The following is a 288,358-nucleotide window of genomic DNA, read 5'->3' as shown; positions in this document are numbered from 1 at the left end:
ATGCCTGAAGATTGAAAACAGATCTTGCAACATAGATTTGGGAATTTGTCGAGTCCAAAGCACCACTGTCCTATATAACCTGCCCCAGATATCATAGCATCCCATCGCACCTCTGATTAGAGTTTCGCCAGGTAGAGGAATTCACTGCTTGAACAATGCTCCTGCTACCCAGGAGGGTGGGCAAGAAATGCAGCCGGGGTGGTGAGAGAGAATCAGCTCAGGGTGCAGGAAGATGCCACCCACAGTTGGTGGATTGTGGTCTTTGGATAGAACCAGCCGTGGGGTATACATGCCTCTAGGTGTTTAAATCAATTAAAACAAGTGATTATTGGGTACTGCTATTTACAGGGTCCCTTGCTAGGTCTGGTAGGGAGGGAATGAAGGGTGAAGCAGGAAGGTCATTCCCCAAAATTGTTCATTTCCACTGGAGAGGAAAAGTCTGGAGCTAAGTCACCATGACTTACAGGAGAACAGGATAAGTATTATGAGCCGTGGAAAGTGCTGTGTATCTGTACCAGTGGGTAATATGGAACGGGGAAAAGACCACAGGCTTTGCGGCCAACCAGATTCAGGCTCAAATGCAAGTTTAGCATGTTACTTTTAGGCAAAGTACTGTACCTCTCAGAGCCTCAATTTCTTCTACCGTAAGATGGGCTCCAACAACCACGTCACAAAGAAGGAGTTAGGAGGAGTTCAAATGAGAGCAAGTGAGGACCTGAACCACAGTAGCCCTGGCTTCTCTTCCTTTCACTGCTGGTCAGAGCTAAGATCCAGTGACCCCACAGATGACCCTGAGCAAACACAGGTCCCAGCGGGGGTGGGGGGGGTGGCGTGGCAGGAGTCTGCCGAGGTGAAAGCCTTTGCCCCATTCTTTCAGTTTTTAGAAGAACGTCTTCCTGTTCGGTGACCTTCAGTCTGCATGTCTCTGGACTTAGCAAATGCTCTGTCAGACAGGTTACATGCTTTCAGTTCACTGGGATTACCATTTCTGTCAGCCGGAGAAGCTGAGCTCGGCTCACTCAGACCAGGAATAGGAGTCAGGCCAGCAGACTGTCCCCTGCCTGGAGCATTAGATGAACGCCTGTCCCAAAGAGGAGAGTGATGGGGTCACCCCTAAAGATCCTCACGTCCAGAAGCAAGACGTTCATGACCTGAAGCCACCCTCCCAAGAGAGTTGCCCCTGGCCCTACAAAAGAGTGAGATCCTTGAGGGCAGGGGTGCATCTCATTCTGCCGACATCCCATTTCTAGGTCAGGGTCTCACACAGGTTGGGTGGGAACCTAACCTGCCATGTTTGTGTCAGAAAAAGTCTTCACCCTTAACTCCTAACTTACTCCCAACCTGCCTGTGGAGGCTCCTTTTCCACCACCTCCCCTGATGGGTGGAAGGGTAAATGAATGAACGCAAATCCATGTGCTTCCTCCTGAAGGCATCAAAGAGGCTCAACAGCGAGGGAGCAGACTGGGATATGTGGCGCTATCCCTTTCGCTCTTTTTAGTTTTGAATTGACTGTATCCCCCAAAATTCATGCATTGAAGCCCTAACCCCAAAGTGATGGAGATGTGGCCTTTGGGAAGTGATTAGGGCGAGATGAGATCATGAAATCATGAGGCCCTGATCTGATGGGATTAGTGCTCTTCTAAGAAAACACACCAGAGAGCTTTCTCTCTCTCTCTCTCTCTCTCTCTCTCTGTAAGTGCACATCGAGGAAAGCTCATGTGGGCATACAATGAGAAGGCAGCCATCTGCAGACCTGGAAGGGAGCTCTCATCATGGTTATGCTGCCACCTTGACCTTGGACTTGCTGCCTCCAGGACAGTGAGAAAATCAATGACAGCAGCTCACCCTCCCATTCTTGGGCATTTTGGGATGGCAGCCTCAGCTGATGAAGACAGGAGGGAAAGACAATTTTTCTCTAGCAGCTGACTCCTGAATCCTACCCATGTGTGCCAGCCAGAACCCCGAGAGTCATCCTTGACTCCTCCTACTCCTTCTACCTTTTTCACCTCGTCAATCACAAAGTCTTAAACCATTTCTCCAAGCTGCCTTATTCTCTGCCAGAGCCTCATCAAAGGACTCACCAAGGCCTCTTCATGCCCTGGACCTGTCACCAATCCTGACCCTTAACACTTCTTTCTGGGGCTGCTGCAGCAGGCCATTGACGGTCTCCTGCCTTTGTCTTTCCACTCAAATCCAGCCTCTAAGGGATCATCAGAGCCACGTCACAAAACTTGACCTGCCACTACCCTGCATAATGCCCCTCATGGGTTCTTATTCATCCAAGCCCGGTCCATTACCTGGACATAATGAGGCTTCAGCTAACCCACCTCTTCCTCATTTGTCAGCTCAACATGGTGCCCCCCAGCCCCTGACTCACCCTGCAGTCCAGTGGACCGTCCTCTCTCACACTCCTGCATCTTCCCACCCCTCGTCTGTTGTCCTGCATCCCACTCTCCCACTGCCCCCAGCAAGTTCCTCCTTGTTCTCTAAGACTCAGTTTGAGTCTTTCCTCCCCAGTGGAGCCTCCTCTGTCAGACTCTGAAGCCCTCCCTCCAGGCTGGAGACCTTCTCTAGGCTCCCATAGCAACCCTGAGCTCACGGCCATCCTAATGTTTATCGTGGAGTGTTTTTGTTGACCAATTCCTTGTCTGTCTCCTTTTTAGAATCGGTGTATGAAGTTTGCTGGGGCTGCCATAACAAAGCACCATTGGCTGGGTGGCTTAAACCACAGAAATGGATTGTCTCATAGTGTCAGAGACTGGAAGTCCACAGTCAAGGCGCTGGCAGGCTTGCTCACTTCTGAGGCCTCCTCCTGGCTTGTAGATGGCCTTCTTCTCCTCTGCGTGTGTTCACATGGCCTTCTCCCTGTGAGCTAACATCCTCTTCTTGTAAGGACATCAGTCATAGTGGATTAGGGCCCACCTTGATGGCTTCATTTTAACTTCATTATTTTTTAAAAGTCCTATCTCCAAAAAATAAAACAAAATAAAAATCCTATCTCCAAATACACTGGGTTTAAGATTTCAACATATGAATTCTGGATGGGGACACAATTCAGCTCATAACAGCCAGCCATGACTTCTTGAAAACAGGCACTGTGTCTCATTCACACGGCATCACCAGGTCTAGCTCAGAGCATGGGTTACAGCAGACGTCTCAGGAATTATCTGTGGCGTGAAGATACTCCATGAAATTCTGAGCCAGTCAGAGAGACCTGCTCTCTCTGTTCTGTGATGGCCAACTCTGGGGACTCCCTCCTCAAGTCTCGTTCATTGTTTGAATCAGACAAAACAACCAAATCGAAAGAGAGAGAACATGTGGTAATGGGAGGATTGTTTTGCTACGGACAACCAGCCTGGACTCCAAGAACTCCGTTAACTTTGGTTAGCTTCTGTGAGTTTTCACCTTTTCAAATGAAAAATAAACCACAGGGAAAGAACCAGTGGTTTTCATTCCAGTTGTCCACTAGAATCTTCTGTAGAAAGCCCTGGGCACTGATACTTCTTAAGGGTCCCCGGGTGATTCAATGGGCAGAGTTGAGTCCTCTACGACGGAAGACAGAAATGGTGACCCGTATCAGCGGTTGTGAGGGGCACCTGATCTTACTGATATTCACCTAGCTGCTAGGAGGGGCAGGCAACATCTGTCCTGGTTTAGGCAACGATGAGGAGAGTTTCGAAAGTTTCCTATATCTGAGCAGTTTCAAGGTCTTGGCAGATGGTAGAAAGGAAGAAGCAAAGACTAGATGTATTAACTCATTCAGTGTGCCAAATACCACGTTAGGCATGTGATCTCATGGAGTCACCACGATCCTGAGAATGTTCTGCCCATCTTACAGATCAGGAGACCTGGACTCAGAGAAGGGAGATGGCTTGCCTTGTGTGGCCTCGTGTGGCACTCTGGTGGGAAGAGGAACTCAGGTTAGAGGTGAGTGCCAACTGCACAGCCCATCCTTGTGGCATTGTCATGTGCAGAGCAGAGACCATCCGGAGACCGAGCCCAGGACGGTGGCATACAGCAGGTGCTCCACAAGGGTTTGCTGAAGGAAGGACATGAAAGAGCGCCTCTGAGCACCCTGTGCTCTGTGCACTGTGCTCTGCTTGTACGATCTCCCCTCTTCTGAGCTTGGTAGCCTCACCCAGTTCTACAGACAGCTGGAGGGGTTAAATAACTCATCTTTTTTAATATGTTTCAGCATCTGGAAAAAAAAAAAAAGACAAAGCTAATTCTTCCTAAGGATTAGTGAAGGTCAGACAGCTCACGTGAGGCTGGATGGGGGATTCCAAACCCAGGTTTCTCTGACTCCAAAGCTCATGTCTCCCCTCGCCACACTCCACTCCCCGACACATTCAGGGCTTTGCCAGGCATCTTCCCGGGGGCCCTGACGCGAGCTCAGTGAAACTTCCCCTTCTTCCATGGGACGGGTCTCTGTTGGAAAGGGCTGCGGCTGATCTCACGTGCTGCTCGTACTCTCAGCTGCCCGGGGTCCTGGAATCCCGCGTCCAGAGTGGAGTCTCAGGAAGGAAGAAGTGTGTGATTGGCTATAACCTGTGCGCTGGGTAGGCCGCCCTTCTTACGATTATGTAACCACAAATCAGCAGCCCGTGCGGGCGCCCTCGGCTCAGCACAATTTCCAAGGCCAGGCAAGACCCAGAGGGGTATTTCCCTCTAGAATGCAACTCAACTGAGTATGTCTGGGGACAAGAGACAGGGCTGAAGGTGGCTGTTGAGCTCCGGCTTTAGAGCAGAGATCAGGAACTTTCCCCGGAAGAAGCCAGTTAAGAGGACCAACCCGTTCTGTGCTCCCCTTCTGCCTGCTAGGTGCTTGCGGCAACCGCGCGGACGCTGAGCGAGGCTGCAGGCACTGGAGGGGTTTTCCCTAGGAAGCCAGAATAACCAAGACTTGCAAAGTTACAAATAAGAGCCTAGATGTGGAAGGCATAGCTCAGCCCTGCAAGGGAGTGATTCATAGCGTGGAGGTGGGGTTGGCTCTGACCTTTCATTTCCAGCTTCCTTGAAGCAGCTCCCAAGGAGATAGCTCTTTTCTGAATTGAAAGCAGGACAAAAGTATCTAAATTATCTTCTCCGTTTTTCTGTGGTACAACCCCAACCGTAAGACAGAGATCTGTGCTATCCATGGCAGCTCCCTTTGCTAGCAGAAGGGGCGGCGGGCATTTACATTGTGGCATTTGTGGTCATTGGGAAGCACACACATGCCGTGGCTGTAGCCCCAACTTTGGGGTTGGTGTTTTCTTCATTCCACCCTGACTCCATGCCCCTTGCTGTGTAACATTGGGCAAGTTCCTTTACCTCTCTGAGCTGCAGCTTCCTCACCTGTAAGACAGAGGGGTAACAATAGAAGCTAAAATGTATTGAATGCTTCGATATTTCAAGTCACTTCATGGGTTAAAGAGGGCTTTCAACTCAGCCATGCAGCCTCATTAACATCCCCCTCCCAGTACCAGGGTGTCAAGGCCACTCTCGGCAGCTTTCGTGGCTGACCTGGCATTTTTATTTCAGAGCTCTTGTTTGATTTTCATAATTGTCCGGTGAGGTGGACCTGGATGATGTCTGTCATTTTGAAATGAAGAAGTGATGCTCAGAGAGTCTGGGTGGCTTTTTGGAAACGGAAAAGATGGGTCTGAACCCAAGGCATAACCACGGTGCTACATGCCAGGCGTGTGTCTCACAAATGTCTCACTCAATACAGAGAGTCGTGGCTGTCAACCAGAGGTGATCCCCCCTCCAGGGGACGTTGGCGATGTCCGGAGGTGGTTTGGTTCTCACAGCCCAGGGTTGGGGGGAGATATTGCTTCTGGTGTAGAGACCAGGGTGCTCTTAAACATCCTGCAAGGCCGAAGACAGCCCCCCAACAGGAAATAACCTGATCCCAAATGTCACTAATGCCGAAGTTGAGATATTCTGATACAGGGTAGAGCAATAAAGCAAATTATTTCCATTTGACAGCTGATGAAGCTGAGGCTTAGAGATTAGGGGTCACATGGAGAGGACATGGTCAAGAGGGAGTAAAAGCCAGTTTGGACCTACACCCAGCTTGGTAACCACTAAGCTATGCTCTCTCTCCAAGGGAATCTGGGTAGAATCCATGTGAGTCATGGAAGACACTGAAGGGACAGACTGCCTTCAAGTGAAGAAAGTACTTTTATGCAACAACGCTTTTATGCACGTGGGGGTTTAGACCATTTGTCCAAACAGAAGATTTAACCCTGGTCTAAACCTGAGGCTTGAGAGCGGGACCTCTCACCTCCAGAGAATCTCCGCCCTTGATTTCCTTTATCCCAACTAGTATGCTTCTTTTTCTCCAAAGGAATGTGTAGCCTCTCCTCCAAAATGCCTTGGTCCTAGTCTCTAAAGAAATGAAAATGAAGGACCCAAAGTGATTGTCAGTGAAAACAGGGCAGGAGAGGTGAGGCTGGCTCCCCGGGGGCATGTGCTTTCAGGCTGAGGCGCCCGGGGCCTCCTGTTCCACTGGGGATCATGGGATCTGGCTTGTTTGCATTGGAAGGAGCTGGGGGGTTATGTGGATTCACCCATACCCTCGTGTGACCAGAGGGAAGGTCCCCTCTCTCTCTGGATCCCAGTCCTCCTCTCATTTATAAAATGAGGGACTTGAACCTGACACTCTCTTGCCCCAGCCCCGCCTGTCTCCACATCAGTGGTTTGCAAGCTTTTCCGTACTACCTCCCATAATGCAAGGCATTCTCAGGTATGGCCCACTTACTGGGTATGTCTCACCTTTTATGAAACTCCAGTCCGGTCTGCAGATAAAGGTACACATAATCAAAAGCGCTATAATCATCCTTAACCACCATCACATTCAGTGAGCTGTCTTTCACACGAGAGCGCGTGCGGCTGTCGATGAGGCTCAGTTCTCAGCCCAGGACCCATGACAGCACTGGCCTGTGGGTGGGGACCTATGGAGGTTCTAGAAGGGCTGCTGCAGTAGAGGCTCAAGGGGCTTGGGGGCTAGTCTAAGGTATGGTCAGTCAGGGTAGGGCAGACCTGGGGAGGCCCACTGGGGGGCCCTGAGGGGTGCAATGCCAAGTAGCAGCTCTACTCCCTGATTTCACATGTGCTAGATACCTCTTTTCATTGGTGGCTGATGGGTCCTTTCAGTGGCATATTAGCTGACCGAGGAGTATCTGCTCTGAGAACGTTTATCTATTGCACAAATTAGAGCTTCATCATTACTCTGAAACCCTTGACATAAAGAGGGGTTTGGATATGAAATCGGTTTCATTTTTATAAACAATCCAATATTTTCAGTAAAAAAGGAAGAGCTGTTCGGTTCTTTAAATATAAATTCAACTGCAGAAAAGTTTTAACTGTTATAAAAATGTTTGATAATTTGAACTACCTCTATATAAAAAGTTTCTGTCTACGGTCAAAAGTTTGAAGTCAGTTACTAAAATATGCTCAGGGATTGTGAAATCATTTGAAACACAAGGATTGTAATTTTTAAAAGTCAGATTAGTGGGTGTAAGCTCAATTACTCACTGGAAAATTTAAAAATGTTTATTTGGAGGCTTTATATAAATTCACTATTTAATATTTCATCACCATTTATTAAATAAAGAAAAAACCATGATTTTTAAAAACCAAGCCCCATATAAGCACCACCAGGTCTCTTCCCACCTACCTTCATACACCACACAAATACCGTCATTTTCTCTGTGTTCTAGGACACGAAAGAGATTGGGCAGCACTATTCTAGAGGATAGAACGGGCCTGTGTCCTGATGTGCCAGCCACATTTATGTGCCACCAGAGCTGAATTATAAATTCTCCGCGGCAGGAAGTTGCCATTTATACATCTTCGGATACCCTATGACACCTCACACAGGGTTTTGAACGGAGTACTTTCCATGCTTATCTCAGACATGTCTTCTCATACGTATTTTTTAAATAAAATATTTGATATACACAAAAGGAGATACGTAATGTATCTGTAAGTGGGAGAGCTAATAATATAAAAAAAATTTAAAAAGCATTCATTGTAATCCTCACTACAACTCCACTGAAAGATGAATGTTATTGTCCCTTCTTTACCAACGAGGAAAGTGAGGCATGGGGAGTATAAGTCACCACCCAAGGCCACCTAAAAACGATGCCATTTTAGGCTATCGATATTTGCTCAAATGGCTCAGATCATCACGTTTCGAAGTCTACAGATGTCAGACCCATGTAGTGATCAAAGAACTGAAGACCTGCTACAAATAAAAAAGGAAATATTTGTAGAGATCTGATCGACATCAGGAAAAACCACATGTAAAATCCAGGAAATTGTTTCCTACCATAACTTCTTTAAAAGAAGGAAGGGGGGGGGCGCCTGGGTGGCACAGCGGTTAAGCGTCTGCCTTTGGCTCAGGGCGTGATCCCGGCGTTATGGGATCTAGCCCCATATCAGGCTCCTCCGCTATGAGCCTGCTTCTTCCTCTCGCACTCCCCCTGCTTGTGTTCCCTCTCTCGCTGGCTGTCTCTATCTCTGTCGAATAAATAAATAAAATCTTTAAAAAAATAAATAAATAAAAGAAGAAAGGGATAAGAAGAGTAGAAAAGGGGGAGAAAGAGAGCTCATAGAGGCCTGAGATGAACTGTAATATAAGCTGAAATTCTGCCCATCATATTCTCAATTCATGATGCAACAAAGTTAGATGAAAATAATAAAGCCACAGAATTCTGATCACATGGGTATTTTTTTTTTAATCGAAAATCGTGCATGTGTCAGTGACGCAATCCCAGAATATGAACAGTAGTTTTTATGGCAAAGGACACAGACCACAATGGCCCCACTTCCTTTTGTCTGACAGTACCCTGACCTGGTTTTCTGGCATCAGAGACAGACAACTGGCCATCACAGGGGCGTGGGGCCTTCACTAGGAGGGAAGAAGAAGATAAAATTTCTCCCCCAAAGCCCACTGGCTAGCTGCCTGTCCACAGGTCCTATAGAGTGGTAAGGCAGGGTGGGTGTACCCTTTGCCTGGGAAGCTGTCAGGTTGAGGTGACCAGGAAATGCTGGGGGAGGGGGGGTTTGATATTAGAGGAAATAACTCTGGATTGAAACTTTGTGTTAGGGGAGGACCACAGATATGTCAGGAATTTTCACAATTTGACCTATCGGTTCATTACAGTGAGAAGGAAGAGGGATTCTAGGTATCAGACAAAGCTAAGCATACTCCTTTCAAGGAGAACCAGTGTCCTGGGTTTACACTGAATCTTCCAGGAAAATTTAAGCATGACCCTGGTGTCATTGAGGCTGGAATGTGTCTAACAGTGATCCCCATAGGTCTAGAAACATAACCAATAAGCAAAGCATGCCCTAAATCCATGGGGTGGTAAGAAGTAATGTCTCTACATGTCACTAACAACCTAACTCAGAGTGCAATGCAGAGTTTGTCTGCGAAAAAATTATTTCCCTTCCCTCTCTCATGGAGGGTGACAAGACAGTAGTGGAAAGAAAAATTATTCCTTGAAATATCTTTAATAATGAAAAACAAAGGAAAATGTGATTTAAATCTATTCCTTGGTGATTTAGAAAAGAAATAATAAGCTAGATGTCATCTGAAATAAAAGTGGAAACAAAATAAACATTAGTATCTGCAAACTAAATGAGAAAGCGTGTGTATATTGTAGAGACTTGGCATGGTAAGTCCAAGATCTACAGGAGAGGCCATCGGGCTGGAGGCCCAGGGAAGGCTTGCAGTTCAGAGTCAAAGGCTGTCTGCTGGAAGAATTCATTCTTGCTCTGGGGAAGGTCAGGGTTTGTTCTATTAAGGCCTTCAACGGATTGGATGAGGCCCACCCATATTATGGAGGATAATCTGCTTTGCTCAAAGTCCACTGATTTAAATGTTAATGTATTCCAAAGTGCCCCTTTACAGAAACATCCAGAATAATGTCTGACCAAATATCTGAACACCACGGCCCAGCCAATTTGATACAAAAAGTGACCCATTGCAACTAGTTGATGAAAGTAATCTTTGTTTAGTGCTTTGTAGCTCTCAGTGTAAATTTAGAGCCTGTATTTATTCTTTCCTTTCATCTACTCAGTACATTTTTGTGGATTAGCAAATCGAGGCTGATATGCTGGGAAACTCCCCAAACACAACTAGGAAGCATCTTGACCAGGTTCCCTCACCTTTTCCACTGTGCTACCCTCACAGTCGTGCCAACACAGCCAGACTCGACCCCAGCCTCTGACTCCAGAGCTGTGCTGCTTCCCTGGGGTCAGGCTCCTCTTTGAAAATAATAATTCAAAAAGAAAGACCAACGTGAACCGGAAGAATCAGCCAGAAGAATTTATTGTTGTGGATGCTGAGGAAGAGGGTGTAGGACTGAGGGATATCTCATTCTTCTTTTTCAATGTTGCCCATGAGCAATGATTCTGCTAATATCCTTATTTTCCTTATTAGAGAAGATCTGGTCTGTCCTTGAATCTGTTTTCTTTAAAATAGATGCCCTTTGGGGCACCTAGGTGGCTCGGTCAGTTAAGAGTCTGACTCTTGATTTCAGCTCAGGTGGTGATCTCAGCATTGTGAGATCAAGCCCTGCGTCAGGCTCTGGGCTGGGCACGGAGCCTGCTTGGGATTCTTTCTCTCCCTCTGCCCCTCCCTCCTCTAAAAAAATAAAAAATAAAATATAAATAAAATAGGTGTCCTTTTAAAAACTCAGTTTCATACATGAAGCTTTTACACATTCATCTCAGTGAATATTCATTCAGCATGTTAAGGAAGAAGGTGAATTCCCAGTAGAAACACACTGGAAATCAGACACGTACATGCTGTATGATTCCATTTATATGAAGTTCATAACAGATAAAACTAAAGTCAGAACAGTGATTACCTTTGGTGGGAACTATTGACAGGCAGGAGACACCCAGGAGACTCCTGGGCGCTGGAAATGGTCCATATCTTCATCAGAGTGGTTGTTAACACAGACGTGTATGTAAGCAAAAAAAAAAAAAAAAAATCACTGAGCTGTACGCCTGAGATGTGTGAGGTTTATTGCATGTATGTTATGTCTAAATTTTAAAAAGAAATGTTACACTAGAAGAAAAAAGAGAAGAAAAGTGGGGGCGACCAAAAAAAAACCCACTGGGAAGTACTCATTTCCAGCACTGGACTGGTACGTGGGACCGTGAGCAAAATAAGAACATACTGTTTGTTGAAGAGTCAAGGGAGGCAAGACCACGGGATGAGGACTTTCTTTTTGCAGAGCAAAGCCCAACTCCAGGATGAGATGGAGGGAAGAAAGGAAGTTAGGAGATTTTGCTTAACGTAAGGAAATCAGAAATATACGATTTCCTGAACATCTCAGGGAAGGGGTGAACGCAAAGCCCCGCACGTTCTTAGGAGATTTACAAGTCAAAAAAATGAAGTGAAACATGATCTATTGTATAACAAGGTTTGGAACCGCTAAACTGCTTTTTGCTCTAAAGCACGAATTCCAAAAATCCGGAGCCCTCATGTGTGGATGAGTAAGTGGCATCTCCTGTGGGATCCTTAGGGAAATGGCATCTGGTCCGGTGGTAGGCTAAAGCAGTTACCTAACATTTTGGTAGAAAGTTCTGGTATGATGAAACCTCCTGGGTGAACATGTCGTGTCCCTGACCTTGAAGCCCTTTCCAGTGTAGATGTAGATTTCTGTTTACATCCTGGAATCTAAAGGATCACAGTGTTCTCTTCCTGGCCCCTGCTCCCCAGAGATGGTTCTGAAACAGAAAGAAGATGGGAAAAAAAAAAAAAAAAAGCTACAGGCGTGGATTTCTGGATGGTTTCTAAGAATTGCTTGGGTTTTGGTGAAAAGAGAATTCTCCCAAATAGAATCATCTTGGATTTTCCAATTACATGCTCTAATTGCAACAGAGACCCAGGGCTCTAAGTGACTCTGCAGACTGTGTGCTGGGCTTGACTCACTGGGGGCGGAGGGAGCTGGCCAAAACAGCGTGGCCCACGGCCCAGCAATCGCCTTTGATTGGGCTCTGCTGCCAGACCGAGTGTGAAGGGGCCTGGCAATGTCCCCCCCAAATTTTGACTAAGAATGACACACTTGGTTTCTGGAGAAGCATGCTCTGAGCCATTGTGGCCGCCAGCTGGTGGGGCTAGCAGGGACTTCACTGGGCTCCTTATGAGCCATGCTTGTGGGGCCGATGCATCCTGGTTGCAGATTCCTGGATGCCAAACCTTCCTGGTAAGGAATATGCCAGCCGCCAGCCATCCTCCGACCACCAAAACAGCCTAGGAACAGTTACCATATCTCCAAAATCCAAGCCATGATTTTACAATGAGTGTAGGAGGAGCACAGCAATCTGTGCAAGATCCATCTAGCTGTCATCTTTCAGAATGTTTATTCCTCTTCCAGAATGTTCTCTGTCCCGTCACCTTTCAGTCACTCCCCTCCTCCTCCTCCTCCTTTCTTTCTCTCTCTCTCTCTGTCTCTCTCCGGTGCGTTCACTTAAAACCCTTATTTCTCTTCTCTAAACTAGCTAAATCTTGACATTTTAGCTGAGGTTTTCCTTTTAAATATGGAAATGTATTTCAAGGAAAAACTAGGAAAAATCCTTGACACTCAAAGACACTGGAATAGGGGAAATGGGCACTCAAGCAATCACGTGATGAGCCACACAGCATGACTTCCTTTCTGTTCAAGCGTATCCGTTGTCTCGGTCAGGCACTGTGCTGGATGCTTCAGATCAGGGTGGAAGGGAGCGATGCACGGATACGCGGACAACAGTCAGCACTTAGAACATTCTCCTGTGTCACGTTCTGTGGTAAGCTTTTTATATCTATTCGCTCATTTAATCCTTCCAAAACTTTATGAGGAGGGCCCTGTGGGCCTATATTACAAAAGGCTTGGAAGTCTGAATAACTTGACAGGACTGGCCAGCTGGTTGGGGGGGAGGCTGTCTAATCCCAGAGCGCTAAGCTGTGCCGCAAAGCCCTTCATTCACACTGTCTTACTCTATCATGACAACTCACTTGCAAAGTAGGCGGCTGTGTTATCCCTGTTTCATAGATGATGAAACCAAGTCAGAAAGGTTAAGCAATTTATCCAATGTCATACAGCTAATCGATGACATAAAAATTTGAACCCAAGCATGTTTATCTCCGGAGTGTATGTTCTTTCCACCAAACCACGTCGCCACAGTCTCCAAAAGTAAGGAGTTCTTCCTTTACTAAAAGTTAAGACACACAAACAGGTGTGGTAGAAAGACAAACAAGGTGTGGAGGAAGAAAGGCCACCTCTGGTCGAGGGCAAAGCAAGGCCTCCTGGGGAGGGAAGCACTGAGAGGGGTTGAGATGGTTTGAAAACCATGGCCCAACATTGTTCTGTATCTCCAAGTGACAGTGATCGCCTCAGTCCCTATTAGCTTGACTTGCTGGGGGGGGGGGGGTCCTAGTTCTCTCTCTCTCTCTCTCTCTTTTTTTTTTTTTTTTTTTGGTTCAGCCCTTTCTTCTGATAGAAATCTTTGGTAGAAGGATATCCAAATAGAAAATGTAGAAGGAATTCTTATGGAATGGTTAGAGTTTTCCAAGAATATTAAATAATGTTTTTCGTATCATCAAAAAGCCTACATTTGATTAGTAATAATGACCACTTGGAACTCTGATGGCATCTTTCACCCAAACGCCTACCTCTAAATCAAGTCAGCCTCATCATCAATCATGAGGCTGCCTCCCTGTCCTGATTACTATCTGAAAGTGGGGAAATGCTTCTAGGGCAGCCAAGATGGGTTCTTTAAGTGGATCACTGAGTCTCCTTGAGAAGATGGGAGAAGGACTCCCAGGCTCCTCCCTCCCTCCCTGAGCTTGCTTTCTTGTTCCCCAGAAACAGCACATCTGTGCTGAGTGCCTGTCTTGGACCCGGAGCTGTGCTGAGGCTGGGAGGGGTGATAGCCCCAGTAGAAAGGAGGCAGGGGTGCTGCTGCACCAGCAATTGCCTCCCAGTCTCAGCTCGCAGCAAGGTCCTCCTGCCCATTGCACAATGCAAAGCTTACATAACTCGCCTTTAAGCAACCTAGAATCTTGCTTCAAATCAAAGGTTTCACAACTGCATAGTTGATTTCCAGCATCCCACATTGCACTTGCTCTAATTATCAGAGACTGGAGAAGAAACCAGGTCAACTCCAAGAATTTGAGAAAACAATAATCACTTCTTGAGAACTCACTAAATGGGCCAAGTCCTGGGATTTGAAGCCAGATCTGTCGGTGGTGTAGTAAGAGGGGGAGTCAGGGCTGTCTCCAAAGAGGGACTCTTGAATTGGGTTTTGAAGGCTGAACAGGAATGTATCGGCAGACAAGGGAGAAATAGCTCCCCCGTCCCCAGAGTAAAAACATGTGCAAAGGTGCAGGGGTACGATGGATGAATGGAACTTGTGAATTCATGAAACTATGGTAGCTTGGCATAATAGAACTGGTGAGTGCTGCTACATCGTTCTAGGACAGGGGATTCTTGCAAGATCACCTAAAAACTCGGGGCGCCTGGGTGGCACAGTCGTTAAGCATCTGCCTTCGGCTCAGAGCGTGATCCCAGAGTCCTGGGATCGAGCCCCACATCAGGCTCCTCTGCTGGGAGCCTGCTTCTTCCTCTCCCACTCCCCCTGCTTGTGTTCTCTCTCACTGGCTGTCTCTGTCAAATAAATAAATAAAAATCGTTTAAAAAAAAAAAAGATCACCTAAAAACTCTGGAACATCTGAGATACTCTCCAAGAGCCTGTCGGCATGAGCATTCCATGGCCTCTTGGAAGAAAAGGTAAAGCCAACCCTTCAAACTGGCTCACGTCTCTGGGACTATCAGGATTAAAATGCTAGTTTGACGAGATCATGAAGGTTCCCCAAGCTCTGCAGTGGGTCCTCAGGTGAGCCTGGGACTCATCTTGGATTGTAAGAACCAAAAGAAGTTGGCCTCAAGTTGCAATGCTGGTTGACTACTGGTGAGGGGTGTTTCTGAGACTGAAGTACACTTGGGTACTTTTTTTTTTTTTTTAAGATTTTATTTATTTATTTGACAGAGACAGAGACAGCCAGCGAGAGAGGGAACACAAGCAGGGGGAGTGGGAGAGGAAGAAGCAGGCTCATAACAGAGGAGCCTGATGTGGGACTCGATCCCAGAACGCCGGGATCACGCCCTGAGCCGAAGGCAGACGCCTAACCGCTGTGCCACCCAGGCACCCCTACACTTGGGTTTCTTAAACGCTCTCCCGTCAGTCCCTGAAATGGAGGGGGATCAAGGCAGCCGAGAAGGAGACCAAGTAGGAGTCACCATGGATGAAAAGCACTACCCGCAGTGTGCGTGTGCGCCTGGGAAAGACCATTTCAAAGCTTGCTTTCTGCACCGCGGGCTGTGCGGCTATCACACAACAGTCACAGTCCTTGGATCTGCTTTTAATTAGGTCAGGACTTATTTACAAATGCTTCCAGGGATTGAATGTCATTCTAAAGCCTCTGAAATGCACGAACGTCACTGCTCTATCAGTCCAGAACAGCAAGCCCAAAAGCACCACATGGGGGATGCTGCCATTGCCGGGCTTTTCTCATTAGCAGTAATGAAAAGACACAATAATAGCTGATGTCGGTATCTCTTTGCCCTGGAGCAAGCCATTTTCATATATAATAGTTCCTTTATCACCTATAATGTAAGCCTCCGGTAGGTATCTCTAACAATAGCTCTAGTTTACAAATGGGAAAATTTAGCCTCAGAGAGATGATACAAATCGGACAATGTCATACAGATAGTGAGGGGCAAGGCAAAGATTTCGGGGCCAACTCTTCATGGCTCCAAAGCCCATGGCCTTTGCAGCGTGTTTGCTATTGAAGTCTTTTGAGGCTTCACAAACTAACGTACTTCCCTCGTAGGCCTAGTGTGGCTAAATGTCCTATAGTTAGGCTATCCTTTTACTCAAGTTCGAGTACTCAGTTTGGGGTGGGAGAAAAGCACAATAACATTGTGTACTCGGTGACCATGTGCCCAGCCGCATGCACGCTGGATATTTCTGGATACTCACAGCAACCTCCCTGAAATGCACCTGTCTCGGAGCGGGGCAATCGTGTTTTTCTTGTTCTATGTGCCCAGCCCAGTGCCTGACACTTGGAAGACATTCAGTTGAATTGAGATGCTCATCTTTATCCCCATTCCTTAGAGAAGGAACGTGAGACCCTGAGGAGCTAGCCAGCTCATCTGGGACTATAGGGCCCATGAGAAGCGAGCAGAAGCTCAGACACAGTCTGTTGGTGGCCCCAGAGCCCACTCTGCCTTCTGCCAGGAGCCAAAGCTGCCCATTAGCCTTTCCAGCTACCAACTCTTTCTTTCTCTGAACTAAAGACAGTTAATGAAATTGCCCTTGCATTGCCCAACTTGGACGTCAAAAGGGGGTTTGTGTGTCTGTATGCACACATGCTTGTGCGTGCTTGCATGTTTGGGGGGGATTTATATAGCAGTCCTTTCTAAACTTCATTTGCTTATCATCAGGAGACCCTATCTTTCTGAGACTCCATTGCTGGGAGCATTTCTAGGAGCCTAGTCATTTTGCCAGGTTTCTAGATAAATTCTGCATATCCTTTCATTCTTGCCAGAATATTTACCTTAGAGTTAGCTAAAACCATCCCTCTTATGTATCTGAGATATGGCTTTTTCCTACAAACTAGACCATCCTTGAATGGCAAGCAAAGTTAATATCTTAGTATATGTAAGACCCAGCTCACTAGGACTGTCATGTGGAAAGCAGAGATTTTACCCTGGTGATGGGGCTTCATCCTTGGGGGTAAGCGCTGGGGGGACGGGTTGCCTCCTCCATCTCAGAGGCCGCAGACATCTATGATTAACTATACAAAAGTGCCAGTTTGATGATAAAAGCTGTACTTAGCATCGACTCCTCTGCTATAGCAGGAGTCTGGGGGGGGCAGCCTTTTTTTTTTTAATGGAAGCTTTTGTTAACATCAGATATCTAATTAACTTAGGTTTTTAAAACTACTGAGGTGCTGTGTCCTCAAGAAAGATGGTTATCAAAATAGTTTCAACACAATTACCCTACACCTACCAAAGGAGAAGAATTAAAATGTTCCTTTTTTAAAGAAAGCCAATGTATTGAATAACACGGAAGCATTTTGTTGTGGGATCCCTGTCTATGCAGTTGAGGCTTAGATAACTTACTAACCAGCATAATTATCATATCCAGAGTTTGCCTTGGGAAATGCCTTCCAGAATTAAAAAAAAAAAAAAAAGACCAGCGTCTGTGCCCACAAGGATGATTTGCCCTCCCCCCCGCCCCTGGGGATGAAAGGCTCCAGCTGCTGTGCAGTTATAATCAAACCGGCTCTCCCCCAGCCTCCTCCGGCTCATCCATCATGCGGTAATAACAGAGTTGCTGGCTGCTGATCTCCAAAATGGTGTTTAGGACATCAAATGCTTCAACTACCACCTCTGTGCCCGATGACTCCCAAGTGTGTGTCTTCAACCCAGGTCTTCCTCTCCTGCTCCCCTAGAATCTGAATCAAGCTCCTCAGCTCCTATCGGATTGGAGGACCTCCTGCCATCCTCTCTAAGACAAGATCTCCAAAACCAAGCTCACCACCTTCCCCTCTTTACCTCCCAACCCACCCAACTCCTTCGCTCAGATCCCTGCCTTACCAGCCTCACTGTCCTGATAGTCATTCATAACCCTTAAGGGTTAACATTATTATTTGTTGGTAGACTTTCTAGTCTAGAACTGTTTTAGATTTACAGAAAAACTGAGAAGATAGTGCAGACAGTCCCCATATAGCCACAGTTTTCCTATTGTTAACATCTTATATTAATTAGTATGGTACATATGTCAATTTTAATAAACTGGGATCGGTACACTGTTATTAACTAAAGTCCATACCTTATTTAGATTACCTTAGATTTTACCTAAAATGTCCATTTTCTGCCCCAGGACCCCATCTAGAACACCACATTACATTTCATCATTGTGTCTCCGTAGGCTTCTCTTGGCTGTGACCTCCTCAGGCTTTCCTTGTCTTTAATTAACTTGGTAGTTTAGGGGACTGCTGGTCAGGTATATTCTGCAATATCCTTCTACCGCAATTTGCTGATGCTTTGTCATGACTAAAGTGGAATTATAGGTTATTGGGAGGAAGACTACAGAAGTTAAGTGCTGACATGATTTGTAAAGCATTGTCTGGACATTGGAGAGGGTTGGTCACTGCCTTCAGTGACCATATGACAGAGGAAGGGCTAATACTAGCTCTGATATTGAACTTATTAAACTGAATCATAATTTTTTTATTTTCCTCTTCCTTTCTAGTCTGTAAACTCTTTGAGGGTAGAGACTGCCTGGTTCATCTCTATGTCTTCAGAATCTAGCATTGGACATGAGCCCACATCTGTGATTGATACTTGAGAGATGGGCTTGAGAAATGTTTGAAGCCTCAGTTTGTTTCCTCATCTGCGAAGTGGGATAATAGAATATATTTCTAAGGATTTTTATGATGAAATTAAAATATTAAAATACTTAGCACAAGACCTTGCATATAGAACAGTGAGTACTCAAATACGTGAGCTGCTGCCACTTTCACCATCACCGTCAGGATCTATGCGTCATGCAAGATATACTGAAGACCCAAAGACTTTGCTTTGATCTGCTCCATACCCAAAGTAGTAAATTTAGTGATTTGATGGAAACAAGAAAGGCCAAACTCAGCTTTACACATTCTAGAATTCTCTTCTGTAAAATTTACATTGCATTTAGTTCACTCTGACAGGACTCCTTGACAAGACTCCCTAACAATGGTCCAGATCCAAAAGAAACATAAGGCACAGCTTCTACTATCAAGACCTTATGAATTGACTGTCAGATAATAATACAGGGCAGCATTTGATGAGAAGCCAAGCAGAGGCAGTGTGGGTGTGGGAAGTTCTGAAAAGGGGCTGTGTCTGTGAGGGCCCTATTGTTGCTAGGACCTGATCAGTGGGCATTGAATGATGGATCAAATTTGGATAGTCAGAGAGAAAGGTGGGAAAGTCATAGGCAAGGATCTAGAAAGACTGAGTGCCTGACAGGAGTCCAACTTGCCTGGGTCCAAGATTTATGCAGACAAGAGTAGGAAGTGGCATTGGACAGGACCTTAGACAGAGCAAGATAACAGGATGGGTGTGGCTTGAAAGCTGGCCTGCAGGGTAAAGGAGAGACACTTAGATGTTTGAGCAAGAAATAAATGGATAAAGATAGAATTTTCAGGAGGTAGCTATGCGCACCATGGGCATGACTGGCTAGAGAAGGAAAGCTTCGTGGTGGAAGGATTAACATGCTAGGTCATTCATTCATTTATTGATTGACTGGTCATACATGCCCTCAGCATCTATGCACCTATCAGACTCTGGGCATATGGAAGCACATAGGCCTTGGTCCCTGCCCTCAAGGGGCTCACAGGCTAGAGAGAGAGATTAAAGAAGCCATAATCCAAACTAGATCACAGTGAGAAAAGAGAGAAAAGACAGAAATAATATGTGGGAGATAGATCAACAGACACGTTAGATACATATGTATTATAAAAACAAATGGAACAAAGTATGGTTCAGGAAGTGGGAGGAGAACCTAAGAAGAGAGAGGTTTAAGAAGGGGATAGTCAGTGATGTCAAACACCTACTGGTACAAGATAGAGAACTTGCCCAGTGCCACCTAACAACAGCAGTAACAATAAACTACAATAGCAACAACAATAATAATAGCACTTGTCAACGATTGCTGTGTTCCAGAACCTGGCGCCATTCCACAGCACTCAATATATGCTTTCTTGTTTTTCTCTGTTCCTGACACAGAGTAAAGTGCATAGCAGCCCTTGGTAAATGACTCGTATTCTAGGCCAAACGTGAGCACTGTTAGGAGTACGGATGTTTGGATAATAAGGCTGCTGCTGGAATGTTAGAAATGGGGTTTATAGGTTGACAGAGTAATAGTTTCTTTCCCTGGGTCACGGTCCAGGTTAAATCACTGGTTTACTCCTAGACAGTAAAATCCTGTCCACTAGGATGCCTTCCCTTTGTCCTGTATGAGAATGCACTTCTTACTTATGTGGGGTTGAGTGGAACCCAGAATGCTCTTCAATCCAACCTCTGGCAAATAGGACCACTGAGTAGTAGCTGGACCTTTGGGAGCTTGGTTATTCTTTTCCTAAAGCGCGGGTGTTCCGAAGTACTTTGCAAAGGAGAGGGTGTGTTCTGAGCATGGACTGGATTCAGACAGGGAACCCTGGGGGGTGGGTAGGGGGAGATGGACTGTATTTCCAAGAAAAGAAAAGTGATCGATGGCCTTGTTCTCCCCATGGCCTCTCAGAGCTGCTTTATATTCATCCAAAAACTGACCACATTTTAGAAAAACAGGAGATTTCTGCTGAGTAACTATCGGTTGGGGGAAACAAGTCCCTCTCAGAATGCAAGGGGTGATATCATGTCAAGAAAGATTCTTATCACTGGTGTGACTCACCAACTTGCTCTGTCAACTGCATGCAATGGCTTTCCACGTACACGAATTGCCCACCCAACAAATGTGTTTCCAGAGAGCTCTCAGACATACAGTAGAGTGCCTTACAAAGTTACAGGATACGAATAAGCAAACCAAACACTTTTATTTAAAACCCAAAAACTGTAAAGGGGGAACAGGAATTCTGGTGCTAAAATTAACCTTAGCAAACAACTCCTTTAAGCCAGCAAGCCTACTGCTGCTCATAGGGCCTTCTTTAATAAAACAAAACAACAAAACAAAAACAGGCCTCTAACTCCCTCTGCATCACAGATGTAGTTCTAAACTCTTCTCCTTGCCCTGATGTTCACTCCACTTCTGGGAGGCATAGAGCATGACATAGGTATTTACTAGGGTGGAAGATGTCATGCATGGTCACTCATGTCGGGAATCCAGGATTCAAACCTGGTTCTTCTGTTTGTTCCCAGGTTCTTCCTGTCTATCTGGTGGCCTTCCAAAGGCTGACGTTGACCCCATGATCAATCAAAGATTGCAGGCAAAATCAGGTTCCTTCAGAAGCCATGAAGCAGTCTGGAAGAAAGAAGTGCGACAGCGATTGTGGGAATAAAGGGTTAGGGGACAGGAATCAGCACCAGAGGGTGGCTTGTTTAGGATTAAGGAAAAAACTAGTCACCAGAGTTGCCTTCCTTGTCCTTTCTTTCTTTCTTTCTTTTTTTTTAAGATTTTATTTATTTATTTGACAGAGATAGAAAGAGCCAGCGAGAGAGGGAACACAAGCAGGGGGAGTGGGAGAGAAGCAGGCTCATAGCGGAGGAGCCTGATGTGGGGCTCGATCCCAGAACGCCGGGATCACGCCCTGAGCCGAAGGCAGACGCTTAACCGCTGCGCCACCCAGGCGTCCTTTCCTTGTCCTTTCTAAGACCTTTTTGCTCTTCACCCTGTGTTTCCCCTAAGTACATCCTCTTGTACATGGTATTTTGAAATCATATGTCTACCAAGCATACGATTTGTTTTAAGTTTTGCTTTTCAAATATGTGTTAGGACATGTGCTATATAGGAAAGCTGGTCAGAGGCCATGCCTGTGGCGGCAGTAAGGCAAGCCTGGTGGGGTGTTCTGCTCCAGCTGCTGCGACATTTGACTCTCACAAGCACTATGAGATTTCAGTACTGGAGGAAGGGAGATGTGAAGGGAAATGTGAGGATGGGCCGCTGCACGGGGAAGAGAATGAAAGCCTATGTGGTCCAGAGGAAGCTGACAACCCTTGCGGTGCTGCCTTCAGAGCATGAGGGGACCTCTAGGGTTTGGGGCCCTGTTCCCAGGGAAAATGCAGCACGGGGGAGATATATGGCTTGTTCCACCTGGGCCTAGCTTCATTTACTTTTAATCCTGTATCTCCATGGAAACTTCCAATGAATGGTAGAGTTAGAATGGAGTCCCATCAGCAGCAGGTCCTCATGGATGAGAATCCCAAATCCTTTTAGCCTGCTCAATCTTACTCTGGGATTTCCATAACTCCTAACACACACACACACACACACACACACACACACACACACACACACACACATTTTCCTGAACCTTATCCCTCTCTCTAAAATCCATTGTTCCTAAAATCGTAGCAGACTTTTCAGCCCTTGACTTGGGATGGATGGGAAGGAAAATAAGGCCATAGTACAGTAATTCAATTTAACGAGACTCAATGATTTATTCAGTTTAGCTCAAATGTTTCTTTAACACCCCACTAGGCCCTGGTGGAGGGAATCAGACAGGGTTTCTGCCCTCGAAAAACTCCAGCCACATTGGCAATACTCTAGGCATGTGTTTCCTGCAGGGCAGCACTAATGTGACCAGCCTTAGTTTCACCTTCGGAGCTTCTGAAAATTTGATCCTTGAGCCACATGCTGGCCTTACCAAATTACAATATCTGGGGTGCTAAGGACCCAGGAAGCTGTGTTTTTAAAAAGTCATCACGGGTGACTCTGACACACTGAAACTTGGAGATTATGTACCTTACTTAGGCTCTTACCTAACTATGGTGTTTTATTTCTGGACCTCAAACACAGAACAATTTAGTGGCCCACCTGCTGATGGTGAGGGACAGAGTGTGGGGCGAGTTTTACAGCACACTTTTCCTGAGCTTCTCACATGTAGGAAATTGCAGGTGGCTTCACCTGGGATTCCAGAACACAACTATCCAACCAAATGCTCTTCTCGGCCCACATGTCACAAGAACAACCTATAGAGAAAAAGAGAGAACCATGACTTGAGGAGCAGAATGGAATGCAGGACCCGGGCTTTAAGTTCAAATGTACTCATCGTAGACTGGCTCCCTTCTACCACTCTGTCCCCAGAACTAACCCCTGAAGTGGGTATTTTGACCATCTGTGTTTAACACAAGGTGGATGCCAGCTCAGCAATTTGGAGTGGCCTGCGCGTGCTACGGACATTTTAATCCAGCCGCCGAAACTCCAAGTCCAAGATCATTAGAAGCTGCCACCTTGGGAAGAACGTTTCTATGAGGTCCATATCCAAGGGTATCAAAGTTTCAACAGGCAATGGGGCAAAAGTCGGTCAACCACAGCCACTGGGAAGCAGCTGCGATGTGTCATAGGTCATTGGCCTAAGCCGTGGGTCCCAAGCCTGTCTGTGCTGCTTACTAATTAGGTGGCCTTTCACAGGCTACCACCGTCCATGCAGCTCAAAGCCCAGGGGTTGTCCTCGACACCTCCCTCTCACGCTCCGCATGTAATCCATTCTTCCTGGTTTTGCTCTCTAAATATCTTCAAAGTCACACACTCTTCATTCCCACTGCTATCACCTTAGGACTGAGCTCCTGCAAGAACTCTTAACTGGTCACTCTCCTTCCAGTTTTGCATTCATTCTCCTCCCAGTCCGTTCTCCCCACAACAGCCTAAGTCATAGCACATCACACACAGGACAGCGCTCTCTTATCATAATCCTCGACAGCTCCAGGTTATCCTAACATCAAACTAGATCTCTTGCTATGGTCTCCAAGGCCCAGTATGCCTCCGCAGACTCATCCTGAGCCCCTTTCTGCCTTGCTGTCCACGCTCCAGGCATGCAGGTGCTTCTGTCTTTCAAATACTCTCCATGCTCCTTTCTACTCAGAAGGCTTCATATACTTTGGTCCTCCCCAAGGAGCCCTTTTCACATCCTAGTTCACCCACTTAACTGAACTCATTCTTCAGATCTCAGTTCATTATCATTGCCCTTGGGAGCCGTCCTCATTCCTCCTGCCCTCTCCTTTCTACCACTAAATCAGTTCCTCCTGTTACACACTCTCATAGCTCCCTGCACTTACCATAGTTTGCAATCATGCATCCTACGGTGATTTCCCGCCTCACCCATAGAGTGTGTGCTGATTCCCAGTACCTGATGACAGAACCTGGGGTGTAGAAAAATAGGAGTAGTGGTGCTGGTGCTGCTGATTCTAGTAGCTAATATCATTGTGGGAAGCATGTGCTAGTCTTGTTCCTGTTTTCCTTGCACTAGTTCTCCTAAACCTTGGAAACCCTGTGAATTAGTAGGGGCACGCCACTGAGATCTTGATGAATTAACGTACCTCATTTCTCTGAACCTCATTTTCCTTATAGACAAAATGCAGAAAGTAATACATGAGAAAATCAGAACCAAATTTGAAGTACTTTATATTTTCTTTATTATTTACAAACGAAAGAATTTAATATTTTTTTAAAGATTTTATTTACTTATTTGAGAGAGAGAGGGAGCATGCAAGCAGGGAGAGGAACAGAGGAGGAGGGAGAGGGACCAGCAGACTCTGCACTGAGCACGGTGCCTAACATGGGGCTTGATCCAAGGACCATGAGATCATGACCTGAGCTAAAAACAAGAGTTGGACACCCAACAGACTGAGCCACCCAGGAGGCCCAAAAGAATTGAATATTTTAAAATTTTTCTATGAGTTTTAAAAATATGTAAGCGTGTGTATGCTGTACCCTTTACCTTATCTAAAACATCATTTCTCAACCTTTAAAAAAAAGTATCACTACTCAATCCCCAACAAAAAGAAAACATAAATTAAAACGTAAATTATCCCTAATGAGATCAATTCTTATGATTTCTTTGGGTAGGGTTGAGCTTTGGAGGGCCACAAACCATTGTAATAGCTAAGATTTTTTTTTTCACATCCAAGAAGCAATTTTTATCCCCTTGGTGTTGATATGACTATTCCCCCTTTTGAGAATGAATGTCCTAACAGAAATGAAAGAGGAAAGTAGAAAGGGAAGGAGGGAGGGAGGAAAGGAAGGAAGAGTGTATTGGAGGAGCAATGGAGATGCCTTGATGGAAGATGGCAGTTGGAGAAGCAGATGAAGCCAAGCCACCAGTTCTCAACATTGTGATGGGGCTACTACCTCTCCTCCTTGCACTCTTCTCTGTTCCTCTCCGTACGAATGGCCATTCCTTTCACATTTCTCCCACTTCTCCCTCCTTGACTGCAATCCTGAAACATGCCAGGTGAGGCTCAGTGTGGTATGAATCCGGGTGTGAGCAGCCAGGCCTAGTTGCTGGCCACAAGGAAATACAACTTGGTGGTGATGGCATCCCACCCAGGGAAGAGTTAAGAAAGGTGTTACACCCTTGGGAGGATCTGGAAAGACTTTAGAAAGTACAGTACTCTTCGGATTTGGGCTGGAAAGAGGAGCAGGGCTTTGATAGTCAGTGATAGGAGGGGTGAAGGTGAGGGAGAAAAAAACAAGGCGTCCACAGTAGAGAACACAGCTGGGGAAGATCCAGTGTAAGAGGTGGGGTATGGCACTGTGCTATGAAGGGAGGGAATAGAGATATTTTGGAGATTCTTGAATGACAGGAGGAGACATTTGCTAGGAACTGTTGAAAGTTTTCAAAGGTGGGGAGATCCAAGCCGGCAACCAAATGGAAGGTGATGTAGAACCAGAGAGAAGGAACCCAGTGAACAAAATTTTCTCATAGGCCAGGCCAATGTTTCTCAACCACAGTTCTGATGGGTGGAGCTCAATGTTGTGTAGGCAGCCCTGTGCCTTGTAGAAGGCTTAGCAGCATGGCATCCCTGGCCCCTACCCAACAGATGTCGATTGGGACAACCAAAATGTCTCCAGACACTGCCAGCTGTTCCTTGGGGAACAAAATTTCCCCTTTTGAAAACCACTGAGCTAAACAAGTACTAATGAGGTGCTGACCGAGGGTGGCCACAAGAAGAAAGAAAGACAACCAACAGGCAACCGATGTTTCAAACTCTACAAATGTTACAATAAGGCCAATGTGGATTCCAAGGGGGTCTGCATGTTTCAAGTAGGAATGATTGGGAAAACAGCAGCAAAACTCATGGAGAAGGAGCATGTTGCGAGGGATACATAAGGAATTTCATATTTTAAACATTTTGTTTGCTGTTTCTGGACACACATGGAGATAGAGATGTCCTGTAAGTTAAAAGATGTACAATAAAGTTCTCACGGAGGAAAGAATAAGTGAATCAGTGGCATACATCAATAGAGAGAACGGAAGTTAGCAATAGAACCATGGAGATGAATGAAGTCCCTACAGGAACTGAGCTTAGGACCCTACATGATGGTTCTTGCAATGGCGAGTAGCAAGGTATGAGCAAAGTGTATTTTCTGTGGTGTAGCCTGGATGGTAAATAAGAACAAACTGATATCCTTGAGATTCTAGGTGCTTGGCTCAAAGCTAACACAAAACAGCACACTTCAGGGGCGCCTGGGTGACTCAGGTGGTTAAGCATCTGACCCTTGATTTCAGCTCAGGTCATGATCTCAGGGTCATAAGACCAAGCCCTGCATCAGGCTCCACACTCAGTGAGGAGTCTGCTTGTCCCTCTCCCTCTGTTCCTCCCCCCACTCGCTCTCTCTCTCTCTGTCAAATAAATAAATAAAATATATTTTTTAAAAGGGCACATTTCATTGCAGTTGCAAGTTTCATCTTAAAAATGCTTTTGAGGGGCACCTGGGGGGCTCAGTCAGTTAAGCATCTGAGTCTTGATCTCAGCTCAGGTCTTGATCTTAGAGTCATGATTTCAAGCCCTGCACTGGGCTCTACACTGGACGTGGAGCCTACTCAATTAAAAAAAGTTCTTTTGAAATATGTGTTTTAGCACATATTACGGATTGGTTTGTTTTACCATGAAAATATTTTGAAGTATTTACTTTCTCCCCATAATGCTTAAGCAGTAAAGATAGCCTAGTAGATTCAACATTACTGGCCAACAGTTTTACCTGCCCCCTCATCCAGGATACTCGTTCCCCAGTTTAAGATACAAGAGTAGAGAAAATAATACAGAATTGGGAGTCTGACAAATCCAAATGCATTTCTTTATCTGCCACTTATTAGCTGTGTGACCTTAAGCAGGTATCCTGTGCTCCTTGAACCTTGGTTTCTCAACAGTAAAACGGGACACTGTAGGCAATCTCCATTGTGAAGGTCAATGAGATACAACACATAAAGTGAATAACAGATGTTTAATAGTAACTCATTTACGATTTGCATGAGGGAGGGGAAAAGGTGGGATGTATAGGGGCAGAGAAGGGATAGGTGAGTTACTATGAAAAGGTAGTTTAATATCCTAAAAGCTTGAGGAAGATGGCGTTCCCAGAGTTGAATTATTTTGTAACGTTATCAGTTGGCTCAGAAAGGGTAAAGTCACCTGCGAAGAATCTTTGGAATTGGCGTTAGGCTTCTTTGCTGTGGCACAAGGGAGCAGTGTTAGGGACCCGCTAGTGGTGCAGTGCAATTAACTAGTGAGTGGAAGGTGAATAGGAGATAGGAGAAAGCCTAGACCATTCTTCCCACCAATTTGATGAGGAAGGAAAATGCCACGGTATGGGAGGTAGTGAGACTGGAAAGAGTCATGAAAATGAACTTACTACCGACTGCCTAAAGCTTTGAAAAACAGGAAAAGAACAAATAGCAATACAACCTGCATGGAACGTCTACACATAGGACAGTGGTCTTGCATCTTGCATTTTTTAGGCAAACATCAGAAAATCATTCATTGTGGGGCACCTGGGTGGCTCCGTCGGTTAAGCATCTGACTATTGATTTTGGCTCAGATAGTGGCTCAGGGTCGTGAGACCGAGCGTGGAGCCTACTTAAGATTCTCCCTCTCCCTCTGCCCTTCCCGTGTCACTCACACTCTCTCTCTTGAAAAAAAAAAAAAACATTTATTGCAAGTTTCTTGCACTGTTACACACACAGACACACGGATGCACCATGGTTCTACGGTTATTACAAGAATAAGCAGATGCCATGTGTAAAGAAACTTGGATAATACAGTTTCTTTATTGCTTTGTGACTCTCCAAGACAAAAAAGAAGAAGAAGAAGAGGTACCATATCTTCAAATTCGCACATAATGGAATTTTTTTTTTCCCTTAAAACATCTCCTACAATTTGTGTTTTAAACTTTTTAAATGTTTTTAAAAGTTCTGCCTTAAACAATTCCCACCCCAATTTAATCTACTGCAACAGCTCCCCAGCGCACTGAGAGTTCCAGCTTCGTGGCTCGCGTCCGTCCCTAATGTGGTAAGATCTGTGGAATCCCCAGGCTGGTAAAAGACGCCCAAGTCCGAAAACCTCTGCAGCTCCCTGCAGGCATGTGTGGTGAAGACCGAATCACAAAATAACACCGAATCATGAAAACAAGCAAGTTGATGACAGATTTTGTTAAAATCCCCCTATCGATAGCAACTGTATTTTTAGCCATTGGGATCAGGAATTGAAATAAAGATAATATCCCATCTTCCAGGAGATTAGTAGAAAAAAATAGTTTCTTTAAAACTATCAGGGTATACTGGGAGCGAATCACCATCAGCCTTCCCTCTACTCTAAACTCCCAAATGAGAGCACCTGTGACCCAGGGAAGCTTCTTTGAAATGCTCAGGTAAGGAGGGGCAGGGGCAGGCGGGGGCAGGACAATTGATAAGGAAACAGCTTGGTCACAGCTCGCTGGTCAGGTCTTCACCACAGAGAACGACTCTCACACCAGGAAGGTCAGTGGAATTCTTTATACTTAGGAGTTTTTTCTTCTAAAAAGTTCATTGTGGGGCACCTGGGTGGTTCAGTTAGTTAAGTGTCTGCATTCAGCCCAGGTCATGAACCTGGGGTCCTGGGATCGAGCCCCAAGTTGGGCTCCCTGCTCCATGGGGAGCCTGCTTCTCCCTCTCCCTCTACTCACCACTCATGTTCTCTCTTTCTTGCTCTCTCTCAAATAAATAAAATCTTTTTAAATTTTTTTTTTAAAAATCCATTGTAACCAGTTTAATAGAGTAAACTTGAGAGGCAGAAATAGCGCCATTAAAAAAAAAATATTCAAAATCCCAAACCCTCTTTCTGCTGATTTTGAGTGCTCTGGGAGAAATCAGGAGCCACTGCTCTTCCTGCGGGCAAGGGGTGGTCTGCAAAGGTCCATGGGTACTGACAATTTCTTCTCTGGTCATTTGCATGTATCAGCCGTAGAGCAAGAACATGGTAATTCTGGAGTTTTCTTGTCTAAATACCAAAAGAACTCATCCCCTGTGACCAAACACAGGAACGTCAGAATGGTAATAATCTACCAAACATATTAACACATTCTGTGTGACCTCAGAGTGTCTATAAATCCTGTTGTGAAAGAGCAGTGACAGACAGGCGGGACAAAAATGCATTGACATCACTTCTGGGCCGAGCTAAGGCACAGCCATAACCCAGAAGACAGTAGCCTTTTCCTCGCAGGGCCTGAAGCCGCAGCAGGCCGAGGAGGCTTCGTCCCCAGAGCCCTGGCAACAGCTGGCTGGAGTCAGAGGGTGGGGCAGCTGAGCCAGGGGCCAGTGAGACTTTGCTGACCTCCCTGGTGGCTGGAGAAATGGCCTACACATGCCTCGGGCAGGCACACTGAGCTTACCCCAAGCAGCTGCCCTTCCTGTCCTTCCACACGGAGTCTCAGATGCCCCTAGTCCCCCTGCAAGAGCTGGGTAGGCCCTCTGCACCTGCTGCCCGGCCCCCTGTGAGCACTTCCTAGTCTCTCTATTACCTTCTCCGCTTCTCCCATCCACCCTTTGCATGAACCCAGCAGCATTTTTTTTTTGTATCCAGAAGCTTCCATCTCCTTGTTTATTTTAAAAAGTCAATTAAATCAGGCCTGTTCAAAGTAGGGTGTCATTCCCATTTTGACAAGGTCCTAAAAGAAGCTGGTGCAGGGCATTCCAGGGTACTGATTGATTCCAAAGCAGCATCTGCTCCCCGGCAGCATTTCTAAAGTAAGCCTAGAATGTGTATCTCACCCCCTTGGCCGTCTCCACTTGCCCCCCATTGCCAAGGGTGGAAAACACTCCTTCCCCTGCGGTAGGAGAAAGCTCTCATCCTGGCCCCTGATTTCTCTCCAGTTTCACCTGCCATCCCTTCCCGCCTCCTCACCTCGTGCCAGAAGCACGGAGCGCCAGGAGGTTCCGAGACTGCCGGGTCCTTTCACAGCTCAGTGGCGGGGCCCTCTACCTAGCTGTCTCGCAGGGGGGAAGCCCCTCTCATCCTTCAGGGTCCAAGCTCAAATGTCATCTCCACAGGAAAGCCTTCACGGCATCTCCCCCGCCACCCAGGATAGAGGGAACGATGCTCTATGCTCCCGTGTCACTTCCTGCATACCCCCACCACGACAGAAGCAGTTCGGCAGAGTGACCACGAAGACGCACTCCACGGTAGATTCCCAGGGTTCAACGCCCAGCGCAGGACCTACTCCTCCTCTGACCTTGAGCAAATCACCTAACCTGTGCCTCAGTTTCCTCAGCTGTATCACATGGGGAGTAATAGTAAATACCACATAGGCTTGCTGTCAGAAATAGATGTGTTAAGCACTCAAAACTTTCAGAAGAGCGCCCACTCATAATAAATGTTCCGTGTGTGGCGGATATTATTCTGTCCACTAAAATTTGAATACTGTCATCATCTGCTTAGGTGTCTCCTTGTCTAGAGAAGTGGGTGGGGACTGTGTCTTAGTCACGGCTATATTCCTGGTGCCTGACAGTTCCGTGTAATAGGCCCTCAATAAATGTTTATTGAACAAGTAGATTATTTCCTAGGCAGTAAAATATCCCCATGACTCCAGAGATTACATCTCAGGGAACTTATTTATTTATTTATTTATTTATTTAGCTCCATGGGAAGGAAGACATTACGTAAATCCATGAAACACTCTGTCCTGAACAGAGACACCTGAAGTCAGTCTCATGAGTCTGTCTGTGAAGTGGGAGTCTGGCAGCCTGACTCAGTCTTGGTTCTCCCGGGGACTGTGAGTCCTCAGACAAGTCACTTTCATTCACTTGCTAAAGATCAGTTGAATATCAGTTATGTGCCAGGTACTGTTCTAGGGCCCCAGGAGAAAGCATTGCACAAGGTAGGCAAGGTTCCTCTTCTCAGGGACCTCGAGTGGAGGGAGACAGTGCATCAAACAGTGAATAAGAGAAACAGAAAACAGAAAAAGTTGGATAATTATAAGTGCTGTGATTGAAATAAAATAGGAATATATGAGAAGATACCTGGAAAGGCTATCTTAAACAAGTAGGTCAAGGAAGGCATTTCTGAAGGCCAGCAATAACATTGAGCGTTTGAGGCCTAGGGGAAGCAGGGTCCAGGCAGAGGGGGCAGTTACTGCAAGGGTCCCATGAGAGACTGAACTTGGAGTGCTCCAGGGATCAGAAGAAAGCCCGTGTGCCTGGAACTTGGGAAGGGAGGGTAAGAATAATACTACCTGAGGCCATTAAGGAAGGCAGGGGCCCCACCGGCCAGGGGAAGGGGCGTGGATTTTAGGCTAAGTGCAACAGGTGGTCATTGGAAGATGTTGAGCAGGAGAGTAATACGGTTTGATTTACACTCTTAGAAGAGTCTAAGAGAGAATGATAAGTGGAAGCAGGAGAATGAGCAATGAGACCCTTGTGAATAGCACGAGTTCAGATGGCATCTGGGAAGTCAGACTTGATGAGCCAGAGTCCTGACGCTGATCAATTGAATGTAGGGCTTAGAGAAAGAGGAGAATCAAGAATGGTTCCCAATTGTTGCCCACCATGTTTGAGGCAATCCCGCTGGCAACACATTCCACACCGAGGAATACTACTCCAGTTCATGCCCCAGGTGGCAAGGAAGGCTGCCAGTTACTGGATGGGGACAGCTGGGCAGCGATAGACTGGAGGTAGGAGATTCAAGACTTCTGTCTTCAAGTGTTAAGTTGGAGATGCCTAGTAGATACCCAAATGGGAAAGATAGGAAGTTGTATATACAAGTCTTGAGTTCAGTGGAAGAGGTCAGAGCTGTAGACAAGCAAGCAGGAATCACTGGCTTTCACATAACATTTCAAGCTATGAGAGCAGGTGTAATCACCTGGGACGAGCATACAGTCAAAGAAGAATCCCAGAGCAGAGCCCCAGGAAAGAACCATAGTTGGAGGTGGTGTACGGGGGCCCAAGCAAAAGATACCAAGGGGAAGCAGCCAGTATCAAAGGATGAACTCCAGAAGATACGCTCTTAGAAGCCAAGAGAAGAAAGTGTTTCAAAACAAAGAGATGGGTAAACTGGGTCACATGCTGTCAAGAGATCAACTAGGAAGAGGGTTGAATTTGGTAACATGGAAATCTTTGGTGACCTTGAAGGGATCAGGTTCACTTTTCATCTCTTGGGCCCAGTTTGTCTATCTTAAAGAAAGAAAGAAAGAAATCGTTTTCAAATTTTTTTAAAGCAGAAGTACTCTTTTTTAAAAAATCATTAAAAGAATCCCAAGACACGAAAGAGCAAAATCCGAGCTGAAGTCGGGGCTTCAAAGGCCATGTCGGTCCGTCTCCTCACTCTTACAGGTGACCCGAAGGCAACTCTGGGAACGCTGGGGCTCCTTGCAGAGAAGCCTGAAACCGCTGCCGGGAAGCTCGGTGAAGAGCCCCCTTTGGCTGGGAGGGTCTAAGTGCAAAGGTGCGGGTAACTCTCAGTCTGGTGAGCAACAGGCCGTCCACCGGCTAGGATCCTCTTTCCGCGTGTCGGAAAGAATACGGCATCCCAGCATTATGGGCAGAAACGCTTCAGATCCCCTGTAATCAGAATTCCTCCCGGTTTCTGGCCAGTTCCTTCCAGAGCAGGCCATTGGCTGCTTCAGGGCACACCCATTCAACTGGTTTGCCCAGATCCTGCCGCTCAGCCACGCCCCCCCAAAGCATCCAAAGCCCTTCCTTTGTTGCAAAATGATTCAGTGCCGTTTCCATAAAACATGGGACCTGAGCATATGTCCACGCACGCAGCCTGTGTATCCCGAGAGATTTAAAGGGAGACTTCCTTTAAGGGAACAGCCCTGGCAGGTAGATTCCTGGTCGTCTTAAAGGAACCACTAGGCATAGCATAGTTTGCACGATCCATGGTCTCTCAAAAGTGAGCTGTAGTTTTCTCTTGGGGAAAAAAATCACAAAAGGGATGTTGAAGTGTGTTTAGAGGAATAAGAAATGATGTGGAGGATCTTTGGGAGTACCCAGGAAATTGACAGAATGAGAGAAAATCCTTAGTTCGCGGGGTGCCTACTTTGTGTCAGGTACTCTGCTAGGCCTGTGGAGAGGGCGGGATAGATGCAAAAAGATACATTTCTTGGAGACATCCCCTTCGCTTATCTGAAGTGAGTCATCTTCGCTCAGTTAGCTCGAAGACAGCTTGCAGCCAGGCTGTCCATTAGAGTCCCGGGTTTTCCCAAGCAGCCCACTGGTCCAGACTCCGGACACAGGAGACCAGGAGGGCTCACATCACGTGGTGTAACAGCCACCCCCGACATCCGTCTGTGCAGACACCTGACAGTTCACAGACTCTTCCCTGTGCTCTAAGAGATGGGGCCCTCCTTCTGCTTTTGTTTCCTACAGCTTTTGTGTTTTCCTCTCATTTTCTCCTGATACTCTGCTGCCATTCTCTTAGCCTCTTTGGGCTTCTCTCGAAGTGTCATTGTGGGGCAGGCGCAAGGATGGTATTCCAGGACGTCATGACATTGCTGATGCCTACTGGCCACTGGCTGATGTCTGCCCTAAAGGACACTGGAGCCCCTGGGAGCCTTTTCACAGGGGTGTAGTAGAGGCGTGCACCTAATTCGATCTAGATAGTAAACGGCAAGGAACCCACTTTGGGGAAAGACCCTGAGAGTGTCAACAATCTGACCTCCTGACATTATCACCTCACCCCCTTCAGAGGAGTTCAAATCCCAGGCTAGACCCCATCCCCCAGGCTAGCCCATCAGTATGGTCAGATCCCCAGTGCAAGTGAAACTGAGGGAATCTGGAAAGGAAGGAAATCTTGCTGCATGCTCCTGGCAGCCAGAAGAGTGGGCAGAGGTCAGAGGGGCTTAGAACTGTGGTGTGTTTGCCCCCATTACCTTTGCTCTGAGCTCACAGACAGCTCCCGTCTGTGAGACACCTTCCTTCCAATTTATACTTCATGTTACAGAAATATTGTTGTATCACAAGCAGCCTACAAGAAACATATATATTAATATTCTCCTTTTCAAGAAATTAGGTTTTGTGAGTCAGGTCATTAGAGCACTTAACAGAATCCAGATTTTACCTGTTTCTAAATGTTATGGTCCTAACCGCCTCCCCCCCCCCCCCCCCCCCCCCCCCCGTTCATTCAGGTGATACACAAAGCAGGAGCGGGGCTGAGATCTGAGCCTAGGTCTCCTTTCCTAAAGGACTAAAAGCAGTCCCCTGACATCGTTTTGCCATGTGTTTAGACCTTGGGTTCATGCCTGGAGTTTTTATGTTTGAGTACCCCTCCCCCACTTTCTTTCATCTTTTAGAAATTTTGTTGTGAAGATATTCCTCTTGGAAAGTATCTTGTTTGGCAAGTTCCCATGGCCACTGGGGATTCGACTTGAAGGGAAGCACTAGGAAAATCTTTCTGATGACTCTGGAGTAGAGGCAAAGTACACCATGCTGGCCGAATTCCATCCAGAAAAGCTTTTGCCAGGTTTCCTGTGAGCTAGGGGAGGGGGCAGGAGGGGGGCATTTCACCTCCTGGGTGTCTGTTTGAGGTTCCCTCTGGTCACTCGTAGCCTAGGATTAATGGGCCACGGATCCTAATGCGGCGATGATAGAAATCACACCCCGATTTGCATCTTAATCCTTGCAGTTGAGCAAACATCAAAAAGCTCAGCAGGTTGGTTCAGATCATTATGATAATGATTAATAACAGGCTTGTTTACAGAGCTTCCGTCTCCATAGCTCGTCATTGCCTTTATGCAGGAGACTGCTGTGTTACGATAAAAACAACATTGAGAACTGAATGAGTGTCCCCAAATGAATCAATTTTTCCATAAGCTTTGACTCCAGCTCTCATCCTGGACCCCTGTATAACGTAATTTTCTCTTACCCCGTTGATTCAAAAGCCATTTTGTCCATGTAAAGGGAACATTTCATAGAATAATATTGTATAAATTTCTAAGGCAACATACACATTATGTCAACCATATCTGTATCTGCCTCTCCCCCTAGAGCCAGAAAACTCAGGAGATAAGACCACTTACAATTTACCTTTTTATTTGTAGCACTTAGCCCCATGTCCCCCAAAAAGTAGAAGCTCAATAAATGTTTGCTGTATTATTAAACTCAAGACTTCGTAACTAAGAGGAGCTTTCTGGCACAACCCTTTACCTTACAGAGAAGAAAACTGAAGTCCAGAGAGTAGACATGAACAATCCAAGGTCACTGAGAGGCTGGAGCAGACCTGAGTCTAGAAACATTAGCATTTGACGAATCTCCCAGTGCTCTTTCCCCACAATATACTAAAGCCTGGAAATGACCGGCAAATCCAATCCAGCTTCCCGGGAAGTTGGCTGTGAGAAAGGTCTGAATAGTACGACCCAGTACAACCTTGTTGCTAAATCTTTAAGCCTCTCTGAAAACCTCCCAAGGAAGAGCTCAGCAGCACTGCTGGATTGCTGGGATGGGATTCTCTTAGGCTTTTAAACTGTTGAGCCAGAAGGAGCAAGAACATATTTTCCTCTTATTCCAACTCACTTAGAATTGAAATGGAGAGAAATCAAAGGAAGGCCCACAATTATTTTTTTTTTAATCATTGCTGAGGAATAGAAGTGGCTCTAAATAGGGACAGAGGGATTATTAGCATTACTCATGACCTTAGGAAGTAATGAGCAAAGCACCAGTTAATTATTGCCATTGTTCATTCAGTAACAAGGAAAGTCTCAAATGAAAAAAAAAAAAAAAGGAATTCTGGGCAATTATTTATTCATTTAAGCAGCTTAAAGAAAAACGCTCATCCTTCCAACCTTCCAACCTGACCAAGCCCAAAAAATCTCCAGTTGTTCCTAACCCAAAGGGGCAAGAGACTACCTACGAAGCTTTACTTTGAAAGTCTCAAGCCTTGAGGACTGTCCAGATGCTTCATTTCTGTGTCTCAGATCATTCAAGTGGGGGCGGGGGTGGGTGGGCTGAGATCCTGGTCATTGACCCCACGCTCAGAATGATTATTCTTGTAGATGGATGGAGCTGTGTACAACAGGACACTTTCTGTCCAGCCTCTCTTGTAATCTGGCAAGAGGAGAATGTGGCAAAGCTAATTCAATCAAGAGAAGATCAGACTCATGAACTTGGCCTCTTTAGCCCCAGAACTTCCTCAGTGGAGGATCCGTGGCATGTCTCCTTCCTAAATGTTGCCGGCTCTCAGTTAGCATGCTGAGTAGTATGGCTCAGGACCAGTGGCAGACATGGTGGCCGGTTCAAACACGTCTCACTTGGGTTCTCATGGCAGGAACACAATGACACATACCTGCTGTTCTGCAATTCTTGTGGGCCGTGTCTCAAGCAGGCCCACAATTGACTTTGACGAAAATAATCAATTTAATGAAATATGGAATGATTTCCTTAAATGATTTATCTAACGAGAAAAAAAAGAGTATCTCCCACCATTTTTATCAGAAGAGAAAGCAGGGCTTCGGCTAATTATTTGATCTCTCTGAGCCTCCGTGTCTTCATTTTTAAACCAGGAATCACAATTTCTCCACCACAAGTGTTGCTTTGATTACTAGATTTTTAAAAATATTAAGAGCATGGAACATCAAGAGTATGTAATAAATGCCTCCTTTCTTCTCCTTCTCCTGGTATCTTTGGTGGCATGTTCATAAACAACAAAAATCAAAAGTCCTGAACTAAATGGATTCAAATGTGCACTGTCTATCTTTTCAGTGCCTTTGCCAAATCGAGGGATGACTCAGTTGCTCAGGGAAACAGGTGACGAGGAGCAGTCGTACCTTCATCAGCTGGGCACCCCATCAGCCGGGATGATTGACCACTCTGCTCATTTTGTGGGAGAACTTTCTTTGCTGCTAACGAACCCCAGATCAGACGTGCTTGTAAGACGAGGGTATATCCCCGAGAGCACTTGGGTCATTTTCTGTGTGTGTAAAGGGTACTATCCATTTGGTTGCTGTCACGCCCGGCAGGACCACCTGCGTGCTTTGTGGGGTGAGGCAGTTTTGTCTACGTGTGTGGTGTGCGTCGGGGTCTGAGTTTGTGCAATCCGCTTGACTGCCGCCATATTTTTGCATAATTCCCTCAAAATACAGCACTTGAGAGAAGGCTTAGAATGGCCCTCATAGGACCACTAAGACTCGTCCTATTGCTACTAGCTCCCTCGTCCCTCTCCTGGGCCTCTTCATGGCCTCTGTCCAAGTGCTTGTGTCTATGTGCATGGATGTGGACATATTATTCTTAAAAATCGCAGTGAACTATTTGTAGCTTCCTGAAATAGGTAGACTTCTTCCACTCTGTCACACCTCATATGACAGAGGTGGTCCCTCTGCCTGGGACACCCTACAGCCTGTCCTGCCCATGCAACCTTCTAGAATCAGCTCAGGTGGTAGCTCCCCTAGGAGCCTGTCTAACTGCGTCAAGATAGGCTGGGGCATTCCTTTTTCTCTTCCTCCGGAACATTTTTATTACTACAGCACTTTCCCGTTGTGAGTTAATCACCTGTCTGTGAGCCTAACTTCCCAAACCAACAGGGAATTTCTTGAAGACCCAGAGCATGATTTATTTCTCTCAGCCTCCACAGTGCCTGGCACAGGACCTGGCAGACTGGGAATCTCTCTATATATTGAATGAATGAATGAATGAATGAATGAATGAATGAATGAGTGGATGGGTGGTTACAGGCCTAGGGCCAGGTCTCAGTGTGGTTACAGCCAAAAAACTGAGAGTTTTGTAAGGCAGGGTGGGATCTTGCTTAGCAACCCCTGTAGCATGAGGATTTCAGAGAAGAAACAGCTCCCTAAGGCAGGTGCTCGGGCTCGTATAATATGTGATCGTTGAAGGGCTAATAGATCAAGTAATTTGTCCACTTTCCTGGAGTGAAGTTTTCAGCTGGGGCTCACCTCAACTCCGAAAGCTGAGTGCATGATGCTGCACGCCTCCTTCGGTGGAGTTAAATTAGGCTTAATATCTTATGACTCAAGAGTTTGCACACCAAGGCTTGGCACTTAATATTGTAATTACCCCTTTTGATTAGAACTGCCTTTCATAAGCAAATCGACGCAGTGATTTGAAAAGCTTGAGGAATTGTGTTTGGAGCTCACCCTACGAGTTCCACAGGGAACTATAATCATAGTAATTACTACTGAAGCTAGATTCCAGTTCTCGATGTACCGGGAGGTGAGTAAGAGTCACACGCTGCATGCTTTCCCATCTCAGGATAGGCGGTGGGGCTGAACACAAGGAACAAAGGTGGAAGTAAACACCAGTTGACCCACAGGCTGCGGTATTTCTCTTCTGACAGGTCCCGGCCTCTGGAGATTCAGGACATTGAAAAGGATTCTTTAGCTCTGTGTGTGTGTGTGTGTGTGTGTGTGTGTGTGTGTGTGTGTGTGTTCCAAGTCAACACACGCTTGGCGGCACCTACTTCTGGACTGTGCTACCTTTGGGGAATGCATAGGCAAGGCAGACATGAATCCACAGACTCTATCCTGTGAGCAGCTCTCGACCGAACGTTAGGATGGGCGTAGAAACTAGAATTAGTCAGAAGTAGGGTCTGTAGAGACCCCGAACAGGCCAGGCTCAGAATCATTGGCGTGCCAGTCAATTTAGAGACGAAACGTTCCCCGAAGGATGAGTCCAGACATCTACTGGAGGATGTTCAGAGCCTTCTGGGCTGGTTCTTAAAGGACAAATGCCTCGTCAGGGACAGGAGCCTTAGTCCAAACCACAAGGGAGCCTTGCAGCCACAAGAGCACACAGCTTACAAATGAGCAACGTTGGTCTTCCTTGCGCTTGCTTCCCTGGGAGGCTGAAACAAGCTCTAAACGCGAAAGAGGACTGTTTCCCTACGGGGCTCACGAGGGGGCTCCGAGCAACGGTGATTCCTTCTCTTTTTCTTGTAGACATTGTTTATGTTGGGGGCCCCCTACTCTCTGGAAACATGATCTCATGTGCAGAAACCCCACGATTATGGCTCCCCACTGTCCGTACTTTATGGATTCCCTCCCTCCACCCCCTGCTTTTCCCTCCATCCTCCACAGCCTGAAAATTTATTTAAAAATTAACAGCACAAGAAGGAAAATGCCACAAGACCCAGATTGCTAGCAGATGCTCGGAGGGCGCTGGCAAGGGAAAAGGCAAGCGGAACAAGGCATTTTGAGGCCAGGGTTCCCTTCCCTGCCTTTTTAAAAGGCTGCACGGAATCAGGTGAGGCGGAACACACCTCCGTGCACTTACTCACTCATTCATTCTTTCGATAACTATCCTTTGAGTAATAGAGCGTGCCAAGCCCGCTGCTGGGCTCCGGAGCCTCTACGGTCATAATTCACATTCATCGAGGACTTACTACATGCAAGGCGCTATTGGAAATATTTCATGTTTAATAACATGCTAACTCAGTTTTCATAACAGCCCTATTTTTAATCCTCGGGTGAGGAAACGAAGACACAGGTGGAGAATGTTGCCTCATGTCACGTGAATCATAGGACCCGGGGTCGGGATTTGATCGCCCGCAGTCCGAGTCCACGGCCTCAGCCAGGCGTCTACCCGCGTTCTCTGCGAAGGGCCGAGGCTTCGCGCGCCGCCGGTTCCAGGCACCACGGCTCACCCCTTCTGCGGGAGCATGGATGAACCCGAAGGAGCACGGCCGTGTTCCGACGCAACCATCCTTATGGACACTGCAATCTGAATTGTACAGAATCTGTATGTGTCACAAATTGTTAACTTTTTTAACCGTTTAAAAAAACATAACCCATCCCTACCTCGTAAACCGTAAGCGGTGTTGGGCCCTGGCGGATGGGTCTCCGGCCTGTGCTCCGCTCTGCTCTCCCCACCGGTGCGGAGGAGGAGGAGTCGTCAGCCCGGGGGGGAGACGTGCAAGCAGGTACAAGACGGTTTACCTAAAGCCCTCTCGGGCCTCCTTTCCCCGGGCGGTGCGTTGCTGCGGTTCCTGGACGCCTCTTCTCCTCGTCTGCTCCACACGGGCAGGTCCAGGTCCGCGCGCCTTCCAGACTCCCACTTCGCCGCCTGTCTTAGGAAGCCCGCCTTCACGCACTCCCCCCCCCCCCCCCCCAGTGCCCAGATCCTCCTCTGCTTTCCCAACAGCCTGTTCTGTCCTCTATCGTGGCATTCTTAGGGTTATCTGTGGACAGGTGGGCTCCGGGAAGGCAGCCGGTCCCGCCCATTCCTGCTTCTCCTGCTCCGGGTCGGGTCCCTGGCTCCCGTGCATACACAGTGCGCGTCGCCGAAATAACTTACAGGTGCGGGAATGTCCAGAAGGGTCAATGGAGAGGGGAACTTTTGAACTTGAGGTTGACTAAAGGAGTTCTCCGAGCCAGTAAGATGGGGATGGTTATTCTGCGGGGGGAAGGGGATGGCACAGGGCAAAGCAAGAAGCAGGGATGAGGAAAACATGGCACTTGCGAGGAATCATGGGCTGGGCAGAAATGCCAAGGGCAAGAGATGAGGCAGACAACATCCATATTGCAAAAGTTGATTCCTGCAGGCAGTGGAGGGGCAGTTGAAGGGCATTGAGCATGGAAGTGACATGCTCGGATTTGTGCTTCAGAAAGCCAGAGCCCACAGACCGTTTCCAGCCCACGAACATACAGTGACAAAGGGAGGGTTTTGGGGAGGAAGCTCAGGGTGATGTGAGCCCATCTGTGTTCTTTCCCTCCACCATGTTGCTTTCCCCCATCTGGGATCTAGACCTGGGCTGGGACTTTGGGGGCCCTGCCAGCCTAGACCCAGGACCAGTTCATGGGGATGCCGTGAACCTTGCAGGAAGAGTGAGGGACAGCTGTATGAGCCTCTCCAGGCTTGCTCTGCATGTGCAGTGGGCAACTTGAGGCTCATGGCCTCTATGCCCACCTTGCCATTAGTCTCTGGGCATGCACCTATTCCTCTTGCAGCCTTTTGTCCCCATCTATACAATGAAGAGTTGGGCTAGATGCCCTTATCAAGACAGGATTCTGAACATCATAAGGATTCCATACGTAATATTAAAATACTTGTGACTCAAGGATATATAAGCAGTGAGAGTCCCAGAAATGGAGTGAACAGAAGAGAAATCACTGTCACCCTGAAGATACAGAGGTGAGCAACTAGCCAGGGATTTAAGAGGGAAAAGGAGGATCCACACCAGATTAGCTCTGAGGGGAGGGAGCTTGTTAAGGGGATTTAAAGTCTACCCTCTTAATAACCCTTTGTAGTTCTTTGGCGCCTGGCTTTTCTTGAAGCTCAAAGTGTTTTGCAAACATTAGCTCATTAATCCTGCCAGCAGCCTTGTTAAGTGGGAAGGTGTGAATGTCTATCCTCATTTGGGAACCTTGGATTTAAGGGGAAAGGGGGCTCTGGCTGGTGACTAGTACAGGGTGGGGGAGAGGCCCCAGGGCTGGACTAAATTGTAGAGTCTTTTTTTTTTTTTTTTAATTCTACCAGAGGAGCAGTGGATAGTGGGAAAAGCATGAGCCTAGAACCAGCCAAATCTGGATACCAGATCTAGTTTGGTTTCTATAGCTATGTGAATGTGGGCAAGTCCCTTAACTTTGATGAAATTCAGTTTTCCCTTTGGAAAGGAGAGTGATGATGCCTACCAACTCACCAACTTATAGTCTGAGCAATGTAAATGTAATATGCATGTCAAAGTCATTTGATTATTGGAAGTTTCAATAAATACATTTAAGAGAGATTTTTAAAGCTCTCCAGACATTTGGCACAAAGTTATATGGGTTTTGTGTTCTGGTGAGTGAAGCTGAGTACACTGAGCTCAGGTATGGACCCGTGGGGATGGCTCTCGAAGGTGAGAGAACAGAAACAAAGTGCTGGAGAAGGTACTGTCGTGGTTTGTTCGGAGAAACCAACTAACCAGCCTGTGTAGCGTTGTCTTGAGACAAAGCCAAAGAGGGGCTCATATCCCACTCCCTGGAAAAGCAGTTAGGTAGATGATGAGAAGTCCATGTCACCGAGGAACCTCAGAAGGCTTGAGCGGAGAGGCAACCGGGTGTGACCTGCCGTGTGGAACGGCTCTGGCATCAGCACAGAGGGCCGACAAGAGCAGGAGTCTGGCAGCTGAGGGGGCAGCTGATAGGTGAGATAATCCACCGGTATGGGAAGAAAATTTTATACCATCTCCTCAGCCGTTTTCTAAATCTCATCCTTTAAAAAATTATTTTGTGTGTGTGCTTTAAAGGCAGACAATATATTTCCAGAGTTGTGTATCCATAATTGAAATACACATATCACCGTATCTGTCACCCACCATAGAAGGCTGCCGCTGACGCCGAACAGTAATGCCAAGAAGTTAGCTGTACTGCAGCTTCTGCACACACCCCTGAAGCCACCTCTGGCTCAGGGCCTCCGCCGAGCAACCACCGGCTCGCCCGATCGCTCTGCCCCGCAGCCCCCACTCCTCTGAGCACTTGGGAGGTCTGAGAAGATTCCGTTTCTTCAGAATGCGCACTTCCAACTGGAAGTCCTGCATGGACATATCCAGCTGATGAAGCTGAGGACAAGACCCTGTGTGATGTAGCTACAGAGCCGAGTTCTGATGACCGCTCTGGGAGTCGGGAGGCTGTTCCCACAGAGAGGCTGGTCAATAGACGATGAGGAGACAGCGGTGAAGAGGCGGACCACAGAGGATGTGCAGGGCGGCGAAAGTGCTCTGTAGGATACCACGGTGACGGCTGGGTGTCGTTCCAGATTTGCCCAAACCCCCACCTAAAGTGAACCCCAACGTACACAACAGACTTTGAGTGATGATGACGTTACTGTCAGTTCATCCATCGTTACAGGTCTACCACTCTGGGGGGGCTGCCAATAACGGGGGAGGCTGTGTATGTGTGGGGGCAGGGGGTACACGGGAAATCTCTGTGCCTTCTGCTCAATTTTGCTGTGAACTCAAAAACTCTAAAACTAGTCTATTAAAGAGATATGATGGGCAGCCACAAATATAACAAACATCCACTATTAAAATATCTATATGTTAACTACACGGGAATTAAAACTTAAAAATGAGCACCCAAGTGGGAAAAATGTGTATTAAAATTAACCCTAAAACCCAAATATATATATATATATTAAAATTTCAAAAATAAAACTTAATAGAACTTGTTTCAACAGCCCCCCAAGAAGATTTTTTTTTTAAACTCTAGAATTGGAAGCAGGCACATAATGTATAAAGGGGGGGCAGAGGACCACTGGCGTTGGAGCCCCCCAGCCATGGGTTTGAATCCCTGGCTTGCCCCTTACCAGCTGGTTGATTTCCAACAGTCACTTAACGTCACTGAGACACACTTGAAAAATGACAACAGCAATACCTATTTCGTAGGGGTTTATTTCTCAGACTAGGACAATGAGTGCTAAATAAATCTTAGTTTCTGCCAGTAAAAAAAGGAAACTGAATGTTATTGTCTCTATTGGTTTTTATTAGATTAGACACAACTGTTATTCTGATTCCCAGGTTTTCGTAATTCTACTGCATTTTATTCTTATACTGAACCTGTTCTCTTTAGATGCTCTTTTGTTGCTTATGAAAGTTTTATAAACTCAGCTATATGAAAATTGTATAGAAAAAAATGCAAGAAGAAAATACAGCGAAAATGTCAACAATGGTTGTCTCTGAAAAACAAAAAATTTTCCTGTTTCTTTCTACTCTGATCATTTTCTATTTGTTTTGTTCTTTTTAAAAAGCAAGGGAGTACTACTTTTAAAAGCAGATACAAATAAATGATCAAACAAGACGAAGTGAGGATGAGAGCTAGAGGAGCCTAGCGCGGAAAAGCAGCAGCAGCTCTTTCCCCGTTCAGCAGCTGCATTACACGATGTGTGGAGTGAACCCTAACTATAGCTTGCAGCGTCATCTCCTGGCCCACCAGCTCCAGGGATGGCGCCAGGCATCCCCTAATCTACGGTTCTACTCTCCTGTCATGGCATTCCACATACCACTTCTGCTTAGAAAATGGGGGAACTCTTCACACTTTTCTAGAGACCTCTAGGAGTCAATAAGCTTCCCAGGATGTATCTCTTAATGCATGGGGTACAACTCTCACATTTCTCTAGGGTTATTTAACCCAGGATAATAACCCTAGTCTCCTGATTCCCTAGCAGGTATCTCCTGCCACCCCCCTCCCCCCCCACCAAGGAACTCACTCTCACTTACCATAGGGTATAAATAACCAATCAATGTGCTAGATCTTTCAGGGGCCCCCAGTGATGGTGATAGGACTCTCCTGATTGCAAATTCTGTATCTTTCTAATGCTCAGTACTGTCTTCATTTCTGTGGCCTCATTGGCAAGTCTTCTTATGTTAAACGATGACTGCTCTGGTATTTTGTTCATATTTGAGAGTGGCAAGGACCAAGACATGAAGGGCTAAAGCATTAGTAGCCCAAATTATTGAAGTAGCCATAAAGATAAGAACATTGCACCACAACAGAATGGGAAAATAATTTGGTATGTCTCTCTCTGACTTGTACATAGCTTTTCAGAAATACGTGCCTGATGTTTTTGGCAATGTCATCGACTTTCTTACCGTCTTCTCTTGGCTGTCCATCTGCTTTGCTTTAAGAATCACACTCTTCAGCATGCCAATTAAAGCCTTTTATGTTAGGACCTTACTGGCTTCTCTAACTCTATCTCCCGCTTCTTCTTGGTCTCATTCACGCTGTGATCCAGCCACATCAAACTTTAGGCTTTTTCTAAATATACACACTCATTCTTATCGCCTTATCCATGGACACAGCTCCCTCTACACTAAATTCCATTTCCTTCTTCTTTACCCTAAGTCCCACTCAACCCCAGCTATTCTGGAAGACTTCCTGACACCTCCAAGAAAAAGCAGAGGCTCTCTCCCATTTGTGTGCAAAGCACAGTGATTGCATTTAATAGTCAATCCACAAACATTTGCTGAAGGTCTAGTATAAACTCTGCCCTGTGCTCCCATGATCCCCTGCACTTCCATCTATTACAGTAAGTGTCACTCCGGGTATCATTATTTGTTTACCTGTCTGGAAGGTGCAGCCTGGCGACAGAGAGCCATGTGGAATGTTTGGTTAAGACAGTGGCACCATTTCCTCTTTCTCCACACCCACCCAGCTAGAGTGACCTGTGCCCTCTGTCTCTGAGCCCAGCCCAGAACAAGGAGAGCCTTGGACCCAGCTTCAGAGAACCCTGAGGAAGGTCATGTGCTTACGTGAGCACTGCCTACCAGTCCTGTGCCTCATCCCCTGTGCATTAGTTCAGTCTGTATGACTGAGTTTCTGCCTCAGTTTCCCTGCTAAGCACGCTATTTTCACTGTTGCCTTGGAGTGTAACCTGCCATGTGGGTCCTTCCAATCTACCTGGCTCCTGCCAGACTCTTAGTGCAAAGGCTAGACTCGTTCAGGGAGTCCCAGCGGTGACTGGGCTTCTGCTTGCCACGTGTTAGGGACCAGGAACCTCCCAGCGGATATTGTGATCGCCTGTTCCAAGTGCTCTTTCAACTGTGCCATCCATGAAGCATCATAGCTGAGCAGGCTTAGCCCTACAGCCCCACGTCCTGAGTTGGACTTCCCTCCTGGAGTAGCATGCCCCTTTGGACTGTGAACTACTCCCTGCAATATTTCCTCCAACTAGGAAGGTAGGCCTCTCCTCTGTCTTGCCCAAGAAGCCTCTTCCTACCCCAAGAAGCTTTACCCAATAAGGACAAATAGAAAGTTGTGAGCTGCAGATTTGCTATGCCCCAAGGAGAAGCCAAGATAATGGAGAAAAGGGGTGATTAAATTAGCCACAGAGAAAGACTTTGATGGAGTTTCATTACAAGGACAGGGGGAACATAAGAAGAAAGAAACCCGTGGGGCACCTGGGTGGCTCAGTCATTAAGCTTCTGCCTTCGGCTCAGGGCATGATCCCGGAGTTCTGGGATCGAGCCCCACATCAGGCTCCTCCGCTGGGATCCTGCTTCTTCCTCTCCCACTCCCCCTGCTTGTGTTCCCTCTCTCGCTGGCTGTCTCTCTCTCTCTGTCAAATAAATAAAATAAAATCTTGAAGAAGAAGAAGGAAGAAACCCATAATTGGATATGAGAAGTCTAAGAGAGCCAAAATATCAAGGTTGTTGAATGTTTAAATCTAAAAATTTAAAAAAGCGGGGGGACTGCCCACCCCAGTAAAGCATTTCATGGGATATAATAATATTAGGGAACATTTCTTGAGCACTTGGAATGTGCCAGGAATTCTGCTATTTTACAAGCATATTCTTATTTAATTCTTACAACAGCCTGATCAAACAGATTCTATTAGTAACCCCACTTTTTCGAAGATGTGGCTTAGAGAATTAAAGTAATTGGCCTTGCAACTAGAAGCTAAGAATACTCATCAACAGGGAAATGGCTGAGTAAATTACGGTCTCTCTTAGCCATGAATGAATAGTCATTACAAAGAATAAATTCAGACTATACCCATTGACTTAGGAAGGGATTTTTCTAGAGGTCATGTTGAGAGAGAAAAGCCAGGTGCAGACCATTGTCTATAATAAGATTCCATGTTTGTTGACCAATGAAACAAACCCCTTAGCTGTATATATGGGTATATATTTGTGTATATACGTGTAGAGTAATAAGCATAGTATGCTTCTATTTCAAGCACAAAATAGAGCCCTATATATGGGTCTTTATAACTGATCATGTATGAATGATAAAGGAGAAAATGATGGAAGGGTTCAAGTTGTTTCTTTGGCCTTGGTTGTCTGGGAGGGGACAGAGAGAGGGGCGTGGGCAAAGAGAGCCTTTGACTTTTACACCTGTGTGTCGCTGGTCTTATTTTGACAGGCATGCGTTGCTCTCAGAATCTGAAACCACCAAATGAAGGACATGATCTATAATAAATAAATATTTTGCCCAAAGTTACACACTCTTCACCTCAGTGCTAAATAGTAAAAAAGGAAAGAGTGATCTGTGTGCCGAAGGTCCCCCCTTTCTCATGCACTGGACTATGGGTGGGACCCATAAAGGTCTTTCAGGACCATCTGCTTCTGGGGTATTCTCAGCTTCACTATTTTAATTACAATTTTTCTAGATACTATAGGTCACATGTCTAAGGCCATACAGCAGACACTGAGAGAGAATCCTAAATGGCAGCCCAGAGTTTTAGACTCCAAGTACAGTGCTCCCCTAAAGGTGTTAAATTGTGTAATGTAGAAATGCATTTTAAAAGACCCAAATCTAGTCAATGCATTGAAAACTTCTGGAAGATAAACTATCCTTAAGATAATTATCCCTTAGCTTCCTTTTCACCTCTCATTAGGGTCAGATGCCATCAGCTACCTGAGTGGTAGGTCCTTGATTATAGCCTCACACATTCATTCAACAAACATTTATTGAGCACCTAATATGTGCCCAGCACTCAGTCAGGTGCTGGGTCAGCCTTATAATCTGAACAAACAAGCTTCCCACAGGCATTTGGCCAAGAATGATTAGTACCTGCCTCCAGCATTTGTCCTTTTAAAATTAAAGAGACTATTTTATTAAACATGAAAGTTTAGTAAACATTAAAGACTTTTTATTTCAGAAGGACTCTGAATCAGAAAATACTTAAAAGAAATAAGCACCATTTAGAGAAATATAGGCTATAAATAGGTCCAGCATGAATGAGCATGAGAGATGCCAAGTGCAACAAGCTTTTTTTGGGTGCACACTATTGCCAGACATTTTCTAGATGTCATTATACTAAGTGCTCACGATAGCCCTGCGTGGAGGGGACTGTTATCATCCAGTCGGCCAGTGAGGGGACTCTAGAGCTCAGGGAGATGTGAGAGAACTTTCCCAAGGTCACAGAGAAGGTTTCGGAGCCAGGATTTGAGGATAGACTTGTCTCACATCAGCAACCATGACTTTATTTGATCTCGTTGCCCCCTGCTTGCACAGGAGACCCCGCAAAGAGCACATCAGGTTTGCATGGCTCAGGTGAAACTGTGGTTGGGGATCTCCGTCCCCCCGGCCATGCGCACCAGGAGAGGTCTCTTGTTAACAGGTCTCTTGTTAACAGCACGGCAATAGAAATACTAACATGTACTGATACCCCATCGCGTGCCTCGTCGCCATTCTCGACATTGTCGTCTGCCACCCCAACTGGCGAGGGACCTCCTGGCTCCTTCCCTCGTCGGCCCTACAGCCTACTTCAATGCTGCCATCAGAGGAGCCTTCTTAAAACTCAAGTCAGATCAGTTCTGTCTTCTGCTCACCAGGCTCTTCTATACTCTGCCCCTGCCTCTTAACCCCATACCTTTCTTCTCTCCCCTGGCTGCCTTGTCTCTGCCCCTCTATTGCATAAAGTTGGGTACCCTAACTGATCTGAAGTTTTCAAATTGAACTTTCAACAAATTTTCAGGGTTTTTTTGTTTTTGTTTTTTCGATTAGATAATTGTATGTCAATGGGCAATTGTAAGCCTCGTTGACGCTTCACAATGAGGCGCCCCTCCAGACCCACGGCTCTCGCACTTGCTGTTCCTTCTGCCTGAAATGCCTGCCCGCAGGTACCCAATGGCTCACCTCCTTACAACTCGCAGGCTTGGCTCCAATGTCATCTCGGCGAGTCCTCCTGTCACTGGCCACTTCATTTAACGCCGCACACCCCTCTCCCAGCACTAGGCATCCCTGCTGATGTAATTTTTGCCAACATCACCCACCACCTCGTTCATTGCCTGTCTCCCTTTTCTAGAATGTAAAAACCATGAAAGCAGAAATTTGTGTTTGATTCGTTCCCGGATGTATTCCTGTCCCTTGGAGCAGCGCCTGGTAGGTAGCAGACAGGCCAGAGAAGCTTGCAGCATCAATGAATAAAGCTGCTCCCCAGCCCTGTAAAAATGACTATTATTACCCCCGTGTTAAAGCTTCAGAAACTCAAGATCAGACCTCTGCACAAAGTCAACAGCTGGAGAGTGGCAGAGCTGGGGTTCAAAACCTCAGGGTTTGCTCAGGGAGGAAGAGAGGCAAAAGGAGGAGATGAGCCTGCATCTCCCATCTTCGACTCTCCCAGTTCCACGCTGCCCACCAGCAACCGCAAGCAGCAAAGCCTCTGTCTTCTGTGATGTCAGAAAAGTCGGGAAGTGCCCGTAAGGCGTGCTTTGCCATTACTGTCAGTCTCTGCCAACAGTCTCTAGGGGCCCAGCCACTAGCCAGCCTGTGCTTCTGCTTCTAGGGAAGGAAATAGAAGAGATGCTAATCGACACAAGAGCAGTAGGGGTGAGCCCCGGAGTCAGAGCGCTTCAAGTCCCTCGTGTGAGAGGTCCCTTATACATGCCTGATGCCCGGTATGGAAATTAACACGTCTGATGAGACAGCATTGGCTCTGCTGGAAATTTCCTGAATTCCCAACACAAAATGCCTACAGTTGGGACCGAGTCTCTCTCTCTCTCTCTCACACACACACACAGAGCCCCGTCTCCCTCTGACATCAAACACTGACCAGATGGTGAGGACTGAGTGTTGGGCATTCTGAGGCCTCCAGGAGGCCATGCATGTGCTTATAGATGCCATGACTTTTCTCTTCTTGTCTCTGGACTAGGTCCTGAAGACACAGTGTTGAAGCAGAACGCCGCTCTCAGGGCACTGGCATTCCAACAGGGAGACAGGCACATAGCAGTGACACTGACAGCCGTGTGAGCTTGGCTTGAGAGGGGCCGGAGCACACAGCTGGTGGACCCCAGCTCTGGAAGGCTTCTGGAGAGGAGAACATTTGGGTCAGTAAGATTCCCTTTGTAGCACCTGAGTTGGCAAGACTTAGAGTGTTAAATTGGGCCCTGAAATTGCAACCTCCAAAGAGGAAATGGGGAGGTTCCTGCACCTCCTACACCTGGAGTGAGTTCCCGAGAAGCAAGTGGTCTAGAAGCATCTGCTGTAAGCTGGGGGTTAATGATTAACTAGAGCCAGAGTGTCTGCTCTGCGCTGTCCATCATTCAGGGAACTATGGGACAAGCCCTGTGGTATTTGTTACAGTAACTACTTCACAGATGAAGACCCCCAGGCTCACAGCAGTGCAAGGCTCTGTGCAAAGCCTCACAGGTGGAAGCAGTGGGAGAGTCCAGGATTGAGAGATCAAGATCCAGGGCCCTCCCTCCCTCTGCTTCCTGCTGAAATGGCTCCTAGACCTGCCTGTGGTCTTAGCTCTGGAATCAGTGTCTTGGAGAAGTTCCAGCAACACCTGCTACTATGGGGCAAAAAGGAGACAGAATTGTGTGGATGAAGTGACTCAGGTTCAAATTTCAGCTCTCGTTAAATCCACAGGGAAGTTGCTTTACTCTCCCGGAGCCTCACCTCTTTCTTCTGGAACATGGACATCACTGTGTGGTGAGCCTTCGGGGGAATGAAGTCCATGAGTTTCCTGAACTTTGTGACCAGTCAACATGAGTGAGCAGTGCCTTTCTTCTGGAGAACACTGCTAAGGGTCCCTGCCAAGGTTCCACTTGGGAAGACAAGTGAGACCAACTATGACTATATGCCAAGGAATTGTCATCATGTCCTTCTTGAGTTAACTTTTTTTTTTTTTTTTTTTTTTTACCATAAGTAGGGAAATTCAGCACTATCTCAGGTCCATTATTATTGAAAACAAATTACACACTTATCGTTAGAACATTCTTCGCACTTTTCCCAGCTATCCTGCTAATGGTCATGGGAGACTTAAGGAGGTGTGGGCCGCTGCCCAATCCTTCCTCCAAATTAAGCTGAGTTCTTTATTTCTGGACAGTTTGTCAGCTATCAGTTGCAAACCCTCCACTGCCAAAGGTGTTTGGCTCTGAGTAATTACTAAGGGAATGTGGTGATTTCCGGCACGGGAAATACAGTGTGAGTTCCACTGTAATTACTATGGAACCCATGAGGTATAATTACCAAACAGGCCGCACAAATGACATCTGCTGGCACTGTACTTGTCAAGCAGCAGCTGTCAAGCCTTTTTATGGCACAAACTGAAGTATCCTAATCAATTTTGAACTTGTTTTTCTTTTTTAAATGATTGTCAATTCATAGCCGTTGTAAGAAGTAATACAGAGAGATCTCCAGTGTCCCTTTTACCCCCACGGTAAATCTGGAAAAGCTGTAATACAGAATCACCACCGGGATGTTGACACGGATCCCGTCAAGATAAGGAACATTTCTACCACCAGAAGGATCTTTCCTGGCCCCCTTGTATAGACATACTCACTTCCTTCTTGCCCCCACCCACTCTTCACCCCCTAACCTGCTCCCCATTTCTGCAGTTTTGTCATTTCAAAAACGTTAAATAAATGGAATCCAACAGTAGATAAGCTTTGGGAATGGGCTCTTCCAGGCAGTAAGGCGCTCTGGAGACGCGTGCACATTGTTTCACGTATCAGAGCTCTTTCCTTTTTTATTGCTGGGTAAGGTTCCACGTAGAGACATCCCCCAGTGTGTCTCACCACTCACCTGTTGAAGGACAGCTGGGTTGTTTCCAGTTCGGAGCCATTATGAATAAAGCTGCTATAAACATTCATCTACAGGTTTTTGTGTGAATGTAAGTCTTCATTTCTCTGGGAAAAATGCCCAGGAGTGCTGGATTAGATGGTATTGGCATATTCAACTTTGTAAAAAACTGCCAAATCTTTTTTCAGAGTGTCTGTTCCATTTACATTCCTACCAGCAATGTATTTGTGATTAGCTCTCCATGTAGTCTGTGTGTATGTTTTTTATTCCCCCACCACTACCTTTTCTTTGTTTCTCGATTTTTTTGGTTTGGGGGATTTTGTTCTGTTTTGTTCTGTTTTTGCTCTATTGTGCTGGTTAGAACTTCTAGGAGTATATATGTTTTATAAAATAAACTGGAAAGTATTCCTTCCTCTTCTGTTTTCTGGAAGATACTGTGTACAGCTGGTGTTAATTCTTTAAATGTTTGGTAAAGTTCTTTAATGAAGCCATTCAGGCCTGGAGATTTTTTTTTCTTTTTAGTTTTTCAGTGACAAATTCAATTTCCTTAGTAGTTGTAAAGGTACTGAATTGATTTCCTTTTGAGTGAATTGTGGTACTTAGTATTTTTCAAGTAATTGGTCCATTTCATCCAAGTTGTCAGATGTATGTGTATAGCTTATAGTTTTCCCTTAGTCTTTTTTTGGCTACTTTCAAGGTCAGTAATGTTACTTCTGTTTTATTCCTAATATTGATAATTTGGATCTTCTCCTTTCTGTCTCTCTTTCCCATTTTGCCAGTCTTGCTAAAAGTTTGCCAATTTTATTGATCTTTCAAAAGAACTAGCTCTTTGTTTCATTTATTTTCTCTAATTTTTCTGTTTTCAATTTTACTGATTTATGCAACTGTCTTTGTTATGTAATTCCTTACGCTTGCTTTGGATTTATTTTGGTTTCCCCCCCCCCCTTAGGTTCTTGAGGTGGGAGCTTAGATTATTGATTTGAGCCTCTTCCTCTTTTCTAATTGATACTATAAATTTCCATTTCACATTGTTTGAGCTATGCCCCACAAATTTTGATAAGTTGCATTTCCATTCAGTCCAATGTGTGTTTTGTTCATTTGGTTTGGGTCTTTTGTTTTTTGTTTTTTGCTTTCAAATTTCCCTTGAGAGTCCTTTCTTCTCTGACCCATGGATTATCTAGAAGTGTGTGGTTTAGTTTGCCAGTATTTGGAGATTTTTCTCTTATCTGTCTTTAATTTCTACTTTGATTCCATTGTGGTAAGAGCACATATTCCATATGATTTCTATTCTTTTCATTTTTTAGAAGCTTGTTTTATAACCCAAGATATATTTTGTGTATGTCTTGTGGGCTCTTGAAAGGAATGTGTACTGTGCTGTTGTGGGGTCGAGCGTCTTCTAAACGTCAGCTGTGTCATGTTGGTTGGAGGGTATTTTCACAGGGTGTAGGGTTCTGTGCTGACAGTTCTCCACTCAGAACTCCAATGATATGAATGTTAGATCTTTCGTTATAATCTCACAAGTCCCTGAGCTTCTCTTCATTTTTTTTTCAGTCTATTTCCCCTCTGTTGTTTAAACAAGGATTATTTTACTTCTTCCTTTCCACCCCGGATGTCTTTTATTTCTCTTTCTTGCCAATTGCTCTGGCTAAAACTTCCAATGCATGAGCTGTTAAGAAATAAAAGAATATTCATATGAGGGATTGGATAAAGGCGGAACCACAGAGAGGCTGGTAGAGCCCCGGACATAAATCTAAGTAAGGTTGTAAGGCTTCTAACAGAAGTCCACAAGGCTGGGCCCTCAGATGTCCACACCCTCATTGCAATGGTGAGCTTCAAGAAGACTGCAAGGAAAGCTGCTTATCTCACATGCTGGTACAAGGTAGAGGAGAAATTTCCCTTAAGACTTCAAAACTGCAAGCTACTTTCCTATGGGTTGTACCCTTACCTGAACCAATTTCTACATGGAATGGTATTCAGTAACAGCTTTGAACTCTAAAAGCCTTAAGAATTAATACAGATCTGTACTCTAGGTTTTCTCAAATCTGAAGAATCTGAACAAACAAGAACAAAATCCTCTTTCGATATTATTTCCTCTTCCTCATCTCTCTCATTGTCTTCCCTTCATTCCCTACCTGGGTACCCCTACCTGAGATGCCTGGGCACCTCAATGCCATGCTCCTTTCACCTCTCATCATCCCCTTCACTATTGGGTCATCCCATCTTGCCTCTTGATCAGCAGTGACACCCAGAATTTCTTGCACCATATGTCGGCTATGCTGAGCTGACCGAGGATAACTAGAGACTCCCCTGGCTCCATGCTCCTAATTCTGTCTCCTTCCATGTAAAGGGAAGAACACAGAGCCCTCAGTGAAGTGAAATTCTTCCCTATGATTCTTAAGTTTTTATTATGAATACAATTTTCACTTTGTTCTACAGCAAAATCTAAGCTACCGTGTCAATGAAATAACCCCCACAGACCAGATGGAACCACATACAGATGGAACCACACTAACCGTAGTTAGAATTATACTGCTTCCAATGTTGAAGATCATTCATGTGCTCCCCTGAGCAGTCAGTCAAGGCAACACAGGAACCATGAAGGAAAGGGATATTTTACCAGGGTTCTTGCGTGGGAGGAAGAAACAACATATCATTGTGAAATGCTTTGCTACATTAAAGTACCCCATGAAATGCAAAGGTGCAAAAGATGTCCCAACCATTGCCACTTAGGGAGAATTCCAGAGTACCAGGACATGTCATGTCCAGGAATACCTGCAATTATAAGGGCTAGTAATTATCCCTGCAACAGTCACCAGATGTCTCACGCTCGGAATTACAGAACTTCTCATCGCTGTAATTAATTAGCCTCACAATGACATGGATGCACTGGCTCATGGGGCTTCCTTCCTCGGGGTCACTGGTACGCTAAGATGACCTAACACCAAAGTGTCGTTTTTGTCACAAAAACATCACACAGAAGGTGACTAAATATGAGATTCAAGTTCAGCCACATGCATGGGGAGGCTGTTCACGAACAATCCTCGCGACAGCTGTGTTTGATACATTTCACAGATCCGTGAGTTAATGCCCCCAACAAGCTAGGAAATTGCCCCAAGTCCGATGTCAGACTCGAGATCTTAAACCCTGTTTCTCTGACTCTACGAACTGTGCTCTTTGCACTGGCCAACTTGGAAATTAAAGCTGGAGCAGTGAAGTAGGGCCCCCCACAAGTGGGGGGATTTTGCAGGGTCAGTAGAACTACATTATCGTGGTCAGAGTTGTAGACCTGGTTTGGGGCAACTAGCCTTCTCTGTGCTAGTGTCCTAAACTCCCAATCCTGCCAGGGTTTAGCCAACTTGGTCACAATAGCAAATGAAAAAGAATTCATGAATGACTCACAAAACTAGTAATTTCTCACAGGCCTATGGTATTTCTGCATTTAAAGTTTTCCTTCCTATGTATTACCCATTTGTCATCTCTAAAATAGGATAGTATGGGTTTTCCCTTCCTCACTCTACAAATAAGGAAACCGAGGCTCTGACAGAGAGTGTGCTATGACTTCTCAAGACCACACCACCAGTAAGTGAAGGGGACTGGACTTGGAACCCAGGGTCCCTGACTCCATGCTCAGGGCTCTTCTTGCTACCCCAGCACAAACCCAGTCTCTCCCAGATGCTCAAAATACTGTCGTAAAGCCCTTAGTTTCTCAAGGGGCAGGGGCAGCATGTGGGGGGGGGAAAGCCATGCCTTTGTGTCCTGCCAGCTGAGTCTGTGATGTCCGCGATCACCCTGGCACCCACCTAGCTTCTCACACACTCCCTTCCCTAAAGCAAATGCCAAAGTGCGATGCCAGATGCCTGATCTCTGGGTCCACTTCCTCAGGGATTGACCTATGTAAGATCACCTGCGAAAAGGCTGGAGCCTCACCCGCGCAGCATATGTGGGCATTTGCTGGTCGTCTCCAATGCCTGGCACATACTTATAACTCAACAAATGGCAACTCCAGCCAAGACAACTCTAGTTATGACTCTGCACTTAACCAGCCAAGTTAATCCGTCCTCTTCTCTGGGCCTCTGATTCTTCATCTATGTTTTCAGACCATGAGTTGGTCTTTAAACCCCCAGTCAATGCCTAGATTTCATTATTTTGTGCATTGTCTTTCTACAAACTGGAATGAATGAAACTGGAAGCTCACCACCAGGCCCTGCCATATGTTTACGAGTCAGTGCTGGAGGGCTAATACACTGGTATTTTATACCAGCCTGGGGTCTTGGCTGTGATAGCAAGCTGGGCTCCGAGATGACTAACACTTGGTCACCACTGAGCAGATTCCAAGTAGCAGGTCAGATTTGGGAAGCTGGCTGGATAAATATTAGCCTTTATCGCAACTCAAACAACCCAACTGCCAAACCAAAGCGTTCTTGAGGAGGAATTGTATTCCCCCTTCCGCTCTGGAGCACGAGAAATCACAATGCAATTTTGTCACACTGCCCAGCAGATAACTGTCTTTTCCAGATAGTAAATAAAAGTGGGCACCACCCTATGTGTTTAAAGATATTGCACACCTCTGCTCACTCTCCCTTCAGGTAAAGAGGAGCAGAGCTGGGTCAACAGAGAGGCACGGCCAAGAAATCGGAGGTGGGTTTCGCCTCTGGCCAACCTGAGAACTCTCATGATGAAGAGGCCAGTCTGGAGAGTCTGAAGGATTACTAAAAGATACTGCGAAAAAGTCACATGAGGAAAAAGAAGTTTCCCATATCATGCTCATGGCAGAATTCCTTTCCAAATTTCAAAAGTTGTGTCCACACCAAGCATGGGAGTTGGAGAACTGAGGTAATCATCTGGGTATTTGAAGTCAAAATGTCTTCCCCCAAATTACTCAGCTGAGACCAGAGAACTTCCGTTCTGAACTACCTTGACAACCATCTTACCTTCATGGCTCATATTTGTACAGTTCTTTACAATGTTCAAAATACAGCCCAGAATGACTCTTGTTCAGAGCGTAGAACATGACGACAGTCTTCCTAAGTGACAGAGAGGAATCCTAATGCCACACTGGCATCATGGGCTCCAGGAAGTCTGTAACCTAATAGGAGCTAGGTTTTATTGACAGAGAGAGAGAAAAAGAGAGAATGTGCGTCTGTGTGTGTGACACAAAATTACTTCAGGCCCAGAGTGTCTAATAATCCTTTTGGATGGCAGTCAGCTTTGGGCCATAAATCACCAGGGCCAGCATCTCTTTAGGGAGATATTTGCAACAAGCTTTGGGTTAGAGAGAATATAAATTTTCTGGAACCCTGAAAAAGATGAATAAGCATTTCTTTTCTGGTTATTCATGCAGCGTGCATAGCTCTCTCTCTCCTGAAATAAAACAGGACTGTCAGCCTCACATGCTTCGCTCTAGGTTTCTGGAAAGTATAACATGTCAGCGTCCAGGAGATATGCCTCTCCCTGTAGGGTTGGTGACAAGCAGCCATCCTACGGTGGAGATTGTCAGACACAGAGCAACAAGTTCGAGCCAAGTGAGAAGCCACGTAGGGCTCAGCGTGGCAGGAGAAAGAAGCACTTCTAGCCACGTGCATCTCCAGCCAGGACACCCTGAGGCTGCGAGATGAACTGGAAGAAGAGAAGCTTCAGACCGGGAGAGGCCATGCCTGCCCTCAAAACAGACACCGCCTAGGGAGTGCAGACAGCTCTGCACTGCTTGCTCTGAGACTTGAGGCCAGCTCCTTCTCTGTGTGTTCAGAAGTCTTCTGGTATAAGGTGACAGAGTGGATTCAGCTCAGCAATCCAGGCCATGGGCAAACCTCTATCATCAATCAATCAATCAATCAAGTCAATCTAATGCACAGTCAGCGAACATTCCCGAGTGTTGGGCCCCGGGCTGGGCTAGAGTTACGGGACGGCATTACACACGAGAGCTCCCTCCAAGAGCTCCCGTTTAGTGCCCGACACAGACCAGTGACTTACTGTTGAAAAAGATGCCAACAGACGTCCAGAAAAGGGAGGAGATAGGGGAAAGGGTGCCGAACTGTCTGTAGAGGAGGAGGGGGAGGGGAGGTCTGGGGCCGGAGGAGGAGGAGGGGCAACTTTTGGGGGAGGAGGGCTACGAACTGGACTTGAAGGACCAAGCGGAATGACCCGCACGAATAAAGCCTGTGGGGAGAAACGTGTTGAACGCTGTGGCTGGAGCATCTGAGGACGGTCCCCCGTCACCAGGGCTGTGTCTCTGGTCCCCGTCCCATCTACTCACAGTGACCCTTCTTCCCTTCTTGCCACTCAGCTGTGCTGGCGGCAAGGAAGAGGAAGCCGTGGAGCTTCCTGCCCTGAGCTCGGGAGAGGCACGCGGGGCAAGAGGAGTGAGCAGAGAGCAAGGCTGCTCCTAGCAGCACTGCGGTCAAGAAGGAGTGGGGGCACGGGAAGTGGTGTTTTGTTTTGTTTTTAATTTTCTGCTTTTTATTTTATTTAATTTCATTGCATCTATGCTCATGCATAGGCATAAGTTTACTTGACTCCAGAAGTGTGTTTTTCTCTTTTTCTTCTTAGCCTGGCTCCGCATCTCTCTCTCCTCTCCCCTCGTCACTTCTGCAGTCCCCCTCAGACACGCCATGTTCACGACCATGTGAGTCAGGGTCCTTGCAGGGAACAGATGGTGCCCTCATACCCGGTATTCAAGGGGATTTCGATAAAGGGACAAATTTAAAGGTGTGAGCGGAGTTGAGAAAATCTAGCAAAAGATGGTGAAGCGAGAGGAGATAGACCCCTAGGCTTGAAGAGTCAAAGATAAAGATTAGAAGACAAAGAGAATGGTTGTATGGAGCCCCCCCGCCCCCCCTGCCCAGGGGCTGTGGTCTTCAGCAAAGTGATGGCACCTACCTACAGCCCCCACCACTGGCAGGAACCGAGTGGGGGGACTATACCCTGACCTCACACGCCTCCCTCCTTCTCATCCTTTGCTGCTACCTACCATTCGCCACATCAGCCAGAAGCCCAGGGGTGCACTGGACCAGAGACGCAGCCCCTACAGGTCAGGCTGTGGGGCGCACGGCTGGTGGGGGAAGGGTGGGGAACGGATTTGGGAGGTAAGCTGAAAATAGCCAGCACAGCCTGACAAGCGCTCTTCCAAAGATTTCGCTGCAGACATGTAACTCTCTAGATATCTGTATACTCATATACATCACACACGAGACTTTTAGCATTGTTTTACAAAAAAAGGCAAATTGCATATGCTTTGCTTATCTTGGTTTTCTCATGGACAAATCCTCTGTCATCTCATTCTTTTTTTCCTCTTTAAATAGCTGCAAAATGTCCCATAAGAAGGATGAGTGATCAGTTACTCAGTAATTCCCTTATTTTCCAGTTTTTCTTTTTTGTCAGTATAAGCCATACTGCAAAAAAAAATCTGTAGATTTGTGCCATTATGTATTAGCGGTTTATTTATGCTGTAAATTCCCGGCATGCAGATGTCTTGGTTTAAGAGTATATCCGAGAACCTCTGTACCTTCCTCTGGGTTTTGTTATAAATCTAAAAGTGCTCTAGAAAAATATTCAATCTTTTTTTTAGAAAGAGTACATGTGAGTCTGTATGTGTATTTGTGATAGACGTGGTCAGAATGCAATTATGCCATAACTGTTTTCCAAGTGCTCTGGAAGAACAGACAAAGGGGGAAATGACCCCTGTGTCTCCATTCATGGGTCACCTCCTCCCAGAGGCCATCCCTGACCTCCCCACACTGTCCTATGTTCCGTCACTGTCCCTAGTCCAGCCCTCCCCTCTACATGCCCACCCCATCCCGAGACCACGAACTTTCGGGGGTTATATGTTGTGTCTGAATAGCCTCTAAACCTCTGACGTCCAGCTCGGAGCCGGCAATATGTTAGATTCCACATTTGTTCAATGAGCGAATGAATGAACTGAACAAAGGGGACAAGAACCTTCCACGGGCCTCTCTGTCTTCCCAAGGCTGGGAAAGCAACATGGATTCAGGACCAACGCTCTGTATTTGTACCGAGTATGCTGTCAAATCCGACATCCTCTAAGGTCCACTTCCTGGGTCCTGAGCTGGGACAGTGGGACAGATAAGGTGCCTGTGGGGCAGAGCAGACCTCACCCAGGGAAGAACATGAAGTGACTGCAGAGCAGGACTTGCCCAGATACAAGGTGTGTGTCTCCCTTACTCGCAAACAAGTTTCCAGCTCACTAAAAACCTTTGGGAAGCCTTCTGGGTAACAAAGCCTAGCTCCAGGTAAGAATAGGGTGTCCCCCACCCCACGCCCCACCTGCCCACCCCCCAGGCTCCTTAACTCCCTTCTTCCCCTCAGGCAGAGGGGCTCCCTGCGGAGCTGTTCTCTTAGGCCACCAGCTGGTGAAGCTGTCTGCAAAGTCCTGCTCAGAGTTGATACTTTCAGAAGAAATAAAAGGAAACGACAAAGTAACAATGATGTTTCTATGCTCTGCTCTTCCCCAACAGGAAAAGTTATTTTGAACGTTTTTGTGTATTTCCTTTTATGTTTTTTCTTGCATTTTAGTATGTGTCTTTCCGGTGTCTCCATGAAGTCTGGCTACATGGTTTTCTTCGGAAAGTGCATTTGTCCTTGCCCAAACTGTCAGTTTCGTTTTCCATGGGTCTGGGCTGAGGGTTGGTATCAATGGTTGTGAGCTGAGCCCACGTGTGGGCTAATGGAAAACAAACCTTTGCGAAAAGGATTGGCTTTTGGTGGACTGACTCACAGGCTGCGATTGACTCCACTGGCACCCTTTGCCCCTCAACTCCCTGGAAAGATGATGTTTGGGAGAGACAGAGGAGGGTAGGAGACTGACTCCCCTGCCATCAGTAACAGGTGACATGAGAGATCACTGGGTGGAGAGGATGTTCTCATGGAGCCAGACTGTCTGGTGGGGGTGATACGTCGGGTTGGGGGTAGGCTGTGCTGGTGGGGTCAGGTGGTCCACCGGAAGTGGCTGGAGGTAGGAAAGTCACAATCTGGTCATCCAGGGGACCCAAGGGCATAGCGAGGGAAGGGAGACCAAGTTCTAGCCCAGGATTTCTCAACCTTGGCACATTTCACATTTCGGACTGTAACCTAATCTCAGATGTGGCATCCCTTTGGGTTTGCCGGATTCTATTTGTTAGAAGCAGCTCGCTACATCTAGGGGCGGAGTTTACACAGGCACGGATGCCAGTGGGAGGGGATGCCAAGGAGCGGTTTCAGAAACTGATGACCCCAAGGAGTTATCGGAGCACCCTGACCTTGAGAACCACTCCCACTAGGAAAAATGGATTCCTTTGTCAAGGTGTGGCCTGTGTGCGCAGCTAGACCAGACTGGCTGTACGAAGAGGAGTTCTGAAGTCGGCTTCCTCCAATGTCATGTGCCCCCGTCTCCCGGTTTAGCTGTACGCCTTCACTGCGTCTGGCTCATCCCCTCATAACGTGTATGTTAACGTCCTCTCATCCTCGGCAGTATCTCGGGGCCTGGGACAGAGCTAGTGCTGGGTCTGTCGTAAATGAAACTAAACTTAACACTTGCCATCCATTGTTCTAGCAAGGGGAGAGCGATGCTGCTTTTTCCATTAGACTCAGCTTTCTTTGATGAGAAAGCTTCCCACTGGGTTGGAGTGGTATGAAACACCAGCTGGGTGGGGCCTCAGCAGGGAAAGGCCCTGGGCCCAGGGTTGGGCACAGTTGTCTTGGCCTTTCCTGAGTGGGACAAAGAACATGAACACCAAGCAGGAGTGCCTCCATTACTGAGATGGCTCTATTCTCAAAGGAATAAACATTGAATGCCTAAATGGTTTTGCTTTGTTTTGCTTTGCTTTGCTTTTTTGGAAGGAAGTTCTTCGATCCTTGGAGTGTCGAGTAGTGCTGGAAAAGGACTTCTTTGAAGAATTCCTCACCCCTTTGTGGTGGATACTGGGATTGACTTTTCAACCTCCATTTTACCCTTTTTATACTTGAAGAGGCTGGGAAGCCAGTTAGATGCATTCGTATGATTTGAAAGAAAAAAAGTGAAGTAGAGGTCATTTCTCTGGCTTCGGGCGGTCACTACTGCTTAGGGAAGGCTGGGATTTTCTTGCAGTGGGTCTCAGTGTTTATCCTCCGGGCTCCTGGGTGCTGGCAAACAGTGGCGGTCATGCCAGCTTCTTGATAGGACTTGCTGATTCCCGGCCTGCAGCTTTGGGCAGCCGTCCTCTGGTCCCCCGCTACGGCGCTGTCCCCCCTCACACGCACTTAGCGCCAGGGGCGCCCTCCGCGGCCTCCCCCGTTGGGTCAGTTCTGTATTACTTGGAAGTCATCCAAGAAGCCTAGCCTCGAACCTGCTCCTTCAGCCTTTACAAGTATTTTGTAAGCAATCCGTTGTTTATATTAAATCCCATCCTGCTTAAAATAACTAGAGTGATTTCCGATTGCTGTACTTCAACTGATGGTTACATATTCTGTCATCCGAAGTCCACCATTTTAAAGCCCTCCCTTTGGAACTCGAAGCTATTAATTTGCCATTGTCTCCGACATAAACAAAAATAGAAAGACTCCAGGAAGTATGGAGCCTCGGGTATCAGCCCAGCCCAGGGCTAACTTTCTTCCCTGGGACTGGCCTTCTTGACTCGTGAAATGACTCTCTTCCTTGTTTTCTCCAGCTGTGAACTCTATACATACTCTTGTAGGCTATCTTGGTCTCAAAGGCAGAGCAGGAAATGTGATGGACTCCAAACTTCAGGTGCCTTCCATGGAAGGTCTACGCCCATGTCCCAGGGGGCCCACCGGCTACTCGCTCTGCCCCTGAGCGGGATCGCTTGCAGCTCTGCTTTCGGGCATGGGAGGGAATCTGTCCCTCTTGGTAAGACAAAACCAGCAAAGTCAATGACGGAGAGCAACCGAGTCTCCACATTTTTGCCTGAAAACAAAGTCATGTCCTAAGTTTCTTGGAGCACTTGAAAATACTAAGAACGGACATAAAGGCTGAGTTGTCTTAGGGAGTCTCAGAGAAATGGCCAGCCAGCCCTGAGTCCCAGTCCACACTCTACCGCTTACAAGAAACACAACCTTGCACACACCGCTCAGCCTCTTTGGGCCTCAGTTCCTCATCTATAAAATGGAGCTATCACTTTGCAGAGTTAATGCAGAGATCAAATAAAATTATCTGACTCCTAATAAATGTGAATGGTAGTTCATTTCTCTCAAGTCCGTCTCCTAAGAATGGAGCCAATCACAGCACCAGGTTCAGATTGCTAGCGTGCAGGAGATGGAAGGGGCCAGCATGGTGACGGGCAGAGGGATGGCAGGCAATAAATGTTTGCTGAACTAATGGATTAATTGCTGAAGAATGTAATTTAATAATTTTACAACCCCCGTGAAACCCAAAAGCTTGGGGCAACTCGCCAAAGTCACATAACTAATTGGTGACAGGACCAGGAATCAACATATAAAGCTCACTTCCCAGTCTTCTCTGCCCAGACTCATGTTTTATAAAGCCATATACAGTTCTCAAAGTGATTTGTAGGCAAAATAGCATTGATTTATGGAAAGCAAATCGTAAATTATTCTCAAATACTCATTTCTCAGCATCTGAGACTCATTTTACATGAAGCAGGAATTCAGATTTCCTATTGAAAATCACTTCAGGGACCAAGGATTACAGAGCCTATTTCCCCAAAGCAAATGTTCCCCACCTCTCCACATCTCACTGGAAATAAGATGCTGGGTGTGAGCAGAGCAACGCACTGGATGCTGGAATGTGGAGGGGAGGGCGGGAGGCCTTTGTGCCGTGTGCTCTAACAATCGTTCAGAAACTTTCTCCTTTCAGGAAGTGACAGGAGTGAACTTGAGGTCTGGACAACGACACCTTTAGTGATACAAAAATATTGTGAGTCGACGACCTGAACTACCATGATTCACCGTAGCAAGTCCCATTAAGCAAACAGAGTCACAGAGAGAGAAAGAGGAGAGGGCCGAAGACAGAAGCAACAAACACTCCAAGAGCAGGAATCACAAGGTTCAGAGAACGGGCAACTCTAGAGAAAACTGTCATTGATTGTAAGTGAAAACGGTCCAGAAGTTTGGGAATAATAGGATCATCGGACTGGCTTATTTTTCTCATCTGTACCCCACGTATCTCTTCTCCCTGCAACTCCCAAGGCAGACTCTTCTGTGGATGAATTAGGCCGGGTGAAGAGAACAGGATTCTTGCCTATAATTTTTTCAGCATATCTAGTTGATTTATCTGTTGATACCGCTGTGTTATGGCAGTTAAAACACTGCAACATTAGAACAAGCTGGAACAGACTTCGGGCATTCATAAAAGCCATATGAAAACCACATGTAGGAGACGTGGGAGAACTGGTCCAGATAAGAAAGTGGATGCAAACATTTGCAATCCTTTGCTCAAAGCTGAAGTCAAGCGGAGTACTTGGCTGCAGAACTGTAAACACCGCGGTGGAATTTGGGAATCATCACCTTGGAGGATCCTGGACAGGAAGGTGGCTGTGCCCTGGGACAGGTGGATGGCCAAAGCGAGGAAGATCAACACGGCTTCATGCTCCCACTGGGAGGACCACTACTGTCCAACAGGAAGTTCGTAACACTCCTCATGTCCAGTCCCACCCACTTTGAATCTGTGCCCCTCTCAATCTTTTAGGGAGAAATTGGAGCCTTTTGGTCATTCTCTGGCTAGGAAACCAAAATTTTTTTCATTTTCTTAGGAGATAGCCTGGATGGATTTAGTGTCAGATTGGAGGTAAGCTCTGTTGGTTCCTAGGTCTGTGACCTTGGGTACAAATTTAAAAACCTTTCTTCAGGGTCCCGATCTGCAAAGTGATTATCACTCACTCACATACTTCAAGGAGAGAAAGAGGAAATGTTTCCACAACTGGACAAGGAGGCTGGGACTCACCGTGCAGACTTCCTGAAACTTGGGTAATATATAAACTTTTGTACATGGGGGGGGGCCCTCCTCATAGAACCCTAAAAAAATGCCCTCAGACATGGGACATAGTCTCTACTTTGAGACCCGCAAACTAAGCAACGAGTGTCTGCTTTTATATATTAAGAAGAAATGCTTCCACTTCAAATGATCACTAAGATTGGTTAAAGCAGTTTTTATGTAAATAGGTAAAACGAGAGGATTTTAAAGATCATCATCAAAGCAAAAAACGTAAAATATTTAAAACGGTGTAACCCTGGGCTCCCCAAGGATGAAGCACGAACCAGTCCTTGCTTGAGCAGCACCGACAGGGCAGTTAGAGAGGCAGAAGTCAGATTTTAATCCTGCCTCTGCCATTTACTAGCTCTGTGATTTGGGGCAGGGAACGTAATCTCTCTAAAGCCCCCATTTCCTCATTTCAGATTACTGGGCCCAAAAGTACTGATTAAAGGTGAGAAAACCTCCTGGAATCCTACTCGACAAACGAGATCATAAGGGAAAGAAACTCTCATCGAGGGGTCGTAAAGCAGAGGGTCAGAGCCAGCTGTGCAAGCTCGGGCACACCCCTGACCCTCTCTGAGCCCCAGGCCCCTCCTGGCGGCCAGAGGGCGATCATCTCTACGACCCTCTCTACCTTGCAGAGCTGCCTGGAGGGTCAGAGCGTCTGTGTGAAGGAGCCTGCTCGGCAAACAGGGAAGCACCACACAGAACAGAACTTCTCCTGGAAACAGGATGCTTCAACGTTGCTCAAGGCTTAGAAACCACCATCAGTATCTGGAAAATCGAATCCATCTTGAGGTTAGAGCTCTGGTTTATGATCCTCTGCTTCTCGTGCCAGCAATGAGCTCAGCCGAAAGTGCCATTAACTGCCCGCTGCTGGGGTGGGTTCCCTGTCAAGATCCTTTTTATCAGTCAGCTGGCTGTGAAAAGCCAGATAGTGCTTAAATACAGCCATTACCCAGAGAGCGCAGCAGCCCTGCTTCCTGAGGCTCTGTCACAGCCCGGCCCTCTCAAGACCAGCATAAAACTCTCCCAAGGTCCGGAGTGATTCTAGTCGCCCTCCCAGGCTGCCCTGCCAACCACGTTACCAGAAGGAACAAGTGAGAGGTGAGGGCCATCCCAGAGTGGTTTACCTGCTCATTCCCCAGCCTTGCTCACTTTCTATCAGTGAGGCCCATCTGATGATGGACTAGGCTCCAGAGGGCAGAGCCCAGAGCCATCTCTTTCCAACCTTCTAGAAATGATTGGAGGATAGTCAGCTGATATTTCAGCCCCTGTTAATTCAGGTATCACCATGGGCCAGAAGCTGGGACACAAGCTTTTATACAACATTGTTCCATCTTTGCTATCATTCTGAAATGTTAGAATTATTATTCCCATTTCACAGCAGGGTGGGGGGAGGAGGAGAAACCAATATTCTCCGCAGAGGCCCTTCCAATGTGACACTGCTGGGTCTACAGCATTTGTTGTGACTTTTGTCACTCTGGCCGTGGCTCCTCAGAGAGGGCCCCAGATAGGAGGAGGATGGCGCTAGTCCGCACCACCCCAAACTGTGCTGTGCTCTGGGGCCTCCCTGTCACCTGATCTTGGCCACAGCTTCCTCCAGTTTAATTTCTGCCCATGTGTAATTGTGCCTGTGGGTTTCGTTGAGAGAATACATGTGTCTTCTCTATATTTTGTGAGGTGTTGGGTACCTGGGAAGATTGTTCTTGAAGTCATAGAGAACACTGTGAGCTCTTCACTCAGACTTTTAGCTATTTTCTGGATGAAGCAGGTGCCATACTAACACGCAGTGAAGAGCTGCTGACAGTGTCCACTGTGCGATCTTGATACTGGAGTTCAGGCTGGTCCTATCCACCTGCCCTCGTGCAGAACAAGCTGAGGTCAGGAATTTGGTGGTCCCCCATGATCCACGAACCGTGATACAGAGTTCATGTATCTCTCTGCCGGCTCTGTGCCTTCTGGTGTGTGATTCAGGGCACTGGCTCTTTAAACCTCGGTCTCTCTCTAAAATACAGCTGGTAGTCCCTACCTTACACCTTATAGGACCGACTGCTGTAAAGATTAAGTAAGAGAAAGTATGTGAACACATTGGCACGGCGCCCAGGGTGTTGGGGAATTTCAGTGGGTGTTTACCCCTTCATGCGTTCATCTTGAAAACCTGGTTAGGTTGGCACACGTCGTGCCACTGCTGTTCACAAAGGAGGCGCCAACAGGCACACAGAACAAGAAGGGCTTCACTGCCCACGTGCAGACCTGTGGGAAAACCTTCATCAGAGATGCTGAAAAAAATTGTCTCTCCTAAGAAAGCTATTTAGAGAACAATCACCAGTAGGTATTCTGCATCTGACCCCCAAAATAGAAGAAACCCAAGAACGCTGCCATTTGCAGCCAACTGCTTGCTTGGGTAGCAAGCGTTGCCATGATTATTAACCAAGTTTCATTGAGATGGCTAAGCCATGGCAGTTTCCAAAGGAAATTTCCTCATTGCCAGGATTTGCTACCTTGATGGAGAACTGAATCTCACTATCTAATCCACCTGGCCCGTAGCTGATGACTGCCAAGAGTTGTCTTTTCCATATATGGAATAGACATCCAGCCAGATGAACTTACTGACTGAAGTAAGTGATACGATCATTAAGTCCATGGAAGAGCTTCTTCCAAGAAGCCATACGTGCTTCTCTGCTCATCCTCTTGTCAATTTCCAAACAAATTGTGACCTTAAGAGGCAGGCAGAATGTTATCCAGGAAGAGAACATAGTTTTACTTCCAGATCCTTGGACTTAAGGTTTTGATTGTGATTCCAAGTTCCACATGTTCCTTTTAGTCCTCTGTATTTGGTTCATTCGAACGTCTGAACAAAAAAGTAGAGTGAAAACAAATGGGCTAGAGGATCTTAAGAGACGGATAAGGTGCTGTGGGAAAACGAATGAAAGAACAAAATACAGATGATGAGGAAAAGGGAGGCAGCATTTAAGATACAACCTTGAAAAATGGGTAGAATTTGGAATAAGGATTTTGTCCAAGACAGCAGCACTACCAAGGGCTTTGTGGCTTTATCTTGAAGCAATGATGAAGGAAGATATTGTTGACAATCCCTAAAGCTACATCGAGATTTGGATAACTTGAACGGTGACCTCATAGTAGTTTTCCATAGTAATAATTACGACCATTTGGTAAATTACTGAGATTCCAGCGTGTTAGTGGACACCTTACAGTCTTGGCCAATTTCACCCTTACACTAATCCTGAAACATTTAGATTACTATCCCCAATTTGCAGATAAGAAAACAGGCTCAGAAGAAGGACACGACTTGCCCAAGTTCACCTAAGTCAGTCAGAGGAGAGCTAAGATCCAAACCCAGATATGTCTGACTCTGAACCCAAGCTCTTTTCATGGGGCTATCTTGTCTAGTAAAGTTCATAGGAAGGGTAGATAAAAATAGAATCTTACCCAGAATTGTTCATCTTTACTCTAACAGGGGAAAAAGTGAAGTGCGGTAGAGACAGTGTTCATTAAATATTCATTTCCTCCTCTACATTTCCCAGCATCACCTGCAATTAGTCTGAAGCCATGTGACTAGTTTTGGCCAATGAACTCTGAGCAAAAGTGACATGTGTTATTTGTAAGCTGAGATAATTAAAGGCCAGTGTGTTCTTCTGTACTTCTCTGCCCCTGTTTACCTGGGAGGCCACATAATCCAGTTGGTGTAAAGACAAGATGGAGGAGAGCTTCTAGTCCTTCATGAGATTTTATGTACATGAGATATAAGTCCTAGCAGGTAAAGCCAGGGGCACCTGCCTTTTAGAGATGTGTTTTGGACCATAGGTAAACAGAACTGGATCAGTCCTAATGGTTCATGACTCATCTTGATCATTGGTCCTTGCATGGCCCCCTTTTATTTCATTTACTATTTAGTTAGTTATTTTAAAGAATGTATGCATTCATGAAACCACCTCTCTGAACTTTAAGACCTTGACAATAACCTTCCTCTGACTACATGGTTCTTCTACTGACTCCTTTCCCCGTCTTCTGGCACACGTAGTAACCATCCCCCTGAATCCTGTATTCTTCATTTCTTTGCTTTCCTTAATATATGGTTTGATTGTATCTATGTGTATTCCTAAAACGTGTGTGTGTGTGTGTGTGTGTGTGTGTGTGTGTACATAGTTTCTGTTCTCCCACCTGCAAGACATAGTTATGAAAATTAAATCAGACCATGTAAGTTGGGAACTTAGAACAGGCCCTGAAGTAAAGTAAGCACTCACTTCAATGCTAGTTTTCCTTCTATTTCCCTTTCCTCAGTAGTCAGTTTTCGCAGAGACATTTTGTTAAAGGAGCAGTGTCATAGTACGATTTGAAATAGCTAAGGAAAATTGTATAACCTACCAAAGCAGTATCACAAAGAAAATGGCAGAATCCGTATCAGAAGAAAAAAACACTTCAGGTCTAAGAAAGGCTTTACCTTTCTACATGTTTGTTTTAGCAAAAGCAAAAATCTAACTTCTTGCCTGGTTGGAGAGCAGAAGCTCACAGGATAACTAATACTGCATCTCCTCGGGATGGCTGGGGGAGGCGGTCAGCGACAGCAAGGACACAAGACCTTGGGGGAAAGTGGACCTTGCCAGGTTAACCCTCCTGATACTTTGGGAAGAGAAGTCAGCTACAGATTGAAAGGAGACACATTTTTAAATGTGGGAGAGGAAATGCTGCAAGGGAAGGTGGCTCAGAAGGGTGAGGAGGTTTCCCCAAGACTTATTTCAGATAAGAATAAATAATAAGTTATTCCTAGGAGGAGCATAAATGTTGAGAGCAGCTGAGAAGGATGACTACCTGCCAGGTGGCTTATCCAAGGATCTTACTCTTTAAAAGCAAGGCAGAAGAGAACTGTTAAATATGGAAAAGTAGATTAGATCAGCAGACCCACACAAAGAATACTTCAGACTTGGAATTCTAGCTCAGAATCCCCACCACCAGTCAATGGGGTGACCCAGGTGAGTTTCAAACAGTGACTTTGATGAGGGGAGAGAGAAAATTAGGTGAGTGGATGGCAGGCTTTCAGTCAGGGAGCAGATCAGGCTAGGGCTGCTCACTGTCCAATATGGAAGCTGTCGCCACATTCACCTGGGTATTTTCTTCGTCATTGCTTATAGTGAGACAAATAATTTTAATTTTTTTTTATCAGCGTCACTGATAAGATCCACATAATAGGGTACCTACGTATCAGAATTATTCCAGCTTGTTTAATTCCTTCTCTGCATGAAAAGAAATGACAACCCAACCTTATAAAGAATTTTTCATAGCAATGCTACCACAGGAGCATTTCCACATAGCTGCCATTGCTACCAAATGCCACTCCCCCTTCAGAGCCACCCACAATCACCCAGCTGTATAACAGTAGAGCTCGAAGGGGCTTCAAGGCTAATCTAGTCAGAACCCTTCAATTCCCAAGAGATAAATCTGGAGCTCAGATTTATCGGCCAGTGAGGATCAGAGCAAGGATCAGATGCCACGTTGCCTTAGTCCATTGGGGGTGCTGTAACAAAATGCCACAGACTGGGGGCTTAGAAACAGCAGAAATTTATAGCTCATAGTTCTGGAAGCCGTAAGTTCGAGATCAGAGGGCCAGCATGGTTGGGTAAGGACCATCTTCCATGTTTCAGACTTCTCACTGTATCCTCACATGGCTGAAGGGGCAAGGGAGCTCTCTGGGGTGTCTTTCATAAGGGTATTAATCCCATTAAGGGGGGTCCACTCTCATGACTTAAGCACATCCCAGATACCATCAGATTAAGATTTCAGCATACAGATTTGGGGGGAACCATAGCACATGTCTAAGCCTTCTATCAACCTTCCATATCGTGGTCCTGATGTTAGAAGAGCACAAGCATTTGCATGAAGATTCCTCCTTCTCACCCTCAAAATCAGATTAGAATGAAAGCCAAGGTAGGAGAGGACAGAAGACCTAGAACCTACTGGCCACCAAAGTCAGCACCCTCAGTGGGACTGTGCGAAGGGGGCTTTTGCAGTCCAATTGAACAAGTTTCTGTTGGGAGCCCTCTGTGTGCAAGTCATTGCACTAGACATGGCTGGTGCCTGTGAAGATCTTAAAATCTGGTAAAAATAGAAATCTACAAATGCCTCAGAAAAAGTTTCTCATCCCCTCGCTTTACATTCATTCCAGATTCTGTTTTGATTCTAAGTTTTTGAGTGTTTGGATACGGAGGGCTGGCAGGAATCGAGGAGAACATTTTCCCATTCTGCATTAGTTTTCGACATCAGAGCACAAGTTAGTGTGGAGCTATCCAGACAGGGCGGAAAGGGCATCCTGGTCCCTGGCAATTCTGAGCTATGTAGTCTTGGGTCAGTCGCTTCACTTCCAGGGTTGCCAGATACAACAAGAAGACTACCTGGTGTCCAGTTAAATTTGAATTTCAGGTAAATCACGAATGATTTTTAGTATAGGCATGTCCCAAATATTTCATGGAGTGTACTTAAACTAAAATTTATTCACCGCTTATCTGAAATACGGATTCAACTGGGCATCTTGTAGTTTATCTGGTAACTGTTCATTGTTTTGAGCCTATTTCTTCATCTGTAAAATGGGGATTAAAACCCCCCACCTTGACTGTATAATGAGGATTCAGTTAGACAGGGTATGGGAAGCCTTGGCACATAGTAGGTCCTCGGTAAATAGTAGCCCTGCCCCACATTTCCACGTCCTTGTGACAGACACCAAATAGTAAATGGGACTTCGACAAATGTATCCTGTCCTGGCTTTCTGGGACTTAGATTAAACCAGATTTGGGAAAGAAAACAGAAATCCTTTGGTTCAGCAACTCCACCCATGCAGGATTCCTTATTAGAATGTGTAGTGTAGAAATGAATGTCAAGGCTAATACAAACAGGTGCTATGTGCCTGCCCATATGTGAGCCTAGAGAAATGACTTCTGTGTTAAGAGAAAGCAAACGTAACCCACAGGTGACCAACATGCTGTTGGCTTTTAAACCGGATTCTCAGGCAACTTCATGACACAAAAAAAATCAGAAACGCAGGTGGGTGTGGTAAGGAGGTCAAAAATGGGAAATGAAAAACTGTAGGTTCTGAAGATTTCTATTTCTACAGAGACGAGCAACGGACCCAGGGATGGAGATCTGCTCCCAAAAGAAAAGATCTGGGTTGTGTCCTGCTCAGACCGTGCTCCAAACACTCTGCTCAGCAAAGCCCACAAAATGGCGTGGTTTTTGCCCATCTCGGGAGGTGGAGGGGAGCGGGTACAAGAACGAGAGCTTCAGAGGAGAGGAGAGCCGCTGCCCGCCTGCCCTGGGGAAACTTCGAGGCTGTGTGCTCATTCCATGAAGTCGGGATGTGCACGAGTCAGCACCAGAGCTTATCCTGAGTCACCAGGGCAAATAAGGCTGCCTACCTGTGTTCCAGAAGCACCCCACCATTTAAGGTTAAGGAGGAAGGGAATTCCATTTTGTCAGGTCTCTGGTGTCCCCAGAAGGGTCATGTTGTTGTTAACCGTAGGCATTAATCTGTCATTCTCAGGTATCCATGGTTACATGTGACAGGAAGCCAGAAGGCTGGCTGGAATGATGTTCTGAGCTATGCTCGTGCAACGGCTACCTGAAAGACACCAGGCTGGGGATCACATTTTCTAAAAAATCTACCCTGTAATGATAAACCAAGTTGGAGAAATGAAGTGGGGGGGGGGATAGCATTTGCATCCATTCTGGAACAAGCTTAAGTTGAAAGAATCGTGGTTTAAGGCAGCGGTTCCCCAAGTGTGACCTGGAGACCCCTACAGTGCCTGAGACACTTTCAGGGAGTCCGTAAGGTCAAAATTATTTTCAGACTAATTCTTGGGTGTTACCTACCTTTTAAAGCTCTCTCACAGATGTGCAGTGATTTCTAGAGCTTCCATGACATAGCTACAATTATCTAAAAAGGCTATTAAAATACTTCCCACTTTTCCCACTAAATATCTACATGAAGCCAGATTTTCTTTATACACGTAAATCAAAACAATAAATGGCAACACAGTGCATAAAGAAGCCGATGTGAGAACACCACTGTCTTCCAGTGAGCTAGGTATTACAGAGATTTGCAAAAATGAAGTAAAACAAAGCCATTCTTCCCACTAAACATTTTGGGGACTCCACAATTATTTTTCATAAAGAATGTTTGCTTGTGTTCATATGCAATGGGCTTAGTTTTGTTCTTAAGTGAATTAATAATGGTAAATTTCTTGGTTTTAATTTCTAATAGGTAAAATCTTGGTATTTCTATATTTACGTAAAACAAAGTGACTTGGGGCCTTTCATATTTTTTAAGAGTGTAAAGGTGTTCAGAGACTAAAACGTTGGCTTGGGAGAAACAAAGTAGGTGAAGAATTATGAAAGTACATGCAATTTATAAGGAAAACTGGACGGGTCCTTTTGGAGTTGGAGACTGCAGTTGTTGGATTTGTTCGGAGCGCACTCAGGGGATACAGATAAGACCCGAAGTAAAAGCCCAATGAGTGAATTTCAGCCCAAGAAGAACTCTGCGGTGCCTCGAGCGATGCCAAGACAAAAGGGATAGCCTTGACAGACAGTGAGCTCCCCATCCCTGGAAGGGTATGAACAGAGCCTGGTAAGCCATCTAGCAAGGATACTGCAGGGAGGAAGTCAAGTAGCAGAGGAAGCTGGGGTAGGGGTGGGATGCGATATCTAAAGGCCTTTTAAGATCCCTTACAATTTGAGCCTCTAACTTTAGGAAAGAGCTAAAATGATTTTCATAAAAGTCAAAAGACTTTTGGCCCAACCCTAACCACAGAGCTGCTCCCTAGTCAAGAGAGGGCACTAAAAGGAAGGATTCTCCCACATTACCTTGTAATGGCCCCTCACACTTGCAATGGGCTTTGTAGTTGACACAACTCTTCACTTGCTTTGTTTATTGTGACGCTCTCAACTGCCCCATGAACTAGATACTTCATAGACAAAGCTCCCAGAGGCGCTGAGTTGCCCCAAATGACGCAGCTGGTGAGTGTCATATCCTTCTGGCGTCAGGCACTGTATTCCTCCCACTGTATCTCGGCCGCCTCCCTGCTGGTCCAAGCATTGGGCGGGCACCCAGAACCAAAAGTCCAGCTCTGACATCTGCTCACTCCTCCTCGTGTGGCTTCTGCGAAACGAAACTATTTACCTAGCTCAGCTCCTGCCAGGGAACCCGGTGCCATGTTCCTGCTCACGCACACGAGTCTCTTACTCCCCTCCCCTCCCCTTCCCTGCAAATTCCTTCCTAGGGAAACACTGGACGCTTGAGAAGCCTGAACTGTTCAACTCTCCTGGGCACACTAACGAGTTGTTTTAAGCTCTGCTCGAGTTTAACGTGTAGGAAACTGCGGAGCTGAGCGATTGCAGCCCAGGCGTGCAGGCGCGAGGTGCCGCCTGTCTCGGAGCAGCGTGCCCTCTGCTCGGATGTTACCACCTCCTCTGAGTGGCACTTCCACCCTGCAGCCATCCCTCCTTGGGCAGGGATCCCATCAGATTTTACAAGCCAGGCAGGGTCAGGCCTGGTAAAACCTTGAATGGGAATGCCCAGAACAACAAAGGCAGCAGGCGGTTCCCCTCGGGAGACCGCGAGCCAAGCCACATGCTGGCAGTCACGGGCCACCAACGGGAAAGCAGCGAGTGCGCCAGCCACGGACCCCAGGAAGGCGGACTCGCTGGGGGGCAGACCCACAGCAGGAGCCCAGAGCTCTAAAGACAATTTTTGAAGAAAGACTTTAGTTTTGATGATTTTTAGAGAGCTATATGACCAGGACGCAGGGTTGGGAGTTGTGACTATTTCTAGAGCGGGGATGGGCCAACTTTTTCTGTATAATAGTAAATATTTGAGGCTTTGTGGACCCAATGGTCTCCATTGCAACTGGGCAACTCTGCTATTGTAGGGCGAAAGCAGCCATAGGCCACGCGGAGATGAATGAGCTGGGTCCCAACGACATCTTATGTCTGGACCCTGCAGTGTGAATTTCGTATAATTTTCACGTGGAATGAAATGTTCTTTTTTTGATTTTTAAAAACCATTTAAAAATGTAAAAACCATCCTTAGCTCATGGACTGTCCAAAACAGCCGGGTTGGATTTGGCCTGTGGGCTGTCGTTTCCCAACCTCTGCTCTGTGGCAGTGCTTCCCAAACTGTATATGGTAAATAACCAACTTTTTTTTTTAATTTCCAAGTTTTCTCAGTTAGATACTTCTGTAAATTTGTATCAAAATGGGCTGCTATAAAAAGGGAAAAGGAAAAAAAAGCTACAAAATACAAATCCACTGAAAACTGATACCAATGTTTCTAGTGCCTACCCTCCCATTGAACTTAATGGAACCAGGGACTGGCCCACATGGGTGTGACCCGCTCTGTGGGGGACCCTATAAATCTAAAGTAACTGGCTTGTTGGTCTACAATCAATTAGTGTACCAATTATTTAAATTGTCATCGAGTGTCTTTGAAGTGCTGAAAACTTGTGGTTTTCATACATACGCAAACAATCTACTTTCCAGTCCTGTTTGCCTGTTCTTAACAATTCTTTTTTCCCCCATCCTGGGGTTGGCAAAAGTCATGCTTATCTAGGAGATAGAATTCTGTCACAATAAATAGTGCTATCTGTATTTCTCTGGCTCTGCTCTTAGCCCTCAGACCCCTTCAAATTCACACCGACCATCTGGGAGGCCCTATGGTGAGTCTCTCCAGTGCCCCGTGGCCTCCTGTTCAACCTTTTTGCCTGATCTGGGGCCTGGGTTCAGACACCCATCACGGCTTCTACCATTACCACACCCACAAAGCATGATGGCTGTTCTTCCTTCCTCTCAGGAGACAGCCATTCTGTTCTGCCTTTAAGCGGCCATGTCTACCGTCCTTCGGACCACTCCTAACCTGCTCCTCCAGCCTTCCCAAGCAAAAAAATCCATGAACACCAATGCCCTATAAATCATTCTGGTATAAGAATCACAGAGGCTAGCCTTTTACATTTCCACCTGCTCCATCTCCCTAGGCTGCCCCAGCGGAGGTCTGAGGAGCGGGGGCTGAGCTGTGATCAGAACCTCCCCTTCTCTCCAGCCTTGGACAAATCAATTTATACCAAGTTTGGGGATCTACTCTCTCCTTCCTGATGCATCCATTTTAAATGGATAGTTTGATGAGTTTTGACAAAATGCTCACATCCATGAAGCCTGAACTCCAGTCAAGACCAAGAACATTTTCATCAACCCAAGCAGTTCCCTTGTGTCCCTCTGACCTCAGTTTCCACCTCCATGTCCTGCCCCAGACAACTACAGATCTGCGTCCTGCTGTACCAGCAACTGGAGGGGAAGGTACATGGAATCATGCAGCGTATATTCTACTGTAAAGGTTTATGTTACTCAGCACAATGGCTTGGAGATGCTTCCATGTGCTTGCTTCCATCGGTAGTTTGTTTCTTTTCATTACAGAGTAGAATTCCACCATATGGGTGTATCACAACCTGTCAACTCATTCACCAGTCGATTGGCATTTGTATGGTTTGCAATTTTGAAGGCTTGTGAATAAAACTTCTATGAACATTAGTTTATAAGGCTGAGGTAAAAATAATATCTTTATGTCTTTTGATGAAGTGCTGAGGAGTGAAACTGATGAGATGTGTACAAAGGGCATGTTTGACTTTGTAAAAATCTGAGAGGGGTCTCCAACATTGTTTTACCATTTTGTGTTCCCACCAGCACCACATAAGAATTCCAGGTTGCTCTGAAACCTCACCAACACTTAATATTATTGGTCTTTTTAATTTTAGTCTATCTGTAGTGGTATCTCATTGAAGTTTTAATTTGCATTTCTCTTATGATTAACATTATTACATGCTTATTGGTCATTCCTATGCCATCTTCTGTGAAGTCTGTTAAAAGCTCCTGCACATTTGTTTTAAATTGCTACTCTGTGTCTTATTAATGAATTGTGAGATATGTGGATGGATGGATGGATAGACAGACAGACAGATAGAGATAGATAAATATCCTGGATGTAAGTCCTTTGTCAGATATATGTTGTACAGGTTTTTTTCCCCATGTGTGGCTTGCTTTTTCATTTTCTAAATGGTGTCTTTTAAAGAGTAAAAAGGTTTTACCTTTTCTTGAGTAGAGTTGACACACAATGTTACATTAGTTTCAGGTGGACAAAATAGTGATTTGGCTTCTCTAGAAGTTATACTCCGCTCAAGACAGGTGTAGCTCCCACCGGTCACCATATAGCACTATGACAATACCATTGACTATACTCCCTATGCTGTACCTTTCATCCCTGTGGCTTACTCATTCGACTACTGGAAGCCTGCATCTCCCATTCCCTTGCACCCATTTTGCCCATCCCCCCACCCCCGTCCCCTCTGGCTTTTGATGAAATATTTTTTCGTTTATGGTTAATGCTTTTTTGTATCCTAAGAAATTTTTACCTACACCAAGATTGAAAAGCTTTTCTCTTATTTGTTTTTCTAGAAGATTTAAAGTTTTAGCTTATGTGTAGGTCTATGATCCATTTCAAATTAATTTTTAATTCTTGTGTGGATGTAAGGATCAAAGTTCATTAGGGTAGTTATCCAATTATTCCACTGCCATCTGTTAAGATTATCCTCTCCTCATTGAATTTCTTGGCCCTTTTGTTGTCAATCAATCAATCAACCATATATTCTGGATTGCCTAGTCCATTCTACTAATCTATTTGTATGCCAATACCATACTATATTGATTATAGTTTTATATTAAGTTTGAGGTACTATGTGTTCTTCAACTTTATTCTTTTTCAAAATTGTTTTGGCATTTTCAGACAAATCTTAGAGTTTATAAAATAAAGTCTGACATTTTTATTGCAATTACATTGAATCAATTCATCAGTTTGGGGAGAATTGAAATCCTATATCAATTCTTCCAATGAGCATGGTATATCTATCAATTTTTTTTACCTTCTTTAATTTCTATCAATAATGCTTGGTAGTTTTCAACATAGAAGTTATATTTGCTGCTGTCTTTATGGTTAGGGTTCTTTGTTACGTATTTGTAAAAGACTGTTATACAATTTTGAGCAGTAGTGGTCATAGCTGTGCCTGTTCCCAAGCTTAAGAGATAATACAGCCCATCTTTCACCATTGACTGTGATGTGAGTGGTAGGTTTTTATACCTGATCATTATCAGACTGAGGAAGTTACCTTCTATTCCTAATTTGCTGAAAGTTTTTAAAATCATAAATGAGTGCCACATTTTGTCAAATGTTTTTTCTGCATCTATTAAGAAAATTGTATGCTTTTTCTCATTCTTTATAGGTTAAATGTTGGTTTTTAAATGTCAAGCCAATCTTACTTTCCTGAAATAAACTCCACTGGGACATATTATACTACATTTATAACATATTGCTGACTTCAGTACTTGAAGACTTTGCTAAGGATTTTTGTGTCTGTGTTTATTAGGGATGTTATATAAGATACCTGCCACTGAGGGGTTTCCTGTGGCACGGCATTCTCAGTGCTAAAACTCGGACAGGCCCAGGCAAACCCAGATGGTTAGTTACCCTAGATATTTGTCTCTAGTGACTAGTCTCTTTTCTCTTAATATCTTGTCCGGTTAATATCTTTGTCTTAATATCAAGGCAATGCTGGGCTCATAAAATAAGTAAAATAAAATAAGTTATGTGTTCTCTCCACCTCTCTTTTATGAAGTAGTTTGTAAAACTGGTATTTCTTAATTGTTTGATGGAATTCACTCGAAAAGCATGTATGCCCAGACTTTTCTCTGTGACAGGTTTTTAGTCACTAATTCATTTTGGGGGTGGGGGTGGAGAGGGAATGTAGGGCTGTTTATATTTTCTATTTCTTCTCATTCTAGTTCTTCTTCCTCCCACATGTGAATAGGAGGCAGAACAATGGCCTCCCACAGATGTTAACATAAAAATTCTAGTACCTGTGAGCATGTTATGTTACGTAGCAAAGGGCAAGAGAGTTGCAGATAAAATTAGGGTTACTCACAAACTGACCTTGAGATAGCAAAGTAACCTTAAGTTAATTACCTGGTCGGAGGGGAGCAAATACAATCACAAGAGTCCTCGTAAGTGGAAGAGAGAAGCAGAGAAGAGAGAATCAGAGACAGCAGCATGAAAAGGACTTGGTCCAATGTTGCTGGCTTTGAAGATGGAAGAATTGGGCTGGGAGCCAAGGAATGTAGGTGGTCTCTGGAAGCCGGAAAAGACCAATATATGGATTCTCCTCTAGAGCCTCCAGAAGGCAGGCCACCCTGCTGATAATCTGATGTTAGCCCAGTGAGACACATTTTAGACATCTTGCCTCTAGAACTTCAAGATAACAAATTTGTGTGTTGTTTTAAGCCAGTAAGTTTGTAATAATTTGTCACAGCAGCAATTGAAAACTAATAGTATACTCTTAATTTGTCCATTTTATCTAAGATGTCAAATTTATTTCCATAAAATTATGTGATATAAACTTATTAGCACTTTAATGTTCACAGGATCTGTACAGAAAGACCCTCATTATTGCCAATATTGATAATTTCCATCTTCTCTCCTTTTATCTTGATCACTTAAATTTGAAGTTTATTAATTTTACTGACCTTTTCAAAGAATAAGCTTTTAATTTATTTTTTGCTTTTTAAAATGTTTCTGTTTCATTTACTTCTATTCTAACCTTTATTTTTTCCTTCCTCCCACTTATTTTGGCTTAAATATGCTCTTCTTTTTCATTTAGATAATTGGTTTAGACCCTGTTGAAGACAATTCTCCATGGGTATCTCTGCACATCTTGTAAGCAGAAGCATTAATTGCCTTGGTTCTGGACCATCTTTCCCAGGATGTTTGTATGGCAAATGATTGTGGAGAATATAGTGTCTCCTGCCAAAGCAGAAAGCAGGTGTGTCTGCTGTTCAGTATAAGAAATATAATGTCTTCCTCTGGGGCAAAGGTCACCTGGGCTTCTATCCGTTATAAAGGCTCTAGATTTCCTAAGCTTGGGATTCTTCCCCCTGTAATGCAACTTGCTGCATGTTTGGGTGTCAACTGGCCCTTTCTTCATCACCACATGGAAACTGGGACTCAAGGAATAATCACAAATGCTAATACCCTGGCTTCCATTATTGCTGTATAAATTGAAGTGCTTTGTTTCTGACCCAAGAGTGTCATGTCTCCCGCCAGTATTCAGGAAACTGTGGCAACTACTTTGCGAGCTTGCAAGTAGGGAAAAATCTTGGACCAGTCACAGAACTTATGGACCTTTCTTCTTTTTTAATATAAACATATAAAGCTGTTAATTTTCTTAAAAGTCTCGTTTTAGCTACATCCCACAAAGTACACGTGGGACACTCACAGATACAGGCTGTATTCTGTACCATGTATTATGTATGTATGTACTTAGGTTCTTCTCGATAAGTCACAGGTCACTAAGAGAATCACAAACAAGGGCCAGTCCACCTGAGGCCCCAGTCCCAACAACTGTCCGGAGCAAGCTGGCATCCAGAGATGCCTTTTCTACTTAGCCGAACTAGCGTATTGACCACTCTATTCTTCTGTGACTTTGGAATACAGATGCAATAAATATGCCTAATTCTCACATTTTCTCTTTTTGTAAAAAATTAATAAAAATAAAGAAGGACAGCAATTCTACTTTGCTAAGTTGAGATGGAAAGAACACAGATTTTGCAGGCTTGTAGACCTGTTCTGCGTCCCCAGCCCACCTCTCACTCCGGTGAGTCTCCTGGAAAACATGGGGAAGAGCAGCGTCTATCTCAGGAGTACAGTACGGATAAAGGGGACAATTCACACGTGTCAGACGCAGCGCGGCCCAAGCCAGGTCTGCTCATCCCGCCTGTCCCCAGCAAAAGCTAACATCATGCCCATGGTCATGAAGCACCCCAGCTGCCACCATCTGTCCCGCTGTCCCCTAATACTGCCTCAGTCTCCCCCTCCTACAGCAAGGGCCAGGCATCAGCATGGCTTATATTGTGCCTACCCCGGTACAAGCCTCTGCAGTTACAGCACCCAGCACTAACCTGACCTGACCCAGGAAGCCTCTGCCCTCCCCCAGTGATGGCCCAGAGAGGTGAAGTAACACAACCCAGGAATGTAAGAGAGAATCCATCCCATGCCCTTGGATGGATTTTGTCCATTATGACAGGCAGGACACAGGAAAGAATGGACCAAGTCATCGTGGTTCCATAAGCCTTTCTGAGATGTCCCACATGGCCAAGCAACCTACTATGCTTTCTTGAGAAGCAGCAGCCAGCTCAACAAAGTGTCATCTTACATACAGTTTTTTCTTTTTTATCTCATTTCCCTTTTTTCCCTCACTTCTGCTTCGCTGGATTACACTTCTTAATGAAACATCCCCACATGCGCTTTAGCTCTGACTCAACATTCTAGGAAACCCAAGTTCTATTGATAGGACCTGTGCTGGATACATCATAGGTACTCAGTTAGTGTCCTCTTTCTTCCCTGTTAGCTTGTATTTCCTTCTTCTTTTTTTTTTAAAGATTTTATTTATTTATTTGACAGAGGTAGAGACAGCCAGCGAGAGAGGGAACACAAGCAGGAGGAGTGGGAGAGGAAGAAGCAGGCTCATAGCGGAGGAGCCTGATGTGGGGCTGGATCCCATAACACCAGGATCACGCCCTGAGCCGAAGGCAGACGCTTAACCGCTGTGCCACCCAGGCGCCCCTGTATTTCCTTCTTCTTATATCTCATAGTTTTGAGTGAGGATCAGTTGAGATAATACATGAAGAAGTATTTTGTGAATTCTTTGCATGAACGCAGTTATGCTATACAGTGTAAAGCGTCATTACAAAGTAATTGGCACAATTGGGCTAACCAGGCAAGTGGCTTTGCTTTCATGCGGTGCATAGGCATCCTTGTTCTTACTCACTGCAGAAGAATGATTGATGTCACATCTTCTCAAGAGCTGGGCTACCTTGGCAAAGTGGCTTCTCTTCTCCGAGCCCAGTTTCCTCACCTCTAAAATGGGGATCACAATATCTAACTCGTCTCATTGTTCTGAGCTTTTAATAAATTCATGGGTATAGACTTGCTTGGTAAGCTTGCAAGTGCTATGGAAGTTAAAGGGGTTCTTGTTGCCACCAGAAAGGTAGCAGCTCAACGAATACTTATCAAATACACGGCTGCGAGTGAAATGTAGAAAACCAGTTCAAACACAAGGTTTGATGTCAGTGAGGCATGCATCGTGATCCTCGATTTATAAATCTCCCCGAGGATCTGGAGCAAGAGAATGGGAATCAGAGACCTTATTTTTGGGGAATGCATGAAACATTGCTTCTCTGGATATTACCAACGCAGTCCGAATGGAAGGCAGCAGTAACAGTGTTCTGGGTGGTAAAACACGGTAGAGCCATTTATTAAGTTGACATAGGATGAAGCTGGCAACCTCTTCAGGGATTTATACTTATCAGAACTTACAGATTTTGTCTGTGTATTCTCTGTATTACTTAGACCAATGTATTATTTAATCTCCCCAAACATTCTAGAAGGTAGGTATGAATTTCTCCATATTCAGGTAAAGAAACTAAGATTTACAGAAGTTTGGCAATGTGCCTCAACTACCAAAGCTAATAGTTTTGTGGGACCAATATTTGAAACAAGAGCTGTCTCATTTCCAAATCTGTACTTGTTCCTCCAAACCAGGCTGCTGTCTGAAAGTTTCGTCCTCCTTTTTACAACTTTCTTACTCCTTTTCACATGGTGGCCTCCAAAAATCTATGTGACACCAAAAATGAATTTCTACAACCCCAAGAAGAACCAAAAACCAAACCAAACCAAACCAAGACAAAACAAAACCCACAGCGACTCCCCAGCAACCAGTAGCTCTCAAGAAAAAAACAGGAAGATTGTTTTATAGTGTTTGCCAATTTCCATGGTGTAAATATTCCCACCATGGCTGATTAAAGCGACCAACTTGACATCACTTAACGCAAAGTGAGAAGGAGATGTCACCATCTGTCACCGGCTGTCATACGCTGGACCCAGCACACCGCCCCCTTCAGCTGGGATCTCAGCATTCCAACACAGCACTATGGGATAAGGGACAATGACAGTCCCTGTCTTCAAATTTGTTTGCTCATTGGTTGTTTACAGTTTATTTGGTTTGAGTATTTGTTTCTCGTGTACTGAGTTTGAGAAGTTCTTTATAGATCTTGGACACCAGTCTTTTATCTATAGTGTCATTTGCAAATATCTTCTCCCATTCCGTGGGCTGCCTCTTAGTTAATTTTTGACTGTTTCCTTGGCTGTGCAGAAGCTTTTTATCTTGATGAAGTCCCACAAGTTCATTTTTTTTTCTTTTGTTTCTCTTGCCTTTGGAGATGTGTCATGAAAAAAGTTGCTGTGGCCGATGTCCAAGAGGTTACAGCCTATGTTCTCCTCTAGAATTTTGATGGATTCCTGTCTCACATCGAGGTCTTTCATCCATTTGGAGTTTATCTTTATGTATGGTGTGAGAGAGTACTCAAGTTTCATTCTTTTGCATGTAGCTGTCCAATTTTCCCAGCACCATTTATTGAAGAGACTGTCTTTTTTCCACTGGATGTTTTTTCCTGCTTTGTCAAAGATTAGTTGCCCATAGAGCCGAGGGTCCATTTCTGGAGTCATTCTGTTCCACTGGTCTATGTGTCTGTTTTTGTGCCAGTACCATGCTGTCTTGGTGATCACAGCTTTGTAGTATAGCTTGAAATCAGGCAATGTCATGCCCCGAGCTTTGTTTTTCCTTTTCAACATTTCCTTGGCGATTCAGGGTCTTTTCTGGTTCCACACAGTTTATTTGGAAGATAAAAACACCTAATTCATAGAACACTCCGTAATCTCTTTTTACAGTTTATGCTAGCACCCAGCTAGCGAAAAGTTAGAGGTGAACAGATTAAATCTAAAGTCAGTAGCAGTATACACAGGTGCAACCCTTTGGGAAAGCAACATTGTAAATAATATTAAATTGTAGAGATGGCCATAGTTCTACCAGTAATCCCACTGTCATTTAGGCAGTTCATCCTCATGAAGCAAAATCTAAGTGGCAGGAGCACGCACTGCAGTGCTATCTACAAAAGTAAGCAAAGAAATAATAAAATACCTGCAAACCCTCTCGATATCCAGCACCTGGTAGTGCTTACCTTAAGTGCTTATGGTAAATAGAAGCATGGCCTCCCCAAAAGGCCCACACCCTAATCCCTGGAGCCCATGAATATAGTACAGGACATGAAAAAAGGGACTTACTTTGCAAATATGATTGACGTTGCAGACCTTAAAACAGATTAACCTGGATTATCCACATGGGCTCAGGGCCATTATAGGAGCCCTTAAAAGCAAAGAACTTTCTCTAACTGGATTAGATGAATGTGGCAGAAGGGAAATCAGAGAGATTCCAAGTACAAAACTTACTTGATGCACTGTTGCTGGCTCTGAATGGAGTGGCCTGAAGGCAAGAGCCGGAAGGAAGCTTCTAGGGGTTGAGGGTTGGTCCCTGCTAACAACCAGCAAGGACAGGAGACCTTGGCCCTATAAGGGCAAGCAACTGAATTCTGCCAATAACCTGGATAAACTTGGAAGCAGATTCTGCCCCAGGGCCTCCAGATAAGAGTTCAAGCCACTGACACTTGATTTTAGCCTGTGAGACACAGAATTCTGACCTACAGAACTATGAAATAATTCATTTTTATTATTTTAAGCTGTTAAATTTGCAGTAATGTTTGTGGCAAGCAATAGAAACCTAATATAGTACTGTTCATCTCTATGAAGTAATATTACATTCATATTTTAAAAGTGATCATTGTAAAGATCTCGTAGGAACACAGAGAGCTCTCTGTGGGATGACGTAAGTGTAAAAACAAAGATCACTACATTAATTCCTTATGACTTCTCACATTAAAATATATGCAAATGAAGGCCAGAACAAAAAGAAAATATGCAAAGATAGAAATAACTGAGACTTGGAGTGGGACACTTCTTTCTTCAGGGGTCTAAGCGTCACTTCTCAGAAGCACTTGCCCGGATCTGCCTTGACCAGAAGGTCCTCACTCTTCGCAGGGAACTGGCATCGCTCGGGGGACCAAGGTACTCAGGAGCTGCCACCGAATCACTGACACGTTTTCTCCACCGACAGAAACAATGAAGTCAATGTGGAGCGTCTTCTCTATGCTCAGTCCTTCTGTCATCTTTTCCGTCTTGAACCCATGGCACCTGCTCCACCTGGCATCCACTCAGCGGTGCCAAATCCACGCAGAAATAGAAAGAACGAGGAATGGAAATCTTGGACAAGGATGATCATGTTGCCTTCAAGCAGTTCCTTTTTTTTTTCACTCGTGGTTGATTTTTCTGCTGCCTGTTGTTAGTATCGTCATGTCTGGAACTCGTCCTCTGCCTGAATGGATAGAATGTAGCGCTCGTCCCCTTCCCAGGAAGAAAGCATGACCCAGCACCTTGTCTGCAGTCCTGGTAGCCACATAAACGCCGCGACTGTCCCCACCCTGCCCACTGACTTCAGAAAGGGAGAAGGGAATGGTGGGCGCAAACCATACTGGGAATATTCTGTGCCGAGGTGAATGGAATTGAGTCTAACAAAAGGGAAATTTCTATTTAGAAATGGTTCTATGAAAAGAGCGGCTGAGAGTTCACACGTGCCCCCACCCAGCTGGAGGCTGGGATAAGGAATGCGTGATGCTGCAGACCGAAGCTGCCTCCAGCTGCTTACTGTTGGAGTAATACGTCCAAAATGGCGGAGGCAATGGCATCCACTCCTGGGCACCAACGTAGGCTTCCTGGCTTCCTGGAAGAGGCCACTTCCACCTCTAAGTCACACTTCAAGAGTGATGTGGGCAAACCAGCCACACGTAGAAGAGCATCATCAGGAAAGCAATGATCACTAACTTCCTATGGGCCCAGCACTGTGCTCAGCACTATGCTTAGCTCATTGATGTCCCCACTGTGCAGACGAAAAGATTGAGCCACAGAGGCAGACAAGTGGCTTGGCCAGAGTGACACAGCTTTCCCCACAAGCTCTGCCTCTGCCGACATTTCCATCCCCATCACATTACCTTTCAGATGCCAAGAAAGAGAGGGGTCAGGAAATTGAGTCATTTAAGACATGACTCAGCACACTGAGGATGTCTGCTCTGGGGAAAGGACACCAACAAGTCACAGAAGGTGGCCTCAGATTTCAGAAGGGCTGCTGCAAGGCAGAAACTGGCAGAGCTCTTCTTTGGGGCTCTGGAAAACTAACGGGACTTGGTATTGCAACTGGGGGAGCAGGAGTAACAGGACAGAGAAGTACCTCCAGCCGTGACAGCTCGTCACACTGCATCGCGTCAGTGGAGGGAGGGGAATCCTTGCTCCTGCAGCTCTCAGGGGCCCCAGAGGGTGGATTTCTGCAAGGTGGGAGAGGCCCTTCCCACCTTGAATCTGCCGTGAGCTCATGAGTCGTGATTCCTCATTGTGTCTACAGTTAAAGGGAAAGGAAACTAGCATTTTTTTTCCTTTGTTAAGATTTTATTTATTTATTTGAGGGAGTGACGGGGGCAGGGCAGAGGGAGAGGAAGAGAATCCTAAGCAGACTCCACGCTGAGCACAGAGCCCCATGGAGGGCTCAATCCCAGGACCCTGAGATCACACCCTGAGCTGAAATCAAGAGTTGGACGCTTAACTGACTGAGCCACCCAGGTGCCCCAGGAAATTAGCATTTCTGAAGCTCTCCTCTGCGCCAGCAAATTCACCAGAACTTCCTCACATCTCCTCACACTCAATCCTCACACCACCTCTTTCTCACCTCGCCAGATAGGCAGGGAGCTGACCTTACCCGTCTTTATATTGACACGTACAGATTCAGGTGCGTTGCCACCAAAATTTGCCACGCCTGTTTCGGTGGCAGGGGCCAGACCAGGAGGACTGGGAATGAAAACAGCAGTCCTGGCCACCAGTTCTCCTAGGTGCCCAGTCTCCTGGCTTGTGCTCTACAGAGGGCCACTCTCACCTCTAGGAGAACATCAGTTGAACACAGCAGGCAGAAAAAGAGAGGAAGGGGGAGAAGCCAAAATGTAAGGATAGTTTTTCCCAGCCTTGGGGATGGAGATGCTGAAGCTCTGTTTTTGTTTTCATTTTTAAGATTAGTATTGTGTGTGTGTGTGTGTGTGTGTGTGTGTGTGTGTGTGTTAATGGATTGAGTGCCCGAGATAGCAGGGTCTTCCCCAATAGACAGGTCATGCTCCAGCTACAATGGACACAGAGGAATACAGAGGCACGGAATTCCCAAGACAGTTCCCCTCTCCCAGGAGGGTTGGCAGCCCCTTCGCCTGGCTTTCCCTCCTGTCTTTGTTCCTGCCTCTCCCCCGGCAGCCAGCCTGGTGGCAGCCTAGAAATGCAGCCAGATGGCCAAGGAGAATGGAAGGAAAGCATCTGTGTGCACGTGTGCAAAACAGGGAGCCGGGGGAGGAGGAGAGAAGTGGAAAGGGAGAGAAAGCACCAAGGGGAGTGAAGCCTGAGAGGTGGTGGGAGGAGGGGAGGGCAACCGGAGAAGAAAACAGGAGCCCAAAGAGGGGCGCCAGTGGACCAGACAGGCCTGGGCATGGAGAATGGAAATCAAGGTAAAGGGAGCCCGATATAGGGGAGAGTGAGAGGGGCGGGGGTCTTCGAGCGGGGCTAGGCCTCTGGAAGACGAAGGGGAAGCACTGCAGAAAATTGAGAAGGAAGACAAAGAAGAGAAAATGGAGAAAAAGGAGAGCTATCTCATTTCATCCTTACAACAGCTCCATGTGGGAGAGAAAGCCAGGCACAGAGACGCTAAGGCCGTTGCTCAAAATCACACAGCCCAGCTGGGACACAAACCAGCTGGAATTCCAAGCCCACACGCTTTGCCACTGCACAACGCTGCCCCCCAAGCAGTCTGCCAAGAAGCGGAACCCACAGGAGCCTTAGCTCATGGGAGGGGTCTGTGTCTCAGCCCGCCACCCTGTCCCAGCACGCCAGGCCTCCTTGCTCGGACGGGTGGGACCTGCCACGAAGGCGGGTGTAGACGGGTCCTCCACAATTAGAAGCCATGCTCTCATTTCTAGTTGTTTTTCACAAAAGCTCCCTGAGAGCACCCACCAGAGTAGCAGGGGTGACGTCTCTGTTTACACCCAGACCCCAACGAAGAAAGCACGACAAGGGAGCACTGGGCTTGGAATCTGTAATTTGCACCTGGGCCATCTACTGAGGTTAGTCCACATGACAAGCACTGCTGGTCATCGAGCTTTGTCCTGAACCTGGTAAGTCATTTTGTCTAAGCTGGGGAGCGCCCTTGCCCATGCAAGGGGCTGAGGTTCTATTCAGGTTCCTCGTTTTATTGAGTACCTACTGAGTGCCTGGCATGGTCTCCTCTAAACACACAGAAGTTCTTGTGAGGTATCCCACGGTCATCATCCACGCCGTCATTGAGAAATTAAAGCTCAGAGAGTTCAACTTAGCTGCCCTGATGGTGCATAGTCATCCAAAAGGAGTGTCCCTGCCCCCATCATGCAAGAAGCTGCACAAAGCACTACAGGATGCTATTTTCCTTGGGAGCAGATTCTGATGGGCACAGCAGCAAACAATGATTCTTTCCCACCACTCTGCACTAACAAGGCCTTAGTGAGAAGTCCTTTACCTGCCTTCCGAAGCAGCAAGGGCTGCGGGGGATAATCAGACGGGTCTCGTAACCTTTCAGGCATTCTCGGATAATAAATCTTCCAGTTACTTTAATTCACAAGAATGCTCTCATTTTAATAATTAAGAAAAACCCTGTGCAGATAATAACCCTGCGACGGAGTCTAGCTGAAACCCCTCCCCTCTCCCCACACTCAGGCCCCTGCTCCTGGGGTGGACGCCTACAGTGGGAGAGGGTCACTCTGGCAGCAGGCAAGGGCTTTCCATCAGATCGTTTCTACACTGGGCAGAAGTCACAGAGCAGCCTCCCATGCTGGGGGACGCACATGGAGCCCTCTCAGCATGTCCCTCACGGAGCACCTGGCTTTACGATCTGGAGGTCCTTGGTGCTCATCCATGTACCCAGCATACAGACGGAAGAGACCTGCTTTCACTTCTGTCAAAGCCCTGACCAGTCCTGGCCGTGCTCCAGCTTTGTGGACACGACACTTCAAACTTAACACTGTAACCCTATCCACTGGGCACGTCTTTGTTTGTGCTGCTTAATTTAAATTAGAGCTCCTGACCAAAATAGAGCTGGCATACACCTTCACAGAAAGATGGGTCATTTGATAAAAGCATTGATTCAACACTCGGAGGCTCAAAATAAATTTCTTATTCACTCTGAGTCACAGAAGCAGTTACTGGCCTTGTCCATGACAGCGCTTTGCAGAAGAAAAGAAGGGCATTCTAGCTAATGGATTTCCAAGGTTGTGGTCCCCCTCTCAGGGCTGGGCACATGGGGGTCTGGGCGGGGGGAGAGCATCGAGCTGTCTTAGCTGAAGAAGTTACCTTCAAATCACCCATCCAACCACCCCTGCCAACCAGTAGACCTCTGACTCTTGACGGACTCATCACCTCCTTCCCAAACAGCAGTCACCAACGTGGCCGACAGAAAGACCTCGTGAGGGCAGGGCAGCGAGTTCATTCCCTGTGCCAGCTCAGGCAGGCCGGGACTAGGTTCCCAGAACCTGCTGTGCTGTGTGATTCCAGGAGAAACTGGCCAAAAGAGGAACCCACATGGGATGTGGAAGACCAAGGCAAAGCACCAGCTCTCGTTTTCAGAAGCCAGTCATGAGCACAGGATGACAGACAGGCACGGAGGAGTCCCCTGGGTCTCCAACTGTCCGCAACTCTCTCCAGCTCTGCATGCACCTGTTCCCCCACACGCCGTGGCTCCAGGGTCACCACAGGGCTTGGCTCCAGAACCAAGGAGGTGGCGGCTGAGCAGAGGTAACAGCCCATGTGGGTGACAGACACAGTCCACAGACGCATGAAATGTCATGACTGGAGAAAAACGTCGAGTTCCAAGGTTGTGGACACACAAAGCAAACCCATTTTTTTAGTAGCATGGAGTAGATTTTTTTTAAGAATAAAACCGATCGTAGGAATACTGTTGATAACTGACCTGGCATTTAGAGTAATCTGCAGGCAGGTTAGCTGACTTCCCGTTTTCAACATCTAGTAAGAAAGAGCCTAACGAAAAAGGTGTGCGGACTCCAGGCAGTAAGAACGAAGAGGCCCTGAGAAGGGTCACCCAACCAACTTTGTACGACAAAGAAGGCAAAGTGGCCCAGGACCTGCGTAAATTCTAAACACCCGGGCTTACCTCGCTGAGGATTGTTATCAGTCCCTTACGGCAGAGGAATTTGGAAGATAGTATCTACACTCCGTTTTGAAACCATATTGTGGATACATGACTACGGGGACATGAGGAAGCCTGGGGTAGTCGCTAACTGCATGTATCCTGGGGCAGTTTTCCTGGGTTCAAATCCTGCCTCTGCCACTTACAAGCGGACTGAGCCCAAACTCCCTGTCCCTCAGTTTCTTCATCTGTAAGAATGGGATAATAACAGTCTGTATCTCACAGAGATGTTTTGAACATTAAAGGAGTCAATCTTTGTAAAGCACTTGGAAGACTTCTTGGCCTCCAGCAGACGCTCCATGGGTATTTGTTACGGCGGAACATATTTAGCTTTTATTCCGTGGCGCGAATTCAGCCTCCCCCGTAAAACCTTTCTGCTGGTTTCCTAATTCTGGATAGAGACCCTCTCTCCACACCCACACCTAAGAATTGCTATCATCGGTATTGCCGTCCGGGCAACTGCATGGAGGGGCATGGTGCCGAGGGCGAGCCAACCCAGGAGAGCCCCCTTCCTCCAGAACTCGGCTTTGCAAAGACTGATCCTTGGCGTTCCTGGTTAGAGTTTTGGTTTTGTTTGTTTTTTTTGTTTTGTTTTTGAGAGAGAGAACGCATAAGCAGGGGGAGTGGCAGAAGGAGAGGGAGAAGCAGGCTCCCCACCAAACAGAGAGCCCAATGCCAACGCGGGACTCAATCCCAGGACCCAGGGATCATGACCTGAGCCGAAGGCAGACACTTCACTGACTGAGCCACGCAGGCGCCCCAGAGTTAAATTCTCAAGTGGAACCACTGAGTCTCTCCAAATCATTTCTCTGGATGTTCTCCCAGAGCCTGGTTTGAAAGACCTCTTCTCTCGCCCATACCCAGTGGGTTCTGACTCTGGGTCTGGCACAACTGGCAGGAACTGCAGGCTTATTACTCCCACTTACTATCACATCCCAACCGGTTCTCCTGGGAATCTTGGCAAATTAATTGACTTTCCCTGTCCTGCTGTGGGGCAAAGACAGGCTGTTCCTCTCGGCTCAGGGCAATGTGTATTCGCTTTAGGATTCCTTCCTTGTTGGCTTCAACATTTTTTCTCGGTCTCCATATCAAGGCCGGGGGTCAGTCTTCCCCAGCAGGCCTGGTGCCCATGAACACCCTTTGTCTGATGGGTCTGCATTAGGTCCTGGGAGAAAGTGCAGGGGCCGTTAAGCAGCAATGAGCACGGATTCAGAGAAGCTGTCTTGCTCTGTGCCCACCGCCTCCTTGGCAAGCCATCGACCATGGGCCTGTCTGCCCCGGTGGCATCTGGAAAGGAGTGGGATAGAGGAGTGCAGGTCACGTCGTGAGAGCCTCCTTGTCACAGAGAAGCAGCTGAGGGCTGTCACTGTTCACAGGTGACAAGTTCAGCTTCACAAATGTCCCTAAGTTCATGCACTGGCATGTACTCATTTGCAAGTAGAAGATCCCTACTGTCTCCGTTTCAGGGCCCCCTCGGTGGAGGCGCTCCGCCTCGGAAGAACTCACTGAGCACACACCGGCCCAAGCCTCGAGGAGGCGGAAGTCAGTGAGAGCCGGCAGCCGCCTTCCAGGGGCTCACGGTCACGTGGAGAGACGGGCGAGCAGGGGCAGCCCAGGACAGGCGGGTGCGCGCTGAGGGGGTGCCGGGTATGATGAGACGTGGAGGAGCCTCCGTCCCTGCCGGGCGGGCGCGACAGGCTTCCCCGTGGAGGCAAAGGTGCCGGAGGGGCTTCCGGGCAGACATTTCCAGGAGGCTGACCGATGTACTAGCTGCTGCTTCGCCACGAGGTCCTGGCTGGAGACAAAGATGGGGCGCTCTGCACTGCGATGGTGACTGGGGTCAGAGCAACGGAAGGCCTGACCCAGGGCCCGTCGGCACGAGAAGAGGCTTTCGGGCCGAACACAGGCTAGCGCTCGAGATGTCCGGGGACTGACTACCGGGGCCTGAGAACCGATGGGATGTGAACTCACCGAGGAAGCCAAGGCCCAGCAAGGTGTTTGGTCCTGTTCCAGGAGGCCAGCCCTGGGGCAGGAAACGGCCTGTCCTCCCCTCTGCCCGCCCCTCTCCCCGGACAGTGACGACGTTTCCTTCAGGCTCTCTGCCAGTTTACAAATGTGTTACCGGGCACACAGGTTCCTGTCGGCGGGGCTGCGACAAGTCTCCCTGTGTGCACTGAGACTTGTCTCAGGTTCCCCTGTGGCACGAACCTGAGTGCCGTGGTCCCGGGGTGCTCAGTAGAGCTCAGAGCTCGGCTGAACCCAGAGCTTCAGGAATGAGAACTACTTCTCCATTCCAAGCAGCCTCCTGAGACCTAATTCCTTGTCGCAGGAAAGAGGAAGAACGGACTCCAGCTCCCTCGGGTCTGTTCTCCCTCTGGGTCTGCCCTGGCACCAACCTTGCCAGGCTGCGAGCCCGCCAGGGTGGGAAGCTTAGCCGCTGATCCTTGGAGGCCTGAGTCCGAGGGGAGATGTCCAGTGCATGTGGGCTCTTTGCTCCTGGCACCAAGAGGAACAGCAGTGATGTGAATTCTGTACTTCACTGACATGAGGATGTGGGGAATTGAGAATTATGCCCCCCTCCCCAACAGAAAGATTTTTTTTCTGGGGTGACGTTGGAGATACAACATTTGCAGTGTGTGAAACTTAAAGCAGAACACTCAAAAGAGGGGGAATATAAACACCCACCTGCTTTTCCAAGGACATAAAATAGCTTTTAGAATGACACAAAGCCTCTTTTTTTGTGCATATTTCACTCCATAGGGCACTTCCTAAATGAGTTGATGAATCTGGGTCCAGAAATTCTATCATGTGACTTAACTGGCTTTTTTTTTTTTTTCTTTTTCCATCCACCCTGATTGAAGCTGAAACATTCCAGGGAAAATCACTTTCCAAAACTTACACTTCTCTGGAGAGGCAGAAAATAGCTTTCTTTCAAATCCACTGTAAAGATTTCACTTAAAAAATAAAATAAAGTAAAATAAAATGGAACCAAACACTCCTGGCATCTAATCTGACTACAAATTGAAAACTATACTAGTGTTTACATGGTTTGGGGTTTTATTAGGAAAGAGCTGCCCAGCATTAATAATATGATGTGTAGCTGGAATGGAATTCCAGCTCTCCCTCTTTCCAGACTCTGGGGAAATGAGAACACCCTGTCCATGCTCTGGGCCTCCACTGGCTCCTTCAAGGAGAAGATGCTTGATTTAGGATGCAAATGAGAATCACAGATTTCCACATCCAAGACCTAGGTGGTTTCCCACATCCCTGGTGCATGGATGTCATCAGTGCCACTGTACAAATGAGGAAACTGAGGCTCGGGTGGATCGGGCTCTTTGCCTGAGACCACACCAGCAGTAAGTAGGAGAACACAAATTTGCATCTGAGCTTCTCTGTTAATTTGTCAGATGCCTTGATTCATTCAACTGACTCAGTTGTTCTCAAAGTGTGTGTGTGTGTGTGTGTGTGAGAGAGAGAGAGAGAGAGAGAGAGACAGACAGTCAGAATGTTTTTGCCTCCTCTGGGATATTTGCCCATCTCTGCAGACATATTTGGATTTCACAACCAGGGAGTGCTAATAGCATCCAATGGGATGTGGATAAATATCTCACAATGCACAGAACAGACCGCCCCCAACAACGAAGACTTAATGTGACCCCCAAATGTCAATAGAACCAGGATTGGAAACCCTGAACTGACCATAAGGGCCAGATGACTATTTGAGCACGTGATGGTTCTGAAGGACACACACACATGCTTGTACTCACAGTCACACCAAGACAATGAGAATTCCTTGATAATCGACAGGTTCTGTCATCGGTAGAAAAGAGAACCTAAGAACTGATGGGATGTAAGCTCACCGAGGAAACCGGTGAGTTATTTTTTTTTCATGGAAGTTATTTCAGGGAGAGGTGGCTAATTTCGACTGAAATAATTGGGAGAGAAATAGTGGAGCAATTTCCTTTTCCTTTCTCTGAATCACGATGAAACCTTATCATTCTGGGGACATTATGGTAGAAGGCATAGAGTCCAGCCCCAAAGGCATGACTCCCCTTTGGAAATTTTCTAGGGACACCCCTGAGAGGCAGTGGCAAGTCCGGACCACTGGGTCACAGTGTAGCATTGAGACCTTCTGTGATCCGGTGAGGGTTGGAGTTTTGAACTGCCTCTTTGGGGGGAATCACCCTTTAGAAGTCCCCAGAGCCAGAGCCTGATGAGTTGGGGGACTTAGTAGGAGTAGGCTTGACAGATTAAAAAAAGAAAAAGGAGTAAATATGGAATCACTGGAGCCACACCCAGGAAGATTCCTGAAATGGGAAATGGGAGCAAAGGAGCAGGGGAGAGCTCAGGAGCCAGTAAATCAAGAAAGTGGATAGAAAGGGGGAGACAGGCAAGAGTGAACAGGGGCTTGCTGTGAACATGGCCAGGGTTTGCCTTGGAGGGGTCCAGCTGCTGCTTTTAGGGTACCAGGTGAGACAAGAATCCGATGAACACAATATAATCCTGCTTTGACTCCGTGGAAGCATCTAGTTCTCCTGCCCGAAGCCCCGGCTTTTCCGGTCCTCTGAAATTCAGAAAGGCCAGCTCCACAGTTTGAGGCAGAAGGCAGGGCTCCACCACACTGCCCCGCTGGCCAGGCAAGGCCCTTCCAGGGAGAAAGGCGCCCGTGTGTTTACACTCCGCCAACGCCGGCCCTCATGGGCACTTTCGCTCTGAAAAGGCCAGTCTTGAGCTTTATGCCGACACATGTGGGGACTATGGCCCGGAAGCAGGACCGGGAAGATGTGATGTGTCTGGGGCCACGTATGCACAAAGACTCAGGAGGATGTGTTCCAAGCCATGCAGGGCCCGCGGAGCCGGGGCAGAAGCCGGCCTGTGCCATACTGTACTTAGCCTGTGCTCTCCAATTTCATCATTTCTGGCTCAAAATGGGCCTGCAATTTTCATTTCTTTATGGGCTTAAGTAATCTATTGCAAATGTCACCAGCAGGCTGTAACGCATTCTTGCCGAGGAAACTGTTCTTTCTCTTCAGTAACTTTCTGGTTGAAGATTTGCCGGGCTGGGTGACTGTTTTACATTAGCTATAATGGTGTTTACATTGGATGCACCGATGTTTAAATCACTGGACATATTTGTTATGAGTAGGGAGGCAGTGGCATTGTTTAGGCCAAGTATCTGGGCTGGTGGGGGGTGCTTCTATTAGTATTGATAATATTTTACAAGAGACCTTGCAGAGATGTTTATAATAATAGCAATGCTGTTTATCTTACCAGGATTATGTTGAAGCAACTTTAATTGTATTCATATTAAACATATCAATGTTAGAACTGATGTAATATGTTTAGCATTAATATGAAGGTTGCTAAGTTGGGGGCTTTTGAGATAGAATTAAAGAGCTAGGAAGACAATGGGACATATGGAAAGCATTTGGGGGGTTTCTGTTCTTGTCTAACAAGAAGGATTAGTGCGTTCGCCGAAATACAGTGTAAGACGTACAGTGGGTTGTGCGGCCAGCATCTGTTTCCCGTACGACGGGGCTCTCTTGGCTTGTGTGTGCACACGATCGCTCGGCAGTCCTCGCGCGCTCCCAGGCTCCACCAAAGCCCACATGTCAGGGATACCTCAGATGCGTTGCAGCTGGCTGTCGCACCCAGAGATGTTTCAAAATGGATTTTGTAATGGCTTATAAAAGTCCCACATTGTGCACGGGCGGTTATTGAGTGTGATATAGTGTGCACAAGAATGTTCCAAATTCCCTCCGCGCTGTATCCATCAATCTGGCTCTATTAGGGTTGGCAGGATAATGGCTGGAGTGCGGCTCTGGACTTTATCTCCAGCTGAAAGAAGCGTCCTAATTATCCACTCATCAGAACTACCCCACTCCTGGCTCAGGGAGACCACTGCCAGCTCGGGCCCAGAAATTCCAAATCCTCACAGTCACCGGCCAGGCCCTCGAAGGCCGAGATGCAAGACTGCATCCAGCCTGGCTGGGGATTCGTGGTCCCCATAAATCCTGGCAATCCGTCTGACTCCCCAGCTGGACGCACCATCCGGTGAACCCATCAAGGCTTGGTTTCCCGCTCCCCCTCTTTCCCGTCCTGCCCAGTTCCCTGGGCCTGGGCGACGTTCTGAGGTGGACGCTTGGACGCAGCTCAGACCAGAGCTCTGATTTTCTGTAGCTAGAAGACAATATCTGCATTTCCTTCCTCAGGCTGTTGGGAGGATTAGGGGGGGGGAACGGCGACAGAGGGCACCTAGCAGAGTAACTGAGCACATCACCCACTCGTTATTCATGCGATTAGAAAACGTAGCAGAGGGGCGCCTGGGTGGCACAGCGGTTAAGCGTCTGCCTTTGGCTCAGGGTGTGATCCTGGCGTTCTGGGATCGAGCCCCACATCAGGCTCCTCTGCTATGAGCCTGCTTCTTCATCTCCCACTCCCCCTGCTCGTGTTCCCTCTCTCACTGGCTGTCTCTATCTCTGCCGAATAAATAAATAAAATCTTTAAAAAAAAAAAAAAAGAAAACGTAGCAGAGGGCACGTATTGCACGGTGCACTGGGTGTTATATGCAACTAACGAATCATCGAACTTTACATCGGAAACCGGGGATGTACTGTATGGTGACTAACATAATATAATAAAAAATAAATAAATAATTAAAAAATTAAAAAAAAACTAAAGGTATTCTGAAGATTAATGTTAGAACTACACAATAATGAGCTGGAATGCAAATTCCTCTCATGAATTCAACTATAATATGACATTAGCGATTCTCACGGTGAGAATAGCAGCTCACTCTAAATTAGTATTTCAATACGTCTTTAGGATCACATTGTAAGTTTTCTTTGTTCTGTAAGTCTAACAATCTATGATCAAAAGAAATAAAATTCTGTACTTTAAACATTTAAAAAAAAAAAGAAAACGTAGCAGAGCTTTAGGGCTTTATAGGAAATGAAATGTTTGCTTGATGGAGACACGACTGTTTTCTAGCAAAATACTCAAAGACTATAAAGAGATTTCTTCGTTACACAATACAGCTCACAGATATTATCCCATAATCTTGTATTCTTATCATCATCATTATTTTCATCCCCATTTTAATGATGAGGAAACTAAGGCTCAGAGACATGAGAGGAGTTGCCCGTTTGCTCACTGATAATTTCCTGAACTCCTCTGTGCTGGCCACTCAGACTGTAGAGATAAGAGTCCCTTTCCCACTGCGGTTCACAAGTGACCGAGAACGGAGTGAACACATGGGTTTGCCTGCTCCACGTATTTTTCCTTCCTAAGCCACCATGCTGCCTCCCTTCCAGAAAATTCCCAGGAGGTATGCAAATGTGGGAGGGGTGGGGGTGGAGCACATGCATAAATAGCTGATTTGTAAGGTGAAGAGAACTTCAGAGCCACGAGAGACGGTGTGGTGGGATTTGAGAAAAGGAATGGACAGGGATTGATAGGACGCAGAGGCCTCACGGAGGAGGCGAAATTTGAGCTGTGCTTGGGAAATCAATAGGATTCAAACATGCAAAGGGAAAGTCGGACACTCGAGGCAGAGGGGACAGGGTGAGCAAGGTATGTGGCAGGAAAGCAAGAGGTTCACGTGGGGAATAGCTGGTAGTTTCCTTTGGATTCCAGTGTTGGGTATAGAAAGGGATGGAGTGGTCCCACTGAGTGCTGATGTGGAGTAGATCAGGGCAAGCGGAGGGGGTAGGCTTTTCCTCTAAGAAAATGGGGAGCCATGGGAGGTTTTAGAGCAGCAGCATGACATACATGAGCAGAGCTATGTTTTCAGAAGATCAGACTGGAAGCTTTGGAGGAAGTGGGTGGGAGGAGGAGGGACAAGCTGATCAATGGCACAGTAATCCAGGCAACGGTCGGGCGGGGGGGGGGGGGGTGATAGTGGTAGAAAGGGGCAGAGAACTGCATGCCAGAAGTAGAGATATGGCCACAGGTGACTATTTCCTCCCTTTGCCCCCTAGAGGGGCCGTGACAGCAGCTCGAATGTGCCAGCAAGATTCAGCCGGGTTGTGCATCCTGAGCGCGGGCGGGTGGTGTCTGCATCTCACCTTGAACGCGCACTTCAGAGGATGGAGGAGGTTGCTGGGGCTGCCATTACAAAGCACCACAGTCTGCGCGGCTTAACTGACAAAAGTTTATTTTCTCAGACTTCTGGAGGCTGGAAGGCCCAGATCATGGTGTCGACAGGGCCAGTTGCTTCAGAGGTCTCCATGCTTGGCTTGTGGATGGCGGTCTCCCCTGTGTCTTTACGTGGTCTTCCCTCTGCACCTGCCGGTGTCCAAATTTCCTCTTCTTATAAGCACACCAGCCATACTGGATCAGGACCCATGCTAATGGCCTCTTTAAAGATTATCTCCAAATCCGGTCACATTCTGAGATAGTGGGGGTTATGACCTCAACATATAAATGGGGGGAGGGGGACACAGTTCAGCTCATATGCAGAGAAAGACATGTACAGTTTCCCCCACATGCTTAGTGTCGTGCAAACTCACCCCAAGTCATAAGGTAATCTCGCAGGTTCTGCTCAATGGCTCCAAGAAGGGCTCACCTCCCACCAGAGTGGAAAGAAGCAGGAGAGGGTAGGGGGTGGGCTCTAGCCAGCCTGTCCAATTCAGATCACCCTATGCCACTCCCTAGCCGCATGACCTTGTAAAGATTACCTATTCTCTCTGTGCCTGCGTTTTTCTCATTTATAAAGTGGAGATACTAGTAATCTCCAGCTGAAAGGCTTGTCATGGAGGTTAACCGGGCGAATGTATGTAAAGATCTCACACGGGGCCTGGTGCCTAAAAAGGGCCTAGCACGTGTTAATTATGACACGCATTCTGGGTGCAGGCTGGGATGGAGGAGTTGGCAGTTGGAGGCAACAGGTCAAAAAGGGCTTCACCAAGGAGAAATCAGGTCTAGAGGCTTTTATTAGCATTTTACAAGCCCACAGGCATGTATGTCCTTTTTTTCTCCAAAAGGCTGCACAGGCTAAGGAAGCCCCCATCCTTGCCCTGAGGTCATTCTTCAACCGGAGTGCCTGGTAGCACAGGCCAGGAGTGGGCAGGAGGAGGGAGCTGGGCACAGACCAGGGCCATGGGAGCAGGGGGGAGCCTATGTAAACCATGGGAGCACAGCGGGCCTAGGGCCTGACCCTGCGGTTTACTAATACAAAATCACACTGGCCTGGAGATGGGGTATAGGGAGAGCGAGGGAGACGCAGGCAGTGAGCGGCTACTGCATATCAAGTCAGTTCCTTGTAGGGATGGCCTCTCAGGGCCAAGACACGGGAAGACGAGTGGGCCACTGGCCTCAGGCACCAAATCTGGGGGGACCAACACTAGTAAGAAAGACAAAAATAACATCTTAACAAAGTCCCTTTAAAAATCAAAGTTAAGGGTGCCTAGGTGGCGCAGTCGGTTAAGTGTGGGACTCTTGATTTCAGCTCAGGTCATGATCTCAGGGTCGTGAGATCAAGCCCCACGCTGGGCTCTATGCTAAGCATGGAGCCTGCTTAAGATTCTCTCTCTCCCTCTCCCTCTGCCCCTCCCTCTCTCTCTCTCCTAATAGATAGATAGATGATAGATAGATAGATAGATAGATAGATAGATAGATGATAGATGGCAAAAAAATAAATCCATGAACAAAATATCAAAATTTTCAATGAAGACAGGATCTGACCCTGCATTTTGCCTGCAGGCCTTGCTCGCCTCACCCTAATCCTGTCCCTGGACCCCCAGGTTCCTTCCTGGGGCTAGCCTTACACTCTGTGACCTGATCTAGAGGGAGAAATCGTCTCGCCATCTCTGAGCCTTGGGACTTGGGGCCTATGCAGAACGGGTCTAGCAGCACCTACACCACGAGTGGTCGATTGTGAGGCTGAAGATGGAAAAGCCTCCTAGCTCAGGGCCCGGAGCAGAGTCAGCACTCAAGAAAAGTTTACAGGAGCTAGAGAAATCGTGGTAGGTCACTTCTAACGACGCGCTCACGTCACTGGGTGTGGACACTGAGTGGGGGGCCTGATGTTCACATTCAGTAGGACATCTTCACCAATGGTACGGTGTAATGGAAATGTAGGCATTAAACTATGATCTTAAGAGGAGGACAGATGTGCATCTAAAACAGGTCTAAATGGCTCCCCCAGAGCCAAGAAACCTCTGTGAAATTGAAATACCACGTGATGGAGGAGACAGATGAAGATCTGAGACACTTTGTATCCTGACCGATGTTGCATAGTGAAAATCAAGCAGAGCTGGGGACGACGGCCGAAGCAGAAGCCTGGGCATTGTATCTGAGCATCCGAGTCATGCCTGGGTCTGCACAGGAGTCCCATGGTGCTCTGTGTGGGGTTGGTGCTGATCCTAGGTGCTGAATAGGGTGGAACACAGTACATACAGGGGAGCCACAGAGGGACAGCAGGCCAGGTGAGGTCTAGCCCAGGTCGGAGAGAGCCGACGGTACCCACCAAGCTGCAAGCTCTTCACAGTATGGCTAGCACGGCCATGCTTCCTGGATGCCCAGGGAGTCCCATCTCCTGGGAGATGCCCGGTGTTCTGGCTCACGCTTTTACTATCAAACACGTCCTGGTCTGGATATAAACCCAAAGAATTCCCTGAAATACAGCACCTCTCAAGTAGAAGACCTTGAATTGTGGATTCTTCTCCTCCACCAGTAAATCCATTCCCCTGACTGAAAGCTTCCTGAGGGCCAGGTCTGGGTCCCCAGGGGCTGGCCCAGGGCCCAGCTCAGGGCAGGCACGCTGGAAATCTTTGCTAAGTGGAAGGAAATCGAGCCAGCCAGACAACGCGTCTCCCCTGCCGCGGGGTCTGCCTTCCCTGAGCTCCCCATAAAGGCTTTCCTTCCCAGGCTCTGAGTTCTCTGAGGCAGAGACAACCGTCTCAGAGCCACTGTGCTGGCTGTGAGTCAGAGAGGAGAGCAGAAGTGAGAGCAAGCCAGAAAGCAAGAGGCCCTCCCTGGCTCGCACTTGGCATGGAACAAGTGCAGAGCCACATCCTGTGGGATTGGGACAGGGACTCTGCTCTTTCCGCGGCAAGGGGAAACCCCAGCCCTGTTTCCCAAGCCCCTGCAGCAAGCCCCAGAGCCCCCACAGCACCGAGAGACGAGATACCACGTTGTGTCACAGCTCTCGTTGGCCATTTAGCTGAGGACACTGCTCTGAGTGTGAGGAACGTGAGACCGAGAGGCACTGGCAGGTCCCTGGTTTGGGAGGAGGACCTGTTTGGCATCACTCTGTGCCTCAGTCTGACCTTCCTGGGTCCCACCTTTGTTTCCCTCAAATGCTCCCCTTGGGCGTGAAGTCCCTCCTGAGCAAATATCCATCCCGGTTACCGCCTTCGCTCCTTCCCCCAGGCTCTGAAGGGAACCAGCCTTATTCCCTTGGCCACCGTTACAAGGCTTGCGTCCTCACGGCCCCTTGAAGGCTAGCTTTCCTTGGATCTGTGGTTCTCAGACTTCGGCACATCAGAACCCCTGGAGATCGCCGGGCCTCCCTACCCCCAGAGCTTCCGATTCAGTAGGTCTCAAGTAGAGCCCAAGAATCTGCATTTTCTAACAAGTTCCCAGATGATGCTGATGTGGCTGGCCTGGGGAACACACTTTGAGAACCGCTGTTCACGATCCCCTTTGGGAGAAGGCCTGCTCCCAGCCGCTGGACTGTTCTCTAAAGCAGCAATCCTCCATCTGGCTGCACCATATAATCAGCCGGGGAGCTTATAAAAGTCCCACACTTCAGCCCACACCCCGGACCAATGACATTCAGATCTGGCAGTCGGACCCAGGCCACGAGCATTTTAAAAGTCCACTCAGGTGATCCCAGAGTGCAATCAAGGTTAAGAAACACTATTCTCAAGCTGATTTTCCACAAACCTGATTTTCCTTGGCCCTTCTGCCAATCACAGCTGCCCATCCAGTGTGAACTGAGCTGGTCCCCTTTCTCCTCCATGTACGCTTGGCACGACTTCTTCCACCTCCTTGCACAGTCCTCTCAGATTTAATCCATCTTCCCAGGGTGGTGGTGGGTGGGGGCTGGCAGGATCATAATTTGTGACAATTTAAAACAAGATTCTTTAAATACTTGTGCAACATTTATTTAATGGGGATGGCGAGAAATTTATTTATTTTATTTCAATACAAATTATATTCAGAATGGGGTTCTCTTGATAATTTACCCCCACGGCCAAAAGACATCCAAAAAAGACATTTCCCATTTTTTTGTGGTTCTGAAACTCCCTTCAGTTGTCTTTTGTGATTTTCTGAATCAGACCAACTTCTTGGGAGGACTAAGAAAGGTTTAAATTGCAACGGCAAATGAATCTCTGACAAAGACCACCACACCAACATATGCCTGGGTTCCAGAGTCTCGGCTGACAGCTCCTGCCTGAGCAGGCCGAGGAAGTGTGCAGCCAAACCGGGCAATTGCTGGCAAGACATTTTTTTTTAACTTCCACTCAAAGGAGTTTTGTACTTGGGTGAGAGAGGGACCAATTTACATTTTGCCAATTATGTAAAGTGTTACACAGAGTTTCTAAATAAACTGGCACCATAATCCAATTCATTCCCAGGAAATTTGCCCTGCAAAGCATTGGTGCCCTGGAGGTGGTCCAGCTGGCCTTCCCTTCAATCCACTTTGGCTTCCAAGTTATTCTTTCCATTACAAGCATTCATGTAGGTGGGTACGATAACCATTTTGCTCACCAGCAGAGTTGGCTCTTACCAAAATCAAGGCAGAGACATTTTCAGGCGGGAGGACATTATCGCCAATGCCCAAAGGCAACTGAGATGCCACGTAAGGTGAGGCTCACAGGCAAGGAGAGGAGAGCATCCATTGATTTGAAGAGTGAACGTCACATGACAGAGTGGAAACCGTGGGTCTGGAAAGTGTTTTTGAAAGTCTGGCTTAGGAGAGGAAGAGGGAAGTGAGAGAGAACGCTGGAAAGAAAGCAGGGCCAAAGAAGGATTTTGTTTGTTTGTTTGTTTGTTCTTGAAGATGTGAAGTCATACTTTCAGGCTGCAAGAGGACTGGTGCAGACTAAGAGATGAATCTAGAGTAAAGAGGGTACTCCTAACACATGGGGTTTTGTCCTGCGAGGGGCAGGGAGGGGCAAGTGCTGGGGGAAATTTACTGAAGTTTGCTTCGCTTTGCGGCCTTGCTGTGCTCTTCCTGCCTGTTTTGTTCTCACTGGCCACTGCGGAGGACTTTGTCTCTAACCAACTCCCATAGATGGTACACATGACTGAGTGACAGGAGGGTCTGTCGCAGGGACAGGGATTTCTTGGAAGCAGATGTGGTCATAATGGCAAATATGACAACCAGATTCCTAAAATTCTATTTGGAGTGGTTTTTCAAAATTGTGTTAGTTTTGCTTTGTTTTACTTTTTTATTAAGTTTAAGCATTCATGAAGTATACTAATCTCACTGTAGGACGTGTTGAATCTTTACATATGTATACACCCACATAACTACCATGAGCTCAAGATGTAGAACACTCCCAGGACCCCTAGAATGTTCTCTTATGTTCTTTCCTGGTCACTACCTCACCCCCGTAACCACTGTTCAGACGTCAGTCATGCAAATTAAGTCTCTTGTTCTTGGGCTTCATATAAATGGAATTACAGAAAAATGGTTTCTTTGGCTCAATGCAACGTCTGTGAGATTCATCCATGTGCTGGTATCACTATTTTGTTCACTTTTTTACTGCTGTGAAGTATTTTATTATATGGAAGATATTGCAATTTATGTAGCCATTCTTCTATCGATAGACATTTGATTGCTTCTAGTTTGGGGCTGTTATGAATAACATTCATATTCTATGAACATTCTAGAACTCGTCTTTGGTGGACACGTGCACTTTTTTCTTTTGGTGGTATATCTGGGAAGTCCTAGGTTGGCATACGTTCAGCTGTAGGAAGTAAGAGCAGGGGTGTTTTAAGCTTTGGGGGCTTCCCATGACTCACAGGATAAGGCCAGAGCTTTGTAACACTTTATAATGGTACCTTCCATTCTACGCCCTTGTCTACCTCTCTGAGATTCTCGCTCACCACGGCCCTCTGACAACATGGCCAGGAGCCATTTGAACACTACACATTTCCCCTGATGTTCTTCCTTGTCCAGTGCCTGCCCCGGGGCTCCTGCTGTCTCTGATGCCCGTGACACCTTCTTCCCCCGTCTCTGTTGGAGAGCTCCTACCACCCCTGAAGGCTTTAAACAAAAATGACTCCACCCCCGAATCTTTCCCCTACCTCTTCCCTTCTCTCCTGCCTAGAACATTCTTGTCTGTGTACTCCAAGCCTTCTGTATGCACTTTTATTAGCTCCAACAAATCCCTGTGTTGAGATTACTTGGTTATGGACCATGGCCTCCTGCAAGGCCTGCACCCTGGTCATCCCTCTGTCCTCAAGTCATGCACAGGACTTCAAACTAATAACGCTTTTTCAAATTTAATAAATGAACTGGATTTTAAATAAACAGGGAAGATGTCCTTTTCTTTTGCTCCCCAGGGATATAAGTCTAGGAGGCGAACCAGCCACTTCCATAACATTCCAAGTGTACTCGCTTGTTAGGTCTGCCACAAACAGTGAAGATGAAAGAGACAAGAGGTAGCAGTGGGACTTCTGGGTGACAATTCCCTCTCTTCTCATAAGAACGCCTTTGTCAAATTCTAAAAGCCACGCTGAGGAATGAGACTTTGTCTCTGTAGTATGATATCAAACATAAATACAAAGTTCTTTGTGTTTTGTGGGTGTTTTTTTGGCAAACTGTCCAGATGTTTCCAAATATCCAGATGTTCTCCCTGATATAACCCAAACAGCTCTATGTCTTTGTCAAATTTTATTAAGATAATTGGTATAATGGAAACAGAGCATGGATAGAGCTGAAAATTCAATAAAGACAGAGCCAAGGGCAGGAATTTTGGCCTAGTCACTGGATTCTAGAGGATGCCTAAGAGATGTGCCCCAGAGATGAATCCAGAAGGTATATCTGAGATGAGCAAGGTCGTCAAAACCCAACCATTCCAGAGCGCTCCCTGGTCAGCGTGCCTCCGTCGGTCACACACAGTTGTGTGAAGGACCATTCCCACCTCCCTGTTCCAATCCTTCTTGGCCATTCTGGACAACCACGGCCTTTTCTCGAACCAAGCACTGTGAACCTCTAACCTGCGCTTATGCTCACTCCTTTGTCTGAAATGCCATTTCGCCCAGCTCCTACGCAGCCCAAACTTTCCACCCCAGCCCCGAGTGCCCCCAGCCAGAAGCAGCCTTTTGTTGTCTTCTGTCAATCCCCTCAGTCCAAATCCTTCAAGAGTCAGCTCAAGTGCCTGCTCCCTACAGAAAGTGATCTCGTGTTACCCAGATCCAAGTCTTCCCAACACTCTCCCCTCCCTTTTGGGGGGCCTGTTGGCATTTTCTACATTGTAGCATGAATTTCTCTGCATATGTCATTGCCTCCCCCAAATAGTTAAGTGCTTTAAGAGCATGGTCTGTATTTCTTATATATTTGTGTCCCCCAAAGAAAATGACAGTCAATTAGAAATACTGGTTGATTTTGACAATTTCCGTTTATGACTTGGGACTAATCTGGATGTCTTAAAATCCAGGGAATGGTGGAAAGAGCTCTAGAGTAGGAGTCTGGCTGACCTGAGTCCCACACTGGAACTTCCACCTCCAGTTCCATGTCTGTAGACAAGTTGCCTCACCCCTCTGGGTCTTAGTTTTCCCCTCAGTAGAGTAACAGTGTTTCCCAAACTCGTGGAACAGACTAGCTAATAAAGTAGAGTCAAAAGCAGGTGCCCAATTACATCAACATTTCTCTTTCCTATTGGGGGGGAAAAACGAGTGATTATTTTGGGATACACCTTCTTTGTTCAGAGAAAGACACCTCAGTGTACAGATTTGACATGGAGGCCGTAGGCCATGGATGGTGCGTTTGTGTAGGGGACTGGTATTCAGGCCGACTTCTTTCTGCACCCTGGCGTCCTTCCTGGCCTGGCGTGTGAATGAATGAGGTTTTAGCCAGCTGAGAGTCAGAAGAAAGGCAAGGACTTTGTTCCCAGGATTAGGGACAGGGAGGGAGGCTAGCCTTTTAGAACCGAAGCATTCGATCAGAGGACATCTATCAGCCAGATTAAAAGGCGGAGTCTCCTGCAGAAGTACAGAGCCTTGGGCCTCTTCAATCACGCTCTGGCTCCAATTAGGATTCCTCCTTGAGCCTGGGTCGGGCCGAGCCTCTCCCTGGGAGTCAAGTGACTCCACTGTGAGGAAGGGAACATAGAGCCATTCCAGGGCCCAACAGCACCCGACTGGGTCCCTCCTAAGCGCAAGGCACCTCCACATTTCCTGCGGGCCCTTCGGCCCCCAAGCCTCCCTAGTTCTCTGCCTGTCTGCTGAGTGCTGAGGGCAGCGTCCTGACCCCTCCCCGCTCATCCTTTCTCTCTCCCCTCTTTCTCCTCTACCTCCTTGATCATACAATGGCGGGGTACACAAAAGCCGCAAATTCCAAGCTATATGGAGCAGAGAGCGGCTGTTTGTCCCAAAATACCACGTCGCTGACTACAGCAAACACAAATTACAAGCTTTATCTAATCACAGTTATGTGACCAGTCATTTTTGGTTTCCAAAAACGGCGGTGAGTGGAGTGCTCCTGCAGCTGGTGGTGCCACCGGCTCGGGTTTCAGATCTCAAGTGCACGCAGATGCGCACAGAGACGGGCATCCCAAGTGACCCACTCAGAAAGGGAAATAGGAGAGGGAGAGGGAGGAAGTACAACTCACCAGATAAACAAATTCCGCTAGTGTGGACCTCAAAAATAAATGATTCAAAATCAAGTGGCATGGCCACTGCGCCAAAGGCTATGAGCATTCATCTCCCTGGCACACGGTTTGACACCAAAGTCATCGTCCAATGGCCACACCAGGGACTGGAGAAAATGAAGCTTGTTTGGAAATCACTGATTTTGTTTGCAGCTTGGGTTTCTCTGTCCTCCTATCTATTCAAGAAGAGTAGATGGCTGTGGGATCAAGGCAAGAGCACTGGACTTGGAGTCTGGAACCTGAGCTGGCTATGATGTGACCTTGAGCATGTCAGCTCCCTTCTCTGCGCGACCTTGCGATTATGGTGAGGCTGGTAACACCACCCACTCAGCCCTGGCCGATGGGAGGGAAAGATGGGGGTGCATGTGGAAGGGGCACCAGTCTGCCAGGGATGCCGCTGCTTGCTGGGGGCTGGATGCCCTTTCTGCATCATTTTGTAAGCGTTCTAACTTTCCCCTGCATGTGGGCTTTCGCTTGCTAGGAACAGGCAGGAGAGGGGCCCAGCCTCTCGTCACATCTTGCAGCTTCCATCTCCTGCATGATGAACTCGGCCTGTGATGCAGTGTCAAATACTGCTGCTCAAAATACACCTGTGCTCCACTGAGGTTCCCGGACACTTGTGCGCATTCAGAAGGCGCTCCTCCGAAGCTTTAAATAGCCCCAGGATGGGCCTGAGTGATACTCTCTGGAAAGCATGAAAGCACGTAGGAAAGAAAGCACAGCCCTATAAATATCTACGTTCTCCACACCAGCAAGAAACTGCACAAGGCCGCCGTTGACAGAGGATGAGAGCCCTAACAATGAGCCTCTTGGGCAGCACGGGCATCCCAAGTGCCTGACTTTCCAGGGCCAGTAGAGCAGAGAAGGATGGGCAATCGTACCAGCCGCTGGAAGTAAGGACAATGAACTGAACGGTCCGAACTCAAGCAGACTCTCACTTCCCCAAACTATAAATAAAGTGGCGTTATTATTTCTTTACTTGTCTTCCATGTTGGCCCTTCTCATGAATGGGTCCTTTAAGAGAAAGAACTAGAAATGAGAACATCAAAGTCTAGCTGGGTAATGCTGGGAAATTCAACCCCACCCACCCCTCTGAGAAGAGAGGGTGTCCGGTGAGCCACAGCGGCTCCTGGGAGCTCTAGCGGCCTGTGCCAGTGAGGCCACTGCACCTCGGGGGATGGGTTGGAGTAAAGATCTTGCACAAAGGAACATCATGACTTTTAGCTGCTGTCACACCTGCTGCAACATGACAGTTCCCCCACTTCCCCACCAGATCAGTAACAGGGTCGGCTAGCGATCATTTCTCAGCCTCTACCACGTTGGAAAAGGGAGAACACAACCCCGGAGCTGAGTCCAGCTGCAGCGCCAAAGTTGGTTGATCTCTGACCTCCAAGTGGAAACCCTAGGGAAAAAATCATCAGAGGAATAACAGCTAACGTTTGCAGAAACTGTACTGTGTTACACATTCTACTTCCAGGTCTCACGTCCTAATTTTCTTTCATCCTCAAAACAGTCCTGTGATATAGGTGTTTGTATTGCCATTTGATCAGCAATGGAGCTGAGATGTAGAGATAAAGCAACCTGTCCAGAGATTTCTGTTTCTTCTGATGACTTGGAAGCTCCACGTAAAATTTGGCCAAATACGAACGCACGGGGGTTTGTCCTTGTGGTTTCCTGACTCCGTTTTTGCCTCCAGCCCCGACATTCCTCCTTTCTTTCTCCTCTGCTTGTAACTTATTTCTGCATGCTTCTTACAGTAGAAAGCAACCTCCAGTCCCATCCGGGAGAGAGAGAGATGTACGCAAGTGAAAAAGCAACAGTCAGGTAGAAGCACAGCCAAGACGAGCACTCGGGTCCCGGGTGCCTGAGCCGGCCGCCACTCACGGCTGCTCTGCTCCGGGGCCTGTTGGCCTGGAAGCACACATTCCCAAAGATGGAAAGTCCACAGCAGGGCAAAGGGAGACTCCTAAGCTGACTCTACTGCAGGCTGCTTGAGTTCTGGCTGAGGATGGGGTGGGAGATGCAGAGTAGAATTCAGCTCTGGGATCTTCCAACGGAAGAACTTGGTTCCTTTGGTTGAGAGGGTCAGAGAGCGGAAACCCAGGAATGGAGTCCTTGAGGGAGCAAAGCAAGAGTAGCTCCTGACTACTGGCAGAGGCCACCTCGATGTGGCTCGAGGAACTGAAGCGTTCTGGCATCTCTTTAGGAATATGATTATGGCTTTCAGAAGCAAGCCAAAGGGTAGCACCGTGCCCACCTAGAAAATCCACAAGGCCCTGAAAAGAGCCATCCACAGTGATATAAGAGCCACACAAAGGCATGGGTACAGGATAAAAGGCCAGTAATCTATAGCATCCTTGCATGGCAGCAAGAAAGAGTTGTCAAAGTGTCAAGGGAAAAAGGAATCCATTTACGATACATAAGAATTGGGGGCGAGTTTGAGGTCAAATGAAGCTACAAATTGTGATTGGGGGAGAATAAAAAGGAAACGAAAGTGAAGTGCCCACATCTTGGCAGGTATTGTGCTGAGTGTTTCACATCCCTTCTCTCACTGAATTAGAATGACACCCTTCCGAGCTCGGCCTTATTATCTCTGTGTGGGCAAGGGGGGAATGAGGCTCAGGGTGGTTAGTAACCGGGACAAGCTAGCAGAATGGCAGGACGGGACTCTTACTCGGGGATGGTCCAATTGGAAAACCAGCTCTTTGCACCCAGCTACCCCACTTACTCAGAAATGACTCAAGTTCAGCCTATCCTGACCTACCCAATAATGGATATACATCTGAGTGCACACTAACCCAAATATCAAATGGTCTTTTAGAACTCAACAATAAATCTAAAGCTCGTAGAAAATAAAGCTGCATGAGAACACATACAAAAAAGAAAATGCTAACTAATGAATCATGGAACTTTACATCAGAAACCAGGGATGTACTGTATGGTGACTAACATAATATAATAAAAAATATTATTATAAAAAAAGAAAATGCTGGAAAAATAAGCAATAATGGAAGAAGCAGGCCTACTAGGAGTTAAACCAAATCACAAAGCAGCAATAACAAAAAATTAAAATTCAAAAAGCAAAGAACATGAAATTTTATAACAGGAAAAAGTACATAAGATTATTTGGTATATAATCAAGTAATCATCAAAACTAATAATCAAAACTTATTTAATCAGTTACTTTATACAACTGGATAACAATTTATAGATAATTTAAATGACACCTTATGTAATATGAAAAAATAAACACCAAGTATATAAAAAAGCAAAATATTAAAATGAGCCATAGAAATAACAGAAGGAAACAGACTATTTAACCACAATTTTGGAAGAACGATTATTTGATAAATAGCAGATAATAGTATAACTTCCCAAAAAAAGAAAAAATTCAATTCTACAACAACTTCTTATCAATGAAAGGTAACTCTCTTCAATAAAAACAAACTCTATAGGGTACGTGTCCTTTGGGAAAATGTCTATTCGGGTCCTATGCCCATTGTTTAATTGAATAATCCAGATGGCCAACAGATACACACGAAAAGATGCTCAACATCACTCATCATCAGGGAAATACAAATCCAAACCACAATGAGATATCATTTCACACCTGTCAGAATGGCTAGTATCAAAAAGACAAGAAACAACAAGTGCTGGTGAGGATGTGGGGAAGAGGGAACCCTGTGCACTGTCAGTGGGAATGTAAATCAGTGCAGCCACTCCAGAAAACAGCACAGAGGCTCCTTAAAAAACTAAAAATAGAAGTACCATACAGTCCAGGAATTCTACATCTGGGTATTTGCCCAAACAAAACGAAAACACAATTTGAAAAGATATATGCACCCCTATGTTTACTGCAGCATTATTTACAATATGGAAGGAAGCAATGTTGGTGCCCATCGATAGACGAGTGGATAAAGAAGATGGGGTGTGTATACATACACAGTGGACAATTACTCAGCCATAAAAAAGAATGAAATCTTGCCATTTGCAGCAACACGGATGGATCGAAAGGGTATTGTACTAAGTGAAATAAGTCAGAGAAAGACAAATATATGATTTCACTTACAGGTGGAATCTGAAACACAAAACAAACAGCAACAATAGAAAAGAGAGAAACAGACTCATAAATACAGAGAACAAACTAGCAGTTGCCAGAAAGGAGGAGGGTGGGGGGCAGCAAAATACGTGAAAGGGATAAAGAGGAACAAACTTCTGGTTATAAACTAGGTAAGTCACAAGGATGAAAAGTCCAGTAGAGGGAATATAGCCAATAATATTGTACTAACCATGTTTGTGACAGACGGTGACTGAATGGATTGTGATGAGCATTTCATAATATATACAATCACTATGAATACTGAATCACTATGTTGTACACCCAAAACTAAAATAATATTATATGTCAACTACACTTCAAATAAATAATAATAATTAATTAATTAATTTTAAAAACACAAATGCCATTATAGTAAAAGGAAAGCTATTTCTAAAACTATGGCCGAGACGGTTTCCTGTAATACCTATTACGCATGGGTAGCCAGTACAATTAGGACCCATTACAGTAGCGTGTACATATCAGTTAGCACGAGGACAGTCCTACAGAGGAAATAAATGCATTTTCAACCTCAGAAAGTAAAGACGTAATGAAGCACCCTTTGGCACGTATTCTCAGACGGCACTGCGTTTTGATTTTGTTCTTTTAGAAAACAGTATAATAATATATAACAAAATCCTTAACACTATTTGTACTCTGAGCCAGGAAATCTATCCTAGAAATTTTTTGGAGATAATCCAAAAGGATCAGATTTTAGAAACAGTTCTTTTTGTTGTATTTGTAGGAGAAGATGGAGGTCAGCTGAACCTATTGTGGTGATCACCGCAAGACATAAATAAACCAAACCATCATGCTGTAACTGATACAGTGACGTCAGTGAGTTATTTCTCCATGAAACTGGAAAAACATTATTAACACAAAGATGTTCTTCGCAATCTTATCTAAATGAGTAAGAAAGAAGAAAAAATCATTCAAAGTAATGACCAACAGGAGCGAAATGGTGAAATGATTGTGGTATAACTACCGGATGAACTATCGGGCCGGCATCATCACATGATGTAACAGCAGCGCTGGGGGCAGGACCAAGGGCCACTCGCAAGGATGCATGTGGCCTGAGGTTGCAAGCACATACCCACGATTGCAAATGGAAGAGTGCTGGCAGGGGCCATGGAAAATGGGAAGTTTTATGAAGGAGGAACGTGATGAATATTTTCCATATTTTGAATTCCCCTCCGTCCTGTTCTAATGAAGTTTTCACCATAACCTAATCTGGTTCAAACAAGGCATTCTTGAGTACCCACAGGACACCTGGCGACATGCTCACTGATACCTCAGAATGCCCCTTTCGAGAAGGCCACTGGCCTTCCCTGCCCAGGAGATGCAGTCCACCTCTCACATAGGCAAGAGCATTGCTCTTGGAGCAGGCAAGCAGGATGGGAAGAGTCTGAGTTTCCGTCAGCATTAGCTACCTAGGGCTACTTGAATGGAGTGCCATAAACTGGGTGGCTTTATCAATGGAAATTTATTCTCTGACAGTTCTGGAGACCCGAAAGCTAAAATCTGGGTGTCAGCAGGGCCAGGACCCTCTGGACTCTGGGTAGAATCCTTCTTTGCCTCTTCCCAGCTTCTGGTGGCAGCCTGCAATCCTGGTGTCCCTTGGCTCGCATCTTCCTCACCCGATGGCTGCCTCTGTCATCATGGCATTCTCTTTGTGTCTTCACATCATCTTCCCGTAAGGACACCAGCCAAACTGGATTAAGGGTCCACCCTAATCCAGTATGACTTTATCTTAACTTGACTAATTATATCCACGATGACCCTATTTCCAAATAAGGTCACTTTCTGTAGGGTACCAGGAGTAAGGACTTCGACACATATTTTTGGGGGACACAGTTTGCCAGTGACAAAGCCCATCAACTTTCAAATCTGACTTGCTGATCTCCAAAAAATCCAGATGCTTGTAAGTCTTATTCCTGCAATTCTCTTGATTTTCCCATCGATATGAGATAGGTAGGAAATAGGGCAATAAAAATTAAATTTCTTGGTAGCCATTTGGGGGTCACCATTTTACACCCATTCATAGACACTTCTTGCTGGAATTGCCTTGGAGGGGAGATCTGAGGATTGACTTAAGTAATGACCTCAAGGAAGGTTTTCAAAGGAGCTCTCTGACTCCACTGAAGGTCCAGAGCTTTTGAGTCTGTGATGCTCTATTAGTCCCTCCCACCGCTCTGGCCTCAGCAGTGTTTACATAAAATGAGCATGGGATTCGCCTTAGTTTTATGGCTACTGTGACTGGTTTCTGTAACCCTTCGCTTTGGGGACTTTGGAGGCCATAGTGCAGGGCAATCACATTATGTGGCCTCGCATCAGCAGAGGCAGAAGCAAAGTGGGGGGCACACCCAGCTTTGGAAAGCCTAGAGGTGTTCAGCAGAAATCCAGAATTGCTTCTTCATGACATGAATAAATATGAGAGGCAATTCAGAATGTTCCAGATAAGATTTACAAGGCTTCTAGGAGATCTTGAACTCTGATGGAAAGAAAGTTCTTGTACCATAATCTATGTAGCTACCCTTCACTGATAAGTTCAGGCGCAAACATGACTGCGTGCCCTCCTGATTTGTCCTCAACCAACCTCTCCAGCCTCACATTTTACTCAGATCTAGGTGCTAGCTTATCTCCTACACAGCTCTTAGGACTTAGCACATCCATGGCTCTGTACATGTGCTTCTTCCTACTGGGCTGCCTCTCTGGCTTCTATGCTGGGGAAGGGAGCTGCTGGAGCCAAGAGATTGGATGACCCCGCCTCAAACACCAATCTAGGAGCCCCCCACTGCACCTATGATCATTTTCTGTTTTATGTTTTTGCCATTCATTTATTAAGTTCATTCAGCATCCAGTCTGCGTGGATTATTTATGTATTTGTTTGTTTGTTGTTTTATTTGGCCAGGCCCCCTCTGAAAGCTCTAGGGAAGAACTCTTCCTGCTTCTTCCTAGCTTGGTGGCTGTAGACAATGCTTGGTCTTCTTTGGCCTGAAGCTGTGGCACTCCAATCTGTGCCTCTGACATCAGCAGCTTTGTCTTCTCCCCTTTCTATAGGTGTCAATTTCTCTGTGTCTCTGTGTTCAGTCTCCCTCTCCTTTCTCTTATAAACAGACCAGTCACTGCGTTAGGGGTCACACTCATTCAGTAGGACTCCATCTTGGCTTTTTTTTTTTTTTAACTGAGGTATAACTGACACACTGTTGAACATTTACTGACAATATGCCAGGGACTGTGTGTAACATGCGAGGGATGGATGGATAGATGGATGGATGGATGGATGGATGGATGGATGGATGGATGGATGGATGGATAAATGGATGGATGGGTGGATGGATGGGTAAATGGATGGGTGGGTGGATGGGTGAATGGATGGGTGGGTGGATGGATTATGCTGTGAGCTCTTAGGCAGAAGAGTTTGGGCTTGCGGATAAAGAGTTGGAGGTTGTGCAACTGGAGAGCTCTGTGAAATTGAAATGAGGGGTGATTACAGACACCATGCCCGCTCCATGACAGGGGGCACCTGGTAGCCCCGTGTCACAATGGCAGTATGGCTCTTTGTTCCCAGCTCAGCCTTTCTTCTCCATGTGGAGTGCTGCAGCCTGGATGTGAGAGATACCCCTTGCGATGGGCGTTCCCACACCCCAATGGGGAGTCTGGGAACAGAAGGCATTCATGGGCCCAGCCTGTCCCCATCTGTGGCAGGAGCCAAACCAGGTGGCCTGAAGAGGAACACAAAACCTCTGAGAGCAGCCTCCCCCTCCTCCCATGGGAAGCCCCAAATATCCCTTCCTGAGGGATACAGAAGCACCCAGGGCTTTGCCTTTGACATTAGCAAGTGGCCCTTCTGGACTGAGGAGGCAGGGTCCATTTCCTGAGCCCAGTTCTACATCGGAGAAATAGCCCAGCTTCAGAAGCACCAGGGAGAGTGACTCATCCCTGGTCCTTGTCAGGCCCCTCTTGCGCTTCTGTTAGATTAGAACTTTTATTTCCTCCTCGCTCCTCTATTTTTGATAGCGTACACTTCCTCTATTTGCTGTCCCAATGGTCTGAGCCACCCCCTACATATCACTTCCATAAGAGAAATAAGCAGAGGTAAATGAACCACTTCTTCCTTGGTTCTCCCTCAGGGTTCTGCCCTTCCCTCCGCCACTGCAAAAGTCACGGCTTCTGGGGACTGTCAGTCTCCCAGGTGATTTGGCCCCTTGGACTGTGGGCTTCCCAGTGCTGGGACCCTGCTGTCTTCATCTCTATCCCCTAAGCAGAGCCCGGTGCTTAGGACATAGAAGTCTTCACTGCATGGATAGAATAAGAGGAAAGTCAGTAATGCCTATGTGTTTTGATACTTGCCTCGATTTCTCCTGTACAGTTTCTCTGGGTGAATACAAATGGGAAAAGTCTTCCTCTGTTCTCCCCAAGCTGCAAAATTTGCTATTTCCAGGCCTGTGTTTAGTGAATTAATGAATGGATACATGAATGAATCACAGAAAAGCAGGACTGGAATGCCTCTCAGAGATCGACTCAACCAATCCTCAGTGACCAGATGGACCCTGAGACCCAGACCTGAGTCAGCCAGTGAGTCAAGAAGAAAATGCAAGTCCCAAGGAGACCCAAGAAGAAAATGCAAGTCCCAAGAAGACCCAAGAAGAAAAAGCAAGTCTCCAGATTCTCAGGCACAGTGCCTCTGTCCACACACCACCTCTTCTTTGAAATCTCCATGCAAAGATGTTCAGCACATACAGGGTCGGGCTGGAGGGGCCATCCTCCAGCCAGACACTCAGCTAGTTCCTCCCTGACTTCCCACCTATGAGCTTGGCAGGGCCTAGGTGTGCCATAGATTCTATCCAGAACGCATGCGACTTCCCAATGGGACCAAATAATGTTTGCAAAGGACACCTGGAAAAATGGCAGGAGCACATGGACAGAGCAGGGCGCTCTGTCTTGCCAGCTTCTGCTTCCCCAGCTGAGGGCCACCCCAAGTTGGCGCTTCCTCCTGCCCAAGGAGGCAAAGAGAAACCTGAAGTTCCTGTGGGGAGTTGGACCACAGCACAGGGGGAGCACTGTCCTCACCGATATTTCAGAGCTATTTCACAATCGCCAAACCACCAGCCACATGCAATCACTGGCTGAAAAGCAAAAAGTGCACGTTTGGATTGTGTGTGTGTGTGAGAGAGAGAGAGAGAGAGAGAAGGATTAAAACACAAATAATAAGGTCTGAAGGAAACTCAGACAGCCAACAGAATTCCTTGTAATGGCAGTGTGGAATTTGGCCAAAAGAACATGTTTGAGACAAAGAGAAGATAGGCTTGTTCAAGTCAAGAGTCATTTGTTAGATCAATAGATATGGAAAAAAATGTTTTCTCAAGGCAATCGCAAAATGTGATATCCAGATACAGAACTGTGTTTCTGATACCCAGCTAAGTAAATAAATGTTAAATTAAAAGAAAAGCTGGAAATATTTTTAACTTCTACATTTACTATTTTGGGTGCAATGATGTCACAAGTTGAAAGATCAAAAAGGAAGATTTTACCAAGATAACAAGACCAAAAATTAACAAGTTTTTTGTTTGTTCATTTGCTTCTTTATTTTTTTAAAAATTCTTTGCTAAAGGGATAGAGAGGACAATAGACCTTCAATGTAGGGTTGCCCAAAATGTAGGAAATTCAGATGAATTTGCATTTCACATATAAAATATTTTTTCAATATAATCGTGTCCAGAATATGGAATACACTTATTCTAAGAAAGTATCTGTTATATATCTGAAATTCGAATTTAACTGGGTGGCTTACATTTTTACTCACTAAATCTGGCAACCCTACCACCACGCCTCCAGCCGGGAAGCATGGGTACTCTATTTTGGAAGATTGCAATAGTCTCCATGCCTCCCTCAACCTTTCCCACAATGTCAGGCCTAGAAGTTGATCTAGTCCAACGTCCTCATTTTATAGATAAAGAAACTGAGGTCAGAGAGAAGTGACTTGCCCAAGGTCACACAAACCTTGGTACAACCAGGACACAAACCCAGTCTCCCTGCCCCAGGTTGGTTTGCCACAAATGACAGAGGCTCAAGTTACCATAGGGATATCTACAGGACTTGATCCAAAGCTCCGAGCACTCAAGGATCAAGTGGATATGAAAAATAACCTATCTAAGGTCCTTGGGCCTATTCACTTGGAAATGTTGGGTCAAAAGGTGAAGAATCGTGAATGTTAGCACTTCTTAAATATCCGGAACCTTCGTGTCAAGTGAAATTGTATATGAAATCCAGTGTATAAGTTAAAACTAAAACTGCCATGATTAAAACAAGGCTAGGATGATGTCCCTCGGGGACCTGCCCTTCTCTACCAAAGCACCCGAAATTGCACCAGTGGATTCTCTCAGGTTGCATCCAGTGACCTGGAACGACCACCACTGTGATGAACACGAATCGGCTTTGGATTCAGAAAATTCACCATCCTTGGGCCCCACACCAACTTCTCAGAGTCTCAAACAGAGAAAACAACAATTGTTAATAGCAAGATGTCTCTGCACACACTAGCACGTATGTAAACACACGGGACACTGTAGGGCCCTGTACCACCACCGGTTCATCACCGGTTCATCCACTGTGTGCTCTCATGCGAATGAAAGAAGAATGAGTAGGAAACTGGGTGGACTATCTGTTAGCTCTATTTTTGCTTTACTTAGCAATCCATTCTCTTGCAATCTCTTATTGGTACTCCTCTTGAGATCTTAAGGATGGATTTTTAAAAATTCATTTTATTTTATTTTATTTATTCAAGGATAGGTAACATACAATGTTACATGAGTTTCAGGTGTAGGGATGGATTCTCACAGGTCTGCTGCAGCTCTTGATAATGGATTCTAAAGTGCTCAGTGGTCAGATTATGACCACGGTGTCTGTGAAGGCTGGTCAGGGAAACAAAAGCCATGGTAAATCTTTGGACTTCCTTGGCAACCACATCCCCTGACTGGAAACCTCAGCAGTTCTAACCCCTCGACCCTCTAGTATCCCAAGTAAGTTTCTGAGAAGGCCAAAGCTCTTGATTTCTGGCAAGACACTGGATGCCCTAGGAACGTCTAGCACATACAACACAAAGGCTGGGACCATACAGAAGACCATCCTCTGGCCAGTCTGTCAAAGGTGGACTTGCCCACAGCCATGCCCAATGGTGCTGTGCTTGATGCATTACATTCCCTCCCCTGGCCACTGTCTGGCCTCGCGTTTTTGCATTATTTTGTGTTGGGATCTCTCGGATCTCATCCTTCTCCATTTCAATTCAACATCTGTCATCTAGGACCTTGCTTCCTAGGAACACAACTCAAGGCCTTAGGGAAATCCTGAGGAGCAAGAACCTAGGTGAATTGGCTTGGACTAGGGTAGTAAACTGTTTGTGTATCCTTAGGCAAGACAAGGCTTCTCCTTGTGTTTCAACTTCTACAAACAAGCAGAGACTTGCTTGCCTCACCAGGAGACAGAGAGAACTTAAAAATTGTGGGTATATACAGAATGATCTGTAAAGCACTGTATTCAGACGTCAGATTTTGTATTTCTACTGGTGGTGTGGAGCCCTAAACAACTCTATGTTCTCCTATTTTAATGCCCAGTAGAAAGCAATTGATCAGTAAATACTCGGTCTCATTAAAGTGAATTCCCAATACTAGTCAGATTAAAACATTTGCTAAAATATACAAATAGATTGACATTTCAAGTCTTCTGACTCTTTGATGCATTGAATAATGAGATCTGCCCTCTCTGCAATAACCTAGGGGTCACATTGTAAATGAAAGTTTCTTACTGTGGTGCTGGTTTTCTAGTACAGGTAAGAAACACACGAGAATGTGCATTTCATTTGGCCGCAGAAGTGGTGGGATAAGACCAAGATAGCTCCGTCCCTGGGAGGAGACATAAACGTGCATGAATTCATTTCTCCTCAACAGATCAGCCAGGACTTTGTTAGGCTGAGACTGAAAAGAAATAAATCTAGAAGCCTGTACTGAAAATCCACCACCCTGGCCCCTGACATCTTAAATCTCTTATAAAGCCATCCCTTACCTATGAGGAATCCTTTTCATAGAGGAAGATTTACATTTGAGGATAAGTATAAATAAGACTACATTGGCATTCAGAATTTTCCAGTGCACCAAAGGACCCAAAGATCTGCTGGGATCTTTGCGTGGGATGGAAGAGTTCACAAGGAAATGCTGAGGCAGAGGCCACATGAGATGATTATTTGCAAATTCCTCGAATTTTGAGGTTGAGGAACTGGCCTCACAGAAAAATCACTCCTTTAGCCGAGGGTAAAGGGGCATGTGTGAGAATAAGTTGTGAAAGGCAAGGAAAAAGAAAGAATGTGGAGAAACCTTGGTCTTGTGTAAGCATTTCTATCTCAGATTCCCCAACTGTGCTAATGGGGTCTGTACCCAGGACCTAGTTCCACCCCACAGTCCTGTCTGTCACCCCATTCTCTCCAGAGAACAAAAGGACAAAAGGACACAAGCTTCTAGAGCCGAGAGCCCGTCCAAAACTGCCAGTGGCCATATTGCCTCCTTGCATTTGAGTTTTGGACCTTGGAAACAGTTCTCCCACCCATGGTCTCATTTGCTCCTCTCTGTCACCCTGGGAATAAATGTTGTCATACCCATATCCCAGATAAGAAGGCCAGCTATAGCCTGCCCGCACAAGAAGGGAAAAGCCCATTTGCAATTATGAAATAATATTTAAACTACTTAGGGATAAACGGGGTGAAGAAATTTCCTGTCACATTTATGCTTTTGGAAAACAGCATTTCCAGAGAGTAAGCAGAACCAAAACTAAGTATTAATTGCCTAATAACCACAGTTTTAACTGGATGGGATTTTATGAGATGCCCCAATTGGGCATGCTGTGTTTCTAGGCAAAAGGACTGAAAATTGTCATTTTGATTTGTTTCTCTCAATAGGTTCTAGTCCTTTCATTAATCTTTATTAATGGGATGGGTAGAAATGGAAAGCAAAGCCAAAAGGATGCCTAAATTCCTCAGAATTAGAGTAATGTGACATGTAAATAAAAACTCCCCCCCTACCCACCCCAACCCCTACCGATGTCTGTCTTGCTTAGGGAATAAAGTCATTTTTCTCCATTAGGCCAGCTCTATCGAAAATGTCAACAAGGAATTGGAGCCACTGTAGGCAAGACTGCATTGTAAGTGCCTGCAAATAAATTGCTTTGACCTGAGGCATTTCTATTTAGAACAGAATGGAGAGGGCATGCTGGCTGCCTAGCACTACGTGAGGACGCACTGGTGGCACAGACTCCCCAGAACTCTGGAATAAGTGAAGTGCTTATTCACCCCCTAGTTTTGCAGATGAGGAAATGGGGGTAGAGCTGGTGAAGGCCTTCACGGACCATGGCAGCTCCGGGGCCAGGATCAGGGTCTGCGTCTCCGGCACAGACTGGGTCATGGGGCAGGGGTGGGGTGTGTATGCTGAGCTGAGAGACATGGCTGGAAAGGGTTTTCTAGGAGGTGAACCCCAGCTGGATCTCAAATGTAAGCAGGAGTTCCGAGGGCAGGGCAGAGTGAGAGATGGTAGATTTAGGGAAGGTGGGAATGTCCAGGTGTGGAAGGGATTGCAGGAAGTCTCCTTTGTCTGTGGAAGTGGGTGGAGGTTGGGAGGTTGGGAGGGGGAAGGGCAGGAGCCAGATCAAAGACCCTAAATTCATTCTAACTGCCTCTACCTGCTCCGTGCCAGCAGCTGGCCCCTAGAGTGTGGGCAAAGCCCACCAGCTGTCCACCGTCACGGTGGGGACCTCACCTGCTCACTGTGCACCAGTACCCCTCGGATCTCTATTCCATCCAGACCAGAGCTCCCCCTTGAGGTCCCCACCCACCTTTCTCCATCTGCTCTTCCACAGGAATAGAAAGATAACGCTGCTACCAGGCGTCTAGGAGAGAGGGGGATGGAGGCACTGGGGAGACAGGGGGTAAGAGAAGGCAGGCTGCACATTCTCACCCCTTAAGAGAGTCACACCCTGGGGACCCCTTATTCCCTTCAAGGTTTTATTCACAGTCCCAGAAGGGTGGGCACCAAGGGGACCACTGGAGTTTCAGCCCGCCATGACTGACTTACAGGGTAAGGTTGAAGTTTGTGGGGATCCTTTCTAGGGCTCGGCTCCTGCTACCCCAGCCTTGCACTACCGCCCTCCACCCTAACCCCAACGCGAGCAAGATGATCATGCCACACCGAGGCCTTGGGATTTGGTGCCTGTGTCACTGGGGTTGGGTTACTGGTGAAAGATACAAGGGGTTTCCTGGAGCCGATGACTGGCCATTCTCCAGAATGGTACCCCTTTATAGAAGTGATGTTCAGAAACAGGCCTGCCCTTTTTTTTTTTCTTTTTTAAGATTTTATTTATTTATTTGACAGAGGGACAGCCAATAAGAGAGGGAACACAAGCAGAGGGAGTGGGAGAGGAAGAAGCAGGCTCCCAGTGGAGGAGTCTGATGCGGGGCTCAATCCCAGAACGCCGGGATCACGCCCTGAGCCGAAGGCAGATGCTTAATGACTGAGCCACCCAGGCGCCCCCAGGCCCGCCCTTCTGACTTGGGGAATGGAGGCGCTGTTTTTGCTCACTGTCTTTGATAATATGAAAATTCTGAGGGGAGAGCATTTGATTGCTTTGGGGAAAACAAAGCATTACAGAAACGCTGTAATTGCACTGGCTTCATCCATTGCTGGAGTTGGCTAGTACCGGCCCACGAGGGCAGAATATGCACCTCCCTTCTCAACTCCGTGGTCAACGATGGCAGTTTGGTGGCTTGAAGACAGCTGTGGAGTATTTGCACCATAAATAGTGGCAGATACTCAAATAATCACTGATCTCATCTCATTCCTGGGAAGAACCACAAAAAGCCACCAATCAGAGCAGAAAATGGACTTCCTGGTACAGATACAGCACCGAATTCTAGCACATGGAAGTGGCTCAAAAAGCCGCACAGAAAGAACCGTCACACTTTTCACGAGCACTCTCCTAATGACCTGAACAAACAGACATTACTTTTTATTTTTTTTCTCTAGAACAGGGATTCTTTTCAGAGCACAATAACAAGAGACCTCAGTGTGGAATCAGACGGGTGTAAGTCCCCACCATTGACTAGATACATGTCCTCCTGGGTTGGTCTCCCAGCCTGTTTCTAGAGCTCTGTGGTGAGGCTGATGAACAATTTCCCATTCTGATCATGAGGACTGAACAAGATAATATCCATGAAATATAGAGTTTGGGGCAAGAGCAGATAGTAAGATGAATACCAGTTGATTGAGAAAATGTGGGAACGATCCTGCCAGCCAAATGAAGAGTTCCCCTCTTCCTTCAAGGGGAATTCCATCCCTCCATCTACCATTGCTCCAGTGTTAAGCTGAACTTCCATCTGCTCGGCCCATGGCGATCTGTGCCTGCTCAGAAGAGCTGAGAGGAGGAAGGTCCAATCACAGTCCTTCTCTGCCGGTGATGACGCCCTTGGGAGCTGTCACAGCCAGATGCCAGCAAGCATGACAGCTCTAGAAACTTTTCCAGCTGTAACCTCTTTGATCACAGGGAATTCTCTAGACTCGGGAAGAAACAAATCTTATTAACTGTGCTCTAAGCATGCTTTCCTCCTCTAAGATCTCTGGAGAAAGAATTGTCTGTTGCTGGGAGTCTTAAAAGACGAGTCCTAGCAGAAGGTCTGAGGGCTGGGCTTTGCCTATTGCTGCCGCGTAACAAATCATGCCAACACTTAGGGGCTTCGAATAACCATGTGAGTATGCTCACAGGTTTTGTGGGTTGGGGATTGGGAGAGGGAACCGGCTTGACTCTGCTCCCCAATGTCTGAAGACTGAAATGGAAAAATTCAAAGGCTGGGGGTGACTCAGCAGCGAGGAACCAGAATCATCTGGAATCTTCACTCACATGTCTGGCTGTTGGCAAGGGCCTCAGTTGGTGTTATCAGCCAGACAGTCTGCACGTGTCCTGCCCTTGTGGCCTGGGCTTCCCCACAGCATGGTAGCCGCATGTCTCTCAAATGTCAGCTAAGGACTCCAAAGACAAACGTCCCAGCTTCCACGACGGAAGCCCATCTCACTCTCCAGTCCCAACCATTCATGACCTGGCATCAGAAGTCACTCAGTGTCACTTCTGCAGAATTCTGTTTTTTCTGAGCAAGTTGGGTGCCCTGCCCAGATTCAAGGAGAGGGGAATTAGAGTCCACATCTTGATGGAAAAGTGGTAAGGGTCTGGAAAAGCATGGGAATGGGAAGTATTACTACTTCCATCCTTAGAAAATATGATCTGTCATAGGTGGCAACAGGTATCTCTCATGTGGGACCTTCACCTTCCCATCTATATAATGTGGATAGCTGTCTATCCTTGATGTCTGCCCTTGGCCTTCTCTCCACGCTCCAGGCTGGGTCAGGTCCATCGTTCCTTCACAATGTCCCCATTAAAAGATTTTGCAAGCAGCTTGGGAGCCAAAGCCATGACTTGTTCATCTGGAATCTCCCATCCACATGCTGCTTCTGGCACAAAACAGGGCCCAGAAGCCGCTATGGAACTGGGACTATTATAGAACATAATAATAATAATTTCAATAGACATTTAATAGGGCTTCTTATTTACCAGGAACTGCTTCTAAAACTGTTAAGTGCTTTAGAGATATTAACTCATTTAATTCTTCAGGGTGTTTTAGGAGGTAGGGACGAGAGTCATCCCCCATTTTGCAGACAAGAGAGCTGAGGCACAGGCAGGTTTAATGACTTGCCCAAGATCATTCAGCTGACAAGCGGTAAAGCTAACATTTGAACTCGGAAGCCTGATTCCTGGAGTTTGCACTCTCAAGCACTATGCCACACTGCCTCCCAGGGTGTGAGCAGCCCTTGTCAACTGAACAGGTTGTTAAAGTTTCCATGGTGAATCTGCCACCTCCTTAAACAGATGCAAGTTCTTGCCCTTCCAGATGTCCATGCATTCATCAGGTGATGCAAAGAGACTAGGTTTCCAAGAGCCTTCCAGGCCTACTCTGTATGCTATGTCTTCACAAGTGGACTAAGCCAAAATCTCAATCTTTTATGAGACAAGCTTTTATGGTCCTCTAGAAAGAGCTTAATGGGGCCTTTTCAAAGGTTACTGAGGACTCAAAGTCCTGGGATAAAAAGCTGTAAACCAGGATACAGCATTCATTTCAAGTCATTCATCCCAGGAACGTATGTTGAGCACCCACTGGGGCCAGATGCCATGTGAGCCCGTGGGTATCACAGCGAGTCAAGATACACAGGCCCTCCCTCAAGGGGCTCATGGTGTGGTGGGGAGAGTGGGGTGAACTGACCAGACCACAGAACCAGGAATTACAAGGGAAAAGGGAGAGGAGTGTGATACTGGGGTGCCAGGAGCAAAAAGGACAGCCACAGGATCTGGCTTTCAGGAGAAGAGGAAAAAATCGCATGATTTTCATTTTGTGATCCTGGCCAGCTGAGACAATTTTCTGGGACTGCTCAGAGCTCTGCAGGAGAGGCAATCTGCCGAGACACGATGTTCCAGTCTGCACTGTCTTTTCTTAACATCAAATGCTTGCCTGACCTACACTCATTGCTCTAGTGGGCTTTCGGAGCTCCTACTAGGCCAGCAAAAAGAATGAGGGCGCATGAACCCAGAGTGACATTATGATCCCCTTTTTAATCTTGGTAGTGCTAAAAAAGCCAGCACGACAAGGAAGAACGTGACAGGTGGATGACAGCGTCTCTCCACTCAGACCCGCCATCGCCAGGTGCCTTTCCACCTAGAAAGGGACCGAAGGAGGAGCAGGAAGGCCTGGCGAGGTGGGCCTGCACTAGGGAAGCCACAGGCCAGGAAGAGACTACATATTGGATCCCTCCAGCCCGGGCTGCCTGCAGCCGGTTCTGATGCCTGAACCGACTGCCCCATCAAAAGCCAGCACAGGGGAGAACTGGTGAAAGGTAAATGCCTTCCATTTGTTCCGCTCAGCAGTGCTATTAGTAGCACACGGAAAGAATTTTGGTGTCAGATTTTTATCCCGAAAGCCTCACTTAGATAGCGGGTATTTTGCTTACACAGCAATCTGCTTCTGATAGGATTTCCCTCCCGTATGTTCAGACTCCCGTGCTTCACGCCTCCCAAGAGCAAAGCTTTGATTTCTATTTCTTTATCCCTTCTCTCTTCCACCTCGACAGCAATGACCGACCACAGCCATTTTCTAACTCTTACTAGCTGGAGGCCCCTCCCCGCCCTGGGCACCTCTTGGCAACCCTCCTGAGACCAGGATCAGCATCTCTCCTCATAGACGAGGCCGTGGGGCTCAGAGAAGCAAAGTCCCCAAGCCCGGTGCCCACAGCGGGGCAGCGGCAGAGGGACCCACCCCATCCCGCTGCCCGGACCCCCGAAAGTGCTGTGCAAACGCTAAGTACCTGGGGCCTGGAGTCAGCTGAGCTGCTCTGGTTTCTCATTCCTACTCCCTGCAGACTGGTCAACACTGGCTTGGGGTGGTTTTCAAGCCATTTTGTAGCTTTCATAAAACATGCTGAATTTTCCCTGAAAAGGTAATTTTTCTGAGTTTAACACAAAGTCAGAGTTTCGTTGTTGTCACTTAATAAATAGCAGGGGTTTTGTTGTCTTATTTGGTATCACTGAGAACTTGCTCCATCTACTTCAAGGGAATACAATGATACCAGAATAGATTTATGGAAAATGAAAACAGGAACTGGCAAAGTCAACGCTATTTCACAATTATTTGCTAAAGGAGTTTGCAACACTTGGATTTAGTTGCACTTTTTTTTCTGTCTGTCTCTCTCTTTTTTGTGTGTGTGTGTGTGCTGTTTCAAATGAATTAGTCTGAATATAAAATATTTTGAACTTGCTAGAATGCCACATGCCTAGCTCGGAGGCGGAGGAGGAGAACTCTAGGAAAAATCCAAGTATTGATTTGCATTTCACAGGAGACCTGCTCCGCTCCCTTTTCCCCTAAATCGGGAAGCTGATTTCTCTGTAACCTCAAATGAGCTTGAGCTGCCTCTTTAGAGAACAGAAAGAACAATATCCCCTTTAAAGAGAAGCTGCTCCTGCTGTGGTGTAGGGGCCACCGGTCTGCTCTTGGGTCCAAGGACAAAGGCTGGTGAGCCTTTGAAACATCTCCGAACCTCGGCATCGCCGTGTCTGAATCCACACCACATTCACCAGGAAGGCTACAGAGGCTAATCTATCCCATGTAAGTGAGAGAAGTCTGTAAAAGGGTTTTAAATTCTGCACCACCTAGTAAATGGGGTGATCCCTGGAGCCATCATCACAGTCGTGATCCAGAATATAACTTAATGTACGGGCACTACCCTAACTACACCCGCCATGCTTACGTGAAATAGTTTCCACAGAACTACCTGGGATCTGGCTCCGGCAAGATCTATGTGTAATCTATGCTAAGACTGCATGTTAACGAGTGATTCCAGGAGTCTGTGATGATTCAGTCAAGGGCTTGGCTTACACTGACCTTTGGTACTAAAGGCGGGGTGGGGTGGGGGAGAAGAATCACTTTGTCATTCATTCACTCATTCATTCATTCATTCAACAAACCTTGAGTGCCTTTTATAAGGAAGAACGTAAGTGCCAATGAGGAAGAACGGAAGCATTTTAGAAGCAAAATTGACGTAGGCTTTCCGCATGTTAAATATTCATTTACCAAAAATAGGTGGGGAATTGCCCTGCAACCTGCTAAGGTCATAGAAAGGTGAGCCACTCACTTTAGAAACCATTTGGACCTCTAACTTAAAGTAGGTCCCAGAGATTGCCCTCATTCATTTCTTGTTGGACGAGCTGACGCAGATTAAAATGGTCAAGCATATTTTAAATGTGTGCCCTACATTCATCTGTAACGTATCTCTTTCCAGGTAGATTTTCTCCAATCCTTTGGAAGCGGGAAGAGTCTACAATTAATGGACATGGAGTGGAGGGCAGAACATCAAACACATACACAGGCCTTTTCCAGGGAGGGTCCCCGGAGGCCTAGGATTCTTGTCCTTTGCAATGGCCTGAGGTACCTGGAGAGTCTCAGTTGATTCTTCTGGGCTTGAATCTTCTTAAAAGATCAGGTTCCACCAGCCTGCCACCCTGACTCATTCCACCACAACCTGTGTAGCCCGGCCTTTTTAGGGGATACTTGATGGGTCTTTTGGGCCACGAAATGTTTCCTTTCGTTGCCTGGGCTTCTCCCCATTCCCCTCTGCTTCCTGGGTGCAGGAGGAGATGCAAAGGAAGGGCTGCCTGGCAAGCAAGTGCTGATGTGTCCCCAGGGTTTGGGGAAAAGCTCTTTCCTAACACGACACCGAGAACTGGGATACCCAGGACATAAAGAGGGTGCACTGTTTTCTAAGCTTTAGCAGGAGACAGTAGGGTGCAGAAGATAAAGCATAGGCTCTCTGGGGTTATACTGAGGTGCTCATACAAGCTTGTCATTTCAGCTCAAGCCACTTAACCTCTGTCCTCTCACCTGTAAGAGGAGCATGACATAATAACCCTAAAAGATTTACTGGAAGACTAACCAAAGAAACTACTGTCTGTAAAGCAACAAGGATTACATCTGTGCGGAACAGCAGGCCTAGAAATAACAGTTAACACCACGGCCCTGAAGGGGCTGAACACTTGTCCTTATGCCCTTCTGGATTCTTTTGGCTGGTCCAATAATCAAATTGGCATAAGACAGATGAACAGGAGACACATTTCATATGTACAGGAGCTCCATTAAAAACATGAAAAAAGAGCAGCCAAGTAACTGAGGCTTATAGAACATCCTAAGCCAAGGAAAGGGGTACTGGTCTGGGTCTGGGGCCAAAGGGGGTAAGGCTGTTCACAGGAAGGGAGAGATGTTTGGAAGACAAAGCTGCCCTGTTGTACAAGTAAGCTTCTTAGGTAAAAGAGTATCTCTGGTAATAACTCTCTTCCTGGCACAGACCCCTTTCCAATGTAAATTTAGGTAGCTGATGGGGACGAAAAGAGTCTTTCCTGAATCTTCTGGGGTTTAATTGCCTTCAGCTCAAAACAATACTTACGTCAGAGAGACATATTTTGGTGTAGCAAAATCAGCTCCCTTTTATTCCATTATGGCCTCAGTCATAAATACTAATGTAGGTGGGAGGCAGCATGAACTGCTAGTATCTTCCAAAGCAGTCGGGATGATCGGAGATGAGCCCACTGCGCCTCAAGCCTCCTGCTCTAGCCTTTCTCTGCACCTCCTGTCTTTCCCAACCCCAAAGCTTCTTCTAGGCACCATCTGCCTCCCCCATCAAGACTCTTTTCCGTCTTCCTTCTGGCATCCCTACCAAGTCCGTGTCCAAAGGTTATGGGCCAAGGGCCTCCACCATTGTCCTCGATGACCATCCTCATTTCTTCCCGTGGGTGTCCTACCCAAGCCCGTGCCATCACCCTGCTGTGCTATAATACTGCCCCTTCTCTGTCCTCCCTGCCCCTGATCCTTCTCCCTGCCACACCCTCCACAACCCCCAGACCTTATCAAGCCTCCTATGGGGTGCACATACCCTGTGGGAGCTCCAGCTGATCCACTGAGGACAGAAAGACAAATGTCAGCACTTCCTATTCTATTTCATTCCTTTTCATTTCCATCTGTGAGTGTTTTATACTTCGAGCTAACATTTACTGAGCTCTCACTTCGCTGAGCCCCCCTGTATTTACTCTATACCCTCATCACAGCAGCCCTGGGTCACCATCATCTTTTAGAGACAGAGAAACTGAGGCACAGCTATGTGCAGTGACTTGCCTGTGGTCACACAGCCAATAAGTAACCAAACTTGTGTTTGTAGAAGTATTCAGAGAGTATAACATATGTGCCTAATTTATGAATGAATAAATAAAGATGTACGAATTGGGGTGGAATGCTTGAAATTTTTTTTTTTTTTTGCCATGGTTGTACAATTTTAAAAGTTTTAGATTAAATCTATAGTCTTTACCTTGGCCTTCCAGATGTATTGTATCTGGCTACTGCCTGCCTCTGCGCTCTTCTTTCTAGGGACTTCCCTCCCATTACGGAAGCACGAGGCTTCCGGTGTCCAGGTGTTTGCGAATGCTCTTATCTCTGACCGGAATGCCCTTCCCTCGGGACCTGTCAGCACAGGTGAGGTCTGAACGGCAGGGGAAAATTTGTGTGTTAATGGGAAACTCAGTATTGTCTAGAAGACACCGTTCCCGGTGATCTGACTCTGATTCTATGGGAGCTATTTTACAACTCTGGAAATTGTAGATAGCTGATAGCAATGCAAAATAATCCTTGTTTATAGACATGTAAATCCTGTCCTATCCATAGAGGTTCAGCTGACTTTTCTCCTCACTGCGAAAGAAGCTGGTTTTGCCTCTATTTGCACATTCATTTCAATATTCCTCACCTAGGCATGGGCCAGTTCTCTGCATTCTCCCGGCTTTAACACCTGCCTGGTTCCCTTATTGATTAATGAGTGAAATGAAATTCTGAGCACATGTCTAGTTCCTACCTGTATGGGAGTCATGATACTATCCTTGTTTGAAAATGGTCATTAGCCCAAGTGAGTTTTGACCCAGAGCCCATGCTCTGTGCTCTCACTCTGTTCATACAACCAACCGTCACCGAATACCTACTTAGTACCAGGCCCCGTGCTGGAAGCTGGGGATCCGCGATGAGTGAAACATGGTTCCTACCACCCAGAGATTCCAGGTCAGGCGGAATAGGAGACGCAGAACACAAAGAGAAACTGTGGGATCAAAATGAGGAGTCCCTAGCCCCAGTTGGGAATATGGAGAAAGTTTCCTGAGAATCCAGGTAATAATTAATAAAATAAGATAATCCCATGACAACAAATACTAAAATTCTACCCATAAAAACATTGGACAAAAGAAAATTTTATGGTGACTCTTACTTAAATGAAGTGAAGTAAACCTTGGCCACATCTGATTTTTCGTGAGATATGCTAATAATGATATTTGGCCTACACTGCATTTTAAATAATAATGTGCCCCTTTCCAAAGGATATAGTTCAGTATTTCCAAATCCTGTGTACAGAACTGACTAGTTGGAATTATTCAAACAATAATCATCAAACAGCCATCCCCATAAAAAGAAAAATACACAGCTACACGACAATAGCTTTCCTGACACCAGGCCAAAGGAATTGCAAGCATGTGTGGATTTGAAATTAAAACTAAGACATAACATATATGTAACTGAGCTTTGGATTGGTTATCCACATGCAAACTTTCTCCACCAAGGCCACTGATTTTACTTATCTTCATTCTAAGTGCCATGCCCACTTCACTTACTCGTTCATTCATCTATTATCAGTTCACCCATAATTCATTCTAAAATCTGAATGACTGTTTGGGTCTATAGAAGCCTGAGGGGGTATATGATGAAAAAAACCTCAGTTCTTATCTTCAAAAGGCTCATAGTCTTGTGGACAGAGGTGTGGGCAAGGCCCACAGTAAATACCCATAATGCAAAGTAATTGTGTTCTCATACAGGTTATATTTAGAGGGAGATGAGAGCAGAGGGGATAGTGATAATTTTGGTGTGGGCAGGCGGAGAAGTTTTTACCAAAGGGAGGACACAAGGCAAGGGTGAGCCAGATAAATCTGACTCGTAAACTCGTTCCCACTTCCAGGAGCATGTGTGTCAAGAACATGGTTAAAGTATAATTTTCAAAAAGCTAAAAAACATGACTTTCCTGCAAATATGAAACAGTGTCAAAGATTTCATTCAATTCCTTAATTAATAAGATGTTCAAACCAGTTCAAATGAGAATTTAAGAAATGTAAGAATAAGACTCCAGATTGGATACCAACCTGGTTAATGTCTCACATGGCCAAAAACAATCACCTTCAGGTCATTTGGAGAGGATCCTGACCACGCTGCATTTCTCTCTAGGTTCAGCAAGCTGGGCTCCATACCTCACTAAACATCTGCCTGTCTTGGGGTGTGTGGACCCCTCCAGTCAAGCCCCAGATGGCAGGGAAACGGAATGGATGACAAATGGTCTTAACCCTTCTTGTGCTTTGTGTCCCTTCCTCCTAGGTTCCACTTGAAGGACATAATGAAAATTTACAGGAAAGAAGTATTTAGGCATATGATATTTAGTAAAGGGGAGCACATCATATTGTAAGGGCCATGGTGTCCTACAAATGAAGTGTGACTTGGAAATAGGCATTAGATTGTACTGGATGTTCTTCCAGTGCAATTCTGGGCTTTCAGCTTTCATTGGCTTTCTATTGACTGGGCTATTTTAAATTCTGTGGGGGCTGAAGTTAACTTGCAAATTTCCTTTTCCCTCTTCCCTTTCCCCTCTTCCCTTTTTCCCCCTTTCCCCCTTCCCCCCTTCCCCTTTTCCCTTTTCCTTTCCTTTCCTTTCCTTTCCTTTCCTTTCCTTTCCTTTCCTTTCCTTTCCTTTCCTTTCCTTTCCTTTTCTCTTCCAGTCTCTGACAGTACTGAGCTCACGTAGTTTACACTGCAATGATCTCAATGGTATTTATTTCAATGGCAGTGGGTTACCTGGTTTGGGGTTTTTCCATGTCAGTTGTAGCAGCACTGGTGGGACCAGCAGAATGAGTTGATTTGCCAAATCTTACTCCCCCTCCCCAGAGCTTTGAGAAGATTCAACCAGCACAGAATAAGAAAGAGGCTGGTGTTTTTAAGAAACAGAAAGAAGTTCGTTATGATAGACAAGTAGTTTGGGGCGTGGGGACGATGAGGCAAAGTGATATAAAGAAGTTGTGAGTTGTGTTCAGGAGCATGCAGATTCTGAATCCTGGACCTGAACGGAAGGCAAGGAATCACCCCCGGGGGCTTTAAGCCAGAGTGAGACTTGGTCTATCATGCAAGTTAGCAGGACTGCTCCAAAAGATTCTGGAGTCAGGACACTCAACAAGGGCATGGAGATTATTTTCAGCTAGATGATGAGGGCTTGGGCATTTTAGAGAAATACTGAAGTGGCAGAATTCACAGCGTCAGTGATCATTCACTTGAGGAGTGAAAGAAAATAAAATTTGAGAATCTCTCCGTTTTTAAATTTGAGTGTCTAAGAGGAAGGTGGTGCCACATTTAAAAAAAAATAAAAGCAGGTTTAGGAAAATGGGTTGAAGAGGACAAATTTAGTCCCAGACATAGTGGGTACGGGTAAGGTGTTGGGGAATCTCAGTGAACTAGAGAGACTCAGAAAGCCCATTGAGTCTTTGTTTTCCATGATGAGTCTGCCTTGGAATAACAGGTGCCCTTGGAAGTATTTATAGCAGCAACACAATCCAAGGCTCATGTCACAATTCTGGCAGAATGTGAAGCTTCCACTGTCCTTCTGGTCAATTATTCCTGAGGATTTGAGTACCTGCCCTGTGTGTCAGGCATGCGCTGGGATGCAGAGCCTACTCAGACATCATCTCTGCCTTGTGAAAGTTCATAGTCTCTGAGAAATGAGCAACAGCAAATAACAGTGGGGGGAGGGGTGCAGGGAGGGGGCAGGAGCGTCACAGAGAGGAGCCCACCCTTCTCCGGGCTGTAGGCATCCACTCTCCGGGGGCACAAGGTCAGCTGGTCACAGGGTTTATGTGCTGCCTTCCTCTGATACAAGAAGTCACTCACAGGAGGAAGGGGAGAAAGTAACTAAAAATAAAGTGGTTTCTGATTTGAGTACATTGCAACATTCTTTGGGTCATTTTAAGGAACAAGTCCCTGTGTTCTTGCAGGGAGAACTTGGAAATCAGCAGCCATAGATGATTTGAGTTACAAAACATTTGAGGCCTGAACGAGGCTTCCAGAAATCCTTCAGACACAGCTACTCCCTAAAGGGAAGAGTTAAGAACTTAAGTTCCTTTCTCTCTTCTCTCTCTCCCATCTCCCACTCTCTTCTCTCTCACCACCCCTGCACCCTACCCCTCTCTCCCTTCCTCCCACCCAACCCCTACCTCTTTCTTTCTGGAACACAGGTGCTAAGAAATAAACTGATTCATTTGATCCCTTTACTTCCAATAGCATAATATCACCAAAAGTTCAGGTTCAGGTACAAGGTCTCAAGCCTTTTAAAAGCTGCATATCTTTTCCAGAAGTCCTTATTGGAGGGAGGTGACACTTTCCAATTATCCATCTCAGTCTCCCAAAGACTATCGTGTCCGTGAAGCCTCCTCCCAATTAGACATGACCCTCCATCCTTGAAGCTCACATAGCGCTTGACCCTGCCTCTCTTTCTTTCCTGTTTCTTATAATAACACCCCGCATGGACAGTGAGCTTCGCAGTGGCATCCGTAGTGCCTAGCACAGTTCCAGGAACACAGCAGGTGCTCAGTAGTCTTTGATGGATGAGGGAATTTATCACTGACGGCTCAGCACCTGTCACAGTGCTGACCACCCAGCAGGCTCTCAGCGGTTCCTGAATGAATGCATCAACATAAACTCAGCTTTTCTCTCTAACAGGTATTAGGGATTAGATGAGTGATTACTGTATGGTTTCCTTTCCTTCCCCACCCCACCCCCACCCCCAAACCTAGTCTCACATTTTGTTCCTGGTTAGTACTGGGCATGGATTTAAAAACATTATTTTAATGACAAGCTCTCTGTACTTTGCAACTTTCATATAAATCTAAAATTGTTCCACAATATGAAATAATTTTAAAATTTAATTTGTTCTTCCTTTGGAAATTTTCAACTACCAGTTAACCACCAGAACGCTGGGGAAGTTCTTTTTTATAGCTCTTTTCATTGAGAACCCTGCTCTTTATTTAACAACTTACATGTATATGTGAAAAGCCATTTATAAAGCATTCATCCTGTGCCAAGAACCATTCTGGGTTCTTTATAAATATAACTCATTGGATCCTCATAACAACCTTGTAGTAGTAGTATTCTCTTCTTACAAATGAAAAATTGAGGCGTGGAGAGGTTAGGTAAGAGGCACCAGCAGGCACCAGCAGTATAAAGTCTGGTCCTCTTAGGATGTTATTCTTTTCCTGGGACTTCTTTTCTCATGAGCTGAGACATGGTCTGTTCCATTCAGCCTGATTAATGCAGTATACGAGGTTCCATCATGGGAGAGCCCCTGAACCAAAGCCATTTCACACAGCTCAGAAAGAAAGGCCACCATGCTTGCTTTCCCTGCGCATTTCATGGAAGAAAGAATGATCTCTCTTTCCGTCAGTCTGCACCCAAAGCCAACGTCATGTCCATTCTCGGCTGCTGAGTCAAGGCCAAAAACTAGCCCAGCTGACAGTCAGGCCACCGCTTTACTCTTGTCGATATGAGCACGAGCCTAATGCGTCTTCACGCCACACATACTGTGTTTTTCTAACTGAGTCAGCTCATCCATTCCCAACTGTTTTAACTATCCCTTTTACGCTGACCACTCTCCCCAACGTCTGTCTGCAGACTTCTCTTCAGAGATATGGTCCTGCGTGTTCCCCTGTCCTGTTGTGCTGAGATGCCATCCCTTGGGTCACTCAAGCTGCCTTTGTGGCCTTATCTTCCATCTCCTGCGCGGACCCGCTGTCCTACTACATCCTCCCACTTGCAAGGATCAGATACTTCCAACTCTTTTCAGTCCACAGCCTGGCTCTTTCTTTCCCTCTTCCTGAAATAAACTCTAATCCCTGGTCCATCTGGTAGATTCCTATCTCTATTTCATAACTCATCCCAAATGTCTCCTCTTCTTAAAAACTTCCCGTGACATTACTAGGTTGCAGAGAAATTGCTCCTAAGGCCATACTGACGGTCCAGGCCCTGAATTCCCTTTGCCATAGGCTTCCAACTCTGGCCTAAAGTGAATCTACACAACTCTTCTCAGGAGTCTTTTTTAATTGACAAACATAAATTGAACTGCACAGATCTTAAGTGTATAATTAGATGAGTCTTAACAAATACAGATACTCACAAAATAAACACATCAATGAAGAATCAGAACATTACCAGCAGCCTGGAATATTCTCTTATTTCTCCCAGTCAATCCCCATCTCTAACCCCAGAGACAACCATTGCCCCAGATTCTTTCACCAAAGATTCAACTTGTGACCTTCAATTTCATATAAATGGAATCTTACAGTATCTCTTTCCTTTTGTCTGGCTTCTTTCACTTAACATGCTTTCAAGAGTAATCCTTGCTGTTTCATACGTCAGTAGTTTATTTGTTACTGCCGAGTAGTAGTCCATTGTATGAAGATACCATAGTTTGTCCATTCTCCTGCTGATGGACGTTTGGGTTGCTTCCAGGGCCATTATGAATAAAGCCACTGAAAACACTCTTTTACAAATCTTTTGTGAACATATGTTTTTACTTCTCTTAGGTAAATAGCCTTTCAAAGTGTCTGATCTTGCTACCAACTTATAAAACAAATTTTCCATCTTAAATATTTTCAATGTCTTTCCTTGGCTTAAAGGCCCAGTCCAAGCTTTTAAGGGCCACCCCCACAATAAATCTATGAAAGAGCCATAATTAGCCCTGAAACGCAGAGGAGCCAAGGGGCTTGCCCAAGGTGTTGCCCAAGGAACAACATGGAACTAGAAGATAATTTCCAATCCTAAGGCCCCAACTCATTGCTTTCTGAGAATAATGCCGCCAATGGGAGGTGTGTTTGGTATGCTCCCAGACACATGCACCACCCCCCCTCCTTGAAGCACCCTCAAATCAGCCCCCTTTTCTTCCAGCCAGTGTTTCAGGGCCTTCAAAAGTCAAGGGTCCACCAAGGGTAGGCACCCCAAGTCCAGGATCCACATTTCTACTTTATTCACTTGCTACCCCTGGCAAATAAATATCAACCAGCCGACTATGGCAATTCCAATATTCCCTGATAACCCTGTTATGGAGGAGAGGCTACAGACAGTTGAGCCATCAAAATATAATTCACTTGGTGCCAAATCCAACTGAAAGAAAACCTTTGAGTGTTTATTTTATACCAGATACAGGGGACACAAAGATGACTAAGGGCCAGTCTTGAGTTTCAGGGAACTCACAGCCTACTGAGGGCAGATAGATTATTAAATATTGCAAACCAGAGAGCCCTTTGCTTCAGCTGTAAATGGTGGGGGAAGACTTCCTTTCCGGAGAAGTTGTGACTGGAAGTTTTCTTGAAGGTGACAGCACTTGTGATAATCCTAGAAAGTTGATTTGTTATATTTCTACACTTGGAATGGTGTGAGCCAAGTCCCAGAGGTGGGGAGTGCAGTGAAGATAATGAGGGCAGTGACCAGGACAGCCGTAGCTGGGGTTCCCATTCACGGAAATGGTAAAAAACAGGGTGGTGAGGTTGGCTGGCTGGGACCCCAATGCCACCCTCCATAGGTTTTGACTTCCCCTACTGGTAATCAGAAAGCAGACGTGTGTTTAGGAAGATGCCGGGAAGCTGAGGAGATGCACTGTGGAGGAGGAGAGAACAGCAAGGAGCCCAAAAGTGTCATCGGATGAAAGAAGACATAGGCCTTGAGGGAGGGCAGGGACAGTCGATGGGAAAGGCACAAAAGTAAGAAGCCGAGAAGAGAAGTGATGTCTTCAAAGACAAACTAGCAGAGCAGAAGAAAAGGGGCTCTAAGGCCAGACCCTATAGACGGCAGCCCCAAGGACAGAAGTGGGCACCATGGAAAGTGGTGGCACAGGACAGGCTTGAAATGAGCAGTGATGGAGATGGGGCCAGGGCCTGCTTTGGGGAATTGGGCCCCAGAGCAAGTGGGCCTGACAAGGTCACCCAGGATGTTGCTTGTTCTTCTATTTATTTGAGTTTGGTTTGGTTTTTTAGGTCTGGGTTGGGCAAATGCTACTATAGACTCCTGGGAGCCAAAACACAGGGATTCTCTCTCAAGATTTAACTGAGTGCCGAACAGAAATTAAAGTTGAGATGCTCTCCCCTTCTCAGACACCGTTAACTCTGAGATCTTGAGGAATTCACTTCCCACTTAGCCTGTTGTCCTCGGCTTCCTTCATCGTTGTATCACGCGCCTTCACCACCCTTGCAGGCTTGTTAAGAAGATCAAAGCATAATGCAAATGAATGAAGTTCCAGAAAGCATGGAGCGCTAGTCTGATAGAAGCTGGTCTTGCTGACATCATTATTGCTGCTAGTAAATGCTGCCGGTCAGGAAGGGACACTTCATGATGGGACCAGCCTTTACGCCAGCACCTAGAGAAGGTAAAACCATCACTGGCAACTCTGGTTTGGCCCAAGAAAATTTAAATGCTTAGTGTCTCTTGATCCAAAAGCATGACACATTTTATAGTATGCTTCTAAGTAGCAATTTTCCATGAAAAAGAACAATGTCCCTTGGCTTGAGGGGTTTTTAGCAAGACTTACTTATTTTTTTCCCCTCAAAGAACTTCTAAAGATTTCTGGAAACACCAAATCACCCTTGAATCCTTTAATTTCCTACCAATTATCCACAAAAGTACTTCTGACTAATATAATAGAGTCTAACATTCTGAAGTACATCAAGCGTTCATTCAGACAAAAACGGCAGGATCTAGACAGAGCAGGGAAGGTGAAGGAAAAGGGAATTCCTAGGCTCCCCATCTCACCTGCATGCAGGGGTTCCCACCTAAAGGGATATTCCGATGGAAAGGGGATTTTTTTTTTTTTTTACAAAAAGGCAAATTTCTCATGGAGAAATAAAACCAGACTCTGTGCTAGGGGTGGAGAGTCCTTGGCTGTGTCTGTAACACACACCTGTTGAGCACATACGCTACCCGCCATAACCACCCCTGAGAAGACCCTGTGGTCCATTCACATGGAAACTAAATAAGGTTCACTTGCTACATTCTAGGAATTTCCAGAGTTTCTCAGGTTACTCCAAAGCAAGCCACTCACCATTTATCTCTGCTCAAAAGAGCTTTAGCTGTGGGAGCTGCCTGTTCAATTTCATTTTCAATCAGCAGAAGTGTGACTTCATTACTTCAATGTCAATTCAATAAGATTAGTCTGCCACTTTGTGCCAGACACATTTTCCTAGGCCCGGAGTAAGATGGCCTCTGCCTCATATGCTGCTTACAACCCAGGGTATTAAACTGATTATGGTCAAGGGCAAGATGTGATCCCTTAAGAATCCTTTCTATTTGCAAATGTCATACTTCTTGAATGCTGCAGTCTAATGTTTGTTTGTTTGTTTTTGAAACTCATGGTTAGTCTTCTGCCAACCCAGAATGAAATGAAGAACTGAGAAAGAATCAGGTTAACTTGACCCATGTAGACAGAGAACCTGCACAATTAGAACTCCCCAGATCTGCATAGAAGCCAGGATGTCCTTTCTGTTCAGCTGCAGATAGTGGTCAGATTAACCTAAACTCATTAGAAATCTAACTGTCCTTAGCCAACTCAGCAAAGGCTTCAGGTTGCAAAATAGGGGAAGGCAGGGCTAAGAATAATACTATGATAAAAAAAAAAAAAGTTGGCGAAAGAGGAGGAAAAAAAAACACTCTAAGCAAGGACTGGGCAAAGTCTTGCAAACCAATACGAAGGATACACAGGGGAATCCTTCTCAAGGTTGAATTGGTGACTGGACCAATTTACCCTCCCTTAAAAACACTGGCATTGATTAGCGAGTGTGACTTTATGGGCTATTTGCAGCTTTAGTTTTCATTCCAAGAAAACTGGCAGCGTCTCTCACCACTGATCTCCCCAAATTGATGGATGGTAGCAATTATATAGAGTTATTTATGTAATGTGTTGTAATAGCAGCGCAAGTTGGCTGTCACTTTGACCCAGACACCCCCTCGCCCAATTATAAAGAAACCCCATCACAGAGCTGCCTTCAACCAGGGGCTAGGGAAAGAAACAAAACAAAACAAAACAAAACAAAACAAAACTCTTCACCCCACCTCTTAAGAAAATAGAAACTTTGAAGGCCTTAGAGAAAATCATGCCTCTTTGGTAGAAATACTTAGCAGTATTGCTCAATAACAACTTGTCTTTATGATTTATCAGTCCATCCGGGCATTTATTCCTCCCTGTCCTTGTAACAAACAAAGATTATTAATTAAAAGATTAAATTCTATTTTTTCACTAAGTGGATGCTTAATGACTGTGTATTATGTGCAAAGCATTGGTCTTGTCTCTAGGGAGATGCAGAGGTGAGCCACTGCTGCTGTGCTCAGGAAGCAAGGTGACTGGCAGCTTTACAATGAGAACAGGGATAATAACCATCATAACCACAGCTCTCATTTATTGAGCACCTGCTGTGTACCAGGCATTGCACTGGGTACTTTGATGAGATTACCCTCTCTCCTGCCCTCTGGCCTTTAGCCATTGACTTGTCTACTCTTCCATAAGCACGGGATGTGCTCCCAGCTCAGGGTCTTGCCCTGTTTCCTCTACCTGGACTCTTCTTTGCCCAGATGTCCATGTCTCATTCCCTCACCTCATTCAGGTTTCTGCTCAATATCCCTTTATCTGGCAGGTCTGTCCTGACCACTCTGGGTAGACCAGCAGCACATTCACCCTCACCCCTCCCCACCCCACTTGTTTGCCTTTGTAGCACTTGTCACCCCTGACAAATTATATAGCCATTTGAGATTGCCTGGGAATCAGACAGTTGCGATAGCTGCACAACTTCGTGATGTATTAAAAACCAAGAGTGAATTTTATAATACGTGAATTACGCCTCAATACAGCCGTTCAGTAAACTAACAGAATGAAAATAATTTGTCTTTTTTTCCCCCTCTGGGAGGCAAGCTGGACTTTATTCCATTTTCAGGTGTATTCTTGGGGCCTAAAGAAGCACAGAGCACAGAGCTGTTGGTGTTTTTTATTCCGTCGATGATTATCAGTTTTTCCTAGAAGTCAAACAGAATAACTCCTGGCACAGGTTGTCTGCTTCTCAAAAAATTCATTGGAATCCTTTCTCTTTTTCTTTTTTTTTTTTCCAGTCAATTGCAATGTCATCAAACTGAGAAGTAAAAGAATAAAAATACTTAACTGATAGGCATTTCTAGGTTCACACACACTGGCTCTGCCAATTAGTGTACAACCTCAATGAATAACTCATTCTTTTGAACCTCAGTTTCTACATCTATAAAATGGGGGATCATAATATATTATTGAGTTCTTATGAGATTATATTGCAGAATACACATGGAATGTTCTAGCAGCATCTAAACGTATACTAAGTGGCCAAGAAATGTTTTCATATCTGCCAAAACACCAGATCTTGAGGATACTCAAATTGTGTCTGCAGGTACAATAAAACAAATAAATCCCACTTCCAAGATGTGTGAACCCAGATTGCAAAGCAATGAGAAAATGCCATGACTGCCCTTCCACTGGATGTCTAGTTACATTCCCACTTCACTTCCCATCTTCATGAATGCAGACCTCTTTACTTCCACACCATGGGACTTGCTCAGCACAGCAGAGTAGAGACAGTGCTGGTTTTCCTTCTCAGACAGACCTAGGTTTGAACCTGAGATCTGCCTAGCTGTAACCTTGAGCAAGGAACTTGAATTCTATGATCCTCAGCTTCTTTATCTATTCAGTGGGAATTACATGCATCTCTCTAGCCTTCTCTCTCTCTCTCTCTGGATGAGTCTAAGTGGAATGAAATAGACAGGAAAACACCGTATACGTTCCTAATAACCTAAGTGCCTTCTATTCCCTGCCCTGTTCACTGGGTGCCATCTTTAAGGATTGTTCAGAAAGCTTTCCCTCATTTACTATTCAATCATCCAATAATGAATGAGTGCCCACCCTTGTGCCAGATGCTGGGCTTTGAGGGAACATGAGTTCATGAGACAGATGATCATTCAACCCTTGCCCTTGCAGAGTGTATAGTCTGCAGGTCCCCAGGCAGAAGCACACTCTACTCTACCCTTGTGCCACATTCCAAGAGGTCAGTAAGACCCGGGCTCAGGAGGAGCAAGCAGCCCTCTAATCCTTCCTCTTCTGTCCTCTCATGGTTCCAGAAATCTAGGCATTCGAAGGTCTGGAGGGAGGAATCTTTGGTCCCTCCTCTTGATATACAAAGGAATGAAGGCAAACCATCTCTCTAGCTTCTGAGAGTTCTGGGTTCTTTAAAAAGATGAAATCTGATTCTGGGCCTCAAAGGCCAATGGTGCAAGAAGCTGGGCTGCCATTAGACAGGACCCTAATCTTAGGCAGCATTAAAGGAACACCAGATGAATCATCCACACTCAGAAATAGTATCCACCTATTACTAAGATGATTAAATAAATAAATAAATAAATAAATTTTTTAAAAAAACAGATGTACCATTTCAGTGAATTTTCTCTGCAAGACTGAGGTTTTCTTTCCAAAAGGGGACTTCTTCCTTATTCTGTAGACCAATAGCCTCATTGGAAACAAAGGCATTAATCCTCACAGGTAATAAGGTGATTTAAACCTTTGTGTAGAATGCAACTCAACTTGACTCCTAGCCTCTCCCTGTAAAAAGCCCTGTGCAAATATCAGGGCACTTTCATTGCTTGCCCTTAGTCACAGTTTGGTGGGAAGAACACATCCTTCCTTCCAGGAGATGCAGGCTATACCACACTTGGGAAAGAAATGGAGTCCACCCTGGTCCTTGACATCAGCTCGGACCTTTTGGCCTTGAAAGACGAACTTCCGGGCTGTCACAAGTCTCCATTGCTAGGTAACACTGTGTCCCTATAAATTTATATATTAGATCTGCTTTCAAAGTTTGCACTGGCACTATCTAAATATAACATTTGCCACATGGATCAGTTTCTCTCTTAAAAACATCAGATTGTTTCATATGTAATAAGAAATTATTTTATAACAAATCACTCATGCATAATCTCATTTAATTTCCACAACAGTCCTGTGAGGTAGGTATAATCCTTTTTATAGGGGAAGAAACCAAAACATAGTAATTTTCTAAGTAATAAAATCAAGCTCCAAATCCAGATCCTTAGATTTCCAATCCTGTATTTTTCATCTGCTCCACAGCTGTCTTGCAACATTTTCCTGGAGCCCTCTTGGAAACGATATATTATACACACACACACACACACACACACACACACACACACACACTATATATATATATAGTATACATATATAGTAAAGATATATATGATTGCTCTTCTTTCATGGGCAATAATGAGAAACGAAAGTACAGGTTAGCCATGAGGAAGCAGAAAACAGTACTCCCTCTTTTTTTCTGCCTAGCCCTTTTGCCATTCTCCTGAAAATTTAAAGTAGTTTTAATGAATTGAACTTTCTTTAGAATGCTCAGTCTCCACCTGAAGAATCAGTATGGATTCTGTTTTCCACATTTGTAAGTGAACCACTGCAAGAGAGATCCCTGGGCAGGGAAATGATCTGGGGCTCCCAACAACAGCCAGAACCACTTAGGAAGGGCAAACTTTCTTGAGGAGTGCCCACAGAGCCAGCCAAGTTCCACTGTGATGTAAGAATACATACACACACATTTCTTTCTTCATGGTTTTGGGCAATAGATAAGTTCTGAAGAGTTGCATGAAATCACATGTCTATCACATCACTCAATAAATGGTTGTAACAAATAATCTTTTGGGAGGAGTATATAATTGTCTTTTTCTCCCCTTTGTACTTCACACTTCTTCATTCATGATTTTCCCACAATTTACATCTGTTCCCATTCTGAAATACCTTTCTTTACCTATTGGCTCCTGAACTTCTTAGAACACATGGTTATAAAAGAATAAAACAGAGGATTTTTTTAAGTTATCACATTCCTGGATACGCTGTTTGTACACTCTACCAATATTCAGCCCAGAGCAAACCATCCCCCACAGAGCTCAGAGCTGAAGGACAGCAGAGATCAGGCACCCCAGAATCTGACCATCTAACCCCAATTGCAAAGTATGTGGAAGAATCTGGAGGAATCTGCTGCAGAATGGGCTTACCAACAGTTGTTTATCAACTGCTTTTCATCCTACTTCCCAAACATACACAAGGCTCTGGAGCAAGGACCAGGGAAGATAATTTCAAGGAGGAGAAGGAAATGCCACGCCCACGGCCACGTCAGCGCCTCATCTCATTGCTCAGGAGCACATAACCGGCAGCAGCAATTACTGAAGGGGTGTGGACGGCCTACTGTTGACTGCGGCTTCCTTTTCAAATCCATGCCCCTGAGCCTACTTTACTGAAAAGTGAATGTAGCTTTCTCCACTCTCCAACCTGAACCTATTATCACTTAATTTTCCTTAAATAGTCCAGGACCATGGTGAAAAAAAAAAATTTAGTAACACAACATTTTTTTTTTTACTAAGAAACATAACAAAATTCAACATGTACACACTAGTCTTTATTTAAAACCTCTTCCACAGTATATCTGAAATTTGTGAAAGCTTTTCTGGGTCAATATTTAAAATCAGCTTTCAGGGGTGCCTGGGTGGTTCAGTCAGTTGAGTGTCTGACTCTTGGTTTCAGTGCAGGTCATGATCTCAAGGTCATGAGATTGAGCCCTGCATCAGGCTCCACGCTCAGCACAGAGTCTGCTTCAGCTTCTCTCTCTCCCTCTCCCTCTTCCCCTCCCCATGCTTCTCCCCACCCTCTCTTTCTCTCTAAAATAAATAAAAAATCTTAAAAAAAAAACAGCTTTCACTGCCAGTGTCAAAATGAGGTAAAATATGGAAATAGCTTCAGCCAGCAACATATTCTCTCAAAATGTGTTTCCTCAAAGCATAGCAAAAAGAACATGAAGTGAAAATCAGAAGACCTGGATTTTCCAGATCATTGTTTCCCTCTATGATTTGCTATGGGACATTGGGTAAGGAACTTTCTCTCTCTGGAGCTCAGCTTTTCCATTTCAAAACAAGGAGTTTCCATTTCAGAAACTTTCCTTACTTCCTTCCTCCCTCCCTTCCTCCTTTCCTTCCTTCTCTTCCTCTTTTCCTTTCCCTTGTCCTTCTCTCTTCTCTTATTTTTTCTTTTTTTCAAACAATAGAGCCCCACACCCAAATGAAATCCCATTTGATTGGCCAACATATTAGCCGTGAAAGTGAAGCTGCTCTTTTTGTAGCTCTCCTCATTGGTCTCCTCTTTGTCTTTAAGAGTGCATATGGCAGCCAACAAGCAACCTAGATCTCCTTAGAACCCAGTTTACTAAAAGAAGAAGAAGAAGAAGAAGAAGAAGAAGAAGAAGAAGAAGAAGAAGAAGAAAGGAGGAGGAGGGGGGAGGGGGGAGGGGAGGAGGAAGGGAGAAGAGGAAGAAGAAGAAGAAGAAAATATTGAACTACAGGATGAGAACCCATACTGTACAGTGCAAAGTGTGTGCACTTTGGAATCAGAAAGACCTCAGTTCAAATCCCTACTCATGTCTGCTTTCACTAGGGTATGACTGAAGAACCATTTTACATGACTTCCTCCTTGAGCCCTCATCTTTTCATCTGTAAAATGGGAATAACAATATCTATTAAATAAGGTTACCCTGAGGATTAAATAGAAGGATTATTAAAGGATGAGTTAAATCACTAGCATACAATAGGGGCTCAATAAATAGAACCAATTGTTTTTTACTGAGAAGACCTGGTGTCCCACCAAATACCTGTAGTCTTGGTGTAATTATTAATAACATATCCTTTCACCCTTAAAAGGTCCTGGTTTGGACAATAAATTTTATGACTGTTTAAACCATCTCCTAAAGTCACCTCTCCAGTTTTGACTCTGGGGCTCTCAAAACATGCAGGAGTCTACTGGTTGAGTCTTAGAATCCCACAAGGAGTCAAAGATAACTAACTTCTCATTGTCAAGGCACGAGAATGCAGTTGGTGCCACTACAGGGGCAGGCAGGCAGCTCACAAAGATGAAAGAAACATTTGTTTAATGGTTTTATACTTCAAAAGGGGAGAGATCCCCTTGACCCAATAACACAAATTCCATGGGCATACGCAAGCGGTGTCAGAGTGGAAAAGAGCCAGGAAAGCCAGCATTTACGTGTTAAGAGGATATGTATTTGGAGTAAGCAATCTCATTCATTTCATGTCTCCTACAATCCTGGTGTTTCCCTTCCTTGTTGAACATAGCAGGGCAATCCACTCGCATGGTTGGGAAATGAAACACTTGAATTGTAAACTCAGAGCTGGGCATAAGAGAACACTGATCTTAAGAGTGTATGCTGATACAAAGAAATATGTGCATCTGAGTAGGTATTGTGTGTGTTTGTGTATGCCTTGTGGTTATAATTAAGCAAATCCATTATGAGCCAACAAACATTTGTGGACTTCTTTTAGTGTTAGTGATTCCACTCCCAAACCACTGGCTTATTTGTAGACTTGACTAGTCTCTTCTTTAAAAACTAACCACTTCAAAATTGTTTTAAGCTTCTGAACATCAGCCTTGAGAAGAAGAGAGTAAATACCCGCATCACTTCTCACTTTGGCAGGCTCGACAAACAGCATTTTGTAGAGTTAACAGCCCTTAATAGAGACTCTCACTGCTATTAGTTAAGCAAATAGGCATTAGGTTGAGGAAGGCAATCAGTGACGCATCTCCACAGTAACTGATTGCTATCCAAGTTGGCCTCAGCTGACGTGGTGCACATTACACCCCAGCACCTTCTGAGGGAGCTGGTGGTGGCCATGCCATTTCAGGGCTGGATCTATGCCCCAAGCTAGGCTGACATTATCAGAGATTAATATTGCTTTATAAGTAATGTACATCCTGGAAACTGGGACCTCTAGTCTTCTAGGCATTATGATGCTATTTACATAGAAAAAACTAAAGGTAAAACTGAGGCAGAGCTGAATTATTCTGCTTCATGGAAGATAGAAGGACGAACATATGGAAGTAGGGAGGGGAGTGGGCATTGAGATGGAGGAAAACGGGGATCAACAAGGCTGGGGAAGAGGGAAAAGAAAACCCATGACCCTAGCATATGGCCATGTCCTAGAACCAGTTTTGAGGAATGAAAATATTTCAGGAGAATGTTGTAAATTATTTGCTCTGCGATGTGCAAAGCAATCTCCCTCCTGCATCTCCCCTCAGGAATCCTGAGTAAAGACGTGCTGGAAGCCTTCTTCACATTGGCAAGGATGAAACCAGTGAGAGGACTAGAAAAAGCAGAGTAAGAAGATGAAGGATGGTGCCCATCTGGCCTCCACATGTGGGCTCCATCTCCTAACACAGCCTGTTACACAAAACAGGTGTTTAACAAGCATTTGTCAAACAAATGAAATAAGTCCTGGGGAAAAGCTCTGAAGGAAGGCCTTGGTTCCTACCACCACAGAGGCCCGACAAGGGTAGAAAGAGAAACAAAGAGGCCTTTTCCTTACTGGTTTGCAAAGGCAAATCCTGGCCTGCTTAACTCCATGCTAACACAGCACACAAGTGTCGGCCGAGAAAGAGCTCATAGGGCCAAAGATCTCTTCATGACTTAGCTTTGGGTGTTTGGCTTTTGTCACTGTTTTGGAAAGTCTGAGCAAAGACAATAAAGAGGACATTCAAAATATAGACAGAAAACTTCCCACATACCACCCATCCTGATGTGCATGGCACTGATCTAAAAGCAAGTAGAGCAAAGAACCTCCATAAGACGCCCAGCTGGTTGAGTGAAATTTTGCCCTGAGTTCCATGTGTTCTAAGCCAAAGTGACAGACATAGCCTGGGGGCTCCATTCGCAGTTCAGATTTGCACAGCTCAGCTGCTTCCCTTCCCTCAGCTCCTCCCTCGGGTCTTTTCCTTTGCTTGGAAGCTATATATATTTCTAAACCAACAGAATTCACTTTAATGACTTCAGAAACGACTGTCCCAGGACTCACACTGACTCATAGTGAGACCTAGGGAAGAAGCAGGAGCAAATACTTTCTTCCTCTAGTGCTCTTGTGGTGGGATGGATAGCCTTTGTTTTTATCTGCCCAGCATCCTTTCTGCCTTTGGCAGAGCTCTTTTCTTCATTCTGTGTCACCCCATTAGAGCGATAGTCTCTACATCTACCAGCATCCCCTTCCTGATCACAGGGTCGGTCATGGGACTCCAGATCAGCCCATCTCAGTGCTCTGTGCCTTTAGCAACAGTGATTGGTCTAGGTGCATTCGTCTCATCCAAGCAAGGCCCATCCAAGTCTTGCCTGGATGGATAAATAGGCATTGGAAGTTAATAAGCTAGAAAACATGTGACCCTGGAGCCCCGGTGGCCAGAGCCTATCCATAGAATCAGACCCATACCCAGAAGGATACTGAGCTAAGGGGTGAAGAGAGGCTGAGCTCTGATGTCGCAGCTGGAACCCCTAAACCCAGCCTGAAGGTAGATCACCCATGGAGTTGCCAGATACACAGAATTTCATTTGTTTGTTCATTTATGCTTAGGCTAGGTTCAAGTTGGATTTCTACAACTTAAAATGGAAAATGTTGTAATGAATATAAGGCCAGTGATGGGTATTAAGGAGGGCACATATTGCATGGTGCACTGGGTGTTATACGCAAATAATGAATCATGGAACATTGCATCAGAAACTGGCAGTGTACTGTATGGTGACTAATATAACAAAATAAAAATTATTTAAAAAAAGAATATAAGTGAATATAAGATGTTTGTATTCAAGTAACCTTCATGCAGCAAAATGGAATCACCATCACAATTATTGCCTGAACACCCTTTCAGAGTCAGGACCTGTACCAGGACACTAAGTGTGTATCTCATATGAATGTCCCGCTGAACAAACGAAGGCGCCCGAGACTTAGAGAGGTTGCTTGACTTGGACAAAAATCACAGAGGTAATGGATGGAGGAGGGGGGATCCTAATCTACATCTCGGGGTGTACTCACTTCACTCTATGGTCCCAAAGGAAGAGTATATACAACAGCTTCATCATGTGGAATCAGCAACTCTTCTGTGCTTATTTAGTTAAGAAGATGCCAGTCCTTCGCTGTGAAGCTTGGGCCCTCGGCACAGCCCTGTTTGTCCTACACAAGGCTCTAAGCTTTCAAACAAGGCTCCTGAGGGAGGCAGAGTCCAGGCGGGAAACCACGGGTGGTGAGGCCTCTGTACTGGTCTATTGGGCTGCCTGTGCCACATGCCAGGTAATCTAGAGGCTTGCTCTGCCATCGGCACTTGCTGGCTGAGGGTGGGAGGTGGGGCAAACACTGAGATGGTGAGTTCATCCAGGACCAGCCACTTTCTTGGCCCCCAGTGAGCTCATCCAGACTTTGCTGAAGTGAAGAAGCTCAGGAGGGGGATGGCTCTTAATATATTGGAAACAGGACTTGAGCATATCCCCAACCCCCATGTTTGACGGACTCTACCCATCCTCCTACTCCCTCTCCTACCTCCCCCTCAGATGGGGCAGGAGAATAGCAGTCTATGAAATACATTCCAAAGGCCCACTGATGAGGTTTCCCTTTATTTGCATGTCAATTCCCATTCCCAGTTGTGAAAAATGCATGGTTTCCCATATTTAAATTCCCATTCCAAGTTTGGAAAAATGCATGAATGTAGCCTTGCACTACCATTCATTGCTGCTGCGACTTTGGTCAAGCTACATAGGCTCTCCAAGCCTCCGTTTGCTCTTCTGAAAATGGGAACAAGGCCACCCACCCAAAGGCATCACGAGAATTTCGGGATGTGCCATCATTCCTCCTGGAGCTTGGCATGGGGCAGATGTTCCATGATGGTAAACATTGTCAGGGCTTCCCAAGAGTGTTCATGGGAACGAACTTAATGCATGCGGGGCCCTGGCTCCTCTGCCTAATCTTCAGTTGGCGCCTATTAAAGAGCCAACTTCTTTCAAATGGGGCGGGAAGTGAGTGATGGCTCTTTCCATTTTCCTGTATTTTAGAATCCCCACAAAAAAATCCGTGGCCACAGTCAGATATATGGGGCAGAGCTATATCCTAACATCATGGAATTCCTACTCCAGCCTAATAAACAATTGTGTGAATGACTTTGATGCCAAGGTGAGTGGTGGGCTAATTGTGGGGGCTATGGAGGAGGAGGAGATAAGAAGCCCCAAACACTTTCTAAAGTGGCAGCCTTTTTTTGTGGCATCTCCCATTCTGTCAAGACCCAGGGCGTACCCCGTGTATCTACCTCTAGTGTGTGTGGGGGGGTGGAAGCATCAGGAAATTGATTTTCAATCCTGAGTGTATGCTATGAATCACCTGGGGATCTTGTCAAATGTGGATTCCCACTCAGTGGGAATGGGGTGAACCCTAAGATTCTGCCTTTTTAACAAATGCCCAGGCAATGTTGAGGCTTCCAGCCCAGGAACCACATTTTAAGACTAGCAAGGCTCCAGGACATAAGAAGTTCATAGTACAATGAATCATGGAACACTACATCAAAAACTAATGATGTACTGTATGGTGACTAACGTAACATGATAATAATAATAATAAAAAAGAAGTTCATAGTAAATGTTTGCTAATTAATTAGTAATAGATACATTGATGACTGAACATACAAGTGACTAATACGGGGAGAAAGATTATAATGAAAATTCTATTATCCAAGCTAGACGGGGGTTAAAGACCGTAACTTCTATGGGGCGCCTGGGTGGCACAGTGGTTAAGCGTCTGCCTTCGGCTCAGGGCGTGATCCCGGCGTTGTGGGATCGAGCCCCACGTCAGGCTCCTCCGCTGGGAGCCTGCTTCTTCCTCTCCCACTCCCCCTGCTTGTGTTCCCTCTCTCGCTGGCTGTCTCTATCTCTGTCTAATAAATAAATAAAATCTTTAAAAATAAATAAATAAATAAAGACCGTAACTTCTAGACTTCCAGACTTGACATTTAACCCCCACCCCCTGCATGTTCCTTTGACTCTGTTGCTTTATTTCTTTCTCTCCTCAATCACAGGGCAGTAGAAAGAGCAAAGTCACTATCTCTAGTATAATCCCTGAGTCTCAGTGCCCAAACCTATACAACGGGAATAATACCGTTTATCTTACAGTTGTTGCAAGGAGTAAATGCCTCAGAAGAGGAGCTCGAGAAATGGTGGCTCCTATTATGTAATTCGTTCATTTGAGGAGATAACAAATTTCTCTCCTGCGCATAGAAGGAACAGCGGGAGAATATTACTTGCATACATGAGCTAGCGCTGTCCCGAAGCATTTGAGGTCCATAGTGTTATGCCAATTTCACAGACGGGGAAACTGAGCCTTAAAAAGAATCAGCGACTCTTATCCAAGGTCACAAAGCTGAGTAAGTGGCAGGGAGCAGTTGTGTCTGATTCCAAAGACGCATTCTTCCCCCACCATCCTGCCTCTCCCCTGTGCCCCGGTGCGGGCAGCATGCCCCATCTGAGCACAGTGCTCCACAGTCAAAGGCTGTGGGGATTAGCTGTCAAGCCTCCAATTCCACCCAAGTCCGGGCTCATTCCTTGGCTGGGAAGCAGACAGCCTGTTTACACGACACAGGTCTGGGATGGCAAAGTCCTCAGTGCCTGCCTGTTTGTCTGCTTTTGCCTTCTCCTCTCACTTGGACCTTCAGTGAGTCAGTTTTGGTCAAATCCAAGGACAGTCTGTGCTGAGCGCACTCCAACTTACCGGGAAGGTGTCTGAATCCCTGAAGGTCACTGGGTGAAAGTGTCAAAGTAGACAGACAGATGACCTCTCACATCCTTGTGGGAGGGAGCTGTTTGCCGAGCAAAGGGTTCAAGGACATCCTCTCTCCGAGTCCCAAACAGGCCTGAATCACTGCCCCCGCTTTCCGACCACAGATGTTTTCTTGCTCACAGCCAGGTTCCAAATGGAGCAGGATCTGCCAGAATGAGCTCTACAAGAGACCAAGAGGAAAGAAATGTGAATCTGACACGTTGTTTCCACCTCCATAAATCCAGCCTCCCGGTCCAGAGCCCGATCCCGCCTCAGTATTCCCCCTCCTGCGGCAGCAACAACTAATTTCACCATTCCCCAGAGATTCCTGCTCCCCTGCTATAGCACGGAATCGCCCGGGGACATGGCTGCCATGTGCGCAATCCCGCTTCCACGCACCCCTGGCTTCTTGTGGGGGCCATACAACTGCTTCTGACCAACCAGCGGAAGTGATGTGTCTCCCTCCTGGGCCAAGGCATGCCTCCTCCGCCCTCTCTTTTTTCATCCCAGAGAGAGAGAAGTCACAGGTGGAAGGAGCTTATGTCTCTGACTCACCATGTGGAAGGCTTCCTGCCGACCAGGAACACCCACATAGACAGCTTGGTGAGTGAGGAATAAAGCTTTATTATTTTGAAGCCACTGAAACTTTCAGATTTGTTTGCTAGAGCAAGTAAAATGTGAGTACACCCCAGGGTTGGGAAATAGCAGCATAGACTCGGATTGGATCCTTGGTATGGTGTGCAGGACACGGTGCTCAGAACTTCATCCCTGGGATCTCACAGAACCCTCATATGACTCTGGAAGATAATTTCCAGCCCCATCTTCAACCACAGAAACCCCGGCTCTGGGATAGTAGATTGTTTGTTCCATATCATATGGCAAGGAAGCAGCAGCTATAGGGTTCCAACAAATTTCTTTCTGACAACAGATGCAAGAAGCCTTCCCTTTAGCCACTTCTGGACAGTGCAATCCTGAGGTCCCGAAGAAAGAGCATCTTTCTACTGTCATCCCTGGGCAAGAGTGCATGAACCCAACTTCTTTATTTGTTTATAGGGCTCCTCCTGTACAGGCCCCCACCTGGGATCTGGGGAAGATGAGGACGGGAAAGAAGAGTAGAAGCTGATTCCTCATCACCTTAATCTGGCCACCCACGGAACAAAGAGAGCCCTTGCAGGGATTGATACACCTTTTCTAAACCCACTCCTAGATCTGGTACGGACCCCAAAGGGGTAGCAGCAAGTTTTGGATGAAGTCCTTTTGGAGTGAAATGTAGTTTTTTAAAGTGAGTCTTAAGCTTGCTGTTGAGGAGCACCTGGGTGGCTCAGTGGGTTATGGGTCTGCCTTCAGCTCAGGTCATGATCGAGGGTCCTGGGATCGAGCCCCATGTAGGGCTCCCTGCTCAGCAGAGAGCCTGCTTCTCCCTCTCCCTCTGCTGCCCCCACCCTGTTTGTGTGCTTTCAATCTCTCTTTCTCTCAAGTAAATAAATAAAATCTTAAAAAAAAATTAAAGTTCGGGTTGGCAAGTCATAGTGAAATAGAGTTCCGGTAAATTTCCCAATTGAGGTGACTCAAAACTATTTAAATTAAAATGTACAAAGGTGGCCAAATTGTAAGGTATGAATTATGCTGTACTGAATTCAATGCAGGCTCACCAAGGACAACCCCAGGGGGTGCTTATGACACAGCAGTAACACTGTACTGAAGTACAGAAAATACAGACCTTGGAGTAAGAAGCTGGAGGTCTAAAACTCACTGGCTTAATGTCTTGAGCGAGACACACCTTTCAGAGCCCTGGCTTCCTCATTTCTGAAGAGGGGATGAGAGTGGGGAAACTGCAATCCTCTCTTCCTTACGGTGTTTGCAGATTTCCCTATCTTTTTCATCTTCGTGCTTAGCACCTTGTTCTTGAGCTATTGCAGCAGGAGAAAGGAGAGAGTGGTCCCAGGACCTTCCGCTCCTGCTCCCCCCTCATTGTGCCCAGTGAGAGAGCTCTTCTGCTTAACCCATCTAGAGTTCCCCAACATCCTCAGGATAAAACCCAAGCTCTTCAGACTGCCATTCAAAGTGTTCCATGATCTAACCCTGACCTTCATTACTACCATCCATTCCTTTATCCAATCCTTCATCCTACGCTTGATCCCCAAGGCAGGTTTCACACTTCCCTGTGCACCTTCCTCCTATTCGATCCTTTTAACTTCCCTGATATGTTCTTCCCTATCCTAATTGTTAGAAGTTCAAACCTTATCCATCTTTCAAGGCCGATGTCAATACAATCACTTCTAGAAATCCTGTCCTGATGTCCACAACTGGAACTTCCATCCCCACCTTCCAAGCTCAGGCGGCATGCTTCTTGGGGCCTAACACCTTTGATACTTGTTGACTCATAATTTGACCCCATTTTTTATCTCCCCTCCCAGCTCCTTAGAGAAAGAACTCCACCTGCTTCATCTATGCATTGTCCAGCACTTAGAGGTATACCTGGTACAACATCGGTATTTGGCAAGTTTACAAAGTTAATTCAAAATCGTAAGTCAAGGAAAGACTCAGAAAAGACAGCTGATAAGAGAGACTGAGACTAAGCCCTGCTGCAGTAACAAGTAAACCCTGACACTAATGACTTAATACAATAACAGATGGCCTCTCACTCCACTCCCAGTCCCTCTAGGGTCAGGCAGCTCCCCAGGGCAGAACTCCTCCAACCACTGAGGCAAGAATCCAGTCTCCTTCTATCCCTTATAATCTCTGTATACCAAGTGCTTCGGTTCCAGCTGTGCAGATAGCGCTATAAGATCATGGAAGTCAGCACAGGACACTTTAAGGCCACGCTGGAATTAGTGTCCATTTCTAATATTTGAAGGATTGTCTGTGAAACGAGCAGCACTGGCATCACCTGAGGGTTCACTGAAATGCAGAATCACAGGCCTCACCCCAAACCTACTGAACCTGAGTCTGCACGTTAACAATTCACCGGGTGATGGGTATGCACACCCCAGCATGAAAATCACTCATGGACACCATTTCTGCCCAAGTTCCTTCATCAGGAACTCAATCCCAGGGCTCAGACTAACTGAGGAAGCCTGGAAAAATGTTTCTATCCTGATGTCTAGAAGGGGGAAGTAGGTTTTTCTCACCATAGACACTGCCCAAGCGGCACGTAAGATGAAATGGATCCATTCCTACTTCCAGGTCAATCACGTCACGTAGAAACTCTGTACCTCAGTCACGTGCTCTGCCATAGTGGTTGGCGGGTGGAGTGTCTGTGCCTGGCTCAATAAGGAACAGGTTGTTTCAAGATGGTGGAATCTAGCAGAAGGGCCCGGAATTCCGATCTATCTGCAGAGATATGGAAGCCAGGTGAAAAAGCACATGAAAAAAACCTTTCAGCTCATGAAGTTGAAAGAACATTTAAATAGTGTACTCTAAAAAAAAAAAAGAGCTCCACATTGCTCCCACCAATGGTCATTCAATCAGTGGAAAGTCCATAAGCAGCCACAGTAGCAAGCTGGAATAATCCATTGTTCATTCTCTGTGAAGTTTTGACCTGTTAGACCCAGCTGTTTTCACAATTTCCATTGGTCATTGTTTCTGGTTCTCATTAGCTGAAATTTATTTTAATTATTCTGTGACTCTATTTTTTCCAGAACACAAGGATTTGAGGTTTGCATACTTTCATCTTTTATTTATGATTGGTTAATTAACCAGCACTGCATGGAAGGATGAGGAGAGCAGGAACATTTCAAAAATCCTTTTTTCATGTAAATGTGTAGACTACTTCACAAGAAAACTCAGATCCTTTGTAATATTTGTTCTTGATGGCATTTTACTTGGGAAATACTGGTAAGTCAGCTCTGATCTTAAATTTTAAAGCCTTTCATTAAAATAAAAAAAGAAAACATAATATTTCACAATATAAATTTGCTTCATTTTGCATGTGCCAAACACAGAAAAAAAAATCAACCTTAAAGCAATCAAAATTTCCCCATCAACACTGAGCATGTAATTTTTATAGCAGAACATCCCTTGTCCAAATACATTATACTTTTATTTTTAAACCATGGGGAAATAAATGATTTAGAAACTCAGTAGGAAAAGAAAATAAATCCTTAAAAAGTATGTATTGTGGAAAGTATTTTCTAGTGCTAAGTATGAATTGACACTTCACATCCACGGGTATGATTTCGTATTACGAGTCAATATCATGTTGCATAATTCACTTAAGATCTGCAAGGGTGAATGGGTAACATGCATATGTATGCCATCAGACATGGGATAACTTCTGCATTGTTAAAGGGCCATATATCTTTTCCTTTTGCTTTCATATGAGGCTAGACTGCCACTCTTGACGGACCACCCCTCTCATGGCTGCAGCAAGTCGACGACTTCCAAGTCTCTCTCTCCAGAATCCACCTTGCTCTTGAGCTTCATACTTACATACCAATTCAGGGAAGGACACCTTTATTTCCAGAAGGACCCCAAATTTGTCCCCAAAGTAGACTGCCATCTTCTCCTAAAATTTCTTATTCCTTCTTGTATTTTCTAAGCAAGTACTCAAATATTTGCTGAATTAATGAGGGACAGAGGGATTCATTCTTCATTTTCCTCATTTTTATTTCCACAGAATTAATATGATCCTTTATATACATTTGTTAGCTCCACCCACTCTCCCCCCTCAAAAATAACCTGAAGTGCCTTAAAAGAATCTACAAGATAATACAAAGGAAATGGTTAAAGAAATGACGGGAATGGGAAACTGGCTAGCAATGTTGAAAGAAGCCAGAGGAAGACTGATTCCCCACATGGCATAGCAGGAAGTGGGGATACAAATCAGGTTCTGAGCTTTCCAAAGGCTAAAAGCAAAGTGGGAAACACTTATCAAGGATGTATGATTCACAGTGTCTGTCAGATTAAAGGAAATGCCAGCTGTTTGAGAGGAGCATGATTTTATTACGTAACAAAAGCAATGCCAGCACATGTGGGTGGTATACGCTTCCATATGGGATGACTTTGGCCTAATGAAACCTCTTCAGTTGCCCACCTTGTCTATTTGACAATTAGGTAAGTAAAAATGGACTTAGGTAAATGCCTTAGTGAATACCTAAATTAACCTTTCCTTGAAGGCTGTCTGAAAAAGAGTGGAAGTGGGCAAAGAGTAATCTCCGTGGTCTTTTCTACTGCTCTGAGTACATGATTCTAAGTGTCCTCTAGCATCCTAAGATGAAATGCAAGTCCAATACAGGTTTCCCCGCCCTCCAAAAGTAGAAGGTGCCTCTGAAACCTTTCCTAAGCCAAAATGAAGTAAAGCAAAGAAGCAATTGCCATTAATTTATATGGAAATTTTTTTAGCATTCCCAGACCCCCAGGATGACCCTTCTTAGGCTTTTCTGATACCTTAGGACACATCTTGCTAACAGTGCACGGACTAACTGGAGATAAAGCACAGATCCTCACAGATGCAACTCAGAGCTCTGGCGGCTTGATGCTGAGATGCAGAGTGTACCGAGTGTACTTCCTGGGGAAGGAGCTTGGCGGGGGGCCACTCCTGCTGCTGGGGGTGTGCACCCTCTAAAGGCTCCCTGCAATACAAATGCTGAATGCTATTTTAGCTTTTCACCTTTTTTTGCAAAAGCAAAAATCCTCTTCAGATTTACTTTGGTTCACAAAAACAGGTCCTAATGTGGATAGATATTTCGGTAAAGTGAAGTAGCGTATGTGAACTTTTGAAAAAAGAGGGTTACCTATGTAAAGTATATTTTGGTGAATCAAGGTCCTTTGTGGTCTGGCTTCAATTTCCTCTTTTGCCATGTAAATGTCATCGACACTGCCAACACTTACTATTCCTTAGACAGCGTGCTCATCCCACTGGTTCTTGCTGGTGCTGTGCCCCCTGCAAAGCACACTTTCACCCCAAATCTCTGTCTCATATTCCTGTCTACCTCATACAAAACCCAATTTCTTCCATGGACTCTTCCCTGGCTCTGGAATTGGGAGCTCCCTCCTTCAGGCTCCTATCCTACATACATGCTCCTCAGCTCCCACATTTATCCACAGCATATCAAGATTCCCTGCTCAGTGGCTGTTCCCACATACAACAAGTTAATATTTATTGAGCACTTCCTATGTATTAAGAGCCAGAGGCTTTAGTATATATCATTCTCTTTGATTCTTATGTTAGTTTTCTGTTGGAATAACAAATCAACCTTACACAACCTTACACAATAAGCATTTATGGTGGGTCAGTCTCTGTGGGTCAGGAATGTGGATGTGGCTTAGCTGGATGACACCGACCCAAGGCCTTGTAAGATGCTGCTGCCAAGCTGGCTGGGGCTGTGGTGTCATCTGAAAGCTGGGAATTTGGTAGAGGTCACGTGGGGATTCGTTTTACTATGCTTTTTACTTTCGTATATATTTGAAATTTTTCATAATAAAAAGTTAAAATAAAATCTGAAGTTACATAACATTTCTAAGTCAGGTCAGGGAGGAAGAAGAAACTATGGGGAAAATTCCTCAATGAAGCCCCACAATACATCTTTGAAGGAGGCTTTAATATCCCAGTTTGTAGATAAGGAAACCAAGGCTCTTTGAGATGAGAAGGCTCTAAAGTTGGGATTTGTAGCCATGTCTGTTTGGCTCTACGGCCAACATTTGCTCCACTATACCACACTAACATATACAAATGCTATCTCTGCAACTAAAATCCTCAGATTGCCCTGGATTCCGGGAACACATGAGATTACATTAATGCCCACCCTCCCAGCCTTCATTGTCCCCACCTGAGGTCTCCCCCAGTTACCTGGGTGTCTCACCTGAGCACATAATGTGTGCCAGGTACTAGCCCTTAATATCAACTCATCTTCACAATCTCTCTGATAGGTAGGTATTGTTACTCTCCTTTTCCAGAGATGGGGTTGCCCCTTAAAGAGATGAAGTCACATCTCAAGCCACATAGCTAGACGAGGTGGAGTTCAGATTTGAATCTAGGGATGTCGGATTCAAAATGATTGCTGTGTTTATAGAGCATTTAGAACAGTGACCTAATAACAGGAAAAAAAATCCACACTAGCAGTTGGATGGCTTCAGTGTCAGCCACTTTTCTTGTTGCTTACCAATGAGATCTTTCTCAGATTGCTTTCTCTCTCCCACCCATGGTCTTCACATTATAGAAGAGAAGCTATTCTCAATGTCCCTTAAGGTGGGGTTTTCAAACCATAGGTCAGACCCAGGAGCAAGTAATCAAATCAACAGGGTCACCACAAACATTTACAAAAAGAAAGAAAAAGAAAAGAAAAAAACACACCAGAGTAAAGATGAGTTGTTTCGTGAAGAGGCATATGCATACACGTGCACACACGCAAACATATACAGGTATGTTGTGTGTGTGTGTGTGTGTGTGTGAATGTACTGGGTCATGATGTAATATCAATTAGCCCTTGTGGGTTGTGGTCAAGAGTTTGAAAGTTAGTGCTTTAATGCATCTTTCAGATGAGGGACTTCAGGCTGAATTAAGTCTGACAATTTGTGAATGCAAACCACTAGTTTCCTGGAGATTCTAGACCAACAGAAAAAGGAGAACTTTAGACTCAGCTTTGGATTTGAATCTTTGGATGTATGAATCTTTGGATTTAAATCATTCCTACTTCTGACTGTATGCCCTTGGACAAGTCATTTTACCTTTTTGGGCTATGGTTTCATCATCCATAAAATGCAATTAATAATGCCCATCTTAGGGGAAAATAATGAGGCTTAAATGAGAAAACAAACACTTAGCAAAGTTCATAGTGCATTGTAATGCCCCAAAAATGTTAATTATAATAATTATTATTAATTTTAATATTTTTATGATGACCAGCATCATTATTTTCAAATTGCATTGAAATTATTTGTTCACATGTCTCTTCTGAGACTGGACTCACAAAGAAACCTAAGGTATTCTTTGTCATTGTATTTCCAAAACACATTTTATTCAATGCAAATTGATTATGTGGACAGCACTCCAAAGTTAGAACTTGAACCAGAAGGTATAAAGACTATTCCATACACCCTCAATAAACTTATAGAAGACTTTCATTCAGTTAAGAGCTCTTTGAAAAGAGAATTCACGATCTTGAAAAGGAATGATGAAGACTAAGCACCACAAGGCATTTCACCATTACAAGGTAAGGCCGTGCACATTACTTTATTCAATCTCACCACCACACTGCAAGGGAAGTATTATTCTCATGCTCCATGCTACAGATGTGGAAACTAGAGTTCAAAGAGGTAAAATGACTTGTCTGTGCCATAGAACCATGACTTGACTTCGAGCTTATGTCCTTTCCCTTGCATCAAAGATTCTAAAAAATATTAGGCTGTATGCAAGAACAACCAGGGATCTGTTGTGCAGGTGATTCTGACTCAGGAGGTCAGAAAAAGGCTACTCTTCTCACCCACTGGGTCTCTTAGAGATACCCACTCACAAGCAAGGGCTTGATTTTATAACCTGGCAAACTCATGAGCACATTTGCAGAGGCTGTTCTCAGTTACGATGGGCACATTGACAGTTGGAATCTGGAAGACTCAGTTTCATTTTGCCTCTTGACCAACCCTTAGGCCCTAGTGCTGACAGTGGTGAGAGGAGCATCTTGGGATTGCCTGTCCTCTCTGGCTGACTGTGCACAGCCAGGGGTGGGACCAGCCTAGATCTGCACTACATCGTGGAGGTGCCAGAGTTCTGAAGGACTTAGGGAGAGTGAAGGTCTGTCCTCAGAGAAGCCACCCTCAACTCCTTCAGCCAGAGTTGGTGGCCCCAACCATGGCTCCCAGATTCTTCGTGTACAGGGTGGTGTAATTGTTAGTTTACAAGCCTGCCTCCCAAAAAATAAAGGTGCAGGAGACTGCAAACAGAGGAATCACACCATATTCATCTTTCTGTCCAGTACCCAGTCCCAGGCAGTCAGCGGATACTCACTGAGTGTGTGAATGAATGAATGAATGAATGAATGAATACAGAGCAAACAGAATCACAACTTACTCTGACTATGATGTATAATAAAAGTTTCCTATATGCTTTTGTCTTTTTCTAGTCATTAGGTTTGACCACCTCTAGAATTCAAAGGAGAAGATCTTTTTTTTTTTTTTGACCATGATAAAAACTTATTTTTCTTGGAATACTTTACAAACATAAAAAAGAACACTTCTTGGGAAGCTATAAATATGATGAACAATAAACTCTGTGGTTTGTGAGACATGAAAAACCATAAACTGTTTTTGAAAAGATAATTTTACTGGAAACAATATATTTGGAAACGAATTTGCCATCCCAATCACCAAATCTTGGCCTGCTAATCCCCTAGAGGAATATGGGCTACAAGGCTTTGTGGTGCAACCAACAACCAACACTTCACAGAGCGATTGCCCTGGGACAGGTCCTGTGCACACAGCAACCAGTTCAATGTCCTAACGGCACCCTCCTGGTCCCCCTCTGATAGAGGGGGCACATCCCCATCTGGCCGCTGCAGTAACTGAGGGTCAGGAGTCACCAAGCTCGCAAGAGGTGGAGCTGGATTCAGACCCGGGTCCTTCTGAGTCTCCATCCCGCAGATTTCATGTAATACACAGATTTCTCTCAGTTCAGAGGTGTCATCATTAATCACTTTTAACTAACTCTACTCTAATACAGATCAATGAAAATCCAGACCAAGACAACGACAACAACAACAACAACCACCTTCCCTCCTCAAAGAACTCTCTTAAGCTCTTTTTCAGTTTCCCTTGCCAAGTTATTTAATAGGAACCATACTCTTTTGAGGAAAAGGCAAAGAATGCCATCTACTATGAGCTGTATAAAACATGCAAAATTCCCTGGTAACTGTTGCACCATCACCCTGAAGCCCTGAAGTCACGTGGACTTCTGGAAAAATCAGGCTGCAACAAAACATAAGTAAGGAATAAATGTTCAAATAAAGTTTGGAATGAATGGAAAGTGGAATCAAGAAAGTGCCTATAACTTACCACCCAGAGACTGAAGTATGCGAGTAACATTTACTTGGAGATATATATGGAATCACAGCGTGTACCATGTAATATGACATCATTTTGTTTTTCCATTTGACATTGAAGCAGACACATTTTTCCCATGCACTGAGGTAGTCTCCATGGATTTTACTCAGTTCAGAACACTCCGTCAAGGAAATGCCCATTAATTATTCATTCTTTTTTATTGTTGTTACATATTTAGCTTATATCTAGTTGTTAATTGCTCTATGCAATTCTGTGATGAACAACTTTGCAAACAGAGCTTTTTAAAAAACATCATGATCGTGACATTAGGATACATGCCCAGAAATGGAATCACAGGTCTGTTAGGTGTGAATAGCACATCAACTGCCAAAACACTCTCTGAGAGCTCGTGCCACGCTGTGCTTCATCACAACACATTTCCCTCCACTGCGCCCAGGGCCACCTTCCCCGGGAGCGACCTGTGCAGGTGCACAGAGCCCCGCACTCAGAAGGGCTCCCTGTTTGGTTTAATGTTCTGTTGGCATCATCTTGAAATTATTAACATGTGTTTCTAGGTATGCGTGATGGAACACAGGAACAGGCAGGTGAGCAGAGAGATCTGGGCAATGTGTGTGTCCACCTTTCCTTGTCTCCCATTCACATATAAAGTTGGCCATGCCTCATGAGGATAGCATTCCCATGGACCCCCACTGTGTGGAGTTCAGTGAAGCTCAAAGCAAATGTAAGATAGATGTGTTCCTTCTACAACTGAGTAAACTGGGAGGACCAGGGCACTGACTGTACTGAGATGCTTCTTACTAGAACCAGAACTTGCTTCCTGTGACCCACCAGCACTACCATGTGTTTTGGTTCCCTTTCCCTTTTGTCCACCTTACCCAACAGTGAGCCCAGGGTAGAGAAAGTCGGTGGAATGTACATAGATCAGGAAGAGAATTTAAAGAGTTGAGCTTGTTTTGTGCAGCATTTACACTAGGAAAATGAAAAGTATATGCACGCACAAACTATAGAATACAAATCTCCAGTGTAACACAAATACAGCATATAGTTCCAGGGATTTCACGTAGAAGTTCGCCTCCTCCTTCTAAATGAATCCAGTCACTTAGAGTCAGAGTGGGATTTTACTAGGCACAGTCTTCCTTCTTCCTCCTCCCCTCCCTTCCCCAGCTACCTTCTGGCTCAACAGCCGGCTGATGGTGTTTTGCACAATCTAATCAGGGACAGCCCGCCCAGGCCAGCTTCTCCAGATAGTGCAGGATTAATAGCAGTGTTGGCATGGGGGCTAGTGTTCGGGGGAAGGGGGGGGCAACGGGGCTAATATTTCTTTATTACCATGTGCTTCATAGTGTGCTTAGGTTCTTTATTTACTTGCTTGCTGGTAAATTTTTATAGCCTCATCCTGCCAAATATTGCTCTCCTTCAGGGTAGGCCCTTATTTCGGAGATATTTTGAACTTTGGCCTGCAGTAAAACCGCGCTTGCTCTTATGAGTTGATCCTTCTTTGTAAAATTGCCAGGTTTTCCTTCTAAAGACATTATTATAGCAAAGTCATTTTATATATATTATGGCCAGTGTGCAAAAATCCCCTCAGGCTGATAACCCACAGTTTGGAGAAGAACAAACCTAACCTGGATGGCAGTTGTTTTCAAATGTGGTTGCGCGTTAAAAGGGACGGAGGCATTTTGCAAAGTAGGGATGTCTGGGTCTCACTCCCCATCATTCCGACTCAGTTGGTCTGGGATGTGTGCTGGGCACTGAGAGACTTAAAAGCTTCCCCAGGGTGATTCTGTGTGCAGCTCTGGTTTTGAAACTGCTTAGAGTCACTGCTCTAACATCCTATCTGTTTAAATTCAGAGAAGGAAATTCACACAGCCGGCTCAGTGAGACCATCAGCCTCTGTATTAGTAGGATTCAGCAAATAATCACGGAGCCCTGACTATTTGACAGGCCTGATACTAGGCCCTTTGAGAATGGCAAAGTTGAATAAGACAACTTTCCAGCCCAGAGGAACTTTCAGGATGGCGGACAAGTGAGAAAGTCAGCAAGCTAGCAGCAAGAGAGTGTCAAGAGTATCTAGAACTGACACAGGACCAGGAGCTGATAGGAGGCTGTACGTGTATGCTGTCTCTGAAAGGGGCTTCCCAGGCAGTGTGCCAATGGTGCATCAACAGGAAAAGGAAAAAGGTCACAAAACAGTCCACGGCAGGGACAGGGACAACGTCTTATTTGACTTTGTGTCCTAAGCGACCAACACAATGCTGGCACCTAGTAGGTGGTCTTCAACAAATGGTAGAAAGAATAGATGAACGCACTAATTTGTAGCGTAAGATGCTTTAAGGACCAAAATTTTAAAGTTTGGGAAGCTATGTCTGAGCCAGATCATGCAGGCCTGGAAAGTTCTTTTTTTTTTTTTTAATTTTATGTATTTATTTGTCAGAGAGAGAGAGAGAGCACAAGCAGGGGGAGCGGCAGGCAGAGGGAGAAGCAGACTCCCCACCGAGCAGGGAGCCTAACGTGGGACTCAATCCCAGGACCCTGGGATCATGACCTGAGCTGAAGGCAGACACTCAACCAACTGAGCCACCCAGGTGTCCTGAGCCTGGAAAGTTCTTGAGCTGGCAGTTCCACCATCTGAACTATTCCAGGGGAAATAAATTTGATAGTAGTCACACGTGATGCTTTGGTTGGAGGATATAGCTGGAGATGGTTTAGGAGGCAAGGGCCCAAGAGGGGGCTCATGAGGACCTGAACTAGGCCAGGGGAAGTGGGGATAAAGTGCTGAGTCATGCAGAAGGATTGTTCATGGATGTGCTTAGGACAGATGCCTTACTTTTCTGTACCTCATCTTATCTTCCCCTACCGTGACACATTACCACTGTCACCCAATCGGACTCTTTCCGCAGGATGGACACAGAGATAAGCATCTGCTCCCTGGTCCTTCCCCACTGGCCCCCTATGCATTCCCAGACCCCTTTCCTGGTGGGAACAGTAGGGGCCATTCTTTCCAATGTGACCACCATTTTTACATTAGCCGCTTTAACATATAGCAAGAACTTCATCTTTAGAATTAGCCAGTAAAGATATGGAAAGTCGCTCCACTTTCCTAGTTATCTGGGAATACTTAGTTAAAGTGATAGCAAGATTTCATTTTTCACTCATCAGACTGGCAAAAATTAAAAGACGAATAATTATCTAGTGTCAGTGAGGGAGAGAGAAAAGTGCGCTCTTAATTCTGCTTGCAGGAATGTACATCAGTGGACTGTTTCGAAGGCAATTTGGCTGTATCTATAAAAATGTTAAATGTGCATTCTCTTTGATCAAGCAGTTTTAGTTCTTGATTCTGACCCCAGGGAAATACTTTCACATGAGTACAAAGAGGTAAACACTGCATTTACTGGTCGCAATGAAACATTCGTTGCACCATATCCCCCATTAGCAGGGAATGGTTAAAAAGACCATGATGCATCCAAACTACGGCATCTGTGGAACCATCCGAAAGAATGTGGCTGCTTTGTGTATTCTGGCATAGAACATTTTATTCAGCAAAACAAGCAACTGTTTATGAGCCCAAAAAAAGCACCAGAATGTCTATATTACATGTCTACATGTGTATACCTTCATTAATAAAGTCAAGGACACATACACATGAGGGAAAAGGGAAGCAAGCTAGTACTTTCACTCGGATAAGGTATTTATTGAGATTTCACGGTTAGAGTGCATTCGTGTTATTGTGTAATTATAATAAATAAATATGCAATAAAAGCCTGGGAAAGAAGGGGCTCTCCTTCACCATATCTCCTTTTTCCTTCCTCTAAGAATAACCTCGTGGGGTAGACAGAGTAGGATTACTGCTCCAATGTTCCAAAGGAGAAATAAGACAGCATGAGAGGAGAAGAAACCCGTCTGAGGTAGCAGGATGGGCCAAGGACAAAGCCAGGACAGAAAATCTAGGTCTTTTGACTCCATTCCAGTGCTCCTCGACCTCACCCCCTGCGGCATTCAGCTTCCACACTTTCACACCATCTTGCCCGGAATCAAAGAGTGCCCTCGACCCATTCTTTCTAGAGAACCTCTGACTCGTACAGACTTACAAGTTTTCAAAATTTTTCTCTCCCTTTTCTGTCTTTATGGGGGCCAGACTCCTCCGAATCTCTAGGTGAAACCTGCAGGTTCAGTGTTGCAAAGGACTTGTCTGATGTTCCGTCCGATTTCCATCCAAATAAATCTCATTTTGCTGATGTCTGTAAAGTCTGACTTTATAGCAGAGAGCTCTCCTAGGACTCTGTCTTTAATAAAAGGGGAAAGAAGTGGAACTACTAATTTAGTTTCTTTAAAAGGCATGTATTTTCATGCACATTAAGTCCATCTGTTGGTGAAATGGATGCCTTTGCACAGTGTATAATTTGATAAAACCCAAAAGAACTCAGAGCTCCCAGCCTGAAGCAGAAATAGAGAAAGTGGCTGGGAGCCTGACGTAAGTGCATAAATCCACCAACCACTATTTTTAGAACTAAAAACTGATTTGAAAAAATACCCATCATGGAGAAAGATTAGTGTTCTTAGTGTAAGAGATCCCCAGCACGTTTGATCTGCTTTAGGGACCAAGACCAAAGGGCACACTGTCCCTGCAGCTCGTTGATTGGAGATACCATTTTCACAGCGCTGTGCAGGTTCTGAGACCTCGCTTCCTGCCCTCACCCTGTCCAATGGCTCCCCTCTGGTTGCAGAGAGCTTACAAGCTAGCAGCCGTGCCTTAGCTGTCAGTGAGAAGTGTTTTAAAATTTGAAATGTTGATACCATATAAACCTTGGCATTTTGCATTAAAACATCAGACATTTCACATAAAAAAAATCAGAAATCAGGATTCTGATCTCTCTTGAAAAAACCCAAAGATCTGGCCACGTTGGGTCCAAATTCCTTCAGAGCATTAACGGGCTGGTGCTGAACAGTCGAGGCATCATATAGACAGCATTCACCTCCGGGTTTGCACAGACCCACCAATGCCTGCCTGGCCCCCACAGACACTTGAAGTTGCAACACTTGGTCTTTCTTGAGGATTAAAGTCTAAACTTCTCAAAAGGACATTCAAAGTCCTGCAGTACCAGCTTCTGGTCAACACCTCCATCTTCGTTCTTCCCCTGTTTTTCACCTATTTATTTAGTCCACAAACTTTCACTAGCATAAACCAGTCTGTGTGCTAGATGGTTCAGAAATGAATAAAATGCATGTATCAGACAGGGTCCCAGCAGACGGTATACATAAACCAGGACGATCCAAACAGTATTGGTTGAATAATAGGAGAACCACAAGGATAGTGCATTACACCTTGAGACTTGAAGCTTCAGGACAATTAGTACATTTAGGTCTGAAGTGAGAATGTTGCTCAGCTGGAGAGATGCTATGACCTTCTGCTGGGAATGCAGCCAGCCCATGACAACCCTGCAGGGCAAGAGCTAGGGGGAAGATCACCTGCCCTCATTCTCCTCTCTACCGCCAGTCTTCTGAAGGGACTCCTCCACTGGCCAAACCCAGAAGCAAACGGCCAGGAGGCCTCTTGATGTAGTCCACAGAAGTCAGCTTCCCTGGACAGAGAAAGTGCAGGGTGGATCAGAGATACAAACAGAAGAGACTGAGCCAAACCCATCTGTCCTTCAAGGAACTCACAGTCTAGTGAGGAGAAAGGCAAAATCAACAGACAATGGCAGAGCGATGCAGGCAGTACCATGTTAATGAGCATCCTGGCAGGCTACAGGAGCTCAGAAGAGAGTAGTCAGGCAGACGCAGTCAAGAAGCCTCCCAGGAGACAGTGACCTCAAAGCTGAGATACAAATGACAAAGAGCAAGGAGTTAGCCAGAGAGAGGTGAGGACAGAGAGGAGGCTGTCCCAGGAGAGGGAGCATCCCATATCTCGGGTTTCATGAGCATCATATGCTCAGTCCCCTGGGTCTCTCAGCATTCCCCCTTGTCTCTTGCTTTCTTGCACCCACATGCTTGGGCACAGACCCTTCTGCTGCTGGAGGAGCTTCCCCTAAGTCTTTTTGGGAAGTTCTCTCATCCCCATCGTCTCCAAGCAATTCCACTCCTGAATGTACCCAGCAGAAATGAACTTACATGCACCAAAAGACACACATCAGAATACTCACAGCAACACTAAGCGTAGTAACCACATGTGCATCAAGAGAGACTGGTCCGCGAATTATGATATATCCCCAAAGTAGAAAACTATACAGCAATGAGAATGTGTGGCCTACAATTATATGTACAAATATGTAACAATATAACAAATGCAATGCTGAGTGAAAGAAACCAAACACAAAAGAGTATATCTCAAGAGATTCTATTGATAAAAAGTTCAAAAGCAAGCAAAAGCAATCTATGGTGTTAGAATTCAGGATAGTAGTTACCCCTTAGGGAAGTGGTAGTTACTGCAACGAAGCAAAGATATAGGGTCTGTGTTGCTAGTAACGTCCTGTTTCATGAACTGGGTGCTAGTTGCATGGGCTCATGAAAAATCATTGACCTGTACACTTATGATATGTATATTTCTCTTTATGACCTATTTCAAGTCACCTTCTCCAGGAAGCCTTCCTAGGTTATTGAATGACAAGGGCTTCATGTCCAAAGAGTTCAAAAAACACTTCTGAAAACACATCCTTGATGTCTGAAAACCATTGAGGACAGAACAACAACCCAAGACTGCACACCTGCCTCAGTTTTCTTGGAGATCCTGGACAAATCCTGTCCACTCTCTCGGCCCCATCTACTGCTTTAAAATGATGCAGTGGAGCAGATATGCTTCTAGTTTATTCCAGTGGTTAAGGGGTTTACAGGTCAATGTGTCATCCAGTGTTTTCCGAACTTCTTGTCAATCCTAACAGCCTCTGGTCATAAAACAACTCTGAAGTGGCTGCAACTCTCAGATAGGTGGCACCCAACTTTCTCATCAAGGAGGGACAGTGTCACTAATTTTCTCCCATGAGCCACACACAATGGAAGAAGATGCATTAAAAAAAAAAACATTTGTTGTGTGATGATCCGTTTGTTTTAATCAAGATATTTATATACAGTAGCCAACTGACCTTGTGACCAACATGAGGTAACCAGTATCCCTCCAGTGGGTTGGATAAATTCCCACTCAAAGCAGAGTAATATGATCATTTCATTTTCCCCCAGGAAGATCCACAGCAGGGGCTCAATGTAGGATTTCCACTATTAATTTTATCATATAGAAATGCATTCAGGAGCCCTTATTTCTTTTTCGCAAACCTCTCAAGATGGCACCCCAAGGCTAAAGCCACTGTATCAGTTCCTTATCCCACATACCAACGAGACTTTGGGTTTTGTCTTCAGGTATTTCTTGGTACTGCTTTCCTAACTTCTTTTCAATAATAATCTCAGAAGGAAATGGGCTTTTGTGAAGTTACATCACCCAATGAAATGAATTAGGACTATTTCAATAATACCAACACTGGCTGCCATTTATGCTGCACCGCATACCCATGCAGCTACAACCGTAGGCACCTTATATGGGTTCACTTGGGCTGTGCAGTCAGATAGCATGGGTTCAAATCCCATCTCTGCTCCTGACTGGCTCCATGACCTAAGTGAGTGGGCACTTAACATCTCGGAGTCCTCATTGCCTTATCTATAGAAGGAGACTCCTAATATAGTTGGTCATTGAGTTACTGGGAGGACCAAAGGCACATCATCCATGGAAGCACATGGCCCAGTGCTTGGCACAGAGGAAGCACTCAAAAAATGTTAGTTGTCATAGTAATTCTATTTCCTTCACAACAACTCTTTCAAGAAAGCATCAGTATCCCCATTTTGTAAAGAAAAAACTGAGGCTGAGACTTGCCTAAGATTACACAGTGATTGAATGGGCAGATCTAGGATTTTCAATCCTAGTTGTACTTGACACCAAGTCCTGACCTCTTTCCCAGTCAGTCCTTCAGCTGCTGCAGGTTGTAGTTGGAAGCTTTCATGGTTGCTTCTGTTCTTTTATAAACACAATCATTTTTGAGGGAAAAAATGGTTTTTTGTTGTTGTTTGCTTAATTACTTTAAAAAAATAAAAGTATTAGGTAAGACCTTTCAGTCGTGTCATAGAAATCTAATTTTTCTCAAGTTCATTTTTTTATGCTCCCATTCAAGGTTATCAGCCCTAATTTTGTGATTGTTGCCAATCTAGTTTTCAGCATTTAGCAAAAAGGTTTAAAGAACGATAGCCAAGCGACGTGACTTTGGGAGGCTCCTTGCCCTCTCAAGTGGGCCTCAGTTTCTCCTTATGTAGAACAGGGGAGTGGATGGAGGTTCTCCCAGTGCCTGCAGCCTTGACACAGAGGCGTCTCTTCTGACATCATTTCGGGGCCCTTTCCACACGTGAGCGGCTGGGCTTCAAACGTTTGATTCCTGCCCTGTCTTCCTGAACTATGTCAGCGGAGGAAAACAAACAAAAGAATCCAACATCTGTTTTCACACCATGGCTGGGAATTCATTCCTGAAACATTTTTCATACTTGACCAGAAGGGCATTTCGTCACGAGTAACAGGATCCGTCCCTTGCTCTCTGGCCTCCTTTGCACTTTGCTGATAAGACAGTAATGAATGTGCTGATGTGCATTTCCAGGAATCGAAGCTTCTCCCTGGCCCAGGCCAGCACTGTTGCCTTCTCAGAGGCAGGTGCCCGAGCCCAGTGCCCTTCCCAGGAAAGCCTCCCAAGTCACTGTCCTTGAGGCTCTCTTCCCTCCCCAACAGCACCACCCCCGGGACCCCATAGGCAGGGATTGGTCACTGGAGCAGCCCCAGTCGAATATGCTTCTCCCTGGCTTCCTGGTGCGTGGCCCTCACAGGGGAGAAGGACCTCCCTGTTCCAGGCTCTTGGCACCCTCAACTGTATACACGAAGAATAAGAACACCTCCCTCCCATGGTTAGGGTGATAACCAAGTGAGTCAAAGTGTGTAAAAACACCTTGTGAGTGCACAATCTGTGAAGAAACACACAGATATGAAGTGCTGTGTGAGTGTAGCAAAAACGACGATATTTAATGAGAATTTGATCCTGAGACACACTGGATGTGTGTGGATGAAGCAACTTTATCTGTGTGGCTCTCAGTCGCATGTGGAACTCTACACTTAAATAGAGACCACTTCAAAGAAAGCCTATAAATCAAAATATATATTCTTTGAGGGATACATGGTGTTTTTGTCCTTCTTCTAAATGCGGAACCACAAATGCAAGAGAGCAGCTGTGATTTCTTCAAGACAAAAGTCTTGGTGATTCAGAGCGTGTCTTTGCTCATCTTGTTTATCTTCTAAAAGCCAGACTTCCTCTGAGGCCTACTGGGGTGTTTGGTGGAAGGCCCGTGGTGCAGGGAGCCAGGCACTGGGTCCTTCACGGCTGGAGCCCTGAGTCTCTGGGAGCTTTTCACAGGTTTTTTTCTCTTGTTCGGGCCACAGTTTTCACACCCATGAAATGGGTGGGGAGACAGTGGGGGACTGTGGCTGTAGGGAGACTTCTCCAAGGGCAGGCACAACAGTGATCCCTGTGGGGAATGACTTCAGGAGTCACAGGCCTAAAAGAAAACAGCTGAATAAAAAAGGGAATGGCTTTTCAATTCTCCTTTTATCCTTCAGATTACACATCAAAGAGAAATCCTCATGCTGGTGCTCGTGTGACAACAGCTCCCTACACTTGCTCCCTTCCCCCTTAACTGAGCGCGCATCTCAGGACTAGGCTTCGGCAGGAAGAGCTAGAATTTAATCTCCTTATTTTGTCATCACTGGGCCTGTGTCTTGGTTAACTTCTACTTTAGCAAGGAACTTTGTTTTTGTTTTCATTTATTGCAGTGATATAAAGTTTCCTTTGCAAATATGTTCATTTCATTTTTAAGAAGTGAATTATTTAGAGGCACCTGGGTGGCTCAGTCGGTTCAGCATCAGACTCTTGGTTTCAGCTTAGGTCATGATCTCAGGGTCGTGAGATGGAGCCTCACATCAGGCTCTATGTTCAGTGGGGAGTCTGCTTAAGATTCTCTCTCCCTCTCCCTCTGCCCCTCCCCGCATTCTCTCTCTCCTAAAATAAATAAATAAATCTTTAAAAAACAGTAAATTATGTAAAAGGTGTAGCAGATGTTATAGGAAGCACATAGTTATGGCAACAACCATGGCCCTACCACCCCAGTTAGGGAACTCTGGGAGCTGGTGTCTGAGGTTAATTCCCTCACTCATGTGAAAGGCTTGGTCATGGGATGTTCTCACTGTGGTCCATTCTTCTGGCTTCCTGGGTGCTGACTCGGTCAGGGGTAGAGAGGACCAGGTGGCTGGGGAATTTCATTTGCCACAGGCAGAAGAACAGGCACATCCTCCAGGAATAACCCTACTTACAAGCCAGGGGAGGGCTCTTGCTGTGGTTTCAGCTGTATTCAGAAGAAATTGCCATAGTCATGAGTTCTGGATGCTGAAAGAGTTTGCAACTTGCTAGAACGCATATCAGTTCAGGAATTCTCACCACATACCTCTCATTTAGGTATTATTTCTGACTTCATTGTACAGGTGAGGAAGCAGGCTCAGAAGCTAAAATGACTTGAAAAGTCACGCATCTAGAAAGAGATGGAATGAGGGAAGACTTTATTTTTTTTAAGATTTATTCATTTATTTTAGAGAGAGAGAGAGAGCAGGGGGGTGGAGGGGTATAGGGAGAGGAAGAGGGAGAGAAGGAGACTCCCCACTGAGCACAGAGCCCAATGTAGGCTCGTTGCAGGGGGCTTGACTCCATGACCCCAAGATCATGACCTGAGCCAAAATCAAGAGCCAGATGCCCAACCAACTGTACCACCCAGGCACCTCTGGAACAAAGATTTTAAACCCGCATCTTTTGTCACCCAAATTCATGCTCTTTCAACTACAAATGATGCTAAAGAAGGTTTAGAAAGCAACCAGGAAGATGAATAGATATTTGTGGCTATAATATCCCATTCTATGAACATACTATGTAAACAGCTTCCTACTTTGGAATAGTTTATACCCAATAGATGAACAGCCTTTGTGGCTAAACCTTTGTGTACATCTGCAATATGTTTATACGATAAATTTCTAGAGAAATAAAGCTGGAGTTATGACAATTCCAGATTTCAAGTTAGATTACAAAGCAGTAGTAATTAAAACAGTATGGTACTGGCATAAAAATAGACACATGAATCAATGGAATAGAACAGAAAACCCAGAAATAAACCCACAATTACATGGTCAATTAATCTTTGACAAAGAAAGAAGGAATATGCAATGAGAAAAAGACAGTCTTTTCAACAAATAGTATTGGGAATACTGGACAGCTACATGCAAAAGAATGAAACTGGATCCACTTTCTTACACTACACACAACAGACAAAAACCCTCAAAATGGATTAAAGACCTAAATGGGAGACCTGAAACAATAAAAATCCTTAAAGAGAACACAAGCAGTAATCTCTCTGACATCAACTGTGGCAACATTTTTCTAGATATGTCTCCTGAGGCAAGGGAAATAAAAGCAAAAATAAACTACTAGGACTACATCAAAACAAAGTTTCTACACAGCAAAGGAAACAATCAACAAAACTAAAAGGCATCCTACTGCACAGAAGATATTTGCAAATGACATAGCCAATAAAGAGTTAATATCTAAAATATATAAAGAACTTATACAACTCAACACCCAAAAAACAATCCAATTAAAAACTGGGCGGAAGACATGAACAGACATTTCTCCAAAGAAGACATCCAGATGGCCAAAAGACACATGAAAAGATGCTCAACATCACTCATCTTCAGGGAAATGCAAATCAAAACTACAATAAGATATCTCACACCTGTCAGAATGGCTAAAATCAAAAACATGAGAAACAACAAGTGTTGGTGAGGATATGGAGAGAAAGGAATCCTCTTGCACCACTGGTGGGAATGCAAACTGGTGCAGCCCCTGTGGAAACAGTATGGAGGTTCCTCAAGAAGTTAAAAATAGAACTATCCTACTATCCAGTAATCACACTACTAGTATTTATCCAAAAAATACAAAAACACTAAATCGAAGGGACACATGCACCCCTATGTTTATTACAGCATTATTTACAATAGCCAAGATATGGAAACAGCCCAAGTGTCCATCCATAGATGAATGAATAAAGAAGATGTGGTATGTGTGTATGTGTGTATACATATATAATGAAATATTACTCAGCCATAAAAAAGAATGAAATCTTGCCACTTGCAACAACATGGACAGAGCTCAGAGAGTATAATACTAAGCAAAAGAAATCAGTGAGAGAAAGACAAATACCATGTGATCTCACTCATATGTGGAATTCAAGAAACAAAGGAGCAAAGGAAAAAAAGAGAGAGAGGCAAACTAAGAAACAGACTCTTAAGTACAGAGGACAAATTGATGGTCACCAGAGGGGAGGTGGTTGGGGGTATGGGGAGAAACAGGGGATGGGCATTAAAGAGTACACTTATCATGATGAAAAAAAAAGATAAATATCTAAAATTCTAACTGCTGTGTCAAAAACTGTATATACATCTTTAAGGCTCTTGACGCATATTGACATGTATTCAGAAATATTGCACCAATCAATTCACATGACCCCAGCATGAATGAGAATGCCCATTCTTTCACATGCCCCTAATTCTGAGTATTTTAATTAAATTCCTTAAAATAGGAAAGAAATGGCAATCCAGTGTTTTAATTAGCATTTTTTTGATCATCAGTGAAGTTAAACACCTTTCCATTTGCTCTCCGACCGTTTAGATTTATACGTGGAAACTTTACAGCCAAGTTCATTATTTCCTTTTTCAATATGTTATACCTTCAGGATCCAGGATAAGGAAAAGGTTTTCAGAAACCATCTGGGCCCAGTCTTCCTGTGAAATGAGTTTTAGAGGGAACACTTTCAAGACCCCCTCAACTGTAACTGTAGCTGAACAGGACAGCGTCAAGTTTGCCAGAAGCACATCTCCTAGACTGTTGTCTCCACCAGCCCCCTCCCCCTTGTCCCAGTCAAGATGGTCCAGGCTGCCAAATAGGCCAGACCAACTCTGCCAGAATCAACACCATAACTCCACTTCCTCACATGGACGCCCCACCCATGACCATTACTGAGGCAATGACTATCTTTTGCATCCATGTTAAACAAAATTATTTGTAATTTTAGAAGTAGTTTGGGTTTTGTTACTTTCATTGTTAATAACTCCACCGTCTAAGGAGAAGGAGGTAAGGACATCCCTGCCAACCCCACCAGCAAGCCTATCCTTGAGAAACAGACAGGCAGAAGCTGGACTCCACCACCTCTGTGACAACCCAAGGTGACATTCCTCCATGTGTATAAAGGAATGTACCCCCAGCCTACAGAAGAAAACTGTAAAGCCTTAGGAGGAAATCATACCTGTCTTTCCAAAAACAGTAATGGGAAAGATTAATTTCTTTTTTAAAAAGATTTGATTTATTCAAGAGAGAGAGAGTGGGGTGGGGGTTGGGGGTGGGGGAAGGAGCAGAGCAGGAGGGGGAGAGGGACAAGCAGATTCTTCACTGAGCACAGAGCCTGGCACAGGACTCCATCCCAGGACCCTGAGATCATGACCTGAGCTGAAAGCAAGAGTCGGATGCTTAACTGACTGAGCCACCCAGGCGCCCCAGGAAAGATTAATTTCTTATTATAGACTTCCTTTAATGATGATTGTTATAAAGCTAGAAAAAAAACTGTCATTTTTCATCTTGGGTGGCTGACTGGTTAAGATGGATTTCATTTAGTTGAAAGTGCAGGGAGTTGAAATTCCTTCAAACTGATCATTGCTTGAAAATGAATATGTAAGCATAGCATAAAGAAAGTATTGGAAGTGCGTATCGTAATGCCCTGGGGAGGCTCGTATAATGTTTTATTTCACATGTCTTCCAGAAAAAGGAGTTGTACATTTTAACCTGGCCTCCCTTTATGTCCCATGTCCCATTCTTGGCTGGACTGACTCCCCCCACCACACCCCCCGCACACTGATGATGGTCTATAAAAGTGAGCAGAGTCATCATTCATGGAGTGCCCCCACCCTCCAAGCCCCCCTCCCAACCTGCTTCCTCTCTTTCTGAACTCCTGGCCCCACTCACTGCTCTCCTCTGCTGTGCCACACACTTGTCATGCCCTTCCTGACTGTCTACTTGTAGTTTCTAGCTTTGCCAGGCCTTGCATTCTGGTAGCTCATGATGCCCCAGTCCTCCTAATCCCTAGCCCCATCCCCTGGGCTCCCAAACTCTCAGTAGAGCAAGGAAAGGTAGATGTCAACACATTGCTGGTTCCATCTTGGAGCAGAGGAAATCTGGCGGAGTGTGGGTGCTTTACTAAGTCCCGGTGCACCCAACTCCAGAGCTCAGCCTACCATTCACAATGCCAAGTGAGATGTTCCTTGCTCCATCAGGAGAGCCCTGAGGGACTGTGAGATTCAGCCTGTCCATGGGGGCTCATCCCATCTCTCCACAGATGTGAGGCTGTGTGACGGGTGCAATTTCCATGGGAAGAAACCTGCTCCAGCCAAGGTGTGGATGAGAAGGCAAGCTATGAGTCCAGCATCACCTGTCCCTTTGCCTTGCCTCCCATATTCAACTTTTACCCTCATCCACCCCAGGATGAGGGCAGGAGAGAAGATGCTAGAACTTGGTGCATGCTTCAGTGCTGGCCCAGCAGGGAGAGCTGAGTGAGGTATACTTTTGAACCCTGAGTGCACGCCATCTATGCACGTCCTAAGAGTTCACTGCTGCCATTGAAAACATTGGGGGCCTTCAGAGGAAAGCCCCCATTTCAGAGTCCCTCGAAGAAAATCATCCCAATAACAAACTGACGAACAAGCTGGTGGGAAGAGAACAGAGAGGGGAAAAGAAACCAAATGATATTCTTTAAAACTAAAAATCCCTCAGTAATTTCTCCCCAGGTTTCCAGCTGCAGCCCCACAGAAATCATCTGCTAACTTGGGGGAGTGACTTGACCTTTCTCAGGTGACCTCTTCTGTGAAAGCCTGTTAATAATACGTACCATGGGGTGCAGCAGGCTTAACACAGCACCCAGCAGACAGTAGGAGCTCTGTAAATGGCAGCTCCTTCTCTGTGGAAACAAGGCATAACTGGAGAGAAGTGGTGAGCCTAAAGGAAGCACTAAGGATGGGAATGTTGGAGCCCTGTAGCCATGAGGACGGTAAGAATGGGGAAGATGCTGGTGTGCTGGTAATGATGAGGCAGCAGCAATGAGGAGCTCGGCGTCTCTGATCCAGCATCCTCCCTGGGAAGGCCACATCCGCCAGAAGTGGCTCTAGCACCTGGAGACCTTTGTTACCCATTACACTCAATGAGATGAAGGAGTCGCCCAGGCGACAGAAGGGGCCCCGCATCAGCCCCAGCCCACAGAGGTAAGAGGGGGGGCTCGGGAGTCAGCCTGTGCTCCAGCCCCTGCTCTCCTGGTTTTTTTGTTTTGTTTTGTTTTGTTTGTTTTGTTAATATTATATTTACCTATTTGAGAGAGAGAGAGAGGGAAAGTGCATGAGTGGGGGAGAAGGGCAGAGGGAGAGGGAGAAGCAGACTCCCCGCTGAGCAGAGAGCCTGACATGGGACTCAATCCTGGGACCCTGAGATCATGACTTGAGCTGAAGATGGACCCAACTGAGCCACCCAGGTGCCCCTCTCCAGTTTCTCAAGGTATGACCCCTATACCCTCAGGCAAGTCTCTGAGCCCCAGACCCCCACCTCTAAAATGGGTATAATAATAATCCATACCTCAAAATGTCACTGAGATGGTTACACTGGATAAGCAAATTATGTAAAGTCCTGAGTATGATATAAATATCTTCACTCAGAAAGCACTCAGAGGTTGCATTGTTGCCCTTAGTATCATTCTTTGGTCTTACAGGGCCCCTGTGAAGTTCTGACTTTTATACAACTCTTTTCATGCTGTTTGAAAAGTCTGACAGAACCCTCCACTGCAGCCCAAATCAAGTTAATACTGTCAAATATCCAGGTTGGGGTTGAAGCCAATCAGCTCAAGGGACCACTCTGAGCCTCTGCTTCCTCATCTGTAACCCAGTGTCATCTGGACACTGCAGAGTGACTGGGAGGATCCCACGAGGCAGTGGGTGGAAAGTGGCCAGCAGCAGGCTTGGCACAGAGGAAAGCTCGAGGAATGGGAGTTCCCTTTCTTTTCCTGCTCCCCCTGGGAAAGTGCAGAGAGCCAGGGCGAGGGCCTCCTGGGGCTCCTCTGGCCACCTGACCGGAGGGAGAGCCGGGGTGGAGAGCAGGAAGGGGAGGTGTGGTGTGGAGCAGGTCAGCCTCTTTGCCCTCTGTGACCCAGTAGTTTGGAAACACCCTCCCTATCTGCTGTGCTGTTCTCCTGATGTCCAGCCCTCAGTGACCAGAGCAATGGCAGGATATGGGCCTGTGGTCACCGGCAAATGTGTGCCGGCCTTTGATCCAGGCCGAGCAGGGCTTGCCTCTAGCACACAGAGGGCCGGCAACCTCGGCCTCAGATGAGGGAGCCCCTGGTGCCTCTCTCGAATTTTCACCTTCTGGTTCCCCTGGGAGGCCTTGGCTGAGAGAGGCAAGGAGGCTTGGGCCTCCCTGCAGCATTGATGGAAGGGGCTTCGTATCACAGATTTCCACTCCCCCTACCCCCCGCCACTCTGCGCATGAGCTGGTGTTTGGATTCCTGGTTTCCCCCAAGAGATCTTTGCAACTTTATGCTGTTTCTGATTATAATATATTAAGCTGTTATTTTTTTAACTGAGCACCTACTATGTGCCCTGCCTAATGTGAAGCATAGTCAGTCCTCACTGCACCTGGATTCTGTGTTTGCACACTCACCTACTCCTCTCAGATTTATTCGTAACCCCCAAATCAACGCTGGAGCCATGTTTCGCACTTTTATGGTTATTCACAGACATGTGCAGAGTCGCCCCATGCACACATTCCCAGCTGAGGTTGAACAAGGGGATGCTCTGCTTTTTTGTTTCAGATCTCAGGCCATATACAAGTATCCTTTCTGCGGTCTATTTAGTGCCATGGTTTTCACACTGGGGAGATTTTTGTTGATAATTTTGCTACTTGAAATGGTCCCCAGGCACAGTGTTGAATTGTCGTCTGATGTTCCTAAGCATGAGAAGGCTGCGATGTGCCTTAGAGAGAAAATACACATATTAGATGAGCTTCTTTTGGGCATGAGTTATAGTGCTGTTAACATGAGTTCAATATCGATGAATCAACAATATGTATTAAATCAGGTAGAGCTAAACAACGTACAATGTTATGCATTGATCAACTGATGAAAATGAAACCAGAGGCTCCTGGGAGCCTAACCCTGTTTTTTCTCCTAGGAGCAATGGCTCAATATTTGCTAAGTGTTTTTGGTGACATTATGAAAGATAACTACTGTGAAAAATGACAATCAACTGTATTTATCATCCTCTGTAGCCCTTCAAACAAATGCAGGCATCAATATTATTATCCCCATTTTATAGATGTGGAAATCAAGGCAGAGCAAAGGGAACTTTCCTAAGGTCACCCAGCTCACAGTTGGCTGGGTTGGGATCACACCTGTCTGCCTCCAACGTTTGCATCCTTCCGACCACACTGGGCTGTGCAGTTGTCTACGTTCCAGTGGCCAGTGCGACTCTCACACCCATAGGAACAGAATGTGTGTGCGGGACTACACCGCTGAGATGCAGCCTTGTCCTCACTTTATGGGGAAAGCGAGACCTGAAAAGGACAAGGGAGCCCGGGGCATGCGGCAGTGGGTGCACATAAAGACGTAGAGGGCAGAGGCAACATTTGCATTCCTTCCGTTTTCCCCACCCTCTGAGAGGTACTCTGGGCTCCTGAGACCTCATTTGATAAGTTTCCCATAAACCTTTCTTTGGGGAAAATACTGATTTTTGTAAAGAGGAAACTACTAGATGTCATGCACCTGCCATGTGTCAGGCATTACACCATTTGTTCTCACAAGTCTGAGTATTACTACAGAATATTATCCTGGAATTGTCCTTATGGAGGCCCTGCCCATATACCCACAGCACTAACCTCTGCACACCAAGCCTGCTTAATGTGATGTGAACGCATGCGGCTTTCTTTTTTTCCCCTGGTCATTGGAGTACACTTGGCCCAAGTGCAGGGCAAGACATGGGGCCAAAGAGTCAACACCCGAAGGGAGCCGCCCTCAGACAATGATGGTGGGGGTGCTGCGGGTAAACGTCCAGACTCCTAGCCCCTCAGCTGGGACAGTCTCCCGTCCTGTTCCACACCCTCACCCAGGGTTCCCCAGCGGGACTGAGCTCTCGTCCCCTATAATGCTATCTGGCTTGATGATATTTCCTTCCCCTTCCTGTCTCAGACCTCCTCCCAAATAAACTACCTGCGATCCAAATAACAGTTTTCCATTTAAGTGAACCACATGCCTGGAACGTGGAAGCAGGCAGTGAAAATGGTAACTCAGCTTCACACGGATCGACACGCGTTGCTATGACCTCTTCAACACACTGCTCCTCTGGAGAGCAAGGAAGAATATGAGGCGCCCTGGAGCAAGGGGGGGCCAAGATGACGTGTTTACCACCAGAGAGCGGCAAACAGTAGGTGGTGGCTGTGTGCCCTACCACGTAGTCAGTGCTCCAAATTGGGATTCTGAGCAAAAGATTAAAATGGGGGAAACAACACTTTGGTGCAGATCTGCTGTGTTCCAGTCATCTTGCTAAGTGACTTTGACAAGACTTATAGACATTATTTCCTTGAATCCTCCTGGCATGTCCAAGTAGATTAGCCTGTATTACACGCGCGTCTCAGAAAGGCAAACACAGGCAGCATTGCACGGTAGCATTGTGATTTGGTACCAAGCCTATCTGACTCCGAGCTTTCGCTCTTCCCCTTACCTGGCCCACCTCCAAGACCCTAAAAAGTTTACTCTCCAATAGCCAACCTGCAACGAAGGACTATCAGGGGCTGAGGCACACAGTGGGGCAGCACTGACTCTTGAACTCGACTCTGTGGGCAGCTGCAGGTGCGACATTGGTCTCGGTTTCTACGGGCCAGGGGTCCCGCCATGACTTAGCTCTGTTCAGGGGTCTCCCAGGGCTGTAATCAGGGTGCCAGCTGGGCTGCATTCTCATCTGGAAGACCTCTTGGGAGAGATTCTGCTGCTTAGGTCATTCAGGTTGTTGGCAGAATTCATCTCCTTGCAGATGTGTGACTGAGGACCCCAGCTTTCAATGGCTATCATCTGGAGAGCAACCACAGGTTCTAGAAGCCACCCACAGTTCCCCGACACATGGCCTGTCCAGAGGCAGTTCACGACACGGCAGTTTGCTTCTTCTCTCCTTCCAGTCCACTAAGGTGGAGACATACGAAATGCAGGATCATCGCGGGAGCGACATCCCATGTCCTTTGACATACGATGGATGAATTTGTTATGTGCATGCTCTCACCATCATCATCACTTGTCATTAACATTATTATTTTTTATAATTATTATTAATTCAGTATTCTGAAATAGAGTACTAAGATCTCATTAACCTTTTGCACAGAAACCTTCTACAGTTCCCAATGCCTCTGGAGTAAAATCCGAATTCCCAGGCCCGGCATTCATGTTCCCCTCATAGCTTCCTAGCTTCATCTTCACCCCCTCCTGGCTCTTCCTCAGCCATGCCCAGTTCTTCAGCTCTTTTTGGCACATGCAGCCCTTTTGCCTGGCCTGCCTTTACTTCTCTTTCTGCCAAGTTCGCGTGCACATCTTTGCCAACTCCTCGGGAAGATGGTCCTGACTCCCCCAGGCCACTGAGCCTCTCGCCTCTATGGACTCTCAGCAGCTCCGTGCACATGCTTGTTTAGTGCTGGTCACACTGAATTGTGTGACGTCATCAGCAAGTTCCAGCCCAGCTCTGACCTCTAGCACTGGACATATCGAAGGTCTCGATAAATCACACTGAACGAATACGTAATCAAGATGATCAATAGCAACTTTTCTTTTATGGCCGCTTCAGGTTTGCAATATACATGAAATGGATACAGACAAGTCTGGAGTGAAGACACTGGGCCAAAGACCAAGAGATCCAGCTGGAGGACCTCGCAGGCCTAGAACTACTGTCCTCGTCTTACTGACTGACAGGCTTCAGAAAGAAGCCCGTCTCTGCTGCAGAGCCCTCGGCTCAGCACTTCCCATATTCGCTACTGCTATTCTTGGGGCTGCTCTTCCCCAAAGCCTGCTTGCATATTTTCAGGTCTTTGAATGTTGCAGCCAAACCACTGCTGTGCTTCTGAAAGCAGAACCAAAACACACCACCTGCCACTGTCCTCACTGACTTCCTGCTCCCGGGGCTCTGATGCCAGCCTCCCCCTTCATGTGCGCTCGGGTCCCTTGCTCAGGAGCCATGTCCACTTGCCGCACACAGGCCCTGCACATGGCCCAGGCTCCTCCACCCTCCACCCTCCACGGTTCCTCCTCCAGCCGGGCTCCCTGAGACCTGCCCGCTCTGAGGAACCCTGCTCCTCACCCTTCTCCTCCTTGCTGAACCACTTCCCCATTTGAATTCTTTGTGTCCCTCCTCCATTTATTCTGGGGAAGCCTGCTCCAAAACCCAGTTGTGACTTCTATGGGGTAAAGGCCAGGATTAAAAATAAGAAGAAGTTACCATTTCTGGCACCCCAGCTCCTAAGCCAGGAAGGAGCTACAAAGGTAATGTGCCTTGACCAGGCACAGAGGCTGCTAGAAATGCCTGTGCCACCCAGGTTCCCCAGGCAGTGGGGAAAAACCAGGCCCACCAATGGAGTTTTAGGAGGGTTTCAGTTTCTCAGGAAACTCCAGGAATATAAAATATGCCCATTTCATAGATGATTGCTCTCAATTTTGAAACTAACTGAAATCCACGGAATCAAGACTTGAGCCAGGGAAGGGGAGGGACAAGCTTGTGACTCAAGACAAGCCACATAAAACCTGGTGAGGCCAAGTTTCTCCTAAAAATGAGAAGGATTAGATCCTCCACTTAGGATGGCTGAGAGAATCAAATGAGATAATACCTCAAGTGACTAGCACAGCATGGAACATAGAGAAGTCTTGCCAAACAAAGCCAATTACCTTCTCCTTTAAACTTGTGGCCGCTGCCCTCCACAGAGGGCCGCCGGGGGGTTGTCCACTCTCTAGAGCCGCCGTGGCTGGAACGCACGGGGTACCTGCGGGGCACTGCCGTCAGAGGCCGCACGCAGGCCTGCCGCCAGTCCAGCTGGGGTAGTGAGTGGCCCTGAGCCAGCGTCCTCGGCAACTTCAGGAGCTGCTCAGAGGGGTGGCTTTGATGTGAAGCCAAAGGAGGGCGTGTTACAATTATCTAAATTATTCAAGGCCCCTGCAACAGTCAGAGAGCTACAGGTTGCTTGCGAGTTTTAGATTCCCTGCCTACTGCGCCCCATCACAGCAGCCCAATTTTCGGTGGCCCCATCAAGTCCTGCTGTCTTGCCCTCGGTGCCCTGGCATATGCTTGAGTCCCTGCCTAGAAATCCCTTCCCTCCCCTCTATAGCTGCCAAAATTCCCCTCCTGCTGCAGGTCTCAGCTCCACAGCCCCTCTTCTAGCCGTCTCTGCCTGTCCCTCCCCAGTGCTCTCCACACGTGACACCTATCACTCTCTGCTATCATCAACCACGTATGTGCCTGGGTCCCCAACACACGGAGGGCTCACAAAGGGCAGGGAGAGAGCTTTGGTCACCCCAGACCTGCCACGGAGAGGTTCTCAACAAGTGTCTATTAACATGCACTTCTACAATTATGTGGTAGTGGAAAGAACCAAAGACTTAAAACGCAAAGACCTCTTTGTGAATTCTAGCTCTTTGACAAAAGAGCCCATGACACTGGTTTGATTCCTTAGCCTCTGTGTACCTCGGTTTCCATTTCGTGAAAGAGAATCATAGATGAATCTCAGAGAATGACTTTGTGAAACCACACACACACACACACACACACACTCCGGGCGCCAGGGTTCCACAGTTAGAGAGACGTGGAGAGAGAGCCATTCACACTGACACTCCACTCAGGGGTGCTTCCTAGATGCCTTGGTCTCAGACTCTTGAACACACAGGCGCTAAGTCCTGGGAGTTGTTGGCTCAGCAGGGAACCAGGCCTCCTGAGCTTCCCTCTCAAGGACAGACATGCCACCACCCTGGCCAAGGTCAGACTCTTCTCACAGACCTCAGCCAGATCTCACCTCCCTGTACAGAGTCTACAATGACTCTGAAAGGGGTACTACCAATGGATCCTCTCTTGGGCCAGACTGGACAGAGGCCCTGGCTCCTAAATTCAGATGCTGGATGTCACACTGAGAAACAGATGGGCAGTTGGAAACCTCAAAAGAGAACCCATTTTCCCAGTTCACAAGCCAGCTTTTCAGGCCAGGACCCTCTTCCTGTCTTTAAGAAGACTTACACCATGGGTAGAATATTAGTTAGGATAAGACTGGGTGATGATTCAGTAACAAATAACCTCCCAAATCTCAGTGGCTTACAATCACAAAGGTTTCTTGCTTTATGGGTCCTACAGGCTTCCCAGGCAGCTGCTCTCTGTGCAATGGCTCAGAAAGGCAACACCATATCAGCATGGCCAAGGAAGAACGGGCACCAGGGTCTCACTCAGCAGTGACACACTCCACCCAGGCATGGATGTGCCTGCAAACTTCGTCTCTTTACCCTCTTAGGCTATCAGCTCCTGGATGTCAAGCTAAGGAGTTAGAGTTTCATCCCATAGGAGATGGGAGGCTTTGCGGGTTCTTCATGAAGAGAGTGATGCAAGCTCCTGCAAGGATCTGTAGGAGCACCCTGCCTGAGTTGACCAGGAACCCCTAGAAACCTGGGACTGGTCAAATGCTTTCACAGTAGACTGAACCTGCCCATTCTCTCTGAAAGGTGGAACTCTAGGTCCTGGTTCTGCAGCAAGAATGTCCTCTGATGTCAACAGGTATCTCTTATTTATGTGTTTGCATGTGAATACATATGCAAATCATAGGGTATGTAAGACATTTTGATATTGATTTGTGTATAAAAACTCTCCAAGAAAGGCAAACAATAAGCAAAACTGAGATTACCCAGAGTTTAGTATTAAAATTATAGGTGACAATGGTCACTTTTTCTACAGAAAGCTAGAGCATTGGAGTCCAGGACCCAGAGCCTACATGCACAGGGCCTGGTATACAGATCCTTTAATGATGTTTGATGCTATTTCTGTGAGGGAATATGCCAGGAGACATCAAATATGCCATATCAACGTCAAAATGAGATAACCTCATAAGCTCCTCCCTGCTCTGGCATCTATAAAACTCAGGTTCATAGGGGCTACATGACCCATCCAAGGTCTTTGACCCCCCAAAAGCAATGCAGGGTTATCAGAAGCCTGAGACAGTGACATCTGGCACAAATCGTGTGAGGTTGGTCGGTTTGTTTTTGTTTATTTTGCCATCACGAGCTGCTTCTCAGAAATCCATGTCTGGGGCCACATTGATTATTTTATAGCAAAATGGTCAGTTATTTATATAGAAATAATATTTTTAATTATTAATAAAAAAATTGTTTTTAAGAATTATTTTATTGAGGGGCGCCTGGGGGGCTCCTTCGGTTGAGCATCTGGCTCTTGATTTTGGCTCAGGTCATGACCTCAGAATCGTGGGATCCAGCCCTGTGTCGGACTCTACACTCAGTGCAGAGTCTGCTTGTCCCTCTCCCTCTGGTCCTCTCCCCACTCACGTGCTATCTCTTGATCTCTAAAATAAATAAAATCTTAAAAAATAAATAAAAATGGCTGATGTTCAAAAAAAAAGAATTATTTAGCTGATTTTATTTATAAAAGAGCAAAATATAAGACCATCACTGTTAGCCCAGTACTGTCCCTGTTCCATCTAAGTCAGTGAGAACGCTGGGGTCAGAATGAATGGTTAGGACGGGTGGGTGACTATAGAGGACCACTCAGTTCTGACTCCCAATTACATCACAGAGAGCTACTTTCAGCCATGGTTTTAATCAAATCATGAAGGACGACAGATTCTCACAGAAGCAGATGAGGGCTAACCATGGTCCAGAGTCTGGCTACAGAATTCAATAGGCATCTCAAACTACCACTATGAACTTTTTCTGAGGAGCCATGGGGTGGGTGGTTTCAGCTTCATCCCTCTCCCAACTGAGTCAGGCTGAGCAGAGCAGGTACATAATAAATCAGGAGTCCACTCCAAGGACACTGTAGAACATTAGGATAAGCTGGCCTTTGATCGAAATCTGTGAATTTCTTCTGCATTATTTCATTTCATTTACACTGTATGTATCAACCAAGGTTCTCTAGAAAAACAAAATCAATAGCATCTAGCCATCTATCTATCGACCCCTTTATCCATCTACCACCCATGCATCCATCTATCTCTACATGTGTATAAACACATATGTATATATACACATATATGTGTGTGGATAGGTATACATAGTCTAAAGTCCATAAAGCAGGCTAGAAAAGTCAGACAGAAATCGCTGCTGCAGTCTTGAGTCAGAATTTCTTCTTCTTCAGAAAACCTTAGTTTTTGTGCTTAAGGTCTTCAACTGATTAGATGAAGCCCATCCACATTCTCAAGAGCAGCCTCCTTTACTTAAGACCAACTCACCGTAGATGTTAACCACATGTACAAAAACCTCCACAGTAGCACCTATATTCATGTTTGATTAAGTACTCGGGCACTACCACCTAGCCAAGTTGACAGAAAGCTAACCATCACACTGAGTTCCAGCCATTTCTCAAAACCTGTGATTCCACTGGATTTGGGGCAAATTAGCTACAGGAGACCCACACTTTTTCCAGTTGCCAGTTCAATCTATCTGTCCAAATCAGCCCCACACACACTCTTGCTTTTTCCCTTGTAATTTAGAGTTCAGTGTGCCCACATGTCTTGTCACATATATCAATTAGGAAGCCAACTTGTGAGTCATGGAGGGGAGGGTCTGGCAGGATGAAGTTTTAAATCCTCTGATCAGGTTTTTATGACCCAACTATGTGATTACCCTTAAATAAACCCAACTGCCATGCTCTGTTTCACCTTCTTCTAAGTACCCCATGGCCTGGAAATGACTCAGGGCCCAAGAATGAATAAAACAGTCAGAATCCCAATCACTTCCTTCATCCCACCTTCAGTAAGCCTGACTTACAAAGCAGAATGCCTCTAGATGAATGAGGAGAGTAGAAGCTGAGCCCAGCAACCTTCTTTTTGGATGTGAATAAACAGTTGTAACATTCTTTTCCATCTGGGTCAAGGGAAACTTGGTTTTTCTGCTTTTAGCCTGTGTATCTCAGATGCCACACTGGCAGGTGGATAGCCCTGCTATTTCTTATGTGCTAGAAAGTTGATAATTTCTCAAATGCAAAATGAAAAAGACAGTAAATAGCAGATTCTCAGGAGAATGCAGAGCAACCATCAAGCACGGCTGATAAGAGTAAAAATGAGTACAACTACTTTGGAACCCAGCGTGGTGATGGCTGTGATTCTCCAATGGTTCTTCTCTTGGGTTCATATCCAACAGAAATACACACATGGAAATGCTCACAGCAGTGCTCCTCATAAGAGCCCAAAGCTGGAAACAACACAAATGTCTATCAACAGTAGAACGGATAAATAAATATATTCACACGATGGAATACAGCTAAGAGAATGATGATCTGTAGCTACACGCAACATCAGGGAAGAATGTCATAAACATAATATTGAGCCAAAGAGACGAGACACACAGAAAAGGACGTGTACAATTATTACAAACAGAGGGAACTAGTCCATAGTGTAGGAAGTCAGGACTATGGTTACTGTTGGAGGGAATATTGGGACAGCAAAGGGTCACCAGGGGGCTTCTGCAGCAATTAATAATGTTTGATTTTCTACTGCTGCCTAATAAATTACCCCAAAACTTAGGGGCTTAAAACAACCACCATTTCTTGCTATCTCATGAGTCTGTGGGTCAGGAATTCAGGCAAGGCTCAGCTGGGTGATTTTGTCCCATGTGGTTTTGATGGAGGCCCCTCAGTAGTCTTCAGCTGGCAGATGGACTGGTGGTCTCCAGGGCCCAGGAAACCTGTCCTAACAAGTTCTGGGCTTTGGCAGGGATCACCAGAAGTATGGGTTCCGCTGGAACTCTCGACAGGAGTGTCTATAGGTGGCCTTGCTGATACTGCAGTTTCCAGGGAGTTGGACATCTTACATTTTCTATCAGAGCTCCCAGAGAGCCTTTCCAAGACACCTAGGAGGAAACTCCAAGATTTCTTATTTTTTTCTTTTATTTATTTATTTTTTTTAATTTAAAGTTCAATGATTCATTAGTTGCGTATAACACCCAGTGCACCATGCAATACGTGCCCTCCTTATTACCCATCACCAGCCTATCCCATTCCCCCACCCGCCTCCCCTCTGAAGCCCTCAGTTTGTTATAACCTAGCCTCAGTGTCATTTTCACTTCATTCTGTTGATCAAAGAAGTCACTAGAGCCAGTCTAAATTCAAGGAGAGGAGGAAGACATTCTACGTCTCTGGGGAAATGTCATCTGATGTACGTGGAGGGAAGGGGATGATCAAGGCAGCCATCTTGTAGACAAGCTAGCATAGGTACTGTTTCTCAGTTTGGGTCTTGGCTACAGGCAACATTCCGTATGTGAAAATTTACCAAGCTATATAGTCATGACAGGTACCCTTTCCTGCATGTGTATGTGCTGTAGACTGACTAAACATTCAGTTTGTGTCACCCCAAAATTCACATGTTGAAACCTAATCCCTAAAGTGATGATACGTAGAGGCAGGGCCTTTGAAAAGTGACTGGCATTAGTGCCCTTATATTAAAAAAAGACCCCGGAGAGCTCCCTCACCCCTATCTCCATGTGAGGGCACAGCAAGAAGACGGCCATCTGTGAACCAGGAAGCAGGCTCTCACCAGATACAGAATCTGCTGGTGCCTTGATCTTGGACTTCCCAGCCTCCAAAGCTGTCAGAGCAGCCCGAAAGGACTAAAACAATATGACTTTAAGTAAAGGTTTACTTTTAAAAAGAATCGTTAAGCAGCATGACCCTGGGAAGGGGCTGGTCCCATCTGGGCACTCTTGCAGCTCAGGGACACTCTGGCTTCAGGCCTTTTACCAGTATTCTGGGGACACATGGATGAGAACCCTCAGGCCCATTTCCCTGTAAGGCCCTGTAATGCTTCCATCAGTTTTAATGAGGAAGGAAAACAACAACTGGCCCCTGGGTTACTATGAGGGAGAACGAGAGGATCTAAGAGAGAACTGGCGTATCCTGGCTTCTCGGTGAATAAACTTCATTTCACTTCAGAAATTTTTTTTTTTTGAAGATTTTATTTATTTATTTGACAGAGATAGAGACAGCCAGCGAGAGAGGGAACACAAGCAGGGGGAGTGGGAGAGGAAGAAGCAGACTCATAGTGGAAGAGCCTGATGTGGGGCTCGATCCCATAACGCCAGGATCACACCCTGAGCCGAAGGCAGACACTTAACCGCTGTGCCACCCAGGCGCCCCCAATCACTTCAAACACTGCCTCCCACCCCCACTCCTCAGCTGCAGAGGAAGTCAGCAGCTAAGACTTCCTAGAAGGCCTCATAGGGGTCCAGAGAGCTTCCCCCCTCCCCATGGTCTTCACCTTGTGCGCAGAGAAAAGGGTACATTCTCAGGCACCTGTGCCTTGGGGAGAGGGGCGGTCCCCAGGTCAGAAGACAATGATAACACTCTGTGGCTGCCAGAACAAGACCAAAGTCCCCAAGCGGGGTGACAAGTGAATCACCTCAACTCATGCTTAGTCACTACAAGGTACTTTCCACACGGACACATGGAGATGGTTACCAAAGAAATGTCTGCTGGCTGCGCTCACATCAGCTCAAAGAAAATGTTGTTGTAACCTTTACTTTGGAGGGGGAAAAATAGCATCACTTTCCCTTTTCCTTTCCTTTTCTTTTTGGAGAGAGATCTGTTGGCAAAACAGCCAAAGTGGTTGTTTTTGTTTACCCTGGAGAAAGTTTCCAGATAGCTCTGAATCCCGAGCCTTGTGTATGTGTCAGGCCCTTCAAGTCTTAAGCACTTAATGTCTAAGTGTGTAAACAACCCCCTTAGAGGGGACTGTTGTAGGCCTTCCAGATCACGGGGCCTCCCATCATGGCCTCTGATCACCGGCAGAGTCCTCCAGGCTTTGAGGAGCTAGAGGGCCAGGGGTTCAAATCCTCACTCTGACCTGTACAGTCCGTACAAACGAGGGCATGGTATTCCAACTTCCCGGGCTCCTTCCTTCCTCATTAAAACAGTGGCAGGGGTTAGGAACACTTACGATGGGGTGGTTATGAGCATTAAGTGAGGTGATGTGTTGAACACCACAAACAGTGTTCAGCCCTTACATAGTAGTTGATTAGTTAAAATGAACTCATCCCTTACTCCCTGTCTCCTGACCCTTCCTACCTTCCTTCCTTATTTATCTCTTCACCATTTTCTTCTTAAATTCCCTCTCTTCCTCTTCCTTTCCCGCACTCCAAACTTAATCAACCCCCAACTCTCTCCCCCCACCTTTGCTGTCTGCATTTTTTTTTTTTTCCTCTGCCTTGTTTTCAAGTCTCAAACCTCTTCGTGTGCACTCACAGCCATCTCTCTGGCTGGTACAGCCTTGGCAGGGTGTCTGTTGAAAGCCAGCCAAATTCTGGTTAAAAACACTGCAATTCTTGGCCAGACTTTCTCTCCTTACAAACGAGGGTGATGTTTCAGGCATGGGAAGTCTTCCCATCCATTTAGGCCCCAGGGGAAAAAATAGCAGTGCCTCAGTGTGTGGCCTTAGGTGGACAGCGATGTGAGGCTCTGGGTATTGACAGAAATAAATCTGGTGTTTCTGAAGATTATGAAGCATGCGCAGTGGGATGTGTCATCCCAGCAAAAGTGAGTCAGTCCCCAGGCCGGGCCCAAATCTGGCTGCATTCGCATTCTAAATAGAAAGTATATTCCTGGCCAGTCTAACATTAGCAAATTGGCGGTCAATGAGTGTGGAAAGAGAGAGGCCGAAGAGGAGACATGCAAATCTATATTTGCAAGAAGTTTTACTGGAAAAATGAAGTTCTCGCTTGGTGATTTTTTAAAAGCTCTTCCTTTTCCCCTCTTTCTCCTTTTCTCTATCCTGCTGTCTGCTCGCTAGCCAAGCTCTTCCTTCCATCATTACCTTAGCAGAAACTTCTAGACTGGCCTTTGAAAATAGGACCACAGCATCAATGGATGAATGGATAAAGAAGATGTTCTACATATCTGCAATGGAATACTACTCAGCCATAAAAAAAGAAGAGAATCTTGCCACGTGCGACAGCATGGATGGATCTTGAGGACTTTGCTATGTGAAAGAAGTCAGATGGGAAAAGACAAATACCGTACGAACTCACTACTTATGGGTGGAATCCAGAAGAAAAAAAAAGCCAACAAGCTCATAGGTACAAGGAACAGATTGGTGGTTTTCAGAGGGGGGATGGATGAAGGGCCAAGAGTACCAATTTCCAGTCATAAAATACGTAAGTCATGGGAATACAACATACAGCATGGCAACTATAGTTAATAATACTGCATTGCATATTTGAAAATTGCTTGGTTTTTTTAAAGATTTTATTTTTATTTATTTGTCAGAGAGAGAGAGCACAAGCAGGGGGAGTGGCAGGGGGAGAGAGAGAAGCAGGCTCCCCACTGAGCAAGGAGCCCGACGCAGCACTCGGGTCCAGGACCCCGGGATCATGACCTGAGCTGAAGACAGACGCTTCACCGACTAAGCCACCCAGGCACCCCAATGAAAACTGCTAAATCTTAAACGTTCTTATCACACACAAAAATGTATAACTATGTGAGGTAATGGATATTAGCTAGATTTATTGTAGTGATCATTCCGCGATATATGTAAATATCAAATCATTATGTGTTACACTTGAAACTAATATGTTAAATGTCAATTACATCTCAATTAAATTTTTTTAAATTACTGAATACTAAAGATTTTGAAAAGTAAAATGAAGAAAACAGGATCACAACATTGCACTGATGTAATGCAATCAATTGGACGCTATAATCTTTAGAGTAAGACAGGCCTGAGTTCAAATCCTGATCCTACCTCCAATTAGCTGTGGCATGTGTGTCCGCGTGTGTGTGCGTGCGCACACGCATGAGCGTGTGTGTGAGAAAGAGAGAGAGAGACAGAGAGAGCTTTGGCAAATTTCTAATCTCTTTTGAATGTCACCTCAACCAAATGGGCAAATTCTGCCTCTTCCCCTGGGAAGAGTAAAGAAGGTAACATCCATAGTACCCAGCCCACGGCAGGTGCATCGCGTCTGAGCCACCTTCCTATTCCTTTCCCTGGGAAAGTGAAGAGTCTGGACTGCCAACACCTCTTCACCCCCAGTTCCCTGTACCCGGGGCTGCCCTGCTGGAGGGCATGAGCACTGAGGCCATGTGAGCCGTGGTCACAGCAGCAGCTGCCACCACACCAGCTTCACCTCTCTGCTGCAGACACAGATTCTGGAGAAAAGAAGCAACACCGGCCCGGGGCTTCTTGTGCCAGCATCCCTGGCAAGCACGAATGCCTGAACCACGTGGTCTCCGCGGTGCCAGAGGAAGTGATGCAACCACCCTCAGGCTTTGGGTCAGCCAGGAAGAAAGTGTCCTGTTACAGCGTGGGTGTGGCTGGCTTCAGGGCTCCAGGCCTGCACCCTGTCCCAAACCCACAGCATAGAGGCAGGAGGAGATCCTGTCTTTGTGCATACACTGTCTGCTGTTTACCCTGCTTTGTGCACCACCCTCTGGGCCCCACAAAGGGCCAAGCCAAGCAAGTTATCCCTGGCCCTTGGCTTCTCCCTTCCCCTTGCTCCAGCTTAGAAGCTGCCCTCACCATATTGCATGGTGCACTGGGTGTTATACACAACTAATGAATCATCGAGCCTTACATCGAAAACCGGGGATGTACTGTATGGTGACTAACATAATATAATAAAAAATCATTATTAATTAAAAAAAAAAAAAAAAAAAAAAAAAAAAAAAAAAAAAAAGAAGCTGCCCTCACTACAAACACCTGTTTCCTTTCGCTTAGACCCTGAGGGGTGCAGCTATTCTACTGACTTCATATGCATAGCAGGAACATAATTGAATTCAATTATAATAACTATACTCATTAAAAACCTATGTAATGTTCATTAAGCAGCCTAGGTAATATGCAATTAATAGCATTAACATATGAATTGTGCATTGGGTCACTAATATGCACATTATGTATAATATGTATACATTATGTATAAATGTCTGTATTAATTACAGCACATGCCAGAAAAGCACAGCATTCAAAGCTTGCAGGCTTGTCCCAGTTATAAACCCTTTGATCTCATTCAAATCCCTTTTATGGAACAGCTTTTTCGTTAATTGGGATATTTGCTTTTCAGCTCTTTACACAAAGATGGCTGTTGGAGAGAAATGACTCTGAGCAGCTTGTCAGCACTGGAGTTGAGTAAACCTAAGCCTGTATTGAAGTTTATCCTGGAGAAGTCCATGACCTTGAGAGAGCAGTGTTCAGATTTCTGGGTTCTGTACTAGCTTCTGCCAAGACTTCCCCTGCCAATCACTACCACCTCCAATGGGTCATCCATTATCTGGAAAATGGGCATAATAGGACTTGACATCACCAGGACATTAAGTAGTTTATCTCATTAGGGAGACGACTTGCTTTGGAAACATAGAACAGCAATAGCATTGAGCATCACTGCCAGGAAGTTCCTAATGGGTAACTTCTCCATTCAGGAAAAGTACCTGCTCCAACACAGCATGCCCTTGACGCGGGTAGGGTTGTCCAATGGTACTCAACCATGAGGAGCAGGCATCAGTAATGGCTGCCTTTTAAGTGGGGTTCTTTCATAGTTTCTCCTCAAAGTACATTCTTGGCATTGCCTGGGGCCTGGAGTTACCACCTCCATTTTATAGATTTGGAAGGTGAGTCCCTATGAAGTAAGTTACCTAAGGTGAACTCAGAAGACCTCCCTGGCATGAAGGAGTTGATTAAAGATAGAGAGGCATGCGTCCCGATATTCTATGCCTGGTTTCTGACTCTACACCCCGCCTTCATCTCCTTGGCTGAAATGAGCCAATCTTTGAAAACTCACACCCACCTACTCGTTCTTTTCCCTATTTGTTGCTACCTATCAGGAGAGCTCTGGGGATTCCCCCTCTAATGGACCTGCCAACCCATACGATGTACTCTTCCAACATTCATTTGAGTCTTCATTGACCCCCTGCTTTAATCCAGGCACTGTGTTGGACACTGGGGCTAAAAACATAAGCAGGTCATGGCTCCACCTTCAAAGAACTCGGTGACACAGTCTTAGTTCAGGCCTTGGCTCCCTGTTTCTCAGCTGTGGATGACCTACTGCGTTCTTTGCTTTGAATATTACCTACTTCCCAACCAGCCTTCTCAACAGCCAAGAGAATGTGCTTTCTAAAAGGCAAAACTGGCCCTGTACATTCCCCTTCTTGAATCCCTTAATGGATGCCTATCTCGTACAGAACAAAGTTAGAGCCCATTTATTTGGCATTCAAGGCCCATCTGGATGTGCTTCTGTGTCCTCCTCTCTACCACCTGCCATATGCACCAATATCACTGGATTTCCCACCCATGGATTCTTCCACTTCTGCAGGATGACTTGCAGCTCCTTCCATGAAGAAGTGAAGCAGATTTCTCTACCCATTGTATCTTAGTTGGCCTTGTAAGTGTTTTTGGCCTATAGGACGTTAGCAAATATGAAGCAAGCAAAGGCTTGAAAAAAAGTATGGTGCAGTGGGCTTTCCCTTCCTTTTTTGCTGTGGGCATCTTCTGCCATTATGCTCACAAAGCCCAGCTAGCCTTCTTGAGGATAAGGCCCGCGTGTAAGGGGACCCCAGCTGAGCATGACACATGCAGGTAATACCAGCCTAACTATTCCGCTACAGCTAAGCTGGTTCAGACCAGAAGAATAACTCAGCTGCCCCACAAAATACTTTAAAAAATGATAAACATTGGTTGCTAAGTCACTAAGTGTTGGGCTGATTTGTTACATGGCAAAAGCTAACTGAATGCACAAATGCACATGTTCTGTGCTCCTAGGCTCTACCACACATGGTCCCCCTAGACTGGAATGCAGTTCGCTGTCCTCCTGTGCCTGGACACACTTTAATTCTGCTCAGTGGATGACAGGATTTCACCAGATAGAGAAGGGAGAGATATTCCCACAGAAAAAAGGGGATAAACTGAAGTTTACATTGGATATGCATGTTGCCCTCAATATTCTTTGCCTCTCTTAGGCCCATTCTCTGGAGTAAGCAAAGATATCTCAATGGTATATGTCCTCTCCTTTCTCAGTATGGGTGAAACATTGGGTATCTCTCAGAGCACAGACTAAAACCAACCTAACACCAAGGCTGGGCCTACACCGGACTCATCCTCCTCAACCCCTTCATCCCCCACCCAACCTCTGTGTCCCTCACTAGCCTAGGAGGGCACTTCGTCCAGCATAGGTGCTTGGCTCATCACTAAGTTTCTTGCAAAGACCCAGATCAGTCACCTGGGCATGCAAACAGTGAGAGCCACCAGCGTGACTTCTTTATCTTTGTATCCCCATATAATAGAATCACAAAGAATTGGTTGAACTAACTAATTAATCCATCACAGAGGAAGCTCCAGGGAGTTGTGCAGAAGAGAGCAAGCAGTTTGGAGTCTGAGAGATGGCAACTTAATCCCTGCTTTTACATTTCAGGTAGAGCGTCCTTGGGCAAGCCACTTAACCCTCTACTTCCTCAGTCTCTGAGTAGGTGGGTGAGTGCGGGAGCAAGGGAATGCCTCTAAAGGGAAGGTCATAATCCTTTCTTCACAGAAAGGTCTTGAGGATTCATGAGTCTTGCAACCTAAAACACCTGGCACCTGGGAGACCTTCAAGCCAAGTTCTGGTCATCTTCTGTTTCTCTGCAGCTGTCCAAGAATTCTGGCCACTCTGGGAAGGGGGTGGAGTGGGGCCTCTAACAGCCCTAATGGGCTCCAGATCCTGGCTCCCTCTTGGATCCTAGGACTGTTTCTCTCACACCACACGGGTGTCCTGAACTGGAAGGACGTACAACCTCATGTTTACCCAGCACCCACTTTGTGTTGGGCGCTTACCTACCTTATCTCACCTCCCTTCTCCTTTATGAAGGGAAATGAGATGGTGCCTGCTAGTGTGGTTTGTGAACTATAAATGAAGATGCAAATTTTCAGGGTTACCTTACTAAGAGGAAACAAAGGCCTCAGGTAAAGAGTTCAGTGCTCACCCTTGGTCCCCTCCCAGAGCCTGCACCTGTGATGGCAAAAGGCCCTGGCCAGGTTTTGTATTGGAAATGGTATTGGGAGAGGAGGGCCAATTCATACTCATTCATTCCTTCTCTCACTTGTTCATTCACTCACACACACACACACACACACACACACTCCCCACTGATTCACTCATGTGTTTATTTGTTCTCTAAATAGGTGTGCACTGTGTGTTCTGTGCCAGGCTCTGTGCTGAGGCTGAGTGAAGAGGCAAATAGGACTCAGCTGGTCTCCGCCCTAGAGGAGTTGAGGTCTCTGCTGTGCTATGTGTGCATGTGGGTTGAAGGGTAGGCATGAGGGGCGCCTGGGTGGCTCAGCTGGTTAAGTGTCTGCCTTCAGCTCAGGTCATGATCTCAGGGCTCAGGGTCCTGGGATCCAGCCTTGTGCTGGGATCCCTGCTCAGCGAGGAGTCTTCTTCTCCCTCTCCCTCTGCCCCTCCCTCTTGTTCTTGCTCTCTCTCTCTCTCTCTCAAATGAATAAAATCTTAAAAAAAAAAAAAAGAAAGAAAGAAAAGAAAAAGAAAAAGAAAAAAGAAGTGTAGGCCTGAAAGCCCGTGGTCACCATGTGCCTTCTAAGCCCACCACATGGACAGCGAAGATGGAGTTAGCCTTTGTGAGAGGCTGCAGGGGGGGTGCAATGCACGGATGATGGGCTGAGTGCAGAGAGGACACTGAGCTGTTGGGATCTAGAAGCTCCCTCCAAAAGGTTATCGTTTGCCCCCTGGCAAACAGGAGCTTCTGAAAGCCTGAGAGCAAAGAGCTGACTGAGGTACCTGTCTAGTTCCCACTGCAGTCAAAGGCACCTGGATCTGCTGTCCTCATTGCAGTCCCCCAGGGGACTAGAGCCCAAGTAATTGGGGTCCCAGCTCCACCAAGCATTCCCTCGTATAAACTTGGGCAAATCACTTTACTTCTTTGAACCTCCCTGGGAGGTTATGGACCTGCCTCGCTGAATGGCTGAGTCATTCAAGCAGTGACAGTTCAGTGGTGAAGCAGGCAGCACAGGCATCAGACTCAGGGGACGTGCCAACTCTGCTATCTGGGTTCTACCGAACCCCTCGGATCCTTGGTTTTCCCAGCTGTAAAGTGGGCATTATCGCAGTTCCTTTGTGGTCATGGGAATCAAAAGGGGGAATGCCTGTAAAAAGATTACCACGGTGCTCGCACAAAGAAGCACACAACACCTGATCTCTCATTTTCTACCCTTACTAATATTGATAGGATAACTGCCTGACACTTGGGACTCTACCAAAACTGTAAGCTCATTCCATGTTGCTGCCTCACATACTCCCTAAGATCTCGGGCCAAACTCTGACTCCAGGCCCATGCAGTGCCCCCTCCCAGAGTTCCAGTGCACATTTTGAGAAGGAAAGAACTGCCAAAGAAAATCCAGCGGCATGGTTTTCCTATCACAGAAAAATAAAAAAATGCAAAACACTTGCCGGAACACACGAGTTTTTGTCCAGGGACTTCCTAAAAGTCTGAGGGCTTTTCCACAGCTCTCCCAGCCCATGCTTGCCACCAGAATATTTCCCAGCAGACATGGCTGGTGCCCCCAGCCAGGCTCTGAGGAGCGGGCTGGGGAAGTCCCAGCCTGGCAGACGCGCCCAAGGCTGAGCTGTGCTCACCTACCCAGCCTCGCTGGCCTGCAGGAATGTGCGGCAGGCTCTGGGCTGCATCCAGAGCTCTGAGGAAGAAGCGCTGTTTACCTCCAGAACAGGACATGCACGGTTCTCCCAGCACCCTGGCTGCCTGTCACCTGGTCCTCTGCAGAGAGAAATCCCCATTCTTTACCAACTCTCCTGGCCCCATGCAGCTCTCCCATTTGGGCAGAGCTGACTCTTGACCCAAAGCCCTCCCTTGTGTCCTGGGGAAGGGCATCTAATCCTCACAGTGCGGCAGGGGGGGAGGGATGCTGGATTCACCCCTGGAACCCCCTGAGAGGAGAAGCCGCTCACGTTCACCACCATGTGCTGGCAGCTGCGGACACGGCTCCTAGCACGCAGTAGGGGCTCCAAATTTGACAAATAATTAAGCAACTGTTGAGGTTCCTGAGCAACTATGGCATGGGGGTGGGGTGGGGGGGTGGGGACAAAAGAGATTAGCCCTCACTGAGTACCAGCAGCTCTAGGTGCTCTATTAGCTCATTTAAATCTCATGCTCACCCTGCAAAGTAGATCTTCTTAGTCCCATGTTGTAGGCACTTTGTAGGACAGAGGCTCAGAAAGGCTAAATAAGTTGACCACACTGGGGCCGGAACCAGGTCTACCTGACCCCACTGCAGCCCCTGCCTCTCAGAAAAGGGGAATGTGGACCCCCAGGCTGGCAAGACGTCAGCTTCCAGATGGGCCCGCACAGTGCTGCCCCACTGCTCCAGGCATGGGGACCGAGACAGACTGAATCACTGCTGACCAAGCCCCTGCATCCTGATCAGGAAGACAGTCCACGGAGAAGATGCAGAACAAGAATAAAGGAAGTGGCACTGCTGGTGAGCTGGGGGTGGAAGGGCCAGAGGGCACACCAGGAGAATTACTGGGGAGTCAGCACAAAAGGGCTTTGAACATCCAGAGCCATACAAATGCAAGGCCCTAGTACTCCCTACTCAGTGTAGGTCAGGAAGACTCCGTGAGGGAAGAGCCTCTGAAATCCAGATCCAGGGAGTAAAGCAATAACAATAAAAATGAGAACTGCCACTTACAATTGCCTACACCGTCCAGACACTCTGCTAGTAATTGCATTAACTCTGCTATCATCGTAGTTAGTCCTCACTATAACTCTAAGAGGTGAGAGCTATGATCCCATTTTACAGATGGGAAAACTGAGGCTCAGCTCAGTTAACTGACCACACAGCTGGTGAGTGGCACAGTCAGAATTTGCACCCACATCTGACTGACTGAAATGCCAGGTCTGTTTCATAAGCCCCAAAGGCCACAGGTGCCAAGCAGTTTCCAGAAACGAGGGAAGTGTGGTGGGCATGATGGGAAGTTGTGGAAACTATAGAAAGCTGGAGAGCTCATGCTCTGTCTAAAGGGCCAGCTGCTCCTCAGCTTCAGCCAGGTCTTGCCGTTTGAGAACGTGCACCCAACATGTCCAGATCTTCTCATTTCAAGATCAGTCAGATGTAATTTCTACTTCTGGGTATAAGATCCAATATTTAATTGTTGGGGATTAATTTTTTAAAATCTTAGTCACCTGGCAGTCTAAACAAAGCCAATCTGAAAGACAGATGGCCTGCAGGTCATCATTTTGCAATCTCTGTACTACGGTGTGGGATGGCAGAGAGCACCCTGTCACCAGAGGCGCTCAAGCACATTCTCTACAACTGACCTGAGGGCTGGTGAAGAAGCAGTTGCAGGGGGAGATGCTGAGGGTGGGCCCTTAAGGTTGCAAGTCCAAGACTGCATGAGCCGAACCATGAACTAGCGAATGGAAACGGGCGGGTACCCGCAAGCCAGGTAGAGAGCCAGGAACAGCCCCTTCATCTTCTAGCACCCCCAACTCCAAAACTTTCCTTGGCTCCCCATTGTCCCTTTAGCCTGGCATTCAGGGATAGCTCCGCCCTAAGCAACTGCTGCCATGACTCTAGGAAAGGCCCCCTCAGTGCCTCCAGGACCACCCGCCCCGGCCTTGCCTCTCCTCCTCTCCAGGCCACTTCTGCAAACCCTCGTTCCCTACAGGACCGCAGAGGAGGGATGCCTGTCATTGCTCTCTTCCCCCCAGCTAGTCCGTAAACCCCTGATACTTCTTCCCCACGTGTTCACGGTGCCCTACTTACTACAGCACACAGAGCTCGATGCTAGGCATTCAGGACACCCCCACGGACGAGACACGTGGTCCCTTCCACACGCAACTCCTGTGAGACCACACCGTCGTCCTGGCCTGTCCGTGCAGGAGATGCGCCACGAAGACTTGCTGAGTGGAAACAGATGTTGATGAAATGGAGCTGACTTTGATCCCCCGCCATCTCCCCAAGCCCCTGCACCTCCTCTGCCCCCCGCACCCCACCCTGTTGCGTCTTCCTTAGTATCTCTTGCAGGCATGGGAAAAGGCACAGTGGAAAAAAGCCCTGGGAAACTATAAAGAAAGCAGTCAAAAGGGGGTGTCTTTTTTTTTTTTTTTGATGCTCTCACTCCCCACCCCCCAAACCATGGCGAAGGTCCACTTCCAGACACACTCCTCATGAAATTGGAAGCTGGCCGTGCCTCTGCTGTGGCAGGCAGCCCTATGTTGGCTGCCAGGGCCTGGGGGTGGAGTACAAATAGCCCCATCCCCCCCTCAGGGAGACCAAGAGCCAAGAGCTCACCCCCTGGGCACCCGGCCAGGTTCCCTTCAAGCCAGGGCCTGAGCACATGGACCCTAATCAACTAAAAACCCCCACCCTTCCTTCTGCAAACACCCTCGTGGCCAGCCACAGGGCGGGCCAACGGGCAGAGCTGATTTCCCTGACCTCCCCGCACAGCTCCACACCTAAGGAGCTGGCCCGGACCCTCACTGCATCAGCATCAGCTGGGTCATCTGAGAAGGGCTGTCAGCCGCCCTCAGGACCAGGAGAGTGGCTCCAGATCAGAGGAGGATGCCGGCTCTGCAGGACTCTTGCCCTCACTTCCTCCAGTTCTCTGCTCAAATGCCACCCCACCCAGAAGCCTGCCCTCACCTCCTGCAGTAACACACACAGCCTGCCACCCCTTACAATGCTTTCCCTTCCTTTATAGGAAAGTTCTAGCATTTGATATAGCATAATGTATTTGTTAATTGGAAATGCAATAGAATGAAAGTCCTAGGAGGACAGTGGCCTTTTGGTTCCTTTCACCACTGTCTCCCAAGTTTCTAGTTCCTCGTAGGTACTCAGTAATCATTTAAGGATGAAGGGAGGGAAGGAGGGAGGGAAGGAAAGAGGGCCTCTGGAGAGGGTAGCCCCCTTCTCTCCCCAGTTTGCGTCTCTCCTTCCGAACTACCCCAGACTGATGGCTCTATGGCCTTCCAAGAGAAATGCCTGTAGGCACCACTTTTTCGAGTTCGGTTAAGCAGGGCCCTCTCTGCACTGGGCAGTACAGAGGCGTGATCTCACTGACCCTGTCAACAACCCTGGGGCTACATCGTTGCTTTGACTCAAGCTTGGCACAACTGATCTTCGGGGCCACGTACGTCTTTGCTCCGGGGGCCGTCCTGTGCTTCGTAGGGTGTTTAGCCGCGACCCCAGCTCCTCCCCACCAGATGCCAGTGGTACCTCTCCCCCGGGCTGTGACAAGCAAAAATATCCTCCAGACATTGCTAAATGTCCCCAGGGGGCAAAATCGTCCCATTGGAGAACCTCTGTGTTAACTCTGCAAATGAGGAAAGTGAGCCTCAGAGAACCCAGGTATGTTGCCCAGTGCACAACCAGGGCCACTGTCTCCCTGGCAGGGAACGGCTCCTGGACAGACCCCAAAGCCTCTGTGCTGGTGTCCCAGCTGAGGGCAGAGCGAGGCTTCTGACGTGCGAACAGAGCCTTCCCAGGCAGCCTGAAAAACACTTACTCACACTCTGGCTGTGCCCGGGAAACATCGTCAATGATAAATCATATCTCTTAATTATCTGTGATTTCTGAGGCCAGCCAAGATTTCCTCTTCATGACAAATATTTGAGATTCCTTTCCCCCTGGAAAGGAGAAGCAACACACAAGGAGAACCCTCGGCTGGTCTCCTCAGTGTAAGTCCGTGAACATCTCTGGTCAGCCCTCACTGCCACCCAGCCCATCTAGAGCTGGGTTCTTGCCCAGGCATGCCTCTTCTCTCCATGCTTCTGGGAGTTTCTGTTTTGGTTTGATTTTTGAGTTTTGTTTCTCAGAAGGGTTTCTGAATTGGAGATGTTCACTCACTCAGATGTTTGAAATCACTGGGGGAACAGCGGTAGAAAGACAGACAGAAAATGAAAGGGCATGGGTCAGAGGTGAAAAGGGCAGGGTTCCAGTCGACTTGAACTTTCTACAGAAGTTATTCCACCCCTCTCAGGTCCCTCTGCACTGTAAGGAGAGTGTCTAGGCTTCTCAGCCTCCATAACTTTTAGCTCTTCACCCTCTGGTACGTCCACTCCCCCTGCTCCTCCCTAGGCCCCAGTCATGCTTAACTTACTAGTTTTTAAACATGATTCTGCACATACTATTGCCTTTATAGTTAATGCTTTTCCTTCTTCTCTTCCTAGAAAACTCCTATTCGTGCTCTAAAACCCAATGTAAATATCCCACCCTTCTCCCATCCCCTGCCCCAACCCAGGCCAAGTTCATCCCTCCCTCTCCAGGATCCCTTGTTAGCTTGTACAGACATCAGTGTAACTTGGTTTATACTGCCTTAGAGATATTCGTGTAACAGGAGTCCAAGGGGAAAGCTGTCAGCAGCCAGAGCAACCAGAGATGACAGCAGAGAAGAGACATTCAGACTATTTTTCTCCACTGCCTTCCTTTCTACATGGCATGCTTTTCCTCGGTCTACTAACATGTATGGCTTTCTTGTATGGATCTTAAGATGAACTTGCAAGGAAGTTTTCTAACACTCAAAGACCCTCACCCTCTTTTGTTCTAGATTCTGAATTACGTGACATAGGCACCACTTTCTCTGAGATCAGTCTGGGTTCTGGCCACAGGTGGATTCCACTGTCATGGAGCTAGGCTCTTTGAAGGCCATTGATGATAGTCAATCCCTTTACTCCTGGTGTATAAAGGTAGAGGGGACAGAGTGGAATGCCTGGTCTCAGCTGACAGAGAAGTAGAGAGCTGGTGCCCTCCTCCGCAGGCAGCCTCAAACCATAAATCCTCACCTCCCCCACAGAACACCTGCAAGCCTGGGTGGGACACGGCACCACCCCTCTTCTGCTGTGGTCCAGGGCGAGAAGGGAAGAACGCATCAAAAGGCTCGTCTCAGGTGTCTAGAATTAGCCTGCCTGTCTTTCAGCGAAGTCCTGAAATGTCACACTCCACCTTGAGAGTCTCCCATGCCTCCCTGAACTTGTGGGACCAATGCTAACTGGTGTATGAAGACCCCTACAGAGCTTGAGTTTCCATATCAAGCATGCAGCTGGCATGCTGGGGAGAATGTACGGGAGCACCCTATTCCTTTATCTCCCAAAAGCCCTGAGTTTATTAAACAGCAAATATATTTGGAATGTTGCCCAAGTATATTCATTCGGATGGTGGCTCCAAGCCCCACTTGGGAGTTGCCGGGCTGTTACGGCATGGAAAACCCATAAATTTGTATTTGATGGTGGAGGATTGAACTAAGGATGAGGGCAAGTTACTTAAGGGATGGGAGTAGGTACTGAATAAAATTAATTAACTTAACTGAATTCAGTGAAATTGAATGAAACAGGTATGGAAATTCAGAAGTTTGGCCATATTCTTTAGAAAGAATTACAACCAATTCTTTGCAGCCAGAGGAGTGGCATGATTCTAACCTGGCCTCAGACAGCTGGCCCCAGCCACAGGTGGAGAAGAGGCCAAAGGACAGACAGAGCCAGGATCCAAGGAACAAGATGGGGAAGAATTACTGAGGACACGGTCCAATGCAGGAGCTGTAGAAATGGGGAGGAAGGAACTGATTTGAAAGGCATGAAATCAATCAAATCATAGGACTTGGTAATTTATTAGATTGGGTGGCTGAAGAGTCATCAAGGTGGGTGCCCCAGCTTTGGGGACTAGGTGGATGCTGGTGCCATTAACCGAGGCAAGAATCGGAGCAGAAGGGGCTGACTGGGAGCGTAGAGAGGCAGGAGGCAGGGGGAGGTAACAGGGTTTTGGAGTGGACCTGCTGAGCCACAGGTACCTGGGCAACATCCAAGTGAGTACGGGTACGCACGCCTAAACCTCAGAGCAGAAATCAGGGCCGGAAATACAGCACAGACATTGTTAAAGCGACAGAAAAAGACACATCTGCTCAAGAAGCATGGAGAAAGAAAAGAGGCTCTCTGGAGAAGAGCCCAGATTTGCAGCCTGTAAGGGAAAGTCAAGAGAAGAGAGATGTGTGCAACAAGAGTGAGCGCTCAGTAAGGTCAGAGAGAGCCAGGGGTGGGGGTGACGGCACCAGGAGAACTGAGACTGGAGCAGCCGGCCCAGCACCTGGCACCTAGAAGGTGTCCTCAATATTGCCCCTCTCCACCTGCTGGCAATAATGCCGACAATAACAGCTGTCATGGAGGGATTGAACTCTTACCAGACCACCTGCTAAGCACTTTCTCTAGATAGCTTACGTGTTTGTAGCCACCAGAGATAGGTACGATTATTATCCCCATTTTGAAGAAAAGGGAGTAAGTGTGGGGAGTACCCTCAGTTTACAGATGGGCAAAGTGAGCACAAGACGGCAAGGTAGTGGGGCTCCTGGGCGGCTCAGTCGTTAAGCATCTGCCTTCGGCTCAGGGCGTGATCCCAGCGTTCTGGGATCGAGCCCCACATCGGGCTCCTCTGCTGGGAGCCTGCTTCTTCCTCTCCCACTTCCCCTGCTTGTGTTCCCACTCTCACTGGCTGTCTCTCTCTCTCTGTCAAATAAATAAATAAAATCTTTAAAAAAAAAAAAAAAACGGCAAGGTAGAGTCCATTTTAAGGAAAGCGGGCACCTGTGCCATTAGCAAAGCACAGTCCCTGGTCCCAAATCCCTGCTCCATTTCCCAGGCACTGCTGCCCTGCAGACTGTCACTTGCCTGTTGGGGAGTCCAGAGCACTCAGCACCACACAGCACAGAAGGTCCTGACTTCAAGTCAAAGGGCCAGGAAAAGAAAAAAGCCTCCAAGGTCCCCTGGCTGCCAAACTATGATTATAAAACAACTTCAGATGATTTAACTGGAAATGAATGTGAAACATACTGACTGAATTTCTCTTGAACTACATACTAAATTTTTCATTTAACAACAACCAAAAAAGGGGGACTCTGTTGAAAAACTGTACAGAAGGAAAACAAGGTGGTGATTATGTGAGGGCCAAAGGGTATGGGAAGCTGGGAGCTGGTAGAGACAGAACACTTCCCACACTGCCCGAGTGCAAAGCAAGTGAGAGCTTTTACAAAGGGCCGTGAATGTCTTCTGCCTCTCATCGCAGGTGCAGCCCTCGTGAAAGGAGAGGCAGCGTGGGATGACCCATGACTGCTGAGGTGTATGGCAGCCTGGGGAAGAGGAAACCATATATACAAGGTGTGTGTGTGGGTGTGTGTACGAATAACTATTCAGGAAGGAGTAGACAGATCACACACACACACATATGTACAGGAGCCATCATCTCTTTATATAGCAATAAATATATATATAATTTAAATGACTTGAAGAATGATTCTATATATAAATTTGAAATTTAATTCATACGTATCATTTAAATTTTATATAGAGAATACTTCTTTCTTTCCCAAGCAGTTGCTTGGAAGTGTTAGAGGGTGTGTGTGTGTGTGTATACAGTATACATACATATATATGTGTATATATATGTATAGTAAGAGAATTATAAAGAGAAGATGGTCATATACATGTATGTGTGTATATATACACATATATACATATACAAATACAAATATGCATATTTGTATATATTATATATCCAAATAATGTAAAGTATTACTATTTCATGTATGTTCTATACATATACTCTGAAAACACATATCTAAACATATATATTCTAAATATATATTTTTAAAATATGCATAGTGTGTGTATATATACACACACACGCACGTGCGTGCATGCACGTATATTCTCAACAAAGCACAAAAGTCACAGAAACCTGTAGGAGACAAGTAGGAACCTGATAAACCTGAGCCAGCTCCCAATCTCCCCACCTGGGAGGTGGGGAAGAGTCTGGGATGGCTGTTGGGACTTTAGGAGCTGTGCTTCGGTGCCTCTGAACCAGTCTAAGAAGCTGGCTCCATCAGGGGGACTGAATTAGACCCATGGGGAGGGAACCATTCATCATGCAGAACAAGGAGCTCCTGCCCCGAGACCCAGCAGTACCCCCCAGCATCTTCACACCTACATTCTTCCACATAAGAATATATCCAAACCATCTGGTGTGTACAACTTCACACTTACTGGCTGAGAACTTCCAAAGAGGTGAAGAGAATCCCCCCAGCCTAAATAAAAACAAAAATCACCTTTGCGAGAGAAAGTCCACCAGCTCAGAAACTCTGGGTTCGAATTATGGAAAGCCCAGAGCTACAGTCCAGGCTTTTAGTGATGGTGGTGGGTGGGGGCGGTGGTTTATCTCTTGTATTTCCTCCGCAGTAAATTCCACAATCCCGTTCCATTTTATTTTCTCTCCTCTCCTAACCTGCTGCTGTTAGGAAATATTTTTGGGAAACACTCATTTAAAACACAACAGCAGAAAATGGGTTAGCAGCCAGTACGTTTTTCAAGAAAACTACCTGGGCTCCCTGCAACAGATGGCCATGCGGGTACACACTCGGACTGCAGGGTTCCGGATGTCAAAACTGTGAGCATTCAGAAACATGCACAACAACTTGAACCTCCATCCAGAACGCCTGGCCCTATCAACACTGCAAAATGCTAGCAAAGAGGGGGCTGACCATTCAGTCACAGGCTTTTCTCGAGCCGAGGTGGGCCGAGGCAAGCTACAACTCAACTGAGGACTGGAAATTCCTTGACTCAACCCAAATAAACTGGATCCTTGCATGCACGTCTCTGCTGAGAATGACTTTCTTTGAGGAGAGCCCTGTCAGCGAAAGGGTCTGGGAATCTTCGCCAAGGCCGCAATAGGATGGATATTACAGCTCTGCCAGCAATCTGCCAGTTCTTCCTCCAGCACAGGCAAGAGTTAACCCTTGACACAGTGCAGAAAGTGAGATAATCCACTGTTGCGATCCAGAGCCCTGACTCAGGAGCCAGACTGTATCAGCTCAAAACTCAGCTCTAAAACTTGTGATGGGGCTGTGGACAAGTGACTTAACCTCTCTGTGCCTCCGTTGCCCCACCTGTAAAATGGGCATGATAATAATTATAACTATAGCATAAGGACACTATGAGAATTAAATGTGATAAACAAGGACTTAGCCCAATGCCTAATGCATAGTGAGCTCTCAGCAGATGTTAGGTATCATTTTTGTTGCTTTGTTATTGTTGTTGGTCTCAGCTTACCAAATAAAGAAGCAGGAAAAGTCTGCTTTACTTAATCTGGCACTAATAAAAATTTACTAAGAATTGTGTACATGAACCTCTTCTATGAAGAACTGTAGGGATATTTCTAAACTATGAAATCACTTGATACTCATTGCACCTACTTACTAGCCCACTAATTGATTCACTCCTCCATTCATGGGACACTAGTGCTGAGCTGTATAATTTGAATAAAACATGGTTCCCACTGTGACAGGATCCACACTCTAGTTAAGGAGACAAACGTGGACAGAATGATCTTACAAGGCATAGCTACCCACATTCTAAATAAGAGGGACCATATATGGCAGAAAGTGGAATGGGGAGTTCCAGATTGAGGAATCTGGGAAGGCTTCCTAGTGAGGCAGCACTGAGTTTAGGCTTAAGGACGAGCAGGATGTCAATAATTATAGAGGAAAGGCACTCTCTGCAAGGAAAGAGGGTAGAGGTTCAGAGGCACAAGAGACCCTCACAAGCTTAGCAGAGAGCAAGTGGTCAGCGTGTGTGGACCATGCTTGCCACAAGCTGCATGACTGTTGAGGCCAAAGACTGACACATGGGCCAGAGGATGGAAGAGCCCAATGTTCTGCTCAGAGGGTGGCAGTCCAGCCTGAGGTCAAAAGGGCAGAAATATGGGTCAACTTGATTCCTACTTGTCACTTTGGGCTCCACTCAGACATCACCTGTCACAGAGCACCTCCCCTGGCACTTCCACGCCCCCACCCCGCCCTCAGGCTGTTTCAACCTTCTCTCCTTTAGCACTCTCGGCATTCAGGTGGACCCACCTACCACCCGGTCTTCTCCGCTAGATTGGGTTCTCCTTGCAGGCAGGATTGACACCAGTCTTGTCCATCCCCAGAGCTAGCGCATGGTCACCATTCAGAGAATAAATATGTGACTGGATGAGAGAGTGAAGGAAACAATCAATCAACAAGGGAAGATAATAATTCTGAATTATCAGCAAGAGCCCTGTTGGGAGGCAGCAGTACTGGCCTGTGGTAATTTCCACGAACGATACTATCTGCATAGCAGAAAGTCCCAGGCAGAGAAACAACTGTCTAAGCACATCAACGAGCCTGTCTTCATCATGAAGATATGTGTCAGTGCTGAGGTCTGAGGACCGTCAGGGTGAGCTGGTACTCTTTTGGCCTGAGATCATGGAGTGTACCATGCCGGAGTGACAAGTATATTGATGTGGTAACATGATATCCGTTACCATGGAAATGGGCCATCAGAAAACTTGCTTAAGCATGACCCATGGCAAGTTGCCTCTTAACCTCGTTTTTAGAACACAACCTTTCAGCAAGTAGGGACTCAAAACAGAATGAGAAGGGAAAGGAATGCTGATTAGAATCCCATGATAATACATGTACTGTGCTAAGTCTTTTATATACAGTCTTAGAAGACAAGTAGTACTATCTCTGTTTTATAGCTAGGGATCCTGAGGCTCAGAGAGGGCAAGCAACTTGTCCAAAGCCACACAGCTAGTGAGAGTTAAGGGTGAGAACTGAACCCAGGTCGGCTGACACCAAAGCTCTGGCTTTCGAATCACACTGTCCTTCTGGTCTCTCATGCTGTCATGGGGTCGGTCACTCTAACTCCTACCATAAGGCATCCATTTCTCAAGGGAAATCTTAAACTGCTTTTTTCATTATCATTTGGCAAGTGCACAGAGTTCTTCAGGGAAACTGGGAAACCCAGGATGAAAATCCTGCCCACGGATTATCTTAAATTACTTGCATTTCCTTGAAGAATGCCTGGCACTGCCAACAACTCTGGTCTGGTTTCCAGCAGTGGCCGGGGCCTTGTTCAACCAGGAGGCTCTGAAAATCAATTGGCTGTGGTCTCCCTGATGGCTGACGCCAACAGATGCTATGAGTCACAAGTTACCATCTGTCCGTGACACTCAGCTTTATGGGGGCCTCCAGAGCTCCCCAGCCCGAAGAATCAGCTCTAGCACCATTAAGGCACTGCCATGGCAAATCCTAGGCACCCATGGAATGCTGGCCTTCCAGTGGGAAAACCTTGGCAGGCTTTGGGGTCCAGGGTGTGCTCAACCATGGAGTGGAAGACAAAGGGGACACAGTGCTCTTCTGGAGACAAAAAGCATGGCCACCCACAAAAGACGTTAAATGCAGAGGAAAGGTGGGGGAATATGCAGGCTGCTCAAAGGAGAGAGTTAGCAAGAAAATAGCTCTGACATCACTTGGGAGAACAGGGAAATGGAGACTGCGTCCTGACCATACTGCACCACACCTGGAGTAGAAAGGATACTGGATTTGAGACTGGGGACTGGATTCACCCCCTGGCCTCACCACTTACAAAGCGGACTACCTAGGCAATCATGTACTTTGATTGTTCCTCAGTGTCTGCATCTCTGACAGGGGAATGGGCCAGGGTAATCCAGAGTTCTAGTAAGAATTAAACTTGATAATGATTCAAAACACCTAGCGTGGAGCTTGGCAACTTACAGGCACACAATAAATACAAGTGTGTTCAAACCTCACCTCTTCCTCTGTAGTGCAATTACATCACTCTTATCAAGTGTTTTCTTCTGATTCAGCACTTGCATCAGCTCTTGCACTTGAAATAAAATCCTAAACCAAACAAGCACCCATTAAGAGGTATTCCTTTTGCACAAGTTGTGATCTTTTTTGCAGGCAACAGTGAAATGCCCACTGGCCTATGAACACCCTTTCAGAAAACAATTCCAGCCCTGGTCACATACACCAGCTTGCTCATTCTCTTGATCCTGACTCTTAATCTGGTTTCTCTCTAGGAAGTAACATCTGCCTTGGCCTGACTTCCTTGTTGCTATATGTGCAACCACAGAAAACACTGTTAATGCCAAAGCATGCTAGTTCTTCCCCAGTACCATGAAGCAAAGAAAAGGATTTCTTCCAAACTCAAGGGTCATCTCATAACTGATGAGTCAACAGGATTGACATTCCTCAGACTTACACTGTACTGTCAAGATTTCTGTGCTTGTGTGCATATATATAAACTTGCTAGAAACTGTTCTCCAACTGCCTCGGACTTCTATAAGTCAAACAAATCATTCTAGGGCTCCCCGTGTTTGGCCAAGATGAGCAGGAATCCCCTCAAGAGACTTCTAAAATGTTTTCAGTTTGCTCATGTTAAGGGTGTTAATTGCCATCAAAAGGTAGAATTTCTTGTGGGGATTTCAGTTGTCAAGGACACCATCTAATGAGTGTGACAAAATTTTTGAACCAAAGTAGTTGTTAGACAATATTGTTGGTTTGGTTTTCTCTAACTTGAGATGAGGACTTTGAGTGGCAAAGCATGGTGCTGACAGAGGCTGGTTTTAAGCCTTTCAGTTATAAGATACTCTTGGACAGAGCATCCGCAACTTTGACTCAAGAGTTAATTCTCTGGGAAATCTGGCTAAATCTAACTGCCTTATCATGGCTACCTTCATTCCCACCTCTAACCACCCCACATCCTAAACACGTTTACTAATCTGCCATGGCCATCCATGCTCCTCAGACTGGTACTCGTGGCCCTTCTTAGCCTGGCCCCAGCCTTCCTCGTCAGTCTCATCCCCAATTTCTCCTCCCTCCCTGGACCCTGTTCTGTAGGTGCATTGACTAGTAAGGTTAGAACAACTTCTGAAATAAACGACCCCCAAATCTCAGTGATCTAACCAACAGATTATTTTCTAGTTCACATCGAAGTCCATTGGGTGTTTGACTGGGTCCATGTTTCCCACACACATTCAGGAACCCTGGCTCTATCCATCTTATGGTTCTATTATTATCCTCTTGGTCCTTAGAGTTCTCGTCATTAAGCCAGAGGAATAGGAAACAAAGAATGTGGGAGATTGTACACATTTCACCAGCCAGAACTTAGTCACAGGGTCCTGCCTAATTCCAAGGGAGGCTGGGAAGTATAGTCTAGCTGTGTGTCTAAGAGGAAAGGGACAGGGGAGTTGGTGAACACACACATTGTCCCTGCCACACACACTAAGTAGTTTGGTATTGCCAAACATCTCTGTTTCTTGTCCCTCTCTAATTTGCAAACACCGTACCCATTTCTCCACCCCTGATCCAGGTCAATACCATTTTTCAGTGTGAGAACTCTCATTCATCCTTCTCTAGAAGGTCACAGTATCCTTCTGCTCCTTGGGTGGTCTGTTGCCTCCTCCTCTGCCCCTGTCATCATCACTCACACCACCACCAGCCATCTCTGTGGTACACTACAGCTATCTGTTGATGCTTCTACCTAACTAGACACTGAACTCTGTGAGGGCAGGGACCATGTCTATTCATGTCTGCATCCCCAGGCCCCAGCATTGTACCTGAGGCATGCAGGGCGTTCTGTATGTGTTAGCTAAATTGCGGAATGAGACCAAAAGAAATGGTTTGCCAGCACTGGAAATGGAGTCTACAGTGATGGACCCTCCATTCTGAGACCTATTCAGAATAACCTCAATGAATGATGTCTTTAATGAAGGCCTCTGAAAAAGTGTCTTGAAAAAGAAGTGGGAGAACCAAGCATCATGAGACTGGGCAAAGTACGCTGTGAGGGGCCACTGGCTGGAGTGCCCAGAGGGCAATCTTGAGCAAATGGCTGAAGGATCCCAAGAATCTGAGGAGATCAGCAGTACCCAATGGGAAGACATAAAGCCACCAACTGGAAGATGACATAAGGAACTACTTCTGAGAAAGACTGTGAGAAAGCTTCTCCTAATACACACACACACACACACACACACACACACACACACACACACACACAAAGAATTAATTAAGAAGAAGGAGGCGGCACTCTCCTAAGAGCATGAAGAGACGAATCTTGGTGGGATTCAAACTCAGGTGGGAGGGAAGGAGCACAATATACTCTACACAATTCGACTTAATGTTCATCTCCTGAGCTCTCTCCTACAGAATGGAAGAAATTCAATCTCACCTTTCTTTAAGATCCCTTCATTTCCTGAGGTTGTGTCAGTGACTCTAGGGTCTCACTTGGTACCAAGCTATTATGGAGATCCTTCTGTGGTTATAATGGTCTATCCAGAGCACTTTCTCCTAAGATACCCAGCCCTCCCCCTCCACTGTCTAGTCTGCATCGTCCCTTTAGATCTAACACCCTGCTGTGTGACAGCAGAGTTTCTGGATAGGGGAGCCCCTGGTATACTGCCAGCCTCCTGGGTGAACCATGAAGAGATTCCCCCCTAAGGTCTTGCCATATGCTTAGGGTACTTCAAGGGTCAAGGTAAAGATCCCTCTGCTCAACGAATCCACACTGACACCCCTCTATGCCCATAGCCTGAGTGACTTTCTTGTTCATCTGGGGGAATCCTTCTCTCCTCAAACTCTGTATCCCTTCGTCACACCAGAGGCCTACCTACAACTGTCAGGATGGGTTTTATCCAGCAGAGTGTAGACCTGTGCCTGTCTTAATAAACTAAGTTGAATTAATTGCAAAGTGTTAAGTCAGGAGATTTTATACAGAGATCCAGAATTCTCTCTTCTCTGAAAAGCTTGAAGACCTGGCTTCTCTCAGACCAGAAACGTAGTTGACCGTCCTATGCCGACAGAGCATGTGCATTCTTCGTTTTGCCCCAACCCCTCCACCGCTGCTCATTAGATTTATGCCCAGCCAGTTTCCTCTGTGTTTTGCTTTTATCTCACCTACGTGAACCCTGAAGGACGTTGCTTTTCAACACTTAGCTTAGGCCGCAAACCTCCCATCATGAGCCTCCTGTTATAAACCTCTGAGATAAGGAATTGCAGACTTTCTACTAACCTGAATAGGGAAAGTGAAAGAGAAAGGAAAAGAGGAAAATCCAGGGAGATAAAAACAAATTAATATTAGAAATTACCCTGCCTCAGAGGTATTAACCAGGATCATGCTAGGGGCACAAAAGCACACCTCTGGGCTTCTCAAATCCCTCAATGCCCATCTCCCTTGAGGGAGTGAGGAAAACATTCAGACGCCACCACTCTGCCAGTGAGACTAAAGGGCCGATGATGGAACAGTGCCTGAGGAGCCACTAACTGCTCTGAGGCCCACGTTGCAGTGCACCCAGGGGCAGGAGAAAGACTGTACAGGGTGGTATCAGGCGTAGGGGTGGGGGTCCTCAGTGCCTACATAGTGCGAGGAAAGGGCCTGGCACGTGCTGGGCACCCAGTCAATGGGAGTCCTCATTACTTTAAAATTCAAAACACCATATCCATATTTAATTTCACAATAACCACAACTAGAAGCCTCAAAGCTTGTGAGGGGCAGAGAGGACTTTGGTCAGTCAATCTTGTTAGAACTCTTTGCATTGTTTCCATCAAGTGAAAGAATCAATGACTTCAAAGGGCTTGCGGGGTCCCAGATGTTCTGGGCAGGGGCAGGGGTGTTTAGGCACCAGCCATGGAGCCCTTGGCATCAGCAAAGGGAGCACCCAATGAAGAGCAGCAGCTGGCGAACAGCCCACTCACACAGACTCTGGCTGGAGGGCTTAGGTTTCTATCCCTGTTCTGCCCCTTTCTAACCATGAGAGTTACTTAGCTTTTATGGGCCTCAGTTTCCCCTTGATGGTTTCCCCATCTGTGAAATGGAGAAAGTGACAGTAGCATCCTTGTAGAGTTGCGGAGTGTTTCAAAGTAGTATGCACGTATGCCCAATGTTTGGTAAGTGTTGTACAGAGTGATTGTTGACTGTGCATCCTCATGTCACAGCGTCAGGCAATGCTGCCCCTGGCACCTGGGTAGAGTTGCCCCGTGCAGTTATGTTGCTCTCCCACAGGCCTCAGGCACAGAGGCTGTCCCTGGAGCGTTCTCCTCCACTAGGCACCCCCGATGTGGCCACGGTGCTTCTTCACAGTTCTGTCCTACACTCCTTGGCCCAGCCAGGGAAGTCAGCTCTGCTCCAGGATGGAGTTGTGCTTGGCTATGCAAGCAATGGAAGCAAAACAAGGAGATTCAACCACTGGGCACTGAAGCCCTTACTATGTGCCACTCACTTATACATATGAGCTTATTTTACCTTCACCAGCAGAAGAGCAATCTGAGAAGACAGAGGGTCAAAATCCCATGTGCCAGATGAGAAAACCACAGTTCTGGGAGGACCTTGCCTATCATCTCATCACTAGTAACTAGTGGACACATTTGAAACCATGCCAGTCTAGAGGTGCCTGGGTGGCTCAGATGGTTAAGTGTCTGACTTCGACTCAGGTCATGATCTCAGGGTTCTGGAATCAACCCCACGTTGAGCCCTGCCTCAGGCCCCTTGCTCAGCAGGGAGTCTGCTTGTCCCTCTCCCACTGTCCCTCCCCCTGCTCATGCATGCTTTCTCTCCCTCTCTCTCTCTTAAATAAATTTTTTTTAAAGTCTTTGAAACCACACCAGTTCATCTCTAAATTCCACGCTCTAAGCTCTTTCCTTACTGCCTCTGGAGAATTTGATGCACTCTGTGCATCTGAAAAGCCTCAGTGCTTAATACATTTTTTTTCCTTTTGAGTATCAAATATTTATTGAGCGCTTATGATGTGCCAAGCACTATTCTCCAAACACCCTGGGAGAGATGGACCATACAGCTCCATTTTACAGGGGTGAAAACTTACCAGCCAGGTGGGAGAAGTTGTTTCCCTGGCAAAGACCTCTCCCAGTGCAGACCACAAGCAATTCTGTGACCCCAAGGAGGAGAAAAAAGAGCAAAGGCTGAGCTTATCTAGCACACACATGTGTTTTCACTCTTTCTCTCCAGCTGGTCTTATCTGCCCACTCTACTCGAGTCGCGTTTGCAGGCAGAAGCACACTTGAGAAAGCCTTTCATCTGCCTTCTCCAAATCTTCCACACACGATCATTCTTGCAGCACCCTAAGAAGTTACAGACTGTTCTCCCATTTTTCCAGATGGAGAAACTGAGATGAGGGTCTGAGTCTGAGACCACACAGGGAGCAAAGCCCACAGCCTCCAGGGAGGGGTCTGGAGTTCCAGACTGAGGGTCCTCATCGTGTCCTCTGTCCCCCTACTCAGGTCCCCCTGCAACAGACCCCACTGCCTGCGAGACACGCAGATAGGCACTTTCACTTACCACAGTGACAGCTGTGGACACTGCTTCAGTGAAACAACTGTCCCTTCTTAGGCGGTTCACATTAGAACCTGTAGGGCTGGGTCAGGTAAGATGGAAGTTTTGGCTAGAATGCCCGGGAAGGTTGCTGAGTTTGAGGCTAGAGTGGTTCCTTTTTGTCCACCCAAGGAAGGATGAAGACCTTCACAAATGAAGCTCTTATTTGGCAAGAGTAGACTTTCAAAATTTTAAATCTAACCAAGAAATTCCTTTCCTTAAGAACTCTGAGTGCTCCAACTCTAGTTACCAGCAGGATTATGTCCAAGCAGCTTAACCAGATGTCAGGAGCTGGCCTCAGCCTACCTCTCCAGCTTCATCTCCTGCCTCCCGAATACTGTGTTTCCATCAAGAAAAGCAACTTACCCATCCTCAAGTACCCCATGCTGCATAGTAACTCAGTCTTTTTGCTGTTTCTTTTCCCCATCTCGGGAATTCATAGCCTTCTTTCTATAACTGGACAACATGCCCTCAAGCTTCAAGACTGATGCTTGAACATCCCCTCATCTCATGACACCATCCCTTAATGTACCCCGCAACCACCATCACGACAACGTGATAAAATCCACACACATCGCCCTTAGGTTCCCCTGCCTCCCACATCACACAGGCAGGCACAAGTCTCCATGTTCTGGCATTTAACACTCTAATTGTTTCTTCATTTTCCTATCTCCCTCCCCACCAAGACTGTGGGCTCTCAGGGGCAGGGACTGTGTCCATACGAGACTCCAGCTGCCCAGTATCAGCACACAGCCTGGCCCTGGGCTCCATTTGGTGAGTCTGCTAAATGGATGGGCCAGCAATCCTCTTCTCACGGACCTTTTCCTCTCTGCCAAAACTTCAGGACATGTGTTGAGAGACAGAGAAGGAGAAAAACAAGCAATGTGACCTGGATTACAGTGGTCCTCTCGCTTGGAATAAGATTCCTGATGTCTGGCACTGAAGTGCCATGTCCAGATCAAAGGGCAGAAGTGACTCAATTTTAGTAATGTCTAAGATGACTCCCTTTTCTGGTCTGCTCTGAAACCCACTCCATATCCAATCTTTCATCAAGTCCTATGAGGTCCCCTGATAGAATACATCTTGAACCCAAACACTTCTCCCCATGTCCAGTGCTTCCACACTGGTCCAGACCACCCCTGTCCTTCATGTGGTTTGTTGCTGTTGCCACCAAATTGTTCTCCCTGCTCCCAACTTTGTCCTCCTACAGACCATTCTCCACCCAGCAGCCAGAGGATGGTTTTTCACAAACTGAAAGTCAGATCATGTTTTTCTTCTGCTTCAGACTTTCCAGTGGCTTCCACTCCCATTTATAATAAGATCCAAACTCTCTCCCACAGCCTTTGAGGCCCTCATAATCCAGCTCTGCTTCCATCTGACCTCATGTCCCTCACTCTCTCCCTCCCTCACTCTCGTCCAGATCCACTGGCCTCCTTGACATCCAAACCATGCTCAACTCAGTCCCAACTTGGCATTGCTCTCCTTCTTGCCCAGGATCATTTCTCCCTGGTCATATCTCCAAGGGATATGGCTTCAGGCTCCACCTTGCCCTGGTGGAACATTTCTCATAAAAATACACATTCCACCAGCAGGCATACCATGGTGTGCGTGCATGTATGCACGTGTGTGTGTGAGAGACAGACAGACAGACAGAGACAGAGTTTGAGAAGTATGTCGAGTTAGGTGGGGAATTAGGGATCTGTACCCGCTGAACAGTTAATGCTCCCTGGCCATCCCTGTGCTTTTTCCCAATCATTGCCAAGTTGTTGGAACCATTTTGAGGGACTTCTACCTCAGATTTTCTGTCCTATAAAGGGAATCTTGATACAAAATTCATCATGGTTAGCCAGGCCCTACTATCCTGCTAATCCCTGACATATTTCTCCTCCAGGAACAAGATCCTTTTTCCCCCCAACACAGTCTGGAGTCCCATGCCCACAGTCTTGACCTGACTCCACACGTACCCACCCAAACCTAAGACACTTGGATTTTAGAGATGAATCCTTCCTGGGAAACTTACTTACATTACGTTTGCATCTACCAGTTTCCTTTTTACTTGCATTAGCTCAGTCTGACACTAACTCTGGGGAGTGCCAAATCATAAAGGGAGGACCAATCATAAAGGCTCCAATTCTACCTGTTTCCATCTCTTCTCCTTCCCCACCACCTCAAACTGAGATTCTAATATGCCCCGAGGTTAAAGTCCCAAAGGTCTCCCCAGTAGTGACTGTGTGTCTAGCCATCTGGTAAGTGTTCAGAGAGCAGTAAGATGCATTTCCCTCCTTTGAGCTTATACAGGCTCACTAAGAAGAGGAACGAGAGAACAGATGATTCCAAACACAGGGAAGGGAGTCTTAGAGCTGAAACTTGCAAGATGTGCAAGGATGATGTAGGGAGACGAGGTGAGGAAGAGGTTTTTTCCAGGAGAAGGACCAACAAGTGCAAAGGCTTGGGTTAGCAGAGCTGCTTGGAAAACACCAGGATGCTGGTACAGCTGGAGCATGAACTGCCGAGGATGACAGTCTAGAGATGAGACTGAGAGAAAGACAGGCGAGGGCCAGATCATAGACAACCTGGGAGTGCCTTCATCAGGTGCTTGGATTTCTAACTTGAAAACCAATGAGGAGGAGGAATTCGTTGTGTAACTCTTAGATTTAAAAAACAAAACAAAACAAAAAAAAAACTTGGACACGAGTTATCTGGAGATGTTAATAAATCAGTCTACGTGATCCCATAAACAGCTGAATTTTAGCTGGGTGCTGATTAACGTGGGTCATGTGACTTCCTGCAAACTCCATGTTACTGGGAAGATATTACTTACCAGAATTGCTCTTCTCAATTGCTGGGGCATAAAAATGTAGGAGCCACAGGTGAATCTCCATGCTTCTTAGCTAAACTCTCGCAAAGAGAACAGCAGAGTGACTCATGGTGAAAGCACTCTGCCATGGATCACTTTCTCAAGATTGCCATCATCTCCAAGAAAAAGCCATATCCTCTTGGCATTCAGCCAGTGTATCTGGGCATCTGTTCAGCAGATGCTCTTTCCAAAGGCTGGATACAATTGGCTTCATTGCTTCCTGGTTCTCGGTGCATAATGGAGAGAACCCAGTGCAAGCATCGGGGTCAGGCGCATCTGTGTTCACAATCCAGGTCTACCACTTACCAACTGTTCCAGTGAGGCAAGGGACTCCTAAGCCTGTTTCCCCATCTGTAACATGGAAATAATCATCCTTGCCTCAGAGTGTTATGAAATAATATAAAGCAAGGAAAGCACCAGGAAAATAAGAGCTTCTCAAAGAGAGATAAAGGTATTATTATTACTGTTGGAGGTCAAGTCCTGTGTTCAGCCCAGTCTGGAGAGTGAAGGACTGAGGACCTCTGAGAGCCCAGCTCTCTTCCAGCCACGTAGCTGTACGTCATCCCAGGGCATGCAATGCTCAGCCAAGGAGGAGCTGGCAAGTGGCTGGTCTTCCTGGCATGAGCATCTGCCTTCCTCTAGCTGTTTGGCTCACCATCCAGCTATGGGGATGACTGCCCATCCCCTAGATGACACTTATCACTGCCAAGGAGCTTGCCAAGGGATCTGAGTTTGGAGAATTGAAGGGCAATCCTGGGAAGAAAATATTTGTGCAAATCCATTGAGAAGTCCAAAGTTCCAAGGCTGTCATTTCAATGAGGCACAGAAGCAAATATCTCCCACGTCCACTGCAGATGGACTCGACCCAGCAGGAAAACACAGGGAATGGAAGGAAGTTAATAGACATCAAGCAGCTACTATATATCAGTGTGGCCCATGTAATCTTGGGCAGTGACTGACTAAACGTCATTAGCCCAAGTTAAATTTACATCCTGGTGTCAGAGAATGTCAGACATGTTATGCAGGAAAGGCAGTGGGCTGCAATGGTATTCTGCCCATACCTAAGCATGGAGTGATTCTTCCTCCCAACTGGGACTCAAATGCTCTTCTGAGGGTCACAGCAGAGAACAGTCACCCTGATGCAGGACATATTCTTCAAGATAAAGTGTAGACCAGAATGTTCAAGTTAGAAAAAGACAGCTCCCCACATCCACTGTCAGTAGGCAGAGGACACAGACAATATTTTAGAAGGGGAAATCTCCAACAGAACTCAGTGAGGAAGTGCTTTCAGAATCTCCTTTGAGGAAGTCTTTAAGTGAAGACTAAGAACTGTCTGATTAGTGATAAAGTCTCTGAAGGAGAAGCAGGTGTCTTGGTATCCATTGCCTGGGATCAGATGGCATGGAGAAGAATCATCATGGCATAAGAGCTGACTCCTCACCCACACTGAGTAAGCTCCAGTTCCTGAACAATATGAGAGAGAACCTCAACGTATAACTCTTACCAGTAGTTGACATTATATTCATACACGTCACTCTCATTGTTGCTGTTGCCATTATCTTTACAGCGTACGGACCCTGTTCCCAGCTCATTCTCAGCAAATCCTCTGTCACCTTCATAAAGTGCTAAGTCAAAGAACTACTCCAGGTACTGGTATGAAAAGATTCCTAGCTTAGAAAGACTCTGAGTGTCATAATCACAATTCTAGTGCTCAGTGTGGATAAAACCAGGTAAGCAATTCTCCTAGAGACAAGGGCTCTTGCCATGCTTATTTCTCTTATTACTTTAGAGGTGTGTTGCATGTTATACCATGGCTGTGCTCAGCCTTCCAGACTGGGACAGATGTGGAGGGACCCTGCTCAGATCCCTCTTCAAGAAAGAGCTAGCCATTCAGCCGCAAGGAGAGAAGCAAACTAGTAGCTTCCAACCATAACACTTTAGGTTGTGCCTCAGCTTTCAAAGGAACCCTCCAGCCAATGACTGGGTGTAATGGGCCACTTCTACCCAAAATGAGACTCTTTGGACTGGTCATTTTTGCTCCAGAGCTGCCAATTGAGTTAACAGAGACTCGGTGAGATGTGAATAATTTTCTGAGGCTGTCCTTTGCTTGCTGTTCCTTTTCCTTCCATAGATGTCAGATGCGCATCATGGCCTAAAGGGTGTTTCTGTCCAATTCTGCTTCCTCCCCTGGTGGTAATATCCCTATTTTACAAATGAGGAAATTGAGGACCACAGAAGTAGATGGGGAGCTGTAATTCAAACCTAGCTCTGCTTGACCAGGGAGAAAAACTGGGAGGCAACACTTCCTATTGAAATTGTGAGCGGAAAGGAAAGTTTTGCTAGTGTTATCTTAGTCTGAGCAAAGAGAAGACAAGAACCAAAAGTGAGATAAGGGTTCTTTTGCCCCTTTGGACATTTGTCTGAGCAAAGGGGAGTTCTGCGTAGGGCCCTGGCCCCTGAGGCTTTCAAGAAGCAGCTGCTACCATCATGACAGGCATCATTTTCTGTGCATGAATCCTTTTGGCAACCTAGTGACACCTATAGACCCCTTCTCAGAGTAGTAGTTTTTAATGCAAAAAATAAAATATAGAATATTGCAAGGGAAACCAATCTGGATTAAAATGAAGTTATGAAAATAATTTTTTAAATCTGCAATGTGGTAACATATGTGCTTCTTTATTAATGCATTAAATAACAAGATCTAGCAGCAGCAGGTCTTAAAAGTACCATAATTCTGAAGTAGTTTTGAACTTAAAGATATTTTAAGATATCTATAACAGCTCCAAAAGTGATACTTAAAAATGATATGATTTATACTGGTGATAAATCACAGGTCATGCTAATGTCACTGTGATTCATTACTTACATTCATAATTGAAAAACATGCTAAATTTCAGGTAGAGATTAGTGAAAATAACGATATAATTTATTCCCACGCAAGTTCACGAACCCAAGGTTAAGAAGCCCTTCAATAAATTCTGGTAATACTTGACAAACAATGCAGCAAATTCTAAGTCATCCAAACTTTATAATCATTCTCAAAAAGGCAGTATGTATACCTTTAAAGAGGGACCAATGAGCTCTAGGAGCCATTAAAGGATCCCCAAAAATAAATTATAACAAGTAACCCTATTTGATTTGTGATAGGATCAGACACTAATAGAGTGGGAAGCCCTATGTATAGTCATTTTATGTCTAAAAGTCCCTTGACCCAAGCTCTCATATCTTTTAGCTAAGATAAAAAGATGTGTGCTGGACAATAATGCAGTTGGTTGACTTCCCAGCCATTTCAGCCACAGTCTCCAAAGGGTCAAAGCCAAGCTGGACAGTATGTTCTAATCACATCTTGGAGGACTTAGCCCTCAGCCCCGGCTGCTCCAACAGGTTTTTTTTTTTTTTTTTTTTTTTTTTTTTTTTTTTGCAGGGACTTGGCTGAGGACTAAGAAAACCAATTGAGCCAATTCTCAAAACATGTGAAGCCAGGAGGCTTGGTAAATACTCTGGATAGCAGAGTCAAAATCCAAAGTGATTCTAGGGAGCCAGAAAGAAAAAATGAACAAAATTTCCCAAGAAGGAATTTAATAAGGATGGATGAAAAGTCAGACACTGAAACGTACAAGCAAAACTGCAGGTGCAGAGCATGGCAGCGTGTGGGGGAAGGGCTTACAAGCAGTATACATGGTGCTGAAGACTTAGGGATGCTATGGGTGTCGCATATATAAACCTGTGCTACCTTAGGCCGCAAGCTGTTGTCCAAAGCAAGGGAGGTGAGACTCTTTCTCTTCTCTAAGCTGGATGGCCCAAATCCAGGGGTGGGGGTGAGTTGGGGTGTGTGCTGTACTAGGAGTCATACTCAAAGGACTTGTAATCAACAGGATTATGCTCGCAGGAGAGCTAAAGGATCCAAACTCTATGACATATGAGTAGTGATTTAAGCCACCAACAGCATTTGGTCTGACAAAGAGCACTTTTGAAAGGAAACGGACAAGAAGATATCATTTTTCTCCAAGGCCATTATGTAGAACCAGGGTCAGCAAACATTTTCTGTAAAAGGTCAGATGGTAAGTATGTTCTGCTTTGCTGACCTGTGGTGCACCTGATTCTGTCACAGCTCCACACTCTGCCATTGCAGAGGGGTGCCTGAGTGGCTCAGTTGGTTAAGCATCCAACTCTTGATTTCAGCTCAGGTCGTGATCTCAGGGTCATGGAATTGAGCCCTGCATCAGGCTCCACGCTCCTTGGGGAGTCTGAGATTCTCTTTCTCCCTCTTCCTCTGCCGCTCCCCCACCCTCCCTCTCTAATAAATAAATATTTTTTTTTAAACAGCCATAGACGAGACATAAATGAATGAGTGCAGCTGTGTCCCAAAAAAACCCTGATTTACAAAAACTGGTGGAGGGTCAGATTTGGCCTGCAGGGCATAGTGTGTTGACCTGTGACGTAGAAGGAAGAAAGTAACATTTGCTTAGAGCCTACTCAGTGTCACACATCTACACATTATCTCATGGATTCCCCACAGAACTCCTTCAAGGCAGGTACTATCTCCCCATTTTTACAGATGGGAAAACTGAGACTCCACATATTCTCACACTTGTATACTTCCTATACAAGTTATTAAGAAAATATGCTCCCAACCCTCCTCCTCCTATCATGTGATAGCCCTAGGATTCTAACAAAGTTCCATCACACCATTCCGTTGAGAATGGGAAAGGGCGGGTCTACCTCTGACATGATTCATCACCACAGCAACAGCAAACAGCACCTCTGTGAGGACCACCAAGTCCCGGAAGCACCCTGAGAAATGCAAAGACTGTAATTCCAGTCCTGAAGGGGACACCTGGTACGCTGTGCTTGAACGCTGTGGTGAAGTGACCCGGGGTGCCCGCTCCTGATGGCAGAAACTAGGTAAGGGTCTTTCTCATTGTTTTGTTCTGTTTTGTTTTCTAATTAGATGATTCTTAGCCACAGGGCTATTTTTCACAGCACCGCTTACCACAGAGCTTCCTGCCAAGAACAAGGTTGGAGGCGAGGGTCTCTGCACAGGTGCAGCCTCGAGGCTACAGCAATGTAGTCACATCTCCCCCCTCTCTCCACCTCCTCTCAGTCTTCCTTCCCCTCTCCCCTCCCCTCTCCCTGCTCCCCTTGGAAGCCTCCTGGAGCTCCAGCCAATGTCCAGGTAGTGCCTCCCTCCCCGTACTCTTCCACACTGCCATCATCACACCTATTATCACACCCATTATCACACCCGTTTCTCAGACCATCCCAACGGCACAAGCTGCACATTATTTGTCATTGCATACTGGTGCTCAGAGAGCGCCTGATACAGGCTCGCTCAATCGGTCTTTAAAATTCACTTACAAACGTCTCCACCAAATGCATCACCTACATTTCCCATTTAACTTCCATGGCAATCATTGAACAAACGATGCTGTCTTCCCTTACACATGGAAGAAACCGAGGCTCTTAAAGGTGCCTAGGCTGAGGCAGAAGGAACTGACAAGGGCCTGCTGGAAGCCAGGCCTGCTTCTGTGTCATTCCTCCACCTCAGGCCAGCAAGAATATTTACAAGGATATCAGCCACGTCGCCAGCCTGCACAGCTTTTCTTTAGTGATTACTGAAGGAGATTGTTTGGGTTTTTTTTTTTTTTTTTCCTGTTTCAAATCAATGTCTGAAGGCCACTTCTACAGCAAATTGAGAATAAACTAACTGGATGGCCAATCCTACCCTGGGCCCCCTCTGCCATTTTATTGCTAGAATCACCTTCCTCACAAGTAACTTCCTAGAGACAACACAGTATGGAGAAGAAAGCAAAGCTCTGAAATCAGACAGACCTGAGATTTAATCCCAGCTCTGCCGTTTATCAGCTGTGTGACCTTAAACAGATTGCTTAATCTCCCAGGGCCTTGATTTCTTCAATGGTAAAATGGGGTTAAGGGAAACCTTAGTGAAACCTTGGTGGGAATGCAAGCTGGTACAGCCACTCTGGAAAACAGTATGGAGGTTCCTCAAGAGGTTAAAAATAGAGCTACCCTATGCCCCAGCAATTGCACTACTGGGTATTTACCCCAAAGATACAGATGTAGTGAAAAGAAGGGGCATGTGCACCCCAATATTCATAGCAGCATTGTCCACAATAGCCAGACTATGGAAGGAGCCAAGATGTCCTTCAACAGATGAATGGATAAAGAAGATGTGGTTCATATATACGATAGAATATTACTCAGCCATCAGAAAGAATGAATACCTACCATTTACATAGACATGGATGGAACTGGAGGGTTTTATGCTAAGTGAAATAAGTCAATCAGAGAAAGATAATTATCATATGGTTTCACTCATATGTGGAATATAAGAAATAGCACAGAGGATCATAGGGGAAGGGAGAAATAACTGAGTGGGAAGAAATCAGAGAGGGAGACAAACCATGATAGACTCTTGATTCTGGGAAACAAACTGAGGATTGCAGAAGGGGAGGTGGGTGGGGAGATGGGGTAACTGGGTGATGGGGATTAAGGAGGGCACGTGATGTGATGAGCACTGGGCGTTATACGCAACTAATGAATCACTGAACACTACATCAAACACCAATGATGTACTATATGTGGGCTAATTGAATTTAAAATTTTTTTTTTAAAAAAGGATGCCTATTTTGTAGGCTGGTGAGATTAAGAGAAATAATGGGCCAGGAAAAAAGCAGTTGTAAAATGTTTAACACAGATGAGATACATGATACATTGATAAATACATGATACATTGATAGATGATACATAATAATAGATAGAGTATAGATACTAGACACATGATAGATGACAGATTAGGTCAATAGATGGATAAACTGCAGCCTGTAATATGAAGCTTATTTTGTAACTTGAGAAATTAAATGGTAAAAGTTTAGGAAAAGGAGAATAACATTCTCATTCCAGATGAGGGACCTGAGACTCAGAGATGGTAGCTAACTCGCCTACTGGCAGTTATTAGCACACAGCTAATAACTGACCCCATCCCATCATATACCTGCACTTACATGCTGTCCAGCATGCACCAGGCACTCAATGAGCACTTGTAGGTGAATTAGCCAAGGAATGATAGGATGTGGTCTAAAAACCCAGCAGCATAATCCAGGAGTACAGTTCTCTGGTCTTCAGGCAGGATCATTCTTGTTGCATCTTATGGCAATTTACACGACTTTTAGTGACTCCAACAACCTTTTCGAAGAAGAGAGGCTGGAGCTCAAGAACACAGGAATTTTAGCTGCTCCAATCTAGTGCTTATGATTATTACTGAACAAGTAAGGTCAAGTTCTCTTGCCCTGAGAATATCAGAGAAATAGAATTCCACTTAATGATATTCAATACACCATCAGTTCTCATTTTTGTTTTAATGTTATAGAACTTGGTTGAGTTCCACAAACAGAGAGAGCCATGATGGTATCATGGAAAGAGTGCTGGACAAAGTGATAGGAGACATGGGTTCAAATCTCATCCTTATGAACTCTAGACATGAATCTGAGCCCCTTTGCCTCTGTTTCTTCATGTATAAAATGGAAAAGTAATACTTGCCCCCTTCCATTATAATTAAGGATTAAGTGGGATCACGTATATTAAAGTGCCTGTCTTGATCCGTCGCAGATAGAAAGAGCTTAATAAATATTTACCCATTTGATGGGATGCACATATGGCATTTAGCATCATACACACACTTAATAAGATGCTATCCATTCAGTTCAATCCTAACATTATACCTGAGTCCCTAGAAGGAACATAATAAATATTTATTCACTCAATGGAATATTTAACCAATGACTGGCGTAGTAGTTGCTTAATGAATGTTCATTCATTCAGTGGATTCCTAGCACAGTGCATAGCACTTGGTCAACACTCAATAAATGTTGGTTGAATTCAAGTAAGGAAAATGGAACATTATTCATTTAATGAGATTTTGCAATCCCATAAATATTGTACGCTGTTGCCAGTGCTTTACAAAGTGAATCAACCATTGCTGAAATGTTCTCAGCTTGCGCTGGTTAACAGTCCATTGTAAACTATTTTCCAAACATCCAGCATTCCATGAATGTGCCATAATAACACTGGTAATGCTAAACACCTTCCGACCCTAAACGAGGGGCAGGATAGTGCAGCATATGAATTAATTTAGAAGTCAATAAAAGATCCATTTTCACAGAGACAAATGCAACTGCACAATCCTTCCTATGCTTGCCTGGAGCTCAGCTTGACGGTTGTTCTGACAGATCATAGAGACACTGGACCCCAAGGAAAAATCCCCCAGTGCAGGCAGCTACTGTCAGGAATTAGAAAGGCATATATGCAAATGTGTGTATACATGAAAATATATGTATGCATAAAATCTTTTAAAGGATTAGTCCTTGAAAGTTTTGCTTTATTTAAGTTCTTTGCAACAATAAAGCAGTTCCCTTAGGGAAAAGGGACATGACTTTTAATAGCGTAGTTTCTCCTTTTAGAGACCACATTCTCCAAACGATCAGCAAGCAAAAACTTAAGGAAAGGAGGGAGAGATGCCTTCAACAGACATTTTTTTCTCCAGTTAATCAGAAGTCCAGGAGGACTCTATCGGATTCCTTTGCAGAGAAGGTAACTGATACTGGAGTTCAGTTCTGAAGAATGGGCATGAGTTCTACAAGCAGGAAAGATGGAAGAAGAGCTTTCCAGGTCTGAAAGTGGCACTTAAGGTACAGCAAGGAGCTCCGTATGGCTGGGGATCTAGTGTGTGGGGCCAAGAGGTTAGTAGCACTAAGGGACACTGAAGACGTGGGCCAGACTGAGACCGGAGACTTTTAAGCCATGGCCCGTGGTCTGTGAGGAATGCTACGCTTATATCTCTTTATAACACTTATCTCCATTGGTCTTATTTTAGACTTGGTTGTTTAATATGTTTTTTTTCCACTTCCTTCTTCCAGTCTGTTATCCCTTGAGACCAGGATGTGTGTGTGTGTGTGTGTGTGTGTGTGTGTGTGTGTGTTACCTTTATTCACATCTGCAAGTCTAGCTTAGCACATTACCCATAATAAGCACAAAACAAGTTCCAGAGTAAATAAGAAGCCAGGACACCCTCCCAGGATTTAGTATCTGTTGCCTACTATCATCGCCCTTTATACACAGAATCAGTGTGCCAGTTAGGAGTTAAGGCCGGAAAAAGTTCCTCTAGGTATTTTAAACCAAAGAGCATTTAATACAGGGAATGAGGGGCTTAAATAATCCTTGGAAGGCTAGAGGAGCCACTCTGGGGGGCTACTGGCTCAAGTGCACACCTCCAAAGTGAAGGTTCAGAAGTCAGAGCACTGCTGCTTGTGATTTGAACTTCTAACACCTGTCAATCTCAAAGAGCCAGTGACCACATCACATGCCATAAATCTGAGTCAATCTGCAGATACACGTGTATCTATGACCCCCACTTGCTAGCAGCAATGACAATAGGACTGTGGATTCAAACTCACTTCCAACTTGCAAATCTCCTAGAACTTCATCTCATTGGTGGGACCTAATTTGCTTCCAGAACCCCTAACTGCAAGGGAGTCAGGGATATGCAGTTTTTAGTCTTCCAGCCCCTGTGGTAAAGAAAGATCCCTAACAGGTACCTGGGTGGCTCAGTTGGTTAGGCATCTGCCTTCAGCTCAGGTCATGATCCCAGGGTCCTGGGATTGAGCCCCACAACTGGGCTCCCTGCTCAGCGGGAGTCTGCTTCTCTCTCTGTCACTCCCCCTGCTTGTGCTCTCTTGCTTTCTTTCTCTTTCTTTGTCAAATAAATAGAAATCTTTAAAAAAAAAAAAAGAAAGAAAGAAAGAAAAGAAAAGATCTTAAGAAAGGGATGGGAATGGATGCTTGGTTCTAACTGGAGATATCCAGTACAGTCAAGGACAATTCAAACTATTCCCTGCTTAATACATGAAGACTGTTCAAAACAAAAACAAACAACCCAAAAACAAAACAAAAAACAAACAAACAAAAAACACTCCTTCTAGCCTGGATACAATTTTCTAAGAAATAAAAGGATTATTTTTAGTAGCCTCATTTTTTTTAACTAAAATGAGAAGTACCTGCTTTTTTCCCTTCTCCTTCCACCTCCTCTTGCTTTCTCTTCCCTTTCGTTTCTGAATGATTCAGTCCAAACCCACGAGTGGGAACAAAGCAGGTCCAGCTGGGGTGAGAAAGCCGTGGTGGTTAAGAGTAGGGTGTCAGAGCCCAGCCTGCAGAGCAGCAGCCTGGCATGAGGTGTCGGCTCCTGAGCAGGATCAGGAGGGATCCTTATGGGGACATAGACCAGCGTGGGGTGTCAGAGCCTATGCAAGGAGAAAAGAGCATCCATATGAGGGAAAGGCCCAAAAAGGGGAGTTAAAGCCCTAGAAAGGTGAAGAGAACATCCAGGTAGGGGGATGTCCCAGTGCAGGGTGTCAGCCTGAGCTGGGGTGAGAAGGCATCTACACAAGGGGTAGGGGACAGTGGCAGAAATGCAAGATAGGTTACACATGGGGCCAATCAATCAGTAGGTATGTTAGGAATAACGGAAGCCAGGTTTTTCACTAGAGAAGGGAGTCACAGTATAGAAAAGGAGAAAACTAAAACGAATCCTATGGTGTTAGTCTGTAATAGAACTATTGAGTATAAACTCATTATTTTCAATATATATGTAAAGAGATATAGCAAAATGTACATGTAAGTATGAATTTGTGTGTGTGTGTGTGTGTATCTTGACTCTGTATACACAAAGGACCTGTGAACAGTGACACTTCAGTGAGCACAATTAGCACCCAAATCTTGGCTTTCAAATAACATTCTGTACTATTAAGAGCCTGGGTTCCCTGGACAAATGGTCGATTCCAGGACCAGGAAAGGAAAATACAAGATGAGCCTGAAACATCTCATTGTGCCAGAAAATAAGCAGACTCCAAGGATGATGGGGACATGCTAAAAGGACACAGAAGCCAGAGTAAAAGGACTCTGCCAAATCTGGGACACTTTGAACATCTAAATAAATAATGAGAACAAAGGATGATAATTCCTTGAATAAAATAGAAAACAAGGAGTCTGCCTTGGACATTTGACCAAGAATAGGATCTTTACATGGTTTCTAAGTAGCTCCCAAAAAAATTACAGAGAGAAGGGGACAACTTGACGTTAGAGAAGCCTGGCCAATCACACCGCAGAAAATCATCATAAGGAACATGGCGGGTGATGGGACAAACTGGGACTGCACACCCAGTTTGCAGTGATGGAATGCAGTGAGGAGAAGGGGTGATGTTGCTGCCAGAGATGCACAATGGGGACCATATCATGGAGAAACATCAGACCAACTCAATCCAATGGACGGACTTTCTGTGAAATAACTGGCCTGTAATCCTCACCAGTGTCAAGGTCATGAAAATAAGGAAAGTCTGAGAAACTGTTCCACGCTAAAGAAGGATAAAGAGACGTGACAACTATGGACAATGATTCTAAAGTAAGACCTTCTAAGTGAGAAGGACTCACAGGGCATGACTGGTACAACTGGTGAACTTGGAGTAGCGTCTGAGGGCTTGTCAAAAAACCTGCTTAAGTGTTCTGAGGTCATAGAACATCAGACTGATAACCTATTTCCAAATAATCCAGAAGGGAAAAAAATATTCTTTGTGTTGTACTTTCAACTCTTCTGTAAGTTTATGGATATTTCAAAAATAAAAATTATTTTTTAAAAATTATAAGTACGCAAGTGCCAGGGGAACCTAAGTTTATGAAATCATAATAAAAAATCTGACCCGTCTTACAGCTTCAAAAGCACACTCCATTTAAACTCTCCAAACAGATGAGAGTCCTTTGTTTTTTCACACTGGATGTGGGTAATATAAAATGAATCTCTACTGATCAGTCTTCTGGGACAGGCAGTCCTCGTAGAGTCTGTGTTAGATATATACCCACCTCTAACCTTCCAGTGTCTATCATTACGTGTGGGAAGAAAACTTGGTTAAGAGTAAGACGACCCAGAGTCTGAATGTCATTTGCGTCGCTTCCTAAATATGCCACTTTGGGCCGATTGCTTACCCTCCCTAAGCTTTGGTTTCCTTAACTATAAAATGGAGATAATAATATTTACTTCACAGTATTGTTGGAAGAATTAAGTACAATAATGGGTGTGAACCTGCCTACAGAATGATTGGCATAGCAGCGCAAGGGGTTTTGTTCTGTTTTTCATTGCACAACAATTTAATCTTATATAACTCAACAAAGTTCCTTTGACCCCAATATAATTTCTCCCGCTTCAAGCTGGACACATCTGCCATTCACTCACTCATTCTCACTCATTTCTGCACTTACTGTTTGACAAATACTCACTGGGAGTCTACTCTACCCGGTACTGTGTTCCCAGTTGGAAGAATAAACCCCAAGTTACCTTTTTCTTTCCTCCTCCAGAGAGGAAGATGCAATGGGAAACAGTGCTTTACATACAGCTGTGGATTATGAATTTAAATAAGTTTAATAATTCAACCCAGGGTGTGTTTGCATTTCATTCCCCCTCTTTTATTGTAGCTATTAAACCCACCCACTTCTCCATCACATACATATTTATTTTCCAATGAGTTCTGAAAGACTTCCAGGGTAGAGCAAGAGACAGGGAATGCAGCTGACGTCTGCCTCCCCCTGGGAATTATGTCACTCCTTGACTTAATTCCTCCTGACATTTTCCCCATTGTACTTTCTGCTCTTCATCAAAATACATCCCTCTCAGAAAACAAATGTACTTATTGACTGCCCAGGACAATCCTGGAAACAGTTACAACTGGTCATGTGTAGAGTTAAAAAAAAGAAAAAATAGGCAACAAGATGTGGAGACCCGTTCCGTAAGATACACAGAGCACAAAAGGGTCCTTTCGGATATCCAGAGTCCTGGGGTTTCTCTGCTTAGGCAAGATAGAGGGATTTATGTTTCGTTTTTAAGCCAGTGACAATTTTGTTTGCTTAAGCTTAATTGTTCCCGGATATTGAGAGAGTACAGAAGGTGACTGCATGTTTGATTTTAATGACTCTTTTTGGCCTTGATTTAACATCCTCGCTGAAAAGAATTACCAACGTACATGCAAATAGGGCTTTTCTTGTTGTTTTTCAGTTTTCTTTTTCCAGAAGAAATTCTGACAGAGGTGAAATGCGGATAAAATCCAGCTGTGTAGCCCAAGCCCCTTCTGTGAGTGGACAGTTCTCCATCACTGAGCTGGACGTCACAAGCATAGAGGCTGGAAAGTGCCGTTCTCTGTCAGAGCAGAGCTGACGGTGGCTGTGCCCTCAGCCAGCTAGCGGGGAATCCACACACCTCCCCACGCTCGCATTTCCCACTTGCCCCTCTGCCCCCTGCAATCGGACTTCTGCCTGCACCATTTCTTCCAAACTGCCTTGAACCAGTGGCATCATCTTGGGGTCACCCCCCTCCCTGACTGCCCAGGGACAGGAAAATTTTAACTGCCACAAATGCGGCAGAACTTTCAGAAGAGCATGAAATCAGCTATGTCAATTGTGAAATAACTGTTGTGTGACACCATCAAATCATGCAGTCAAGGGCCCCTGGAGGTGGGGAGGTGACCTCCACCCTCCCACCCACCAGCATCTGGTCTCATCTAGGTGCAGCATGGGTACCCCACAGCCTGCCCTTCCAGCCTTACATCATCAGGCAGCACCCGGTGCAGGTGGCCCACCCTAAAAACCCTCTCCTCCTGGACTGTTCCCCACTCCGCCGCCCTTCCCCCTGCACCTCTCCAGCCCCACCCTCTCTGGTGGCTCTCATCAGGCTCCTTTCTCAGTCCTCCCTTTCAAAGTTGGTGTAACCCAGGCCTCATGGAGGAGGAGAGGGAGCCATATCAGAAGCTTGGAGATAGGGTAAATAGATTTTGAAAAAGTATATTCAATAGTATTGCTTAATATTTAATAAAGGAAATAGATGTCTACTTTTTTGGGGTTTTTTTACTACAAATCCTTGAAGGTAAAGCTCAGCAAAATCTCATTGGTTGTGAAGGCACAAGAATGATGCAATGATTCTCAGCTGCAACCATGACCCACAGAATTCTACCAGTTTCTCTCTCTAGGTTCTTTCGGGGGTGGGGGGGTATGTTTGCCAAAAGAGTACGAGCGTTGCAATGAAGGTTGAGAAATGCTGTTCTCAATAACCTCATCCACTCCCACAGCTTTGATTATACCTAAAAGTGACAACTCCCAAAGCTCTGTCTCCATCCTCGATCTCTCCATCTCCGATCCATGTATGGACTGCTAGCTAGATGTTTCCATTTGTGAGTCTCAAACCCAGCAGGTATCAAGGTGAGTTCACCATCTTCCCCACACCCTGCTCCCCATCTCTGCAAGTGGCACCACCATCTGCCCCATTACCCAGGCCAGGGACTGGGGATGACTCCCCTTGTCCTTGATCTTCCCATGCAAGGGTCACCTCCAAAACATCTCATATACCCATTTTCTCCTCTCCTTCACTACAGACACTGCCTCAGTTTTGGCCCTCCCTGCACGGTCTCTTAGGAGAATAATAGTCTCCAAACTGGGTTCCTTGGCTTCAAATCCTCCTTCTTGCTTATCTTCTATGCTGTTGGAAAATGGCCCATCTAAAATACAGGTCTAAGAAGTTCACTCACTCCCCTGCTAAACACAGTCTGGTGGCTCTTTGTTGCTTACAGAATAAACTATAATATTCTCAGAACAACCATTGGAAGGCTCATGGCAGTATGGCTCCATCCTGCCTTCTCGGCTTCTTTCCCTGCCAACCCTTCTTCAAATTCTACTTTCCAACTACTTTATTTCCCTAGCCCCCACAGGCCTTCTCATCTGCAGACGTTGATGCATATAGTTACCTCCCCCTAGAATTCCTGCTCCCCACCTGGCTACCTAGTGAACCCCTATACTTCCTGCAGAACCCAACTCAGTGTCACCCTCTTATAATGCCTTTCCAAAACTCCTCAGGTAAAAATAATTGTTCCCTCTACCGTTCTCCTACTGCACTACCCACGGGCTTCTCTAAGCCTTTGTCAAGTTTGTAAATTTAATTATTTGGTTAGTGTCTATCTTCCCCTGAATATCATGTACTCTTTGAGTATAGAAATTTAAGCAGCATGTACATCTGTGTTTCCCCAGAATTTAATACAGAACCTGGTACAGAGTAGGGAATGGATGACTGAATGAATGAATGAATGAATGATGAACTGAGGGTGCCTACTACCTTTTCCCAGGATTGCTGTCCTCTCAAGTCCTCTAGGACATAATAGGGCCAGAGAGGGTCATGAAGGATTGCAATATCTTTTCATCAGCTCTCTAATGCTGCAAAACAAATTGCCTCAAACTTAGTGGCTTAAAAATCAATCATCCTCTATGATCTCCCTGCGGATAGGGAATTTGGACAGGGCACTTATCCCTTCCTTCATGATGTCTGAAGCCATTACTGGAAGACTAAGGGCTGGGGGCTGGGATTATCCGAAGGCTCATTTGCTCCCATGTTGACACTGACTGTCAGCTGGGGTTTAGCTAAGGCCAGAACACTTACATGTGGCTTCTCCATATGGCTTGAGCTTCCTCACAATTGGGTGGATGGATTTCAAGGACAAATGTCCTAAGAGTAAGGGGGGAAAAGAAGTGGAGACTATATTGCTTTTTTATGACATAGCTTTGGTAGGCATGCAGCATCACTTCTGCCACATTCTTTTTATTTTATTTTATTTTATTTTTATTATATTATGTTAGTCACCATACTTCTGCCACATTCTGTTGATTGAGACCATTACAAAGGTCCATCCAGGTCCAAGAGGAGGGGACATGGAGCCCACTAATTGATGAAAGAGTGCTACTATCACAGTGTAATAGGAATATGCGGATGACATATACATCAGTGTGGCCATATTTGGAAAATATCTGCCATGATCTTCAAGGAATACCGCCCTCTGCTATTATGGGCTAGTGTGGGCACTACCTTAGTCTCATTAGGCACTGGCAGTGCATTAACATAGAACCCAAAATGACTACCCAACTTTGTGTTCTGACTCTCAGGTGGGAGCTTTCCATTCAATCAGCAAGAACCCCATACTGCTTAGGGACGTACTACTGTGCTAGGAAGACTGAAGAGACTGATGTAGGACATCCATTTATTGAATTTACTCACAAAAGACCAGGCCCCACAGATGAATCAGACACATCCCCTGCCTTCCAGGAGGAAATAACTCAGAAATGCTTCTCCTTGCTACATTGCACCATCATCCTTGACCTAAGTTAGCACACTTTCATTGTCTTTTCCCTCGAGATAGAACCTTGGTTCCAGATGCAAATTGGACTCTGCAGATATGCCAAGTCATGCCTGAGCTCAGGTACAAATACAATTTAGGCTTCCAAGCTGAGGCTTTCTATTGCATAAGGAAGAATTCAAAAACCACCATAAAGATAAAATATTGCTAGTGATTGAAATGTATAGATACCATAGGACTCAGTTTCCTTGTGTGAAAAAACTACAACCCAGGGGCCAAACCCTGTGAGCAGCCTGTTTTTGTAAATAAAGTTTTATTGGAACACAGCCATGCCCATTGATTTAAGAATGGTTTATGCTTACTTTCTTGTGGCAGAGTTGAATAGTTGCAACAGAGACTTTCTGAACCCACAAAACCAAAAATATTTACTATCTGGCCCTTTACAGAAAAAGTATGCTGACCTTGCTCGAGACTAGACTAAATCTACTCACCTGCCTGCATCCACGCAGCAGCTGCCGTTTACCATGCATTACCTACACACCAGCCCCTATGCTGGGACTCCTTCTGTGTGTGATCTTTTAACTTTACATAGAGCCACCAGGGAAATATTATTATCTTCATCTTGCAGATGGAGAAAACCAAGACTTAAGGAGGTAAAAATTTTGTACAAAGCCAGTGGTGCAATTCAAACCCAGGTTGGTATGATTCCAAAGGCCATGCTCTTTTCTTCATACCTGTCAATAAAAGCACAGGGAATAGACCCTGCTGCTTCCTGGCCATCTGGGTGAGAAACAACTGCTTTTCTTGCTGGAATCTAGAAACTGCTGTACATGATTATTAGCCTAAGGAATCTGCACTTGAGCAGAACCACTTTTCCCAGATGACTGCTTGCAGTGGAGATGAATCATCATCCGGGGAGGTGAGGATCCCAGAGGTTGCCCCCCAAAGCCCTTGGAATGAACAGAAAGATGGGTCATGAAGCCCACAGCATGCCCTTCCCACCAGCTGAGATGGGATTGGAGTTATAGACGCGGAACTGCGGAGACCCCACTGCCTCCCTCAGAGCTCCTCAACTTGGAGGAGTTGCACAGGCCATGTGGAGCATCAGACACAGGCAGGTAGCCTTGTCTGGACCATAGCCACTGCTGTGAGGACACTCCCATCAGCACTTGCCAAATTCCAGGCATCTCTGTTTCACCAGGAGCGGTGCCCCTGAGTGGAAGTCTGCATTCTCCAGCTCCAGAGGGTCAGCATCCCTACGAGGTGGGACAGAAAGATGTTTGGGGGCACAGAGCACACAAGACAATGGGCATCTGTCAGATGTTCCCTGAAAACTCACCTATCACACCCTTATTAGCACTGAGACCCAAGTCTTAGCTCTGCTCATGAAAAAAAGGGCTCTGCCTACAGTATATGGAGGTGGGTTGTCATTGTGGCCATTTTTTTTTTAAATTCTCTCTCTCCTTCATTACACACATTTTTATTGAGCACCCACTATGTGTCACTTCTAGGCATTAAGGATAAGCAATAAATAAAAGAGAAAGTATTCCCTGTCCTCAGTAATAACTCTTGTGTGCTTATTATAGGCCAGGCACTCTTCTAAAACCTGTACAGGCAGTAACATATTTAAAACTCACAACAACACTATGCGGTAGGTACTAGCATTGTCTCATTTCACAAAAGGAAAAACTGAGGCACGGGAATGTTCATTCACTCAGCAAACACATTACACATGCACATAGGCTCACAGGCACATGTACATAATACCATGCTAATGTTCACAAAAGCTGAAATGTATACAGTTGGAGCCCCAGAGTTTAAAAAAAAAAAATCCTTAACCATACACAATTACACACATTTCTGCTCACTGCACCACCCTGCTAAGAAGGCCATTTCATGGATGGTGAAGTCCTGGGAGGTTTAAGGGGCTGTAGATCACACAGCTGGGTGTGTCACAACGTTGCAATGCTGTTTCATGGACAGACGGGCTGAAGAGATGCCAGAGGCACTTCTCTGATTTAGAACCTGAGGGCTAATTCCCAAGTGCCTTGTTCTCCCACCCTGCCACATGCCCCCTCATTAGTCTTCCCACCGTGCCCGACAGAAATTGTCACTCAACCAGTGCAAGGTAAACCTAGAAACCACCACCACCACCACCACCACCAGGAGCTGAAGAGGCTGGGAACCAGCCGCCTGGCTTCAGAGTCCTACAGCTTTGCTTTAACCGTCAGGGCAGAACTTCTGCACCCAAATCAACCCAGTGGGGCAGCCACGTGCTCCCATGGGAGGCTCACTAAGCCACCAGTGCAGCATGTTTGCCTCTGCCCTGAAAGGCCACGGGGGACTCTGACTGTCTGAGAGATGCAGTGGGAGCAAGCCATCTCCCACAGAGAGGAAGGAGGATGGCTTTGAGAGAGCTGAAAGCAACTTGGCAGTGAAGACAAGGTGCATGGGGAGCAGGGATAGGATACTGTGCCCCCAACGGAAGTGAGCCTGAAAAGCAGCAGGTCTGGCTTCTCGTGCTACTTGTAAATGCATTCGGGAAGATTCTGTGAGGCTCTCAGAATCACCGAGGTCAGCTTCCATTGGGGGGGGGGAAGAGGTGGTCCTGAGAATTGTCTCCCAATACAAGCCCTTCCCTGGGGTTTTACTGTCCTGGCTTAGACAGTGGTAGTGCCTGTGGTGCAAAAACAAACTTATTAATGCCAGACATCAAGAGTTGAGTGTGGTGTCCCACTGTGAGATTCAATGGTACTCACTGTGCAGATAGGTTGTAAAGACAAAAGAGAATCAGCTTAGGATCTCAATGTGGGTTTGCACAATCACTGATTTATTCAGGACATATTTCTAGAGTACAGAGTGTCAAGCAAGGGACTAAGGCAATAAGGCATATCCCTGCTTGTTCTGTGGGACAGAGAAACGAGTACACAGTGTACCAGTGTGATGTGAGGAGGGCTGGGACTGAGGGATGGTCAGGAGAAAGAAGCACTAATTCTCATGGGACCAAGAATGGGTTGGTAAGATTATCAACACTAGCAAACACTTGTTTGAGCGTGAGCCCTTCAGCAACTTAACTTCCTCATGCCTCAGTTCCTTGTCTGTTAAATGGAAATAAACCAGGTCTCTCCTTGGAAATGTGTTGTGAGGATTCAGTGTTAACACACATAAAGTTTCTAAAGCAGCACCTGGCACATCCTGAGGATCATTTATGAGTTGTCACTATTAAATGTTCACTATGCACTAGGTCCTGTTCTAAGTTTTTCTATGAATCAACAACCTACATGGTAGAGACTCTTGTTGACCCTACTTTATAGGTACACAAGGAGGCACAAGGAGGTTGGGTGATGAAGTTGTATGGCGTGTTGGTGCTAGGGGTGAGATTTGAACGCAGGCAGTCATGTTCCCAAGTCTGTGTTCGTGACCTAATACAGTGCTGACCATCTGCACCCTGACCCAGCACGGAATGAGCACAGGCGAGTGGGAAGCCATTCAGGAAGACATAACCTTGGAGCTGGTCTTTGATGACAATTGTTATTTGTAAGGAGTTGGGGGGTGGCGTAGTGATGGGTCAGGGCATTAGTTCAAGGACCTTAGTTTGGGAGTAAGAATCCCCACCACACCATTTGCCCACAGTGCAATCTCCAGAGTTGCCGAGCATCTCCGATTCCTCATGTGTAAAATGGGGATTGATAGTCCTACCTTGAAAGGCTGCTGTGTGGAAGGAATGAACTCATGAATGTGAAGCACATCGGACCCTACCTGGCACAGAACACGTGTGCGATAAACAGAGGCTGTTCTCTCCCAGCTTCACTCACTTCCTCGCATCCTTCTTTGACTGTTTCTCCCACCTGTCCCTAACTACCACCCGCCCATTCTTTTGATGGAACATTGGTCGTCAGTTTCACTTCATCTGGCTTCATTTGTCCAGAAAATACTCTCTCAGTATTCCTCTTCCCCTCTACCCCTCCCCCCCTTTCCCCACTTCCTCCCCTGGTGCCTCTTCCTCTGTCCATTCTTAAACACTGGTGTTTCTGGGGCTTCCAGGTGCATGGGGAGCTGGGATAGGATATTGTGGCCACACATTGACAATACCCACCTTGATGTGCCCAGAGCAGACCACCCTTTAGAACTTGTGGCCCAAATCCCCATCTATACCTCCACTTGGTTGTCGCAATGCCACGTGTCTACATTGGAGCTATCCTTTTCATACCCAAACCTGTTCCTCCTCCTGGCATCCCAATCTCAGTAAGCAGCACCACTACCTGCCCAGTTGCCCATGCTAGAAACTGGGAGTTGTTCTAGAATCTTCTTGCCATTCCACCTCCACATCTAATTAGTCATCAAGTCTTGTTGATTTCACCTCTTTTGACATTGTCCCCTTCTCTCCAGCTCCACTGCCCCTGCCTAGATCAGGGTCCTGCCATGGTTCTTTCAGTTTGGGTATGGCTTCCCAACAAAGATCCTTCTCACCAGCCTTTGCCCACCTTGAATCCATCATCTACATCACAGACAAATACTTCCCATAAAGGACCAGATAGTAAATATTTTAAGTTTTACAGCCATAGAATCTCTGTAACAACTAGGCAACTCTCCCATTATAGTACAAAAGCAGTGACAATGCATAAATGGGTATGACTATGTTCCAGCAAAATTTACTTAGAAAAAACAGGAGCTGGATAGATTTGGCTCACGAGCCATAGTGTGTTAACCCTTTTTCTAGGTGGTTGCCAAGCTTGTCAAATAAAATGAAGTGCCTTAAGTAACATGTATTCTGGGTCCACCTGACCCCTAAAACTCTGCCCTACAAATTAGGACCAGGCAGGCCACATTCAGCATAGCAGCCCATCAAGAATAGCAGCCAGGGGCGCCTGGGTGGCGCAGTCGTTAAGCATCTGCTTTCAGCTCAGGGTGTGATCCCAGCATTCTGGGATCGAGCCCCACATCAGGCTCCTCAGCTGGGAAGCCTGCTTCTTCCTCTCCCACTCCCCCTGCTTGTGTTCCCTCTCTCGCTGGCTGTCTCTATCAAATAAATAAATAAAATCTTAAAAAAAAAAAAGTTAAAAAAAAAAAGAATAGCAGCCAAAATATAAATAAATCTCAAAACACATGACACCAAACTCCTACTAAACAGAGTTAAGGAGTTATAATTACTAATTCCACAAAGATTAACGGTGCACCTATTACATGCCACACACGCTGGGTCCTGAGGATCTTGCATTTACGGCCTCACCATGCAATGGAAGAGACAGAATAGGGCGCGCCTACCAGTGAGACCCACAGACATGTGACAAAATAAGTCTTTCAGGTATGTGCTCCAAGCTGTTTGCCATAATCGTACACCAACATTCACAGACTGGTGACTACTCTTCTAGCCTCATTTCTCCTCCCTTCCCCAGCACTTCCTGAGCTCCAGCTGCACGGAATCCCTCCCTTTCCAGGGCCTTTCACAAGTCTGTGTGTTTGTTCGTGCTCCTTCCTCTGCTGGAATCGCAAGTTCTCTCTTTATCATCATGTATCACTCTCATCCAGCTCACAGGTGAGTGTCCCTGACAGCTAGCAAGTCCTTAACAAATTGGAATGAATACTGAAACTAATAGAACACTGTATGTTAACTAACTGGAATTAAAATAAAAATTTTTTTCTCATTTATTTTTTTATTATGTTACGTTAGTCACCATACAGTACTTCATTAGTTTTTGATGTAGTGTTCCATGATTCATTGTTTGTGTGTAACACCCAGTGCTCATCACAACACGTGCCCTCCTTAATACCCATCACCAGGCTAACCCATCCCCCTATCCCCTCCCGTCTGAAACCCTCAGTTTGTTTCCCGGGGTCCATAGTCTCTCATGGTTCATCTCCCCCTCTAATTCTGACCCCTCCACTTTTCCCTTCCTTCTCCTAATGCCCTCCATGGTCTTCCTTAAATAAAAACTTTTTAAAAATCTGAGTGAATAAATTAAAGGCCCAACTCAATTGTCTACCTTTTCTGTGAAGCCCTCCCTGATTTTCTTGAGCAGAATTAGTCTGTTGCCTTCTCCATATCCCTTTGTTCACATCTTCATCAAAGCATGTAGTACACTGTACTAAAATTATTGATTTACATGTCTCATGCCCAACTATCAGTTCCTTAGGAGTAAAGAGAGTATCTTAGATATGTCGGTGCACGTCTCTCACTTTCCGAATGGGTATACCCTCTTCCCTGGAATTATCACTACCTGATACATATTTTCTGCTCGTTGCTGATTGATAAAGCAATCACTATTAAAAAAGGAATGAATGAATAATGGCTATAAAATATAGTCATGGATACAAATAATCCATATGATGCAGATACAAAGAAGAGAGGAGTCATCCTTATTAAGGATATCAGAAAAAGCTACCCAGAGAAGATGGCATGAAAACTGAGCCTTGAGAACTTATCAGAAGTGTGCCTACTACACAGGAGAGGGGAAGGCACCCCGAGAGAGGCAACAGTGTGAGCAAAAGCAAGGAGGAATGAAAGAACATGGCAGATTTGGGAATGATGGCTACATAGACATGGCTAGAGCTAAGGAGGAGTGGCCCCATATGGCATGGAACAATGTGGGAGTGGTGCCTCTCAGAAGAATAGATTTTATCATGAGGCCAGTGGAGAGCCACTGCAGGGGGCTGACGTGGTCAAACGCACATCCCAGAAAGATAAGTGTGAGCTCATGATGGGCAAGAGATCAGGCGCCAGGACGCGGCTGACCTTACCTTTGCCTGAGACACTGATGGAGAGGATGTGGCCTAAGACAGTGAATGCAGAGGTGGGGAGGAGGGACAGCTCCATAGATCTTTGAGAACGGACTCAACAGGAGCGCTATTTTGCAGAAAAAGAAGCTCAGACGCAGAGAGAGAGGAACCAATGAGAACATGAACTAAAAGAAGTGGAATTAGATCAGGTGATCTGAATTGCCAAGGGATCAGCCCTCTAGAAGGAAATGGTGCAAACTCTGGAGTCAAGGAGGGGTTATGGTGAATGGGAAACTTGACCGCAGAGCCATTCCCTCCACATTTTACAGGAGCTACAAGACGGGCGAGGAGAGCCTGATGCCTGGCGGAGGTTCATACCGCACTGATGATCCCCAGCAGCACGTGCATGACTAACAGCCCCGTAACAGGCCCTTCCTCACGAGCTGTAATGGGAGCCACGCTGACAGATGGGTCGGGTGTTCCCTGCAATCCTCAGGGAGGGACGACTGTAAGGCTCACTTACGAAAACAGGTGAGACTCATTCTTGAAACGTCCTAGCTGTTGCTGTGCGAGCGTGCTGGGTTCCCCAAGCATCCTGAAAGCTTCTTTTGCCCCTTAGGAAGGGGGTGATCCCTGTATCTTCTTAGCTGTGACACTGTGAGAGCTTGCCCGCCCTACTGGGCTCACTGTCCTTATCTGTAAAACAGAGATTACGGTCCGAGCTACCCTGAAAGGTGATTGTGAGCAACCGATGAGAAAAGGGATGTGAAACCAGCTTCTCAGGAAACTAAGAAGCACTAATAAATGCTGGGGGTTAGTATTATTATTTTACAAGCCATGAACTGTACCTGACATTTATTTCTCCATATTTCTGAGAAAAATGTGGTTTACTTCTGTCCAAACCATCCAAAGTGTTAGCAATTTTTTTTTCCTGATAGAAAGTAATTTCTTCTCTTAAAAGGGAAGTGATGCTTTGCTAATGGCAAACACACTGGAAAGTTTGAGTGTGGTCTTCCCAATGCCACTCAGCGACAGAGGACAGCCCAGCAGCATCTGCAATGCTCTGAAGGGGCAGACAGCAGATGGAGCTGACCATGAGGCAAGGAGAGAAGACTTCCGTGGCCCATTTCTCAGAAGGTTCCAAAAGAAGCCCTAGATGTGGCTTGCCACATCTCCACCAGAGCTTGGAAACTAAGAGCAGAAAGAACAGTTCAATATCTTAAAATGTGTACCTCTGATTAAAAATTGGTATCTATGGGGGCACCTGGCTGGCTCAGTTGTTAAGCGTCTGCCTTCAGCTCAGGGCGTGATCCTGGCGTTCTGGGATCGAGCCCCACATCAGGCTCCTCTGCTGGGAGCCTGCTTCTTCCTCTCCCACTCCCCCTGCTTGTCTCTCTCTCACTGGCTGTCTCTGTGTCAAATAAATAAATAAAATCTAAAAAAAAATTGGTATCTATGGGGGAAGAATGTAGACTAGAGAGAACTGGAGAAGCTTTTTGTATTATTCATAATTAGTTACCAGATTGTTTCTTCTTTGTGACGGTATCTTCTGTCCATGGGTTTGTTTAGAAAACACAACTGTCATTATTAGTGCTCAGTGAAGTCATGAAGATGAACATTACTGCAATGGCTATTGCTCGCATCTAAGAGCTGGAGAAACTGCAGCCCAGGGTGGCATGCGGTTGGTAGCAGGACCGTGATGCCTGACTCCCAGCTCGCCACTCTTCATGTCCTCAGCAAGACGGCAAGCCCCCCGGGGCAGGACCGAGTCTTCCATTTCTTACCGCCTAACCTCCTGCTCCAAGTGGGGACTTGGGAGTGCATTCTAATTAAACTACCTTGTTTGTATTCATTCCACACATACGTAGTGGGCACCCAATAAATGCCCAAGAGGATAATGAAGAATTTATATGCAAACTAAATTCTGCTTGAAACCTGGTAGCAGGTGGTGTGGGGAGAAGAAAGAGCAAGAGTCCACAATTATTTCAGGTTGAACATATAGGAAGAAACATAAGCATAAAACAGCGTTGAAAGAGATGGGACTAGTCGCCGTTGCCAGTGGTGGAAGAATGCTGTTGGGATAAGAGAGAGGACATTAGCCCACTTGCTGTATGCCAGTGGTTCTCAGGCTTCGGTGGGTGGCAGAATCACCCGGAGAGTGACTGAAGAATGCAGAGGCCCAGGCTCTTTGAAGTAGGATATGGCCTGGGCCTTGGTATTTTATCAGAGTTCCCCAGGTGACATTGGCCAAAGTTTGAAGAATGCTATTCTAAGACTTTTCTTAGGAAGAAAACTCAATAGTCAGTGGATCTGAATTTTCCCTTCTTGTTCCCTGGCATGATAAAGGTAATGAGGCTTCCAGTGGAGGTCAGTGGTTGACCTGCACCCATCAGGGGCATTGCCTGTACATGAATCCACAGGACTCAGTCAAGGTTGTTAGTCTCTAACTTAGGACTTAGGGGGAAGCTGGCATGGGAGAAGCTCTCTGGGCTGCTCCATCACCACTGGGAAAGATATTGTTCCAGTTACGTTCTCGTGACACCTTCCCCAACACGCACTTTTGTTCTTTAATCCATGTTTTTTCAACGAACATTGACTAAGCCACTACCAAGAACTGGGTCACTTCCAAAGGTGAATCGGGCAACTTCCTACCTTCAAGGGCCTCCCCAGCTGGTGGGAGAAACCAGAGACCTATGGAGTAATGTTGTAAATGCTATAAGAAAGACATGAGCTAGGGGAGGGAAGACTAACCCAGACTGGGCCAAGGAAAGCTTCCTGGAGGAAGTAACGTTTGAAAAGTACAAGCATACCAGGCGGGGAAGGGGAAGCAAGTTCTTGATAGAGAAACCAGCTGGTGGCAAGGCCAGAGGACTGCCCTGGGCAGAACTTAGCTAATAGACTAATGCGGCTAAGACTCAGGGTGTGCAGGTCACAGAGGAGGGAGGCAGGGCTGGATGTAAAGGGCCTTGAATGCCACACAAAAGTTCAGGCTTAATGTTTAACAATTGAGAGCCTTCCTTTTCTGTTGCTTTCCCCCTCCCTCTTATTCCCTCTGCTTCTCTTGTCTTCCAACCAGGAGCCTAGAGAAGAGAGAAAAGCAAGGAGGAAGGGAGGGTGTTCGAAGGGAGAAGGGAGAAAGGAGGAGAGGAAGAGAGACATTCCAGTTCCCCTTTTTTTTTTTTTTTGGCCCCACCTAGAAATGCTGCTGCTTATGTTTTATAAGAAATTAACAATTTAATGATTTCTGGCTTCACAGGGACTTAAGTGCTGCACTTCTATCCAAGAGGGCTGGGCTCCGCTCGGAGGTGAACAAGAACAGCCTAGGGTTGCGGTTCCCAACCATTTGACCTCAAGGGCTAACCCTTACCTGTCATGGTTTTATTTAGGTTTGTAACATCTACGGACAGAGAAAATATAAAAAGAAAAAGAAATCTGCTATTAATTTAGGAGCACTCTAGAGTAAATTCATATTCACTCTATACAATGGTATCCGAACACTTAAAAATTCATTAGTATACAACAACCTACATCAAAAAACAAATAACATGCATGGACAAATATCTGTAACGTATGTGATAGGCCAAGGGTGAATACCTTAATATATAAAGAGTTCTTACAAATTAATAAGAAAAAGACCAAGGGGCATTTGCAATGGTGTTCACAGAAAAAAAAAAATTAATTTCTCTCATAATGAAAATATTTCTATATATGGAATACCATTTTCTTAATCTGGTAGAGTAACAAAGATGAAAATATTTGATACTCATGGAATAGAAAGGAGGTGTGGGGAAAACACCACTTTCACACATCACTGGTAAAATGTAAATGGGATTAAATTATTTACAGAGCAATTTGACTACATCTATTTACGATTTTTTTCTTTTTCACATTTATTAAAATTTTAAATTCATTCTTATTTGCACAGAAATTCTACTTCTAGAAATTTTATGCTATGTGTAAAATCACACATGTTCACCAAGAATGTCAAATGAACTGGACTCAATCAGGGGCAATATAATACAATTTTATTTTATTTTTTCACCCTATGAACTAATTCACCTGCTCCTTTAATTCACAAAAACCTCTCTGTGATTTCAAAGCACACTCCAGTATATTTAACCAAACTCTGAACAAATTGACAAATTGCATTTTTTTTTTTTTAAGAGAATGGAGGGGGGTCACCTGAGTGGCTCAGTCAGTTAAGCATCTTCCTTTAAGCGGCTCAGGTCATGATCCCGAGGTCCTGGGACGGAGCCCCGTATCAGGCTCCCTGCTCAGTGGGAAGCCTGCTTCTCCCTCTGCCTGCCTCTCCTCCCTGCTTGTGCTCTCTCTCTCTCTCTCTGTCAAATAAATAAATAAAACCTTTAAAAATATATATTTTAATTAAAAAAAAATTTAAAAAGAGAGAGAGAGCATGCATAGGTTGGGAGGGGTGGATCTTAAGTAGGCTCTACTCAGGCTCAATCTCATGACCCTGAGATCATGACCTGGGCAGAAATCAAGAGCTGGACGCTTAACCAACTGAGCCACCCAGCTGTCCCCGAACAAATTGCATTTGAAAGTTTCTCCCTTCCTCAGCTCCAGTCTGCGTCAAGGCTGGATGCCAGTGTGGGAAAGGGAGGCAAAACTGTCTTCTTCTCCCTCACCTCACTGCTTCCATAGGACAGGACCCAGGTAAAAAGGACCTAGGAAAAGGGGAGGGGCTTCCCACGGGGGGCACTGCTGCTCTCTGGACTGGGTGGCTCGTGTGGGTTTCCCACATATCCCACCTTGGAAACTTCCACTAGCATTCCCTAGATGCCAGGGAGGCTCCTCCAACCCACTACTTTCAAATTCTGCCTTAGGCCGTGGGCTTTCAACACTCCCCTTTTCTGTTCTTTCAGAAAGCCCTGCTGGGAAGAGTTTCTCTCAACGTGGCTCTCATCTGTCTCTCTCCTGCTGGCCCATTTCTAGAACAATGGAACACTGGTTCTTTTGCCTGCTCTGGGGGTGGAGGGTCCCAGGATCCCAGCAGGGTGCTCTTTCTCTCCTTCTCTCCCACCTCAGGCCAGCCCAACCTCTCCTTCCCAAACTCAGGTCCTAGGGACTGATGCCATGCTCTTCGAAGGTTCTGTCTAAGCCTTTCTCAATTGTTTTAATTCAGCCTCTCCTCTCAGGCGAAATGGGGGTAGGGAGGGACAGGAGACACACTGACAACAGTCCCCAAAGAAACACACTCTTCCCAGCCTCTCCTATCTCTGTCACCTCCTGAACTCTGGAGTCAGGTGATGGTCTATGCTGGTAAAAGGGGCTATGCAATCTCAGTGGAGCCTGTCTAGGTGGGCTTGCACCTCCTTTAGGATTGCAGATCAGATCTTCAGTACTGACTGTCTTGTTTCTAGGGATTTGGAGCTTCAGCCAGAAACTGAGACTAAAACAGTCCCGTTTTAACATGCTGTTATATGCATTTACCACATACATCACTTACAGCATTGCTTATAATAGGAAAAAATAACCTAAATGTCTAGTAAGCAAATTATGGAACAACCATATGATCATCTGTATATGTCATTATAGGAAAAACTCTACATGATATATTATTAAGTTAAAAAAAAGCAGAGTGCAGAATACTGTAGAATCCCATTTGTATGTGAGTGGTTTTAAGGGGACATTTTGTTACATACATGGTTGTATCTGCATAGAAGAAATTCTGGGGAGTGAAATGGTGAGCAGACCTACTATTCACTGAATATATTTTTTATAATTTTTGAATTTTTACCATGATACATTAGTTTTATCATCTCAAAACCTATTATTAAAAGAAAAAATAAAGACAAGCATAGTGCAGTGTTCCTTTTTTAGAAAGCATTGCTTTTATTTGCAAAAGCAAAATTCCTTCATTCAAACAATACAGAAACATGAAAAGAAAAAAAAAGAAGATATCTACAAAAAAATATCTACAAAGAAAAAAGTAGAAAATACATACCTCATAAAATTTTTTAAAAATCCATTTCCTACCCACTCTGCCCTGCCAGGTGACCACTTTTAACAGTCAAGTGTGTATCTTCTTACTTTACAACATGTGTAATTTTAAACTAAAAAATAGAATCACACTATACAGAATGTTCTTACACCTGTTTTTTTTTTTTTTCACTTTAAAATATACCTTGGACCACTTCTCATGCCAATATATAAAAACCCACCATACTCTTCCTAGTCTTTGCAATAGTTCACCTCCGTGTGTCCCCAACCTATACACAGTTTGCTTGACCATAACTTGAGATGGCTGCTCTTTTAAGCAAAGCTGTAGTGGCCATCCTTATACATGCACTGTAATATCTCCCCCATTAGATCCCTTCAGTAGGACTTCTGGGGCATTAAACATGTTGACAGACACTGCCCAAATTCCATACACCTCCTCTCCCTGCCAGCTCTTCACCATAAACCCCTCTTGGACGATGACTATAGCAATGTAAGCCACCTTCTTGACATCATGATAAACCATACCGAGAGACTCAAGGCCTGCAGCCTGGGACCCACGGACCTCATTAGAGCTTGTCCGTCAGGGCATGACCATCCCTGCAGCTACGTGGCAGAAGAAGATGAGAGAATGATAAGGAGTGTTGTATTTATATTACACAACCACAGATTAAATTTGGAAAGAAAAGACAGAGTCTGCATCATCATCACTACGGTAAAACATAAATCACCCATGAAATGTCTTGCTTGCGCTCAGCAGCTTTGAGCTATGCTATGTGGTATCCCTGTCCACTCTCTTCTGCCCTCAGATAAGCCTATGGAAATTCTCCAACCTTATAGAAAAGTGGAGTCAATAGCCAGGCCCATGAAGATTCTGAACACCATGTGAGAAAGGAATGAAAGCCACTTGGTCTGGAGAAGAAAACAGCTTGGGAGTGATGAGGGTTGTCATAAAAAATCTCAAAGGGCTCTCTCGAGGACAGAGGAGCAGACTAAGTGTAGGATAGGAGTGAAAGTTTGGAGCAACTGGCAGGCTGATTTTCAAGCTAGACCAGAGAGAACTTTCTAACCATTAAAACTGTCCAGAGCTTCTAAGGGAGGCCTTCACAGCAGCCAGGACTAGAGTCAATGACATCTTTGGAAGCCAAGAGAGAAAGAGGACAATATGCATGGAAGCATGAACAGTATTGTCTGAAGAAGTCCACTGGCTATCCCCAAGGAGCCACAACAGTCTGTATTTTATTATTTTTGTGAAATCCTCCTACCCCAAGATTCAGTCTATGCTTTTTGAACTCAGAAACCTTATTTGATTAGAACATGAAGAATAGGTTAGTCTCTCACAAAGATTTATATCAATCAAGCACAAAAAGATGGATGTACAAACCAGAATGTCAGTGCATTCATTTACATTCAGTCATCAGGTAGACCAGAAACTCCTGTTTGATGTTCCTCATCAAACATCCTCCTCCCCTTGGCAGATAGACTCAATGGAATAGTTGTGTCCATGGAATTTTAATTCTCAAAGACTACCAGTGAAGACTTTGGCTTGGCCGATGCCAAGATGGGCTCTGCCCAGACATTGTTGTGACTTCCCTCAATCCTCATTTGCATGGATGGTGAAACCCCTTTCAGAATGTTCTGCTCCATCTTCTCATACTTAAATACCTCAATCTTGTCATTGATAAGTCTTGCTAGTCTAGAAGACTCTTTTTGAAGTGACTTTATAAATTTCCACTCTTATTTATTGTAGTTGAGTTTCATGTCTCAAATCTCACAGGACAGATCTTTTTCTGGTAAAGAAAACATCACTTGCATAAGGGGAATAGAGGCAATTCTCCTGCGCAAGCTTACTGAATATTGTACTGAGAGGCAGTCTGAAGTGGTAGCTGAGAGCTCAGACTCCCAGAGTGAACCCCAGTTCATCACTTACTATGTGACCTTGGACAAGCTACATAATCTCCCTTGCTTCAGCTTCCTCTTCTGCAAAGCAGGAATAATGATATCTGCTCATGGGGTTTGTGGTGAGGATGAAATGAGTTAATAAATAAAGTCCTTACAGCCATGCCCGCACCAAGTCTCTCTCACAGTATGGTTTGCCACTATGATTACCAGGCCCTTACATAAACCCTGCCTATGTAATCCTCACCATGAGACAAGTCGTATTCTTGTCTCCACTTTACCAATGAGAAAACAGAAGCTCAGCAATTCCAGAGAGAAAGCTGGAATTGAAACTCAAGTCTCTCTCGCCATGAAGCCAGAATCCATTTGGTCACCCTCATCTCACTGTATCCCTGCACAGATGGTAGGACCACTTTTCTCTTCACTGGGGGTGGGGGGGAGTGCCTGGAGTCTACTTTCATCACCACAGTTCATCCTTGAGCAAGAAAAATGGTCATGTTCTCTGCCTACGGTAAGGCCAGAGCTAGCTGGTAAGAAGTGTAAGTTGTGCAATGTGAGCAGCTGCCTTGGCAGATGTGTCCACAGCTAAACACAACGGAAGTTTCATTTCCAGAGTCAAGAGAAAAATACCTATCCCAAAACATACTCCATGACCTTCTCAGAGGTGGATAGGCTAAAGCATCGGGCAGCCCTTGTTCGTTCTATGCTGGAAAATTTGTCAAAAGTACGACTCTGCAGCTCCCCATACAACCATTGGCCCTGATCAAGGGACCCCGGATCCCCTGGGCTTACTGAACATTTGAACATGGCTCACTGAACCTATAAAAGAGAAAATGGTAAGAGGAAAGGAGAGCCAATGACTTTAAGATTGAAGGCTCCAGAAGGAATGGTCATCCATTGAAAGCAGGGTGGTACAGGAGGAGGGCTGGGTAGCTGGACAAGTCTGAATTTTAAGCTGACCTTAATATTGTTGTATGACTTTAAGCAAGGCATTCAACCTCTCTGACTTCTGTTTCCTCTCTTTCAGAATGGAAGAATCTCTACCTTGCAGGTTTATTGTGAGGAAGGGCAAATGGACATAAAACGCTGGGACTGTTACTATGGAGATATAAAGAACATCCATTAACCTAGGACAATCAAAGACTAGGATGGATAGAAATATTTTTCAAGGGACCAAGAAAGCTAAACACTGAAATTTTTATACATGTAAGTTAACTGCAAAGGGAAGAGAGAAAAGGAAGAAATATTGTTAGTACCTACTATAGGCCAGAGATCTCATTAGGCCCTTTACCTACACTAAATCTCACAAATCCCATGTGGCAGGTTTTATTACCCTCATTTCACAGATAATGAAACTGATCATAGGGGAGGCTTTACAAGACCACATAGCTAGTCTGTGGTATGGTGAGACTAGGAACCAAGGGCTTTCTGACCCCTTCCAGACCTCTTTCTGATCCATTATTCTACATCTGCCTCCAAAGTGAAAATGCCAGGAACTCCCTGGAGGAGAATAATGCCTGACGTTTATAGAGTAGCCCAGAGCAGTGCTTCTTAAAGTATCTTTGGGGAGAACCCACTTTGTTTTGTCTTGTTTTAATTTACTAATCTATCAAAGACTGTGACATTTGGGAAACATAATAGAAATAAATTACTAGAAATGTAAAATTTTAAAGGACATATAAAATACTCAACTTTTTTCCCATTAGATTCAACACACATAACATTACTCTGTCAAATTCTTACAAAATTTCCCAAGCATTTGCTCTCAGTTTTATATCTTGTCATGGACCAGCCTTGTGGACCAGGTATCCACATATCCTGGAGAGAGATCTCAAAAAGTCATCTGGGTTTGCCACCTAGTTCCAGACAAGGATCATGGGAAATTCCCAATGCTGCTGGGCTCTTTCCTTCTTGAGAGCACCTGTTGAAAGCCTCACCCCGAGCAATGTGGGCGTAAATCATCCCACCTCCTAGTAGCCTCTGTCCAGTCTGGATCAGAACATTGGATTCCAAGGTTTATCTGAAGCTTCTGATTCAGACCTCATCCCTTCTTCCCTAGTGTCCATACCCCGCCCCCATCCACGATGTTTTCCCCTCATTGTCTTCTCTCCTCTGTAAAGACCTGGCCATTGTGAGGTCTCCTCAGGCCATGCAGAGGCAGGAGACAGAGCATCACTGAGCGGGTGAGGGAGGTAGGACAGGTGGAGAAGAAAATCCACAGTCACTACCCATTTAGGTTTTCAGGCGTCAGCCTTGCATATATTAGTTCTCATTATCTTCATAACACCCTATGAGGCAAATATTGTCCCAATTTTATCGATAAGATTCAAAGATCAGACAAATGTTGGAGGAGGGACTGGGACTCAGATCTACCTGAGATTTGCCCGCCTAAGCCCTTAACTCCTACCCTTAAGTGCAATGCCTAGCGGAAGGGAACCAACCACTCTCAAGGCACTACCACAGCCAACCTCAAGCTCTAATGAGCGAGCCACACCTGCAAGGCCCACTGTACCTATTCACTCTCTCATGGCCAGATGGCAACAAATATGCCAATAGCACTTCCTCACTGCCATGCCCTAACACCCAGGGGGAAATTAGGAAAGGTGTCCTCCCACAGATCACCAGCTCCATAGTGCATAACTAAAGGAGAGACCCAGAGGAGTATTTCGCAAGTCTCCCCTTTGCCTGCTCACCCCAACTCTCCCTTCAGGGCTCACCCAAGCTCCTCAGCCCCACACAGACACCACCCTGACCTCTTTCCCTCAGGCTTGGATGGGGCACCCTCCTTCTCTGCAGCAATGACAGCAACCATTCGCTGTACACCTGCCCCATATAATTTCCAGATTCTATATGTATCTCATCTCACTTCATTTTTACAATAGCTTTGAGGAAAGGTTCATTACCCCTGTTCTCCACAGAAGGTAATCGAGGCTCAGAGAAGTTAAATAACTTACACAAAGTCAAAGAGATAGTAAGGAACAGAGATGGGACTGGAACAGAGGTCCTCCATTGCAGGGCACTGCCACCCATCACGATAGATTCACAAAGAATTCAGCACATGGAAAGTCTCAATAAATAACTCCCTGATACCAACCAAAATCAGAAGCAATGGGCAAAATAGGAAATGGGTTAACATTTTGATGGCAGATCCAGATAATGGAATACGGCTCAACCACGCAAAATGATACTACAGAATAGCTACTGGCATGGAAAGATGTTCTACCTGTTGAATGAGCAAGGCAGGCTACAGAAAAGAAAGTACAGCCTAATCCTATTCAATATACCTATTATCTAGCCATATAGATAGGTATACACACACACACACACACACACACACACACACATACACACCCTTTCAAGAAAAATACAACAAATGTCAACAATGGACAAATCTTTGTGATGAGATTGGGAGTGGCCTATGTTATTATTTTTGTCTCTCTACATTTTCTAAAGTTTTCATTCTAACTACGGCCTCCCTAGCCTTGAAAGATCATACCTGAACACAACTGGAGAGACCATATCGAAAGAGGGTGTGTGATAATAAGTACAACAGGTTGTTTAATTTTGCCTTTTTTTTTTTAACGTCCTGGGAGTGACTTAAGTGTATCTCGGTCTTTCATCAACACTAACTAATCTGGAGTACTATTCATTCCAAAAGAGTCTAGTGACTGAAATGTGGAAGGAGTAGGGTCTCCCAAAGCCAGAATTTTTAGTGATTCAAACTGAATTTGCTCAATGTCACTCACTGTTTATTTCTGTTGGATGCTCCCAGGGCCTGTTTGTTTACGATGAATCTGTTTTCCTGATCAGTTGATAATGAGGGGAAAGCAGAGAAACCAACCATCAGCTCTGTGAACTTTTATTACACTCGATGTCACTATCATGAAAGGCTCTGGGGTCTAGAGGTGCACAGCTGTCTTGGACCCCAGGCTGAAGTGACGGAGTTGTTCACTGGAGTGAAAGAGAGGCCCCTAAGGTTGCACAGTTGACCTCCCCACCAGACCTTTCAACCAAGCTCTGTTACCCCCAGATGTGGACTTGCAGAAGGTCTCTTGCTAAGCTTACTGAGATTTTTACATGGTAATCATGTTTTCCAAGCCCCAAATTGGCTATGAGGGAGGTAGAATATTGAGAAAAATATAGCCTCTGGCATCAGAAACATCTGGATTCACAGTCTGCTCTCACTTACTAGCTATGTGACCACAGACCAGCCTCTTACCCTCTGCTGACTTTCATGTCCTCCCTGTAAAATGGGGATAATGCTGGGTTGTTCAGACCACTAACTCAGCTGAGCAATGTTATGGCCTTCCCCAGCTGTAGTCCGGTATCTGTAGGTTTTCAATACACAGAAGATGCTGCTAGATGAGCTGGCTAAGGTTGGAAATGCCACTGGGATTTTTATTAACTGAGTTACTGAGAAGTTGGAGGTTGTAGCCATAGGTGAAGATGCTGCGGCTTATTCCAAATTGATGGGACAGCTCTCAAAACTGAAGCTGGCTTTGAGGTATACGTATCTCCCACCTCTTTGTTAACCAGATAAAACATAGTTACTGTGAGAATTAGATGGATGTACTCAACTCTTGTGCCCCTCTTTACTCAGTCAGCATCAAAACCATCTTTCCAGGTCGGTAGCTTCTCTTCTACAACATCATTTTACATGGATGAGCTATAATTCAGTCACTTACAGGACATTAAAGAAAGACAAAGGCAAAATACGACAACAGTCTCTCTGCGTGAGGCCGCTGTAGTGGTGCGCAGGCAGAGTCTTCCAAGGCTAGACAGGCCAGGTGCGGCACAACACCCCTCCCAACCCTACTGCTCACCCACCCCTCAGCCAGAGCCCTTCCTCCAGCCAGCTCCTGAGCCATGCAGACAGCTTTGGCCAAAGTTAGAGCTGTCGCATGGGAGCGCGCTGTGAGGAGGCCGCAAGATGGAGTGAAATCATGTTCTAAAATATGGCGGGCTTTTAAGGAACGACCAGGCAGGGCGGGGGACGAGGGGGCTGGGAGATGGGCTGGTCAGGAAATGCCAGTTTAAAGTTAGCTCTGACCTATTAATCAGCAGCGGGGACAATGATGCAGGAGGGGCGGGAAGGCCGGACATGTGCTCGCGCCAGATTTATGGGCCCAGAACAAAGGGTGGCTTGCTCGTTTAGAGAGTCTCTTTCCCTTTTCCTCTGGCAAAATGAGGACATTGTTTGAAAAGCCAAAAAGAACAAATATTCCAAAGACTGAGGTCATTTCCAGAGATGCAACAGGTCTGGATGGGGATCCATACCCTTAGTGGGGCAGGAAGGCTGTGCAAGGGAGCTAGGAGTGGCAGGTGGGACTCACGGTGTGAAGCAGACGCCGCAGAACCCTTACCTGTGCTCTTGGAGGAGCTGGGACCCCTGCCTGGCGCTGTTCCGAAGGCGTCTGATGAGCCCACCTGAAGCCCCTCGGGATAAATCAGAAGGCTTTGGGAAGGTCTTCTATTCAGGTGGAAACGATCTGTCTCCTTCCTTCTCTGCTTTTGCAAGATTTCCTGGAAGGCTTTCCTGAGTGTGGGCTGCATAGGAGGCCATGGCTCTCAGCTACCCTCACATCCAGGAGACGGTCGTGTTTCAGTGCCCTGCTTCCTTTCATCAGACAAAGGGAGAAGAGTCCAGTCAGAAGTGTAGGAAGGGAAGAAAGGAGAATGAGCTCATTACAAAAACAGCCAACCCAATGGAGAGGGAATGATGACTCCGATTCTCCCAGTCTTTCAGGGTTTGAGGACCAACCAGCTGAGACCTTATAGCCTCTCCCTCCCCATAGTCACCACCTTTGGTCAGAGGCTGCTTGCCTCTTACCTGGAGCTGCCAAAAGGCAGCTTGGCTCTCGCTTTGCTTTCCTCCCAGCTTACCTGTGTACAGGATGAACTTCCTAAGCTAGACACATGACCATCTCTTTCCTGGCTAAAAAGTGTTTGGTTACTCTGCATTGTCTTCATAAAAGAGGTTCAGAAACCTCAGCCTGGTGACAAGATCCTTCATGTTATGGCCCCACCTGCCTTTCTAGCTCACCTCTCATCTCTCTCCAAGCCCTACCATGTCCTTTAGCTCCATAGAATTATTTTCTGTTCCCTGAACAGAAATAGAATAGAAAAATTCTAGCCATTCTTTAAGACCTAAGCACTCTCCATGAAGGTAACCTCTCTATGCTACCTGCTGGCTGAATTAACCACTTCTTTGTCTGGGGTCCCATGCATGTGTTCACACTGATAATAATAACAATAACAATAATATAGCCCTTGAAAAGACTACTCTGCTTAATTGGGGGTCATTTGAAGGCTTGAACTCCACTGAATGACTTTCCAAATGAATGAATGAATGACAATGGCCTACTAGACAAGGTTACCCCTAGGGTATGTGGAGGCCCATGCAGATATCTTTGTGGGACGTACATATATATATATACACACACACACACACACACACATACAATTTGAGTCACCAAAAATCAGTGTTTCAGCACCATTCTGACAGCCCAATTTCATGTGATTCTGCAAAAGAAATATACCCTGGCCAGCAAAAAAGATGCTTTAACTAAGCAGCCCTCCTAGAACCTGGCCTAGTCATGAGTCCCTGGGACAACCCCATAGGCACACATCCAGAAGCTCCTCTGGGTTACCTGGTCGACCATGCACTAGCTAGAGGATTGTGGAGCATGCCAAAGAGAAGAAACGAGGACCAGGACTGAAGTGGGTTCAACAGCACCATTTGGATGGCACAGCTGGCCCTGGCCAATCCTGATCACTGGAGGGGCTTGGAAAATGTTGGGGCGTTCCAAGTTCAAGGGCCCCTGAGACTCAGGACCCAGGCAGATTCCATACTTGCCCAGGTGGTTACTGTTCCTTGGTAACCATGTGATTATACATTTTGTCAATCCACAAACATTTTCTAAGCACCTACTACGCACCAGGCACTTCACTAGAAGCTGAAGTTGCATATTTAACATTATTTATTGCTTGAGATAGCAAGTTATCTCTGCTACGAAGCAAACTTAGTAATAATACACTGAGACCTGCAGAGTGTGGGAGCATAGCTGTCATTCTGCTGATCAGGAAACTGAGCCGGAAAGGGGCTGTCATATATTCCATGAAGGTCCAACCATGTGCTCTACTCCTGGGTGTGGTCAGAAAAGCAGCAGAGAGGTTCCTGAAAGAAAGCAAAGGGCAATCCATTGATCTCACTTCCAAAAATAAACCAAAACGTGAGGAGAGAGAGAGAACGATGACTTAGAGCCTATTCAAAGGTTCAACGGAGGATGGAAATAATGACTAAAATACATGCGAATGGCTCCACACTGTGCTTTCAGAAATTGCAGAGGCTAAGTCAGGTGGTAAAGTCTCTCAGAGCAGAGCGGCAGCAAGTGCAGTGACCTAAGGGTCAGGGGACAACGCCAGCTTCTACCTCTCTCTCTGAGCCTCAGTCCCTTCATCACTGATCGGTACCCTCACCTGTGGTAGCAAGATTCAAATGATGTTAAAGGTCATGAACAAGTTGTGGGCACTGAAATTACCACCCCTGCATTGCTCATTATTAATAAAGGGGTAGAGGGGTTATTTTGTGACTTTTTCACCTCACCAAACAAAAACGCCCACAAAGGGGAATCCCACAACGTGGGCTTTTACAAAAGATGAAATAGTCAGGGAAAGAAACAGATCTCTCCTCAGACTAAACCTGAATCCCTCAAGAACACGATTCCATGTTGTCTTCTCAGTGTTGCACCGTGCGCATGTGCACACACGCATATACCCTCCATAACTTGATTCTTAAACATCCCTTCCTCCAAGTCAGGCTTCTCATCCTAGGGGATAGCCTCCCAGGGAACACTTGGCAATGTCGGGAGACCTTTTGTGCTGTTACACCTCAGATGGGGAGAGGGTGGCTGGTTACTGGGATCTAGTGGGTAGAGACCAGGGACACTGCTAATATCCTACAACGCACAGGACAGGCCCCACAACAAAGGACTATCTTGTCAAAAATACCAATAGTGCCAAGGTTAAGAAACTCCACTCTATGCCTTTGTTTATGCTGCCTCTTCCATTGTAAGTGTTCTCTTTCCTCTTCTCTGCTTACTTAAATCCTACTCCTCCAGGGACAGGAAAGGCCCGATCATGTGCTGCTGGAGGTTTTAAGCCAATATAACCTTTTTGGTAATTTGGCCAGAACCAACAGAATTGTAAACACCCATACCCTTGGAAAGAGTCATTTCATTGCCTAATCACACAAAGTCCTATGCACAAGGATGTTTACAGCAGCACTGTGTGTGATAAGGAAAGAGTAAACACAACCTAACTGATCCCTTCAGGAGAAATCAGTAGCTTTAAATTATAAAGCTTCGATACAAATCATTTATCTACAGCCCTTAAAAGGAGTAAGGTCATTTCCCAAAAAAGGCTGATAGGGGAAGGTCACTCAGATACATTGTTCAGTAAGCAGCAATGTTCAGGACAGCCTTACTTATATGTCCCACTTGGTAAATAAGCAAAAGGAATGTTTATAAATATCATGATGTAGATCTATGGAAAATATCTACGAGCATGTATAAGAAAGTGCTAATAGTGGGGGCGCCTGGGTGGCACAGCTGTTAAGTGTCTGCCTTCGGCTCAGGGCGTGATCCTGGTGTTATGGGATCGAGCCCCACATCAGGCTCCTCCGCTATGAGCCTGCTTCTTCCTCTCCCACTCCCCCTGCTTGTGTTCCCTCTCTCGCTGGCTGTCTCTCTCTCTGTCAAATAAATAAATAAAATCTTTAAAAAAAAAAAAAAGAAAGTGCTAATAGTGGTTGCCTTTGAGGAGGAGGACTTGGTCAGGACAATTAGAAGATTCACTTGCCATTCTGTTATCCTTCAGACCAGTTGTATTTTTTAACCACATGAAGGTATTTCTATAGGGGAAAAAACAGTTATTAAAAAAACAGTTATTAAAAATTTCTTAATTGGTGAATTTTAGTGAAGGACATACATGAATGCATTGCACTATATTCTTGCAGCTTTTCTTCTGGTTTGAAAATGCTTCAAAATAAAAATTTTATGAAAAGCTTCTAGAAAAAAAACAAGTAGGAGAACATCTTCATCACCTTGGAGTATATAAAGATTTCTTAAACAGCACACAAAAAGAACTAACCTTAAAAGGAAAAAAAAAATTGAAATACTGGCTTTCACTAAAATCGAGAATTTCTTTCATCAAAAGAGACTATGAAGAGGAAGAAGGCAAGGTACAGACCGGGAGAGGAGAATTGCAGTATGCATATCCGGAAAAAGATATACGTCCATAACATATCAAGAACTCCCCCAAATTGATGAGAACAGGCGACCATTTTTTAAATGAGAGAGTGAATTGAACAGGCACTTAACAAAAAGGATATTCAAATGGCTAATAATCATATGAAAAGGTGCTCAAAATCATTAGTCATTAGGGAAATGCAAAATAAAACCACAATGAAATAGCACTGCTCTCCCACCAGAGCGGCTAAAATCATAAAGACCATCAATATCAAGTAAGGATGTAGCATAACTGGATTTCTCATACATCACCAGTGGGAGAATAAAATGGTACAACCACTTTGAAAGTTCTTTGGCCACATCTACAAAAGCTGAACATTCCAATCTCACCTCCCTGACCTACCAGATTTTCCTTCCATAATCTTTCTGATCTATATCATGAGTTTACTGCTCTTTAAATTCTTCTCTAAGCTCTCAAACTTTGGTTCTGTCTAACTGGTATTTGCTGAGCACCTACTCAGTGAAGCACTTAGAAATCTTATCACTGGGAATAAGGAGATGACCTATTTTATATGCCCTGCAAGACCCATGGACTAGAGGGAGGTGGAGACGGACAGACATTGTGGAAGACAGACACCACTTTAGACTAAACTCCTCTTCCCAACTAATTCCAAGTTTAGATCCTTGGCTCACACTCTCACAGTGCCTGAATCCACAATGACCTGAGGTAAGAAATAAGAAAGTAAAAGCTTGCTGAGCTGATGCCATCAGCATGTGTTCACAACAGCAAGAATGATTTGGGCTAGGTAAAGGAATAGATTTTGGTCACTGACAGTTTCAATAAAAAGATATTTAAAACCTAGCACCATGCTGGCCAATTTTATATCCATTAGCTCATCCCATCCTCAGAATAATCCTATGAAGTAGGTATTCTTACCACCATTTGGCAGATGAGATAACTAAGGTTAAGACATATTATGCTATTTGTCAAGGTCATGTAGCCAGGAACTGGCAAGGCTGGGAGCCAAACACCTGACCCCTTATTTTAAATTTGGTTCTTTCCACTACATCACGTGCATCAGAAGCAGTCCTATACAACTCCAGGGACGTGTAAATCTAAATTTGTCTCTGGCTTTGGTCCCTTGCAAATTCTTCTCCTTGCCCTGAAACACTATGCAACCACCAACTTTTCTCTCCTCCCAGGTTGCTGCCTCATGATCAATTCCTCCTCCTTTAGATCTCAACTTTAATTTCAGTCTTTCCAAAAGGCCTTTTCTCATACTCTGAACAAGTATTGACGTCGTGGCCACGAGCATCCAAAGCTCCATATACCTCAGACCTTACAATACCCTATATTATCATTAATAGTTTCAAGTTATCTTCCCCTCCAGGCTGTGAGCTGCTATCTTTCCTGTTCGTTGCAGGATTCCCAATGCCTCGCACATAGTAGGGCTTCATTACATATTGGTATATGAAGGGATGGATGGAAAGTAAGAGCATTCTTCCAAACCTAAGTTGAACCCTAACTGTTCCTCACCAATCCTGTCTACCAAAACCTGGTAAAATCAAAAAGGGAAGACCCTATGCATCAGATGGATCAAGAAGGTGCAGATTCCATCCTATTCTTAGACTTATTTGCTGGGATAACCAACCCCCCTTTGTAACTTAATTTCACCAACTGTACAATAGCATCATCATACCAAAGTAATTCTATAACCTTGCCTGGTATCATTGCTCTGGCACCTTCATAGGACTTGGTCAGGCCCATGATCAACCTGTGCTAAGTCAGCTCTGCCTAGACCCATTTGCATTCCCATCTGTGGGAGATCAGCTACTATGGCTTCATCTGGTTTTGTGGAAAATCTGTGCCTGTGAGGTAATGCATGGTGATGAAATAAAACCCATGAATGACAATATGAGACCCCTAAGAGTCCCCTGGTGTGCTTTCCTGTAACAATCAGTGGTTCAGAACCATTTTAATTTAGTGCGACCAGCTCTGCCATATCAACTTTGGTCTAGCTGTTCTTGGAAAGCCCAAATTTTAGATGGTGTCACAGTTTTGAGAAAAATTCTCTGGGGAAAATGAGTTACCCCATTAAAAATCTGCCCTGTAAATAATTATGGATGCCAGAAGCAATCTAGCCTCACCCTGTACAGCATCACTGTCAGGTGGTCATGCAATCCATCTCCAAAGTCCCTAATTATGAGCGATCTCACTACCTTCAAGGCAGCACATTCCACATTTGACAGTTCTAATCGGAAGAAAGTTGTTTATTATGTTTAGCTGAAGTCTGCCATGCTGCAACTTTTCTCCCATTGGGCTGGTTCTGTCTTCTTCATACACTGAGTGAATCTTTAATCCTCTTCCATGTGACAACCATTAAAAATACGGAAAGATGGAAGAAACGAATAAAATTGGCTACATAAAAAATTTAAAAGTCAGTTAGCAAAACAACCAACAAAAACAAGCAAAGCACCATAAAGAAGTTTAATTGGCACACTGGGGGAGAAAGTATGTGTGTGACATGTATAAGAGTTAAGGTGTTATATTACACATACAAAGAACTCTTATAATTATTCAAAAGAAAAATGAGCAAAGGCTATTTGCTGGCAAGTCATAATAGGTGCAATGGTAATAAACATCTGAACAAATATCCAAATGCATCAAAGTAATCTAGGGAATGTAAGTAAAAACAAGATAACCGCAGAGTGCAAATTGGTTCATTCTTTCTGGAGGACAATTTAATAATACCAAAATTTTAACTGTGAAAATATTTTGACCCAGAAGTTTTACTTCCAGGAATTTATCCTCAGAAGATAATTTGCCAAACGAACAATCATTTAAGTCAAGGATATTGATTAAAATAGGTGTTTATAACAGCGAATATATTTAATAAACTAAATTTCTACCAATAAAAAAGTGATAAAACCACATAAAATATGCTAAAACCATACAATGAATTTCTAAACAGCCATTAAATATGATGGCCTAGTTGACAGAAATATGCCCATTACATAGTGTTGAGTGAGAAAAAGATTACTATTATATATTTTATGTAAAAGTGTACACACATTGTATGTGTATGGGTTTGCATCAAGACATTAATGGCACTCCTCTTGGATAATACAATTCAGGGTGATTTTCCTTTCTTCTTTATCCTTTTTGGTTGTGTTCACCTTTTTGTATTAAGTATCTATAATTTTATTTTTTTATTTTTTTTTAATGATTTTTTATTATATTATGTTAGTCACCATACAGTACATCCCCGGTTTCCGATGTAAGGCTCGATGATTCATTAGTTGTGTATAACACCCAGTGCACCATGCAATACGTGCCCTCCTTACTACCCATCACCGGTCTATCCCATTCCCCCACCCTCCTCCCCTCTGAAGTCCTCAGTTTGTTTCTCATAGTCCATAATTTTATAACTTAAAAAATAAAAAAGGTATTTTTATTCTGAAAATATCTGAAAAACACTTTTAATGTTCCTCTTAACTGTTTTTTTAGTTAAGTCTTCCCAACTCCTTCAATATTTCTTCAAATAAAGGGAACTGGAGCCCCTCCTTTCTTCAGAAGCCCCTACCTCCACATTACCTAGATCCCCCTTATGTACAGTAGCAAGAACAGAACATAGTGTGATGTGGATACGGTCTATCCAGCCCAGAGTGTAATGACACTCACATCCAGATTAGCACTGATGGCACCACACCTCAGTGCCGATCTACATGGAGTTTCCTGGTCTTTTTCATTTATGGCTGGTTGTTAAACTACTGGGTCCCCACCACATAGGGATGCTAGGTAAATGGGGCCCAGGTCCAAGACTTGCCATCTATCTCCATCGACATTTCATCAGCCTACACTGGCCTCATCTTTTCAGCCTGTGAAGAACTTTATGAGCCTGAGTCACCCACCAGCACCTTTGCTGTCCCCCTCAGCAACTGAGATTCTGAAATGACATGGTCATTTTCTCCCAAGGTTACCCCAGTTCCTCCTCATAGAACAAATTTAGATGGATTCCCCGAGCTGTACTCTCCATGCTCTGGTAGATGAAACGGTCTACTCTGCAAGTCAAAAGCATGTATTTCCCCAGTCCATTATTGGTAGGAATGTAGGCTGATACAGAGTTTCAGGAAGGCAACCAGAGGATGTTTAAATAAACATTAAATGCAGATAAACTTTGAAACTAAAATTACACTTTTAGGTTGGGAGTTAAGATGGCGGAGGAATAGGAGACCCCTTTTTCAGCCGGTCCCCCGAGTTGAGCTGGATAGGTACCAGACCATCCTGAACATCCACGGAACCAGCATGAGACGCAGGAAGATACATCTGGATCTCTACAAATGAACATCTCCAGTGCTGAGTATTGAGGTACAAAGTGGGGAGCCATGAAACCGCGCACAGATATCGGAAGATAAACGGAAGGGGGAGGGAGCCGCCGCGTTGGGGCGCCGGGAAGCGGTAGACACCTGCATGGGGGAGCGGGCAGACTCATGGACCGGCACCCGAGAGAGAACAGACTGGGACCGTGAGCAGGGAGAGCGCGCCACCAGACTTCTCACGGAACTCCGGTGTGCTCACTGGAACCAGACTGAGACGGGGGCTCCGGGAGCGCACAGGGGCGGCTGGCGGTGTTAGAAACACAAAGGATAGAGACCCGCCGGCCCTGGAAGTGAGGGCTGGGATTCTGGGTGTGGGGCGCACATCCCGGGACGCTGCAGGGTTGAGCAGCACCAACAGAAACAGAGTTAAAGTGGCCAGAACATTAGTAGAGAACGGGCCGCAATCCCCCTGTTCTGTGACAGAGGCTGAGATTTGGCTACTGCTGCTCTGACTCTCAGAAGAGGCACAGCAAACCGCCAGGGAAAGCCGCCAGAGAACAAAAGCCTGGAAATACCGGCTCACAGTGTGCCCATCCCCATCCCCCCTCGCAGGGGGCACGGAGACTCTACCCAAACAGGGTTGCCTGAGTATTGGTGGGGCAGGCCCCTCCCCCAGAAGGCAGGCTGAAAAATCAAGAAGCCCACATCCCTAAGATCCCTATAAAACAAGTGCACACTGCCTGGGTCCCAGTCACTAATTTGGGCTCTGGACAACCCCGCAACCTCTCCCCATCAGAATGACGAGAAGGAGAAATCCCCCCACCCCCGGCAAAGAAAAGACAATGAGTCTGTGGCCTCTGCCACAGAACTAATGGATATGGATATAACCAAATTATCAGAAATGGAATTCAGAGTAACAATGGTCAAGACGATGTGTAGACTTGTAAAAAGTATTAACAAAAATGTTAATGAGAATATAGAATCTCTAAGGGCGGAAATGAGAGCGAATCTGGCAGAAATTAAAAATTCTATGAGCCAAGTGCAGTCAAAACTAGAGGCTCTGACAGCCAGGGTGAATGAGGCAGAAGAACGTATCAGCAAATTGGAGGATGGGTTAGTAGAAGAGAACGCTAAAATAGAATCTGGGCTCAAAAAAATCCATTCTCAAGAATGTAGGTTACGGGAGATTACTGACTCAATGAAACATTCCAATGTCAGAATCATCGGCATCTCCGAGGGGGTGGAGAAAAACAGAGGTCTAGAAGAGATATTTGAACAAATTGTAGCTGAAAACTTCCCTAATCTAGCAAAGGAAACAAGCATTCGTGTCCAAGAGGCAGAGAGGACCCCTCCCAAGCTCAACCACAACAAACCTACGCCACGTCACGTCATAGTGCAATTTGCAAATATTAGATCCAAGGATACAGTATTGAAAGCGGCCAGGGGAAGAAATCTCTCACGTACCAAGGCAAAGGTATCAGAATTATGTCAGACCTGTCTACACAGACCTGCAATGAGAGAAAGGGTTGGGGGGGCATTTTTAAAGCTCTTTCAGAGAAAAACATGCAGCCAAGGATCCTTTATCCAGCAAGACTGTCATTCAGAATTGATGGAGAAATAAAGACCTTCCAGAATCACCAGTCATTGACCAATTTCATAACCACAAAACCAGCCCTACAGGAGATATTAAGGGGGGTTCTATAAAAGTAAAAAGGCCCCAAGAGTGATACAAAACAGAAAGTCACAATCTATAGAAACAAAGACTTTACTGGCAACATGGCATCATTAAAATCATATCTCTCAATAATCAGTCTCAATGTAAATGGCCTAAATGCTCCCATAATGCCACAGGGTTGCAGAATGGATAAAAAGACACGACCCATCCATTTGCTGTCTACAAGAGACACATTTTGAACCTAAAGATACATTCAGACTGAAAGTAAAGGGATGGAATACCATCTTTCAGGCCAATGGACCTCAAAAGAAAGCTGGGGTAGCAATTCTCATATCAGACAGATTGGATTTTAAACTAAAGACTATAGTTAGAGACACGGAAGGGCACTACATTATTCTTAAAGGATGTATCCAACAAGTGGATATGACAATTATAAATATATATGCCCCCAACAGGGGAGCAGCAAGATACACAAGCCAACTCTTAACCACAATAAACAGACATATAGATAATAATACATTAATAGTAGGGGACCTCAACACTCCACTATCAGCAATAGACAGAGCACTGGAGCAGAAAACCAACATAGAAACAAGAGCTTTGAATGCCATACTCGACGAGTTGGACCTCATAGATATATATAGAACACTACACCCCAGAACCAAAGAATACTCATTCTATTCTAATGCCCATGGAACATTCTCAAGAATAGACCATGTTCTGGGCCACAAAACAGGTCTCAACCGATACCAAAAGACTGAAATTATTCCCTGCATATTCTCAGACCACAACGCTTTGAAATTGGAACTCAACCACACGGAAAAATTTGGAAGAAACTCAAACACTTGGAGAATAAGAACCATCCTGCTCAAGAATGATTCGATAAACCAGGAAATCAAAAATCAATTTAAACAATTTATGGAGAACAACGAGAATGAAAACACAACGGTCCAAAACCTATGGGATACTGCAAAGGCAGTCCTAAGGGGAAAATACATAGCCATCCAAGCCTCACTCAAAAGAATAGAAAAATCTAAAATGCAGTTTTTACATTCTCACCTCAAGAAGCTGGAACAGCAACAAAGGGACAGGCCTAATCCATGCACGAGAAAGCAGTTGACCAAGATTAGAGCAGAAATCAATGAGTTAGAATCCAGGAGTACAGTAGAGCAGATCAACAGAACTAGAAGCTGGTTCTTTGAAAGAATTAATAAAATTGACAGACCACTGGCAAGACTTATCCAAAAGAATAAAGGACCCAAATTAGTAAAATTATGAATGAAAAGGGAGAGGTCACAACCAACACCAATGAACTTGGAAGGATTATTAGAAACTTTTATCAACAGCTTTATGCCAATAAATTAAGCAATCTGGAAGAGATGGAGGACTTCCTGGAAACCTATAAACTACCAAGACAGAAACAGGAAGAAATTGATTTTTTAAACAGGCCAATTAATTATGAAGAGATTGAAACAGTGATAAACAACCTTCCAAAAAAACAAAACTCCAGGACCTAACGGTTTTCCTGGGGAATTCTACCAAACATTCAAAGAAGAAATAACACCTATTCTCCTAAAGCTATTTCAAAAAATAGAAACAGAAGGAAAGCTACCAAACTCATTCTATGAGGCCAATATTACCTTGATCCCCAAACCAGGTAAAGACCCCATCGAAAAGGAGAATTACAGACCGATTTCCCTAATAAATATGGACGCCAAAATCCTCAACAAAATCCTGGCTAATAGAATCCAACAGTACTTTAAAAGGATTATCCACCATGACCAAGTGGGATTCATCCCTGGGATGCAAGGGTGGTTCAACATTCGCAAATCAATCAGTGTCATAGATTTTATCCAGAAGGAAAAATTCAAAAATCATATGATTCTCTCAATAGATGCAGAAAAAGCATTTGACAAAATACAGCATCCTTTCCTGATTAAAACCCTTCAGAGTGTAGGAATAGAGGGTACATTCCTCAATCTCATAAAAACCATCTATGAAAAGCCTACAGCAAATACCATTCTCAATGGGGCAAAGCTGGAAGCCTTTCCCTTAAGATCAGGAACACGACAAGGATGCCCACTCTCACCACTATTATTCAACATAGTACTAGAAGTCCTCGCAACAGCAATCAGACAACAAAAAGGGATAAAAGGTATCCAAATCAGCAAAGAAGAAGTCAAACTGTCTCTCTTCGCAGATGACATGATACTCTATTTGGAAAACCCAAAAGAATCCACTCCCAAACTATTAGAAGTTATAGAGCAATTCAGTGATGTGGCAGGATACAAAATCAATGCTCAGAAATCAGTTGCATTTCTATACACAAATAATGAGACTGAAGAAAGAGAAATTAAGGAATCCATCCCATTTACAATAGCACCAAAAACCATACGTTACCTTGGAATTAACTTAACCAGAGATGTAAAGGATCTATATTCTAGAAACTATAAATCACTCTTGAAAGACATTGAAGAAGACACAAAAAGATGCAAAAATGTTCCATGCTCATGGATCAGAAGAATTAACATAGTTAAAATGTCCATGCTACCCAGAGCAATCTACACTTCCAATGCTATCCCGATCAAAATACCGAGGATATTTTTCAAAGAACTGGAACAAATAGTCCTTAAATTTGTATGGAATCAGAAAAGGCCCCGAATCGCCAAGGAACTGCTGAAAAGGAAAAACAAAGCTGGGGGCATCACAAGGCCGGATTTCGAGCTGTACTACAAAGTTATGATCACAAAGACAGCATGGTACTGGCACAAAAACAGACACATTGACCAATGGAACAGAATAGAGAACCCAGAAATGGACCCTTGGCTCTTTGGGCAACTAATCTTTGATAAAGCAGGAAAAAACATCCGGTGGAAAAAGGACAGTCTCTTCAATAAATGGTGCTGGGAAAATTGGACAGCTACATGCAAAAGAATGAAACTTGACCACTATCTCACACCATACACAAAGATAAAATCCAAATGGATGAAAGACCTCGATGTGAGACAGGAATCCATCAAAATCCTAGAGGAGAACATAGGCAGCAACCTCTACGACATCGGCCAAAGCAACTTTTTTCATGACACATCTCCAAAGGCAAGAGAAACAAAAGATAAAATGAACTTGTGGGACTTCATCAAGATAAAAAGCTTCTGCACAGCCAAGGAAACAGCCAAAAAAACTAAGAGGCAGCCCACGGAATGGGAGAATATATTTGCAAATGATACTACAGATAAAAGACTGGTATCCAAGATCTACAAGGAACTTCTCAAACTCAATAGGCGAGAAACAAATAAACAAATCATAAAATGGGCAGAAGATATGAACAGACACTTTTCTAATGAAGACATACAAATGGCTAACAGACACCTGAAGAAATGTTCAAAATCATTAGCCATCAGGGAAATTCAAATCAAAACCACACTAAGATACCACCTTACGCCAGTTAGAATGGCAAAAATCGACAAAGCAAGAAACAACAATTGTTGGAGAGGATGTGGAGAAAGGGGATCCCTCCTACATTGTTGGTGGGAATGCAAGTTGGTACAGACACTCTGGAAAACAGTGTGGAGGTCCCTTAAAAAGTTAAAAATTGAGCTACCCTATGATCCAGCCATTGCACTACTGGGTATTTACCCCAAAGATACAGACGTAGTGAAGAGAAGGGCCATATGCACCCCAATGTTCATAGCAGCAATGTCCACAATAGCTAAATCGTGGAAGGAGCCAAGATGCCCTTCAACAGATGACTGGATTAAGAAGTTGTGGTCCATATATACAATGGAATATTACTCAGCTATCAGAAAGAACGAATTCTCAACATTTGCTGCAACATGGAAGGCACTGGAGGAGATAACGCTAAGTGAAGTAAGTCAAGCAGAGAAAGACAAATATCATATGATTTCTCTCATCTATGGAACATAAGAACTAGGATGATCCGTAGGGGAAGAAAGGGATAAAGAAAGGGGGGGTAATCAGAAGGGGGAATGAAACATGAGAGACTATGGACTATGAGAAACAAACTGAGGACTTCAGAGGGGAGGGGGGTGGGGGAATGGGATAGACCGGTGATGGGTAGTAAGGAGGGCACGTATTGCATGGTGCACTGGGTGTTATATGCAACTAATGAATCATCGAGCTTTACATAAAAAACCAGGGATGTACTGTATGGTGACTAACATAATAAAAAATCATTTTAAAAAAAAAGAAAGAAACATTAAAAAAAAAAAAGAAGGGGGAATGAAGCATGAGAGACTATGGACTATGAGAAACAAACTGAGGGCTTCAGAGCAGAGGGGAGTGGGGGAATGGGATAAGCTGGTGATGGGTATTAAGGAGGGCACGTATTGCATGGTGCACTGGGTATTATATGCAACTAATGAATCATCGAACTTTACATAAAAAACCAGGGATGTACCATATGTATGGTGACTAACATAATATAATAAAAAAACATTTTAAAAAATTACACTTTTACATATCTTTCTTTATGCATTTTCTTAATTATATAATTTGACTTTAAGGATAACTTCCTAGAGGGGTGCCTGGGTGGCTCAGTCAGTTAAACGTCTGCCTTCATCTCAGGTCATGATCCCAGGGTCCTGGGATTGAGCCCCGCACTCGGCTCCCTGCTCAGTGAGGAGTCTGCTTCTCCCTCCACCTGTCGTTCGCCCAGCTTGTGCTCTCTCTCGCTCTCTCTCTGTGTCAGATAAATAATTAAAATCTTTAAAAAAAATTTTTTTGAAAAGGATAACTTTCTAGAAGTGTCATATATATGTGTGTATATGTTCATCATTAATTATCACAGTGTTTAAGATGACTAAAAATTGGAAGCAAACTAGACACACCTCCAAAGGCAAGAGAAACAAAAGCAAAAATGAACTATTGGGACTTCATCAAGATAAAAAGCTTCTACACAGCAAAGGAAATAGTAACAAAACTGGAAGGCAACCTATGGAATGGGAGAAGGTATTTGCAAATGTCTTACCAGATAAAGAGCTAGTATCCAAAATCTATAAAGAACTTATCAAACTCAACACCTAAAAACAAAAAATCCAGTCAAGAAATGGGCAGAAGACATGAACAGACATTTCTCCAAAGACAACATAAAATGGCCAACAGACACATGAAAAAATGCTCAACCTCACTTATCATCAGGGAAATACAAATCAAAACCACAATGAGATACCATCTCACACCAGTCAGAATAGCTAAAATTAACAACTCAGGAAATAGCAGATGTTGGTGAGGATGGAGAGAAAGGGGAACCCTCTTACACTGTTGGTGGGAATGCAACCTGGTGCAGCCACTCTGGAAAAAAGTATGGAGGTTCCTCAAAAAGTTAAAAATAGAGTTACTCTATGACCTAGCAATTGCACTACTAGGTATTTATTCAAAGGATAAAAACATAGTGATTCAAAGGGGCATGTACACCCCAGTGTTTATAGCAGCAATGTCCACAATAGCCAAACTGTGGAAATAACCCAGATATTCATCGACAGACAAATGGATAAAGAAGATGCGGTATATATATGCAATGGAATATTACTCAGCCATTAAAAAGAATGAAATCTTGCCATTTGCAATGACCTGGATGGAACTAGAGGGTATTATGCTAAGCGAAATAAGTCCATCAGAGAAAGACAAATACCATTATGATTTCACCCATATGTGGAATTTAAGAAACAAAACAGATGAACAAAGGAGAAGGGAAGGAAAAATAAAATAAGATGAAAGTTGAGACAGAAGCAAACCACAGGAGACGCTGAACTCTAGGAAACAAACTGAGGGTTGCTAGAGGGGAGGGATAATTGGGTGATGGGCCTTAAGGAGGTCTGGGTGTCAAATGCAACTGATGAATCACTAAGTTCTACCTCTGAAACTAATTTTTAAAATTAATTAATTAATTTTTTAAGAATTGGAAGCAAACTGTTAAACAGTGGATCACGTAATCAATGTATGACAGTCTATACAATTACATACAACATAAACACTGAAAGTGATGTCATAGTTCCACAATTGTCAACATGGGTATTAACAACATATTAAATGGAAAAAAGTATGATTAATTCAAACTCTCTTTTAAGAAAAAGATATACAGAAAAGAAATATTTGAAAGGACAGATTTCAAAGTTTCAAGAGGTTATTTCTAAATTGTAAAGTACAGATAACCTTCATTCTCTTATTATGCTTTTCCATAATGCCTACATTTTCTATACCAGTCATATGCCATTTTTTAATAACCAGGATATCAATAATATTTATCTGGGAATTCTTAAAATATGTGCTTCTCTGCCTGTATGCAAATGATGGTTTATACTTAGAGCCCCATTTACTGTTATATCCTACATTAATTTTTTCTGTAAAGAGCCAGATAGTAGGGGCGCCTGGGTGGCACAGCGGTTAAGCGTCTGCCTTCAGCTCAGGGCGTGATCCCGGCGTTATGGGATCCAGCCCCACATCAGGCTCTTCTGCTGTGAGCCTGATTCTTCCTCTCCCACTCCCCCTGCTTGTGTTCCCTCTCTCACTGGCTGTCTCTATCTCTGTCGAATGAATAAATAAATAAAATCTTTAAAAAAAAAAAAAGAGCCAGATAGTAAATACCTTAGGTTTTGTAGGCTGGACAGTCTTCATTATAACTACTTAACTCTCATATTGTAGAACAAAAGCAGTTACACTATGCAAACAAATGAGTTTGCCTGTGTTCCATTAAAACTTTATTTACAAAAACAGGTTGTAGGCTGGATTTAGCTCATGGGCAATAGCTTGCCAACACCTATTCTAGACCCACATCAAAAGTGCATTTTCCTTTTCCTACTTGGTTTTTGCAATCTGTTGCATATACCTTGTATCAACTAGTTTTTGCTGTATAACAAATCATCCCAAAACTTAGCAACTAAAAACAATAACCATTTATTCATTTAGGATTCTAAGAGTCAAAAGTTTGAGCTTGAATCAGCTAAGACAGCCCAGCTCTACTCCATCTGGGATCAACTGGGCCCATTCACATGTCTGAGGTCAGCTGCCCATCAACAGCCTCACACAAGTCTGGCTGGCTGTCAGCAGGGGTGATGGAAGTAACTGGGCCATCTGTCTCTCATCATCCAGCATGCTGCCTGGGTTATACCACAAGCACCCAAGAGCAGCCAGAGAGGGCTAGCCCTAATGTGAAGAATTTTTCAAGCCTCTGACTACATCACACTTGCTAGTATCTCACTAACCAAACAAGTCACATGGCCAAGTCCAGATTCCAAGGTTGGAGGTCCCACCTCCTGATGAGAGAAACTGTAGTCACATGCAAAGGGCTATGCATACAGGGTGGGAAGTAAGTTGTGACCATTTTTTGCAATCTGACAGAGTCCGTCGACAATCTTACCTCTGGTCCTATGGCCTTCCAGAAGCTCTTCCAGGCATCTCCCACTCAGGTGGTGGCTATCTCACAGAGGTCTCCTCACTTCACCTTGAGCAAAGCCATTGCAATATCTTTGGGTTGAGAAGCACAATCTCAAGCATCTTTTCCAAAGTCAGGACCATAATTCTTCTCACCTGCAGTCAATTGTTACTCATCGTGGAAAAGTGAGTTGAGCAGCTATTTATAAATCTGCTCAAACTACTTCTCCATTCTGATTTCCCTCTTCAAAACTTATATTTAAATCATTAGCATGCATCCCTTCCCATTCACTTTCCATGTGTTCATATTCAGTCCTTTGAAAACTGAAGATTATAAAACTGGGACAGTTCCCATGGTGACACACTGGCTTCTTTGATCCTCTTACTGTCACATGGCAAGTGAACCACCCAGACAGCTGAGGCTCATTATAATCCTTTCTGTGAAGAGGGATCATGCCTTCTTCATTCACCCTCCTTCCCCCCAACAGCATATACAAGACTGCTGGCAAACTTTAAAAGAAAAGACTTAAATCTTGCTCAACAACCATCACTGATGGCGATACTAACCGACAGCTGAGATGTACAGAAAAGAGCACTAAACTTGGAGTCAGAAGGTCCAACTGGGTTCACAGTCAGCCTCCACCACCATTGGTGTGGCCTGGGACAAGTAATTTTCATTTTTCTCATGTGAAAGCACCCAGCATAATATAGAGAACAAACAGAGTGCTCAATAAATGTTTGCTCATTCATGTTTACCCACAGTTGTGTGCAAACCACTACAGGAAGAGACCACAGAAGGTTCAGAGATCAGTAAGACCCAGAGCGCAGCAGGGAGCTCACAATATGGTGGTGAGTGCAAGCTCACAGCCCCAAGCTTCCATTTTTTCTTATTCTCAATAAAAAGATGACGTAAGAAGAAAATACTTTTAAACATTTGTGAACTTCTGAGCTTAATAGGGAGAAAATGCATGATAATGATAATGGCCTTCAGACTCATTTTGTCATCCAGGTCATCCTCATCTTCAGCCCCAAGTCCTGACTTATCTCCTATGGAAGAAACTCTCCAGTATCAGCCCACCGTCAGTGCAGCTTCTGGCAGCCCATTCTTGACAGGAGATATCTCAAGTAGGGTTTAGAAAGCTCAATTCATCCAAGGAGCAAAGAGAACTGGGTAATGAGGTCGTGGAGTCACGAATGACAACTGCTTTGGCAAGAGAATCTCTGGATAGAGAAGAGTAAGTGCAAAGAGCAAAGGCAGCTATCTTTTTACAAGAAATAAAAGTGATTTCATTTTGGCTCATACCACTTGGTTGTTTATTTTAATTCTGAAAAAAAAAATGACAAGAGGAAACTGAAAACAAAGATTCAGTTTAAATTAGACTTTATTGCAAACCCAATCTGTTATTTGGGTGACCATGAGAAAATTAAACTCTCTGAAGCTTAGAATATTCATCTATAAAATGAGGATAATTATCTTTATAATTTCTGATAACATATCAACACCTAGGAGAGAGAACTCCAAAAATAAACAAATAAATGATAAATATACTCTACAGTATTTGGTCTTTGGTACCCCCAAAGCGGTCTTTAGGAGAGAGAGAGAATTTTGTACCTAACATGGAGAGCTCCCAGGAAAGATGATAAAAAGACGCTTTCTATTCAATAACCCCATCCTCAGGCAACATTTATCTTCAGTTTTACAGATCAGGCTCAGAGAAGTTAGGCAACTGGACCAAGATCACAGAGCTACTAAGAGGCAGGTGTTTCTAGCTCCAGAACTAATGCTCCTTCTAAGCCACTGCCCAAAATGTGCTTACCATAGCCATAAACTAGAACAGAAAAAGGCTTTGGTAACCCATTGGGAATGCTTCTCCCACAGAAACACCTGGATTAGAGCTTGGTGGAGGGGAGGGGTGCCTGGAGAAGGGTGGAAGTGTCTGGCAGGCACCCTGGGGAGCCGTGTTCGGTCTGTCCTCATGCACAGTCTGCACCGATGAGCAGGAAGAGGGTGTAGCTCCGGTTCTAATGAACTTCACAGATGCTGGAGACATGCTGTAAACACCAGTGGGTGTGGGTGACCAGGAGGGTGGAGGGGCCACAATGGGCTGCTCCAGCCGCTCAGAGCCGGTAGAAATATGGGCAAGAGGTGATGAAGGAAACTCCGTCCACTGGGGCTTGTTTGGGAACAGAAGGCAGGCCAGTGACACTCTCCAGACAAGAGGCAAGGGTCTGTGGAAGTAAGAGTGGCCATGACTCCAGAGGGAGAGTTCCCAGGGAAGATGATAAAAAGACCCTCGGGCTCTGAACTAAGGGGCCTTCATCCCCCAGCAAGTGTTGGTTGAGCACCTCCCGGTACTCAGCCCCGCAGTGAAGGTCTGAGTCTAAGACTTGGTCGCTGCTCGCCAAATAATAGTGCAATTAACATTAATTAATTTGAATTCTGCTTCCCCCACTTATTAGCTGGGTGACTTAGCAAATCACTAGCAACTTTAAGCTCTACTTTTCTCAACTGCAAAATGGGTATAATAATTAGTACCTTCTACCTGCAGTCATCGTGAGGATTAAATGACATAATACAAATGAAAAAAAAATATACTTGGCACAGTGCCCAGCCCAAGCTAAGCCCTTAATAAAGAGTGGCTGCTAATATTATTAAGCCTCTCTTCTATACCCAGGTATTAGGCCTGACATTGTCTGACTGCTGTCACAGGAAAGCAAATGACGCACTCACCTGGGACACTTAAAATAAATTTTATTAAAAAGACTATTGTTGAGGTCTGGGTAAGATGAGGGGGAATAATGATGAATTTTGAGACACCCAGGAACTAACAACTTTAAGGACCTAATTTCCTCCCACTCCTCCCACCCAGCCTTTGTTGAAAGCTAGCATCCAAGGATGTTGGCCACCACCAATGAGAGCTGGAGCTGCTGTATGCAGTGAGGCAGGAACTATTGGTCAAGAATCAAGCAAAAGCAGGGGGAATAGTTAGGGGAATCCCCCTCTTTCCCCACATGCCATTCAATCTTCTGCTACTACCTCTCACTAGCTGAGCTCCAGGGGAAGGTGGAGGGCAGAGTACTGTCACAGCCAGCCTCTGGGCACCAGTGAAATAGAGCTGAGGATGGTAGAGCACAGATTTGGGGGGAGAGCAAACAGAACAGCAGCCCAGGCTCACAAACTCATTTAACTGGTCTCATTAACCCTAAGAAAGTTGGTGTCATGATCTCCTTTTTTCAGATGACAGAATTTGGTGCACAGTGAGGTGCAATAACTCAGTTAAAAAAAAATGGTGGAGCCCCCATTGGACTGCAAATCCAACTCACCACACTGCCTCAATGGCCCCAGTCATGCCAATCATCATGAGAATAAATCTGGAGGCCCCTTGTAGTCCAAAGGGATTGAGTGGGAGGGTTTTCCCACATGAAACCAAAAGGTTGCATAGGATTTTAAATAAGTGTGGCTTGAGGGGTGGTCTACAAAGACAAGCTGAATTTTAAAAATGGAGCCCTATGTGCACACTTGGGTTAGGAGCTCATCATCCCTTCAACAGACATGTCATTGAGCACTGTCAGTGCTCCCTACAGGACTGGAAGAGAGATGACAGACAGCTAGCAGGCACAGCTTTCACTAATACAGCACTTCCAAATGCCAGCACTATTTCAAGTACTTTATGTGTGTTTACATGCTTTAATAGATTTAATTCACTTAATCATCAGTAAATCATTAATCAAACATGGGCACTGCCCTTGAAAAACTGGCACAACCCAGGATAAGAGATTTATTTACAGACAATTTCAGCAATGTGATCATTGCTAAGTCAGAGGGGCAACGAGATGTTTAAGAGGAGAGAGAAAAGTCAGTAAACCAATGTGTGTTGGAGGTAGCTCTTACCAGCTTCCCAGAGCCCCCTCTTCCTAACTAAGCATTCAGTGACTGCATTTCTAACTTGAAATCAATCAGCAATGGTGGGAGTAATTGGTAATCACTGTAATGAAAGTGGTTGCTGTTGGATGTTTGTTTGCTTGTTTGTTTGGAGGAACTACTGTTAAACATTTACCCACATATCATTGCCTAGAGGGCTGCCCAGACGAGGAAGTACTTGAGGCACTTATTTATAAGGAGATGGAAAGGTGCCCTCCTCCCCTTCTACTTCCTTCCCACACCCCTTATTCCAGCCTCATTGAGCAAATCAAGGCACAACTCCTCTTAACCCCTGTATGCTGCTCTGCCCTCTGCCCTCTGCTGGGAAGACTCTTCCTCTTATCCAGCAGAGAAGCTCTTATTCCTGGTGAGTCTCTTTGCAGATGTTGTACATGCAAACACCTGCCCAGGACCCAAGCCAGATGAACAACCTTGGCCATCCTCATCATCTCAGAGCCCTGTTTTCCTAGGTTATAAAATGGAGGAAATACGAGCTGCCCTGTCTACTCCACAGACGTGTGGAAATGGAATAAGATGGTCCAAGGGCCACACAGGAGAGGTGAGTATCAACAAAGGCATGTAATGAAACACTGGACGTCAATGGTGGGAGCAAGCTCAGAAACTATAGAAACCAATCTTCTCAATTTACAATTGAGAAAACCGAGGCACGTTTAGCTAGCATGTTCCTTGGCTAGGTTACTTAGGGCAGTGGAAAAATATGATCCCATGAGTGTCCCAGAAGGAGATCTCTCCTGGGTGCCCACCATGGACTTGTGGGCACCACCAGGCCAGACCTCCCAGGAATGAGATTCTGGAATCAGTGCAGAAGCAACAACTGCCCAGAACTTTCTGGGCAGTGGGCCAGGGGCAGGAAGGCTGCATCTTGAGGGAAGAGAGAACCAGGTGGGCCAGTGCTATTCAGAGACCTGGCAGGGCCCTTTGGAGTATTCCCTAGAATGGCAGTGTGGCTCATACTGTCTCACCCCCTACCCCAGCAGAAGAGAGGAAGGAGGAGAGACAGAGAGGGGGATGAGGAGAAATGGAGGGTGTAGCACAGAGTCTCTCTCAGGCCCAGGACTCTGGGGGCAGGTCTGCTCAGGGGCAGGTGAGACGAGCATCACCAGCCACAAGGGTAACACTGAGGCGAAGTTAAGTCTTGGGGGGCGGTCTCAGGGCAGACACAGTGTACAGCAGGTACACACAGAGCAGGTGGGCACCAACAGGAGCCTGAATCCAGAGGTGGATGCCAAGGGGCTGGAGAGCTGGAGGACACTGCCCCGGTCCCTGAGAAAAGGCAGGACGGGTGAGGCTGTACTTCTGCACACTCTCCTCAGTGAGGATTCTCAGTGAGGATTCGGTTGTTTCTAATGATATTTATTACCCCAGTACTGTGTCAATTCCTTCTCAATGCTAACAATTCAAATATAACAGACAATGCAGAAACCTCCCTTGCTATCTACCCCATCCTACCACTCTCCCCAGAGGCTCGTTTTGATAGACATCCTTCCAAGCCTTTGTCTATGAGTTTGCATCCATAATATGTTCACAGGGGAAATACACGGCTGTGTGTGTGGTTTTATAGGGCAGGAATCAACCATGCACACTTATCTGAATCTCACTATTTGAGATTGGTGCACAAACACACATGGCAGAGCAACCAACTTCCTTATAAACCGGCCCCCATACAATTCCATGGTCTGGGGGAGTGAGGGATTATCTATTCAAGGCCACAGCAACAGACGCCGTAGACTGCCTCCAGTTTTTCGTGTTCAAGCACAGCTCTAATGAGCATACCTTCACAAGTCTGTCACCAGAAAGCAAACTACATTTCATATATATTATTTTTTATTTCATATATATACACATATACGTATATATGAAATATATATGTATGTATATTAGGGAAGAACTTATTTTCAGGAGTGAGAATCACATAGGACAGGTGTGCACCTCAACGTCTGATTGATGCACCCCCTGATTTCAAACCAGTCTAGACAAAGAGCTTGAAGGAATCATCAGGAATTCTGACTGCATGACTCCAAGTTGGGACCAAAGAATTTCATAAGTCATTACCGTCTCCACTGGTGAGGACTCTGTATATTTTGTGTCCCCTTAGTCATCATTTGGGTGAGTTCTACATATTTATGCTTGTTCTTTTTTTCATCTGTCCTCATAAATCAATCCCTGCAGTCTCCTAATCAAAGCCAGCTTTTCAAACGAAACTGTAGCCGAGTGTTTAACTAACTAAATATTGTTTTTCCCCCAGCACGGACAGAGAGGGGGTGGGATGCGGCCTCCATAATTGTCCTCCCTTCCTCAGCGACCCCAGGAAACCACGTGCAGCCCCAGCAGTTACTGACAGAGCCCCAGGTGGGCAGCAGCAGTGGGTTTGGAGGGAGCACAGTCGTGAGACTTTCCTTTGCTCTCTGGATTTTGCCCACTATCCCTGAGATCCCCAGGAAGTAGGTCAGCCATCCCTGGGCTACCCTTAGTAGAGGAAGACAAAGTGTGAAGCTACCCGGAATGGAATGGCAGCCAGCCAGCTATACTGCCTGCCGAGGGAGCGAGCAAGCAAGCCTCCTGCACTCTCCTTCCCCCAGCCCCTGCCAGCCTCAGGCTGCAGCTGTCCTTGGAGAACAGATGCCAGCTCCTGATACCCTGATTCCAACAATCTCCTATTCTAATCTCAGGTGGCCACTGGTGTGACCTCAAAGCCAATGAGACTTTGTCTATTTCCCCCCTGAAACCTGTTCTTAAACCCCACCTTGAAACTCGCCTCAGTGCTCCAATCTGCCGGCCCACCCTAGCCCACCTTCTAGAAGAGTGATTCTCAAAGTGTGGTCCCTGGACCAGCAGCAGCAGCATCGAGGAACTCATTAGAAATGCAAACTCTCAGGCCCCACCCTAGACCTACTGGATCAGAATCTCTGAGGGTAGGCCCAGCCATGTGTGTTCGAAAGAGCCCTCCAGGTGATTGTGATGCAGGCTCAAGTTGGAGAACCACAGACTCACAGGATGATGTCCAAGCTCCTAATTCAGACACCCCAGTCCTCAATGCACTGGCCCTGCCAACCCCTCCAGCCCTCTCACTGCTCTTCCTGCGGAATTCAATAGCACAAGGGACAAACACACCTAGGTGGGTTTCTTCTGTCTCTATGTTTGCTGTCCCTCTGTCTGGCATGCCCTTGCCCACCTGCCTCCAGGTATCAAATGCCTACCCCATCTTTTAAATACCAGTTCAGTGTCCTCTAGAAAGCCTTCCTTTGCCTCTCCAAGAAGAAATAAAAATAACTAACACCTATGGGGGCTTACTCTATTCTGGGTACTGTTCCAAGAACTTACTTAATAAAATGTAATCCTCTCAGTAACTCTACAAGGAAGGTATGACTATTACTCCCATTTCACAAATGAAGAATACGAAGAAACAGAGGCCCAGAAAGCTTAAACAATGACCAAGGTAGTAAGAGGTGACCCTGGCATTGGAGCCCCTGGCTTTTCTTTTGTTCTATTGCCTCCAGTGATGTATCCAGCTCAATGGTTTTGGTGCCTCACCTTGGGCCAGCTCAGAATGCACCTGTTCCCGCTGCCCATGACAGCCCTTCAGTTGTGTAAAGAGGACTCTCACGTGCTGCTCCAGGCCAACACTCCCTGTTCACTTGACTGGCCGCCATGTGACTTGGCTCTACACCCACAGCTGCCAGCCCTCTCGCCACAGCTGGCTTCTGAGCGGAGGAGGCCTGCACGCTGCCCACTCATTGGCTGCCTTTGATTTCTCTGATTTCCTGTTTCAAACTGCAGGGCCCAAGCCTTTGCATCAGAATGATGACATGACATGCTTTCTGAAAAATCTCATTTTCTAAAGGCATTTCCTATTGATTTCCTTCCTTATGGAGGCCCCTCCCAGCCTGGCTTGTGTTAAAAAAGAAAGAAAGTGGGGAGAAAAAGAAATCTGTGTTTTTCCAACCTCAATCAGGCTGGCGGAGTGCTGCCCGAGTCCCCCTGTAGACGAGCTGCTGAACCAGTGCCCCCCAAAACCATGGACTTCAGAACCATCTCTGAAAATCCAACCACCAAAACGCCCCTTAAATCCCGCCCATTACCACCTGTGTGGGATTTGTGGCAGAGTCGTTTCTCTTAGGGAATTCTCTGGCTGGAAAGATCTGCCTTGGAACTGAGAGGACCCCTTCCCATCTTCCCCTGGCTTAGGGAGTCAGGTTTGCTCCTCTTAGAAGGACCACTGCTGTGCTCATGAGCACTCCCACTTTTCACTCAAAGGGGGTCTGAGTGTTGGGTTTGGAATCCGATGAGCCAGCACTTGAACTGCAGCTCCTTGTTAGCTGGACAGCATTGAAGAAGGCTTCTAACCTCTCTGATCCAATGACCTCATTTGTAAAATGGGGCAAAGATAATGCTATTAGTTTCCCAGGGCTGTTGTAACAAATGAGCATGAGCTGGTGGCTTAAAACAAGGAAATACTGTCTTTCACAGTTGTGAAGGCCAAGAGTCCAAAATCAAAGTGTTAGCTAGGTTGCACTCCCACCGAAGGCTCTAGGGGCGATTCTTCCTTGCCTCTGCCCGCTGCTGGTGGTTCCAGACGTGCCTTGGCTTCCCTGCCTCATTCCCATCTCTGTCACCATCTTCACACAGCTCTCCTCTCTTCTAACCATGGGTCTCTTGGAAGAACACCACTTGTCTGCATTTAGAACCCACCTGATGATCAAGAATCTCATCTCAACACCCTCAACTTAATTATATCTGCAAAGACCCTTTTTCCAAGTCAAGTAATATTCACGGATCCCAGGTTGAGACCTAGGCATATCTTGTGGGGGCCACCATCGAATGCACCACAAACACCTACATCATAGGGTCACGGTGCAGTTAAAATGAAAGCACCAACAGAAGGTGCCTGGTGGAGTGCCAGGCACACGTGGTTTCCCTCTCCTCTGCCTCTATCACCACCTTGCCTCACTCCCTGTCCTGGGAATCTGGCCTCAGCTTGCTGTTTCCAGCTGGCCCAAGGCCAGTAATGGTCACATTAACAACCTGTATGTGATCATGGCTCACAAAGCCCTGTTTCATGTACAGACCCATCTGACTCATATCAAAAGCCTGGTGAAATAAGCACGGAAGGTTCTTCATTATCCCCATTTTACAGATGGGTACGTGGAGGCTCAGAGAGTTACATTCACTTGTTAGACCTACTCAGCTAATAACTGGCATATCAAATGAGACTACTCAACTTCTCTAAGTTCTAATGTGTGAGCAGAGGGTGACCCTGATGATGATGCTCAGCTGTGGGGCATCGGGAGGTGACAAGAGTGCATCGGGCTGCCCAAGTAATGTAATTCCTGCCAAAGGTCAAAATCCACCTCTGCCTTTGCTGCTAACCAAATGACAAGCAGAGACAATACAGCTTCTGTCAGGGCACCTACCCACCTCACCCCTCCACTGATGTCTGAATGAACTCATAGTTGGAGTTCTTATTTCAGAGTCTTCTTGTGGCCAAAAGGGTCAAGCAGAAAATGATCTCAAAACCATGAGTTCCTGGCCTAGTGCAGGTACTGCAATGAACTTTTGTAGGAAGAAGAGAAGGGGGAAGCTCTGCCTGGACTGGAGGCCCAGTTCAGATGCTCACTCACAAGCTGTGTGACATTAGACACATATCAAGCCCTCTCTGTGCCTCAAACCAGCCCCATGTGGGCAAAGCAGGTTTCACTAGGGTACTGGCCCAGTCCTTCTAGGTCGGCTTGTCTGAAATGATGCACAGAGTTGGAATGAAGCTGGGTCTGTGGAGTCCAAGACTTCTCATTCCTGCTGCTTCCTAAGGCTGGGTCTTGTTGCATTGCCATGTCAGTAAGATGGCAGTAAGGATGTGTACTTCCTACTTCGCTTTTCCTGCTAAGCTGTGTGACTTTGAATAAGTCATTTACCCTCTCTGAGCCTCGGTTCCCTCATCTGCACACTGGAACAACAGCAATATCTGTATTATTGGATTAGATGAGGGTTAAATAGAATGATAGGTATGCAGAGTCCAGGACACAGTGTCATGCACGTGAAAAGCACCCAAACAATATCATCACTACTAGAGTCTCTTAGCCCTGGGGTTATTCCACATGAATGGCAGCCCAAATGTAGTTCCACCAAATCTTTCCACAGGTTGTGCTGGTCCCTTTGATCTCCTTCCTAGGTCTCTAGAGCTGACAAAGGAGAAGCTCTTCTGCTGCCTTTCTAGGCCTCTTGGGTTGCAGCTGAGACCAGGAAGATGCTCTAACTCCAAGCCAAGAGCTGAACCCTGGATCAGTAACCAAACCAACTCCAACTGACATAAGGGAACATTCTGGCAAGGCCCTTCTAGAACTGGCAGCTGGCATTACCTCTATAAAAAGATAATCTCTATATCTCTGCATGTGTTTGTGTGTGCACACAACTGTGTGTTTGGTGGGGTTGGGGGATCTTTGTATCCAAGCTGACCTGAGCATAGCACCCCCCCCCACTCCTGGCTACAAAACCTCTACTAGTCACTTCCTCTCCCCCAGGCTCCATCACCCTCTGATGAGCACGGAGAATAATGGTAGGATGACTCAGTGATGTAAAGCAAGCATAGGGTTATATTAATAACTGCATTTTCTCTTCACGTCAGGGCCAGGGAAGAAGTCCTGGAAGCTGGGGGCTGGGGGACACATGTGAGGCCCCAGAGAATCCCACAATCCTATCATATGGGCTGTGGTTCTCATAGAGGATGGGCTCTTGTTTCATTCACTCTCTTATCCGTTCAACAAATGTTGAGACCACTCCATAAGTTGGGGGCCGTGCATACCTGGGAAACAAAGACAAACAGGATCTGGGCCCCACCTGGAGGAGCCCACTGACCAGTGGGAGAGGCAGGCACATCCACAAAGCGCTACTTGGAGTCCAATTAACACCACAGTGAAGTCTAAGCAGAGAGCAGAGCACGGAGGAGGGAGGCAGCTGTCCCTGAGAGGAAAAGCGCAAAGGCCTCGGAGAAGAGGAAGGCTTGCATTTGGGCCTGGAGGGGGAGAAGCTCACCAGGCAGTGAAGAAAGGGAAGGGACTTTCCGGCGGAGAGGTAACTAACAGCATGGGGACCTGGAGGGCTACGGGGTGTCAACAGAGCAAATGAGGAGAAGTTTGGTGTGAGCAGGCTAGAGAGGTGAGCTGGGCCAGGAGAAGAAAGGGCCCCATGGGCCCTGCCAAGGAGCATGGACAAAGGGAGCCAGAGATAGAAGCAGACCTGAAGTTTCCACACTGCAGTTCAGTGTGCTCGGTAAGCCCGCAGCAGCAGCACCAGGAGCTTGTTAGAAATGCAGATCCTCAGGCCCCACCCTGCAGCTACTGAATCAAGAGCTATGGGGTAGAGCCCGGGACTCTGTGTTTTACCAAGCCTCCAGATGATTCTGCAGCAAGGTGGAGTCTGAGAAGCACTAGCAGAGTGTAGTCATGAATGGCTCCTGCTTATGGGACACCTACTTTGTGGCAGGCACTGGGCTTAGTCCTTTACATGCTGTATCTGATTCGATCCTCACAATAAGCCTACGAGATGGGTCTGTCATTATCCCCACTTTATAGGTGAGAAAACTGAGGCTCACAGAGACAAAGTAAATTGCCTGAGGTTGCAAAGCTACTAAGTAGCAAATCTGGGATTTAAACTCCAACTGTGAGACACCCAGGCCCATGCACCGAGCAGAAGCCCTCTGCCTCAGCAGCCCTTGCTGGTTTTCACTCCAGGAGACGCGGAAGAGCATCAGAGAACCTGAGATTTTCTGGGAATAAACATCAGGATCTGTTGACCTTGAAATGTATGGGAAGGAAGCAAGAATAAATAAGGAAGACCCCCAAGCTTGCTGAGTTGAGAACTAGAGGGCATGGAGACACCATTACCTCACACAGCGACATCAGGAGAAGACTGGGAAGGAGACATGAGGCTTCCCCTCGGGATGTGCAGAGCATAGGAGAAACATCAAAGATGGAAAATGTGCCCAGGAGAACTGGAAAGCAGGGCTGTTATCTACCTCTTGGTGGGTGGTATAGCCACAGGTATATTGGATCAGATCAAAAAGTACACTTGGGTCAAATTACTACAGCTTAGAAGCATCAAACATGGGGGGGCAGCTAAATCACAAGATTTATGAGTGTGTGGGGAAGGGGCTTGGGTAAAGGAATGCTGTTCTCACCCTGAGCAGTGGTGAGGAGAACCCAAGTCTTTGGAAGCAGTCCAATTCCTCCAAAGGTGTACACACTTGACCTTGATGTGACTTTTTTTCTGCATCTCAGAAAGAGAGGGGGAGGAAAAACCCTGCCCTCATGGTAGAGGGTGACAGAGCAATTAATAAGGCAGATTCTAAAGCTTCTGAAATGCCCCAAACCAAGGACCCAGGTGTTGAATTCATCTGCTGTAAAGATGAGAAAATAGAAAACCCTCTTTTGGTTCCTATTTGGGTAAAGCTGGGCATAAATCATTCCTTGAAAAGGTGTCGTGGGTGCCTCGGTTGTAGGGGCCCCAGCCCTTTCCAAACATCACCTCATTAATCCTGGCAAACACCAGGAGAGAAAGCCCCGACAGGCGGCACCTTTCATGTCACAGAACAGATGAGACTTGGCCTCCATCTTAAAGACACAGGAAGGTTCCAGGTGGACCTGGCAAGAGACCCTGCTCACTGGCTGTTAGCTCTGCTGTGCTGGAACTGGGAGAGAGCAGGGGACAGCAAGGAGTGTGAGTGTGTGTGTGTGTGTGTGTGTGTGTGTGTGTGTGTGTACACTGTGTGCTTTTCGTCTTCATGCCTATCATCCCATGAAAAGAAAGTGAGGTCGCAGCAGCAAGAGTTATTCGCTGGGTGGCTGGGTGACAAGTTACTGGGTAATCTACATTCTCCTCCGAAACTGCCAGATTTTTGCAAGGATTTAATCCCATTTTCTTGGTGGATTTGTCCTTGATAAATGCGCCTGTGTATTCCCAGCCTTTGCACGTTTGTACATTACTGGGACATGCAGGGCTAACCGAAAAGGGGAATCCAGGCGAGAAGTGAGAAGACAAAGAGCAAACTCAGATGGCAGGGGGACAACCAGTGTCATTTGCCCCTGTAGGGGTGTGGGGGGTTGAGCCTGGTTGGGTGCTTCAAAGTAAAGGAAAAATCTGAAAGTATCAGGTGTCTTAGAAATGGAAGTCATTTGATGTGGTCTTTTTCCTTTTAATAGAGAAGGGAGGTGAAATAGAAGAGAAAAAGAGAGAGAGGAAAGGAAGAAGAAAAAGAGAAAGGAGGACAAGGGGAGGAGGGGAGACAGAGACAGAGAAAGTAAGAGGGGATAGCAAGCGCCCGCCAGGCAAGAGCCGGCCCGGAGTCCGGCGAAATCCGGCTTCCTACCCGGAGAGCCGAGCTCTTTTCCGCAGCGGCCGCGGGCTCGGAGCTTTTAAGGGTTTCTAATCCTGGAAGGCTGTCTGACATCACCCCGTTTCTTGTCGGCTGATGTTTCGTACAAGCCTCTCATTTCCTCAGTGTTTTCGGAGCCACCAATTACTGCAACAATCTCGTGTTTATGTTTTCTCTCTCCTGCCTCGCTGGCCCTCGGCCTGGAGCCTGTGTGCTGCTCCCGACACACGGAGCCCAACGGGGCTGGGTGGGGGGAGCGGGTGGGGGGGCCTGGATCGGGCATCGCAGAAAAAGGGAGGGGTCCCCCTTAATTTTTTTTCATTGACTTCAGCACCATGTGATCAGGAAGTCTGGCCTCCCTCCATTTCCCCTCCCGACTAAAGGGAAACATTGTGTAGCAGCCGCCGCGGCCACTGGTGGGATGGCCTTCGCCGCCTGACGTAGGGAGATAAAAATAACCGGCATATTTAAGGCTGGAGCAGGAATCCCGGCGCTCACACGCGGCCTGGTCAGTTCCCGGGGCCGGCCGGCGGCGCGCTCCTGCGCGCACAGGGGCCGGGGCCGGGGCCGGTGCCAGCAGCAGCGACCTTGGGCCCCAGGGCCAGCACCCAGGCCCGCCGAGCCTCGCGGAGCAACGGAGAGGCCCAGGCCAGCCTGATCGCAGGCCCCCTGGCTGCAGAGCGCCGGCCCCGGCCTGGGTTCTTCGTCCTGCCTCCCTGGAGATGGGGAGGAAGTTATGCGGCGGCAGAGGGAGGGTGTCCCGGAGCCTGATGCTGGGCAGGGGGAAAGGCACACACCAAACTGCCGCCGCAGAAAGCTGCCACCGGCAGGGCCCCCAGTCTACACACCACTGTACATACCCACACCCTCACACTCAAATCAGGTTTCCCCTCTCCATCCCCTTTATCCCTTGGAACTAACTGCGCTTTGCAAAGGTTTGCAAACTGGAAACAAACAGAACCAGCTCCTCAAAGAAAATGGGGGAAAATCCTCGCAGAGATCTGGCAATTTCAGAGAGAATACAGATTTCCCAAGTAGCATGCTACCCAGCCACTGACAGGTTTCCTCAGAGCTCCTAACCGCTCCCGCCACCTCTGACCTATAGAACATAGGAAAGGAGGAAGTGTCCCTGTCCCCTGGATGAGTCCACATCCCTGGTCTCAGGAACACAAACCATGGTGAACAGCACTTAACCAGAGACGGCACTAACCGGCTTCCATTTTCTTGCTCTACTTAAACCTCAAACTGCCCCACACTGTAGTTCTCTAAGTCTAGTTTTACATAAAGGGAAACTGAGGCTCACGAAGATGAAATGATTGCCCAAGTCCACACTTGAGCAATGTTCCCCACCAAATCAGTTGCCTCCCTTGACTGCATTTACATGGCCACGTTGATTTATCATTCTGGAAACCACCTTCCTTCTGTTCCTCCTACTCCCCGAATAAAATTAATACCAAGCAAAAACAGTGATGGTGAGCTTTCTGCTGACCTGTGAAATCACAATTTTGCCCTTGCTCTGGACCACGAAGAAGTTTTTACTTCCAATTAATAATGGGAAATCTCCCGGCCTTCTGATGTTTAAAGTAACAAGATATTTCAAAATTTCTGGCAGAGTTTTTCACCTAAAAGCCAGATGTGCTGACGAAAAATGAATCAACACTCACCCCTAATTTTTTTGGCATTACAGAGATAACAAATAGCTATTTTTCTGGTTGGAAGAGGCAAAGGACTTCCATTTAGAGAGACTCAGGAATTCAACCACCCATGTAGAGACCCCAGGGTCTGGCATGGTCACTACTAAATCCCCAGCACGGTGCCTGACATGGAAAGTGCTCAACACATAACTGTCAGAACAAATGAACAATGGGTTGTGGGAAAGTGAGGGGTAACACTTAATGACACGTCCAGATGATACGAGCTGGTCATGTGTCTAGGGATTGTAGCAGCATGATAACATTTAGGAGGTAGGCATCACCACTACCCCCGCCTTGCATAGAGGGAAACTATAGCATAGAGTTACTTGCCCAAAGTAACACAGCTTAGGGAGTACCAGCACAGGAACCCAGGCAGTCTGACCCCAAAAGCCAAGCCCTTAACAGGCTAAATCCAAAGAAGTAACCCCATGAGACATCAGAGAAAGGAACCCACCATTTACTAAGCACTCCCTCTAACTCAAGTTCCAAGCTTGCTCCAGGTCCTCACACAGGAAAGTCAGGAAGCAAGACTGCACTCACTAGAGGCTCCTTGAGGGCAGCCTCAGTTCTCATTTATCTCTGTGTTCCCAACATCTGCTCTCACAAATGCCTGTTGAATTGTTCCTCCTGAAGACTTCCTTGACCACTGCCAGCCTGCTATATTCTGCTCTCCTCCCGACCCTCCAGTAGACACATTATCTGAGCTCCTTGTTTACCTGCCTGCTCTGTCTGTGGGCTGGCAGCACCTTGAGGGCAGAATCAAGATCTGGTTCAGTTCCGCACTCCCACTGAGGACTCTGGGACATGACGGCTGCTTGCTAAACGTTTACTAAATAGTGAATGAATGTGTATTAGACCTCCACTAGCCTCCCTACCAGTAAAGACCCCCTATCACCACCACCCCCGATTTTGTCTATCTCAACACCCATTCTGTTGCCCCTAGAATTTGTTTCCTTCCCCTCTCTCATAAAGCCCAGGAGCCCAGGAGCCACATCTATTTCCCCACCATAGCATTCTCAGCATCTATTAAAGTGCCACATGCATTGCAGGCACTCAGAAAACACTTGTAAATTAAATAAGTAAATGAATGAATGAATCAATCGATCAAACAAACAACGCTCCTTAGAACAATCCTTACCTTTTCCATGTACAATAAGTTTATTCTAAGGTCAATCAAAATTGAGCAAAGCCACTTGAAATAATGTCACAACCCAGATTGTGTTCACAAAGTAAGTGCTTTCTGTTTGGTGACCACTTCGAATCCAAGTCTCATCCATATTGATGATAAGAAAGACTTAAAAGGGGGCTACTGAATGGGGCCCTTCTTCTCACACAATGTGGGCTCCAGTGACCACTAGAGTTGGAACTACACACAGACTTCCTTTATGCCCCTCTGTTTTCATTAGCTCGGGTAACTTGCCAAAGAGTGATCCTTTGGGGCTGAAATTTTCCATGCTGGGTCTTGGCAAAAGGTGAATTTTGGGGGAAAGTTTGAATAAAATCCCTTCAGCCATTTTTTAGTTTGATGAGCATGAAAAAAAAAAATACACTTTTTTCTTGCTTTTAATTGAAGACATTTTTAGGACACAGGAAACTCCAAACCAGTTGAACTTTGAAAACTTGAAACTCGTGTCTAATCCCATCTAAGGAAACTGTGGAGATCATTTGGGGCTCAAAAAATTTTTTTAATTAAAAAAAAACAACAACACTAATAGGTAATTGAAAAATCTCTTTGCAGCCTTAGCAATCAAGGCATTTTTCCCCCCACTTGGGCTACATTAAGTCTTTCTGTGATTCTAGCAAATCATAAAAGCTCAGAACTATTTAGGAAGGATTATAAAACTTGGATTTCAACTCCTCTACCATCATCAATTATATTATTTCCCTCTTTCTTTTGTCTCAGAAATCTTCCCTCAACATTATACCAGGAATATATGATTTAAACCATAACCTCAGAAAACAAAAAAGCTAAAGTTCCTGGAATATGAAAGGACCACTCCTTCAAAGCCAAATATACAACTTGCTTTCCAAAGCTTTCTTAGACAAATACTAACCAAAATATTTTATCTTATACTGGATTTCCTCAATACTCCAGTCAGTATCAGATTCTTGCTTTCTTATTCACTGGAAACTACCTTAGACTAGTCATATTATAGTTCTTGTCACAGGATTATTTTCAAAAAGCAGTGCTGAGCTGGAAAGTCAGAAAGACCCGAGTTTGACTCTCTGCTCTAATATTTACCAAGCAAATACTTGAACCTCCTAAGACTCAGTTTATCCACCTGTAAAATGGGATAATAGAATTACTTTAGGCCAAGTACCCTCAACAAGGCCCTCCCAAAATAAGTGTTCAATAAATGGCAGCGTCTTTCCGCCCCTCCTCTGTCAGCCATTTATTCACATTTGCCCTGTCTTTACACTACCTAGTTGGCACTTCGTGTCTTCTGGTTTTCAGTTCCTTATGGTGTCTAGTATGGCGTCTAGTACAGTAGAACACGCAGAGACACACAGAACAGCATTAAGGGAATGCTGGCCATGTTGTGTATTTTCAGTGACACCAGCAAATGTCTTATCTTTACCTTTGTACTTGCCTTTCTCTCCTACTAGAAGGATCCCTTTCACCTTTGTAAGCCCAGGATATAACCGGGCAAATGAGTGGATGGATAAACAAACCACTGAAGGCCTCTTCCCTTATAGGATCTGAAGGCTGGATCTTCGTTTCAATTTTCCAGTAAATTTATTTTAAGCTCAGGTATTGCCCGACAGCCAGAGTTTGTCTGAAATCTAACTTACCTTGGTTATATATTCAAAATCAGCCCCATCTCAAATGATCTCTACCTGCAGTTTTATTTTTCTTGGTAGACAGACAGGGGACCTTCAACTGAAGTCCTTTGCTAGGGCAAAAACTGCCCCTATTTGAATTTTCCACTGCACAGACATAGAACCACCCCAAAAGAGGAAAACACTAGAGGAACTCAGAAAAAAAGGGGGGGTGGGGGAGGGGAGAAAAGGAAAAAAAATGGAAGGCACAAAGATCCAGCATACCTCCACCCACCCGGAATAATCTAGATCTAATCATTTGTTTGTGTGTTTGTTCATTTCCTTCTGCAAAGTTGGCTGACCTTTTTGCCTCCTCTTCAATAGTTAAAAAAAATTTTTTTTAATTAAAGATGATTGAGTTCTAACTATGTGTCATTTCTTCTGGCATATATCACAGCCTATCATTTCATCCTCGTCTCCTTTTAGAGATGGGAAATAGGCTGGAAGAGGTTAGGAAGCTCACCTTCCATCATGTACCTAGGTGTCACTGTGTATTGAAAAGCGTTTCTGATTCAAGATTTCTCCGGCCTTCCCCACCACCTCCTGTCCCATCCTTATAACCCCCACCCAACACAGTGCTTGCACA

General features: G+C 45.7%; 1 long non-coding RNA gene across 1 annotated transcript; it reads right to left on the bottom strand.

Moving 5' to 3' along the window:
- Nucleotides 1–51,257: 51,257 nt before the first annotated feature.
- LOC113260341 (uncharacterized) lies at nt 51,258–254,555 on the bottom strand. Its single transcript, XR_008959946.1, has 6 exons — nt 254,363–254,555; nt 252,683–252,936; nt 153,196–153,397; nt 150,017–150,245; nt 101,554–101,712; nt 51,258–53,050 (listed from the first exon to the last, which is right to left on the bottom strand). It is a non-coding gene; the product is annotated as an uncharacterized LOC113260341 (long non-coding RNA).
- Nucleotides 254,556–288,358: the final 33,803 nt, after the last annotated feature.

This window comes from Ursus arctos, unplaced genomic scaffold (genome assembly GCF_023065955.2).
Source record: "Ursus arctos isolate Adak ecotype North America unplaced genomic scaffold, UrsArc2.0 scaffold_18, whole genome shotgun sequence".
Lineage (NCBI taxonomy): Eukaryota > Metazoa > Chordata > Mammalia > Carnivora > Ursidae > Ursus > Ursus arctos.
This window is presented reverse-complemented; position numbering and strand designations above follow the sequence as displayed.